Source organism: Muscardinus avellanarius (assembly GCF_963383645.1).
Source record: "Muscardinus avellanarius genome assembly, chromosome: 4".
NCBI lineage: Eukaryota > Metazoa > Chordata > Mammalia > Rodentia > Gliridae > Muscardinus > Muscardinus avellanarius.
Window position 1 is genome coordinate 152812543 of NC_137789.1, and position 280945 is coordinate 153093487.

The 280945-nt window shown below is 43.6% G+C and overlaps 3 protein-coding genes across 7 annotated transcripts; 1 reads left to right on the top strand and 2 right to left on the bottom strand.

The window, feature by feature from the left end:
• Positions 1-62854: 62854 nt before the first annotated feature.
• On the bottom strand, positions 62855-211268 carry ATE1 (arginyltransferase 1; the record flags this gene model as incomplete). 5 transcript variants are annotated; one of them, XM_080694017.1, is made up of 13 exons in its annotated part: positions 62855-63033; positions 86600-86720; positions 139626-139725; positions 150828-151009; positions 170468-170500; positions 192717-192845; positions 193653-193781; positions 195113-195327; positions 198442-198690; positions 203048-203151; positions 205758-205820; positions 207637-207700; positions 210743-210863. In XM_080694017.1, the coding sequence occupies 13 exons, from the start codon at positions 210846-210848 to the stop codon at positions 62855-62857; spliced, it is 1674 nt and encodes a 557-aa protein (XP_080550143.1). The 5 variants fall into 5 exon arrangements, with proteins under 5 accessions (XP_080550143.1, XP_080550141.1, XP_080550142.1 ...); XM_080694015.1 differs by lacking the exons at positions 193653-193781; positions 210743-210863 and adding an exon at positions 211184-211268; XM_080694016.1 differs by lacking the exons at positions 192717-192845; positions 210743-210863 and adding an exon at positions 211184-211268.
• Positions 145326-145817, top strand: LOC308262130 (S-phase kinase-associated protein 1-like; the record flags this gene model as incomplete). The annotated part of the gene is made up of 1 exon (XM_080694542.1): positions 145326-145817. The coding sequence occupies one exon, from the start codon at positions 145326-145328 to the stop codon at positions 145815-145817; it is 492 nt and encodes a 163-aa protein (XP_080550668.1).
• Positions 211269-228804: 17536 nt separating the features above from the next.
• Positions 228805-243148, bottom strand: NSMCE4A (NSE4 homolog A, SMC5-SMC6 complex component; the record flags this gene model as incomplete). The annotated part of the gene is made up of 10 exons (XM_080694543.1): positions 228805-228879; positions 228963-229057; positions 230187-230235; positions 232494-232588; positions 234238-234328; positions 235357-235456; positions 237300-237451; positions 239745-239875; positions 242144-242221; positions 242872-243148. 10 exons carry the CDS (start codon positions 243146-243148, stop codon positions 228805-228807), a joined length of 1143 nt encoding a protein of 380 aa, XP_080550669.1.
• Between the last annotated feature and the right edge of the window lie 37797 nt (positions 243149-280945).

Below are 280945 nucleotides of genomic sequence, written 5' to 3' on the forward strand. Positions count from 1 at the left end.
GCCCGCATGCCATGTTTTATTTCCTTCACTAGACGGGCTGCGCCACCTCCTTTCCTCCCCCTGCGCGCCTGGGCACAGTCGCTGTGCAATCAACGGCTGGGTGAGCTGCAGAACCAGTCGAGTTGCAGCTCTCGGGAAAGCCGTGAAGTCGGGCCACCTACAGCCTGTCCCTCCAAGTCTCCCAGTGAGACCTCTTACTACGCACCTAAGAATTACAGCACGTAGAAAATCCTCATTAGCCATCCCTGCCGCCCCAGCTTTTGGCAGAAGCTTAGCGCATGAAGACCAGTCTTCCCCAGGCTCCAAACAATTCCCAGATTCAAAAGCAACCAAAGAGCAAACTGTTGACATGCGATTTTGAAAAAAGATGGAGAAGATCAATCGCCTAAAGAAATGAAAGATCACCAAGAGCACTGGATTGTGTGCGCCAGTGGGAGCATTTTCAGAAATGCTGTACTGGTGTCCAGGAGAGCTAGCTGAGGCCCCCAGGGGCATCAAAGGACTGAGTCATCGCCAAACACCAGGAGGGTGGAGGAAGGTCTAATAATAGGCCTGTTCTTGCTGTCTTTGCACATTTTGGCATCAAAATGTCCCCACCAGGGGTTGCCCCCGGGGAGGCTGGCAAATGGGATTTTCAGCAGTAGAGCCGCTCAGTTTATGGGGATCTTTTAATGCCATGGGCCAGAGGGACAGGGGATGGCCAGGGGCTTAGCATGCTGACCAAGAGACAGCAAGGGTAAGCAGAAAAAGGAAGAGCAAACATACTCCAGGCTCTGCACTGGCCCTTCCTCTCCAGATCTCTGGGCCAGGACCCCACGCCCACTCTGCCCTCCTGCTGGGACTGGCAGCCCCTCTCCAAAGAGTAGCCTGGACAGGAAGCGGCAGCAGGTCTGCAGCTGGGTGCGGGGAAGCAGGGCCACGGGAGGCCACGATGGAGGAAATTTGTTTGGGATGTGGGACCCAGATGGAATGGGAGTGGGTGTGGGTCAAGATAAGAAGATGCCCAGATTTAGCGGCAAAGGGGGGGGGGGTGTCCGGCTGGGAGCATGAGGCGTCTCTTGTTGCAGCCTCCAAAGCGGGACTGCTGGCCTGCCGATGCAGTTGGCTTCCAGGCCCGCAGCGCAGCAGCGCCATGACAGTGGGCCTAGGATGCCGCACCGCCTGTCCCTCAGGTGCCACCAGGCAAGTGCAGCCATTGAGTTTTAGAAATATGTATTGTTCATCTGGAGGTGGGCTGTAAGTATAAAACACACACTGGATCTCAAAGAGCTAGAATGGAAAAATGCATGCTATCTTAGGAATAATTTTTGCATGGATTACATATTAAGAAAATATTTGCATGTATGGATTAATATGGAGTAAATCAAAGATATAAAAATTCCTTTTGCTGTTTCTTTTCCCCTTTCCTCTATGTGGGAACTAGAATCTGAAAACATTATATGTGGCTAGTATTTGGCTCACGTTATATTCCCCCCGGTAGTGCTGACCTCTGACCTTCTTTACCACCCCCCACTCCAACCAAGTCCCCAAGATTCCATTCGGCTCACTAAGTGCCTGAGGTGCAGGACATCACTGGGGTGCAAAGATGGTCTCAAAACTTGGCTCTAAGCCAGACATAGTGAAATGCGCCTGTAATCCCAGTACTTGGGAGACTGAGACAGGAGGATCTCAGGTTTAAGGCCTGCCTCGAACAATTGCCTCAAAAGACCTTCAGCAATTTAGCAAGACAGACCCTGTTTCAAAATAATATGGGCTGGGGATGTAGCTTGGAGGTAGAATATCCCTGGATTCAATCTCCAGTATGAAGAAGGAGGGGGAGGGGGTGGGGGAACTTGGCTAAGCATTAGAATCTCCTTGTCAGCTGGGGGTGGTGGCACCTGCTTGTTATGCCAGTACTTGAGAGGCTGAGACCGGAGGATCACAGGTTTGCAGCCAGCCTCAACTACTTAGTGAGGTCCTCAGCAATTTACTGAGACTTTATTTCAAAATAAAAAATAAAATAGGGTCAGGGGTAGAATGCCCCTGGATTCAACTCCCAACATCTGAAAAAAGGGGGCCCTCCTTGTCCCACTCTACACTCCAGTCTGGTTGTGCCCCCAGCCCAATTCCCTCAGAATCCCAAGCAGGCCACCAGACAGCTGCAGTGTTCAGAGGCTGTGGGATGGAGAAGCAGGCGCTTAATTGACAGCCACGCCCCTTGGGGATGCCACGTTCAGAGGCACAGAGAGATCTGAAACACTAGAGCAAAGCAGTTGATGCAGCCAGGAGGAAGACCTGGCTCCATTTGGGACTTCAATATGGCCTGGACATGGGAGCCGAGCAAATGAGGGTGCAGGCCGGGGCTTCCAGGTGGAAAGGATTCAGTGGATGAAGCCCGAAGCAAGAAAGCGCCCAGGGTGGAAGGCCAGAGGGAGGGTAGCGTGTCTCTGTGTCCCTGGGGCCGAGAGGAGGCGAGGCTCCAGAAGAAATACCACTGGGAAGGCTTTGGGCCAGCTCCGGCTCCTTGAGGGCCAGGACTCAGAACCAGGGGCCTGGAGGGGCTCAGAGTGAGTCATGCGACCCAACCGTGCCTAGCAGGGGTCTGGGGGGCACTGGGACAGCAGGTGGAAGAGGCAGAGCCGCGGCCCTCGCCCCTCATGCTGGGCTCCATCTCCCTCCTGGCCACCAGAGTTTGCACGAGGCCTTAGCCTTTCCTCTCCTTGAAGCGGCCCCTGCAGGCGCTGGTACGTATGCGGTGGTACAATGGGGGTGCAATGGTCCCCCGGTCTCATTTCCTGGTTGTGCTGCTGTCCCTGCAGGTAACCGGCCTGCCCCCACCCAGCTGTGCATGCCCGCTGCTGACGTGTAGCAACACCACAGCCTGCGTGAAATCGATCGTTCCAGTCCTTTGTGGGTGACTTTTAGGCGGGCGTGGTGTGAAGCGCCCGAGAGAAGGTCTCTGCTTCAACTTGTCTGAGCACTTAACCAGGCACCTTCCGGGAAAGGCACCCCTGGGTCTCTGGATGCTGCTCTCCATCCGCCTCAGGCCGGTGGCCATTGTGAACACCCAGGGGGCTCCCCAGCCGCCTCAGTGCCCAATGGGCCGGTGGCCAGGTCCAAACGGAACAAGGAAATGCCAGACGTCAGGGTCATTATGATTCTGAGCGACAGCTCATTCCCGTAATCCATGGGCCGGGATCAAAGAAATATCTATTAATTGTGAATCTTTTACGGAAACCACCACTCCCCTTTGCAGAGGGCTTCCTGCCAGGGAGGTGTTTATCATTTCTTTAATGGCAGAATTCCTCGGGGAACACCTGGTTTTCTTTCAGAAGGAAGCAGAGCTCCTCCCCCTGGAGCTACCCCTCTCCATTTTTGACTCTAATCTGCTTACTCGTGGCTCAGGGAATTAAGTCCTGGAAATCATAGGATGTGGCCTGCAGGGTAAAGTCTGGCCCCTCTCTTGGTTTCACCTAGCCAGGAGCCTCGATTTCTGTTCCTCTTCTCTGTGTGTTTAATGCCAAGGTTGCTACAGCAGAGAACGGTCAGCGTTAGGGGTAGAGGAACCAACAGCAACCCGCTGTCTGCGATGAGCACTGTGGGAATCCAAGGGGGAGGCTGGTACCTCAACTAAAAGAGGACAGGATCATCTGCCGACTCCGTTTGTCCACACGCTGCCTATGCAGAAGCCTGGCTGTCCCAGGAGAGAACCCAGAAAGTGCACAGTCCAAAGTGCAGGCTCGTATCCCACCTCACTCAGGGAAATAGTTTAAACTCAGAATATAGTTAACTGAGCAAACACTCTTACTGTCCAAATAAACCTCTCCAGGCCAGATGAGACCCTACTCACCTGGCCCAGACTGTCCTTCTCCCTCTCCCCAGCCCACTTGTGGGGCCCCTCTGGCCTGGACCCTCAAAGGCCTGGACTTCAACTTCTTTCGCTCTGCTGATATCCTGTCAGAACACCTCCCAGCTTCTCTGTTGACCTCCTGCTCCTTCCCTGAGGCCCATTAGAACTGCTCTCTGAAGCTTTCTGGGATCATCCATCAGTGGTTCCCCACCCTGGTGGCACACTGGGTCACCTCAGGGGCTTTTTAGGCAGTTGTAAGCTGTTGATGCTCTGAGTTGGGGTCTAGGTCTCAGGGCTGCCTGAGTTTCCTGGAGCCACCCTGACACAGTGCCACAGAGTGGGCAGCCTGAACAGGGGTGGACGCTCTCACGTTCTGGAGGCTGAAGGCCCAAGACCTGGCCCTGGGCGCTCAGAGGAAGACCTGCTCCTGCCCTGCGTGGCTTATCGATGGCTGCCCGCACCTTGAGTGTCCTCACACCGTCGTCCCTCCAGCCCAACCCATCTCCAAGTTTCCCCTTCAGAAGAGAACACCTGCCACGGTAAACCGAGGCCCCGCCAAATGGCCCCGGTAGAGACCCTGTCTCCATATAACGCCGAAGGTCCTGGGAGTTAGAACTTCAACACAGGAATACCAAGAACACAGAATTCAACCTAAACAGGGGCTTACATGCTTTCCAGGTGCTGCCGACCTACAAGCAGGTCAAGGACCTTGTTCCGAGTGGATGCGGCAGTCATCACTCGATAAACGCTGCTGACAGCACTCGGGAGTGTCGGGAATTATGGTCACCTCTGAGAACAGGGGATCAAACAAATCAAGTTTCCTTGATCCTGTTTCCACGAAGGATAGAAGTAGAACCAGCGGCTGAGAACTGGCTAAAACTTCAGGGCCTCTACCAAGTTTTAGCCAATTTATTTTACATTTTGTATTCCTTTTCTCAAAGAAGTCCTACCAATTGTAAAAAGCCTCAGACCCCACAAGATCTGGATTTGTCTAAGACAAAAGGTTCAGGTAGTAGCGGAAGGTGGCAGAGCCCTCAAGGCCTGGAGCTCCTTCCAGTTCTTCTCTGGCTGTTCTTGTATGTGACTTTTATAATTATGGTTGCTGCCTCATGATTCTATTTCCACTTAACTAGCTTTCCTGAAATTCCTACCCAAACCCATGTTTAGATCTTATTAGTCAGGTCTTGTATATGTGTCTTTCACTAGCTGCAAGGGAGCCAGGCAATGTAGGTTTTTAGCTGACCTTGTTGTCACCCTGAACAAAATGGTAAACAATCAGAGGTTCTGCCATAGATTTCTGCATCTATGGTGTCTGTTTGGTCCCTGCCCTGTTTCCCATCAGATCTGCTCACTCCCTGGGCAATAAAGGAGCCATCCTAGAAGAGAGTGTGGCCTCTGGGGCCCAAAACAAGGATAACTTGGGAACAGACAGCAACGAGAGAAAGGGGCATTTCAAGTGGAGACAACCTAAATGTCCATTGAGAGCTGGTTAGGTGATTACCAGGGAGCTGGGTAAGTCCGTCATGGGTCGCAAGTCCATTAAAAGAAAGAAGAAAACCATATTGGAAGTGTTTTCTTTCTTTCTTTCTTTCTTTCTTTCTTTCTTTCTTTCTTTCTATCTTTTTGGTGGTACTGGGGTTCCTGGAAACCCTTCTACCTCTGGGCTACACTCCCAGACCTATTTTATATTTTTTATTTGGAAACAGCGTCTCTTAAGCCAGCGTGTTCAAACCAGTGCAATCCTCCTGTCTTCGCCTCCCGAGCGCGGGGATTACAAGTATGCGCCACCCCACCCCGTGGAAGTATTTTCTTTGGTGGTACTGGGGTTCCTGGAAGCCCTTCTGCCTCCGGGCTACACTCCCAGACCTATTTTTACTTTTTTATTTGGAAACAGGGTCTCCTAAGCCAGTGCGCGCGGCTGGCTTCGAACCTGCGTGATCCTCCTGTCTCTGCCTCCCAAGCGCGGGGATTACAAGCGTGCACCACCACGCCCAGCCTTGGAAGTATTTTCTTAATAAGTCAAGTGCAAGATGGTAGATAAAATGTGCTACCATTCAAGTTTTAAAAAAAAGAGAGAGAAGAAAAGTATAACTGGAGTTAAGCTCAATGGACAAGCACTGGCCTAGTATGCACGAGGCACTGGGTTGATTCCCAGCAACACACACACACACGATATTTGCGTGTGTGTGTGTGTGTGTGTGTGTGTGTGTGTGTGTGATTGAGCATACATGGAATTTCTCTGATTTATTTCCACCAAATCAGCCCGCCAGCACTGGTCCCTCCTCTGGGGCAGAGAGCTTAGACCAGATGGGGCTTCAAGTGCTCCTGGAGCCGGGCAGTGTCTCCTGTGCCCAGTGGGGTGTAAATGGGACCAATCTACATTGCTGCCCATTCTGTCAGGGACTCCAGCCCATCCCTGCTCTCCAGGAACTCCTGTCCCAAAGTGGAGTTTTGGGGAGGGAAAAAAAAGCACCAGCCTGTGTCTTCAACCCAGCCCGGCTGCTGAGAATCAGTCAGCCCTGATGGAGCCAAACCAGACACACAGCCTTTGCGAGATCGCCTTTGTGTGAGGGGAGCTTACACACAATGGAATTCTACTCCGCAAAAAAGAGGAACAAAATCATGTCACTTGCAAGCAGATGGAAGGGACCCGGAGAACATTATGCTAAGTGCAATTAGCCAGTCACAGAAAGTGAAGGGTCATATGTTTTCTCTAATATGTGCAGGATAGGAAGGAATTGGGATATGAGTGGACTCCAGATGATGGAGGAGAAGCCTCGGTGGAGCCAGGGAGGAGATCTAAGGGTAGGGGAGAGGAAAAATGAGGTTCATTAACAGAAGTACTGCCAGCGACTATGTGTCTGCTTGTGACTATACTGTCAATCTTGGTACTCTGTACTGGGAGCACACTGATATATCTTTAAAAATTAAAATTAAAATTAAAAAAGAAGATGGGGAGAGGGGAGCCGTGTTACTTGCTGATCACAGGATGGTGTGGAGAGGAAGAATGTGGACACTGTCAGAGTGCCAGAGAAGGGGAGGAGCTGTCAGGGCTGCGCTCCCTTGGGGTTGCCCTGCAGACCCCGCAGCAACCTGGAGGACGTCAGGGGCATGCAGGCGGCCAGGTTTGCCTTCTAAAGCAAGAGCAAAGCATCTGCGCTGAGGCAGCATCCAAGTGTGGTGGGAGATGGCGTGTCCTGTGCTGGGATGTCCCTAGTCCCCAGCTGCCAGCTTTGGAATTCCTGGGCGCCTCTCGGCTTCTCAGGGGCATTGGGACAAATCAGGCCTTCTCACCAAATGGAATCCACACGGACCGTCCGCTCCACTCCACAGCCGAACCGCAGATCACGAGATTCAGGGACTGAGCTGTTGGTACTGTCCTATGGCGTTCACTGCCTCTTTGGAGAGGACAATCCCGAGCGCTGGGACTTGGGGGGAGGAAACCACATTAGGACCCAGAGCGCTAGGGAGGCAGACCCCACAGACAGGAAATGGGGAAGGCATTTCTCAGACTTCTGTGGGCTTGCTGGAGAGGACAGCTGCCCGCCATCGATGGCAGTGCAAAGGACCAGGTGCTGTCTCCCTGAGGCCTAAGTGTGGTTTCCTTATCTACACCAGGCAAGTACTCTGGGTCTCTAAGTGCTGCTGTGGTCCGTCCCACCTGGCTCTGTGCTGTCCTCCCTGGGCCACCCCACCCGGCTGCTGCCCTTGGCCCCAGAAGCTCTGTCTGCTTGCAAACCCCCCCCCCCCGTGCGCGCGCGCGCGCACACACACACACACACACACACACTGCCACTTCCCCTGTCAAAACCTTCCCAGATGTTGAGAGGATCTGATGAGACGGCTGTGTGTACCCGCCACTAGAGGACTGGAGAGGCAGAGAGTACCTGAGATTCTAGGCAGGTATCACACACTCCTAAGGAGGGAGCTTCGACAGCCCCAGCTCCTGACCACAAAAGAGAAGCCCAGTGTAGAGAAAGGGGGAACTGGGCACCCAGGGGCAGAGGCGGACTCTGAAAGGGCTGGGCATGGCAGAGACCACCCAGGGCTCCCCTCCCCCAAAATCGACCTGGCCAGAAACTCCTCAGCACAGGCGGCTCAGCCCCGCTGGAGAGGCTGCCACAGTCCCGGCTGCCTGAACAATGGCATCAAAAACCTTCTTATTCTGAAATAATTAACAGATTCAGAGGAAGTTAAAAAATAGTGCAGGGAAACCCTGCACACTTGGCTCAGTTTCCCCTAACTGTTCCATTTTATTAAATGTTCACTGAAGTGCAACATCAAAACCAGGTTCTGGGCGCTGGCACCGTCCACACATCACACCCAGACTCACACAGAGGCATCTTATTTGTTCTCTCAAATGGCTCTGTGTGTGTGTGTGTGTGTGTGTGTGTGTGTGTGTGTGTGTGTGTTGCTGGGGATAGAACCCAGGGACACTTTTTCTACCCTCAAACTATACCCCAGTCCTAATTTGTTTTAAATTTGGAAACAGGGTCTTGCTAAGTTGCTGACAGCCTCGCTAAATTGCAGAAGCTGACTTTGAACCAGTGATGATCCTCCTGTCTCAGCCTCCTAAGTACTGGGATTACAGGAGAGCATGACTACATCTGGCTAGGTAGGAATGCACCACCACCTCCAGCTAGCACCATTCTGGGTGTGTGTGTGTGCACGTGTGTGCACGCGCGTGTGTGTGGTACTGTGGATTGAACCCAGGGGCATTTTACTTCCCAGCTACACCCTCCAGCCCTATTTTATTATTTCATTTTGAAACAGAATTGCACTAAGTTGCTCAGTAAGGTCAGCAATCTTCCTGTCTCAGCCTCCCAAGCTCCCAAGTACTGAGATTACAAGTGTGCACCGCCACGCCCAGGTAGCACCGTTCTGTGTATTTGTGTGGTATGTTACTGGGGATTGAACCCAGGGGCATTCTACCTCCAAACTACATCTCCAAGCCCTATTTTATTATTTTATTTTGAAACAGGTTCTCACTAAGTTGCAGAGGGCCTCACTAAGTTGCTGGGTAAGTCCAGACACCCTCCTGTCTCAGCCACCCAGGTTCTGGGATTACAAGCGTGCACCACCACACCGGGCTAGCACCATTCTTGGGAATGATTTGACACCGTCGGGTTCATGAACATGGTTATGCAGAACTTTCCCTCTGCCCTGGGTTCCTGACGACATCCCGCGCAGAGGAGGTGGAAAAAGACACGGCCCACTTCTGTTTCCCTGGATTTCACAGGGAAGCCAAGGAGATCACGATGAGAGCAGAGGAGAAATCCCATAACGGGGAAACTGGGGTGCTGAGCCTTCATGAAAGAGGGTGGCTTAGTCACCTTTCTGCAACCTTAGGAAACCTAGGAGTCTATGCCATCACCTTTAAAGCAAACTGTACCCCAGTTTTCTCATCTGTAAAATTATAATAACAGAACCCACCTCTTAGGGTTACTAAGAGGGTTCTATGAGGTGTTATTTGTAAAAGATTTTTTACAAATTTTTTGGTGGTGCACACTTGTAATCCCAGTACTTGGGAGGCTGAGACAGGAGGGTCACAGGTTTGTGGCCAGCCTCAGTTATATGAGGCCCTCCGCAACTTAGTGAGACCCTGTCTCAAAAAAAAAAAAAAAAAAAATAGGACCAGGCGTGGTGGCACACTCTTGTAATCCCAGCATTTGGGAGGCTAAGACGGGAGGATCATGGTTAGCGGACAGCCTCAGCTACTTAGTGAGGCCCTCTGCAACTCAGTGAGACCCTGTTTCAAAATAAAGAATAAAAATTAGGGCAGGGTAGATGTAGCTCGGAGGTCATATGCCCTGGGTTCCATCCCTAGACCCATAAAAAAATAATTAAAAATAGGGCTAGGGGTGTAGCTCCAAGGTAAAATGGCCCTGGATTCCATCTCCAAAACCACACACACACACACACACACACACACACACACACACAGACATACTATGTCTGTTGCATAATAAATCTCCATTTGATAAATTAAATAAATAAAATATATCAATATATTAATAATTAGTGAAGATAAAATAAATATTTACAAATGATTTTTATAGATGAGCAGTCTTGTGCTAAAGTTCTTCAAATAGCCTGGTGCGCACGGGGCTTTGGGAAAGCCCAGAGGTCGTTGCCAGAGCATTTCTTTTACACCAGGGGTGCCTTTTGCATGCAAAATTGATTTAATACACAAATAAGCTGGAGCTGATTGAAGACTATTAACCACATGTTTTGAATAGTGATTAAACTTGAGAACCACCACCAGCCCTCCCACAGCCATGCCGGGGAGCCGGGTTTTCTCCTGGACCAGCCCTCGTCCGCCTCGTCCCGGTGGTTGTGCAGCACCTCGCCGTGCCAGGCCCGTCAAGTCTGCACAGGCCTGTCTGCAAGCTGGGGCTGGATTCAGACATTGGCCCATTGCAGAAGGCAAGCAACTTAGGATGCTTCCTCTTGCGATGTTTTGACTTTGCAAGAGCATACCTGTATGATCGCTCTGGTTTTCATTTTCAGTATAGTCGTTGCTACAGCACGTGAGATGGTCCACATTCTAAAGTCAGCTTGGTGTTAGATGATTCTGCCCAACTTTAGGCAAATGCAGGCTTTCTTTGCGCATGAAGGTACGCTGGGCCGAGCTGCGATGTTGCTTAGGTTAGATCTAAATATTTTAAATGAGCTACACGCCCAGACTGTTTTTTTTCTTTCTTATTTGAAAACAAGGTCTTGCTAGGTTGCTGAGAGCCTCACTAGATTGCTCAGGCTGGCTTCGGAACTTCCATTCTCCCGTCTCAGCCTCCCAAGTACCGGGATTACAGGTGTGCGCCCCCATGCCCGGCTTTCAATGTAGTTTTGAAATACGCATCAATATCTCTGCCTTTCGAAGGGCTTTCAGGGATGCAGCCCCATCGTAAGCCAAGGAGCATCCATAGTTGTTTTGAGATTCTGCAGAGTCTGAAAAGGCACCGGCTGAACCTTAGCGAAGAATTTTGAGCAAAGAACTGCAAAGCCCTTTCCAGGGGGATCTGGGGGGGATCTGGGAGGATCTGAGGGGTCTGGGGGATCTGGGGGGATCTGAGGGGTCTGGGGGGATCTGGGGGGGATCTGGGGGGATCTGGGGGGGACTGGGGGGGTCAGCCAGAACTCTGATCCCAGGACATATCTGCCGGACCAGCCTTGCTGCGAAGGCCGGGGGTGCCTTCCCAGCTGGGCTGGGGCCATTCAGAGAAAGCCAGAAATCTTTTTGTCCCCAGGTGGCAACAGCTGGGGCGGAGAGATGGGCGGTTAAACAGATTATGGGATCGACAGCAGGGAGCTCCTAATAGACCCTGTTCCAGGGGACAAACCGCCCAAGGATTTCGTACTTCATTATAGCGATTAGAAAGGAAACCTGGGATTTTTTTTTTTTTTTACTGCAGCAAAATATATATAGCATAAAACATACCATTTTGACCATTTTGGAGAGCCACTGGCACTAAATACACTCATTGGCATTAAATACACTCACCATGTTGGGCAACCAACCACCACTACCTAGTTCCAAAATTTTTTCCTCCATCCCTCTTAAGCAATATGCCTTCGTTCCTTCCTGTCCTTGGCCCCTGGTAAACTCTAATATACTTTCTGTCTCTATGAGCTTGTCTACTCCAGGTTTTTTATATAAGTGGAATCTTACAGTATTTGTCTTTTTGTGCCTGGCTTTTTACTTAGCACAATATTTTCAAGGTTCATCCTTGTTGTGACATGTATCTGATTTTGCTTCCTTTCTGAGGCTGAATAATGTTGCATTGTACGCACATGCTGCCTTTTGAATAGCCATTCATCTGCTGAGCATGTGGCTTATTTCTGCCTTTGTGAGTGGTGCTGGTATGAATACTGGTACAGAGGTATGTGCGAAAGCCCTCGCTTTCAATTCTCCTGGGCACACAGTACACAGGAATTCTGGGTCCTACAGGGTAAGGAAGACTGTGATCTTGCTTCAGAGCTTGGATTTCTCCGCTAAGGCCAGCCCCAGCCCACTTTACAGGAGACACACGGGCCATCGGTCACACCAAGCTGGTGGTGACCAATCCCACGAACTAGCTTATGTCTTGGTCATAGTAAATGGCACACGCCTGCTGCTTTGACAGTGAAGGAGGTGAGCGGGAACTGAGGGTGTCCGTCTTCCGTGTGGGAAGCCTCAGATGTAGACGGGCTCTCCAGGCCCTTGTGAGGACCACAGAGGTGGGGTCCTCTGCCCATGAGCACTGTCCAACTTAGGGTAGACATGCTCCTTAGAAGTCACTGATATTTGTTCTGGAATAATCACTATCCTAGCAGCGCTGTCTGGTTTTTCTTCCCTTGAGCTTTAGGACAGTGTGTGAGACTTGGCCCCGGTGTGGGCCACTTTGGGATTTAGGCTGAGGAGTCCATCGCCGCGGGTCACACTGAGCAGAGACACTCAGTGCTTCCTGGACAGGATGCTTCTTCCAGGTGTTTGGGGATCCTAACACTGCCTTCACTTGCCCTGTGAAGGTCAAAGCAGTTGACTGATTAGCCCGCGTGGACGTGTTCGGTGTGTATTCTCACTCTGGGGTTGAGCATTATTTAAGGGGTACAGAGAGGAGGCCGGGACCTGCTTTCATGGTGCTCACAGTCTGTGGGAGATGGTTCCAGAGTTGAAGCTTATTTCAAGACTCATGGGCATCTGTGCCGGATCCAGAAGACAGGTGTAATTGGAGCAGGTGAAGGCCAAGCACGGGAGCTGATGAAGCTGTCGGGCTGGGCTCAATGCATACCTCGCAGTGGCCGAGGAGCCTAGGAATACAGATCTCTGTCTCCATCCCAGAGGGTCCTGTTCAGGTGTGAAGTATGGTCAGGAAGACCATGTTGACCAGCTCTTTGGGGCCCCGGGTGTGGGTGGTTCTTGGGCATGGTTTGGTAAGTTGCTGGCCACGTTGGATGGGAATCAAGTTGAGATGAGAGGGGACCATGGACAGCCTTGAATGAGAGCAGCGGTGAGGATGGGAGCAGAAATGTAAGAGAAAATAACCCCAACCCCGAACCTTAGGGTGATCATTTAGCCCAGAGAAGCACCAAAGCATTGGCATATGCTACAGCAGAGGAAAACATTTAGAACATTCCGAACCATGCCAAACACAAAGGCCACGTATCACATAATTCTATCTATGCGAAATATCCAGAACAGGAAATTCCATGGAAGCAGGATGCTCTATAGTGGCTGCCAGGGACTGGGGTAAGGGGGAGTCGGTGGAATTTGTTAATGGGTCGGGTCCAGGACTTCTTTCAGGGTGATGGAAATGTTCTGAGAGTAGATAGTGGTGATAGTTACACATCATTGGGAATCTACTAAATGCTGCTGAATTATTCAGTTTAAATAGCTAACATGGTAAACTTTATAGTATATGTATGTTCCGATAATTAAAATGGTGACAAGCACATACCTGTACTGCCACATTTTGTAGTGTGTGTGTATGTGTGTGTATCTGTATGTGTGTGTTTGTTGTTGCTTTATTTTTTTTTGTACTACAGATTAGACCCAAGGACATTCTACCTCTGAGCTACGTACTCCCCAGCCATTTTTATTTTAAAAAAGAATCTCAATAAGTTGTTGAGGGTCTGGCTAAGTTGCTGAGGCTGGCCTCGAACCTGCAATCCTCCTATCTCAACCTCCCAAGTATTGGAAATTACAGGTCTGCTTCATTGTGCCCAGACTACACTTAATAAAAAGTAAGAACAAACTTTTGTCCCATTCCACCATGAAAAAAATGCAGTTGGTGGTCTCAACCAAACAGTGCAGCGATGGAGTTTAACTATATTATTTTGAAGGCAGTTGCTCAGGAGCTCTCTCCTGCAAAAATCCAAGAGCAATAATGCCTAAGGGTTAAAGATACGCCCGGTGTGCCGCAGTGTACACTGGAGAGGTAAGCAGTCTCTCTTCTCCAGCACTCAGAGCTGCCTTGAGGGAGGTCCCTTGTCAAAGCCATTTCCCCCTCTTGTTGTTACTGGCATGAGAAAGCAGGAGGTGGGAAGGAATAGCGAGGGCTGCAGGAGCCTTCCTGGGCACGGCCAGCGCTCTGGTTTGCAGAAAAGAGGAGAAGAAAGTCCTGGGTGATGGAGCCAGGCCGGAAGCCTCCAGGATGTGGCTCACAGACGGAATCAGGCTTGCTTCCCCCATCGGCATCAGGGACTTATGTTCCCTCTTCTTTGAAGGAAGCAGAGCAGCAAAAACCATCCCAAACCAAGGCCAAGGAAATCATGCCATTGGCCGGGCCTCTCCCTCCGCCCCGCTCTGCTGGCAGACGCTCAGGTGCCCGTGGCACAGACCAACACAGGCGGCTCTCGGACCCCGTGCACATGGCACCAGGTTCCTGGGTCCACCTGAAGGCCTTTCTGTCCACCACCGGGATGAATGCTGGCTGCTCCCCACCAGTTTTCAGAGGAGACTTCTTCAGGAAGGAAGACTGTCAGAATGTTTAGCTGTAGCCCCATGGGGCAAGAATTCAAGAGAGCTTGTTGGTGGAAAGAAAGGATTGGTGCGTTTTCTTTTTTTCTCCCCACGGTGGGTTCCAGGTGTGGATGACGGGTGGGCTTTGATCCTCCCTCACCTAGCTGTCCTGCATGGAGTAAAAGCCGGAGCTGCGCTGATGGTGCCATCAGCAGAAAGCAGACTCCCTGGGAATTGGAAGATTTGCCGGTTAGGACTCACTGAGCCCCTCCAGAGGCTCACATTTTCATAACCGCCACGCCTGCGTGCTCTGCTCTGGTTCCAGAAACACTGGCTATGTATTCTTCATTTCAAAGCTACTCAAACACTATTGAATGGCTTGGTTTGATCCAAACTCATTCATTCATTCAGTGTTCACTGCGTGTGTCCTGTGTACAACTAGCCCAGGAGGATTGGGGCTCCAGACCCAACTTCAGGAGGCCCAGTACCCCATGAACAAGTTATTCCCTTTATCTACTGGCCAAATGAATGAATGGATGGAATTTTGTCTTCAAGAAATTCACAATCCGGTTTGGGCAGCAGGACCTCCAGTTTGGAAGAGGAGGACATGGCCCACGTCCAGTTATGTCACAGTGAATTCACAAGGCGCTTCAGGAGAAAAACTCCTTCCCTGGGATATGCACCAAATAGGTTCCCACTACTGGGTTCGTGCAGGCCCAGCTGCTTTCTTACTTTCTTACACAAATTGTTCAGCCAGTGAAGCATTGTATCGAAGAGGGGTCAGGAGGCCTTTGAAGTTGGTCAGCTTTCTTTGGTGACTGAGATTTTCCTGGATGACTGATTTTCACATATCTATCTTCTGGGTCTAACTTGGCCTCCACCAAGCAGGGGCCTTAGGCTCTACCTCACTGCTCATTAACTAGGAGGATTGCACACGGGGCTTTCAAGAACTTTGCCATTGTAACACCGTTGATTTATGGTCCTGATTTTACAGCTCCAACTTGGTTCAATTTGCCCAAAAATGTAGAGGTCCCACGGATGCACAATGGGCTGATTAATCATGGATCCCGAGTAAGTAACAAAGGAATAGGAGCCCAGCTACCCTGAGCCTTTATTCTTGCCCCTGAAGCTCCAGTCCTGGATGAAGCATGGGTATTAAGTCTGAGTTCCAAAGCGGCAGCCATGCCCTAGAGAGAGCTGTTCCTCCCTGAGTTAGGGCCCTGGCTACCCCTGGGGTGACCACCCTGTGGATGGTCTGTGTCCATGGACTTCTTCTACATAGGTGTATCACTAAAGGATTTTAGGGAGAAGCCGTGGATGATCATAGAGGAATGTACACTCAAAGGCAGTTGAGGGATATGATCAGGCGGCAGAGAGCATTTAGCTGTTATTAGAATCACTGACATTCAATCCATTCTTCCTGGAAAAAACAAAGCCCACTGCTCACCAGCAGGAAGTCACTTGGCAATCTCTCCTCGGTCCTTTCTTCTCCTATCACCTGATCCTAACACCTTGTCTGTTAAACTTCTTAACTAGTATTTACTGAGGAAGAAATTATCATGACTTCTTGAGAGAGGCAAGTCTTTTCATGAGCTGGACACGTTTCTTCTGGGGGGAAAAAAAAAATCCAAGCCCAGAAATGGAGGGCGGATTCAGTGTGCCAGGCAGCCTGGCTACGTGGGGGTGCTGGGCTTGGGCGTGACGGCCGGCTCCGCTGATCCTGCTTCTCACCGCGGCTAACGCTGTGCCAGCCATACATAGAAGGGCGCTGGGACCTTCCAAAGGCTTTGGGGAGCCTTGCTCGTTTCTTTCCTCTGATCAAGGGAGCTGAGAAGATAAAAGCTTTCTGCTTCTACTTGTTATTAAACACTGAGATTTTTGTCTCCATCTGTTTTGTGCTTCACAACAGGATCCTTGAGACTGGGTAGTTTATAACGAGTAGAATTGGATTGGCCCACGGCTCTGGGGGCTGGAGAGACAGATCGAGGGGCTGGCGCCTGGCAAGGGCGTCCTTGCGGCCTCAGCCCGTCGTGGAAGGCGGAAGGGACTGAGGCGTGTGGAGCTGAAGGTGGCCTTGTATGAGAACCTGCTTCTGCAGTCAGGGGTCACTGTGGTCCACCTGCCTGTGGTCTAAGCACCTCTGACTCTGCTGTATCAGGAGTACGTTTCCAACACATTAGGTTGGGGAGGGACACATGCAAACCACAGTGACTTTAACCTTGCATTTATCAGACTATGTACCATTTTCCAGTTTTGCTTACTGGCATGATTGGAAATGGCCTCCTTCTCTTGACCTGTTCATATTTAATTTTTTTTTTTTAATTTTCAACTTAAGAAAAAGGTTTAAGCACAGCAACAATCGCAACCTTGGATCGTAAAGAAAACACAACCCCACTGGCAAGACTAATTCTTCCATGACCACTGCCTCCCCACCCACCTGCCGTGCTGGCTCCAGGGACAGCACGGCTTGTGACAGCCTTTGCCCCCCGGTGCAGGAGTCCTGAACGACTCCCCTGGCAGGTGAGCCCAGAAGCTGCCCGCAACCCCACTTGCTGAAGGGAAGCCAGCACCCTGCCAGGCTCCTCCTGGCGGGCATTAAATGGCAGAGATGAGGACAAAGGGCGCTTTTCTCAAAGCACAGCTCTGCTTCTCCTACATTGTGGCATATGATGTGGACCCCTTACTAATTTAGATTTTTTAAATAAACAGTCCTGAGGGGAAAGCTGGCTCGACACCAATACCCAGAAATTCAATTTTGACTTTTCTGAATACAGCTATTAACAAGCAGTCCTTTTCAGGCAGGCACAAGAGGCCTTGGCTATGGCCTTAGTTCATGCGTTTCTAGAGCAGTCTACCATGTGTGTCTGAGTATATGTGTGTTAAAAAGCAAAAACCACACCTCACAGCATAAAGCCTTTTTCGCTCTCATTTAAAAAATTCTTTCCAGCTCACTTAAGATACTAGGAAATCCCATCACTTCAAATAACTCCTGAACCAGAAACTTACAGTGCTTCCAAAATAGAAAGGCAAATGGCTACCCACTATGTGTGTGTGTGTGTGTGTGTGTGTGTGTGTGTGTGTGTGCGTGTGTATAGGAGGAGACATTCCTAGACTCCTGCATTGCACTTGGAGTCCCGATCACAAAGTGGCAGGACCTAAGGACACAAGCCCAGCACGAGGTGCGGATCCCAGGGAAACAAGTGATTGGTGGAAGACCCAGGATGAAGGTCTGAAAAAAACTGTGTGTGTGTGTGTGTGTGTGCGCACGTGCGTGTGAGAGACAGACAGACAGACAGACAGACAGACGGGGGACTGAACCCAGGGCCATTCTGTTATGTCGCTAGCTAGGCATTAGCAGATGGCTGGAACTGACCCGAAGTTCACCTGCAGAGACTCATCTTGACCCCCACCCAACCCCTGTGGGAAGACGGTGGAGAGAAATCACAGGGCTGCTCTGTAAACCTATAAATAAGTGTCCAGGGAACTATGAGACCCACTCTCCACGCCACTTACCTTTCCTGGAAAAGGACTGTTCTGGACCCATCTCTGGAGCATAACCCCATCACCCCAGGCCTTCTGGGCCTATATATGTTTCTCTGTATGTCTTTGATTCATTTAAACTGTGTCAAATAAAAATGTTGTTTTTCTACCAAAAGCTCATCTCATACTGTGTCCCGCCACCTGGCAGCCTACCTCAATTTTAAGAACTCAGTTGAGACACACTTGGCTGGGAGAGCCATAGCTACTCCACTCTCAAACCTGTAGAAGAATGTACCTTGGTACCTCCCTCGCATGCTACTGAGATTGGTACCGATAATTTCGTAGATGGACCTAGACTTATTTAAACTGTTTGTTGGGTATGTGTATGTTCCTGTCACTCTATCTCATTAAGATATAGAATTACAATGTGCCAATAAAAGTAGTTTTTTAAAGAAAGAATGTACCCCGAATGGGTTTGAAACTTGGCTCAAAGTATTTGCTAGAATACGTGGACGTGATCAGCACATTGTGTAAGACACAAGGTAGGACTGATGCATCGTAGGACAGAGGAGACTCCCAGGCTTCCAATTCCTCTTGCCACTGTTTCTCCCCTAAGGGCAGCCAGGACAGGCACAAAAACTCAGTTGGTCAAGCCGGAGACCAGGAATATCAGGACTTTCCTTCTAATCCGTGGTCTGTCTTTATGCGCTTGGACAAGTTAATTGACATCTTGGAGTCCTGATTAACTTCTCTGTGAAACGTAGACTTTTCGAGTTTTCCTCACAAGTTGAGAATGAAATAATTATGAGGCAAATAAAATACTTTCTTGAAAATCAAGGCTAAGCCTAGGAATTTGTGAGAATCATTTTTTTGTCCCTAAGATTGCCCTCCTTCAGACTGCTTCCCCTTTTCTCCTGCCTCCCCCTTACAGAATGCCCCAATTCTGCCCCTCAGGATTAGAATGGGCTTCCCAAGTCCATTTCCTCCTTGGTCCTCATCCTTTAAACCTGGGGACACTTATGAGTCTTGCTAAGACATCGACTGGTATCTAACTTATGACCACACTGGCCCTGTCCCTGGCATGGTCACCCATGACTGCAAGGAACTGTCATCTTCACTGAGAACAGAGACAAAGAAATAGTGATCTAAGCTAGAATGCTCATCACAAAGATCTCCTGCCTCAGTTTCCCCCGGGAAGGATGTGTACAATAGCACCGTGTGTGTGTGTGTGTGTGTGTGTGTGTGTGTGTGTGTGTACACAGATGCAGTCATTTTTACTGCATTCCTTGGAAGATGCTTGACTCTAATATAGTTTAGAAATTTCTTATTGCTTGTGCTGTTTCAGAAGAGGGCTGGGAAAAATAAGAACAATAGAAGAGGGGGGTTGTGAAATTAGAAAGAAAATGATACCAATCACCACATACCCAGGTTGGAGCCTGAAAAAGTAGTAGCCCACAACAGGAATTTAAAAAAAAAAAAAAAAAAAGAGTCTTAAGACTCCTAAGTACAACTCATTGAGACCCACTATCTTTCAAAAGCATCATAATGATCTTACAACCACGACTTCAAACAGTCTTAATGAAACCCGCCGAGAAAGGCATGCCCGGCTTCTCGGGGGCCAGGGAAGAGACTCATTTAGAAAATTAATAGAAAGTAGACGAGTCCTTACATGCGGCTGCTCTGTTGCTACAATAACTTATTTCGTTGTTGAAGGCTTTTATAAAATTAGATACCTCGGTAGCGAGCAGAATGCAGCCCTGTCTCGTTTATCGGAAGGATCAGTGGTAACTGAAATAACTCTATCCTGGGAGAGGATTAAATTCTAACCTTTCCAAAAAGATGTCATTTGAATGAAAAAGCCCATCCAAGCTGGCGCTGCGTGCCGCAGCCTGAGCCTGCCTCGGAGACGCGCGTCGATGATAGGCACTCTGCTTGCCTGTTCCTGCAGATCCCGAGGAGATGAGGTCTTCCTTATCCACCTGCTTGTCTCACATCCAGGCTGGATGACAGCTCATAGCCAGCAGCTCAGAGCAGGGAGCAGCCTAGCTGGTTGGAACTAGTTTAAAATGACACAAGTAGCTTCCTTATCACACATTTTGATGGGTTCACGGCTCCCCTAACAGACACCTGGGGGGAAATACCTTTGGTAAAATTGTAAACGCTCAGCTCCTGCATATCAACCATCTCAATCTAATTAAATTCCAAGGGAGATTTCTGTCCTGATGCCCTCTCCCCCAGGGCCACTGAGCTCGGGGTACCACTGGCTCCCTGGAATGCGGTTTAGGTACTGGTCTTGCCTGGACTGGAAGATCCGTGCCTTCTGAGATTCCTTGATGACTGATAGTCTTTCTTCTTTCTCAGAAGAGTGTTTGCTTAATCTGCCCCTCGTGTCTATTCAAAAGCAGGTTGTACTTGACAAGAAGCCACACAACATAGCCTGGGGGCGGATCGACCTCGCCTTCGTTAATGGGTCTGTGCTTCTTCTCCGTACAATGTCCAGAAAGCCCTTGTGCATCATCACAGCACTTGAGGGGCGAAATGACAGCAGAGAAGGCCCCAAATCCAGAAACAACTGTGTATACCAAGGGCCGGGGCTCTCCAGCCCTCAGCGGCAACTCCAGCAGACTTCTTCTGTGGATGAAACACACCGGGCAGATGTCCCGCTAGGTGGCATCTCTCCCCTGCTTGGAACCCGGTCGAGCTTTCCCATCCCCCTTGTCACCTGCCTGGGACACTCCATCGTCAGCGTTGACCTACTCCATGAGAGGCCTGACCTACCCATGTGAAGGCCGCAGAGAGAACCAAGGCCTCACCAACAGCCCCAGCGGAGCCCCGGCCAACACGGCTCGCCAGACCAGTGAGCAAGCCCGTTGCAAGTTGAGCTCCACCCCAAGCTGATGCCACGAGCTGCCCAAGCCGGCGCCCCGTGAAACAGAGACAGGCTGAACCAAGTTTGCCCAGACTGCACAATCAGGAGCAAAACCGAAGGGAACAAAATGGCGGTTGTTATTTGAGTTTCTTTGCTTTGGGGGTGCTTTGCTACACAGCAATAGGTAATCAATGAGCTATCAGAAGTGATCCTGCTCGTCCATTTGTCGAGTGTCTATCCACAGACTCCTCTGTGCTCTTCCCTCCTCCCCGCCCCGAGCCTTCAGTGAGGACAGAAGCTCTGTGCACATGTGTGTTTGGGTCCCCACAGGATCCCCAGTACTCTGCAGAGCCTGGCCACTCGACACATGCTCCGTAAGTATTTGTTGAATGAATGCATGAGAAAACTCACAGGAGTTGGGAGCAGTCAACTCTAAAACCCAGTGTCCTGCTCCCAGTCCTCAGCCTACTCCGCCACCCAGGCCCAGAGCTGCGCTGTTTTCTCTCTCTTTCTTTATCATCTTTGGTCTTAAATAAGGATTCAAGTTCTAGAATCTGGCTGGTTTTCTGGAGAAAGTGTCCTTAATTTTTAAGGAAGCGTGCCCGAAGCTAAACACATCTCCCGCTAATCAATCAAAGGTCTGATTTCCTGTGAATGCTGAGTCGCCATCATGGGCGTTTACTGAGTGTGTCTATGGGCCGAGTACCACACATCCCACTGTATGTACTGACTCATTTAATCCTCTCTGTAATCCCATGAGATGGATACTATTATTTTTAATAGGGGGACATTGAGGCTGGGGGAGATTTAGAAGCTTTCCCAAGGACACGGGGCTAGAGAGGAGCTGTGCCAGGCTGTGACGCAGAGCAGGTAGTGGGAAAGGTCCCTCCCTTCTGCCTCTGCCTTGCACGCAGAACTCTGAGCACTGTCTCTGCTCTGTGATTATCAGGAAATCGAGTCTAAGAAAAGGGAGACCAGATTTATCCCAAGTTCACTGTGTTTTCTATGTTTTCCCCAGCTTCCACCTATGAGAAAAAACATCTCACCCTTGACTTTCTGAGACAGGCGGTTCTCCCTTAGCATAAATACTCTCTAGTTCCCCAGACGTGGTGGCGCACGCTTGTAATCCCCGCACTTGGGAGGCTGAGACAGGAGGATCTGTCGAAGCCAGCTTCAGCTGGTTTAAGAGACCCTATCTCCAAATAAAATATAAAATAAGTCTGGGATTATAGCCCGGAGGTAGAAGGCCCCTGGGTTCCATTCCCAGTACCACTAATAAATATATATATATACTCTCTAGTTCCATCCCGTTTCCTACAAATGACATACTTGTGTTCTTTATGGCTGAATAGAATGCCACTGTGTGTACCAAATGGTTCTTTATCCTCATCGGTTGATAGACACCTGGGCTGGTTCCATAATTTGGCTTTTGTGAAGTGGGCTGCTATAAATGTGAGTACACGTATATCAACTGGGGAACAGAGGCAGGAGAGGGAAAACAATGATTGAGGAACGAACAGTTCGGATAACGCTTTGGCAACACGTATTACTAATGGTTTCGGAGCATGTGCCGGGAGGGAGGAGCGGGCGGGTGTAGAGGAAGGTACACCAAGAGCTGCGGGCATGTGTGTTTATATCACAGTGGACCTCGCTATGACATATAATTACAATGTGCTAATACAAATAGGGGGAAAGAATGGGGGACATCATAGACGTATGGGTTAGTCCTTAAATTAAAACATAAACTAAAACTGAGCTAAAGAAAGAAGGAAAGAAAGAAAAGAAAGAGAGAAAAACAATAGTTAGTGACCAGAGGGTCACTATTAAAGTTCTCTAGGGCTTGTATGACTTTATTTCCAACAGATCTGCGAAAGCTCTTGGAGCCCAGGAAGGCAAAGAACAATTCTCTTCTGTGTGCTATTTTCCCATACTCGGGCAGCACACCCGGCGAAGAGCTCCCTTCTCCCTTCTTGGGAGCCCTGTGGCCTTTGGGGCTGGCTGACAGAAGTGGAATAAACAGCCATCTGGCCTGGCGGGAGCAGACAGAGGCTGCGCCTCTCCGGCTTGTTCTGCCAGCCTGGGCGCCTTTCATCTCTCCCCGGCGATGGCCCGAGGGCCCACATTCCCTCTCTGCAGCCAGCTTGCTCAGATGGGCAGATCCACATGCCCGGGAGAGAGCTGTGTGCTGCCTCCGGGGATTCAGGTCATAGCAAGATACTGATGTTCAAAGCGAAGCCAACACATCGCACAGGTCAAGAACAAACCTGCCCCCGGGGCCTGCCTCCCAACGGAGGACCAGGGAAGCAGGCTGCGCAGGCTGGCACTGCACCCCCCCCCCAGAACGTTCCACTCAGTGGGCTCCTGGGGGTCTTATTAACTGAGCAGAAAGACAGTGATATGGAGAAGCACAGCTGTACCAGACATGATTCTCATGAAAAAATGCCTCCGTACCTTTAATTAGTATTTCAAAGCACAAATAAAAGTGATAATTATCCTCGTCTTTTCCCCAACATCAAATTTATGAACACACCTTCTCCGTGCCATTAGCAAGCACAGCCATATGGTCTAGAAGACAATAAGACCCTCTTCTTTATTGCTTCCAAGTTGAGCTGAGAAAATTGTAAAAGTTTTTATTTTATTTTTTATTTTTATTTTTTATAGGCTAGAAAGAGAGACTTTTAACCTAAGCCTGTTATTTTTAGCCCAGCCAAGAGCTTCAATTTCCAGGCTCCAAAACTCATCAGAACCGGGCTGCAGGCCTGACTGCTGCTGTCCAGCTGGGCAGCACGGGACTCTTCTTAACCTCTCTCGGCCACAGGTTCCTTTTCTATCACATGTAGACAATCTTGGGTATCCTATGGCACCCTCCCGCGTAGAGATTCCAATGATGGACAAGTTGTTTTTAATTCTTCATCCATCAGGGCAAGGGTAATCCGGTGCCTCAGGACAGACAACCGTCACATTCACTGAATTCCCTCGAGCCCACTTGAAAGGACACCTTTGAGGTTGGCACCCCTGTGCGCTTTCTACCCAAGAGAAAACAGAGGTTAAACCACACAGAGGCTTTGCCCGAGGCCATGCTGCAGGGAGTTACGGAGAATAGATGTGCTCCCATGGCTGGTCCATGGGACGGCAGATCTGTTGGACAGATCCAGCAAGGAGAGAAGGGTGGGTACAGTCACGTTAAGAGACTTTTCCAATTCTCAAAGTCATTTTCCCTTTGAGTGAGTAAAAGCAAGTAAATTACTAATTTTTTTCATCCTCCTCCTCCTCCTCCTCCTCCTCCTCCTCTTCCTCCTCCTCCTTATTCTTCTTCTTTGCTGGGAATTGAACTCAGGACCTCATCTTTGCTAGGCAAGAGTTCTACCACCATACTCCAACCCCAGTTCCAATAGAAATTTTTAAATGGGGTCTTGTTAAGTGGCCTCAAAATCTATAATCCTCTTGTCTCTCTTAAGTAGCTGGGATTATAAGCACACTCCACAGAGAACAACTTAATATTGTTGTTGTTGTTGTCGGTGGTGGTACTGGGGTTCCTGGAAGCCCTTCTACCTCCAGGCCACACTCCCAGACCTATTTTATATTTTTGAAACAGGGTCTCTTACACCAGCGCGGCTGGCTTCGAACCTGCGCGATCCTCCTGTCTCCACCTCCCAAGCGGGGGGATTACAAGCGTGCACCACCACGCCCATCTTAATATTGTTATTAACGTCAACTTTTAATTAAATAAACTCTAGAATGGATATACTTTACATATACATTTCAAAAAATATTTCTCTGTCTCCTTGAAAGTGGATGTTCAGCCTACCTCTTACTTCTCGTTTTTTTTTAAAAAATAGAACTTCCAGTTTACTCACATTAAAAATAACATATTCCTGATTCCTTTGCAACCAGGTATAGATAGCAACTAACTCTTGGCTAGTGAATAGTGGAATCTTCTCTTTGTTCTTCTTCTGATTAAGAAGTGGATGGCTAGACAGAGCCTGGATAGTCCTGTTGGACCTTGAAGTACAAGTTAAGATCGGCAGATAGGAGCTGGGGTGATCCTGAAGTTCTCATCTCAGTGTAGACTGCCTCTCCTTAAACATCTATATAGAAGAAGGAAATAAACTCTTCTTTTATGTAATTCCATATTGCTTGGCTTTTCTGTCATTCACGGCCAAATCTATTCCAGCCCCATCGATACACATCCTCCTGACAGAGCCGCCTCCAGCCACACCATGGCTTTTCCCCTAAGTGACTGGTGACCTCTCCTTCTGGCTTTTTTTTTTTTTTTTTTTTTTTTTTTTGCGGTACTGGGGATTGAACCCAGGGCATTCTACCTCCGAGCTACACTTTCACTCCCAGCACTATTTTATTTTTTATTTGAAACAGAGTCTCACTAAGTTGCAGAGGGCCTCACAAGTCGCTGAGGCTGTCCATGAACCACGATTCTCCTGTCTCAGCCTTTCAAGTCCTGGGATTACAACTGTGCGCCACCACACCCTGCTTTTCTTCTGGCATTTTTTACTTTTTGACTCTCTCTCTCTCTCTCTCTCTCTCTCTCTCTCTCTCCTCGAAATACATGCCTTTATTTCAAGGCGTCAAACTTGGGAAACAGGGTAGAAATGGTAAATCCACATGCAGGAATAAAATCTCTCATCCTGAGTACACCATGGTTAAACCCCTTCAGAAATGCTTGTGGCCTTAAGTAGATTTGAAGATGCTTGCAGATGCAGGCAAACAGCGTGCATTGGCTGTGACCAGTCCTGGGCACTCTAGTGTACACCCTCTTAGCTCGGGCTTCAAGGTTAGAAACAAAATCTGTCAAGAACAATCACTGTGGGGACTTCTGGGAAGATGGCGACGGAGAAAAGCGGGGCTTCCTAGCCCCGCAAACAACCAATCTCTATTACCACAAAATCAGCGCCTTTCATAGCCAGAAAACACCATTATCAGAGAAACAAAGAATGTAAATACAAGGGACAGAAAAAGAGGGCTGGAAAAACAAGATACCAGAAAGAAACCAATCGCAGTGATGTGGCCGGAGCCAAGGCGCGGAGCGGTGCAGAGTGGCGCAGGCGCCATCTTCCCTTGCAGCACCAGGCCCCAGAGAGGAGAGGGACTCAGAACAGAGCTCAGAGTCACAGAGGAGATACGCCGGCCTCACGATCGAGGACGCAGCAGCAGCGCCTTACTGCCGAGAGCAGCAGTGAGCTCATCGGACAGCACCAGACCAACACACTCAACAGCCAACCAGGCTCCAGAGAGGAGTGGCGGACAGCAAGCCGAGGTGAGCAGCTGCAGATCAGCCAGGCGGAATTCGGCAGATTTCTTGGTACGGGGAGCATCTAAAGCTCCCAGGGGCTGGGCTCAGCACACCCTGCAGAGACTCAGAGCGGAGCTCAAAAACAGAGAAGAAATACGCCAGCCTCATGGCCGAGGGCATGGCAGCAGTGCCATATTGTCACCAGCGGCAGCAGCAGCGAATTCACAGAGTCCACTATAGCTCCATCAGCGCACTCAACAACAGTGAGTCAAATTGCGGGCCCCAGAGGAGAAATCCTAGTACAGCACTCCCAGGGACTTAACCCAGTGGGGGAGTGGCGGTGGCAGAGATTTCACACCAGAGGAGAACGCCCACCTGGCATCCCCCGTGGTCTAAAGCAGGCTCAATTGACTCCCTGTATCTGAGACTTTGCGATACAACCCAGTAAAGGAGTAGTGGGGACTGAGATACCACAGACTCGAGATCCAGAGCACCTTACGTGAAGTCATAGTGACCCAGGGAAGAACCCAGAGAAGGCACAAACTTCCGAAATCATGGGAAAGAAGAATAACAATGGAGCAATGAATGCCCACAACCCCACAACATCAGAACCTGATAAAACAGAAATTCAGAGATTTCTAGAAGATCAAATCAGGAAAATAACTGTAGAAATAATAGAGGTGTTTCGAAAAGAATTCAGAGAGAGCCAAAAAGACATAAAGGATGTAATCAATGAAGTAAAGGCCTCAATTCAAAGTATAAACAACCAATTAGACCACATGGAGGATAGAATCTCGCTCTTAGAAGATGATCAATCCAAAAATGAACACCTAGTTTCTAATTTAGAAAAAAAAATTCCGACAGCAGGAATCTGACATTGAAGAAATATGGGCCCATTTTAAGAGAGCTAACCTAAGAATAATTGGAATAGAGGAGGGAAAAGAAGGTGAAACCAAAGGGATCAACAATCTCTTCAAGGAATTAATAGCAGAAAAATTTCCAGACATAGAGCAAGAGGTTGATACACAGGTCCAGGAAACTTATAGAACTCCCTTTAGACAGGATTGGAGAAGAGGATCCCCATGCCACATAATTGTCAAAATGACCAATGTGGAAGCCAAGCAGAGAATCTTAAAGGCAACAAAAGCAAAAGGCCAAGTGACATTCAGAGGCAAACCAATTAGAATCACTCCAGACTTCCCAAACCAAGTCATGAGAGCCAGAAGGGCTTGGAGTAACATATTCCAAACTCTGAAAGAAAACAACTTCCAGCCAAAAATTTCCTTCCCAGCAAAACTTTCTATCAAATTAGATGGAGAAATAAGAAGCTTCCATGGCAAACAGAAACTGAAGGAATTTATGTCTTCAAAACCAGCGCTAGAGAAAATACTCAAAGAGATTAACTACAAAGAAGAAATAGGTAACACACACCAGAACCAGAGAAACAAGATTTTCCATCCAACAGACAACTAAGATTGGTTATCTGTGGAGATTCATTATTTATGTTAGTCTTTTACTTATTTCTAAATTGTATTGTTTGCTTTTATTGTTGCTAATTTTTAGGATCTCTATTTGGAATATTAACATACCTTCAGATATAGCATTTGGAAATATTTTATCCCATTCTATCAGTAACTTTTAACTCTGTTTACATTGTCTTTGGATATACAATATTTTTTTATTTTTTAGGGAGTTTGTTTACCCTTCTGTTGCCTGTGCCATTGAAATCATATCCAAGAAATCACTGCCAATTTCAATGTTGTGAGGTTTTATGACCCAGATTTTCTTCTAAGAGTTTATAGTCTTAGATTTATATTTAGGTCTTTTATCTATTTTGAGTTAATATTTGTATATGGTGCTAGGTAAGGATCCAGTTTTATTCTTTTTCATGTAATTATTATTTTTCAACAATATTTAGTTAAAAGATTATTATTTCCTCCACCAAATGTTCTTGGAAACCTTGTTAAAAATAACTTGACAATATATAGAAGAATTTATCTCTAGGCTTTTATTTAACTCCAATGGTTTATATATCTGCCTTTATAACAGTACTATACTGTTTCAATTATTGTAGCTTTATAAGGTTTGAAATCAGAAAATATACATCTTCTACCTTTGTTCTTTTTCGAGATTGTTTTGGGTATCTAGAGTCCATATTCCATATTAGGATAGATTTTTTTTCTGAAAAATAAACAAATAAATGTATGATAGTTTCACCTAAAAAAAAAGAAAAAAAATATTCTCTGGTAAGAAAGAAAGCAAAAAGAAATATTGAACTGTTATCTTTAAGTCATCAAAAGCTTGGTATCAGACAAATGAAACTGTTATGTGAGATTATCATTGTTAATTTTGGATAAATTGCTATAATACTAGATGTCAACCACTAAGCCAAGCATTGGAAGGAGGAATGGGGAGGGAACGGGGTGGGGATCGGGTAGGGGCTAACTGGGCGATGTGTACATGTATGTCTACAAAAGTTTTTTTTATATACCATTATGATGTATGTGCATCAATAAAAAAATTTTTTTAAATGAATAATAATAAAATAAAGAACAATCACTGCGTCTCCAGCCAGAACCAGAGGCCTCAGCCAGGGATTCATACGTGTGGTGAGTGTAATATTTGTGCTTGAAAGATCCTTAATGAGCTCAATGAGAGAGCCTGAGCATCATCTAATTCTTTGGAAAAAAATTTTAAATGTCATCTAGTGCTTACAGACACCATGCAGACAGGTACCTGTGGCTGTGCTCCCATCAGACAATGAAGGAACACGGATAGGTCAGGTGATTTTCCTGCTGGGACCAAAATCCCCACCTGTCCCCCAGTCTCAGCCTTCCTACAAGTGCTTACAAAACAATCACGTAAGCCAGGCGTGGTGGCGCAAGCTTGTAATCCCAGCATTTAGAGACTGAGTCAGGAGGATCGCGGTTCGCGGACAGCCTCATCTACTTAGTGAGGCCCTTGGCAACTCAGTGAGACCCTGTTTCAAAATAAAGAATAAAAAAAAATCAAGCTGGGGGTGTAGTTTGAAGGTAGAATGTCCCTGGGTTCCATCCCCAGCACTGAAAAAAAAAAAAAGAAAAAAAAATAGGGTTGAGGGTATAGCTTGGAGGTAGAATGCCCCTGGGATCCATCCCCAGTACCAAAAACAAACAAATAAACAAACAAACAAACAGCAACAAAAAACAACCACATATTTGGATGTACTAGCAAAAAGCACAAAAACAACCTAGGGTTTCCCCAAGGTTTTGGAATAATAAAAAAAAGTCTGTTCTTCCTGAAATTCATACAAATACCAAGGGCATTTTGTCTAATGATGGATTTGGGTCCTCGGCTCATCCCAGAATAAAGACCATGCAGGCCCGGCTCGCCCACTGCCGGCACGGGCTGCCTGCCCAACGCTGGCCCAGTGTTCACCCAGAGTTTTCCTGTTAAGTCTTGCCAAGGAGGGGCTTGCTGGTTCCAAAACCCTGACAGGAATCACCAACTGCCACCCACCAAAGGACACTAAATAAGAAATAAAATGTAGGCATCTAGAACACTCAAGAGCTGTGGCCACTTAGCATGCACGGGCCCTCCTGGGGGCCCTGTTCCCACCTGCTCCTATCTTTCTTTCCCTCTCTCTCTCTCCCTCTCTCTTTCTTTTTTTTTCTTTCTCTTCTCTCTCTTTCTTTTCTTACTTCCTTCCTTTCTTTCTTCTTTTCTTTATTTACTTTGTTGCTGGGAATTGAGCCCAGAGTAATTCCACTTCTTTTTTCTGAGTTGAGGACTTGGGGAAGTCTTATTTTATTTATTTTTTTATGTTGAAACAGGGTCTCCCTAAGTTGCTGAGAGCCTAAGTTGTTGAGGTTGACCTTGATCCTAGGATCCTCCTGTCTCAGCCTCCCAAGTACTAGAATTTCAGGTGTGTGTCACCCTTCCCCCAGCTTCCCACCACCTTTAAGCAAGTGTGTGTGTGTGTGTGTGTGTGTGTGTGTGTGTGTGTGTGTGTGTGCGTGCGCGCGCGCGCATGTGCATGCCCAAAATTGCTTCTGGTCTGTCGATACCAATTTGGACGAGTGCTTTCACAGAACGCGTCTACACTTCGCAGGAGCTATGGCAAGCTCTAGCTTTGGCTCAGAATGATCTCAGTGTCCAATCCTGAGGCTCAGACACACTCGCCTGGCCACCATGTGCTTACATCCCCGAGAACGGAGTCATTGGAGCCTCCTGAGAAATGGTAGCAGTGACCCAAGGGGAGGCTCACAGGCCTAGAAAGAGAGGTCCAGGGGAGACTGGAGTGGCCCCGGCTGGAGAAGACAGTGGGAGCCCTTAACAACATCTTCAGGTCTGAGGAGCCTCCGTAAGAGAAGTCCTTGTCCTTTCCCGCCTGGGGAGGAACACCCCCAATAAAAGATTTGAAATGAGAAAGAAGCGAAGGTGTGAAGGAAGGCCTAATTTTGTTCGAATTCCCAAATCCCTGAAAGCCCTGGGGCCTGGCTGCAGATCTCCTAAGACATCTCTGCTTGAGCCACGACTGGAGACCAGCCCCTCACAGCCCAAGATGGCGGGCCTGCATCACTTGAGGGTGTGTATGGGCGTCTTGAGGTGACATACGGGGTCCCTGAAAGCACAAATGAGCAGCAAGCCTTCCTGCGGCTCTGTGAAGTCCCATTTTCACTAACAGCCACAGCTTCCTCCCCGAGCTACCTGGCACCAAGAGCTGCTGTCACCCCGGGGCAACCCTGGCCTGAAAACACCTATTTTAATGGAAGATAAATACTGTTTGATAAACTCAAACGAAATAATACTTTAAGGAGAAATATCCCATGGATTCCAATATCCTTCTGAAAGGGTCACTTGGGAACCTTGGGTTAAAGGCTTGTAGACTCCAAGAGCCTAGGGGCGGCTTTGAGTCCTTGAGAATGGTGGCTTCTGTCTCCTTGCTTCCTGTTGGAACTACACTGTGTGTTCTGAGCGCAAGCGGCCCCTAGTGCAGGATGATGCCCCGGGTATCACAAAGGCCTGAAAGAGAGGGAACCGCAAGTTACCATTCCCACCGCAGCAGTAGCTCCACTGGGCCACGTGGTCTGTTACGCGCACCACCAACCTCCACGTTCACTTTTACGGTCTCCATTACACACACGAGATGTGAAAAGGTTATGGTGGCAAAGGGAGCCGTAACTGTGAATTTTCTGATAGTGATGGCTTTAAAGTGATTTTATAATAGCTGCTCTTTTTTCATTTGGTTTTTCTTTTTTCTGCTTGAGTCTGTTTCTCATTGAAAAACAGGAACTGTTCCAGAACGCTCGGAACTCTTCGGGCGGATTCTTCATATCTGCAGAGAGATTGACCGTTTACTTGGGCTTAACAAATACTCATGAAGGCCTATGACGGGAAGGGGCGGAGCTACCCGAGATACAGAGGTGAGTAAATAATACAGATGATCACAGGACACAGCAGGGCAGGGGCCAAGATAAACACGGAAGGTAAGAAGAGAGTCGTTCTCGACAGGGCTTTCAGCTACCTGGAGGGCGAGAAAGGGGAGGGCATTAGTGTATGAACCCTCTACTACGCAGCAGTGCGCCAAGCAGTATGTGGGTCTTATATTTCACCCTCAGCTTCTCGTGTCATCCCATCTTACAGGTGTGCGTCACAGGCCTGCACAGCCACAGGGGGGTACAGGCAGGGCCAGAACTTCATGTTCAAATTTTAACGTTCTTACACCTTTCTACCATCTCAAGCAGACTTTTTTTTTCTTTTTGTACTAGGATTAAACCCAGGGGATTCTACCTCTGAGTTATACCCCCCAGTCCTTTTTATATTTTATTTTGAAACAGGGCCTTGCTAAGTTGTTGTACCTGGCCTTGAGCCTGAGGTCCTCCTGTCTCAGCCTCCTAAATACTGGGATTACAGGCCTCCACCATCATGCCTGACTTCAAGTAAAATTTGAGTTAGGTTTTTAAGACTAGGAAAGCTTTGTTTTTATTTTTAGCACTGGAGACTGAACCCAGGGGCATTCTACCTTTGAGTGATACTCCCAAACCTATTTTATTTTTATTTGGAAGCAGGGTCTTGCTAGATGGATGAAAGTCATACTATTTGCTGAGGCTGTCCATGAACCTGTAGTCCTTCCTGTTTCAGCCTCCCAAGTACTGGGATGACAAGCATACACCACCATGCCCAGCTTTTAATTTAATTTAATTTTATTTTATTTTGGTACTGAGAATTGAACCCAGAGACAGTCTATCTCTGAGCTACACCCTAGCCCTTTTCTTACTTTTTATTTCGAAACAGGGTCTCATTAAGTTTCTGAGGGTCTTGCTAAGTTTCTGAGTCTGGCCTCAAACCTGCAATCACCCCTGTCAGCCTCCCAAGTGCTGGGATTATGGGCCTAAGCCACCACACCTGGCTTCAAGCAGAATTTGAATTAGTCTGAAGAATATGAAGTCTTTGTTTGCAAATACTTTTTTGTTTTTTCTTTCTCAGTAAAGCAAAAATATTTTTGGTACTACAAATTTTGAAAACATAGAAGCAAAAAGAAGAAAAAGAATACATGTAGCCAACCCTACTACCTAAAAACTACCATGCCAAATATTTCAGTGTCATTTCATCAATTTTTTTTTACTGACAAGAGTTGCTTATCTTCTTTAACTTGGTTATTGTTTATTGCATGGTTCCTGTTTTTTAATATAAATGTGTTCATGCCTTTCCGTCTTCATTATTATATATTGTTCTGGGTTGGGGAGATGAGGGCAGAGGTGTGGGGAGGTGGGCACAGCAAGGACAGTGCCCCATGGCCTGGCCAGCCTCAGAGCTCAGCTGAGTGTCTGCAAGCTGGGGGGTGCAAGTGGGAGGGTGCTAAATGTCTTCAACTGGGGGCTAGGGCACATGTGTGTGTATGCGTGTGTGTGCATGTGTATGTGCGCACACGTGTTATAACTGCACGTTCGAGCATGGTGCAAGATGGGTGAGGGGGCCATTAGGGATTCCAGAGGGAAGGCAAGAGGCTTTGAACAAGGGCAAGCAAGGGAGCGTGGGGGGAGAAAGGACATGGGTGACACTGCCGTTCCCCACGAAGCCCTACTGCGACCCCAAACCAACAGACCAGGAAGTTTCTGCTGTAAAGGATGAGCGGAAAATTGAACTGTTTTCTATCTGGTTTGGGGAGTCTCTCTGAGATCAGTTTTAGGTAAGACAAACCGACATTACTATCCTAAGACAGATTTGCAGTGTATCTGTTAAATTCACACTTTTAGTGTGCAGGGGAAGTCTCCATAGGGCTGCATCTCCTTTTCTCCCTTCCTGGAGCCTAGGACAGCGTGGCCGGTGGCCCTAGCACGCCGAGGCTGGACTTCACAGGCCGCAGGTGTGAGAGTCCGCGAGCTATAGCCCTGGAACATGTGACCAGGAAATGCCTCCCATGTGGCCGCAGGAGCTTCCCTATTACCTAAAACCACCATGCCGAATCATTCTGATCATCTGTGCTACAGCTGTTGTTTCTCCACCTCTCTCCTTCAGAAGACTGAGAATTCCTTGAGAGCAGAGCAGAAACCACGCGGCGTCTGTGCATCCTAAACACAATAGCGTACGGAGCAAGCTCTCCTTAACTGATTCCCAAATGCAGGTTTAAACGATATGAAATAGTGCGTATAAGCCAGGCGTGGGGGCGCACGCTCGCAATCCCAGCATTTGGGAGACTGAGACAGGAGGATCACGGTTCGCAGACAGCCTCAGCTACTTAGTGAGGTTCTCTGCAACTCAGTGAGAGCCTGTTTTAAAATAAAAAATAAAAAATTGGATTGGGGTATAGTTCAGAGATAGAATGCCCCTAGTTCCATCCCCAGTACCACACACACACACACACAAAAAAGAAATAGTGTATATATGTGCATGAGCACGCATGTATGTATAATACAGACACACTTACATAAGTATATATGCAGGAATATGTGTATATTCGTCCATATATAAGCAGAGAGGTGTGTACAGACGTTCATGTGTGTGCATATAGTCAACTGCTAGTTCTGCTTACTCTCTGGCTGGACCACTCCTATGTAAGAAGGAGACCTTGATTATTTATCAGTGCCTAATCCTCTAAGCAGGTGGACCTGGCTTTGTGAAAGTGTTTCTGAAAGAAATTCCCTACAGGACTTCCGGGAAGATGGCGACCGAGAAAAGCGGGGCTTAAGAGTCCCGCTAACAACCAATCTCCATTACCACAAAAAGAGCGCCTTTCATAGCCAGAAAACACCATCACCAGAAAAACAAAAAAACCACCAGGCTCCAGAGAGAAAGCGGACTGAGAACAGAGCTCAGGGCCACAGAGGAGACACACGCGCCCGAGGACGCGGCAGCAGCGCCATACTGCCGGCGGCAGCGGCGAACTCAGCGGACGGCTACAGCAAGCCGAGGTGAGCTGATGCGGAACAGCCAGGCGGGATCTTTCGGCGCAGACAGCATTTAAAGCTCCCAGTGGCTGAGCTCAGCACACGCTGCAGGGATTCAGAGTGGAAATCAAAACCAGAGAAGAAAAAATACGCCAGCCTCATGGCCGAGGGCGTGGCAGAGGCGCCATATTGCCACCGGCGGTGGCAGCAGCAGTGAATTCACCGAGTCCAGTACAGCTACATCTACGTACTCAACAGTGAGTCAAATTGCGGGCCACAGAGGAGAAATCCCAATATTGTGCCTCCTGGGACTTGACCCAGTGAGGGAGTGGTGGTGGCAGAGATATCACACCATAGGAGAGCGTGCAACCTGGCACCCCCCATAGTTTAAAGCAGCCGCTATCGACTCCCTGGGTCGGAGACTCTGTGATACAACCCAGTAAAGGAGTAGTAGGGTCTGAGATAATACAGACTCGAGATCCAGAGCACCTTAAGTGAAGCCATAGTGACCCAAGGGAAGAACCCAGAGAAGGCACAAACCTCCGAAATCATGGGAAAGAGGAATAACACTGGAGTAATGAATGTGCACAACCCCACAACATCAGAACCTGATAAAACAGAAAATCAGAGATTTCTAGAAGATCAAATCAGGAAAATAACTGTAGAAATAATAGAGGTGCTTCGAAAAGAACTCAGAGAGAGCCAAAAAGAGATAAAGGATGCAATTAATGAAGTAAAGGCCTCAATTCAAAGCACAAACAACCGATTAGACCACATGGAGAACAGAATCTCGCTCTTAGAAGATGAACAATCCAAAAATGAATGCATAGTTTCTAATCTAGAAAAAGATATCCAACAGCAGGAATCTGACATTGAAGAAATATGGGCCCATCTTAAGAGAGCTAACCTAAGAATAATTGGAATAGAGGAGGGAAAAGAAAGTGATACCAAAGGGATCAACAATCTCTTCAAGGAAGTAATAGCAGAAAATTTTCCAAATATAGAGCAAGAGTTTGATACACAGATCCAGGAAACTTATAGAATTCCCTTTAGACAGGATCCGAGAAGAGGATCCCCACGCCATATAATTGTCAAAATGACCAATGTGGAAGCCAAGCAGAGAATCTTAAAGGCAACAAAAACAAAGGGCCAAGTGACATTCAGAGGCAAACCAATTAGAATCACTCCAGACTTCCCAAACCAAGTCATGAGAGCCAGAAGGGCTTGGAGTAACATATTCCAAACTCTGAAAGAAAACAACTTCCAGCCAAAAATTTCCTACCCAGCAAAACTTTCTATCAAATTAGATGGAGAAATAAGAAGCTTCCATGACAAACAGAAACTGAAGGAATTTATGTCTTCAAAACCAGCGCTAGAGAAAATACTCAAAGAGATTAACTACAAAGAAGAAATAGGTAACACTCACCAGAACCAGAGAAACAAGAGTTTCCATCCAACAGACAACTAAGATTGGTTATCTGTGGAGATTCATTATTTATGTTAGTCTTTTACCTATCTCTAAATTGTATTGTTTGCCTTTATTGTTGTTAATTTTTAGGATTTCTAGTTGGAATATTAATATACCTTCAAATATAGCATTTGGAAATATTTTATCCAATTCTATTAGTAGCTTTTAACTCTGTTTACATTGTCTTTGGATATACAATATTTTCTTTTATTTTTTAGGGAGTTTGTATATTCTTCTGTTGCCTGTGCCATTGAAATCATATCCAAGAAATCACTGCCAATTTCAATGTTGTGAGGTTTTATGACCCAGATTTTCTCCTAAAAGTTTATAGTCTTAAGATTTATATTTAGGTCTTTTATCTAGTTTGAGTTAATACTTGTATGTGGGATTAGGTAAGGGTCCAATTTTATTCTTTTCCATGTAATTATTATTTTTCAACAATATTTAGTTAAAAGATTATTATTTCCACCACCAAATCTTCGTGGAAACCTTGTCAAAAATAACTTGACAATATAGGGAAGAAGTTAGCTCTAGGCTTGTATTTCACTCCAATGGTCTATATATCTGCCTTTAGAACAGTACTACACTGTTTCAATTATTGTAGCTTTATATGGTTTGAAATCAGAAAATATACATCTTCTAGCTTTATTTTTGCTTCGAGATTGTTTTGGGTATCTAGAGTCCATATTCCATATCAGGATAGATTTTTTTCTGAAAAATAAATATATGATAGTTTCACCTAAAAAAAAGAAAAAAATATTCTCTGGTAAGAAAGAAAGCAAAAAGAAATATTGAAATGTTATCTTTAAGTCATCAAAAGCTTGGTATCAGACAAATGAAACTGTTATGTGAGATTATCATTTTTAATTTTGGATAAATTGCTATAATACTAGATGTCAACCACTAAGCCAAGCATGGGAGGGAGGGATGGGGAGAGAATGGGGTGAGGATTGGGTGGGGGCTGACTGGGCGATGTGTGCATGTATGTCTACAAAAGTTTGTATCCCACTATGATGTATGAATACAGTGCACCAATAAAATAAAATTAAAAAAAAAAAAAAGAAATTCCCTACAAATCAGGATTTCTCTACATTGAGTTCTATTGAACGTGTGCCTAAGAAGTCTATCACTGAATGCACCCTTCACATACACTTTTGCAAAGTAAGTTTCTCTAAAGTGAGTCAGCAACCTTACGAAGTTCCCTGTTCTCAGGTTCCTTTGCTGTCCCAGCTCTGCTCAAGGCCAGGCCGTGCTTCCCGGCTGCACCTCACTCTGCCCCAGCTCCGTGGTCTGGAGGAGGACCCCTCCATCCCTGTGCAGGCTGCTGGGGGTCCACGCAGGGAGGTGCCTGGGCCCTCAGCTACTGGGGTTCATAGGAGCAGAGTAAGAATCCCTGTGTTCTCTTTATCAAATTCAACAAAGAAGCTTTTAAAAATAATGCAAACAATGTAACATCTCCTCTATCAAATGTGTGAAGAAGGCTCTTAATCCAGAGGGGCAGGGAAGGGGCCACTTGGAAAGGGGCTGGGAGACGAGCGCGCTAGCTTTGTTTAATGGCAGCGTCTTTGGTCTTTGTTTAGGACTGTAGCTTTTGTTTTTCCTCTAAAGAGAAGATTCGAGCCGAGGCTGGTTGTCTTTTCGGGCCCTTCATTACTGCCTCTGCCCCGCGGTTGTGGATACCACTCATTCCCATGCAAGAGCCTGGGGCGTGTGTCCATCGCCACCACAGCAAAGCGCCCCGGCCCCAACCGCGGAAATGTCTCTCTTCACGGTTGTGAAGGCTGGAAGACTCAGGTCCAGGTGCAGGGAGGGCTGGTTTCTCCATTTTTCTTTTCCTTTTCTTTCTTTCTTTCTTTCTTTCTTTCTTTCTTTCTTTCTTTCTCTCTCTCTTTCCCTTTCCTTTCTTTCTTTCCTTCCTTCCTTCTTTCTTTTTTGTTTTTTTTTAAACTGGGGATAGAACCCAGGGATATTCTTCCTCTGAGCTATACCCCAGCCTGATTTTATTTTTTATTTAGAACAGGATCTCACTAAGTTGCAGAAAATCGAAGTTGCTGAAGCTGGCTGTGAACCTGCTACCCTCCTGTCTCAGCCTCCCAAGTACTAGGATTACACGCGTCTGCAACTGTGCCCAACTATGGGTGGGTTTCTTCTGAGGCCACTTTTCTTGCCTTGTACCAGCCCTGCTCAAAGTATCCTCACATGGTGTTTTCCTTACACACACACACACACACACACACACACACACACACACACACTCACACCCCATTCTAGCATGCCCAAAATATCATCTTCTTATAGAGACACCAGCCAGGTTGGGTTAAGACTCACCTTAATGGTATCATTTTATTTATTTTATTTTATTTTATTTGTGTGTGGTACTAGGGATAGAACCCAGAGGCATTCTGCCTCCAAGCTACACCCCAGCCCTATTTTTTATTCTTTATTTTGAAACCGGGTCTCACTGAGTTGCTAAGGGCCTCATTAAGTAGCTGAGGCTGTCCGTGAACCGCGATCCTATCTCAGCTTCCCAAATGCTGGGATTACAAGCATGCACCACCACGCCCGGCTAATGGTTTCATTTTAGTTACCTCTTGTAAAACGTGCCTGTGGAGACGCGTTCTGAGGTTCTGGGGCAGGTGAATTGTGCACATGGAAACAGGGCAGAACTCACTCCATACGAGGAAAATGCTTTGCAAGCATCCTACTCCAGCCACGTGGAGCAGGAAGACCCGGAGACAGTAGCATGGGCCTCCCGCTCCTTTCTTTCCCTTGTAATGTGGGACCGGCCAGGGAAAAGACTTCTCTTTGCACTGCACAGACTGGAGCAGCAGGGCTGTGAGCCCCAAACCTGTCTCTAAGATACCGGCTGTCTGTCCCCTCGACCCGTGTAATTAATTCTCTACGCCGAAGCTGTCCCCTGGAGTCGATTCCCACTGCCCTCTTCATCCACCCATCCTCCGGACCACCGAGGGCCCAGTCAGAAGCAGGTCCACGGTGACAGGCGATTATGCAGATCCATGAATCCATAATTCAAAATAAACCCATCAAAACATTCCCCCTTACTTTTAACCCCATTGTGGCCCGCGTGGAAATGTTAAGACGCTCAGCAGAGGTGAGGAACATGGCAGATGAAGCTTTTCCCATAGCCTTTAGCCCCTTCCACATTCTAATCCCACTGAGGGTATTCCTGCCTGGCCAGGGCTGCGCTGGGGCCGGGCTCCTGCGGGTCACCCCCTCCAAGCGGCACCGGCTTTGTAGGGAACAGCTGCCCGTTGCTATGGTGATTTGGTTATGGAAGGGCAAAGCTGGGCACCTAACCTGAGTGCTTTTTTAACCAAACCACATGCTTATTAAAAGAAAGGAGAAAGTTTCCATTAAACTATCGGGGCTGATTACATTTGGAAACTTAATAACGTGTTGACTCAAATAAGTCCCACTGAACAGAACCCCGGCGGGGCTCCGAGTTCACCAGGGGAACAAATACCTCTGATGAAGCTTGGCATCTTAACCCTGTTTAACATTTTAATTAAGAAGGGAAAATTCGGTGTCATTTGCTTTTCTGCGGTCTCCAGGAGCGGCAGGGGACACGCTGGAGAATTCCCCCAAGAGCACAGCGGAAAGAAATACATTAGCTAAGTAGGGGTGGTGCAAAGCGTCCATGTACAGGACACATACGCTGCGTGGTCGCTGTGTTGGCCAACTTCTCTATTGCCCTGATCTTTCCAGAAGGATTTCTTCGAAGGGGGTGCCTGCCCATACCTTCTTTTTCTTCTTTTTAGACTGTGTTCAGTGAGAGTTACGTTATTGCCTGAGCCTTTTATGCCACACAGCCACAGAAAGGCCGGAGGCGGGAAGCCACCACTCCGCTCTTGGGAGATGACCAGAATTTAGTAACTTTAGAAAACTTCTTCAAATTCTCACTTCGTAACCATCAAGACTCGCTTTATTAGAGTTGCTTTGTGCTAGCCAGGCAGGCTGGGACGCTGGGTGGTGCTTTTTCAGATGAGTCAGTTAAGGAGAGAATACCGTCTTCCCTGTTTGCAAATGAAGGGAGTTCAGAGCCACAGTCCAGGAGAGGGTCGGGCGCGGAGCCCAGCGCCCCAAGGTCAGCAGCATCTCCACTCTGCCGGCTGCTGGGTTAGTGGAAGAATCGTTTTCACTAGGGCATGTGTAGAGATTCTTAGTGCATTTCTGCATTCAAAAAGCAGCCGGTGGAGGCTTCCCTTTGCTGCACAGCGCCTTGCTTTAAACCCTCAGCCCCCAGCCTGAGTCTTCTGTTTATTTTGGGCCTCTTTCTCCCTTTGACTTCACTCCAACCTCAGCCTGGTCCCAGGCTGCGAGCGTTTACTTCCTGGGAACCCTCCTGCCCTGTTTGGCCTGCTGTCTCCTTTGGGGCCCCCAGGGAAAGCAACACCCCATAACCCCCTCTGTCTCCGGACCCCAAAGGAATGGAGAACAACTGAACTATGTGTTAATTGCGTTAAGGCTCTTTCTCTAATGAAATAGTGGCTTTCTCCATAGCAACGGCGATTAAACGATCCAGAATGGCGGGTCCTTCAGGGCCTGTCTGTCTGGGAAGTGATTGCCACTTTACAGAACAATTCAGTGCAGATAGAAGTTTATTGTGCACATTTCTCCCAAGCTGACTGCTCAGGCCACACTCCCCAAAGCCCCTTTCTCTCCCTCAGAGCACTGATTTGGGGGAGGGAGCCACAGGATATGTGCTGCCTGGCTGGGGGGTGGTCCATGGGAGCCCTTTGGAGCTGGGGGTGGAGAGCAGGGAGGAGAGAGAGCCTCTCACTCCTGTTCAGGGGGTGGGAAAAGAACCCCCCCCCCAAAGCTTGCGGCTTGAATGTAAGTTAGCTCTAAAGAAGCCCCATGCTTCATTAAGCAGCTTTTAAAAGGCTCACTGGGATGCCCAGGGGGGTAAGGTAAATTCCCCCTCCATTTCTGTGCATCTTTCAAAAGCACACGGCGTTCCTAGTTTATACATTGTAGGATAAGTGATTTCCAACGTCGGAGGGAGGGGTGATAAACATGATCTGGACTAAAGCCTTCAGAACGGGGCGGGCAAGCTCGCCCGGCAGATCACCACGCAGGACCTCCGAGGGGCGGGAGGCATCTCCAGCTCCTGCTTCTCTTCCTCCTCTCTGGTGCCCAAGCTCCTCTTTACCTCTCTGACCACAGGGGAAACCAGAAGTAGGGAGGCTTACCATCCCCAAGTGCGAGGCCGAGACGCGCAGGGTGCGCTGCCCCGAGCTGCCTACACTTCCGACGGACGCACAGGTAAGGGCACAGATTCAGTCCGCTCCTCGCACGGGGCCTGAGAGCGGCCGGGAGCCACTGCTCCCTGTTAAAGACGTGCTTTGGAATCTCCACAGAAAGGAACTATGAGGTTTTAAAGTCCACACTCAAACTTAAGCACAGCCAAAGTATGTTTTTATCCTGTAACAAAATCACCTGTAAATGTGCGTACTTGCTGGGCATCGAGGTGCATACCTATCTTCCCCAGCCACTCGGAGGCTGAGGCAGGAGGATCATAAGTGTGAGGCCAGCCTCAGCAACTTAGAGAGCCCTGTCTCAAAATAAGATAAAATCAAATCAAATCAAAAGGGGGCTAGGGATGTAGCTCAGTGGTAGAATGCTTAAGTAATATACAGGAGGCCCTGAGTTCGATTCCTAGTCTGTCTGTCTGTCTTCTCTCTCTCTCTCTCTCTCTCTCTCTCTCTCTCTCTCTCTCTCTCTCTCACACACACACACACACACACACACACACACACACACACACACACATTCCCATTTAAGCCCCTAGGCTCTGGACTCCCGGCTCCATGCCTTCTGTGTGTGCCCTCGAGCAGGTTACCAAGTTACCTGATCTCTTGGGGCCTCAGTTTCCCTATTTGTAAAATGGAGATGCAAATAGCCCCTGCCTAATTGTTGAGAGAAGAAAGCCCTGGTTGTGCCTCGTTGTACCAAGGGCAAAGTGTCTTTACCAGGCGCTGCCAGCTCTGGCAGAAAAGGCCAGAGACTGGCTACAAAACAAACAGAGAAATCCAAACTACGAAACCCAGCCCTGGGGAGCAGGAATGTTCTCCAAGACGAAGACAGGAGCAAGGGGAAAGGAGCCGAGCCGAGGCAGCCCCGCACCACCCGGCAGGCCGGTCAGGGCAGCACTGGGCGGGGCTACGGCCGAGTCTGAGCAGGGAGGGGCTGCCGAGGCCCCAGGGGGCCAGGCAAGCTTCCCGGATGTGCTTCTATTTTTATTAACAAAATTGAAAAGATAACATACTTAAAGGAACTTGAAGAGCTTAGATTTCGCTAGGAAATAAGAATGCTATTTACACTGGCATAAAGGATAATTTTTTTTTACACTTTCAAGAGTGTTTGAAGAAAACTGGATGAAGGCCACAAATCAAAATATTTATCATGCTGGGAAATTTTGTGTGCTACTGTGATTTGTTTTCTACTTTAGAAAATAATTCATCTTTATTATTACTATTATGCTAGTAATACTATTACTCAGACGCTCTGATCCCAAGGGCGAAACTGCAAGTTCTTAATAATATACAAATGACTCTAAGCCCAGAGCCTTTCAATTACGCTTTATACACTGCCCTACGGTCTGGGTATTTAATACGAATGTGCAGCCTCCTCCAAAGACATTTGTTCAAATGCTGCAGGAACAGAAAGATTGGTAAAGACCCCGGTGGCCCACGGGGCCACCCCAAGCCGACGGACCCGCCCTCGTGGCCATCTGCACCCATGAAGTGTGGTACTCTAGCGTGATCCAAGAACCAAGGGTGCCGGCTAAACCTGGGGGCTTATTAAAATGGCGAGATTTCAACAGTTCCTGCCCCAGGCCCACAGAAGGCGAGTAAAAATGTAGGTGCATGGCCACCCCAGAAAGACTGCAATTCCCACCCTCCCTTGCTGGGAGGTGGGGCCAAGGAACTAACTCCCAACCATAGGAAGGGGAGCAAAATTGAGGTATGTAACTTCCAGGTTTTGTCCTTAAAGGAAAGGGGGCTGCTTCCCTTTCCTCACTCCCCGCTTTGCTGGTTGGATTTGAGCATTATGGTAGGAGGTGGAGCCGCCATCTTGCACCACATGGAAACTCCTGCCAAGGAGGACAGAGCAGAGAAGAGGCCCACACCTGGGGGCTCTGTAGTCTCCATACCAGCTCTGCTTCTAAGTCACCACAACACTTTCTTATCTCTGCATATTCCATGATACCACCCTCTAGTTGCAATCTGAATATAAATTTTTATTTTTTGGTGGTACTGGGGTTCCTGGAAGCCCTTCTACCTCCGGGCTACACTCCCAGACCTATTTTTACATTTTTATCTGGAAACAAGGTCTCCTAAGCACAGCGCGCACGGCTGGCTTCGAACCTGCGCGATCCTCCTGTCTCTGCCTCCCAAGCGCGGGGATTACAAGCGTGCGCCACCACACCCGGCTGAATATAAATTTAAACAAAGTTATAAGACAATTAAGCAAGCACGAACACCAAGTGGATATTCAATGATATTCAAGAATTATTGATGTTATGAAAAGTGGGGATGGGATGAGACGTTCTGGTTGTTTTAACAGCTAATTTCCCCCCAAACCTGTATCTTTTCAGGATACATACTCTAATTTCTATTGGTGAAATGACTGATACCAGGATAAAGGAAGGAATCTGGATAAAGGGGAACAGATAAAACAGCCCTGAGATGATCATAGAGATGTCTTTTGTTAGTCTGATTTGTTTGTTAGAAATTTTTCATAATAAAAAGTTTCTCTTTTTTTAAAAAAAAAATGGGACAGGCCTGCAATCCTAGTGTTTGGGAAGCTGAGACAGGACAGCTGTAGATTTGAGACCAGCCTCAGCAACTTGATGAGACTCTCCCAGCAACCTAGTGAGACCCTGTTTCAAATCAAAATATAAAACATTAAAAAAAAAAAAAAGGCTGCAGGGTGTAGCTTGGAGATAGAATGTCTCTGGGTTCGATCCCTAAGTACAACAACAACAACAACAAAGTAAGAATAAATAAACAGAAATGACCCGCGGTTCCGAAGGATCTACTTTCTGGCCCGACAGTGAGCAAGTTGAATGATCCCTGGGACACCACTGGAGAAACCCGTGAGCTGGTCGTTGAAACCGCTCTCAGGGGCTGATATCCCCAGAGTGATGGACGACTGCCGTCCCTTCTTAAACACGCCTGCCACGCAGGCCTCCCTCCCCGGCCGGTGGACCTCGCCTGACCATGCCTTCTTGCCTCTCAAGGCATGTCGCTTGGGGTAGCCATGTTAGTGTCCAGATAAGAGACTGTCCTGCTGCCCAATGGCTTGTGACCTGGCTCCCCTGTTTCTGCTGTGTGACATTTTCTTGGTGGCTGCTACCTGTGCTGCTGTACTATTTACATAAAGGGCAATATAGAATCACAATGAATATTCTCACTTATCTGTGGCTGTTTTCAATAATTATAGGATATTGATTGATAATATAAAATCATATATAAATTCATCGTGTGTGTGTGTGTGTGTGTGTGTGTGTGTGTGTTACTGGGGATTGAAGCATTCTACCTTCAAGCCACATCCATAGTCCTCCCACCTTTTTTGCGGTACTGGGGATTGAACCCTGGGGCATTCTACCTCCAAGCTACACCACCAGCCCTATTTTATATTCTTTATTTTGAAACAGGATCTCACTAAGTTGTAGAGGGCCTCACTAAGTATTAGCTGAGGCTGTCTGCGAACCATGATCCTCCGGTCTCAGCCTCCCGAATGCAGGGGTTACAAGTATGCGCCACCACGCCCGGCTTCCCCCTTTTTTTTGAAATAGGGTTTTGCTAAGTTGCTGAGGCTATCATCAAACAAGTGATCCTCCTGTCTCAGCCTTCCAAGTGCTGAGATTGCAGGCACGTGCCACCATGACTGGCTTCATCTTACTTTAAAGGGTTAGTAAGAACTGATTCCTAATAGCCATCAACATCTACTGAAAAATGGGACCTAGTGGGCCGGGCTGCCTTGCTTCCCCGGTGGTCAAAGCTGGATCGGCACATGCTGCCCAAGTGTGCCCTGTGCACCGTGAGGGCCTGGCCTCAACTCAGATCCATTCAAGACAACATTGGGAGAAACTGGGAAAATCTGATGTCCTTTAGAAAATACTATTGTGTCAGTGTGTCATTTCCTAAAAGGGCACACAGTAGTCCTTTGTACTCTTCTTACAACTTCTCCAAAAGCTTGAAATCATTTTAAAGTGCACAATTTTGAAAAAGGGATAAGGAATCCGAGAGCCAGGCACCACTGGCCCTAGAAGCCAGAGCTTCCGTGCAGTAGCCCAGAGCTCCACTCCCTGTGGTGGGTCAGCCGAGGACAGCGCATGCCCAGCTCCCCGGGAGCCCCGCAGAGCCCGTGACATGACCGTCACCAGGAAGAAGAAAGTATTATGCAGCCCTGGAAGGAGAGATGCCTGGAGGCCGAGGAGGGCACTGAGCGTTGGAGCCGTCAGCACTCTCTTAGGCTAGGTGCCTGGGAACTTCCATTACCCAAACAAAATAACGGCAATCAGAAAAGCACAAATACCCTGTACAGTTTAACCTTTATTTTTACAGGACTTGGCAGGAGCCATGAGGTCTGGAACAGTAGGCCTTGTGGGGAACTCTGTATTTATTAAAATGGTCTGGATACTGGTTATTATTTTTTCTCTCCCTTCTAAATGGGAATGGAAAGTCTCCTGATAAATGGGCAGAGACAGCGTCCAGACAGTGACAACCAATTGCCCTCAAATTCTTTTGAGCTCCACTACCACTCTGCACTCCTGAAACTCTAGGTTCTGGGCTCCCTAAACCTGCTGACCGTGCTAGTCTGTGGAGAACACGTGTACTCTTGGTTACGCTAATAACGGAATAAAGTTTCAGTTGGAAAGCTCTATCTAAACAAATCTTTAAAATATTATAAACTGACTACACTGAATTTGATTCATCCTTCTTGAAAGAGAGATGGAGTTTCTGCCTTTAGAATTTATTAGTTGTTATTTTTATAAATTCTGCATTTTCAAAGTTAGCGTCTGCCAAATACAGGGTGAACATCCCCGATCCAAAAATCCAGACTTCAAAATGCTCCAAAATCTGAAATATTTTGAGCGCTGGCAGGTGCCACCGGTGGAAAATTCCAAACCCTACCTCACGGAATGGGTCAGATAAAACACAGGTCCTCTAAGTATGTGCACTAAGCGTGCGTAATATTACCTTCCAGCTACGTGCGTCAGGCAAATGCAGAGCAAATGACTTTTGTGTTGAGGCTTGGGTCCGATCCCCAAGGTATCTCATTATGCATTTGCAAATATTCAAAATTCCCCCAATCACCAGGCATGGTGGTGCACGCTTGTAATCCGAATATTTGGGAGGCTGAGACAGGAAGATCTCAGGTTCTCGGCCAGCCTCAGCTACATAGTGAGGCCCTCTGCAACTCAGTGAGGTCTGTGTCAAGATAAAGAATTTAAAAATGGAGCTGGAGGTGTAGATTTGTGGTAGAATGCCCCTGGGTTCAATTCCCAGTGCCGCAAAATTCCCCCCAATTCTGAAATGGTTCCGGTTCCAAGCATTTCAGATGAGGGACACTCAACCTGTGTTGAAATTCATCTCCACAGAACAACACAACAGACAACCCCGCTGCCATGTCATGATATAAGCATAATTTTAAATGTTTATTATTTCTTTGGGGGTACTCGGGATTGGACTCAGGGTAATTCTATCTTTGAGCCATATCCCCAGCCCTAATTTATCTTTTATTTTGAAACAGAATCTTGCTAAGTTGCTGCGGCTAACCTCAAATCTGTGATCCTTCTGTCTCAGTCTCCCAAGTACTGTGATTACAGGTGTGAACCACCGCACCCAGCCAAACTTTTGTTGAAATCCTTTTAAATTATGGTAAAATACACATAATATAAAGTTTACCACTGTAACCATTTTAAGTGTGCCGTTCTATGGTGTTAAGTGTATTCAAATTGTTATGCAATTTGATGTCCAGACCTTTGTTATTTTTTCCTGTCTGTATCTCTCTCTTACATATACCCCTATTTCTTTCTCTCTCTCTCTCTCCCTCTCTCTCTCTCTCTCTCTCTCTCTCTCTCTCTCTCTCTCCCTCCCTCCCTCCATGGGGGTATCTGGCTTCTTGTGACTGGCTGGTTTTGCACAGCATAATGGTCTCAAGGTACAGCCATGTTGTAGCATGAGACAGGTTTCCTTCCTTTTTAAGGCTGAGTAATATCCCATTGTGTGTATATACCATAGATGTGCACAGATGCCCAGGCTGTGTGGATAACGCGGCCATGAACACGGTGCATGCATCTCTCTGCACGACCCTGCTTTCTGAGCGCCTGCCTCCCACAGCGCCCGTGTTTAGTTTTCAGAGGGGCAGCCAGACTGTCTTCCGCAGCAGCTGCACCCCATTACACTCCACCAACAGCGCACAAGTTTCCAATTTCTCCACAGCTTCACAAACTCTCATTATTTTCTGTTTTTTTTTTTTTTAATAATAGCTGCCCAAATGGGTGTGAAGTTAAAAATACAAGTTCAGCATTTAATTGTACAGTGAAAAGTTAGCTCGGTGAAAGAAATACCCAGAACAACGAGAAGGCCAGGAGGGTGTGCTTCTATCTCAGGAAGGACTGTCTTTTTCTATTATTTAGCTGGACATCCGCTGGGCTGAAGAGAGGGAGAGGAGCCAGAGAGACCAGCCAGGAGCCCACTCCCCTGCAGAGCAGGCCAGGTCAGGGGCGCCGAGGGAGGACAGGGCGCTGGAGCCACCGCAGGAGAACCTGACAGGGCTTTCCGAGTGACTCCGAGTCGGACACAAAACACAGTGGAGTCATTGACGACACTGAGGCCGGTGACAGGAACAGGTGTCACGGAACCCGGAGGAGGCCTGGGAGCTGGCTGCCTGGTGGAGGGTGTCGCAGGGTTTCTGTCGCAGGGGAGGAGGGCGGCAGGGAGGCGGAGCTGAGATCGGGGTGAAGTGGCCCCAGCATGACTGAAGGGGGCCCTCCCTGGAATAAAGGAGTATTTGCCGAGCTATCCTGCACAGGTGTGCTGGCAACAATTTCACCCCGAGCAGAACCAAAACCCTCCTGACTTAGGCTGAGAATTGAGAGTTAAGGCAGGTAAAAAAAACAAGTCCCGGGCCACCCCAGGCCAACGAGCGGCAGCCCGTGTCCCCCACTCCTGGACGTGGCTGGCAGGGGCTCTCGCTCCTCTTTGCAAAATGAACTTTTCACTATACGCGTGTGTCTTTAGATAAAAACACTTTCTTTAAAAACAATGCAGGTTTTCCACTATTGCTGGCAGATCAGCTGTACCACATTTCTGCATTTAAAAAAAGTGTGCACAGCCGGGCGTGGTGGCGCACGCTTGTAATCCCCGCGCTTGGGAGGTGGAGACAGGAAGATCACGCTGGTTTGGAGCCAGTCTCTCTGGCTTAAGAGACCCTGTTTCCAAATTAAAAAAATATAAAAAATAGGTCTGGGAGTGTAGCCCGAAGGTAGAAGGGCTTCCAGGAACCCCAATACCAACAAAAAAATAAATAAATAAAAAAGTGTGCACAAAGCAACGATTATAAGCCCTGGAAGCGACATATAAGAAATTTTGAGCCAGGCGTGGTGGTGCACACCTGTAATCCCAGTATCTGGGAGGCGGAGACTGGAGGATCACAGGTTTGTAGCCGGCCTCAGCAACTTAGGTCCTGTTTCAAAAAAAAAAGGGGGGGGAGGCAGAGATGGGGTGGGGGAAGGTACTGCTCAGCGATAGAATGCCCCTGGGGTTCAATAATCAGTATAACACACACACACACACACACACACACAAATAATTTTTTAAAGTATCTTTTCAAAGACAAGAACATGTACCATCAAATATTTTGTCATTCAAAAATGGAACCAGCTGCCCTCTTGCAGAATATAATTTGTTGTAAAGACAACGTGTTTCAGTCACAGCAGAGGGGAAAAGGATGCACTATACAAAAATAACGTAAGTCCTAAGTGTTCCGTATAGCGGGCCCACAAGTTTACATTTCCATTACATTAACTACGCGATCTAAGACACATGATTCATATTGGCCAGGGTGTGTTCTTGGGTATGCCCACACACACGGCGTGCAACGCAGACGGCACATTTGGCTTTGATTCTCCCTGACTTACTCAGCGAGTAGAAGACCTGCCCTCCCTCAGATACGGTGTGGGTCTCCCCATAGCACCGGGCGTCAGTCACGCGCTTCTCATTGAAGTCAAGGGGACCCGCGTGGCTCTGCCCTGGAGTTTAGGGATACACGGGCCCAGGCCCCACAGAAATGGGGCACCGGTACCCGATTTTATCCCGAGCAACACATTGCAAGGTCCACAGAGGCCTAGCATTGTTGATTCGCTGGATTATCTATCCCCCAAAGAGAAGACCTTCTCTAACGAGGATGGATTAGAAATGGCAGCACAGCTCAGTGTTTCTACAGCAGAGTCCCTGCGTGTGGGCATTTGTAAAGAACAGAAATACACTGCCCATGGCGTTAGAAGCTGGAAGTCCAAGACAAGAGGCCTTGAACACTGTACCCTCACTCGGCAGAAGGCAGAGGGTAAAGCCACGGGCTTTACCTTGTAATCCCCGCACTTGGGAGGTGGAGACAGGAGGACCCCTTGACAATGGCCATTAAATACTCAGGACAAAAAACACCTCCCCGCAGCCCCACCTCCCAGCACGGCTGCATCGGGATTCTGTTCCCAACACGTGAACCTTGCGGGGTTGGACCATGGCTCACATTAAAAGACGTGGGTGAAGAATACGGGAGCAGCGGAAGGGCCAGCGCTCTGGTCTCAGCAGACAGCCCAGAGGGAGAGGACACGGAGCAGAGGCCTCTCCACCGCCAGCGTCGGCCTCCCCGGCACAGGCTGCGGAGGAGATAGGACATCTCACGGGTAACATCCGGTCTCACTCCACCCCCGCTCGCCCCTCACCAGCCTTGCCAGGGAATCCACGGGCCGAGACACCCAGGCTGAAGTGTGGTCAGCGCCTGTGCAACCGCCTTTGTGTCCACTGCTAGACTGTCTTGCCATTCATGAAGTGAATTTAAGAGGGAATTAAACAGGAGTATAACTAAGAATTCTTAATTCACATCTTTAAACTTTTGTTTGTTTGGGTTTTTTTTTTTTTTTTTTTTTGGTATGTGAGCCTCAAACCTAAAACAGGCCTGCTTACAAGTCCTGAGAGCTACATACCCATTAGGTCAGCAATTCATTATATAAAGTGGCCATTCCGCCAGCAGCCCAGGGTCCGACAGGCCCTCCTCCGACGGCCCTTCCCTGCTCAGGCTCCTGTCCCTGGATCCTTTATTTGCTCTCTCTGCCATCTGGCCACAGGTGACCATAAAGAGGCCTAGACACAAACGTCCACACGCTCTGCACACCCATTCACCCCCACCGCCCACTGCTTCCAAGCCGCTGTGAGGGGGCCGAGCAAAGGAAATGTTCTTAGAGATGGCCCTTCCTAACTGCATACTCCAAAGCAAACAGGCTGGTCCTTTCCTAGGGTTATAAAGCAAAAGGTCTTTTCTATGCCTCAAATTTACAACTCTCCTTTAGGGGCGCTTCCATTGTCCTTCACGTCTTAAGGGTCTGAGAGATCCGACTTGGTCCAGTTTGGAATCGCGTCTCAGGAAGGCTCTGTAGACATTTCCACCCAGACGCGGCCTGGGGTCTGGAGGCTGGGTTCCGGCATCCCTGTGGTCCAGAGTGCTGTCTCTCTAGGGAGGTTTCTCCAGGAGTCCAGCCTCCGAGGCTCTTGACTGAGACCCACATGCCTCATTCTAAGGCCCAGTGAGCTATTGTTTTTCTGGACCCAAGAAAGAAATGGGAGCTTGAAAAGAGTGGGCCAAGAGTGGGAAGAAACAGACCCAGTAAAGATCAAGAAACAGGAGAGGGAGCTGGGACTGGAGTTCATGGAGGGGTGGTTTTTTTTTTTTTTTTTTTGGTGGTACTGGGGTTCCTGGAAGCCCTTCTACCTCTGGGCTACACTCCCAGACCTATTTTATATATATTTTTATTTGGAAACAGGGTATCTTAAGCCAGTGCAGCTGGCTTCGAACCTGCGCAATCCTCCTGTCTCTGCCTCCCAAGTGCGGGGATTACAAGTGTGCGCCCTCACGCCCAGTGGAGGGGTGATTTTTTTAAAAAAGTACTTGGGAGCTGGGTGTGGTGGCGCACACTTGTAATCCCAGTACTTGGGAGGCTGAAACAGGAGGATTGCCGGTTCACGGCCAGCCTCAGCAACTTGTGAGGCCCTATGCGACTTAGTGAGACCCTGTTTCAAAATAAAGAATAAAATAGGGCTGGGGTTGTACTCGGAGGTAGAATGCTTCTAGGTTCAATTCCCAGTACCAAACAAAAACAAAAACATATTTTGGGGCTTGCTTGCTGGGTGGGTGATTTAGACATCAAGGGTGGGAGCTGGGACCTGATGCTGGAACCAGGAAGATGCAAGCCAGCTGGGAAATGCATCGGGCAGGGAACATGACCGTGTTTGTGTATTGAGGCTGGAGCGGTATCAGCCAGACTTCCCTCTCTGTGACAAAATAACTAAGAAAACCGATTTAAAAGGAGGAAAGGTCTCTGCGCACGCCTATACTTGGGAGGCTGAGACAGGAGGATTGAGGGTTTAAGGACAGCCTCAGCAGCTTAGCAAGACTCAGCAACCTAATAAGATCCTGTGTCCAAACAAAACATATAAAGGGCTAGAGGTAAGGCCGGGCGTGGTGGCGCATGCTTGTAATCCCAGCACTCGGGAGGCTGAGACTGGAAGATCGTAGTTCATGGACAGCCTCAGTTACTTAGTGAGGCCCTTCGCCACTCAGTGAGACCCTGTTTCAAATAATAAAAACACTAAAAAAAATAAATAGGGCTTGGAGTGTAGCTCGGAGGTACAATACCCCTGGGCTCCATCCCCAGTACCACACACACACACACACACACACACACACACACACACACAGTAGTTAAAAAAGTGCGAGAGGTATAACTCAGAGGTAGAATGCCCCTGAGTCTGTGAGTTCAATCTCCAGCACCAAGAAAACAATTTAAAAAGAGGAGGAAAGTCTGATTTTTGCATATAGGTTCAGTCTGAGATTACTTGCCCCATTGGGGCCTGTGGCAGAGCACATCTTGATAGAAGTGTAGGACTGATCACCTCCTGGCAGCCAGAAAGCCAAGAGAGAGGGAGAAGGGGCCAGGGCCCCAGCATCCCCTTCCAGGGCACACCCACCACCACCCAGGCTCCCAAGGTCCCACCACCTCCAGTAGCACCCCAGCCTGGCGACCTTTCACACCTGTTCTTTGGGGGACGTTACAGATTCACACGCGGTGCCAGGAAGCACCGTAGCGACTGGCAGAATGGCTCCTGCAGTTGTCCAAATCGCAGGCACCGAGAGCTGCAGAGCCCCCCGAGGAAGGGACCCCACACAGGGGCCCGGGGTGTCACGGCCCACGGGCATCTCTCAGCTTGTTTGGGATGACACAGAAATTGTGCTTATATAAAGAATTCCTCCTCACAACTGCCTTAGCTGCAGACAGAAGAATAAATTCAGAGACTAACTTAAGTCTGACCAAAAAAAATCAAAGATATGGGAATACACTTTATTTTTTTTTTAAAAAGTGTTGGCCCAAGGAACCCATATTTAGTCATAAATCAAAACACACAAAAAGCAAGGTGGCCTCTTCTGCCCCCTGGTGGCTTTGGGGAAAAACTTAAGATTAATGTCAACTGAGCAGACACTACTCTGTACAATAGTGAAGACAGCCCAGAAGCCCCTTCCCCTCCACAGCGTCCTGTGCTGAGGTCCGTCAGCCGGTGGCTTCCCCACCAGGCCAGGCCTGCTCCACCCCTCCGGCTGGACAGTGGCAGCCTCGAGGTCCTCACAGCCTCCCGGGGCTCCGAGCAGCAGCTAGACGTGCTCTGGGAGCAGAGTGCCCCTCACAATGCTCAGCACACAGTTCTCCTGGCCAGTCACGCTGGCCCTGAGGCCGGACGCGCAGCAGCGCACGCAGAATTCACTTCTAACGAGGCTGCCGCAAACTGCTATTAAATACGTATGCGCTTTATAAAAAAATTTCATTGAAAGCTACAAATTGACTTCCAAGTATCACCGCCCACCTCACTTCCCGGCCTGCTTAGCTGCATCCTCGGCATTACACAATGCCCTTCTCTTTCCTTTCCCCAAAAATATGCATTTGATTTCCTGGCCCATTTTCTCCTGCTCTTCAGCTAACCTGCATGGCTCCGTGAAAAGCCAATTTTGCCATGCGGTGCCTCCTCCAGCATTTGCCTGCGAGCACAAGAATAAAGCAGGAGGAGGAGGAAGAAAAGAGAGCGCGGCGGGGGGCAAGATGGAACCGGTCTCCTCATTATCAGTTAAAGTGTAACCGGATCGGGCAGCCTGCCGAGCGAGGCAATCCTGCAGCCCCTGAAATGCTGCCGGCTTTCCAGATATCCCGTTGTTTAGTTTTGTCTCCAACAAAACCAACAAAAATGCACATAATTGTACCAAGGCCCCAAACCCATTTTATTCCTCCATTACACCAAGGAGATCCAGAGCGGGCGCCTCTGGAGGGAGGCTCTCCCCTGGGCTCCAATGAATAACTGTTTACCCACATCCTATTAGGGAAAGGCAGCCATTAGAAAGTTCCTGCCCTTCTGGCAAGAGGGTGTCCTTTGTGAGTGGCCGTTTCAAACGGGTCCTAATCCCACCGTCCTGCGGACCTATTTCACTGTTGTGGGTTATGCAGGTAGCTGCCATTCAGCCAGTAACGGGATCCTTTCACTGCTCCAACAATTTCGACCGGAAACAAGCTGCACTGTACAATTCTTATAATAGATTATACTGGACACACTGTAGCCGGTCAGCATCACCCAACGTCCCCCACCCAACAGGCTGGAAACGACTGTGCTCGGGGCTTGTCGAGACGTTTAGGCCTCCAAGCCCTGGATTGGGAGGGAGGGTTTACTCTCCTCTCTCTTTTTCAGAAACATTTTGATAAAATTTGATTCTGATTCTCTCTGGGGTTGATACCTGCCTTGGGCACGGTGCAGCCCACCAAGGACTGCAGCTATGAGGCCACCTGCTGAACCGTCTACACCAGCAAATCTTCTGGGCTCCAACCAGCTGACACCACCTGCCCCACTCACTACGCACCACGAGGAAGCTGAGGCTGCTGGCCGGATGGATGGCAGATGGATGGCGTGCATCCAAGGTCATGCACAGTCAGTGGCCCTGGGGCTCGAACCCTGGCTGGGCTGCTCCCTAGCTTGGGTTTCCCCACCCACGTTCTTTCCTTCTTTAAGCTTGCTGAGCTAGCCCAGCCAAAGGATGTGGTTGCTAGTGGCAACCATGCTCTGGCTCATCTTAAGTCAGCACCTGTCCCCTGCAGGTGCTCCTGGGGGCCCCTCGCTTTATCCTTTTACTGGGCCACTGAAAATGTCCTGCGAGATGCATCTCCACAGGCCCAGGCCCTCTTCCCTCCAGGGCACAGGCTCAGGGGGCATGAGCTTTAGCATGTGGATTCCAGCTGCTAAGAGGCAATTTTGTTTCCTTCCCGTTCAAGCCCATCTGTGTGGTAGATGGTGAAGTGGCTAGATAAGCCACCTGCAGATAAGTGAGGGCCGCAATTCAGCCCTCACTGATAGTGTTGACAAGTAACAGTCCCCGTTTATAAAGTTTTTTTTTTCTATTGGTTAAAATATACATGTACACAGAACTACTAGAAACCTGGAAGGAAGTTTCAGATACAATGTAAAAAAATTAAATACAATGGCAGGAATATAAACATTTATATTTATAGAAATATAGAAGTATATAAACATTTCTGAACTAATCATTCAGTAATCCACGCTATTCCTTAAGGAAGCTGCATCTCTCTACACCACTTAGTTGTGAATCATAACAACACCGCACTTACTCCAGGGAACTGTCTCTAGAACTGATAAATTTTATATTGCCTTAACAATTTTGAATGGAATTATTTGCACAGTGATGAAATTTATAATGAAAACTGGAACTAGGTTGTACAGTGGAGATTACAGACAGGTAGAAAACAAAGTGCCTAAATAAGTTGTCCAAAAGGTTCTGCTGGAACAATTCCACAGTGTTTTTTACCATGCAGAGACCTAAAAGTTGGAAGCATGACACATTTCAGCTTTTTGAGTGAACTTTCTCCAGTGCTGCCCAATAGAATCTAATGTGGTGATGGAAATGTTCTGTCTGCTGTCCAAGGTGTAGTTTTTGCAGATTGAAGTGTGTTCCCCGCCATGAGAGATGTGGACATTCTAACCCTAGAATCCTATGACTGTAGCCTCATTTGGAATTTGGATCTGCAAAGATGAATTAAGGGTAATTCACACTGGAGTAAGGGTGAATTCGAAATCCAGTGTGGCTGGTGTCCTCGCAAGACAAGAGGTTGACACAGAAATACAGACAGGAGGAAGCAGACCACGTGACTGCAGAGGCAGACATCGGGCTGAGCGGCAGCGGCAGGGACGGTGGGTGCCCAGCGGCAGCCAGAGGGGCAGTGGGGTCTGCCCTGGAGCCTGAGAGCTTGGCCCTGCTGACAGTGCTGCCCATGCCACCCAGGCTCCTGGCCTCCCAGCTCCCTCTCCTACACCAACCAGGCTGCAGTCTAGTTATGGCAGCCCTACAGAAATAGGAGCAGCTGTGGGCCATACATGGGTGCTGAGCTCTTGAAACACAGCCAGTGAGTCTGTCAAAGTGAGTGTTAATTTTGGATATTGATTAAATTTAAAAGACACATGGCCAATGGCGTCCTTATTGGACGGGGAAGTTTTATCCGTTTATATGACTCCTACCAGTCTTATAAATCCAAACCCTCTACTGAGTTGATTCTTTGAATCAAAACTAAGAATGAATCCTACTTTACTGGGACAACTGAGGCCCACATTTTCTCCCACAGTATACACATAAGTGTATCTTTGCTTTAAAGGTTAATAAAATAACTCTCACCAGCGACACCTAACTTTCAAGTAGCCACCTTTCGATATTTAAAAATGTGCTGGACAAGCACAGACCGTCTATATAACTGAGCTAAGAGCCTTAAGCTGAATGGACAAACCTAAAATGTTGTTTTTCTTGTTTCATGATCAAAAAGCTCCATTAGTTGAGAGATGCTATTCAGTCTTACTGAATACTGACTTAACAAAGTGAGATGAATTGGACTTCATGAAGTATTCATGAGTTCTCATTTAACGCTGATTAAGTTTTAAAAGGCTCCTGTTAAATGATTCTAAGACCCTGTCTCAGATTGACACGCATGAAAAATGAAAGTTCACGGAAAATTCAATCCAAAATCACATTGTTGAATTATGCACGTGAGGAGTGTGACTGGTACTAGCCTGCAACACTATAATAAGTTTCAAAAATTACTTTTTATACTGCACTTAATCAAACTTTAATGATCCTTTGATCACTAAACAAACAAAAAATTGTGTTAGTCAGTCACTAATTGTGTGCTTTGTGCATGCTGGACCAGCAAGGATGCCGGTCTCCATAGTGGCAGGACGCTTACTTCTGAGTGTCATTACAGATGGCACGTAGCAGGAAGACTTGCTGGATTAGTGTTTTTTTAAACAGTACTTTTATATAGAATTGCTTCTCCATATTGCAGATGAAGAGATATGGAAACCAAGACACACACACACACACACACACACACACACACACACAGCCTTCATAAATGGGCTTAGTCCCCTTATAAAAGAGATGTTGGAGAGCTCCCCTATCCACAATCTGTGAGGACCCCACACATCTATAAGGTAATTTGAAGCTCTAAAAGACTAAGAATCTGGGAAACAATATATTTAGCAGCTTTAATTCTTGGTCTAATTGAAATAGTTAATGGGACAGTATTTTCTGATGACAGTAGATATCAACTCTGACAACCAATGGTGTCTGAATTAGATTAAATCTCAAATGAATAGCCAATATATTTTGAAAAATGAAAAAAATCACCAAAATTGATAACTGTGATAAGGTTTCCCACTTTTCCAGTAAAGCCAATTTTAAGACATCTGTTTTCTAGAAAATCAATAATTCAGAATCTTAGTTTGTTTTAAATAAATCTGTGTGTGTCGGGGGGGGGGTAATTGGGGATTGAACCCAGGAGTTTTTGATTTTTTGTTTGTTTTGCCTCTGAGCTACATTCCCAACTCTATTTTCTTATTTGTATTTTGAAACAGGGTCTAAGTCACAGAGGACCTTACTAAACTGCTGAGACTGGCCATAAGCCTGCAATCCTCCTGTTTCAGCCTCCCATGTACTGAGATCACAGCCATGTACAACCATGCTTAGCTAATCTTTTTTTTTTTTTTTTGGTGGTACTGGGGTTCCTGGAAGCCCTTCTACCTCCGGGCTACACTCCCAGACCTATTTTATAGTTTTGAAACAGGGTCTCTTACGCCAGCGCGGCTGGCTTTGAACCTGCGCGATCATCCTGTCTCCGCCTCCCAAGCGCGGGGATTATAAGCGTGCGCCACCACGCCCGGCATTAGCTAATCTTTTATTTTTTATTTTGGCAGTACTGGGGATGGAACCTAGGGTTATTCTACATCCAAGCTACACCCCCAGCCTGATTTTTTATTCTTCATTTTGAAACAGAGTGTCACTGAGTTGCAAAGGGCCTAAGTAGCCAAGGCTGTCCTCGAACTGCGATCCTCTTGTCTCAGCCTCCCAAATGCTGGGATTACAAGCACGGGCTACCATGCCCGGCTAACTTAATTTTTTAAACATGACATTTCATTAGAAAGCTTAGAGGTGTCAGCTGGGCATGGTGGCACACACTTGTAATCCCAGTACTTGGGAGGCTGAGGCAGGATTGTACAGGTTCAAAGCCAGCCTCAGCAGCTTAGTGAGACCCTGAAACTCTGATTCCAAATAAAATATAAAATAGGTCTGGGAATGTAGCCCCAAAGTAGAAAGCCCCTGGGTTCCATCCCCAGTACAAAAAAAAAAAAAAAAAAAAAAAAAAAAAAAAGAGAAAAAAAGGGAAAGTTTAGAGGTGTCAAAACTTAAAGTAATACAGGTCTCTCACCAAGTATCTAGTGGAGGGGCAATGACAGGAGGGTTAAAAGACACACATTTTCAGAACCTTCTTGTCCAGTGGAAGGCAAAGGGGCCTGGGGAATTAGGGGCGAGAAGAGTGTCGCCAAGTACCTTAGTCTGTTCAGGCTGCAGGCCTGGGATGCACAGACCACAGAAAGACTTCTCAGAGCTCCAGAGGCTGGAGTCCAAGACCAAGGCCCTGGGAGAGCTGGTGTCTAGGGAGGGCTGCTCCTGGGCCACAGATACGTGCTGTGTCCTCACACGAGGGCAGACAGGGAGCTCTCCCACATGTCTTTTATAAGGGGACGAACCCCACTGAAGGCTCTGCCCTTGTCTAATACCGCCCACAGGCCCCACCTAAAACTGTCACAGCAGGGGTAGGATTTCAACACGGTATACATTCTAGAGAAAGGCATTTGGTCCTCGGCATCACGGGCTGTAAAAACTGGTTCTGCGGGCGATGTGAGGACCATGCTCCTCCCTTGACTTCCATGTTCACAACACGTTACAGTGCCCATAGCAGATTAAGTAGATAAAAAATATGAAATGATATGCCTGGCCTGATCCTATGTTTCCTTAAAAAATACATATACATACATATTAGGTGGGAAATATTTTGAAAGAATATACACCAAAATGTGAATGGTATTTGGTAGTCGTTGGCAATAACAAAAAAGTGATTTTTTTTTATTAGTATTCTTTCCAATAGCATCTAAAATGTTTTCTGATACTGTCCATTTCAAGCCAGAAAATCTATGGAGCTACTTTCATTCTTAAAAAAAAAAAAAAAAAAAAAAAAAAAAAGTCAGCCGGGTGTTGGTGGCGCATGCTTGTAATCCCAGCATTCGGGAGGCTGAGACAGGAGGATCAGATCGCAGTTCGCAGACAGCCTTAGGTACTTATTGAGGCCCCTCTGCAACTTGGTGAGATGCTGTTTCAAAATAAAGAATAAAAAAATAGGGTTGGAGGTGTAGCTTGGAGGTAGAATGCCCCTGGGTTCCATCCACAGTAACACACACACACACACACACACACACACACACACACACACACACACACAGAGTCAGTGGGAATTAAAACTAATATTTAAGTCAATTAAAAATAGGGCCCATTTTATCAGCCACCTACAGGGGTCTTTATTATAAAAAGACAAAATTCAAATTAAAATATTCCATCAACACACAGTGGATTGTTAAGAACAATTTACATATATTTTTGCTTTGAGACAATTTTGAAAATTTCTCTGTAAATCAAACTTTAGAACATTACATTTGATTTGGGCAAATCCTTCTAGGGCAACATAAATCTAGTCTCTAATAATTTATCTTGTGAAAATCCAGGCATTTGCTTAAAGTGACATTTATTTTATTACTAAGAAAGAAATGCAATATATCTTGATTTAGGAAGCCAAGTGGTCTGGAACACCAATTACTGAAGATTAGGTTCTACAGTTCATACAGTTACCTCTGTTGGCTGCTTATCCACTATAGGTGAAATGTATTCAAGAGTTTAAAAAATGAAAACATGTTTTTTAAAGTAAAGTCCAGCAGGAGCCACTGCAGAAAGAAACAGCTTTATTTTTTCCATTCACGCTTTATCAAATGGATTGTTCGCAAAGCACATACAAGAGCAAAAAATCTCACATGCGATCAAATTGTTTTGCTTCATATGCACTGGTTTGCTGTGGGAAAGGACAGACATCTGGATAACTTGTAGTTCAAACATTTCCCAACTATTTCCACTTCATTTCTTTCTTTTCTTTTAGCAACAATAGATACATTTCAGTAACTCTTCATAATCTCTCTCTTTATCCATACTGAAATAACACAAAGTCTACAAAATCAAATCACTTATTATTTGGATACCTGCAAAGATTCTTTTACATAATAGGTTCTGATATGTTAACAAACCAAACAAAAATAATATTTGCAAAATAGATGAAAAAGATAAGCCATTTAAAAGAAAACATAAACAGCAATAATTTCTTATCTAAATCATTTCAATGAATAATATATTCACTTCATAAAAGCCTCTATCTTTTAGTATACAAAAGTGCTCAGATTATATTTAATAAAAATAAGATAACAAAAATCTCACAGAATTATAATAACTTAAAGATGGTAGCAAGGGGAATCAAAATTACATCTTTGCTCTCAAGATAGGGAGGAGGGTGCAGATTTATTTGAAATCAGGAAGGGACTAAAACACAAAGACTGCAAAAAAGCTTCCTGCCTTGAAAAGACAGAAACTGTCTTTGGAAGGTCCTAATGTGTCTTTCTTTAGATGAAAGCCCTAACCCAGATCAGGTTCCCTGCTAGACTGCTCCTCAAATGACAGTGCTGGTCACTTCCCTGGACTGTCCTTTCTTAGTCCACTACCAACTTCAGATGCTGAAGGTTCCAAACAACGCGGCCACTTCCACACCTGACTACCAGGACCCACACTCTCCACTCTCCACACGCACAGGCAGGTCCAGCGACCTAGGAGGGGCATCCTCATGCCTAAGTCACTCCGGAGCACCCCTGGGGCCATCCTAGGACGCTCCCTCTAGGGACACCACACCACCAGATGGGGTGCTCACTGTTTTCCTCTCAAGGAACCCCAAACTGGATTCCACAAGAAGAAACCGGAGTTGTGGCCAGATACTAGATTTACATTTTCTCTTCACGTGACCTCATGAATATGTTCTACATGCGGGTCATGCAGATGCAGCTGGTGATGTCAACCTGACGCCCACGGGGGCGCTGTGCCACCCCACCTGACATCTTCTGAAATTCCTCTTGAACTTCACATATGTCCCTAACATTACTATAGAAACAAAACAGCATGTACATCATAATTTTAATTTGTGGACATTCTACCTCTGAGCTACACCACAGCTCTATTTTATTTTTTATTTTGAAACAGATTCCTATTATCATACCCTGCCTTGAACCTATGATTCTCCTGTCTCACGCTCCCAAGTACTGGGATTATAGGTGCATGCCATCACGCCTGCTAGGCATAATTTTATTCATATTAAAATTGTGTGTATAAGTCTCTCGAGGTACAGTAAGACTTCAGATTATTTTTACTTTCCTTAACATTTTAATTGCCTATTGTATCATTTTCATATAAAAATAAAGTTATCTTCATTTTAAAGGGGAAATACATTCTACAAATTCTGAAAGGCAGTCTCTTCAATGTTCTTGGGAACTATTTTATAAATCAACATTTTGGAAGAATACAGAATCTTTATGATCAGAGAAAATGGCTTTCTTCAATTCTGTACCATCAGCAAAGTAACTTAGAATACAGCAGGTCTCTTGGTTCCCCTGTCTCTTTCTCTTTGCCTCTCTGTCTCTTACACACACACACACACACACACACACACACACACACACACACACACACACACACCAGGTAGAGTTTACATGGATGTTGAACTTGTAGACATGCAGACATTTGGGATGTGTGTGTGTGTGTGTGTGTGTGTGTTTGTGTGTGTGTGTGTCTAGGTATTGAACCCAGGGGCATCCTACTGCCAAGCTATACCTCCAGACCTACTTTGGTTTTTATTTGGAAACAGAATAGCTGAGAGCCTCACTGTTTAGGCTGTCCTCAAACCTGCAATCTTCCTGTCTCAGCCTCCCAAGTACTGGAAGTACAGGCATGCACCACTGTAACTGGCTTAGACATTTGATTTTTAGAATTACTTTATGACCCTTCCTTTTATTTTAACTAGCTGAAGGTTATTGTTTCATGTTGTATCAAAATTCAGTGCATTTTAGAGAAAAAAAGAAAACCAGTAGTGAGATTTCAATGACTAAGTTTATATTATGGTTTCTAAAAAGAATGGTCAATAAAAACCAGAAGGACAACTGGGAGCCAGAAAGTGCTGGATGGCTGAGCCAGTGGGCAGGAGAGGGGACCAGCTTGGAAACACACAGAAACACAGCTCTCTCTGCCCTCAGCCCCCCAACACCTTCCACGTGGCCGGCACAGGCCAGCACCGCCACCTGACAGCACACGCTGCCAGCAGGAGGAACAAGGAGGGCGCTGCTCTGCTTCCAGCCAGGGGCAGTGTCTCGGCCCCAGGCGCACGCCAAAGCGAAAGGACACAGGTCAGAATGGCTTCTCCTGGCTTACAGCGATTCAGGGCACAGACACAGAAGTAGCCATACAGTAAACAGCTTCCATCGATAACCAAAGACCAGCTCCTGAGCTCTAAGGAATGGACAGTCACTGCTAGCTTCCTCTGGATGAAGCTTAGATCAAGGCAGGCGTTGATATAGTTCCTAAACTCTTTCTTGGGGCTTTAGAAATAGAGCAAATAATTTATCGCTAGAGTAGTTATATCTTTTATTGACCAAACTGGCATACTTTAGAGAGTAAACGGGAGCACTGGTAACAATTTTTCTAGGGGAAACAGTTATGTCAAGATGACAGACACAGACAGGATTGTCCTGGACAAACGGACACCCAATGCAAACAGGTCTCTTTTTAATGTTTGTATTTGCAAGTTCTCTATTAAATTACAAAATGCAACACGTAGCAGTGACTGACTTCCAGCAGGAGTGACACACAGTTTTGCTCTCTAGAGGACACATTTCTGAGCAACGAAAGCTAGCTCCCTCCTCCTCCCATACTTCAGGCTTCCCAGCACAAACCATTATCTTCAACGGAGCTGCGGACACTGTCTGCTTGAATTTCTCTAACAGAACAAAAATGGCACAACTGTGATTACATTACTTCCCCAAATGTTAACTAGGGAAGTTGAGCCTATCTTGCTCCAGAAACTTCCAAAAGGACAAACTCCAATTATGAAGCTAGCTCATTACTTTCTTCAAAATCTTTATATTAACTATGAGTTTGATTTTCACAAATACATTGCCACAAAATATTTTAGAAAAGCTAAAAGATAGACAAAATGGGAGAGTCTACTGCATAGACGGCCGCCCCCGCTTCCCGAGGCGCCACCTGGGTACCAAGTGTGGTGGGTGCGGCTTGGCAGTGTCGCGGGGCCGGGCAGAGGGCACTCAGCTCACTTCAGTTTCTGAACAGCAGCATCCGCTCGGAGCACGCCTGACCCACCAGGCTCGCGTACTGCAGCACCACGGCCTCCTCGCTGGGGTCTTTCTGGTGCTTCTTGTAAACACCGTAAGGCATGATGGCTTTCTTGTGAAACACCTGTAGCCGGTCAGGTTCCTTACTGCGACCTTCGTCCACTGCAATGACAAGAAGCGCTGATCAAAGACAGCCACATACCAAAATATGTTCCACTCCCATATTTTAAAATATTTAATTTGAAATATGAAAACTATGTACCAACAAGTTCTCTTTAAACTTGTTGTTTAAATAAGGGAGTGCAGTATTAATACTCAGACTAAGTAGGTTAATAAAAATAAATAGCAAATGCCTTTCTCAAAGATAATAAAATACCCTCCAGGATGATACCTGGGACATGAAGCAGACACAGAACTGCATGTAATTGAAGCTGGCCTTCTATGCCTTTATGGTTTTCTGAGACAGGGTGAAGTTTACAACTCTCCAGCATCGTTCTAGAGCTCGGGTTGGGTCTACCGTGCCTCTCCAGTGAAGCTGCTTGGGTTGGGTCTACTATAGGTTTCATCTCCAGTGAGGCTGCTGGCTGATGAGTGGCTGTCCCCAGGGCTGGCAAGGGGGCCAGTGCTCCCTGTGGGAGGCAGGTTCCCTCAGCCGCCGCTCAAGATGCTGCGGAGGCTGCTGGTGGATGTGAATGGTCCTCCTCTTCTCCCACATCAAAGAGCCCCTGGTTTGCATTGGGGCACGCAGGTCACCCAGAGGAAACCTGTTTCCCAGTCTTCTTTGCAGCTGAATGTAGCCTCACGACCAAATTTCAGCAAATGGGACACAGCATAGAATTTTGTGGGAGTTTCCAGAATATTATAAAAAGAATAGCTGACTTAGGCCTTTTCTGCCTCTCCGTTTTTTTACTTTTATCATTCTTTCCTTCAGCCTACAGCCCAGAACATAGAGGTAATGGCAGGAGCCAGGCAGTAGGTGGCCCAGTCAGAATCCCTGTAAACAGACCCAGAGTCTGTTTTTGTGAAGCTGTGAGAATGAAGCCAAGATTGCAAGGAAAACTCAGGAGTTAAGAAATTCTAGAAACACAGAATGACCAAATGACCGCAGGGAAAGGTTGCAAGCTATGAGCCCTGGAGCCAGACCTCCCAAATGCTGGGATTCCAAGCATGCACCACTATGCCCGGCTGAGACCCAGATTTTTAAAAATCAATTTGCTATCTAAGCATGTTGGTGCACGCTTGTAATCCCAGCATTTGGGAGGCTGAGACAGGAGGACTGTGGTTCGCGGCCAGCCTCAGGTACTTAGTGAGGCCCTTTGCAACTCAGTGAGACCCTGCTTCAAAATAAAGAATAAAAGATAGGGCTGCGGGGTGTAACTCAGAGATAGAATGCCCCTGGGTTCAATCCCTAGTACATGCACAAAAAAGGTTAATTTGCTGAAATACAAATTAACCTCTTAATTGTCCACAGTTTTGACTTTGCCATAATCACACTTTGACTCTAAGTTGGGCACCATGTGCTGCCCGCATCTGTCAGGCTTCTTCTGATACCCTCTGCACCCTCACCACTGCCCTGGGCGGCCTTGTGCCCACACCGGCTTCTCATGTCCACACCTTCTAGGCCCCAGGGACTAGGCTGGATGGCAGCATGACTCTGCAGTCACAGGAACTGAAACTTAATCTGCATGCTCTTTTACGAGTAAATTTAATTTATTCAACCAAGAAGGCATATTAACACATAAACAAATGACATAGTTTAGTTTCCTTTTAAAAAAGTAGTTTATCTTTTCTCTAAAAAACTAATTACAACTCAAATTTGGAATGTAAGCTTAAAGTCTGCCTTCCCAAAGAACTAAAGATGTCAATCTCGAACTGCCAGTGTCTTCAAAAAACGGCATGCATGTCAACAAGACACACAGAGAAACAAAGGAAAGATAAACTACACATTAAAGAAAACTTGTATTTCAATACAATGAATTCACTAAACAGGTCTGTGAATTAGTTATCAATAAATTAACAAATATTCAATAATAATCATATTCATTATTTTATATAAAAGTAATGCTTATTGTAAAACTCAAATATCATGGAAATATGCACAGGAGAATGAATATCGGCCCCCATATGTAATCCTTGTTCCTACATTTTCCTTCATTTTTTAGGTACTGGGATTGAACTCAGGGGCATTCTACCTCCAAGCTACACCTTCAGCCCTATTTTTTATTTTGAAACAAGGGCAAAGTTGCAGAGGGCCTTGCTAAGTAGCTGAGGCTGACCTCGAACCTGCATTCCTCCTGTCTCAGCCTTCCAAGTATTGGCATGACAAGCCTGCACCTGGCTTACATTTTCCTCCATGCCTTGCCAAAGTCCCACCCAAGCTACCAGTGCTTTAGAAATGACACAGATACATTTCAATATTCAGACAAGAGTTTAAAATCACATTCTTGCTGTATTTTAAATTAACACCAGGGGTTGAGGGCATCCTGTCATTTGCCTGCAATTCCCATACTTAGGAGGCTGAGACAGGAGAATGGGCAAGTTTGAGGCCAACATTTGTTAACCGTTTCAAAAGTAAAAAAATAAGATGGGTGTAACTCAGTGGTAGATCCTCCCTGGGTTCAATCCTCAGTAAAACACACACACACACACACACACACACACACACACACACACACACACACCATACATACATAAATGATGAAAGACAGAAAGCCAAATCAAATCACTCCATTAGTGGACATAATGCATTAACTTCAGAAACCATCAATTACATTATCGACTTAAACACGTTCCTGTTTCCTGGGCTCGAGTCTGTGGTTTATTATGATTTAGTTATATTGTCTATGAAGGCAGATTTCGATTCTTAGCAAATACTATGTAATTAATGTTAAAAACAATTCAAAACTTAGACAAAAATAAACCCTATCAGATACTTAAGACATTGAAATTACTTATTGACTAAAGAAAAATAGCATATCTCAAATCCTTACAAAACCCTTTTATAATTATCTTGTATTGCTTGCAAGTATACGCTTATAGGCAAAAGTCTATAGACCTAAATCAACAAGACAAACAGGCCTTTTTGTGGGTAAAGGGAAAAAAAAACTTTGAAAGATACTTGCCAGCTCCAAGGAAAACTACTGGCTTACCTGATGTCTTAGAAATGTGTGACAACCAGAATCTTACTTCTCCTTTTCCTAATGTGTCATCATTTAGTTTCATAAAATAAAAACCAAGGGCAACCCTGCAGTCTCTCCTGATCTAGTGCTACAAAGATGCTGCCGACCCTGATTTACTCTTCGAGGACAACTCTGGGAGGCAAGTGCTTGACACCTGCCCCCAGCTTCTTACGGAGGTGACTGCAGGCCTCACAGGCGCTTTCCAAGTAAAACCATCTGGGGATCAAAGCTTTACTTCTCCTTGTGGGACTTAACTCACTCGTTATTCTTAAAGAGACTTAAGAATTGTCGAGGCTTCTCCAGAAAGGATGCAACGGTCTATCTTCTTAACTTCATTATTTGCTTTTACAGCATTCATTCATACACATGAAAACAAGTTATGTCCTTTATAGTTTCTACCAAAGACAGCCTGGTATAAATGACAGAGACAGCTAAATACAACTGGGCCAAACGAACAGAAGAGAAAAACTGAAGTTTTGATTAAATGTATGAGAGAGAAATACTCAACCAAAACTCGACTCTGGATATTCTGAGTTAAATATAACTTAGACTCTTTTGTGTGTTTGTATGATACTGGGGATGGAGCCCAGGGGCATTCTATCTCTGAGCTACACCCCCAGCCCTATTTTTTATTCTTTATTTTGAAACAGGGTCTGAGTTGCAAAGGGCCTAAGTAGCTGAGGCTGGTCCTGAACCTGGATCCTTCTGTCTCAGTCTCCCAAATGCTGGGATTACAAGTGAGCGCCCCGCGCCCAACTGACTCACCTCTACGCGGCAGGAGCTTGGTCCACGGTGCTGGGCACTGTGGGGGAGTGAGGAGGAAGTGTGAAGGAGCCTTTTAGGACAGGGCAGCAAGCCACGCACAGACTCACATCAGCAATGAGACTCCGCCCGCTCCTCCTACAAGCCCAGTGTGGGAGGAGGCTCAAAAATGGCTTGATATTTGACCCTACCTATCAGTAGCAGCATACTGAGGAGCCCCCAAGGTCTTCCTAAACGCTGCTCTTTACATTCCTACCGGCAGTGTGCAAAGCTCCATTTCTGCCACATCACTATTAAGACGTGCTATTATTTGCCTTTTTATTATAGCTATCCCAGGAGGTATGAAGTCATATCTTACTGTGTGTGCGCTCTACAAGGGACTGCACCCAGGGGCACTCCACCTCAGAGCTACACACCCAGTCCTATTTTGTTTTATTTTGAAACAGGGGCTCATGAGGTTAATGAGAGTCTCACTACTTTCTAAGACTGTCCCTTAAACTCTGATCTTCCTGTTTCAGCCTCCCGAGTACTGGGATTACAGACGTGTGCCACCACACCCAGCTCTTCACTGTCGTTTTGAGTGGCATTTCTCTGATGGCTAGTGATACTTATTAGCACATTTTAAAATCTTTATTTATCTTCTTCAAAGAAATGTTCATTCAGCCAAGAGTGGTGGTGCATGCTTATAATCCCAGTACTTGGGAGGCTGAGACAGGAGGATTGCAGGTTCACAGCCAGCCTCAGCAGCTTGCTGGAGGTGTAGCTCAGAGATAGAATGTGCCTGGATTCCATCCCCAGCACGTGTACAAGCACACATGTGTACACACACCCACGTTTATTCCCATCTTCCACCCACTTTACCTTGGCTCTCCTTACTAACTCACGAGTGTCTACACACTCCAGGCACAAGGGCCCCGACAGGTGTGCTCCGGGGTGTGTTACTGCCTGTGGGTTGGCTGCCCTTTTGCTTTCTCAGTGGTGCTTTTTGAAGTACGAAAGTTTGGAACATTGGTGAAGTCCAAATTACTTATTTTTGTTGCCGCTGCCTGTGGCTTCATACGTAAGAAATAGCCACCGAAGCCGGGCGTGGTGGCGCACACTTGTAATCCCCGCACTTGGGAGGCAGAGACAGGAGGATCACGCAGGTTCGAAGCCAGCCATGCACACTGGCTTAGGAGACCCTGTTTCCAAATAAAAATGTAAAAATAGGTCTGGGAGTGTAGCCCGGAAGGTAGAAGGGTTTCCAGGAACCCCAGTACCACCAAAAAAAAAAAAAAAAAAAAAAGCAGAAGGAAAGTGCATGAGGTATATTCATTTATACTTTGGTCAATGCCAATTGAAAAAATGTAGTTAAGATCTCAGCAATTTTTTTCTCTCTTATTTTCTTCAGTACTAGAGACTGAACCAGGTTAGGCAAGAACTGAACTATATCCCCTAGCCAATTTTTAAAATGCTGTTTTGAGAAAGAATCTTACTAAGTTTGTGATCCTTCTGCCCTAGCCTCCTGAATGGCTGAGATTACGGCCATGTGCCACCACATCCAGCAGCAATTCTCATTTCTTCAAGCTACCACTGTTAACTTGGTTTCTTCTTCTGTATTATAGCCACTTAAAAATGGTGCTTTCCAACATGGAAAATCCCTGACATTCACAAGGACAATATTCTGGCTGCTCATGAACTGCCCTTCTGAGCTTTCACGCTCTCTACCAGCAGGGACATGACTGCATGCGTGACGCACTCCCTGCATGACTACACGCATGACAGAGCCGAGCAGGCCCAGGAAGCGTCTGGCTCATGCTAACACTCTTCAGTTCATGTTCTTCAGAGACAAGCAAAAGAAGCCTGATCTTCAGAGCAAAGCACTGTTTTGATCAGTTTTCTTATTAATTAGTACCACATGTTTACTGTCTGAATTCTCAAATCATTCTTGGATTATTCTCTCTCATTTCTGAGTGTTTTATAAGTGTTGAAATTAATCAGGTCACAATAGATTGAAACTGTGCTGTGTAGACCTAACACTGGTATTATTTAAAAACTCCATAAGACTCCCATTAATTAACCATAATAAATGTAATAAAAATTATGCTCATGCAAATAATCCCATCAAAGGAGCCCAAGGCTTACTTGGAATGAAAGCCCTGCCTCATGCGTCTCCTGAGGCAAGAATTCCAGAACACAGGCCACTCTGGGCTCCACAAGAGACTGCAGATATTTCAGTAACTGGCAAAGCTCAAGTGACAATCTATACGGCCAATGGCAAAGCAGAGCTAAAGTCAACCGCTTGAGCAGACTTAAGGAGTCTTTTGAGATAGCTAGAGACCAAACTACTTTGCTGCTGAGTCCCAAATACAATCATCGGTTGCAAATTCAATGTACATTATCAACTAAGAGTCTTGATCCAGTGCATTTCCATAAAGCAAAATCCTCTCTGAGGTGACAGATAGAAAGCTGCAGAAGCTAAGCTCTGGTAATGCAGCAGAAGAAACGTTTTCTTAAACCCTTGTTGCTGCAAAGGTTCGGTCTGTACCGGATGCCCCCATCCACCCTGAGTGTGTGCTGTGTCCCGCGGCGCTCCGGCCCTGCACCTCAGAGCTCCTGCGGGCTTCAGTTCACTCCTTCAGCGGAATCTGTACCTGTGGATCAGGATCTCCCCAATGACCGACGCTCCTGGTCCTCCTTTTCACAGTACACTGCACTCTGCATGCCTACTCTGAAGCAACGGGTCTTAATAATGAAAAGGTGCAGGGGCACTATCGTAACACTAACACCCTTTTCTTGTCATTAAATAAGCCAGCTAATCAACCACCAAGTCAGTCAAGGAAAAATTTTATCACTAATACAGAGAACTTTTGAAAAATAACAGCAGTAAAATAAAATTTTGGCCAGGAGTGGTGGTGCAGGCCGGTAATCCCTCTTTGGGGGCTGAGACAGAAGGATCACAGGTTTGAGGCTAGTCTCAGCAATTTAGTAAAACTTGTAGCAACCTAGTGAGACCCTGCTTCAGAGCAAAAATTAAAAAAGGCTGGGGTATAGCTCAGAGGTAGACTATCCCTGTGCTCAATCCTCACTACATCTCCCCCAACACACACACATAAAAGAAAAGATTCTCTCTTCACAATGCTCAGCTACACGAGTCACTCAAAGTTCCTTAAAAATTAAGGCTTTCTGAGGCAAATTACAGTTTTTCAGAGCTTAAAATAAATCTTTAGAACACCTCCTGTATCCCAGGCGCTTCTCCTAAGATCTGAACCGGGAGCTGAGCACCAACAACTGGTAGCTGAGCACCGACACAAATCCTCTTATACAGCAGTGCTACTCAGGCCTTCTCAGCCAAACACGTTTCTGTTAAGCTTGTTTTTCTAAATCTCAACTATTTCTCCAGTGGAGTCTGAAAACCAAATTAAGTACTATGGCTACAAACAAAGAAGTGGTAGAAAGCGCTGGTTTTTCACCTGTGCACACTCTTACTCCCGGAAAGCCACATCTTAAAAAGCACTACTGAGCTGGGCGTGGTGGCGCACGCTTGTAATCCCCCGCACTTGGGAGGCAGAGATAGGAGGATCATGTAGGTTCGAAGCCAGCCGCGCTGGTTTAAGAGACCTGTTTCCAAATAAAAAAGTGTAAAATAGGTCTGGGAGTGGGAGTGTAGCCCGGAGGTAGAAGGGCTTCCAGGAACCCTAGGACCACCCAAAAAAAAAAAAAAAAGCCCTACTGAGCCGGGTGTGGTACTATGGTGGCGCAGGCTTGTAATCCCAGCATTTGGGAGGCTGAGACAGGAGGATTGCGGCCAGCCTCAGCTACTTAGTGAGGCCCTTTGCAACTCAGTGAGACCCTGTTTCAAAATAAAGAATAAAAAAAAGGCCTGAGGTGTAGCTTGGAGGTAGAACGCCCCTGGGTTCTGTCTCCAGTACTGCAAAAAAAAAAAAAAAAAAAAAAAAAAGAAAAGAAAAAAAGAAAACAAAAAGAAAAAAAAAAGGCACTACTTGTTTTTAAAAATACTTTCAACACATATAGTTATAAAATAAATGGCTGCTTAAAGCCAGGATTATTCTCCAAAAGCAAACTCTAGTACCACTGGCACATTCAAAAAGTACAAATGAATAATGGTTACCTTCTACTTTTTCTTGCATTCTTGAATGCAGTTTGTTGACTTTAAGAAAATATGTTCAGCCGGGCATGGTGGCACATGCTCATAATCCCAGTTTACTTGGGAGCCTGAGACAAAGGATCGCAGGTTCGCGGCCAGCCTCAACTACTTAGTGAGGCCCTGTTTCAAAATAAAAAATAATAATAGTGCTGAGGGTGTAGCTCAGAGGTAGAACGCCCTTGGGTTCAATTCCCTGTACTGCAAAGAAAGAAAGAAAGAAAAGAAAAGAAAGAAAGAAAGGAAGGAAGGAAGGAAGGAAGGAAGGAAGGAAGGGGAAAGAAAGAAGGAAAGAGAAGGAAGGAAAGAGAGGGAAAGAAAGAAAGAAAATATGTTCCAAACTCCTAATTTTAAAAATGAAGTCACAGTACAAAATAACCTGTTTGATCAAAGGATTCACAATTAATACATTTAACAAGAAGATATTAAAAATACAGTCCGGTTTATAGTCATGGGACTGCATACAGCTCCTAGTCCATACATCGCCGGCTAATCCTCCCGCCCTCCTAATTCTCTAACTTCAAAGTTTACATAGGTCAAGGTTAAGCAGTATCATTAACCTGAAAAGCACTTTTTCAGTTTAATTCAGAGGCTTGGGGAATTACCTGGAGTTCATTTAAAATGAAGATCAAAGCTCTCATAGGAGCGATAACCTGCTTTGAATTCAGGAGGCAGTGCAGACAAGAGAAGCGGCGAGAAGGAAGCCGCTGTGCTCCTCCTGCAGGCTGAAGCCATCACCACAGCCATTGCCAAAGCCATCGCCGCCTCACGGCTCGCGCCTCGGGAGAGACGGCACCATCTTTACCACCATCTTTACGAGGAGAACCTGGCCCTCCAGGAAGGTCAGAGCACAGGGCTCTGGGTGCCAGGGCTGATTACTCTGCTAAGCTCTGCTGCTGTCACATCCAAGGGTTATTAATGCATTGAGCCAAAAAGAAAAAAAAAATGTACTTATCTAAACTTTCCCAAGCCACTCAAATGCCGTTCATTTAGAGTACAATATTTCTGAAATGCAGCTGTGACTACGTTATAACCTAAGCGGGCACGGCACTTCAGTCCAGGTTCATCCAAGTAGAGGCCTATGAGGTCACACCTTCCCCAGAAGGCACACATGGAGAAAACAGGCACTTGGCAGACTCCAAATAGTTATTTTGCAAGGAAAGCAGAGTTATTTTAAAAATATTGTGCAGTTTGGTTAAAAAAAAAAAAAAAGATGACAAACAATGATACTGTGTAGTGCCACTGGATGAATTCTGTTTAGATTTGGACAGTGTTCAGTTAAGTATCTAGTCGGGGCATAATGTTTGGATGTATTTGATCAATACAACTAAAAAACTAGACCCTAGTAAAATATACAAAGTCTTAATACCTAAGACTGACAGAAGACCCTTTATAAGAACATGAAAATCTATGCTACAGTCCTAAGTTTGTAGAAAAGAGGAAAAGAATCAATTTGTCACCTCTATCTACCCAATGTGCAAGTGACATTTTTTGCCTAAAGCATATATGTGTATACATAAAAACAAGTCACACAAAATACAAATCATGTGCAAACTTGATATATCAGTTATTAATATCACTAGAATTAAGAAACAGAGGCCAAGGCTGGACACATTTGTGCGTGACTACTGTCCTAGTTACTGCGAGGCTGAGGTGGGAGGAGGACTTGAGGTCAGGAGTTCAAGACCAGCCTGGAAACAGCAAGAACAGAGGAATGGAGCGAGGGACGGCGGAAGGAAAAAAGTTAGCCTGCTAGCAATGAAGACAAGAGAAAAGGAAAGCCCAGACAAGCACAATTTTACTCTTAAATATAGAGAGGTTTTTAACTTGAACTATTTTTTTTTCTTGCCTATAGGCACAACTTAGATTTTTGATGGTGGATCCTAATTATTTATCTGACAAAGTATTCTTATAAACCTTACAAATTTATAAACACAATAAACTTAGACTTTTATTTAGTTTGAAATCACAGTTTAAATCAATTATTTAATTATATATTTCCCATTGGAGTCGCTTGGATTTTACCCTTCAAACGCACAAAAGCGGCCCTGGAACTGTTCACTAGCTAGCTGGGGTAGTGAGTGGCCGCTCAAACCTGGCCCTCAGGATGGTAACTTTACTGAGCCAGCCCCTTCCTGTCTGACCTCAGCTCTTCAGGTCCAGGGCTGGACAGAAGCACTGTGTCCATCAGCTGGCGGAGGACTCACCAAGCTACAGTGAGAGACGCCTCGTCAGTAACTCACCTAGGTCCTTTCAGTGACAGGAATACTCTGACCCCCCCCCCCAACCTCCTTATCTTTCTGATCAGTTGTTTGCCTCATTTTAGGGACATTCCAAAATTCCTAAATTTTGAGTGATTCTAAGAACATGACAGAATGCAGCATTCCATCAAGTCGTGTTCTGTGGAGTTCCACAGGAATGAAGAGACATCTTAGGATATCAGGAAATGCAAATGCCAGTCAAGATACAATCTCTTAGGCTTAGGAGATGCAAACGTTCCTGGACAGACCAGATAATCAGCCCAGGAAACACTTGGTTGTGGGACAGCTACGTGACCTCCTCTGGGATGTGGACTTACTGGCCAGGCCCTGTAGGCGTCAGTGTGTCTCTTGGAAAAGCTCGTAATTGAGAAAGAAAATGTTCAAGAGAATAAGTACATGGTATTAACCATGATGCCTGAGCAGATTTTTATGTTTATGTATTGTAATGTTTGACAGAACCGAGCCTATCAGAGTAACAACGAACCACAGATGATTCCACTTGTCATCTTCACAATATGAGTCTCCAGACCGCGAACATGGCAGATCTCCCCGTTGTTCGGTTCTCTGAGCCACGCTTTGCAGCTTCCAATAGAGTGTTCTTGTATGACTCTTGAATATATTTTAAGTATCTATTATTAGTGTATGGATTTTTAAAAATGCACTTTCTAATTGTTTGCTGGTAATGGAAGTACCATTGTTTGTTGTATACTACTCTATGTCCTGAAATCGTGTTAAAATTCACTTATTCCAGTAGTTAAGTTCAGTAGTCTCCTCGGATTTTCTATGTGGGCAATAATTTGTGACTCCAACAGGAAATATATAATTAAATAATTGATTCAGACTGTGATTCCAAACTAAATAAAAATTTAAGTTTATTGTGTTCATAAATTTGTTAGGTTTATAAGAATACTTTGTCAGATAACTGAATTAAGAGGAAAATTGAATACATTAAATTCATGAAAGAATTCTAAGATGTTTATAAAAATTTAATTAGCATTTAAAAATGCAATCATCATAATTCAAAAGTCCCTTAAAAACAACTGCTAAACTCTGTGAGACCGATACACTGGAAACAGTATTTGTAGTCTTCATTCAAACCTTTGTAAAGAAGAGATGTTACTTTAATAGACTGCTACTTTAAAAACTGAATACTAGCCGGGCGTGATGGCGCACGCTTATAATCCCCGTGCTTGGGAGGCAGAGACAGGAGGATTGTGCAGGTTCGAATACAGCCTCGCTGGCTTAATAGACCCTGTTTCCAAATAAAAATAGCTCTGGGAGTGTAGCCCGGAGGTAGAAGGGCTTCCAGGAACCCCAGTACCATAAAAAAGAAAAAAACTGAATACTAATTTCTAAATTAAAGGAAACCTTGGAATCATCTTTCCTGTAAATGAAAAATATTCTCATGGCACCAAAACTTAATACTTTTATATCCACAAACTTGAAAACCTAAAATATGTCTTTAGAAGTTGAGTATCGTCAGTATCTTCCAGATTGTAAGGTTGTAATTTTTAGGTGGATTGTGAAATCAATTTAATAGGTCAAGAATAACAAAGAAAATGGAGTGAATCATATTTAATGGGGTTAAATACTATTTTATAAAATTATTTTTATTTTCTACCTATGCACATATATACAATACTTATACACATGCACATGTGTGGGTATTGTGTACTAGGTAGAGATATAAAATGTATTTCTTTTTGCAGTTTGTGCTTAAACATCACTACCAATCTAAAATTCTTTTTCTAAAAAATTGCATTCTGGGGCAGGGGATGTGTCTCAGTAATATGTGTGAGGCCCTGGGATTTAATCTTCATTACTATGCCCCCCCAAATATGTATGTATATGTGTGTACATATATGCATATATGAATAGTTTATTCTCTGTAGTACATTGATACAAAGGAGGCACTTTTTATTTACATCCACTAGGGACAGGGAGCATTAGAGCTACTTGGCAACAAGGAGTTTCTCTTACTTTTACATCGCAATGGCGTCCTCTCCAGCTTTCACTGAACAATGTCACCTTGGCTGCTTCTGAGCCTTCTTAATGACTTCCAACTTAATTCTGCCTTAGTTTCCCGACCCCAAGGCCGTAGCTTGATCTGTCTTCGAAGCAGAGAATCAGACCTCTCTGAACAGCATTCCACAGTTCTGGCTCAGCTACCCCAGTACCCTCGTTCTCAGAGACCTCTAACCCTATGACCCCTCCGTTCTACAAAATGTTATTCCATTCACTCTATCTTCAGTTCCTTCCTGATTTCAGATACCATTCCCATATTCTTACCATTTTTTTGTCAAAAGCCTGAAATTCTAGCCCCTTCACTGCCAACGCCCTGACAAGTTCCCAACACTGAAACTACCCAACTGTAGCACGAGGCGGTGGAGGAAGCACCGTATCTTCGGGACTCCAGTCCTCACAGTCAGCTCTGTCTTACTCTTTTCCGCAGCCAGTTCGACTACCTGCTCAAGCCTTAACCTGCTCCATCTCCCCTTTCCAGCCACACCAATATCCTCGCCCCCTGGCACTTGGCGCTCCCTGTCCTCTCCTGGCAGACGGAGGGCCATTCTTCTCGCCCGTGCCCTGGATCCCTTCTCAGAGACCTTCATGTTCCGACTCCCCTCCCTTCTCTACTTTTCATCTTCTCTCCTCGGCTTCTGAAAATGCCCACACCTCCCCTGCTTCCTCCACCAGGCTCAGATCTGCAGACAGTGTTTCCAAAATCAAATGCCACTGGAAGCCACTATTCCATTTCCACAAACACCAAAACAGATCTCTGCACAGACTGGCAACAGGTGCCCCTCAGCAGAATCTCACCCTCTACCACCCTCTGCTCTCACGATGCCTTCCTGACCCACACCCTCCCGCCTGCCTTTTCGCTCTCCAGCCTCTTACTGGGCTCTTCCTCATCTTCTCAATCACTGAGAGCTGGCATTTGTCGGAGTCTTCTCTCTGCTCTTGTCTCATTCGCTCTGAAGACTCCCAAATTAGGTACCAATGCCTTCCAAATCTGTGTCTCCTTCCAGATCTTCATTAGAGTTCCAGACCGGCACGCCCAGTTGCCTGTCAACCTTCCCCCGGATGACACAGAGCACTGTTGTGTCCAGAAGAGAATTGTCGTGCTCCCCCTTTTCTACAGAACCTGCTCCTCCTCCCATGTTTCTCACTTCATAAACTTGGTTGGGGTCAGAATCTATTCCATTCCCTTGACAAGTCTCTCCCTGTCCTTACACAGTTAACCACCAGCTCTTAGGTAAAGATACCTAAGTATCTTTAGCATCTATCCATTCCCTTGTGTGGAATGTTCCCTGAAGAGCTTGTGTGTTAATGTTCAGAGTTGATATATAATGTTCAAAATCAAGTCATGAGAGTTGCAATGAAATGGTGGTAACGTAGGTAGGTGGCTTGGCTGGAGGAGGTGGGTCCCTGGGGGTGGCCTTAGGGACTATGTTTGGGTCTGAATTTTCTTGCTTGCTTTTGGCCTCCATGTGAGAGCACAGCCTTGCTCTCTCCTCTCTCCGCTTTCAAACATCACCATGCCCTGAGCTCAACAGACCTGGCCTGACATGAACTGGACCTCTGAAATCTCCAAGAACTGTGAGCAAACAAATCTTCCTTCTTCTAAGTTGTAGTCAGTTGTTTTGGATTATAACAGTGAGTCTATTGATTGAAACACTTCACCATTTCCCTTCATTACCACCCTACTTCAGACTACCTTCATTTTCCACTTAGATTACTGCATGCAAACCCTCCTAAATACTTTCCTTACCTCTGGTCTTAACTCCCAGTCATCCTCCACAATGTGAAGTAAGAATAATAAACCTGATGTCCCTCAGTGCTTAGAACCTTTTCATGGCCTTCCGTTACTTTCAGGAGAAATTCCTAAACTCCCTATCTTGATATGCAAAAAACATTTACTAACCAGCTGCAGCTCTCCTCACTCTAAATTTCAGCAGGGCTCCCTGCCACCAGGACTTTTTTTAAATATGCTCTCCTCTCTGCCGGAACACTTGTAATACCTTCTCTGTTTAAATCTTAGACCAATTCATCCAAGAAATGTCCCCTGACTTATACCTCATTCAGATATGGGTTAGAGCACCTCTTATGTTGACTGACAGCTTCTTCTGTTTTCCCTGATATGATCCTTATCACACATCACTATACTTTCTTGGTAATTTTCTTTCCACTTTCAAGCTCCATCCTCCAGTCATTTTCTATTTTTTATTGTTATTCTGAAACAGAGTCTCACTGAGTTGTTGAAGATTTCACTAAGTTGCTGAGGCTGGCCTTGAACCTGTAATCATCCTGTCTCAAGTACTGGAAGTATAGGCATGCACCACCACATCTGGCATATTTATAAATTCTTCAAATTTATGTTCCTAGTTCTTGGCTGGTTCCTCTATATCAACTTAAGCTACCTTTATTTTTAACTTGTTTTTAAAGAGCCAAATATTTTCCTCCTGTTTCCTCCTTCCTCTATCTATCTCCAAACAACAGACAAGTGAACTGACATCAGGCAATGTGCTGAGTCAGTCTCCACCTTGTCTGTGGGAGACGCCTCTTGGGTGCTGCCTCTTGCCCCTGGGTCTCACCTCTGGCTTGTGCTACAACTGTGCTGTATGGTTTTGTGCAGGTCGGGCAGGGGAAGCCTCTCTTGCCTTCTGACTTCCTGGCAGTGGCTGATAGGCATGTAGAGCCTGCCCTGCACTTGTGCTCATCCAAAGTGCAGAGGCGTGAACACCCAAAGGGACAGCCACCGCTAGAGGAGAAGGGAGACCAGCAGACAAGGGCGCTTCCTTTGCTCTCCCTCACCACGCAGCCTGTTCTGAGGTGTGCCCAGAAACGTCTCTGAAGGGCTGAAGCTCTGGTCCGTGGGTGGGTAACCACACAGTGACACATCTTCCCGATGATGCCCTTTTCTCCCTCCCTGCTTCACTCTCCCCAGTTCCTACTCCTGTCCCTTGACAAGAGTTCCAAATAAATTGCCTGAATGCAAGCCTACATACATCTGTGGGTCTGCTTTGGGAAACCAGGCTAAGATCGTCTCTTTAGCACTGAAAGCACTCATAGTAATCCTCTGGTTTTCTTTTTTTGATAAGGATTAGTAAAGTAGATAACATTAATTCTTTCTCGACTGTTAACAAAGATACAATATCTTTGTTGTCAATATCTTTCCTATTTTCAAACAGATTTCACTTTATTATCAGTGAACAGTCTACAGACGCATGAACAAGTCAAGCTGGGGGAAAAATTTCTTACAAAAAGAGCAATTTATCCCAGTTTCCAAATTTATATTAAAAACATTTTCTAGCATCACATAAAAGAATACTCTTATAAGAAAATAAATAGAACTTCTCACACCTTCATATTAAACCTTGCTTATTTTTCTGCAAAGACACCGAATACTAACACCCACAAAAGAAAATCAAAACAATATAAAAGTACCTTGCAGAAAAATGCAGAGATTACATTCTTACAGAAGCTGCATGAATGACTAAAAATACCCTTGGATTATTACGTCTGCCCCTGGGGTCAGTTCTTCCATACCTAGCAGACACTGTATTGGCTATCAAATGATGAGGTTCCAAAATATAGTAGTAAATATCTTTTTAGAATTTTTTTTTAAGCAGATTCATGTTACTATGAAGCCATAGTTTTCAAATTGTTTAACAAATAGGATGCATGAAGATTATTAATGTTTACAAAATTTTAATGTTTTCTGGGTAGTACAAAACTTTTTACTTCCATTACAATATAATATCCTTGTGAAGTAGTTACATGCCTTCTCAAAAAAGTTGAAAGTACCTTGATGAAACTATTATTAGAATTCTATTATCTTATTATCATCAAGTAATAGTGGCGATCTTATTTTTATATCAATGCTGTCAAACTGATACATAAAAAGCACACTCCATCTATAAGATGCTTAATGCTTAGAATTAAGACGTCATAGGTTTCCTAACATACAAAAGCAAGTCTTCTAACCATTCCACAGCCCTGCTAGGTAGCAGAATACACACACTGGACATCTCTGAAATTCACATGCATCTTGGAGCTGGCGTCTAATTGGCAACACTTTCTTAGTGGTACATAAAGTAAGAGACTGAAAATTGATGATGTCTTAAATTTGAAAGACTACCATTGTTCAGCCAGCATTTAAAGAGTATGGGCTCTATTTTTATTCCTTAACTAGCACTTTTTGACAATTTCTATGTTATATAAAAAATGTCAGGTTTTTTGTACAAATAAGTAAAGCAGTACAGTGGGATGCCATATACAGCAGAACCAGGCAGAGATGCTAGAGACAGGTTCTGAAATAGCACATTTTTGAGTTGCTGAAGTGATACTTAAGTGACTTTTTATTTTTATTATAGGATTAAATACAATTTAAAACTGGGTGACTCTAAGAGGAATTGCTATTTTCAAACTTTAAAAGTCTATTCCACAAGGAAAGAGAAATACTTCATTAGTAGCTACATGGAAATCTTAAGTCTGAAGCCTGGCTAGGGCTCTAACAACTTTCAGTTGCTGGCTTAGTGTTCATGGCTTACTGAGACTAATTGATAAAAATTTATAAAACAGTATGTTTAAAAGCCCATGCAAACTAGGGAAATTCAGTTTCTAATTTTCAGACCAGGAGGCACATTGGCACTGATCATCCCTTAGCATGTGGGGAGAAGACAAGGGGGGGTCGTCTGTGGATACCGAAACCTAGGGAAGCTCAAGTCCTTTGTGTACGACAGCACAGTATTCTTCACATGTAACCTACGGACATCTTCCTGTAGACCTTAGGTCATCTCTAGATTTGGAATACTGAATGCAATGTAAATGCCATATAAATAGTTGATAAACCATACTGTTTAAAAAGAAGTAACGACAAGAAAAGACAGGTTCTATCTGTGCATGTTCAGTATATATGCAATTTTTTCCCTCTGAACATTTTTTACTCATGGTTAATTGAATCAACAGATATAGAACTATGGATATGGAAGGTTGACTATTAACTAAATTTTGAACAAGAAATTATATGTTTGGAAAGATAGAATTCAAATATCTTCATCTGAATTAAAAATAGATAATAATAATATAATACAAGTACATAAGGAGTAAGCTGAAAAATTAGGAGACTGAAACATCCTACAATCAACACATATCATATCCTGATTCAACAACTATAGAGCTGATTTTTCAAGATATTTTCTTGTTTTGATGCCTGTTTCCTTTATGATACATAGAGTAACTGATTCTAACTCCAGTTGGCTACACCACAGCATCACCATCTTTGCTGACAAGAACATGCATACATTAAGTATCCAGCAAGCAACGTTGTTCATTTTGCAACTCTAAGTAGTTCAAAGTCAAATGTAGATTTGAAAACAATTTGCCCCCCAAAATATTAAAGGATCTATTAAAGGAAAATATTAAAGTTAAATTCTGCGTCTAAAGCCGGGCATGGTGGCGCACACTTGTAATCCCAGCATTCAGGAGGCTGAGACGGGATGACCGCAGTTCGCAGATAGCCTCAGCTATTTAGTGAGGCCCTCCACAACTTAGTGAGACTCTGTTTCAAAATAAAGAATACAAAATAAGGCAGGGGGTGTAGCTTGAAGGTCCAATGCGCCTGGGTTCCATCCCAGACCCGAAAAAAAAAAAATATATATATATATATAATATATATTCTGCATCTAAATTATGAGCGAAAATATTGTCCACTTACTCAAAAATTACCACAGTAGAACATTTTTAGGAAATGTGCCTTAGGAAGTTTTGGTAAGCTTGCTTTCTCATTAGACATTGTTTCTCAGTGATTAACACAACACTAGTGTTAGTGTACCTTTTTTTTTTTTTTTGGTGGTGGTACTGGGGATGGAACCCTTCTACCTCTGGGCTACACTCCCAGACCTATTTTATATTTTTATTTGGAAACAGGGTCTCTTAAGCCAGCGAGCTGGCTTCGAACCTGTGCGATCCTCCTGTCTCCGCCTCCAAAGCGCGGGGATGACAAGCGTGCACCACGACGCCCAGCTAGTGTACCCTTTTAATGGACCATATACACAACATTCTAAAAGTGAGCCCAGCTTGGAGAAATGAACAAGTGAGCCAGGATGAAGCTCGTTCAGAGCCTGGATCTTCTGCAGACAGCTGAGGGAGAGTGGGACTGATCTTTTCTGTGGATATACACTAAGAAATTACACAAGTAAGTGTGTGTGTGTGTGTGTGTGTGTGTGTGTGTGTGTGTGTGTGTGTAGGAGGAGCCAGGGAATCATGCCAGCAAGAAAGAATGAAGAGAAAAAAAGAGAGGCCCCTTTGAAACAACATGAAATAATGCAGATTGTAGCTTCGGGGATTCAAACTAGGGACAAGTTTTATTTTTTATATCAGATTTTTGGCATCTGATAGGAAAAGTTAAGGTAGCCTAGAAGTAATCTATCTATCCTGGAAAAATGCATAAAGCACTCAGTCCCAATTTGGTGGTTATTTATGGAAAATTTAAATTCAGTAGCTTTACTAATAACATATGACTTAGTAACATGAAAGACAAATTAGAAAATATCTTGCAAACATTGCAAAGAATATATACTAAAGAACTAAATCTAAACTAATCAATCTGTGGTGGAATGTATATGCTACTATAATTATAAGTGAAAGCAGAAATAAAAATTATTCTAATTAATCCTTTTGAAATGAACACAAATCATAGGTCAATACTAGAATACATATCAGTTTGTATCCTCTGGGGGGAAACAGCAAATTTTAGTGAAATTTTGCAACAAAATTGGAGAGCTCAATGATAAACTGTTCATTTATCTTCTAATGATAAAATGAGTAACACAGAGGAAAACACAGGATGGTGCTGGGGAAAAGGCTCAATACAGTTTCTTTTTCTTTTTCTTTCTCAGTACTAAGGATTGAGCCCTGGGGCTTTCTACCTCTGAGCTACACTCCAGCCCTTTTTCTATTTTGTTCTGAAATAGGGTCTCACTAGGTCATTGAATGTCCCACTAAATTGCTGAGGCGGTCTCTAATCTGCTAGCCTCCATTCTTAGCCTCTCAAGTTCTGGAATTACAGGCACCTGCCACCACATCCAGTTAAGTTTCATTTTTTACATACATTTGTAACCAAGGATTTCAATACCAATGAGAAATAAAAAACTGCCCAGCATTATGAGCCAAATCAAATAATAGTTTATAAGCCTCTAAAGCCAACTCCAAAGTACAGACTACCTTTTCAATGATGCCTTTCTGTAAAATATCTGTATTAGACACTGCCAGTCACTTAGTAGGGGCATTTATTTGTTGGATGATCAAGGGCTAAGTAGCTCTTACCTTATCAAAAATGTTTTTAACTTATCAAAAGTGAGGTAACTCAAAGTAGTAAGTAAAAGTGACAAAGCATGTGGCAAAACTCTTATTTTCTAAATATACATATACATATAAACATACATACATACATACATACACAGGAAAAAAAAGACCAGAGGAGAGCCGGGCGTGGTGGTGCAAGCTTGTAATCCTGCTCTTGGGAGGCGGAGACAGGAGGATCGCACAGGTTCCAAGCCAGCCGTGCTGGCTTAAGGGACCCTGTTTCCAAATAAAAATATAAAAAATAGGTGTCTGGGAGTGTAGCCCGGAGGTATAAGGGTTTCCAGGAACCCCAGTACCACCAAATACACACACACACACACACACACACACACACACACACACACACACACAAACAAACAAACCAACCAGAGGAGAGCACAGAAATATTAACAATGGTTACTGCTACATCAGGAGACTAGCGATCATTCTACTTTTCCTCTCAGTAATGGTTTTATGCATTTCTGAAAATTTCTATTAAATTACTTTAAAAAATAAACTGAGGCACAATAAGTAGAAAGTAGCTGATATAGAATTTTTAAATATCTATAAATATTAGCTATCAATTTTAAAAAATCGAACAGACTTTAACCTAACATCATTGAGAAGCTCTGGCACTCCTCAAGAGGTCAAAGTGCAGACCTGAAAAACAAGACTTGCTATGAGCAAAGGGGTTTCTTCAGAATTTCTAAGTTACTTCAGTGTGTCAAGCCCTATGCACAGTATCACAAAGTAGTAAACACAAACAGGATTTCATTATTACTCTGATTTCTTAGTTGAGCAAATAAACATACAACCCAAATCTCTCAATGAAATGGGGATGGGCACAGAAGGTCAGGGACACGGGGAGGAGGGGTGCAGAGATTTCCAGAAGCTTACAGAAGTTCTGGAGAGGGAGAGAGTGTGATTTTTCTTACATGGCCACTGATGCTCCTTGGAGCCACACTTTGTCTTAGAGGCCTATGGCAATCAGCAGCACCTCTGGCAGAGAAACTGAATTATAGGACAGTGGGGGAAGGCACAGGACTTGGTATAAAAAGCACCATGCTGACAACACAGCTGCCCACATCACGCTCTGTATTTTCTCTGAGTCACAGCTGAATCAAGTAAAACTGGCCCCACAGAGGAGAGGAGTTTCACAGTGTGCCATGTCAACTCCAGTGACCGTGTTTCACAGCAGGCTCAATACATTCCAGCATGCAACTGCATTTTAATTTCCTAAAACCACAGGACCTAAGTCTAATTTCAAATAGTGTCTGCACTGTGATAGTCAGTACTGATAAAACCGTACAGTATTTTCTGAAAGTTCCAAAGGCTCGGCATATGGAAAGGAATCTTCTTCTTCTTCTTTTTTTTTTTTTTCTTGGAAGCACTATTTTCATAGAAATTTACTGAGTTTTATAAATGATGAAAAATGAATACTAAGAGCTAGAGCTACTGCCATGAAAATGTAACTTACTATACTATAGCAAAAGGACATTCTATATATTTATCACTCACCAGGATATAGTGTGTTCTTAACAAAAACAGTCAATATGAGACTGTAATTCTTCTTTGCCATGAAATGTTTATTAGTACTTATTTTAGAAAATAACTTAAAAATCCATTAACATGAATATTTATTTGCATGTATATTCAGTGCACGGGAATATTCAGTCACTTCAACTTTATAAAACAAGGAATGTTATATAATAAAAATGGCCTTTAAACCCATGTGTGGTGGCACATGCTTGTAATCCCAGCATTTGGGAGGCTGAGAGAGGAGGTTCTGGGTTTGGGATAGCCTCAGCTACTTAGTGAGGCCCTTTGCCACTCAGTGAGACCCTGTTTCAAAATAAAGAATAAAAAAGTAGAGCTGTGGGTGTAGCTTGGAAGTAGAATGGCCCTGGGTTCCATTCCCAGTACTGCAAAAAATTAAATTATTAAAAAATGGCTTCTAAAACAGATTATGAAGGAAAAAGAGGTGAAATTGTGTCTTAAGTTCGGAAGTTAGAAACAAACTTAAGAAACTATTCAATTGGAAGGAACTTAGAAACTTTTATGTGACTGGGAAATAATCCACTGAGTTGCATGGCAGCTTTGCTGAGGAGCCTGACCTGGAGGACTTGCTGCTGTCTCCGAGGAGCGAGGAGGGTGGGTGAGCACTACTGCCTCCAGCTCTGGGTCTGCCCTCAGAACCCACCAGCACTTTTAATGCTTGCTTTGAACAACTGTGAGCAGTGAGGTGCACCTTTGCTTAGAATGAAGCAAGCCTATCCTGACTAATAACTGAAGGCATGGCAATGCTAAAGCTCTGGTGAACTATAAACCTGAACACCTGGCAGGCTGGGCCAACCCAGGGCCCTGGCATGTGCCAGCTGGCTCTTGGCCGCTCTTCACCAGATCCTAATGCCACACCATGCCTAGGAAGTGCCACTCTCGACTTGAAAGCAAGCTCTTCAAGGAGGTAACTACATTACATCAACCATATTTTTGTGTAGAAAAAAAAAAAAAAACCTGACTTGTGAGAAAAAAATAATGCACATCTTGGAACTGGAAAAAATTACTGCATCTGTCCCCTTGCTCCCTGTGCCACGTGACCCTCCCACTTACTCCTTCCACCACCACCGGCCTTTGCTGTCCTTCCTACTTTTTTGGCTCATAAATGGCTAGGAGAAAAACGCCTGTGTTCTTAAGAAGAACGTAGCAGGCTTCTCTGTGGAAGGTTCTGCCAGGGTCTGAAGCTCAGCACCGTCAGTCTGGGACACATGCATCTCAACACAGTGGGAGCCATCCTGCAGGCAGCAAGCTCAGCTTCCCTGACGAGCTGCAGCAGAGCGCCCGAGCAGCTGGACGGCTTCTTGAAACTGTGAGTGGTGCTCGGGCTCCGGGGAGGGGCAGAACTACACATTTTTTTCCAGAAAGAAGGTGCAGAGTCAACAGTAACTGCAGACAAAAACCTGTGGCATAAGCCATGTGGCATTCTAAACTGTTTCACAACCACCAACTCCAAAATAACGGGCAATTCTTAGCGCGCGCGCGCGCGCGTGTGTGTGTGTTTTTACCGGGGATGGAACCCAGTAGCATTCTACCTCTGAGCTATACCCACATCCCTATTATTTTATTCCTTATTTTGAAACAGGGTCTCATTGAGTTGCAAAGGGCCTCACTAAGTAGCTGAAGCTCTCCACAATCCATGATCCTCCTGTCTCAACCTCCTAAATGCTGGGATTACAAGCGTTAGCCACCATCCCCAGTTCTGCTTGACTTATTTTAATCCTCATTACAGCTCAATAAGGTAGGTCTATTTATTAATATTAAAGGTCAGGAATCTGAGAGCAGAAAATTTTCTTTTACAGTACAGGGCATCATGTCTGCTGGGCAAGGGCTCTGTCGCTGAGCCCAAGCTGGAGGGAGACTTTTTTTTAATTGCCTAGAGCCTACAGTGTGCCAGGTGACCATGAAGCCAGGCTCTGAGTCCAGGAAGTTGAATCCAAGGCTATACTTTCAGTGTGCATACATAATATAGACTAGCATCCAAAGGAGAATAAGAAACAAAATATGGCTGGGGTTATGCCAGGCAGGAGGGAGAAGAGGCCAAAGAAAAGGTGACACACAGAGATATTGAGAAAGTACTGTCACAAAACCCATTAATGGACTGTTCGCCTACACGAACACCGCTCCGTGTTTCGTTCAGTTTTTTATATTGGCCAAGTGATCAATCTAATGGATGATCTTACTGGAATGTAACAGATGATTTTACTGTGACTGCTGTAAAGAATAGATAACGGTGTCAGCCCTAGAGCTCACAGACTAACCAGGCTGGGGAGTCCGAGCAGCAGGTGGGATAGCAGCAAAGTTTCTTGCTTTTTGCCAAGCTGTGAGGTGTCATTCCCTGTCTTGCACACATGTGGACATACGCATGTGCACTCTACACCATACGAAAAAGCCACATGATCCCTGGAAAGAGCCACGGCCACCACATGGACTGTGAGAAACAAAGCCACGGTTTCCAGCTTTGCTTGGTCCAAACATACCTGCTGCAGGGTCCTGGTTGAACCGACTGTACTTGGAGTTCTCAAGTGAAGGCAGGCACTGCTCAATGGGGACCCAAACATATGTCTCCGGGCACAGCAGATCAGAAGGTCTATACTGAGCCTGCGCAGAAGTGAAGGAAAAAGCACACACAGGCATTACTAGCGCAGCAGGTCCCCAGCTACGAGGCTCCCGAACTGCAGCGGAGTTCTGGATCACAAACTTTAGCAAAGTCACAGAAACAGCATCCTCACAGCCACTGCAGCCCAGTTAGGGACGCTTTCCCACGAGAATGCACCTTGGACTTGAAACTCTAATAGTGACGCACCACCATCTAGGGCTGGGGTGTAGCTCAGAAGCAGAACACCCCTGGGTTCAACCCCCCAGCCCTTTTTTATTTTGAAACAGGGTCTAAGTTGCTAAGGGCCTCACAACATTGCTGATGCTATCCTCAAACCTATATTTCTCCTGTCTTGGCATCTCAAGTATTGGGATTACAGACATATGCCACCAAGCATAGCTACATTTCTTAAATTTGTAGGCTTAGTTAACAATAACATTTATTTCAAGTATTAAAATTCACTCTTATCAACTTACTTTTATAAGCAATATAAACTAAGTATACAATAAATAGAAGTTTAAAACAGAATAGACAGTTCAGGGAAATATCTGTGATAACTTCCTAAGCTTTCTTAAAAATTTATTTTAGAAAAATTATTTATACATTTATAATTCAATTATATTCTCCACATCTAAAGCAAAAACTGTATAACACATGCTGAAGAAAAGAAATCATTCACTTTATGGGCAATGTGACATAATTAACTAAGAATGATGCAAATTATGTATAAGAAAGCATTTAGTGAAAATTTTCAGAAATACCAACATTTTTTTTTTTTTTTTTGGTGGTACTGGGGTTCCTGGAAGCCCTTCTATCTCTGGACTACACTCCCAGACCTATTTTTACATTTTTTTATTTGGAAACAGGGTCTCCTAAGCCAGCGCGCGCGCGGCTGGCTTCAAACCTGCGCGATCCTCCTGTCTCTGCCTCCCAAGCGCGGGGATTACAAGCGTGCGACACCACGCCCGGCCAGAAATACCAACATTTTATGTCGTGTTCTTTGAGTTTAAATAAAATCCCAAATGTTTTCTCTCTAAATATTAAAATTCAAAATTCATATAGAAGTTAAAATCTAATAGTTTTTCAAACTTTTTATGTGATCCTATAAACATATATGCAAATATACAGCCAGATTCAAACCCTTTACTATGCAGTGCTTATTGCCCATGTTTATGGTTTACTCTACTTTATCTCACTTGTTTAAAACAATGATGCTCCTGAACTACCAAAACTGCTTCCACAAACAGCACACGAGTCACCGTGTGTCATCAAATAGGTCACAGCGCAGAGTCTGGAAAACACTATCTAGGGCAAGACCCACCACAGAGAATATTGCTGCACCAGGTGTGGTGGCGCACACTTGTAATTCCAGTACTTGGGAGGCTGAAACAGGAGGATTCGGGTTCACGGCCAGCCTCAGCTACTTAGTGAGACCCTGTTTCAAAATAAAGAATAAAACATGGGGCTAGGGGTACAGCTCAGAGGTGGAATATTGCCACTGGCTCTGCAATGTTCCACACCAGCACAATGTTCCACACCACTGTTCCACACCAGCAAGGCACCTACAGCCAGGGATGAGGCACCACACAGAAGAACTGGAGCACTGGCCAAGGCACCCAGCCTATCAGCTGTGGGAGGCTGCAGGTGGGCGAGAGCGAGGGCGCACACATCCCTATGGGAAGGGCGGGCAGGCTCAAGGAGGTGTGCACTTTCACTGGGGACCTAAAAGAGTGACTGTCCAGGGCAGGATGAAAAGGAATGAGAATTGTCTAGATAAAGGGAACAGCACGAAGAGAGTTGAGCCAAGTTGCAGATAATTCTGAGGGACAGGAAAGAGCAGGACACTATAGCAAGGGAGGTAGTTTGGTAGCAGATTCTGGCAGCCTTAAATGTCATTCTATATGAAACAGAAATGCTTGCTGGCTAAAATTGAGTTTTGTCCTATATTCCAACAAAAGTAGGTGGCAGGAGAAAGCCCAGAACTCACACCTCCAGCCCTGAATTTTCCTGGAGTGTTCAGAGCACTGCCGGTGTCTTAATGCCCTGCAGCAGGTAATGTCACCTGCAAGGTCAGTTCCAGAAGGGTCTGCATACCTGGTCTAACCTGGAAAGTCACAAGAAGATGACTTTATTTACTTACTGGATTAAACCCAGAGGCATTCTACCTCTGAGCTAAAGTTTGGCAAGAATTTGTACTATCCTGAATTTAGACACTGCTGGCTTAAAATGGCAGAAGCATTTGACAAAAGACAAATATTCTTGTAAATATTACCTTTGTCCACAACAAATTCCCTGAACGGTAATCACTGGATAAAAAAACTTTAACTTACTTGTGTGCCAAATGGTTCTCCATAGAAGCTGCGTCATTTTACACTGCAATATTAGATGCGTACGTGATCATTTTTCCCGTATCGCTATCAAAACTTCTAATCTCTGCCATTCTGAAAAATGGCATTTCACTTGTTTTAATTTGTATCGCGTTATCTTTCCATACATATACACGTATAGAAATACATTTACACACATGTACATCTGCAATTCCTTTTCCATGAAGTTAGCCCATTTTGTTGTTCGATTGCTGACCTTTTTCTTATTAATTGAAAAAACTATATATTAATAAAATTTATCCTTGGTTTGTAATATATATATTATACATTCTGTAGTTTACTGGTTTTTTTGTATGTCATACTCTTGGCATGGAGAAATTTGATGTTATCTATGATCATTTTTTTAAATGACATCTAGGCCTTGCACAATAATAATTAAAAAGGCCACCCTTGTTTGAAGATTTTTAAAACATACTTTCATTTCTTTTCTAGTATTTTTATGGTTTTATAATTTTATATTTACATTTATGTTCCATCTGGAATTTATTCTGGTATAAGATATAAGAAAAAGACCCAACCTAATATATTTCAGATGTTTTATAGTGGCTTTAAACACCACTTTCTGAGCATTTTTCACTTCCCCACTGATTTTAGAATGCTGCTTTAATAACTTGCTAAATTCCTATACGCACCCAGTTCTCCTCTTGGATTCACACTGATATGTCAGTCTACTCATGTGCCAGCGCCACACTGTTTCATCTAGTAAAGCTTTGTGTTATAATCTCTTCCAGATATAATTTCCTAGTATTACTCGTCATTTGCAGAATTTCCTGGCTTTTTTTTTCTTTTTTTCTTTTTTTTGGGGTACTGGGGATTGAACCCAGGGGCATTCTACCTCCAAGTTACATCCCTAGACCAATTTTCTTATTTCTTATTTGGAAACAGGGTCTTAGTTCCCAAGGCTGGCTTCAAACCTGCGATCCTCCTGTCTCAGCCTCCTAAGTACTGGGATTACAAGTGTGTAACACCACACTCAGCTTCCTTTTTTCTTAATTATGATAAGAATTCACATTTGGTGAAAAAATATTACCAAAACAAATAAAGAAACCAATTAAAATGAAACAGCCTGATAATATTATGGTAGAACATAAGAAAATCCCATGAGTGTTGACCGAAAAAATAAATGTGTATCATCTTAAAAGAACAAGATAAAACCCACGATATACAAATGACACCATTTTCTTTTTTTTTAAATTTTTTATTGGTGCACTGTATTCATACATCATAGTGGGATACAAAAAAACTTTTGTAGACATACATGCACACATCGCCCAGTCAGCCCCCACCCGATCCCCACCCCATTCCCTCCCCATCCCTCCTTCCCATGCTTGGCTTAGTGGTTGACATCTAGTATTATAGCAATTTATCCAAAATTAACAATGATAATCTCACATAACAGTTTCATTTGTCTGATACCAAGCTTTTGATGACTTAAAGATAACATTTCAATATTTCTTTTTGCTTTCTTTCTTACCAGAGAATATTTTTTTCTTTTTTTTTTAGGTGAAACTATCATATGTTTATTTATTTATTTTTCAGAAAAAATCTATCCTAATATGGAATATGGACTCTAGAGCTAGAAGATATATATTTTCTGATTTCAAACCATATAAAGCTACAATAATTGAAACAGTGTAGTACTATTCTAAAGGCAGATATATAAAACATTGGAGTTAAATAAAAGCCTAGAGATAAATTCTTCCATATATTGTCAAGTTATTTTTGACAAGGCTTCCAAGAACATTTGGTGAAAGAAATAATAATCTTTTAACTAAATATTGTTGAAAAATAATACTTACATGGAAAAGAATAAAATTGGACCCTTACCTAACACCATACACAAATATTAACTCAAAATAGATAAAAGACCTAAATATAAATCTTAAGACTATAAACTTTTAGAAGAAAATCTGGGTCATAAAACCTCACAACATTGAAATTGGCAGTGATTTCTTGGATATGATTTCAATGGCACAGGCAACAGAAGAGTATACAAACTCCCTAAAAAATAAAAAAAATTGTATATCCAAAGACAACGTAAACAGAGTTAAAAGTTACTGATAGAATGGGATAAAATATTTCCAAATGCTATATCTGAAGGTATATTAATGTTCCAACTAGAAATCCTAAAAATTAGCAACAATAAAAGCAAACAATACAATTTAGAGATAGGTAAAAGACTAACACAAATAATGAATCTCCACAGATAATCAATCTTAGTTGTCTGTTGGATGGAAAATCTTGTTTCTCTGGTTCTGGTGTGTGTTACCTATTTCTTCTTTGTAATTAATCTCTGAGTATTTTCTCTAGCGCTAGTTTTGAAGACATAAATTCCTTCAGTTTCTGTTTGTCGTGGAAGCTTCTTATTTCCCCATCTAATTTGATAGAAAGTTTTGCTGGGTAGGAAATTTTTGGCTGGAAGTTGTTTTCTTTCAGAGTTTGGAATATGTTACTCCAAGCCCTTCTGGCTCTCATGACTTGGTTTGGGAAGTCTGGAGATTCTAATTGGTTTGCCTCTGAATGTCACTTGGCCCCTTGTTTTTGTTGCCTTTAAGATTCTCTGCTTGGCTTCCACATTGGTCATCTTGACAATTATGTGGCGTGGGGATCCTCTTCTCCGATCCTGTCTAAAGGGAGTTCTATAAGTTTCCTGGACCTGTGTATCGACCTCTTGTTCTATGTTTGGAAAATTTTCTGCTATTACTTCCTTGAAGAGATTGTTGATCCCTTTGGTTTCACCTTCTTTTCTCTCCTCTATTCCAATTATTCTTAGGTTAGCTCTCTTAAAATGGGCCCATATTTCTTCAATGTCAGATTCCTGCTGTCAGATTATTTTTTCCTAGATTAGAAACTATGCGTTCAGTTTTGGATTGATCATCTTCTAAGAGTGAGATTCTATTCTCCATGTGGTCTAATCGGTTGTTTGTATTTTGAATTGAGGCCTTTACTTCATTGATTACATCCTTCATCCTTTATGTCTTTTTGGCTCTCTCTGAATTCTTTTCGAAACACCTCTATTATTTCTACAGTTATTTTCCTGATTTGATCTTCTAGAAATCTCTGATTTTCTGTTTTATCAGATTCTGATGTTGTGGGGTTGTGGGCATTCATTGCTCCATTGTTATTCTTCTTTTCCATGATTTTGGAAGTTTGTGCCTTCTCTGGGTTCTTCCCTTGGGTCACTATGACTTCACTTAAGATGCTCTGGATCTCGAGTCTGTGGTATCTCAGACCCCACTACTCCTTTACTGGGTTGTATTGCAGAGTCTCAGACCCAGGGAGTCGATAGAGGCTGCTTTAGACCATGGGGGATGCTAGGTTGGGCGTTCTCCTATGGTGTGATATGTCTGCCACCGCCACTCCCCTACTGGGTCAAGTCCCTGGGAGTGCAGTACTGGGATTTCTCCTCTGGGGCCCGCAATTTGACTCACTATTGTTGAGTACGCAGATGGAGCTGTAGTGGGCTCGATGAATTCGCTGCTGCTGCCACCGGTGACAATATGGTGCTGCTGCCACGCCCTCGGCCATGAGGCTGGTATATTTCTTCTCTGGTTTTGAGCTCCGTTCTGAGTCCCTCGGCTCGCTGTCCACCGCTTCTCTCTGGAACCTGATGGGCTGTTGAGTGCGTTGGTCTGTAGCCATAGCTGTCTGGTGAACTCGCCGCTGCCGCCTGCAGTAAGGCGCTGCTGCCACGTCCTCGGGTGTGAGGCCGGCGTATCTCCTCTGTGGCTCTGAGCTCTGTTCTGAGTCCCCCTCCTCTCTGGAGCCTGGTGACTTTTTTGTTTCTCTGGTGATGGTGTTTTCTGGCTATGAAAGGCGCTGATTTTGTGGTAATGGAGATTGGTTGTTAGCAGGGCTCTTAAGCTCCGCTTTTCTCGGTCGCCATCTTCCCAGAAGTCTGACACCATTTTCTAATGAAAGTGAAAGCTGACTGGCTGACATAGTGGGGAGGGCAATGGGTACAGTCTCCACTTTGAGCCTGTTGACACAGACCCAATTTTCTCCATAGAGCAGCTCCATCTACAGCCACCTGAACCCAGTGACTGTATTTAACGATGACAGTGGCAGTAACAGGCAGTCAATAGACCTAACTGGTCCTCGCTACGTGATGGCAATGAGAGCTGGGAATGGAGAAGAACAAGTGCAGGCCTCCAGGAGACTCACAGCTACGGGGACAGCAGAGTGTACACAGATGGCGTACAAACAGGATATGAAGCGGACTGTGTACAACTGCTCCAAGGTTAGGCATTTTAATTTTTTAAATACTTAGCTTAACTCACTACAAGATCATAAACATATACATTTGACTTCTGCTCATCAACTAAAATAAAAATTTTAAGTTAGGTTTAAAACATGATTTCCCCCAATACAGGCTTATTTTAGTATTTCAAATATTCTCTCAAGCTATCAAAGAATGCAGTTTTATGAAATACGCCACTTTGAGATTTTTTTCCTTTTAAACTAGGCTGCTTGAGTTAAATGACCAGACTGCTTAAGACTTAATTTAGAGTCACCATTATACAGATGAAAAATGCAGGGATTTGAAAGTTATCCTGCCTTTTTGCTATTGTAAGAAATGAAAGATGTTTGTATTAAGAATGTAATTACTTAAGGATTTGAACAGACTTTCTCTTAGTAAGAAGAAAAAATTCAATCAACCTCTAAATGCATTCATTCAGATTGGGACAATGAGGTAAAAGCAGATTAATTCTTTCCTAGGGTGCTGACTTTTTGTAAATAAGAAGGCTGAGTTACCATGGATTTCTGAAGTACTCAAAAAATTGAAAACATAATTGGTCTGACATTGGTTTCACCATATTGGGGGAGTTCTTTCAAATGTGATATACAATTAGTTGATGAGTTCTGGACTCTCTACATTCTCATGACCCCCCCCCCAAAAAAAAAGAACAAAACAGACATTACACCAAGAAGGGTACCTATGCCAAGGGGCACAGAAAAAGTGGCTACTATAGAGGGTAGCCTAATTCAAGATAAGATGCCTTCCAAGTTAAAAGCTAACTTTAAGCCCGGGGGTAGAAGGGCTTCCAGGAACCCCAGTACCACCAAAAAAAAAAAAAAAAAGAATTTCTCCAAACGGTTAAACTGTTTTGCAACAAAAAGAAATAAAAAATTAAAGCAAATTAACTTGTGCTGGATATGGTGGTACCAAGAGGGAGGTGCACACCATAATCCCAGTACTTGGGAGGCCGAGACAGGAGAATCCCAGGTTCAGAGATCACTGTGTGATGACTTTAGAGAGACCCTGTTTGAAAGTAAGAAATAAAATAGGGGCGGGAGTGTAGCTTATTGATAGAACACCCTTGCGTTCAATCCCCAGTCAGCCTCCCTCCTTCCTCCCCCCCCGCGCTCGCTCTCTCGCTCTCTCTCTCTCTCTCTCTCTCTCTCTCTCACACACACACACACACACACACACACGATAACAAACTAGGTATATATCTATGTTCTGAGTTGACAAAGAGTTAATGATGTGCTCAAAGTATGGTTATAATATTCAATGGTTTCCTCTGTAATGAAAACCACTTAGACTATTTGTAAAACCTAAATTATACTACATCTCTTGCCACCAAGAAAAAATAAAAAGTTAAAATATAGCCATATAATATTTCAATCAATTTTACTAAGTTGTCCTAGAATAAAAGTCTAGGAAATGCCAAAGTTAAATCTAAAACACTGAAAGAAAAAAGCCCCAAACCCTAGCTAAACACATTTCCTGCTCTACTTCTATTAGAAAAGACTGTGTCTTCCGGAAGAGGAGACCATACAATTTTGGTTTTGGTTAATGGAAAGAACAAAGACATTCTTCTCACTTGCATGCTTTAGACCACAACTTGAAGAGCATTATCATATTGATCTAATTTTCTACCCTATAAAAGAACCACAAATAAATTATGTGGAAAATATCTTAGTTTGGCAAAATATTCCAAATTCAGCCTAAAAATTGCAGTCCCTTTGACATGTTAAAAACATCTCATTACATGTGTTGCTGAATAAATAGTGAATCTAAGTATCTAAAGAGTATATAAAGGATGTATGTACATAGAAAGATTTGATTTCATAATCAGTGATAATTTTAATCAAACTCTAAAACAGATCAACATCTTGACTTCTAATGAAAACACAGCAAACAACACTAAGAGATTGTCCCTCAGGATGAATTTTCAAAGCAAAATTATATTAATGATAGGGAGAAAGAGTACAAAATGGTTCTAGCCAAGTCTGGCAACTTTCTGCGGTGTTTTTACTGATGTATTTCATATACTCTATAGACCACTCTTTTAACGGGTACCATTCAGTGGTTTTCATCATACTTCCAGGCTGGGCAGCCCTGAGCAGCATGGAGAGCCGCAACGTTCTCATCGTCCCCAGAAGCAGCCGCACGCTCGCCACCTTCCCCTCCTCTCCAGCATCCCATCCCCACACTGCCTGCTTCCCAGCTGAGCCAGGTAACAGAGAGGCAGCACGCGGCCTAGGCAGCCCGGGTAGAGTGCCCACTCGGCCTCCCACCTCTTCTTCTTCCATCATGCTGTGTGGCCACGCTCCCTTCCCTGCTCCTGCTCCCCTCAGGGCTTCTCCTAACCACTTTCTCTTCTAGGCTTACAGACATCCCCACAGCTAGCTCTCTCATGGGCTTTAAGTTTTGCTGATGTCACACTCTCAATAAAGCTCACCTCCCCACTCTACTATTTTTCTTCAATAGAGCCTACTGACTCTAACATTCATGTTAATTCCCTTCTTTATTTATATCTGTATGGTGCTCCTTGTTGGAATGTAGAGTTGTTCACAAATGTGTTCTAAACTCTGCTCAGAACTGGGCATGGTGGTGCAGGCTTGTAATCCCAGTACTTGGGAGGCTGAGACAGGAGGATCACAGGTTTGTGGCCAGCCCCCATTGCTTAGTGAGGACCTCTGAAACTTAGTGATACCATGTTTCAAAATAAAGGATTAAAAAAAATATAGGGTTAGAGGTATAGCTCAGAGGTAGAATACCCTTCTTGGGCAATACCCAGTACAGCAAAAAAGAAGAAAAAAAAAAACCCTGCTCAGTAAATAGCTGGATGAATAAGCCACGTGTGGTGTTAAGTATTGCATGTTAGAGACAAGCCTCAGCAACTTAGTGATATTCTCTGTAACTTACTAAGAACCTGTTTCAAGTAAAAAATAAAATAGGGCTAAGGTGTAGCTCAAGAGTAGAATGCCCCTAGATTCAATCCCTAATACCACATATACACACACATAAAAAAATAAAGATGATGAACAGTAGATATTTCTATAATACCTTCTACCCATACATTAACATGACATGCATGAATCACTCAATATTTGCTGACTTTGTATTTATAATGCAGCTCTACCATATTTTAACTGGACAAGACTAGTTCATAACCCTTGAGAATTCAGTGAATTATCACCAAATGCTAAAACTACATTATTATGAAAAGATGTATAAATGTTAATGAAATTGAAAGGGGGATTCATACTCAAGAAGGTTAGAAACTACTTGCTCAAAGCTGGGCATGGTGGTGTACGCTTGTAATCCCCGTGCTTGGGAGGCTGAGACAGGAGGATCGCACGGGTTCGAAGCCAGCCTCAGTTACTTAGTGAGGCTCTCAGCAACTTATTGAGACTCTGTTTCCAAATAAAAATATAAAAAAAGGTCTGGGAGTATAGCCCGGAGGTAGAAAGCCTCTGAGTTCCACCCCCAGTACCACCAAAAAAAAAAAAAAAAAAAGAAACTACTTGCTCAAGTCAATTTATTTTTTTTTCCTCAAAGCTAAAAAGATTATTTAACTAGCATACATTTTCCTTTCAAAGAGGAAGCATAGCTATTTCCATTAAGTTTCACTAAAACAAAAGATGGGGGTACCATTTGAGAAAGGCCCTTTTCTGCTAGCAGAGCTGAGCAGTGCCATTTTGGTTGGCAATGACAGTGACAGTAATGACTTCTATGTGTTTGTTAAGAACACAGTCCTCGGGGCCTCGGAGCCCAAGATCAGAGCTTGCCATGCAGAGAGGCCGGTACTGGGGTCAGCAAGGCCAGGATTGGTGCCTGCCATTTGGTGAGGCTGTAGCTGGAGCCAGTGAGGCCGAGACAGGAGCTAGCCTAAAGACAAGGCCAGTGCTGGGACCCCCTAGGCTGGGATCGGAGCCTACTACGTGATAAGGCCGGTACTGGAGCCAGGGAGCAGAGGCTACCGGGTAGCCAGGCTGGTGCCGGGGCCTTCAAGAGTAGGATTGGAACTTGCAAAGTGGCATACACAAAGAAATATCACAGAAAATTGAAAAAAATCGGATGCTCTCCCTAATATGCAAAACTAGAAAGAAATGGGTAATAGGAGGGAATCTAATGGAAGAAGGGGGCCCTATGGAGAAGCAATTAAGGTGATAAATCAGAGGGGATGGGATGGGGGAAGATTGGAATCTCTTTAAAGCACATGATGTACGTAAATAAATATATCAATACTAAACACTAAATCAAGCACTGGATTGAGGGCGGGGGAGGGAGTGGGATGGGGATTGGATAAAGGTTGACTGGATGATGTGTATTTGGATATCCTAACAAGTCTTGTATTCCACTGTGATGTTTGACTACAATGCACCAATGAAAATATATTTTAAAATTTGAATTAAAAAAAGAGAACACAGTCCTCATAACAATTCTGTATATCTTCAGAGATCAAATAAAAAAGCTTCAGCCGGGCGTGGTGGTGCACGCTTGTAATCCCCGCGCTTGGGAGGCAGAGACAGGAGGATCGTGGAGGTTCGAAGCCAGCAGCGCATGCTGGTTTAGGAGACCCTGTTTCCAAATAAAAATGTAAAAATAGATCTGGGAGTGTAGCCCGGAGGTAGAAGGGCTTCCAGAAACCCCAGTACCACCAAAAACAAACAAACAAAAAAAAACAAATAAAAAAGCTTCTTCACATCACAGGTAAACAATCAAGAGTCTGAAAAGAGAGCCTACAGAATGGGAGAACATCTTTGTTGACTACTTCTCTGATAGAAGACTAATATCTAGAATACATAAAGAACTCAAAAAAACTAACACTAACAAAACAACCCAACCAAAAGTGGGCAATTGAACATAATAGATAATTCTCAAATGAAGAAAAACAAAGGGCCAACAAATATATGAAAAAATACTCAACTTCATTAGCAATCAAGGAAATGCAAATCAAAACTACACTGAGATTCCACCTAGTTCCAGTTAGCATGACAATCATCAAGAATACAAACAATAATAAATGCTGGGGAGGATTTGAGGAAACAGAAACCCTTATATACTGTTGGTGGAATGCACTCAGTAGAGCCACTATGGAGTGTGTATGAAGGTTCCTCTAAAGACTAGGAATGTTACCACCATATGACCCAGTTGGTATCTTTTCAGAACAATTAAAGCTAGAATATTTTAATGATACATGCACACCCATTTATAGCAGCACGATTTACAATAGCCAACTTATGGAACCAACCTAGGTATCTGTCAACAGATGAACGGATAAAGAAAATATGGTCTATAAACACAAGGGAGGTTTTTTTTGTGGGTCTGGGGATGGAACTCTGAGCTATATCCCCCTGTCCTATTTTTTATTCTTTTTTGTTTTTGGTGGTACTGGGGTTCCTAGAAGCCCTTCTGCCTCCAGGCTACACTCCCAGACCTATTTTATCCTTTTTTTTTTTTTTTTAATTTGGAAACGGGGTCTCTTAAGCCAGCACGGCTGGCTTCGAACCTGCGCGATCCTCCCGTCTCCGCCTCCCAAGCATGGGGATTACAAGCGTGTGCCACCACACCCAGCTCTATTTTTTATTCTTTATTTTGAAAGAGAGTCTCACTAAGTTGCAGAGGGCCTCACTAAGTATCTGAGGCTGGCCGTGAACCACAATCCTCCGGTCTCAGCCTCCCGAATGCTGGGATTACAAGTGTGCACCACCATGCCCAGTTTACAATGGTACCCAACAACAAAGAACAAAATCATGTCATTCGCAGGAAAATAGATAAAACTAGAGAGTATTCTGCTGAGTGAAATCAGCCAGTCTTATTATAAAGTTATGGGTTTTATGTTTTCTCTCATAGGTAGAAGTTAAAGAGAAAATAGGAAACATAAGGAACTCTAGATAAATTAGGAGATCAATAGAGTAGTGGAGGGGAATTGCAGGAGATATGTAAAGAAAGAGAAAAGGAGGAAATAGCTCAAATGATGCTATATCCATCTATGAAGGTATCAGCTACCAATCCAACTAACATGTACTGGGAGGGAGGAGGGGGACGTGGGAGGAAGTGCACCGAGTGCTGTGTGCATGTCTTATCACCTTGAGCATCACTGCAATGCATATTTCCAATGCACAAGAGAAGTATAAAAATCCCCTAAGAACAAAGCATTGAAAACAGACAGTATTTCTGCTGTAAAGATAAAATGATAACAGTATACCAGCAGTGATGAACTCTGAACTAGGCTCTTGATTTATTTTTACACCAAACCTAAATCTCGAAATAGTCATAATCCTTTAAAATATTTACAAATTAACTTTCAAACATCTTTTAAGTCACAGCCCAGTTCAACATGCACTAAGACTGGTGTGACGTCCAGGACAGGAGGTGAATGGTCCGTGGTTGGTGCTCGCTACTGCAACAGGAGAGGAGGCAGTTACTTGTGCCCCAGTCACAGGTGAATGTGGAGCACACACCGGCCACAGGAAGGCCCAGAGGGGCCGCCCCACACTACAATGCTGGGAAGAGTGAGGATGGCACACAAGCCGCTGGTGGGGCTGACAGGAGAAGGAGCTAGTCTGCACTGGAGCAGCAGAAAAGGTCGGGTCTACATTGTGTCTGCAAGCTGACACCATCATGTTTGGGTGGGAAAGGCATTTGCCAACAGCAAATACTGCTCCAAGACCCACATAGCTGTCCCCCTCCTGAGCTCCCAACTACATGTCCATCAAAACGTCACCAAGTAAGAGATGAAAAGAGAAAAAAACGTTTCATCTTTACAGCTAGTAGGTGGTCCTGTGTCTTTGTGGTTTGGGGAAGCTTCAAAATAAGTTTATCTTTAGCTTTACATTCAAAATGTTAATGTTAGGTTTGTTATAAAGAGTAACTCCTTCTTCTCTCTGAACAAATGCCAATTTCCATAAATTCAAATTTATTATCAGTATTTCTCCTCTTAATATAGAATGATATATTTGAAACAAGTTTCAAGTTCATGAATGGATCCATCTATAATGTGGTATTATCTGGAGAAATATTATAAAATCCATGGTTTTAAAAATATTTTATGGTTTCTTTTATCTTATTACAACTCCTGTCTTCCTAGGTTCCCATCAAAGTACTTACAACTGCACACACAACTGACTGGAAATAAAAGAAAAACTTACTATTTACATTATAATAAAAAATGCCCTAGAAAAATTCTTTAAAAAAATCATGAAATGACTTTAACCATCCCTTTTTAAACAGATTGGTAGTATTTAAAAAGTCCACTCTTTGATTATAGCAAATCAAGAAAGTGATTTTAATTTCTAAAGGGCTATAAAAATTTTTAAATATCTTTCTTTTTTGGCTTTTATAAGAAGAAATCTGTGAACCCCTATGTATTCAAGACTACACATGTTTGCAAAGCCGGCAATATAAACATTCCTTTTGAATATTACATTTTTCTTTGTATAAGTTTAAACCACACAAATGAGAAGTTATTTCTTTAAGTTAAAAGAGTTGAAACTTTGTTTTTTTTTTTCTTGGAAAAAAAAATCAGAGAAAAGAAATGCGTTCATATGACATTCACCAAGTTAGCATTCTTAGCTTTTAATTGAAAACATCTGGGGATGGGCTTGGCAGACTGCAATAAAACTGAAGTTACCAATTCACACCCTGCCATTTTGAGGGTATTTTGTTTTTACAGTTTTCAAATCAAAACCAAACAGACTTTCCTTTGAACTCTGGTCCTGAATCAAAGATCTTTATGAGATTTCACTCTCAAGCATACTTTTTAAATATTTTTTAAAATAAGAAGGATTTTATGAGTATTTTTGAGAAAAGGATAAACAAGTAGGGTTTTTTTTGAAAGTTCAAGTCAAATTAAAACATAAGTATATTAAAAAGACAAAATTACTTAAAAACATGTACACCCTCCTCCAAAGGGTGAGCACAACGTAGCACTGAGCAAAAATAAAGTTAACCAAACATTTAAGTCCTTTATCAGGTAAAGGTGATTTTAGTGTCCCATTTTCCATAATAAACATACTGATTTTACTAAAACCAAATGCTTAAAAGAGAAGTTTGAACCCTCCCTATATAAAAGTAGTTCAAAATAACCCATTAGAGCAGGCAGCACCCCCAGAGAAAGAGTCTGAATAAGGGCTTATTAAATCCAGTCCTTTCCCTGAAAGACAACACCAATGGAATCCCATCCGTAAAGTACTACAGCAGACCCCTCGCTCCTGACTTCATTATATAAACAGAGATTGACTTTATCCGTCCCCAAGAGAGTGCTTCAGAAGTAACTCTAGCTGCCCTGTTTTCAAAACCCGTGTTTGGGTTGTGCCACGCTCAGCTGGCGAGGTGAGCCGAGACCAGAGAAGACAAAGGGCCTAAACATCTGAATCCATTTGTGACCCCCAAATTCTAACGCCCACAGATGTGCTCCATGTGCGCCATGCTAAGCTTTGAAAACTTAAAAATACATATTTTCTCCTCTGACAAACAGAAAGTGATGGTATTCTGTGTTTCTTTAATTAAAGTCCAAGGGTTCTCAAAGGCTCCGGGACTTACTTTAAAGCTTCTTTAAGACAGAGATATTTATTTTACTATTGGCAAATAGTAGAGAATAAAGATTCTAATTCAGTTTTAATCACAATCTTTGCTTTTATTTTGGGAACCCTGAGTTAATCTTTTCTCTTCTAGAAAATACAAAGAAAGCTTGTGAAGAAAAGATTCAGGGAGTCAACTTACAGCCCAAATTTAATTTCAAACTCAAGGGTCACAAGTTGAAAAAGATGGGGGAAAAAGGGAAGGAAAGACAAAGAAAATAATATGCAGAGAAAAAATAAAACCCACAGCTCAATTTCTGTTCAAGATTACACATGCACATGAATATTCCTATCTGTGTGTATATAAATTTGACATCCACCACACTGGCAAGATTTGATCTTGGTGTTTGTTTGCTGTTAAGCCCACTGCTTGGAAAGCGGCACTTGGAGGCCCTGCTTGGGCCCCTGCCCAAGGGGAGGCTCAGTGAGGGGCTGTTTCCACGTTCTCCTCTCGAGTCCACCCTCCTCCTGTCTCCAGAAAGAACTGACTGTGTAAAGTTCCTATGTAAAGCTCCTTTCCAACTTGCTCCAGCAGCTCCAGTACATTAGAAGGCTCTCTTTTGTAAAAGTATTTTATAGGTCTCTATGTAATGGTGGTGTCATTTACTTACAGTTGATGAGAAACCACACAAGAAAAGAGCCGTCCAAACTCAACAGTATTTCTAAAGCACATGGACCTTGCTATCACAATAGCGCTCCATGTCTGTAAAGCAACAGTAACACGCTCCCACGTGGATGTCTGTGATTTCCTCAGTCTGCGCCCGTGGTGCGCGCAGACATGAACGCACACCTTCCAAGCCCTCTGGGTTCAGAGGTCCCACGGTGCTGAGGTCCCGCGTGCATCACAAAACACTGACTCCCAGTCTCCCTTCTCCCCAGCACCCTTAGCGCAGGGCGCTCACAGCTGGACACTGGCTATCCTGCCTCAGGGGTGACTCAACTGCCTACTCTACTCAGTTTCACCTCACCATTAAATGGCCCCCATCCACTGAACCGGGCCTGTACTGTCCCTCCTTCACACTCCACAGCTATTAAAGGGCTGCCACTGCAGGCTCTGTGCTAAGATCTTACACATGCCGTGGAGAACAGTTCCCCATCAGATTCAGTTCTCAGAGATCTTCTGGTCTCCAAAGGAAGGCCTGATTGTTACAGCATATGGCAAAGGCTGTAAAGACAGGGCCAAGAGTACAACAGGGAAACCTGACTGACGCTTGGAGACAGTATCAGGATTCCCACTGAAGTTTATTTTGAGCAGGGCCTGGTGGCGCACACTTGTAATCCCAGTACCTGGGAGGCTGAGACAGGAGGAGCGCAGGTTCACAGCCAGCCTCAGCTACTTAGTGAGACCCTCCACGACTTAGTAAGACCTTGTTTCAAAATAAAGAATAAAAAAATAGGGCTGGGGATGTAGCTCAGAAGTAGATGCACCTGGGTTCAATCCCCAGTAGTGCAAAATAAATAAATAAGTTTATTTTGGATTCACACAATCTTTTGGTGTTGTCTGTTCACATGTTTTGTTTCTCCTACTTTTGCAACATTGCCCCCTAACCCCAAAGGAGTTTCCAAAAAGCACTCCTCATGCCTAGGATTCCATGTATGACTGAGTTATCAACAAACATTTTTTGAATAATTACAGAATCAAAATGAATTAAGTCAAATCACCTTTCTTAAAAAGAGAATGAATGAGAAAATTTAAAAAATAGGTGAGCTTCATGTCTCCCTACATAGTATTCAGTTTAATTTTCTTTTAAAGGAGGTAAGGCAAGACAGAAAAATTAAGTGGTTTTCTCAAGGCTAATTACTGGCAAAGGCATGGTTAGAACTTCAATGTTAACACTGTCTTCCTATGCAACACCAAGATAGGAGCACGCACACCTAATTGTACCAGCCCTGACCTGTGTGCCTGTTCACAAAGACCTGCCTCAGAATCCCTCAGGATCTGACGTTCCTTTTAAAATTAAAGACTAATTTACTCTGAATCAAGCAAATGCTAAAAAGTAGTTCCCAACAAACACAGCTTTAATAAAGTCAATGAGTGGTCTCTAACTGATGACATCTCTAACTGGAGCTTTTACTTTTTTCCAGAATATGAAAACAATAAACATTTTTCAATGCCTCAAAACCTTAATCGTAAAGGCCTGTTTAATTACACCCGTGAGGAACATATGAAGCTAGCTATAAGCACATATTTATCCCAGGGGTGTGATCATTGGTAATCAGTCCTTTTCTTCTGCCTGATGGAAAATTCATCACAAATGACTTTACTTCAAATTTAAGGATAACCTTTCCTCCCTGGAATGTTCAGCAGTAGGGGTCCTGTAGAACCCACATCTTTATCCCCTTGGATGTCATCAGCATTCTTTATGTTTCTGCAAGGAAGGACGCAGTGGAAAGTTAACAGAACGGCTGTTGTGGAGTAGCTACACTTCACTAAGCTCAGACACCTACTAGATATTTCCTTCCTTCTACATGGTTGCTTAGCTATGAAGGACACGACTTAACTTAAAACATAGTTATTCACGGAGTGAGCAAGTCAAGTCTACTGCACAGAATTTTAGTTAAATTACTGTGAAAAAACGTATATTATTACAAACGACAAAGGATCTTGGATGACAGCTTTGGGACACATCGGTTCTTCATTCCTTCCAAGACACCCAGCCTAAACCATCAGCATTTGTCCAAACCTAATTAACCATACTGTAAGCATAGATTCAAGCTATAAATATCCTTAAGATCATAGCAGTCATTGATGTCTCTGTATGTATAATAATTATGACCATTTGTTAGCCCATTATAAAACCTCATATGCCTCACACAAAAAATCCTTAAGATTAAAGAATTTTTAATATTTTCATACATGGCTTGAAGTAATACAAAGGATTTTTAAATGGATATATATGTAAAGAAAAAGGTTTCAATGGCTACATCATTAAAATAAGATTCTATAATGGCATCTTAGACTTCACACACAAAAATGCATTCCCTACAATTTTAAGGAGCTAATCATCACCTTCCTATCTAATAACATTTTAGAGAATAATATAATTATCAGATTACTACATCAAAACTCTCTGGAAACAGCAAAAATAAAGCTGAAGCTGAAATCTACACCCCTCAGGTGTGGAGAAGTATGCTCGTGACAAGGGAGTAGTATGGAGAGCCTGAGTCAGGGCCAGTCACAGTGATGGTTAGGGCTCTGGGCTCCAAAGTGTGGAGAGCGCAGTCTGTTTGGAAGCTGCTGGTCCACAAGCCCAGACCCAGGGAATGCAGCATCCAGACGACTCCACACATTCTACACAGTGCACATTCTAGCAGCATTTGGGGGACCATTATGATACGACGGTCTGTGATGTCATAACCCCCGGCAGTTACTGTCCTTTTTGATGCTCAACTTGTCCAAATTCTGGCCAGTGATGAGCCAATTTAAGTTGTTTCCTGAGTGATCTCAACATGCGCCTAGTAGTTTATGATAGCTTCTGTGCTTGTTAACTTTATCTCCATGGAGACTATTCATTAAAGGCGGTTTAACTGTCCTCAGAATTCACTGCATGCTTATGAGTGATAGCGTTGACGATCTATCACTCACTAAGCTAAGTTTGAATCGAGTTATTTAACTTTAGTCTTGGTGTACAGCAGAATCTATGAGCATCTGAGTCTCATCTTGCTGCCCTAAGAGCACGAAGCACTTCCATCACTACTACAAAGAATTGCACGAGACAAGATCAAACCTAAGCTTCCCAAAGCTCTTTTATAAAGCAAAATATCTAGCCTTAAAACAGGGAATAAAAATTTAAAAACTAGAATGAGTCAAATGTATTGGGAGCATAAAATCAGAATAAAAGAAATAAATGTTTCTTTTTTTCTATAACTTTGAAGTTACAAATTTTTAGTAAACATGACATATAATTAAATAATTTTAGTATTAGTAAAACAATAAGCTAATATTTATCAGGATGACATCCTTTACATGAGCTAGCTCATCGATCTTCACAATGATTCCAGAAGGAATGATTACTGTCTGCTTTACAGATAAAGACATGGAGACTCATATGGGCTGTATAGATAACAAGGCCTGCAATCGAGATTTGAACCCAGTTCCTTCTTCATCTTTGGGAACTACAACTCTACTATGTGTCCTTCTAATAAAATGGTAAAAAAACCTTTAAACTCTCTAAAGAAAAGTATTTATAGTACAACTTTAACAGCATTTCATTAAAAAAGAATACATATTTACATTTTAAATATTTACATACAATTGAAATTGTTTTAAAAAGTCTAATGTTCAGAAGAAACTGAAAACAATAAACATTCCATCTGGGCAATAGGCTGTGGGGAACAACACATTCAGTCTCAAGGTATAAACCCACAGGTGAATGGTAACTGCAGAGGAAAAAAAAAAAAAGCAGCATTGCTGTGGAGAATCTGATAAAGTGAACACACTTCACATCTGACACTGGGGCAGGCTGACAAAAAGCACTCCTGAGGTGATGCCCTGAGACTGATACCTGGGTAGTATTCCTGCCAAAGATGATTAACCTAAATAAAATTATTAGGAAATAATCAGATAAATTCAATGAGAGGACACTGAACTCTTCCAAAACATCAATGTTGTGAAAAAATGAAAGCAATTTCTCAGTTCTAGATTCAGTGATACTAAGACAGTATGAGGACAACTGGGAAAGCTGGGCATGAACGGTGTATCTGGCTGCACTATTACAAGAGTAGTGAATTTTTTTTAGAGCAATAATGCTGTTATCCTTGTTCTTAGCAATCCACACTGAAGTACTTGGGGGTGAAATGTCATGAAGTCTCAAATCTCTTTTAAATGGTTTATCAGAGCCGGGCGTGGTGGTCTTTCTTGTAATCCCAGTACTCGGAAGGCCGAGACAGGACTGCGCAGGTTCGAAGCCAGCCTTAGCAGCTTGGTGAGGCTCTCAGCAACTTAACGAGACCCTGTTTTCAAATAAAATATAAAATAGGTCTGGAGGTATAGCCCGGAGGACGAAGGCCCCTGGGTTCCGTCCCCAGAAAACACACACACACACACACACACACACACACACACACACACACACACTTTTATGTTATGTATACAATAACTCTGGGTACAGGTCCTCACTGTACTATATTCTTCCAACTTCAAATTCAATAAACACATACTTTCCTCCACCCTAACCCAGTACTTATCTGTGCTCCCATTCTGTAGCTTTATCTAGAACTTACCCCATTTGATCTGGCAAGGCATTTTTCAAACACTTATCCTCTGCAAGAGCTCTTTAAAGCCAGTGCTCCATCAGCCAACAGCACCAGGCTCCTCAAAGCACCTCACACAGAGCATGCCTCAGTGAGCGCTGGGGACTAAATACCTGATTCTGCAGCTACCATCACGAAGGTATTTTAACAACACCGTAACACACTCATGACAGAGTTCTTTTCTGAATGACACACTATACTACACATTATCCTTAAAATACACAGTAATTCTAAGCCGATTAAGTATCTGGGAAGTTTTACTTAAAAAAAAAAGAAGAAGAAGGCAGGTATGGTGGCTCACGCTTGTAATCCCAGCATTCGGGAGACGGAGACCAGAGGATTGTGGTTCACAAACAGCCTCAGCTACATAGCGAGGCTCTTCGCAATTCAGTGAGACCCTATTTCAAAAAAAAAAAAAAAAAAAAGACTAAAAAATAGGGCTGGGGTGTAGCTTGGAGGTAGAATGGTCTTGGGTTCCATCCCTGGTACCACAAAAAAAAAAAAAAAAAAGGAAGGAAGGAAGGAAGGAAGGAAAACTAAAGGTCATCAATCACCATACGTAGTGGGTAAGCCACCATGAAACAGGTTATGGATTACTACTTCCAAGAGTACAAATTAATTAATTAATTAATTTATTTATTTATTTATTTTGGTGTCAGGATGGAACCCAGGGGCATTGTACCTCTAAGCTACACCCCCTGCCCTGATTTTTAGTCTTTAATTTTTAAAATTTTTATGTAGATCATATTGAAAATGGCATACATTCAGACTGGGCTTGGTGCCCCCCCATACACACTTCCCCTTCCCACTACCCAGTAAGTGTCCAGTTGACCATGCTACATTTGTACTTAGACACATATTCAGATGTAGCTCCTCCTACAATCTCAGTCTTCTTCCTCTCCTATCCTTCCATTCTAGCTTTGCTGAGGTTTCCCCTGCATTATCTGGGGTCCCTCTGGTGTCCCTAATACTCCCTAGTTTGGGCATATTAGAGAAAACATATGTCCCTTCTCTTTGTGTGCTTGGCTGATCCAACTTAATATTCTCCAGGTCTTTCCATCTTCTTGCAAATGACATGATTTTGTTCTTCTTTACAGCTGAGTAGAATTCCTTTGTGTGTATTTCCCATAATTCTGCAATTCATTCATCTGTTGATAGAGACCTAGGTTGGTTCTCTTATGAACTGTGCTGCTATGAACACGGGTATGCATGTTACTGTAGTTCTCTGATTTCTACCAGGAGTGGTGGTCTTTTTATTTTTGAAACAAAGTCTCCCCGAGTTGGAGGCCTCAGTCAGTAGCTGAGGCTGGCCGCAAATCGTGATCCTCTGGCCTCTGCCTCCCAAATGCTGGGATCACAAGTGTGCAACACAATACCCAGCTTCCAATAGTATAAATTTAAATTTATGTAGGTGAGAGTCCATTTTATAATTTGTATCCCAAATTGTTAATACATACGTAGATACCAGGACAATTTTATTATTAAAATTCACATCAAATAGCTCATGTAGTTGGAGTCTGTGATTATACCAGAGAAAGACAGACAGACAGACAGACAGACAGACACAGACAGACAGAGACAGAGAGAATGAGAATGAATGGCTGGGTGGACTAGATGGTGTGGATGACAAACACTCACTGATCATGGGTGATGGACTAGCAGACAGCTGGGTTAGCCTAAAGTAGATCTGTGCACACTGTGAAGCAGGGATCAAGAAACTAGGCTCCTGAGCCAAATGATCTGCTGCTTGTTTACATAAGGCCCACATTCTAAGAATAATTATATTTAAAGCCGGGTGTGGTGGCGCACGCTTGTAATCCCAGCATTCTGGAGGCTGAGACCTGGGGGATCGCGGTTCTTGGACAGCCTCAGCTACTTGGCGAGGCCCTCTGCAACTCAGTGAGACCTGGTTTCAAAATAAAGAATAAAAAATAGGGCAGGGGGTGTAACTTGGAGGTCAGATGCCCCTGGGTTCCATCCCCAGACCCGCAAAAAAAAAAAAAAATTATATTTAAATAGCTTAAAATAAAATGAATATTTTGTGACATGAAAGTCATATGACATCAACATTTCAAAATCTACCAGTAATGTTTTATGGAGCACACCTATGTCTATTTGTCTAAATTTTATCTATGGCTGCTTTTGCGATAGTGGTAGACCATAAGGCCTGCAAAACTTAAAATATTTACTATTTGATCATTTATACAAAGTTTTCTGGTCCCTACTATAATGGAATATGATCTCCAGGGAGAGAAATTTCAATCTCCCCAAGACAACAAGAACCCATGGGTCACTTTATCCTGTGATACTTATGAAAATCTATACTTTTTTTTTTTTTTTTTTGGTGGTACTGGGGTTCCTGGAAACCTTCTACCTCCGGGCTACACTCCCAGACCTATTTTATATTTTTATTTGGAAACAGGGTCTCTTAAACCAGGGAGGCTGGCTTCAAACCTGCGCGATCCTCCTGTCTCCACCTCCCAAGCACAAGGATTACAAGCGTGCGCCACCACGCCCGGCTGAAGATCTATACTTTTGAAAATGCATAGTACACGTCTCAATAAAAATATTATTATTGTTAACTTAATGATGTACAAAAGAGATAACATTTCCCATGCTTCAAAAATTAAGTAAGTAAAATGGTGATGTTTTTAAAGATAGGATCAGAATCGGGGTTTGACTTGTGACAGAGTCCAGATTTTGGGTGATAGGAGGTGGAAGCTAACCTGGGCAAATTGTTTAGAGAAGGCTCTAGAAAACACATAAGAGTAGTCCAGGCAAGTAGACACTAAAACAGTAGGTTCCTACTCAAGCAACAAGAGAACAGCACAAATTCCCAGGCAAGACTCCAGGATGTAGGAGGACTGAAGAGTGAGGCAAATCAACACAGCTGTGACCTGGTGCTGCTGTGGCCGCCAAGGAGGTGTGCGAGCTTGAAGCCATCATTAGCTACTCTCAGAGCCTCCTCAGATGCACAGGTGAAGGTCGACACGCCGCTGGCGGTACTGGCTTGTGAGACCGACTTCACCGCAACGTGCTTCTGTATCTTTATTATATAATTTCAAGCAAAAGCCAGCTTTATCCAAAGTGAACAGAAATATCAGTGATTAACTGAAAAGAGCCAACACGGTCTGTGTGTGGAAAACTCACACTGACTTATACACCTTGCACACTCTAGGTCAAAACACATACTGACTTATACACCTTGCACTCTAGGTCAAAACACACTGACTTATACACCTTGCACACTGAAGGAAAACTCACACTGACTTACACACCTTGCACACTCTAGGAAAACTCACACTGACTTATACACCTTGCACACCCCAGGGCAAAACACAACTGCACTTTCATTAGCTAATCACAGATTCAGAACCAAACCTTTCCTCCAAGGATGCATCGCTGTGGCCCTGCTTTAAAATAATGAATAAAAAATAAGACGGGGGAAATAGCTCAGAAGTAGAATGCCCTGGGTTCCATCCCCAGTACCTCAACACACACACACACACACACACACACACACACACACACACACACACACACAACTGAGATGCTTAGAAGCACAAAATCTTAAGGGCTGGGGGTGGCTCAGTAATGGCGCACTCGTCTGCCTACCATGTGTTAAGGCCCTGACTTCCATCCCACCACAGAAAAACAAACAAAATGATAAAATATTCCCAGATTTTTGTAATTTTTATTTTTATTCCAAATTCTTCTTATTCAACTAACTCAGAAATCCACAGCTCATCCACGACTAACCTGACTTTGAGTCTTTCCAAAACATTCAAATTAATCTTAACGCCAGCAATTTGAAATGTTTTGCATCAGTTCACTCAATTTTTTTCATCCGTTTAATTAGATTGTGTCATTAGAGTAAGCCAAACTGGCATAAAAAATAATGGAAAGCCAGGTGTGGTGGTGCACGCCTAGAACTCCAGCACTTGGAAGGCAGAAATAGGAGGACTGCAGATTTGAGGACAGCCTCAGCAAGCAGTGAGACTCTCATCAACCTAGCTAGACTCTTTTTCCAAATAAGAAACACAACTGGGCTGGGGTGTAGCTCAAAAGTAGAATGCCTCTAGTTTCAATCCCCCAGAAACACACACACACACACACACACACACACACACACACACACACACACACACGAAAACAGATGCTGCAGGTAATACACTAAAGCGCAATCTACCAGCCATAAATACTGGGCATTCAGCATTCAGATGGCACGGCGACCACTGGGCGAGCTTTGCAAAGGGAACGGAGGTCTGGACGGACACCACAGAACACTGGGCACGTCCAGGGCGCAGGGCAAGGGAAGCCGGGAGAGCCGGCTGCAGAGCCAGGACGCAGCCGACCTGACACACCACGCTGCGAGGTTCTGCGGTTGAGAGCAAGGAGGCCCAGGCTGACAAGGAGCGTCTGCAGGAGGCTCAGGTGCCCGCATTAGGGCTGAAAGAAAAAGTGGCTGCCTAACAGAGAGGAAAGCCGAGGGAGGAAAAGGGAACAGGCCTGCAGAGACCGCCACCGCCTCGGGACTGCTAAGGCGTTCCTCTTTCACCTGCCCACAAGGAGGACCTTTAGTCCCTCATTACAAAGGGTACCATCACTGCGTCAGTCAGTTTCCTTAGAATCCTCTTGAGAACTTGCAAAATAAGTTTGGGAAGTACTGAAAGAACAAAAGTAATCTTTTAGTACTTGAATTCAAAATTTAAAAAGCCACCAGAGATCAGCACTACTGACTCTTAAATAGTATAAAATGCATCATTACCTAAATCAACCCCAAAATTTATAGAAACAGAGAGATAGACTTACATTTTATTAGTTTATATAAAAAAACCGAAAGGCAGTCAAGTTCAGTAAATTTTAGTGTAAAAAATTTAAGAGAAAAATAAAAATAAAAATTGAAAACCAACTGATTTATTTTTTCCAAATCAGAAGTATCCTTATATTCCAGAGTGTGCTTTTTAGTTTATTTTTATATTTACTTATTTATTAATTTTTTCAGCACCAGGGATTGAACCCAGGAGCATTCTACCTCTGAGCTACACCCCTAGCCCTATTTTTTATTCTTTATTTTGAAACGGGGTCTCACTAAGTTGCAGAGGGCCTCACTAAGTAGCTGAGGCTGGCCTCGAACCTGGATCCTCCTGTCTCCGCCTCCCAAGCACTGATATTACAAGTGTAATCCCACCACCTGGCTTCAGTTTAATTTTAAATGGCTTGTTATAAGATTTTCCTCTACTCTCCTTGGAAGAGAATTTCTAAAATGAATAAAGATTTAATAAGAATGAATTCCTCACATCTTATTTGAATGTGTTACTAAGAAAAGAATTAATTCTGTGTTAATGTCTCCAGAAGAAATATGTAAAATGATTGGCATATTATTTACAACAAAAAAGAGAAAGAAAATTATAACCCTTAATATTAGAATATTTAATCATTTGAAGTCACATGTATGTAAAAGATTTAAGGAAAATACGATACAAAAAGAAAGGTAAAAAGGAAAGTCTTACATATCATCTAATTACAACCATAAGGAAAAGTAAGGTGTATGTATATTTATGAGGCCTAAGGAAATATAAAAAATGTCAACAGTGATTAGTCCAGAGAATTACAGGCAGTGCTTATTCTTAACATCATTTATTCCCTTTCCCAGAGAATTATTCTTGCAATAAACTTCTAAAAAAGAAAAGACTTCCCTGGGAAGCCAGGTGCCATGGCACATACCTGTAACCTCAGTACCTGGGAGGCTGAGATAGGAGCATCACAGGCTGGAGGCCAGCCTCAGCAACTTATCAAAACTGTTTCAAAACAAAAAATAAAATAGGGCTGAAAGTGTAGCCCAGAGATAGAACACCCCAAGGATCAGTCCTCAGTGCCACCTCAGTGCCAACAAAACAAAACAATACAAAACAACAGACTGGGGAAGGGCACAGAGAAGAAAGAAAGGAATCATAATTCCAAGGAAAGTAATTCTGCACTTACACAAATTTTCTACTTACAACTATACTGATTCTTACAACCTCCAAAAGGATGTCATTTCAGCTAGTACAAGAATATTTAGATGTTCTTTCAGAAATATTTATATATTTTACTTGTGAAAATGTAGTATGTATAGTGTTTATCAAGTATACAATATTAAGTAAAATACAATAGTTCCTCCACTCCTTGGCACTGCTAACTCAGAATACCATTTTTTTCTTTCAAGTTAAAAATGGAATACACACACACACACACACACACACACACAGCGGCCACCACCAATGACGCCAGGAAGTTTCATTTGTCCAAGCACATCATTAGATAGAACCAATTTTGCACACATGTGTATATTATGACAACTCTATCAGAATGAGTTGTCAGATGCACCCCAGATTTTAAAATTTGAAAATGAGAATAAATACGCAGCTCAGAAGAGATAAAATAAGGATGTATGTGCCCATAAGAACTGGATATACTTCGAAAGCCTACAAGATGGGCTGGGAGTATGGCGCAGCAGTGGAGCATGCACGCGCAGGGCCCCGGGGTCAGTCCCCGGCGCCTGGACCAATGCGCCTGTGTCAGCACTGGAAGCTTCCTGCAGGGCAGCAGAACAGGGCATAAGCGTTAGCTTTAGCCCTGGAGCAGGGCTAAAACCTAAAACAATGACAAAGTGAGTCCAATGCTAACTAGTTGTCAGCCCTTAGACAAGTTACTTAACTCTTCTGTGCCTTGGGTTTCTCTTCTACAAAACAGTGAAAATGGCAGCAACTAGTCTAGGATTATGTGACAATTATAAAATGCATGTGGCACCTGGTAAGAACTCAGCAAATGTCAGCTGCTATCAGTACTATTCCTACATTACGAATGGCCAAATTGAGAAACTAGGTGCAAAGATAATTCCATGGAGAAACCATCTTAAATGATGCCAAAATAACTGGATATTAAATACAAAAATAAAAACATGGAAGGAATCTTGAATCATAACTCACAATACTTGCAAAACATATTATTGATAAGGAACTCATCTCTAGGACATGTAAGTAACTCTTTAAAACTCAGCAATAAATAAATAAATGCAGACTCTATAAATGGACCAAATATATGAAGAGTCCAACCAAAATATGTGCATCACAAGCACACATACGCACACAAATTAAGAGTACGACGGGATACTGCTATATGCCCACTTTAACAGGCAAAATCTAAAATAGGATCGTAACAAATGTTGCTATGGAGGTGGAGCAAAAGGAACACTCCTTCATTGCTGATGGGGATGAAAACGGCTTAGCTACTCTGGAAGATGGTCTGGTGGTTTTTATAAGTTAAACACACTTCTATAAAAGCAAGTAATTGTATTCCTAGAAATTTAATGAAGTGATTCGAAAATGCATATCCACACAAAGGCCTGTAACAGGATGTTTAGAGCAGTCTATTCATAATCATCCCAAACAGGAAACAATCGAGATGTCCTTCAATAGGAGAACGTATAAACAAACTATGGCACATCCATACAATGGAATACTATCCAGCAATAAAAAGGTACAAGGTATTGAATCGTATTACATGAACAAATCTTTAAACAAATGTATTTTACTAGGTGAAAAACCCCAACCCAAAAGCCTACATATGGTTCCATTCATATAACATTTTGGAGAAGGTGAAGCCATAAGGACAGAAAACAGATTGGGGGTTGCTGGGAGTTTAGAAAGAGTTTTCCACCACAAAGAAGCACGGGAGAATGTTCCGGGTGAAGATCAGTTCTGTATGACACCCCTGGTAGATATGAAAGTCCAACAGACTGAACATCAAGAAGAGTGAACTTTATTTTTTTGTTTTTATTTTAAAGTGGATCACATTGAAAATGGCACACATTCACACAGTACTTGGTGTTCCCTCCCCTCCCCTCCACCAACAGTGAGTGTCCAGGCTGACTATGCTACATTTACAATCATGCACATATTCGAATGTAGCTCCTCCATTAATCCACCTCAGCCTTCTGCCTCTCCTACCCTTCCATTCTAGCTTTGCTGAGGTTTCCCCTCCATTATCTGGAGTCCCTCTGGTATCCCTAATACTCCCTAGTTTGGGCATATTAGAGAAAACATATGTCCCTTCTCTCTGTGTGCTTGGCTGACCTAAGTTAACATCAGGTCTTTCCATCTTCTTGCGAATAACATGATTTTGTTCTTCTTTAGAATTCCTTTGTGTGTATTTCCCCATAATCTTGCAACCCATTCATCCGTTGATGGAGACCTAGGTTAGCTTTATATTTTGGCTATTATGAATTGTGCTGCTATGAGCACGGTATGCATATGTTACTGTAGTTCTCTGATTTCAAACCCACAAAGAGTGGACTTTAATGTGCACAAACTGGAAATAAGAACATCAATTAGGACATCGGGGATCCTGGTATGAAATGTGATTATTAAAACTGAATGTGTATGACATAACTACAATGAAGGAAACTAGAGAATAAAGGAGCTGGTCTAACAATCTGGAAAATAATGTTCTGGCATGAACTGCAAAAATAAATAAAAGACTTGTACAGAAATACTGTGTTCAGGTTGGTAAATTTGCTTTCCACCAAGATTCAAGAGTTCTAAAGTGTTCTGTAGAATGCTGGGGCTGAATACATAAGTAAATGGTGAGAGTGGGTGTGAGCCAGGTATGCAAGGTATAAGCAGTTAAGGAAGGACAGAATAAATTTTCCGGTAGTGGGTTTGAGTTGAAGACATCATTATGAATTCACATCTGGCCTAACATAGACAAACAGATCCAGAAACAGTTACTGAGAGAGATCTATCAATCAATCATCTAGGTTACTATACATAATACAGTTGTGCCCTCTGCCCTACTGAGAGGGCCTAGAAATAATGACATCCCAGAAGCAATGGATATGCTCAGCACTCAGACACTGCTTTCTAAAGCCATTGTCCAGCCGGGTGTGCTGGCGCACGCTTGTAACACCAGCACTTGGGAGGCTGAGACAGGAAGATCGCACAGGTTTGAAGCCAGCCTCAGCTACTTAGTGAGAACCTGTTTCCAAATAAAATATAAAACAGGTATGGGGAAATGGAAAAAGACCAAGGCAAGAAAATACAAGATAAGCCTAAGAGCAAGGTGTGGTGGTGCACACTTGTAATCCTTCCAGTACTTGGGAGGCTGAGACAGAAAGATTACAGGTTCGCGGCCAACCTCAGTTACTTAGTGAGGCCCTTTATGACTTAGTGAGATCCTGTTTCAAAATAAGGAATAAAAAATAGGATAGGAGGTGTATAGCTCGGAGGTAGAATGCCCCTGGGTTCCATCCCCAGCAGTGGAAAAGAAGAAAAAAAGATGAGCCTAGGATACCCTATAGTACAGTAAGTGAAGAGAGTTCAGAAACAAGCATATCAAAAAGACAGAGAAGCCAACATAAAGAACCCCAATGAGCAAAGGAAACTAAATAATACAGCATTAGTTTAGAATACAAAGTATAAGAAAAACATTCATGAGTTCATACCGAGATAAAGCAAATGATTGAAGAAGAGACTAATCTTATTTATATAAGAATAAATGCCAGACAGTCTTTCCTCTAAAAAATAGAGCGTGGTTCCCCCACCTTGAAGGTAAGTGAGACTAACTGACTTTCTTTCAAAGAACAGAGTATGGACTATGAAAGGTGACAATGGTAACTTTAGAGTGGAAAAAACTGGTAAACGCACCCTAAATCATGCAGTCTGCCAGCACTAGAAACGTCATGTGGATATCAAGTACCGAGCTGTTGCATAAGAAGAGTGTTTCATCTCTAAAACAGTTTCCAAAGGCCCATCAGCCGTCTAACCTTGAGAAGACAACCCCAGGTTGGAGGACAATCTACAGGACACCCTGCCAGTAAACTACTCAGACTATCAATGCCCCCCCAAAAAAGCAAAAACTGAACAACTGTGACAGACCAAAGACGACTAGGGACACAGGAGACTAAAAATAATGTGGCACCCTGGTCGGATACTGGATAGAGAATGGACATTACTGGGAAAGTTAAGGAAATCTGAAATGATGTCTGGAGTAGTTAAGAGACATGCCCCAATGTGGACATCTCTGATTTTGACACATGTACCATATACACTGTAAGATAACATTAGGGGAAACTAACACTTGCTAAGGATGATATGTGAACTTCTAGTACTATCTTTGCAACTTCTCTGTCAAACCAAAATTATTCAAAATAAAACATTATGAATGTTGGGCGTGGTGGCGCACACTTGTAATCCCTCGCTTGGGAGGCGGAGACAGGAGGATCGCGCAGGTTTGAAGCCAGCCGTGCTGGCTTAAGAGACCCTGTTTCCAAATAAAAATATAAAACAGGTCTGGGAATGTAGCCCAGAGGTAGAAGGGCTCCATCCTCAGTACCACCACACACAAAAAAAAGAAAGAAAAAAAGGGGCTAGCGATGTAGCTTGGTAAGATGCCCTGGGTTCCATCCCCGTACCGCCAAAAAACTCAACTTTAGTTCCTATCAAAGTATCAAACTAAAACAATTTTATATCTTATAATTTAATAAAGACTTTTGGATTCTCATATCTGCTATGCCATGTAATCAGAATGTCATGTGAATATCACAGTCTTGATATGCTGCTGTAAGAAGGACACTCAGCTTTATTGTTTCCAAAACCCCATGATGAGAAAAAACGTCAGACAACCAGACTAGGAGACGTTCTAAAGGATGCCTGGCCAGTATGACTCAAGTTATTAAAATTTTATTTTGTCTGAAAAATAGGAAGAAAATAGGACTTCACACCAATAGCTGGAAAAGGAAGGAGTACTTTAATAGCCTTTTCATAGAACTGTGAATATTCTTCCTTGATAGTACACCAAAATTCTAGTAGTGGTTCCCACAAAAAATTTCTTAAAGGCTACTGAAAACGTGGACTTTGAAGTCACAGCTATGAACGTTCTCTACTCTCTTGTAATAAATTCATCTTTCCTTAAAGTCACAAGCTTACTTCATTCATTTTGTAAAAAATGTCTGCCAAACAGCTGCATCTAAACAACCAAGTGTCAGTTGTTCTTCCAAGTAAAACAAAGTGCCCAGTGAGCAGAGTGCTAGCTGTGCGTGCCCCGCCCCACTGGCACCAGAGCTTTCCCGAGCAGCTGGCGTGCTTTGGGATACAGCACAGGCACCTTAGGGTTATGAACAACTTCCGGACAGAATGTGAGGAAAACACACACACTTAGATTTGATCATTCATTCATTCATTCATTCATTTAGTTAGTTTTGCAGTACTAGGGATTGCGGTAGCAGAGGCATTCTTCCTCCAAGCTACACTCACAGCTCTATTTTTTATTCTTTATTTTGAAACAGGATCAGCCTAAGTAGCTGAAGCTGGCCATGAACCAAGATCTTTCTCTCTCAGCCTCCCAAGTGCTGGGATTACAAGCCTGTGCCACCATGTCAGGCTTCACACTTAAGAATTTAATATGACAATTTTCACTGCTTCATCAAGGACAGTGTTTCGGTCAGTATTCTCACTTCTATGACCCCAAATACTTGATGACAACTTAGAAGAAGTATTTGCATTCTGGAGGTTTCAGTCCCATGTCACGTCTGCAGCGCTCAGGGCCCAACACTGGGAAGACGAGAGAGAGGGGCCGGGGACATACAGGATCCCCAGCCATGCCCCAAGCAACCTACTCCTCCAGAGTACCTTACCTGACTAGTTCCCACCCTGTCAATCCACTAATCCATCATGGGCGTATCCTCTGGTGAGATGAGAACTCTCCCGAGTCAATTATTTTACCTCTGAACATTTCTGCACTGCCAATACATAAGCTCCTCCATGGGACACTATGCCACCCCTAACAGACACTGTTAAGAAGATGGGCCTCATTTTTATCGAGAGCAAAATGACTCCAGGTGTATTTCTGTGCCTCACTTCTGCCAAGGTGCCGGCAGTTTCCCACAGGCTGCTCTGTTTCCTAGAGTCAGTGTAAAGGCAAATAAGGCCTTACTATTAATATGAATGCTTTGCCCTCCTGGATATCCAAAGGTACCCCAAGACTCACTGATCAATAGAAAAAAACAAGGAATTAGGTGGGAAAGAGCCAGGACACCATTCAAGAGGCAACAGAGAAGGGCTGGTGACCAGGATGAAGAGTGGGCACTGGCCAGAGGGATCAGGGGTATGGCGGGGAGGGAAGTGAAGCAAAAGGACGCCCCAGAGGTCAGGGGCTGCCGGTGAGATGGCAAGAGAGACGCACTGGAAGTCCTCCCCACGGCCACCTGAGGAAGGAACCAGGAGCCGCTCACAAAAGGAACTCCAGGCACTCCAAAAGGAGCAGCTCTGTAATGTATACCCAGTACTGCTGATAAAGGGCTTACTGTGTAAATAAGAACTGTGATTCTTTCCGTAAACACTGCTCCTTTGCTTAATAAACTATGCAAATGATTTCATCGTCTATAATTTCAAAACCACATTCAATGTTCTTGAGCTTTCTATGGTCACTACTAAATGTTACATAAAATTTTTCTGGGATATTAAGCAAGACTGGTACAATGCCTTCTTCCCAGCTAAGCCAAAATCCTCTAGTGTGTTACTGTAACTTTTAAAGAAAGCCTGCCATTTGAAGTTCTGAAGTACATTACAGGTCAAATAACAAAACTGGAGTAGAGACAGATTAAACTACTGTATTAATATAAAATTCACTGAACTTGACAGTGGTAATATGATCAGTAAAGGAATTTCTCCATTCTTGGCAAATACAAAAATACAAATTAAAGTATTTTGGAATAAAGGGCCAAAACAAATATATATATATATATATATATATATATATATATATATATATATATATATTTTTTTTTTTTTTTTTTTTTGCAGTACTAGGGATGGAACCCAGGGGCATTCTACCTATGAGCTATACCCCAGCCCTATTTTTTAGTCTTTTTAGTTTTTGAAACAGGGTGTCACTGAGTTGCAAGGGGCCTCACTAAGTAGTAGCTGAGGCTGGCCACAAGCTGTGATCCTCCTGTCTCAGTTTCCCAAATGCTGGGATTACAAATGTGCGCCACCACGCCCAGCTCAACTTATTTTTAAATGGTTTGAGAAATAATAAGCACGTGTATGTGTGTGTTTAAGAGTGTAAGCACAGTGGCACACTCTTGTAATCCCAGTACTTGGGAGGCTGAGGCAGAAGAAGAATCGCAGGTTTGTAGCCAGCCTCAGCTACTTGGTGAGGCCCTCAGCAACTCAGACCCTATTTCAAAATAAAGAATACAAATTAGGGCTGGTAGTGTAGCTTGGGGGCAGAATGCTCCTAGGTTCAATCCCTAGTATTGCCAAAAAAAAGTATAAGCACACACATTCACCTATTTACATATATAAAAATACACATATGTACAAATACATATACATCTATATACATATAAACTGACAAACTGGGGTAAAATGTAACCAACAATGAACATGTGTAGAAGTTCTAGAGATATTCTTTATATAATTTTTATTGTTTTAACTTTTCTGGAAGTTTGAAAGCATGTTTATTATAATAAAATAATAGGAAACTAAGCCTCTGGTGTAAGATGTCCCTTGGAGCACTAACTAAGGGCCTTGGGCCCTGTCTGGGAAGGAAAGGCAAAGACTCTAACAGCAGGATGAGCAAAAGTGCAGTTAGTCCTTGCTCAAGAAACCAGGAGCACTGTCCACCAGCCCCACAGTGAACCACCACGCTGACCACAACAAAGAATTCAGCAAGCCCCTGGGAGTGAGTTTATTAGACTTAGTGCACACTGACACTCTGACAAGATTCTTCTTCCTAGGATCCTATAACCAGAAAAATATAAAAAAGCTTCATCATTCTCATGTTCTCCTTGTGAGCTAGCAGTGCAAATATGTAGTACTGTGCTGGAATATGGAACCCTGAACTCGGAGGGCAGAGATTTCCCTTTATAAACCTGTTTTGAGTACACTGTTATGTTTGGACATGGTGTACCCCAAAGGTCAAGGGTTTGCGTGGTGGCCCACACGGCAACGTCCATGGTGGGCTCTCGGGGAGGACTGGATGCTGAGGGCTCTCTCCTGTTGCTGGGTCAATGCACTGATGGCACTCCTGGAAGGCAACGGAAGCCTCAGGCGGCAGGGCCTGCTGGAGGAACTGGGTCCAGCAGGGCCCTGAAAGGTGCTTTGTCTGCGCAGTCCCCGCCCCTCTCTGCTTCCTGGCCGCCAGGAGCTGAGCAGCTCCAAGACCACCACACCTTCCACCATGACGTTCTGCTCCATCCCAGGCCCAGGGCCTGCCTCTGAAGACAGCTCACCATGGACAAAACCACGGCCAAATTAATCTTTCCTCTTTAACTTGACTTTATCAGGTATTCTGCCAGAGACAAAAAGCTAATGCTTACTCTGTGATTCCATAGCAACAGCACAGTCTCAAGTACCCAGAGGTGTCATCTATAATCTTTCCCCAGTTTACCCCAAATAGGAAGAAAATTTAAAAACGAAGGGAAAATAACATGATAAACGAAGACAAGTACATGTGTGTGTGTGGGGGGGGGGGTTCCTAACTTTTCTAAGACTCCTTCTTCCTACTTATGATTCTTGGGCCTATCAAGAATTTAAGATAGCACTTATATTCTTCTCACTTCAAAATTCAGAGAAGTACAGCAGTTACTTTAAATAAATATTTCTAATCTTTGTGTTTTCTCTTATTATTTTGGCCCCTAAGAAAAGAACTAAACAAAATAATAAAAACTTTTGTTGAAGAATTAGTGAAAAAAGCACATTTTTCTAGTGTTTGACATTTCTATGACAATGGCCTTTCCCTTCTGTCATTCACACTAATTAAAACAAACAAAAAATTCCAAAATACTTGCTAGCCAAACATGTAATAAGCAACAGTAAGCCTCTAGAAAATCCACTATTCAAATTAGTTAAGACTTGGGTAGTTATCCATCCTATAATAACAACTTTAAACTCCTTATCATCACTTTGGTCTCAGTTTTCAAAGTTTGAGGCCAAATAAGCTGAGATAGTCTCTTTCTGCCTCTTAAGGCCTGAGATTCCTACACCACTTTCATGACAACTGAAAGTCTGCTGTTGAATTTTCTTTCCAAAATGATCAGAAAAGAAAACCCTTGACCTTGGTACTGTATCTCAACACTTTACGTCAGCTAATATTCTGTACCATCTGCTCATGTAATTTCAAGTCAGCGTTTTTCATTTGCTTTTGTGGTGCTGGGGACTGAGGCCACAAGATCACTGACTGTGTGTTTGCTGACCCCAACACTGGGCATCGAGAAGGCAAGCACAGCCACATGCCAGCTGCGGCCCTCTCTGGCACATCAGCCTGCTGGTAGATGAGGCTGTTAGGCAGCTCTTTTAGTTAAAGAAACAAACAAATTCACCGAGGTAATCCCAATACATAGTCCCTTGTACTAATGGGGAAAAGAAGTATATCATACTCAGGCCCGTAAGGAGACGAGAGCAGAAATAGTAACTGCGTAAGAGTCTCAGGCTATCCAGCAGGAAAGCCAGGCTAGATGCAAGCCTCATGGCTAAGAAGTCACACCTCAAGAATGGTCAAGCACTTGTGCTCAGAGGCTGTTTAAGTCCCCTGGCAGCAGGAGACCCAATCTGTGTGTCCACCTGCTCTGCTAGCATCCGTGGTCCTCACACTGCTCACTCATCTCAATGGCTTCTGGTTAACATACCCTTTGAAACCCAGATGAAAGAAACCTGTGGACGCCATCCTCAAGATAAACCTGCTTTTGTACAAAAGTTTGCTCACCAAATCCAACTCACAGATCCGCCCCACATTTATGAAGCCCTAGGTAACTGAGCTTCTGCTTGCTGTTCTCTGTATAAAGACCTCCATCAATTACTGATCTCCGTAGTCTTGATCTAAACTTTTTCTTTCTTTTTGCGGGTCTTGGGATGGAACCCAGGGGCATTCGACCTCCGAGCTACGCCCCCTGCCCTATTTTTTATTCTTTATTTTGAAATCAAGTCTCACTGAGTTGCAGAGGGCCTCACTAAGTAGTAGCTGAGGCTGTCCACGAACCGCGATCCTCTAGTCTCAGCCTCCCAAATGCTGGGATTACAAGCATGCGCCACCACGCCCGGCTCATTGATCTAAACTTTTTACAAGAGAAGTTCTCACTGATTTGCTCACCCACTGTCCATCCAGTGGGCAAAAATTTCGTGTTAAGCCTTGTAAGATCCAGTCTATCTTAGGCTGGCTATCTTTGGGTTAGACAGCCATCCCTGGAGTCACATGGTTCTAAGATGTCTATGGGAATAGCAATTTCCCTCAGAAAAGGAGAGTGGGCACGGCAGAAACACGAGTGAATAAGCCTTCCCTAGAGAGGACAGACACAACAGGAAACAAAATAAAACCCTGAAAATAACTACGTGGGTCACAGATGAACCGTAAGCACATAGACATACACACAACTAAATAACAGATGAAGAGATACCTGAAAAGGGATGATAAAAGTAGGGAGAAACAGAACATTAGAATGTAATTTTACTCTGAGAAGAGAAATGAACTGATGGAATGGAAGAAAGCACAGCCGGGTGGGCAACAGTATGTCTCTGTGAACCCAAGGGGATTAGGAACAGAGAACCTTTGCAGATCAAGCAAAGGAACCTGGATTTAAAAGAATCACACGAAGGTGAGTGTGGTGGCACATGCCTGTGATCCCAGGACTTGGGAGACTAAGACAGAAGGGTCGCAGATGACAAGACCAGCCTCAGCAACCCAGCAAGACCCTACTTCAAAACAGAAGACAAAAAGGGCTGGGGTGCAGCTCAGAGGTAGAATGTCCTGAGTTCAATGGTGGTCATGACTGGGAATGTCCTTCAGCTGTGGGCACTCCTCTGTTTCTCAGCATTTTCTTTTCCAGTCTTTGTTGTACATGAAGATAATTATACTACCTGAAGTTACCTCCCACTTTAATGCCACAAAATCAGACAACAGGCATCTGAAAGCATTAAATGTGGAAAACCTCGTGGGTGGCCTATTTGTATAGAGTGATGATGAAGACTTAGAATCAACACACACATGCATGCAGACACACATGAAGACCTAACCTGTGACAGATACCTGACGGGGTGCAGGAATTGGCTTTCATTCTAATACAGAACACTGGACAGCAGCCTCCCTCCCCCACTGACTCTGCATTTCATAGTTTAAGTTACCCACTGTCACCCACAGCCCAAAAACATTAAACAAAAAATGCCAGAAACAATTTATTCATAAATTTTAGCTTGTGTACTATTCTGAGCAGCATGATGAAATTTCATACCATCCTACTCTGTGCTGCTCAGGACAAGAACTTTCCCTTTCCCCAGCACATCCACGCTTCCCACCCAACAGTCACAGGGGCAGACTCTGTTATCAGACTGGCTGCCAGGGGCAGGGCACTGTGGCCAAGTGACCCTCACTGCACTTACTGGACCTGAGAGAGAAGGGTGGTGATGCTGGCAATTCAAACACACCAAAGGAAGCCAGAAAGGGCTTCCTGTAGTGAAAGGCCAAAAGGACAATAGTTACTGAGAGAGAAATCACAGGTGCATATCTTTTATTATGACATGTTGTTGGAATTGTTCTACATTAGTAGCTACAGTGTTAATCTCTTACTGTGACTAATGTACACATTAAACTTTATCATAGGTGAGTACATATAGGGAAAATATCCTATAGGGTTCAGGACTCTAGCTTCAGGCGTCCACTCAGGGTCCTGGAATGTACGCCCCATGAATGGGGTAGGTCCTGGATTATGCAAGAACAACAAACCAAAATAGAAATGCACATACACATCAGTGCCTCTAAAACAGCTTAGTGTTGACCATGGTAGACTTAAGCTCATAAACATAAGATGTGCCAAACCTAAGCAGGACCAACTAATATTCAGACCAACCTGGTGCTCTCTAAAAAAATGATTGAACTGAATTTAGTTCTTTGGGTGAAAGTAATCCAATTCACTTGTGTGATGCTGTCAAATTTCTTTTTTCTTTTTCTTTTTCTTTTTTTTTTTTAACAAAGGCAAAGAAAACAATGACTTACAAAGATCAGATCCTTCCCTGCACATCAGAGCTAGGAAAGAAAGCATCTTGGGAATTGTATATTTGTTGCTGCTGCTGCTGCTGCTTTTAAAAGACCTTAAGATCTGCTAGCCAGCTCTCATTGCACAGAAACATTAATTACCTATAAGCTGACACAAAGGTCACACATAAGCATCTCCAAAGAAAATTTAAGGTAGCTTTAAGGTGATCAGTGACTTTATGGCTGCACAGGGTCATGAATGAGGCACCAGAAACTTCTCTCTAGTGTGTCATACAGGACAATTTATTTCCAGTTTGTTATGGTGAACGCAAAATTAATCTTTCCGTAAGTTCCTTTTCGACAGCAAGAATCAAATTACCCCCAGTAATTCTGCAACTGTAAAGCCTGGGACAAGTCAGTAATCCTTTAAACTGGGCCTCTCAACCTCAGGTCAAATAATTGACATTTGAGGCCAGAAAATTCCTTGTTCCTTCTACTTTTACTTCCCAGAAGCCACGTCCCTCCCTCCCCACCATCCTGACTGTGACAACAGTCTCCAGATATGGGGAGGAAGGGTACAGAGCTGCTGGCGAGAGAGAAGCACTGTCTTGGGGTAGGTAGAAAGGAGGTCCCTGACCTTTTACCTCACTGCTCTACCATAGCTAGTAGGCTAATTCATAAAAAAATGTTCTCTTGTTAAATGGTATTAGATTGCAAGTTTATACTGCACAACTATCAAAAATTTATTATCAGATTCCCTAGAAAAAATAGTTTATGTTGCATCTAGTAGTTATTTCAAGGGTTATCCTTAAAATGGACCTTACTTCATTAGGTACTACCCAGTTCTGAACATGTGCCTTCCAAAATCCACACTGACACCTAAGTCCCAGGTATTAGTATCAAGAGGTAGGACCTTCTGAGAAAGGGCTGAGTCTGGAGGGTTCCACCCTCAGGAATGGTTTGGGCTGAGCTTGCTCTCCCATCTCGTGATAACACAACACTGCTCACGTCCGTCCTGCTGTCCCTTCTGCAAGTGAGAACAGCAGACAGCCAGGCATCGCCAGATACAGAAACTACACGCACACTGATCTTGGACTTCCTGGCCTCCAAAGCCATGAGAAATAAATTTCTGTTGTTTTTAGAGTATCCAGTCTCTAGCTGGGGGTGGTGGCACATGCGTTTAATTCCATTGGGAGGCTACGAGAGGAGGATTGCACGTTCAAGGCCAACCTCAGAAACTTAGTAAGGCCCTTTTTAAAAAAAAAAAGAGGGGGGGTAAGCCTGGAGATATAGCTCAAAGGTAGATGGCCCCCGGGTTCAATCCCCAGTACCAAAAATAAACTTAAATAAATAAATAAGTAAGTAAGTAAGTAAGTAAATTATCCAGGCTCAAGTGTTTTGTTACAGCAACACAAACGGATCAAGAAAAACTTCTAGGCTGGCCCATTTAAAAAGAAATCTTTAATTCAAATTATGCCCTCTGTTCAAAACTCAAGTTCAATTTATGCCACAAGTAATATTATAAAGGACCGTGACTTCAGAATTATAAATGTTCTATATTAATTACTTGTGCCTGAGAAAATGCTGAAGAAAAATGCAAAGGCAAGGGTATCTCCACTGCTTTCACCCGAAAATCCAAACACAACAGCTTTCTCATTAAGAAAAACCCTCCTTGAGTCAACTTTATCTTTGATTAATACTGCCAAAATTATAAAAAGATATTCTGTAGAAATGCTAAGCAATGCAACTTTATTTGACACCAAATGATTCATTATCCTCATATCCGTATCCACCCATGAAAAGATTTATTGAACACTTACTATAAAAGCAAGAATTGAAACTAGGGAAAAAAAAGCTCTATCTCCAATTCTCCAGAAGCTCAGAGTCTAATAGTACAGACTCATGGGAAACAAGTGCTTATAATACAGTGCGATGAATACTGGTATCAGCACATGGGCTGCTATGGAAACAAGACCCTTGTGTTAAGAAGAGCCAGGCGGCCAGGCGTGGTGGCACACGCTTGTAATCCCTGCATTCTTCTGAGACTGGAGGACTGTGGTTTTTGGATGGCCTCAGCTACTTAGTGAGGCCCTCCGCAACTTAGTGAGACCCTGTCTCAAAATAAGGAATAAAAATAGGGCAGAAGGTGTAGCTTGGAGGTTGAATGCCCCTGGGTTCCATCACCAAACCTAAAAAAAAAAAAAAAAAAAAAGAAGAGCCAGGTCAGGCTTCATGGAGGAAGCAACCTGAGATGAATTTTGGAACAGGTGAAGAAATAAATGGAGGATAAGGAGACCAAACTATACTTCACAAAGGCAAAAGAGAAGAGGGAGAGGCTATAGTCAAAGTCCACAGGTAGGGTCTCCTAACAGTAACAAGAATGATTTTGACCCTGGAGCACTAACACAGGGTAAAGGAGAAATTAAAAATAGAATGTCTTATATAAAATCCTACATGCTTAAAATTAACAACTAAATTTTTAATTTCCCTTTCAAAACTAATTTGATTCTTGGGGAAAATTAACATCAAGGCTAGTCAAGGCTAAATTTCAGTACTGAGTTATTGCCTATTCAATTATTATATGATTAGAAAACAAAGTCAGTCCAACATGTAAGGTTCTGGCAAAAGCACTAGCATCTGTAAATAAGTTATGCATCTATGACTTTAGTGTTTTTTATAGTAAATGTAAAAATACTCCCAAAGCAATTTAGAGTAATACATTCGCAGTGTAGAGGTAAGCATTCAAGCAAAAATGTGGCAGCTCGAGCAGAAAGCTAAGTTTTATCGCTGTCTGAGCAAGTCAACGGTCATTTGTGGAAGGAAATGAAAAATTCTTTTATTATTAAATGAACACAAAGATTTTACCCTATGGCCTATCTTTTCTGAAACACAATCCACCATATTATCATGGGAAGAAGATCCCACAGTCAAAAACCTTGAGACACAGTCAAAAAGAATTTACTTAAAAACAAGATTAACAAGATTCATAGACAAATAAGGGTTTTGCTATGGCTCCAATACAGAACCCCCTGGAAAAGCTCATGCAGTAAAAATGCAAAAATGTTCTCAGGTGGAGTCACTGAACCAGGGCTCTCATCTCATCAATGCAAACGTATCCTGAAGGACCAATGATGTACACGGATTGCTGGACTTCAGGCCGGGCATGCTGAAGGCGGCAGGTCACTGGGGCTGTGGCCCTAGGACGCCTCTGTCTCTGGCTGCTTCCTGTTGCTCTCTGCCTCTGGTCACCATGTCCTTCTACCCAGCCCTGCTGCCATGTCAGCCAGCCGTGGACCGAAGCCTCTGAAACCATGGGCACCAATGCACCTCCCCTTCTCTAAGCTGTGCTCGTCAGGTATGTTCTTCACAGCAATGGAAGGGCTAACTAAAATAAATTTATTTCCTTCACTTGAACCACATAAAGTATAATACACATAGATAACAGATACAGGCAACCACAAAATTTTCAAATCACAAGTTAGAAAATGACTTAGAATAACCGTTAACAACAGGTATATGAAGTAACTGGAATTACTGTTACAGTGATACTGATATCACTCACACACACACACACACACACACACACACACACACACACACACACACTTTTTTTTTAAATTGAACTCCAACTGGTAGTTCCAATGACACTAACCCCAGGGATACTGTAAGCACTCTAACATTAAGTTAATGGTTCTATGATGGAGGCTAAATTTCAATATCCAGTCTAAATAGTAATGCAAGTGTATAATAAAGGGAATAAGTCTTTATTAATTATTAATCCATTTTCATTGACCTGAAAATTATGTTATTACTTAAAAGGTGAATGAAGCATTTAAGGGTAGATGTAATGATAAAATTAACAAACACCATTCTCTTGGCATGGACTGCGCTCCTCTCCCATTTTACCCCACATGAAGACAGCTTTAAAAAATAATTATAGAGATGATAGTACTCATTTGAAAGCAGCACTGTTAACAGTGCACACATACACATTTTATATACATGAGGTCAATGTGTAAACAAACACCAAACAGGTTTTTTGGGTCACCTACAATATAAAGAAAATTTCAAAATCAATAAATTTACACATCACCATCCTTTTCATCTGAGGGGTAGAAAAGATCCTTTTGTGGTTGAGATGGGATCTCTCTACACTGCCCAGGTGGCCCACACTCCTGAGCTCCAGTGATCCTCCACGGAGACTGCAGGTGTGCACCACGGCACCTGACCAAGGTCTTTTTGAAGCACGATTTGGAAGCCAGAGACCGTTAAGGAAAAGGATAAACTGTATTACATACAACACTTCTGTATAATTAAACAAACATCTACCACAAAGAATGGTAGAAGGCAAAAGACAACAAACGGTATGCAGCTGGCAGATACATCCGACACCACGACCGCTCTAAAGGAAGAGCTTTCACTGTGCGTCAATCAGTCTCAGCAGAACGTCCACAAACACCATCCTTAAGGTTCTTGAAGTGTTGTTTTAAGTTATTTGGAAGAATTTACTAGAGCAAAAGTGACTTCTCTGCATACCACCTCAGTGCTTAAATCGAGCATGTGCTACAGAACAGACTGGCCAGTTATCGTCCCATAGGGAAACATCTAAAGTCAAATTAATAATTTACTGATTTAATGGATCAGTACTAAGTATGACAATGGACACAGGGATATTTTACCACAACACAAATAGAATGGCACAGAAATAGTTTGTCAAAAATAAACTGGTGTGCCGGGCGTGATGGTGCATGCTTGTAATCCCCGCGCTTGGGAGGCTGAGACAGGAGGATCGTGCAGGTTCAAAGCCAGCCTCAGCTGGCTTAAAAGACCCTGTCTCCAAATAAAATACAAAATAGGTCTGGGAGTGTAGCCCAGAGGTAGAGGGCCCCTGGATTCCATCCCCAGTAGCACCAAAAAAAAAACAAAAAACAAAAAAAAACTGGTGTGTGTATAGCTAACACCATATATAAACATCATTCTCAAATAGACTATTGAAGTGTAAAAGGTAAAACTAAAAAAAATATATAAAAAACCATTTCCATGGCTAAAGGGTGGGGAAAAATAAAAACGACAAAACATGAAAGTACCAACCATAAAGAAATAAACTGACAAAATAGACCACATTAAAATCGGGAACTTCAGCTCATCAAAAAATACATTTACCGCTGGGCGTGGTGGCGCACGCTTGTAATCCCCGTGCTTGGGAGGCAGAGAAAAGGAGGATCGCGCAGATTCGAAGCCAGCCACGTGTGCTGGCTTAGGAGACGCTGTTTCCAAATAAAAATGTAAAAATAGGTCTGGAAGTGTAGCCCGGAGGTAGAAGGGCTTCCAGGAACCCCAGTACCACCAAAAAAAAAAAAAAAAAAAAAAATAATAATAATAATAATAATAACAACAACTTAGGAAAATGAAAAAAACAGACAATGAGTTGAGAAAGGTCTCTGTAAAGCACTTATCCAGCAAAAGATTCTGAAACAGAACGTATGAAGAACTTCTACAAATAAAACAGATTACCCAATAGGTAAATGGGCAAGACTTCAGCAAACACTTGATTCAAGACCAGTGAAGATATAATAAGGGTTATAATAATTGTCAATCAGCAATAAGATATAGGCTGGGCGTGGTGGAGCACCCTTGTAATCCCTGCGCTTGGGAGGCTGAGACAGGAGGATCACACAGGTTCAAATCCAGCCTCAGCAACTTAGTGAGACCCTGTTTCTAAATAAAATATAAAAATAGGTCTGGGAGGACAGACCGAAGGTAGAAAGCCGCTGGGTTCCACCCCCAGCACCACCAAAAAAAAAACCCCAAAACCAAAAAACAACAAAACAATCAAAAAACCAAGATGCAAATTAAAGCCACAATGCACCAGCACTCCGTACACACACCCTTCAGAATGTAAAGTAATGCTGCTGGGAGAGTGTAAATCAGTACAAACACATTTTTTTAAAAATATGGGCAGAATGAAATAAACTTGAAAACATTCATACTCTGTGACCAGGCAACTTGCACCCAGATCTATGCAATCAGAAGCACACATGTATATTCACCAAATAACTGTCAATGAATGCACGTAGCTGTTCATGCATTGACCAAGATCTAGAAACAGCCCATACACGGAAGAGTGGGCATATGAAATGCAGGATAGTCATTACACAGAATACCATACTCAACAATAACCATCTTTTGCTATATACAACCACATAGACAAATTTCACAAATATAATGCTCAGTGACAAGCCAGTCATAAATATCAAGTGCTTGTCCTTACGTAAAGTATGATATAGGCAAAAGTACTGCACAGAGTCAGAACCTGAACCTAGAACCTTGGCATCAGGCAGGTCTGAGGGGTCACAGGGAGGCTGGTCAGGCTGCTATTTGTTCTAGGTGCCAGGTGCACAGCTGTATTCACTTGGTGAAAATGTATCCAGTGCCACATTTAACACTTGTGTACTTTTCCTGTGTGTGTGTGTGTGTGTGTGTGTGTGTGTGTGTGCGCGTGCAACTCCAATAACCAGTTTATTTCTTAAAAGTATAGGTAGATAGGAAAGAATTCACAGAAAATAGAAACTATACTACTGAGATGAGACTTCTAAATTTCTCCTAAGCCCAAGTTTCAGCTGAAATCACCCAGTGCTCCGTGTGGTGCTCACCGCTCCCCTTCACTTCCCGGTTTGATCCGTGCAGACAGATGCCTGCTCTGCATATGCGATGCGTGTAAAAGCCCCAGAGTGCCTTCTGTTTGCCAATTGATTATCTGGGCACTGGGAACAATGATGGGTAAGGCAGACAAGGAGGGACCATGTCTCATCATCTTTCTTCTTTCTTGGCATTCAGTTATGACATGACGGTGTTCTGCACAGAGCAGACCATCCATAAACACGCTAATCATGAATACCTACAGGCTGGGCCTAGGAGGAGCCACTGAGAGCACCCGTAAGATGAGAAAAAAGACTACCTCCAGCTTCAGGCAGGACGGAAGGGAGGACGTGGCAGGGACAGAGAGCGACTTGCTGGAGAAGTGGTGCGTGCACGTGATCTGGCAGCTCTGGCCTGCACATGCAGAGATACTCCAAACATCTCAGACATGAGGAGCAGCACAGCTGGGAGGGGCAGGTGAGTCCCGGGGCACCTGAAACTGCCAGCTGCCAGCAGGTGGCCATATAAAGGAGGGAAGCAAATTTTCTTCAGTAGGTCAGGGCAGAGTTCGGGCATCAGTACTTTTCAAAAGCTTCAGATGAGAGGTATTTTTCAAAGGCTGAGAATCATACTATGCCAAGAGTTCTATTTCATTGTGGAGAAATGAGTAAAAGGATGGAGAAATACAACGCATACTGGAGTATACTTTTATTCCCCAAGTAAATGTACCTTTAACTAATATGCTAAGCATTTTAGGATGCTCCAAATCAAAAGTAATATATACTTTAGCCGGGCGTGGTGGCGCACGCTTGTAATCCCCGCGCTTGGGAGGCTGAGACAGGAGGATCGCGCAGGTTCGAAGCCAGCCGCGCGTGCTGGCTTAGGAGACCCTGTTTCCAAAATAAAAATGTAAAAAAATAGGTCTGGGAGTGTAGCCCAGAGGTAGAAGGGCTTCCAGGAATCCCAGTACCACCCCCCCCAAAAAAAAGTAATATATACTTTAACATGAATCTGACAGGCAACACCATTTATGTGAATTTCAATTCTTAAGTTCAAATTCTCAATGCTGCCAAAATCAGCCCATAAGCTAAGGCAAATCCTGGGTAAGTCAGCGACACTGAGCTTCCATTTCCTCATCTGTAAATGAAATGAGAAGCTCGAACAGATGACCCTTAAGAAGTGCTGTTGACTCTGAGGTGGCTTAATGTCACATGAGACAATCTTAGAAAAGAAAACTGTGATGAGTACTACAATTCTCTACCTCCCACTGCCTCTAGGAGGCATTAAAATCCCTTACTACAATTATTCTGTGGTGACTTTTTTTTACTGACTATGCCTAATCTACTGGACATGTGACATAAAAAAAAACAAAACAGATGCTGAATCAAAAGAAAGAACCCAGCATTTTGCTCTGTGCTATGGGTAACTGATGAGATCATCATATTCCTTTGAGCCCAGCAGTGTCAAAGTCACCACCACATGTGCCTTGCACACCGCCTGGGCTGCCAGACTCTAGTTAAAATAACATTTACTGGTTTGTTTGGTCAGGAAACGTTGAAAAGCTTCAGGGGTTCAGCACTGCACAGTTTTGCAAATGCAGCTCTGTTAACTCCAATATTTTTCTTTCTCTTTCTTTTTTTTAAACAGCTCTCTCTATAACGCTAATGCCAGTACTTTTTTTCGGGCAGAGTCCTGCAGAATTCCAAGGGTGTTGTCTGACCACACTCCAGCTGAGGAACTCAATATAAGAATGATTACTCACAGATGAATTAGTCTTCTGTTTCTTTTCTGCCATTTCAGAACCCTTTCTGATGTTTCCACTATCTGATGTCTGGCCATCCTGATACCAAAGCGGACTGCCTGAAATCACTCTATTTGCTTTGGCCTGTATACAAGTCTGGATACAAAACTCTGTGGAAACACCTCTCTCAGTTCATGGAACGTGCTCTCAGCAGCACTTTAAAACAGGGAAGAACTTTACAACATCATACCCAGCACCACTCCTTTATACTCCAATATCCATTTTCTAAAGTAATTCATACAGGTTGTAACTGTATGAAAAGAGGTCAAAAGAGAACATACACTAAGCTTTACATGCAAATAGTAAACATCTGGAAAGCACCGAAAAACTCATATTTTAGAAAAAAGCAAACTAAGCCGGGAATGGTGGCACACACTTGTAATCCCAGCATTCGGGAGGCTGAGACCATTCGCGGACAGCCTTGGCTACTTAGTGAGGCCCTCTGCAACTGAGTGAGCCCTGTTTCAAAATAAAGAATAAAAAAATAGGGCAATGGGTGTAGGTTGGAGGTCGAATGCCCCTGGATTCCATCCCCAGACCCGCAAAGTAAAAAATAAAAAAAATAAAAACAAGCTAAAAGGTTCAAAGTAAAAAAAAAAAAAAAAAAAAAAAAAAAATTGCTACCATTGCTACCATAAACAGAAAAGAAAAATAACAAGAAAAAGAGGCCTATACAATTTTGAGATGGGAAGTTAACTGAGTATTTAAGACAAAACAAATGCACCAAAGATGAAATAATGGAGAAAAATTTTAAATAAAATCAGTAACATGAGAATCAATATGCATAAAATTAAAACCTGAACAAAGGCTGAAAAGACTCATTTTTACTAAGGGCTTATTTCTGCTGCGACAATAGGGGTTAAAAATAATATGTAAAAGTGGAAATACATTTAAACTAATTTATCACTAAAAATATATTTATAAATATATATAAACCAACCTCTCCATTAAAAGAAACACTGGCTGATGGGCAGAACGGAAAACAAATCTTTCCGATGCTCAGCCTTTGCAGGGTCATGAGCTCACAGGAGCGGCACCTCTCTTTCCAATCACACTCCCCTCAGTTCATTCCATCCCTTCCAGTGCTTGGCTCACACGGGAGACACACACAATCCAACACGTGAAAAGCATGAAGTTGGCTGGAAGGCTTCACGGGAAGGGTCCCTAGATCTTAAGAAGAGACAAAGACCACCAACACCCATTAAGAGAGCTACTATCTATAACATCAATGAGACAGGAGACATCCATAACCCCAGTACTTGGGGGCTGAGACAGGAGGATCAAAGGTTCAAGGCCAGCCTCAGCAACTCAGCAAGACCCTGAGCAACTCAGTGGGACCCTGTTACAAAATAGAAAGGGCTGGGGTGTAGAGCCTGGGGGTAGAATGCCCTTGGGCCCACTCCCCAGTACCAAAACCAAAACAAAAGTAGAAAACAAATGTCAGTATGTTAGTGAGAATGTGGAAAAACTAGAACCTTGAAGGTTCTCTTTTGAACTACTGGCCAAAATGTGAAATGGTTCTCTACTAGAAGAGTTCAGCAGTTCCATAAAAAGTTTAAAAACAGAATTAACATGATCCAACAATGCCATTTCTGGGTATTTATCCAAAAGAGCCAAAAGCCAAGTCTTGAAGACATATTTGCATACTCATGTTTATAACACAATTACAATAGCCAGAGGGCAAGGGGAAGTTGAGGTATACAACAACAGATGAATGGATGGGACAAAATAGGATATATACATACAGTGGACTATTAGTCATCCTTAAACAAAGAAAAAAAATCTGACACATGCTATAACATGGGTGAACCTTGAGAAAACTGTGCTAAAAAGCCAGTCACAAAAAGACAAATACTATATTATTCCAATTATATGATGCACTTTAATCAAATTCTTAGAGGCTCTGGGAGGGAGGAAGGGAGATTTACAGTTTACTGGGTACGGTTTCAGTCTGCAAGATGAACTGAGTTCTGGAGGTAGGAGGCGGTGGTGGCAGCACAGAAACATGAATGTACTTAGTACCACCGAACCATGCACCTAAGAGCAGTTAGATAAATGTCACAGGTGTTTTACCACATTAAGGAATTTTTCTTAAGTAGAGAGAGAATAAGAGAAGAAAGTATTCTCTGCTCATTCTAATGGCTGCTGACGACCTATGATGCCTGAATGAGCATCGACCACCTCGAAATGTGCAAGGAGGAGCAGACCAAGAGGAGAGCCCCCGAGAGCAGCATCCGGGACAGCATCATCCCCTCCAGGCTCAGTGAGGGAGCCAAGGAAAACCTCTGACACTGGAAATGTCATCTCCACTCAGCCAGGCCCTGAGTCTCCAAACTGACAGCTAGTTATGCCAAGACAACAGCACGTACATCCCAGTCAAGGGCCGTGAGGAGCATGATAGCCGATGTGAGTGATAACGACGGGGCACTTAAGGCACTCTTCCTTTCGCTGACAGTCACTCGCTGGCTCTCCTCAAACTCTTTTGTGACTACCCTGAGCCTCACACCTAAGACTATGGTCACAGACACAGCACATCTACGAAATGCTTATATAAATCAACTTTTATTTAAGATGCACACACATATGTACTGAACAGTATAACCAAAGGAATTCAATAAAAGCATTTTAGGGAATACGATGCACAAAAATATAACTGCTAAACACGAGCAAATCAAAAGCTGAGAGGAGACTTCTGCAACTCATGCTGTTATGTAACTGTGGAGATGACCACCCGGTGATTTTCATTTCACAGGGCTCATCATTAGCAAGGCAAGCAAAATCAAAGGTGCCAGCACTGCCTTGTAGGCTCAAGTCGCGGTATTAAATAAAATGCTCTGGAAAGATGAATTCTCATATATCAAAAGAATAAACCTCTAAGAATTTCTGCATATGGAAATTAAGTGATTTTGCCAAACCCCCGCTCAGGTCAGTTCAGCTCCGTTCAGAATGAACCTGTGCAGCTCAACATAGGACAAAGGTAAGTGAGTTTGAGTTCACTGTTTCAGTCGCCCACCGCTGCGTAACAAACCATCCCAGAACTAGTGGCTTAACGCAATAATGCACCCTTCCTCCTCCTGTTTCTCTGAGTTGGCTAGAGCTCAGTGGGTGGTTTTTTCTTCAGATATCTTGGGCTCAGTTAAGAACTTTGGGCTGAAACACTGGAAATGGCTTCTGGCTGCGCAGTAACCTCTCTCTCCAATAGGGTAACTGAACCTTTTACCTGATGGCTGGCTTGAGACAGATGAAGCAAAAGATGCTGGTCCTCCTACGCCCTGAGTCCAGAAATCCCAGGCAGTTACTTTCATGACACCCTCTGGTCAGTCAGTAGGCCAGTCCCCCAGGGTGAGGGAAAGCGACCCGGCCATGAAGAGTGGAGTAGAACGCAGGCAGCACGAGGGAAGGGCAGGGATTACACTCTTGGAACCCTGGGCCAGCGCGTGGTCCTCCATACATAAAGATGGACCACCATTCAGCATGCCTTCATGATAGCTCACTACTCAAGAACAGAGAGTGGCTAAAGTGAGCGCTTTTGTAAATTTCAGACTCACTGTTAAACACTGCCATCTGTTTTACATCCTATGGCAAATATATAGTGAACACTGTAACTTTCTATGTCCAAACCTAGACATCCAAATAAAACACTAACCTAGTTTCAGGTGCAGCTGAGTGCCACACGGCAGTACTTTAGGCACTGCATTATAAATAGCCACACCCCTCCATAAGTTGTAGGCGCTATTAGGACAAAGCCCATCTAGACACTTATAACTGCTAAGTCCCCCCCGCCTTAGTTATTAAAAATTTCTTAACTATTTAAAAGTATATTACTTTTTCCTTTAATATCAAATAAAAACACCTTTCTATGTTTTCAATGTGCCAGAAGTGTCCTATTACTAATGCTTTATAATTATATTCTAAGAAAAGTAACTTCAACTATTACTGTACTTACATACTAAATTTACCTTGAAATGACAAGTGTTCAACTGATTTCCTGTAAGTTATTTTTTTGTTGGTCTCTAGCTCTAGACCTTCAAATTGCAGTGAAAAATAGTTGTGCTTAAGCCAACACTGACATTACAGTTTTGGACAACAGATCTGACTAAAAAGAGCTATTTTAATAAGCACATGTGTTATTCCAGGGAGTACTGATATCAACTAGCAAAGGCTCTCCTGTTCCCCAGCATTTAAATTAAGAAATCTAGCTAATGGCACAGACCATCTGAAAGACTCAGTGCATTTGCCAATGACCCTGAAAACAGACAGGTAATGATTTCCTAAGAGCCCCTACAGATCCAAATGCAGGCATTAACATAATATACCTCATTTCTACACCACTCCCATTTTATAGCTGCAAAAATGGAGACTGGCTACAGTTAAGCAACTTCTCCAAATTGTATCACACTTTGTGACACCACCTCTACCACCGTATTTATCCATAATATTTGCCACACTTTTAGAACCGTGTCTGTTCCTAAGTACCTATTTGTAAAGTAGAACCTGCCCTATTCACACTGAAATATTTGTTAACACTAGTGAGCTTTTCATTACTGGGAAATCATCATCTTTTCTCTTTCTTCCTGGGCTCTCCCATGTGAAAAAATAATTTGGTATATCAGTGATTCTTTTTTTTTTTTTTTTTTTTTTTTTTTTTGCAGTACTGGGGATGGAACCCAGGGGCATTCTACATTGAAGCTACACCTCCAGTCCTAATTTTTATTCTTTACTTTGAAACAGGGTCTCACTGAGTTCCAAAGGGCCTTATACTAAGTAGCTGAGGCTGTTCGCAAACCGCAATCCTCCTGTCTCTGCCTCCCAAATGCTGGAATTACAAAGGTACACCACTATATCTGGCTACACCAAATATTTTCAAATGAAAAGATCTCTTAAATTTGCTTCAAATCAATTCAAAAGGTGATGAAGGAAGGAATGGGGTGAAGAAATATACAAAATAAGTTTTATGAATAAATGCTAAGCTGGCAATGAGTACACAGGGATACAAGTACATTTTTCCTTTGTTTTGAGTATGTTTTAAAATTTTTTGTGATTTAAAAATTGTATTTATGCATATGAATAGATTAATACTTTTTATTTACACTATTTCTCTGAAACCCATCAATGACTCCAAATTGCCCCAGTTTCTTAGACCAAATTTCAAGTCCTTCATCGACCTTTGGCTACACTTCTTCTTAGGAGCCTCTCACACACACTGTCACCTCTGGCCCCTTACAGTTCTTCTCCTGGACACTGCTTCTCCACCATGCTTCTCTTCTTGAGCCCCTCCCTCCTTCCTCTGCATCCTCCTAGCACTAATCGACCACTATATGCCTAGTCTTAGGTAGATGCCCCAGCTGCATCTAGGCCACAAGTGTTGGGTGGAAAATTCATGCCCATATCTTTGTGCACCTTCAGAGCTGAAATCAGGACACTCAGTAAAGCAGAAAGCTGGTGACCATGGAGGGCAAGAAGGAGGCTCTGCTCCTCTGCCCTGCTCTATACTGCACTCACAGGTAACATCAGAAAAGTTTCATTGAAGATTAGAGTCAACCCCCACCCCTTCTTTGTAGTACTGGGGATGGAACCCAGGGACCTTCTACCTCTGGGCTACACTCCCAGACCTATTTTATACTTTATTTAGAAACAGGGTCTCACTAAATTGCTGAGAGCCTCACTAAACAGCCAAGGCTGGCTTTGAACCTGCACAATCCTCCTGTCTCAGCCTCCCAAGCATGGGGATTACAAGCGCGCACCACCACGCCCGGCAAACCCCCTTTTTAAAGGAAATTCTGAAATATACTTAAATCACACAATAACACGATAGATTACAAAGAGAAGTAAAAGCTGTGGTTCTCATCGTGCAAACTTACTTTCTGAAGCAACAAAGAGATTTCATCATTAACCCATCATCCCTCCTTCAAAGCTCCAAATCCTGTGCCCTGAGATAAAATTTTTATTAAAGATTCATCTTCTATAATGAAAACAGACACATGTATACAAGTCAACTTTACCTTATATTTCATCTTGGGACATGAATGAATGTAGAAACCCATGTAATAATAGCTGAGTTGAGATGTTCTCTCATGAAGTTGCCTCGTAAAAGCAATTTCTCTGCCAAAAGAGGAAGAAAGTGAGGGTACAGTTAACTTGTTTCAATTTTCAAAAAAATTATGTAATTTGATGATTTTAATAAAATCTGATATTAAGTATAAAAAATCTGATCTTGAAAGTAAGACAATTTTCTAAACACACTAAAATAATTTTACTAAAGAGATACCTAACACCCTTTTAAATTATTTTGAATAAATATATCTAAGTTCAGATTATATACTATATATATATAGGGGCAAGCACTTACTTTAAATATCAAATAGCATAAAATTCAACAAATTTACAGTGCCCTATTATTCATTAATCCCTAAAATACTTAAGGAATCTGGGATTAACAAGTTGACAAGCCATGAAAAACAGCAAATTTTAGAAACCACAAGAGCCAATAAATTTCAAGGAAAATTACTATAATTATGACCATTTACATGCACACACTCTTTTAATCTGTACATAACTCATCCCTATACTAACATGCAAATTTTTATGTGCGTACATATGTATATATGTATGTAGTCTTTATTTTTTTGCAGTACTGAAAATTGAACCCAGGGGCATTCTACCTTCAAGTTAAACCTCCAGCCCTATTTTTTTATTCTTTATTTTGAAACAGGGTCTGAGTTGCAAAGGGCCTCAATAAGTAGCTAAGGCTGGCCGCGAACCACAATCCGTCTCAGCCTGCAAAATGCTTGGATTACAAGCGTGCACTACCACACCTGCTTGGCATGTAAATTTAAAATATACTTTCCAAAAAATATATATTTTCCCCCCAAAAGAGAATACCATTTATTTTCACTTTCCTCTATTTGTTGGTAGAGGCAAGAACAACTTGAACAAAGAAGCTATCAATATCTGCACTGCAACGCCTATGTGTAAAGTGGTTGTAATTTATGTTGGATAAATCTTGATGGAATTTCACCCTGCTGTCCAGCTGAATGGCTTGCTGTATCTGGGAGTTTTAAGTAAAATATGAAGACATTGCTAAAGTATAAGAAAAATTTATCGTTACATTTTTTCCTTGAAGGGTTTCTTTTCTTTAGCAGTAATAGATATTAAAATTCAGAAAAATGTAATTTTTAATGGAATATTTTGTGCATTTTTGTGTGTATGGTACTGAGATTGATCTCAGGAGAGTTCTACCTCTGAGCTCCCCTCCCCAATTTTAATTAGTTTATTCTTTCTTTTGAAACAGGGTCTCACTAAGTTGCTGAGGCTAGCTGCAACTCTGCAATTCCCTTGTTTCAGCCTCCCAAGTTCAGGCGTGCAGCACCTTACCTGGCTATCCAGTGCATTTTTTTTTTTTTCTTTTTTTGGTGGTACTGGGGTTTCTGGAAGCCGTTTCTGCCTCCGGGCTACACTCCTAGACCTATTTTATATTTTTTTATTTGGAAACAGGGTCTCTTAAACCAGCACAGCTGGCTACTAACCTGCGCGATTCTCCTGTCTCCACCTCCCAAGTGCGGGGATTACAAGCGTGCGCCACCATGCCTGGCGCCTTCCTTCTTTCTAATTGAACCCAGGGGCTTTCAACCACTGAGCTATATCCGCAGCTTTGTTTACAGTTTAATGGTACTGGGATGGAACCTTGCCAGAGCCAGCCGGCAAAAGTACGGGTTCCTGCCACCGTCCTTTCTCGGCATATGCATGCGTGAGAAACGCTTGAATTAACGGCAAAAAGCTTCACGGAAGCAAGCCCCGAGGAGGAAGCGTCATCTCTGGCAAAAATACTCCTTGCTCTTAGATTTCTATACTAATAAGCTCCAATAATGTAAACGGGATCCCATGAATTAGGACTGTGGAAGAAGTTGAGTCCATGAAAGATAAATTTTCTAGTAAAATGTCTGAGCCCTCAGACTTTCTCTGTATTGTTCCAGCTGTAATAAAGGGCAGTGAGAATTCAGGGGCTGCAAAATTCCTCTCAGCCTTTCTGCAGCAAGTCCTTTGATCTAAAGATTAGCTCCCAGCACCTCTCTGCCAGCAGGGGAGGCTGCAAAAACAAATTTCTACCTTTTGCTCCATTTCCCAAAGAAATGTAAAATCTGGGCCATTTGCTTCCCTCTTAAGAGATGCTAATAAGCTCTTTTCTAGCCTTGACTTAACAAAAGCCTACCGTTTGTGACTCAGCAGCAGGACAGTAAAAAACCCAAAAGTCTGCTTCAAGATTATGCATAAAACAATTATAGAAATCCAATCACCTGTGTTATAATGTTTTTGCCCTGTCTACTAACTGTAATATAAGTATTGCCTTATAGGGGATGGTGGAGCAGACAGGACCAGACAAATCCTCACCACAGCCCTATGAATCTTGATAGGAAGAGGAGGGCATGGACTAAGCCCTAGGGACAAAAGACTCTGAAAGGATTAAAGGAGATCCTAGAAGACTGAATTTCTCCAAAACGAACTTTGGGTGTGACCCCCGCCTTTCCGGACTCCGGACCCTGTCCCCTAGGGTTCACCTGTGAGGCAAGAACCCTGATTTAAATCACAAAAAGCCAAGGGGTCTGACTGTAATTGTCAGGTCCCAGACGAATCTTAAACTGTGATGCCACGGATCTTCTTTTATCCTGTTTATCTTTTCTACACTTAATGCTTCACTATTGTCCTTTGGTGTTTACACTGGGGATAAGGGTATAAGTACCAGTTTTGAAAATTAAAACTTTGTCAATTGTACAAGAGGCATTTGTCCATGTCAGTCATTTCAGATTTTTCCCGAAGAGGAATCTCCACTTTTAGCGCCATGAACACGAACTTAAAGGAGTTTATTATATAAAAAGGGAAAAATCACTGCAGATAAGCAGCTGCATAACTACAACCGAAGCCTTTGCCCACCTTTCAGAGAATCTCGGTCCTGAGCGGACTCAGTGCCTGGATTTATTGTGCCCAGAACTGAGCAAGCCGTCGCAGGTTCCGAAGAAAGGAGTGAGGATTAAAGAATTCAATTCTAAGAATTCAATTCAAGCATGGGAGGATTGCCAGTCTACTCCTAGATCGATATCTCTACTGACCGATCCCAACCCCACAGAGGCCGCCAAGCCACAAGGGCACACCTTCAAATGGCCCCACCCACCTCACAAGGGCATGCCTTCACTTGGCCCCACCCACCTCACAAGGGCACGCCTTCACCTGGCCCCACCCACCTTAGGTCTTGGCACCATGACTCCCCACATATCCATCAGTCATCCCTGACTGTTCTTTTCCTCTCTCCCATATCCAATCCATCAACAAGTCATGAGGACTCTATCTCCAATATTCTCCCCAAACCTGGCCACCCCTTACCACCTCTACCTCAGCTATTCTGGTCCAACTCACCATTTTATGTCTCTACCCTGGATGGCAGCAGTAGCCTCCCAACTTGTTTTCCTGTAACATTCTTGCAGCTCCATATTCTCCACAGCACCGCATTTTACAATATTATTCAGATCAAGTAACCACCCCAGGCCCCCAATAGACTGATGTCACATACAGACCCAACCTCACTTGCATAACCTCCAAGCCCTGCTCCACCTGCTCCTCCCCAGCGCCCCCTGCCCTCTTTGCAGAATGCTGTATGTCTTTCCCTAGATCGTAGCACACAGGACTTTTCTGTTCCTTCTGACTACTAAGGGCTCTTGGATCTTCTACCCTCCAATTTTCACATGACTGGAAGATGTTTCTGTGGCTTGGCTCCTCCAGTGTCACCTGCTGATAGAGGCCTTTTCTTTAGCAACTGACCACCTGCACTGTATAATCCAGGTCTCACACCTCTCACCACTACCGATGTTGTTTTTGTCACAGTGCTCAAGAGTATCTTCAATTAAGTTATCTGTTTTCAAATTTACTATCTGCTTCAACCAACCTGAAGCCCTGTCTGTCTTAATCATGTCTATGTATGGTGCCAGGAAACACAGACTATGTTAAACATAGATTATGTCATAGGAAGTAAGCATGTTAAACAAATGACACTTCTAAAATTCATCTTCCTGAAATATGTAAGTGACATACCCATGATGTAAAATTCAAATACTTCAAATATACAAATTAGATTATTAAATATAAAAATACAAAACTACAGAACGCTATACTGATTATAAGATTACTTCAGCCGGGCGTGGTGGCACACACTTGTAATCCCAGCCTTCGGGAGGCTGAGACAGGAGGATCACAGTTCTCAGACAGCCTCAGCTACTTAGTGAAGCCCTTTGCAACTCAGAGAGACCCTGTTTCAAAGAATAAAAAGACTAAAAAATAGGGCTGGAGGTATAGCTCTGAGGAACAATGCCTCTGGGTTCCATCCCTAGTACTGCAAAAAAAAAAAAAAAAATTTACTTCAGAAAATGAAGAGACTGAGGAAAAACTACCTCAACAGGTTCCACCAATATATGTTATATCAGTAATAGAAATAACAATAATAATAATAAAACAGGCAGCTTGTAGCTTACTCTCCCCAAATTTGCTTCACAATGCCAATTCCCTGGCTGCCTCCCCTTCTACAGACTCAGCAACTCATTTTTCAAGACCACTAAAGGAAGTGAACCTCTGGACACAGTGGTGCTCTAGCCTGGGCTGAATCCAGGGCACTCTACCACTGAACTGCATCTCTACCCCTTTTTGTTATTTTTTATTTTCAGACAGGGTCACATTAAGTTGCCCAGACTGGCCTTAAATTTGTGATCCTCCTGCCTCAGTCTCCCTAGTTGCTGGGATTATAGGTATGTAACAACACCCTGAAAGTCAAAGGACCTTCACTGTCTAGGCTATCTGTGCAAAAGATCAGAAATCCCTGGGCTCTTTTATTTTTATTTCTTGTCTCGTTTTATCTTGTTAGTTGTATCCCCAAGAACCACCGTTTTCCACTTGGTAGACTGGGCTCAGACCAAAAATTAGTCCAGGTTCAGGAGAAGAAATGTGGCATGAACCCATTGGGAACTCTGGACTGTGACTGGGGGCAGTCAGGCCCTTTGGAATTGGCAACCTTGGCCACAAATAGTAGTATGTCCTGTGTCCCAGCAGCTGAGGAGGCTAAGGCCAGGAGGATCGAAAGTTCAAGGCTAGCCTTGTCAATTTGGTGACACCCTGTTTCAAAATATTTTTAAAAGGGGGTGGAGATGAAACTCAATGGTACAGCCCTGAGAAAGAAAGAGAGGTGGAGCAGGAAGAGAAAGAAGCTGGCAGTCTAGAACATTGCTGGCCCCCGGCTCACCAAATGCTGCCTTGCAGTTTACTCTGCCCAGACCTCAAGCACCAGGGTCTACTGTGCAACTCTCAGAGCAGCAAGGACAAGCGAGAGCAGGGTGGGGCAAGGTGTATACTGTGCGCTCTGAGGACATGACGCTTCCCATAGGACACACAAAGCCATTCTCCTTGCCAGGGAGAGAGCCCACAGCAGGGCTGCAGACACTCGGGGATGTTCCTCAGATTCTCCTAAGAACCCTTCAGAAACACCAGGCCACACAGGGTCGCATGAGGCAGCAGGTCCAGGCTGGAGAGGAAGTGCAAAGCCCTGAGTTCTGGGCTTCGTTTGAAAGGCAAAACTAGGAGTGGCTCGTCCTCCGCTCTCTCCCGCCTCCCCGCAGGCCGCCCTGCTCCCGACCCTCGGGCCCACCGATTCCCGGAGGCCGCGCACCATGCCTTCAATTAAGTTGCAGAGTTCTGATGGAGAGATATTTGAAGTTGATGTAGAAATTGCCAAACAATCTGTGACGATCAAGACCATGTTAGAAGATTTGGGGATGGATGATGAAGGAGATGATGACCCAGTTCCTCTACCAAATGTTAATGCAGCAATATTAAAAAAGGTTATCCAGTGGTGCACCCACCACAAGGACAAACCCCCTCCCCCTGAGGACGACGAGAACAAAGAGAAGCGCACGGACGACATCCCCGTCTGGGACCAGGAGTTCCTCAAAGTGGACCAGGGGACGCTCTTTGAACTGATTCTGGCTGCAAACTACTTGGACATCAAAGGTCTGCTTGATGTTACGTGCAAGACTGTGACCAACATGATCAAGGGGAAGACTCCCGAGGAGTTCCGCAAGACCTTCAACATCAAGAACGACTTCACCGAGGAAGAGGAGGCCCAGGTCCGCAAAGAGAACCAGTGGTGTGAAGAGAAGTGACGCGTGCCTGACACTAACACCCCGAGGGTCGCTCCGAATACTAGTTGCACTGCTGTTTATAATGTCGGTGGCAGCAAACGCAGCGGCCCCAGCCGCCCCGCATCCTTGCGTCCTCACTGCATGTGTAGTTTGAGTACAGAGTCCAAACCTATGGCTGAATGTCTTCTAGTGAGCGAAAGTTCCTTTTTTCTTTACTCCAAATAAACACTGAACTGTGGGTTCTCTGTAGAAAGTGGCATTTTGGGCTTTCCCTCCTTTGTGAAGCGACTTCTACCTAGCTTATTGTCCAGTTAACTTTAGTGAGCCTTTAAAAGTTGACATTGTAAATAAAACAACTTGCAACTTGCAAAAAAAAAAAAAAAGAAAGGCAAAACTAAACTAGACAGGCGAAAACTAAATACATAGCTCCCCAACCAGCGAAGAGCAGGTGAAGGACAACGGCTCTATGCCGAGACACACACTGTCACACTCAATGTGGGGTGTGGAATTTTTATTTTTTTATTTTTATTTTTATTTATTTATTTATTTATTTTGCAGATCTGGGGATGGAACCCAGGGGCATTTGACCTCCGAGTTACACCCTCTGCCCTACTTTTTATTCTTTATTTTGAAACAGGGTCTCACTAAGTTGAAGAGGGTCTCACTAAGCTGTCTGCCAACCGTGATCCTCTAGTCTCAGCTCCTGAATGCTGGGATTACAAGCGTGCGCCACCATGCCCGGCGTACCTGGAATTTTAGCCTGAGCAAGTAGGTAAGAGAAAAGTAAAAAGGATACAAATAGGAAACGAAGGGGGGAAAAAAAGAAAGTATGAAGGAGAAAAACGTATCCCTATCTGCAGAGGATATAATCCTATACTTAGAGAATCCTAAAGACTACCAGAAGACTTCTATACTGAGTAAACAAACTGGGCAAAGTAGCAGTTTGCCCAGGGCAAAATAAGCATACAAAAATCAGTTGCTTTTCTATATAAAAAAATGAGCCCACTGAGAAAGAAATGAGGAAAACAATTCTATTCACAACAGCCTCAACAACAACAAGCAGCAACCTAGCAATAAATTTAAACAAAAGGGTAAATGACCTCTACAAGGAAAATTACAGAACAATGAAAAAAGAAATTAAAAAAAGATAGAAAATGGAAAGACCCCACATGCTCATGGACAGGCAGAATTAATATTGTTAAAATGGCCATATTATGCTGGGCGTGGTGGCACATGCTTGTAATCCCCCCACTTGGGAGGCAGAGATAGGAGGATGGTGCAGGTTCAAAGCCAGCCATGCTGGCTTAAGAGACCCTGTTTCGAAATAAAAATATAAAATAGGTCTGGGAGTGTAGCCCGGAGGTAGAAGGGCTTCCAGGAACCCCAGTACCACCAAAAAAAAAAAAAAAAAAAAAAAGAAAAGAAAAGAAAAAGAAGAAAAAGGCCATATTATCAAAGAGAGATGCAATCCCCATCAAAATACCAATGACAATCATCTTCAGAGAACTAGAAAGTCATAAAATTTATACGAAAGAACAAAAGATCCAGAAGAGCCGAAGCAATTGTAACAAAAAAGAGCAATGCTACAGGCACCACAATATCCTATTTCAAATTATCTTAGAGCTAAAGCAATAAAAATATAATGGTACTTTTGTGTGTTTGTGTAGAGGAGAGGGGTTTACTAGGATTGAACCCAGGGCTTCCTACCTCTGAACTGTCAGTTTAATTTTTTTTTTTTTTTGCAACCCTAAGTTGCTGAGGCCCTCAATAAGCTGCTAAGACTGTCCTCAAACCTTGATCCTCTTATCTCAGCCTCCCCTGTACTGAAATTGCATGTGTGCACCACCACACCCAGCCCATCATGGTACTTTTAAAACATAAATATAAAAAGAGACACATAAACCAATGATATATAAGACACAGAGACAAATTCATCCAGCTACAATCATCTAACTTTTTACAAAAGTGTCAAAATCATACATTGGAAAAAAGAAAACTTATCTAATAAATGTTGTCAGGAAAACTGGCTATCCATATGATGATGGAAAATATAGACTCGCCCCAGCCCACCTCCTATAAGAAAAAGTCAACTCAAAATTGACCAAAATCCTGGAAATAAGACCAGAAACTTTGCAACTGCTAAAAGAAAAAGAGAAAAAACACTCCAATATACAGGTGCAGGCAACAATTTCTGTATAGGATTCCTTACGATGCAGGAAATAACACCAAGAGTCGATGGGTGGAATGATACTCTGCACAGCTAAGAAAACAGGTGAAGAGAGACCCTGCAGAATGGGGACAATCTCTGCCTGCTACTCTTCCAACACAGGACTAATATCCAGAATATATAAACTGCACGTGTACACACACACACACTATTCAAAATTGGGGTTTTTAACACTTCTCAGAAGAAATAACACAAATGGTGAATAATTATATAAAAAAATGTTTAACATCTTTAGCTATCTGCTATCAGGGAAACACAAATCAAAACTACACTGAGATTCCCTCTCACTCCAGGTAGAATGGTAACCATCAAGAATACAAATAATAATAAATGCTGGTGAGGACTCAGAAAAAAAGAACTTTTATACACTTTTGTTGGGAATGTCAATTAGTATGGCCACTATGGAAATCAGTATGGAGGTTCCTCAAAAAAATAGAAATGGAGCTATCATATGATCCAGATATACCACTCCTTGATATTTATCCAAGAGCATTAAAAACAGTATACTTTTTTTTTTTTTTTTTTGGCGGGTTTTGGGGATGGAATCCAGAGGCATTTGACCTCCGAGCTACACCCCTGCCCTATTTTTTATTCTTTATTTTGAAACAGGGTCTCACTGAGTTGTGGAGGCCTCACTAAGTAGCTGAGGCTGGCCGTGAACTGCGATCCTCTGGTCTCAGCCTACCGAATGCTGAGATTACAAGCGTGCACCACCACGCCCGGCTAAAAACAATATACTTTAAAGATACATGCATTTCCATGTTTATAGCAGCACAATTCACAAAAGCCAAATTATGGAACCAGGTAAGTGTGTATTTCAGTCAGCATTCTCACTGTTATGACTCCCAAACCCTCACAACACATCTTAGAAAAGATTTATTTGCTCATGGTTTTGGAGATTTCAAAGGTTCGGTCCATATCAGACCAGCTGAAGTCTACAGAACTCAAGAGTATAGCACAGTAAGTAGAGAGCATGCATGTGTGGCAAGAACTATGCTCTCACATCACAGAGGACAGAGGTAAATGAGGAAGGAGAAGAGACTATATATAATCCCTAAAACCCAGAAGCCCCTCAGCAACCAAGTCCACCTTCAACATGGCTGTGTTATCCACAGCCTGCATTCAAGGGGACATTCTAAATCTAAACCATAACAGTTGATGTCAACAGATAAAGAAAATCTGATAACTATATACCGGAGTTTATTTAACCATAAAGAACTAAACTATGTTACTTGCAAAAACTGAAACTGGAGAGCATGAATTAAGGGAAATAAGCCAGACTTAGAAAGTCAAGAATGATATGTAGATGTTACAGAGAAAAATGTAAGAAGGGTGATCTCATGAAAAAAGAAGACCATGAGAAGAAAGGAAGAGAGTCAGGGAGAGGGAGGAAAAAGGAGACAGTCAGGGGAAGAGAGGAGGGAGACCATGAGGGGACAGGTAGAATCAGGTGGAGAAAGGAGGAGACCATGAGGAGACAGAAGAGTCAGGGGCGGGGTGGGGGGGGACCATGAGGAGACAGAAAGAATCAGAGGAAGAGAGGAGGGATACCATGAGGAGACAGGAGGAGTCAGGGAGAGGGAAAGGAAGGTACTCAATAGTGAATCTGTTCTAAAATTTGTTATGTCATGTATGAATATGCCACAATGAAACCCACCATTCTGTGTAACTAATATGTACCAATAAAATTTTTTAAACAAATTACTGTTTTAAATAAACATATTCTTTGACTTTTATCATTTAATAAATAGACTCAAAAATAATCTGGCAGTTTTGATCACTATGACGTGAAAATGTGACCATCAAACATAAAGAATGGAAATTAAAAACAGAAAAATATTGAAGAAAAAGAGACCTGAGTTCACAAACAAAAGAAAATCGATTTCTAACCCTTTTTCCCTCCTCTACTACATGAACTATGGCCAAACCAGAATAAAAACAGGAAGAGGTATTTTCATGAAGACCCCCAGTCTTCTTACCATTAAAAATAGTTGCAACATGATTTGCAACATGGACTAGAAGGGAAATCATCTTCTATTGATAAGAGACAGATACACGCTGACAGCAGAAATTCCCCATTTCCATTCTGTCTACTCAGTCACATACCCTACGGTGATGCTTCAGTCAACAACGGGCTGTACAGACAGCAGTAGTCCCAGAAGATTACACCGCCTGGTGATGTTGAAGTCATCTTAAGTGGTGTTAAGTGCTCTCTATGATATTAATACAACCACGCAACTGCCTAATGACACATTTCTCAGAACATGGCTTTGTCTTTAAGCAACATGTGACTATGTAACTATATTTCTCCCAGTAGACTCTTTAATGAATACTCTTCCAGTATTGCTTTAATGCATTTATACCACAATAATATAACTTAACAGTAAAAAAATATTATACATATATATATGTATATATATATATGTGTGTGTGTGTGTATATATATATATATATATATATATAAATAAAATAGTGATGACAATAACATGAGTAATAGAACATTTTAGAAATGTGAGTAGTTTTGACAGGGGAGCTTAAATAAATGTATAAACAAAACAACATAAGTACCACAAAATACAATGGTTTCTTATACACTAGAATACACTTATGGCCATCAGACAATGGCAGCAGTTCTAAAAGTGGTACTTGTAAACTCCAATATACAACAAAGGGCTCCTATAGCAAAAAATTCTTATACTGTCAAGTAGGATTTCTACTGTTATATATTGAAATCTAATAAAGTGAGTAATTACTTGAAATTCCATGTAACACATTATAATAACTGCAAGAGGCAGCAACCTTACCGTAATGCAGAGTAGACACCCAGAGACAAAAATGAGTAATCAGGATCGTAGAACAAGTACACAGATGAAACACAGTTCGGAAGGATGTCAATCACACCCACGGCAATGATCTTCCCGTCGAGCCAATACTGCTGGTGAAAGGAACCATAGCCACACTCCGGCCCGCTCGGGGGAGTCTCTGCCTATAAAAAGGAGACAAACAAAAACAAATGGTTTGTCAGTTTTTTCCTTATGTTTAACAATCTTATACTTAATCTAGTATACCTTTATTTCAATCATGTTAATAAGTCCTAAAATTTCCTCTGTTACCATCATCTTCCCCATTCACATTCTATGTTAAGCTGCAACACCTTTTACTTGAAGAAACACTGACTGAACAAAAAGATGAAAAGGGAATTTGGGAGGGAGAGATGAAGAAGAAGGTTAGTAAGTTCAGTGGTGCAGCTGGATAAGAAAAATAACTCGTAAGGTTTACAGTGCAGCAGGATAACTATTTTTAACAAAAACTAAGTGAATATTTCACAAGAACTAGTAGCCCTCTCAACACAAAGAAATGTAATGACCTCAAAAATTATTTCAAATATCTAAAATACTTCAAAGCACCTTAATTATGTCATCTTCTAATCTTTTATTGGTATATTGTAGTCATACATCTTAATGGAGTACAAGATGGTAGAGGCATACGTGGACACATCACTCATTTAGCCCTTCCTCGATCCCCACCCCTTCCCCTCGCCCCTCCTCATGTTTGGCCGAGTGACTGACTTGGATTCGTTTGGGAACGTGCATCATGTACATTAGGGATTTCGCTTTCTCCCTTCCTGTCCCCTCTTCAGTCAGGTCGCCGTATTTGCTCATCTGTGGATTTTCTTCCTTTGTCTAGAGTTCCTCCTATGGCCCTCTTTCTACCTAGCTTCCAAATATTAGGGAGAACATCCGAAATAGAAGTACTAACCAAAAGTAAAGTGGAAAGATTATTATCCTATATAACAGAACACCTGAACTGACAGCAATACTCTGAAGGGCTAATGGACTTGAAGCCTAATTACCTGCCTCAGAAATCAGAATACCCCAACTATGTAATGAGAAATAAACAAGTTCATATATATTACTGAACATTACCAAAATGATCTTTTAAATGTAAGCTCCGAGGCTTGTAGGAAGTTCCCTTTCTTTAAAAATAATCGTGAAAGAAACCACTGCAGTGACATGGAGGGAGAGTAGCTTTCAGCTTGTGCTATGTAAGGTAGGGAGTCTGGCGGGGGGCAAAAACCTCCAAGTCAAAAGCTAATCAGGTGACTCTGAAATAAATCTGAAGTCTTCCACGACCTCAGTTTAGCATCTGAGTCCAGATTCATCAAATCTAATGTGTGTGCTCATCCATCCACTCATTAATTTCAAAAATATATTTATCAAGAATAAGTATAAGCTCAATAAGCATATTCCCAATAAACAATATTCTGTTAAACTTAAATGAAAATCTACCCTACATGATGAACAGGTTGAAATGGCTTTTCTAATCGCAATCGCCTTCTCAGTTTCCAGTCTTCATTGTCCTTACTCTTGATTCATTTACTTCACAGATGCATTCTCCTGTGAGTCCAGTCATAACCAAGGTGACCTACCAAAAACATTATTCCTGTCCCTCAGTTCAGGTGAAAAATTGAGGTTTAACCCAAATGTGAAGTGCTTTCCACAGTGAAGGGCTATCTCATAGAAAGAACAAGCCACTAAGCTGTGGAGGGCCTCACTAACTACTCAGCACCCCTCCACTGCAAGGGCATATCAAACTATTTTCCCTGTTTTAATGTACAAATTAAGTGAGTGTTCCAAAATAATTCCAAATAGTATTTCCCAAAGGAGTTGAAAATTTATAGCCACACGAAAACCTGCATATAGATATCTATGGCAGCTTTACTCAAAATTGACAAAACCTGGAAGCAACAAACATGTCTTTTAAGAGGTAAGTGGATAAACAAACTGGCACATTCATACAACAGAATACTATTCAGCAGTAAGAAATGAGCTTTCAGATCACAAAGACAAATAGGAACCTAAAAAGCATAATGCTAAGAGAAAGAAGTAAATGGGCTGCATATTGTACGATTCCAACTACATTACATTCCAGAAATGCAAAACTTGAAGACAGTAAAAAAGATCAGAACTTGCCGGAGGATGGTGGGAGGGAGAGAGGGGAAACAGGAACAGTACCAGAGGGCTTTAGGGCAGTGAAAGAATCTACGGATTCAGCAATGGTGGACACAGAATTCACAGACTATTCAATACATAAAGAATGGATCCCAATGTAAACTATTTTAATAATTTAATAAGAATTTAATTAAAAACTAGGCAGGCATCAATATTGGTCTCTAAACTGTAACAAATGCACCACACTGCCATGGCCTGAAAACAGCTGTCCCCTCCTAAACTCATGTTGAAATTCAATTCCCATTATGAGGTATTCAGAATAGGATCAGGTAGGACCTCTAAGAGGTGACGAAAGTTCTGCCCTTATGAGTCAGTGACTCCGTTTTTGCAACTCATTAATTAACGGGTTGAATAGAAAAAGCCAATCTAGCCAGGCCTCTCTCACATTCTCTATCTAGACATGGGATGTCCTGCATTGTCTCAGGACTACCAGCAAGAAGGCCATCACCAGATACAGCCCTTGGATAAGAACTAGTAGTTTAAAAAAAAATTCTTTTCTTGTAACTTACCCAGTCATTGGTATTGTGTTATTAACAACAGAAAACAGTCAGATATAGATTAATAAAAGATATAAATAAGGAAACTATAAAACTGCTGTAAAAAATTATTTTAATTTAAAAAAAACTTTCATGAAAAAATGACGAACAAAATCCTGATAATTGTTGCTAAGATATAGTTCATAGGGGTCCATTATACTATTCTATGTATGTTTAAGAACATTCAGGGGAAAGGAAGCTAGGGTTGTAGCTCAGTGGTAGGAGCACTTGCCCTTCACACACAAGACCCAGGATTCAATCCCTACAACAGCAAAGAAAAAAAAAACCCTTTATTTTTTTCAGTACTGGGGATTGAACCAGGGACATTCTCTCTCTGAGCTACACCCTAGCCCTATTTTTTTATTCTTTATTTTGGAACAGGGTCTCACTAAGTTGCTGAGGCTGGTTGCTAACCCATGATCCTTCTGTCTCAGCCTCCCAGGTACTGGAATTACAAACATGTGCTAACATGCCTGGCTTCATTTTTCAAAATTTGAAGTTTCATCTTTATGTATATCCCATTGTTGTAATGTTTATTATTATAATCTCATCTGGTAAATCTATTCAAACACACTAATTTTACTGGGTGTTTGTGAGTGTGTTACTGGGGATGGAACTCAGGGGCATTCTATCTCTGAGCTACACCCCCAGCCCAATTTTTAATTCTTTATTTTGAAACAAGGTCTCACTAAGTTACAGAGGGCCTCCCTCACTAAGTAGCAGAGGCTGGCCGCGAACCTAGGTCCTCCTATCTATCCCTCCCAAGTACTGGGATTACAAACTTGTGCCACCACGCCCAGCTCCTCTAACTGAACTGTTAAGAGCATTCTTCAATAACTATTTATTAACACCATAGGAGGAAAACTGTTAGCACTCCTAAAACCACCTAAGGCATTAACAGCCTAAGCTTATAAAGACCGAGTTTCCTGTGCAATATGCACACAATATCAACTTTTAAACCTGATAGAGTCCACTTAAGAAAGACTCTATCAAGCCTTAAAATCACTTATCCCAAACTGGAAATGGAGCTTAGTCAGCTACTGACTGGGAACAGTACTGGGGAGAAATACAGGTAGAGGTCAAGGAACACAGGTTTGAATTTTGATAATAAGCTTCACCAATCGACCCTGAAGCTAAAGTTAGATCTAGCAATGGGAATTTCCTCAAGTAGATTCTGAATCCCAAGTTGAGTGGAAACCAAATCTGAATAACGGTCAGGACAATAAACGTGAGCAAGTATAGGAGGCAACAGGCAGGCTGACCCCATGCAGACCAGGCTGCACTTCTCCCTCCTTTCAAGACACTCACCAATCGCCATGCTTCAGGTATTTAGCCCCATTTAGTAGCATCTATATCACCTGGAAACTTGATAGAAACCTAGCATCTCAGATCTAAGGCCCCAGATCGACAGAGTCAGGCCCTGGATTTTAACAAGATACACAGGCACTTTATGTGCACATCTGGGTGAACATAAATGGAAAACATCACTGAAATGGAAAACCTGAGGTCAGGAAGTGGCTGAATGTATTCTGTGCTGACAAGCAAAGGCTGAGGACATGAGGGGTTGCTGTGTGTGTGTGTGTGTGTGTGTGTGTGTGTGTGTGTGTGTGTGTGTGTGTGTATCACTGGGGGTTGAAGCCAGTGGCATTCTATCACTGAGCTATACCCCCAGAACTTTTATTTTTTATTTTGAAGTGCTAACCTCAAACCTAACATCCTCTTGTCTCAGCCTCCCAGGTACTGGGGTCATGGGCATGAGCCATGACGCCTGGACAGGGGGCAGGAAGGCTGCTTGTCTCCCTCTTCTGTGTCTTGTCTCACTGACATTGTGGCCTTACAGACAACAAAAAGCTCTCAGAGGGGAGAGGTCTAGATGCACATAAGCCTCACTGTAACTCAGATCCTGTGCCACAGGCCCTCATGCTGCTCGAAGTAAAGGGCAACACAGACTCTGCACCAAACCCAACACCAGAAAATACATGTTTGGATATTCCTGTATCCTAAATGTTTAAGAATTTAAAAAATTCTTTAATTTCTGCCGGGCGTGGTGGCACACGCTTATAATCCACACGCTTGGGAGGCGGAGACAGGAGGATCACACAAGTTCGAAGCCAGCCTCGCTGGCTTAAGAGACCCTGTTTCCAAATAAAATATGAAATAGGTCTGAGAGTGTAGCCCAGAGGTAGAAGGGTACCACCAAAAAAAAAATTTAATTTTTAATCCAGGTGTGATGTTGCACACCTATAATCCTAGTACTTAGGAGGCTGAGACAGGAGGATAAAAGGTTCAATCAAGGACAACCTCAGCAAGTAGTATAACTCTCATAAGCCTAGCAAGACCCTGTTTCAAAATAAAAATAAAATTGTGCTAGGGGTATAGCTCAGAGATAGAATGGCCCTGGGTTAAATCCTCAGTTTTATACATACACACACACAAAAAAAAATTAGTATTTCAAACAAAATTTGGCTTCTTCCAGGGAGGTGGATTAGGAGAGGCAATAGGAAGACTTTAACACTGCTTCTAAAGTGGTTGTATGAATTCAATAGGCACATAGTACTTTTGAAAGTACTAAACAATACATACACATATGCAGCTCAACTAAAAAGAGGGGTACCCTCCAGCTCTCTGAATTTTCTTCTATCACCTTCAACCCCACTAGGTCAGAAAGCGTTGCATCTCACGACAGTCCCTTAAGTGACTTCTCAAAGGGACTCAGTCTCCATTTGTAAAGAAGCCTCCCTGCCGGAATTCTGCTTCATTATGCGAGGCTGTGGTGTTTCTTAAATCGCCTATTTAGCTTAGGTCTTGTAGTTGTCAACATTCAACTGTCACAAACACAGCAGGAGATATAATTACAGATTATGCAAGCAAACACATACTGTTTGGGAAAGGGAAAGTAAAAGAGATGCTTGCCTAAATACCGGAGGCATTATGTAAGTCAACAGGTCCCAAACTTCTTGGCCGCAAAACCCCTTTACACTTAGAAATTACTGAGGACTCACTCCAAAGAGTGTGTTTATTGGACTACATCTACAGATATTTACCTATTATATTTTTAAATTGAGATTTTTTAAAATATGTATCTATTAATTCACTTACAAGTAACAATCAACCCCAGGTATTTAATACAGTTTGTAAGGGGAAAACCCTGTATTTTCCAAAATTAAAAGACAATCCAGTGGGGAAAATGGCACTATTTTTTATCCTTTTATGAATCTTTTTCATGCCCATCTTAACAGCCCGATTCTCAAATTTGCCTTTTCATTTAACATGTTGACATTATAAAAGTCTCTGTACACAGATCTGTACACCATGAGAGAATGTGAGGCTAACAGTGTCTTGGATTATAAAAATATTTGTTACCTTTGAGGATCCTCTGTAAGGAGCTCACAGAGCCCCAGGAGTTGCTGGACCATGGTTTTAAGAACCACTGCTATCAATGATTTTTTGTTTGTTTGTTTGTTTTTAAAGAAAACACAGGTAGAAGAGAAGCCTGTGCAGTGTGAGCTGCCTGTCGGCAGGCGGCAAGGTGGAGACTAGAGCTCAGGGTTTACAGCCCCAACACCTGGCTGTGAGCCCTGCCTCTACTGTGTGCTCTCTGACTCTGGATCTAAGCAAAGTAACTCTGCTTTGAATAGTTTCAAGGTCTGCTTTTTAAAGGGTCTCGTGCTGCTGCTTACCTTCAATGGTAGTTCTGGGAAACAAAAGACAATGTACCAACCAAAGCGGACTTCAGCATACTTAGGCAAGCTTTTGCTTTTGGTTTTAAGGAGTCTGCATGGCACATTCTTAAAGATGGTTTAATTTACTAGTTTTCTTTTTTTGGTGGTACTGGGGTTCCTGGAAGCCCTTCTATCTCCGGGCTACACTCCCAGACCTATTTTATATTTGGAAACAGGGTCTCTTAAGCCAGCGAGGCTGGCTCCGAACCAGCGCGATCCTCCTGTCTCCGCCTCCCAAGCACAGGGATTACAAGTGTGCCCACCACGCCCAGCACCTAGTTTTCTTTCTTAAGTCTGCAGTTTGCATAGTGTTTGGAATATGTGAAAGAATTAATCAAGAAAGTTATTTTTTCAGAAGTTCCTCAATATCAATATCAGTTGTTAGCTGATAACAACAACAACCAAAAAAACATATTAAAGCTCACCTCTAGCTACACAAAGGGAAAGCTGTCTTAAATGTTAAGGACCATGGCACGGCTTCTGTGATTAATGAGCTATGCGATACAATACCAAAGCACTGTATAGAAACGACACCAATATTAATAGGCCAATTGTGGATCCAGCCAAATTGCTTCCAAAATAGGAGCATATTCACTCTGATAAAGTGCACCTGTCTCCTGACCCACCCTCCAAGGACCTCAGTTACACCCAAAACAAACAGGCCCAAAAGAACAAAGAGGAAGCCTTTTAAGAGGATTTAACAGGATAGATTGAGACCCTGTTTCAAAATAAAACTAAGGCTAGGAATGAAGCTCAGAGGTAGAACTTCCCAGGGTTCAGTCACCAGTACTACAAAAAAAAAAAAAAATCAAATGCAATTGATTCTTCATTTTCTGGCAGATAGTATATTAAAGGCAAGGAAATATATATATATTTATTAGCAGTAGAAAGATGAGTGGGTTTTTTATTTTCTGTTTTCCATAATTTTAATAATATGCACTATTATAATCAACGAAGTTTTTAAAAACAAGCCTGAAGAATTACTAATGACTATTAAACAGGAGAGGTGCCACTTGAGCTGCTATACAAAATACATTAGGACTGGATAGTTCGTAAACAAGAGACCTCTACCAGCCCCAGAACTGGAGGCTGAGGGGACAAGGTGGAGGACAAGCAGATTCCGTGCGTTGTGAGAGCCTGCTGCCCGTGAACGGTGCCTTCTGTGCCCACGCATGACTGAAACAGCAAGGCAGCTTCCCTCGGTCTTTTTATAGGAGCAGGACTCCCAGCCAGGTGTGTGCGCACCTGTAATCCCTCCTCGGGAGCCCAAGACAGCAGGGCTGCAGGGCTGCACCTCAGAGACCCTCAGCTATCTAATGAGACCCCATTTCAAAAACAACAAAACAACTAAAAGGACCGGGGATGTGGCTCGGAGGTAGAATGCCCCTGTGACCAATCTTCAGTACCCCCAAGCACACAAATAAAGGCAGTAATCCCACTGAGAGCACAAGAATCCTCAACACTTGGCTTTCCAAAAGGCCCCACCCCTTAATGCTATCACACCGCAGCTAATGCTGCAACATACGGAATTCTTTCAGTGCGGTTCTGGGCTTGGTTTTCTATTGACTGGGTTATTTTACAACCCTGTAGTAACCGAGATTAACCTGTAGATTTCTATGCTGGGGAACAAAAACCCCAAGAGTTACAGTTTACCACCCAGTAAGACAATAAATAGTTGTTTTCTTAAATCAACTTTAGCAATCTCATCTCAATGTTTACTAAATCTGTATATCCTCAAAAGCTCTCTCACCAGTTAACGCCTTACTGGTTTTCCACTGAGTCAGACATTCGCCATGTATTTGCACTGTCTGGATGGAAGTCACAGTCTGAACCACTTTGCAGGTCCTCCATCACGACGTCCCGGAGCTCGGGAATGGAGGGGCGCGCCCTTTCCTGAGGCGGAGGAGGCCCCGTGAGCTCTGCGGAGGCTCCTGCGTCTTTCCCTCCCCCCTCAGCTTGCGCCTCTGGTTTGATTCCTGCTCAGTCATCACAGTGAGTAATAAGAGGGGACTTGTCGGTGGTCTCTGCTGAGCAGAGCGGTTTCTGTTGGATACAGAAGACCGGAACCTTAGCTTCTTGGCCTTGTTTGTCAATGTGTACACTTGTGAGTCCAGACAACTGAGGAGCAGAGCCCTCTGAGACCTGGGAGGAGTCTGTGTGCTCACGTCTGACTGAAGCGGAGCTCTCCCTCATCCGTGGGGATTCTCTTCCCACCTCCAGATGGTATTGTTAAATTACACTCCTAAAAGGAACTCTGTAAAACTGGTTTATGGAGATAAACAAACATGTATAGAAATTAAATATTCTCCAAATTCATAGAAAATAAGCTCCTTACAGAAACTGCTAGCTCAGAAATAATTTTAAGAATCCAAGTACACATGACTAAGGTGAATCTCTGGATAAACCAAACTGGCTTAAAAGTTCTGGCTTCAGAAAGTTATTTTTCTTAGGTTTATTAATAATACATTAGTGGATTTGAAAAATCATTCACAGGTTTCCAGTGAAAAGAATAGTTCAACCAAACTTCAAAAACGACTCACTGACATCAAACAATAGCATCATTCCTGCAAAATGCCTCAGGAGTTTGTCAGTTTGTGTCCTATTAAACCAAAATGTAATTCTGACAAATATGTTTAAACATTTTAAAATTATAGTTAAAATGTACATAAAATTTGCCATTTTATCCTTTTTTTTCTGCGGTATTAGGGATTGAATTCAGGGCATTCTATCTCAGAGCTACACCCCAGCCCTATTTTTTCATTTTGAAACAGGGTCTAAGCTGCAGAGGGCCTCACTACGTAGCTGAGGCTGGCCACAAACCGGCAATCCTCCTGTCTCAGCCTCCCGCTCCAGCCATTTTTAAGTAGGCAATTGAGTGACATTAAATATAAATACATGTGTGTTCTGTTAAACAATCAACTCCCCATCTGTGCCTGTCCCTAGACCTTGGAAACCATCGTGTTTTCAGTCTCTATGAATTTGACTAGTCTCTGTACCATGTAAGTACATTATCTGTCCTTTTATGACTTTTTTTCAATATCTTCAAGATTCATCCAGCATGTGTCAAAGCTTCTATCCTTTTAAAGACTGAATAATACTCCATCCTATGTATATGTGCCATTTTGCTTATCTTATTCATGTATTAGTAGACACTTGGATTGCTTCTACCTCTGGCTTTTGTGAACAATGCTTCTATGAATACTGCTGTACTATTCATGTTCCTACTTTTGTTTGTGTACATATTCACAAATGGAATTCCATCTTTAGGTTTTTGAGGAATTCAGCTCCACTGTACATTTCCACTAACAATGCACAAAGAAGTTCTAACTACTCTACATCCATGTTAACACTTGTTATTTTGTAAATAACAGTTAATGAGTACAAAGTAATCTCATAGTCTTGATTTGTAATTCCTTAATGCTTAGTGATATTGAACAACAAACACTTTTTTATTATATGCTTTGTATCAACAAACAATTTCTAAGATCCTCAGATAATTTTAAAGTATAAAGAAATTAGTAAATAATCTTGGGATACCTGTACAATTTCTAAGAATAAATACTTACATAATAAATTTGTTGTTGTTGTTGTTGCAGTACTGGGGATGGAACTTGGGGGTATTCTATCTTTGAGCTACACCCCCAGCACTATTTCTTTTTTATTCTTTATTTTGAAACAGGGCCTCACTACGCAGCTAAGGCTGTCTGCCTACCACGATCCTCCCATCTCAGCCTCCCAATGCTGGGATTAACAAGTGTGCCCCACATGCCTGGCTAATGAACATAACTTAAACTTGCATATCTTCCTTCTCTATAAGCCCCATAGTTTTGGGCTGTCACTAACCTGTTCATCTTTGCCACTTTAACAAGGCCGAGAAAGAAAGAGCGTGCCTGCACTTTCTCGGTTTGCTACAATGCTTATGTATAAACAAGTTCTCAATTATCTACCTCCCAGTTCTCTCTGGAAAAGAGAAGTTATTATTTTATAAAGGTATAATAGGAATGATTGAAACCATACTAAAAGCAAATAAGAGATATCTACATTTGTATTTGCAAGGTAATGGGATAACATTTATTAAGGTAAAGGGGAGTAGACTAATGCTCAAGGGGCCGCTTACCCCACAACCTAAAGGCAAAGGCAAACTGAAGGAGTAGAGAAGCTGTAGACAAAGGCAGTGGACTTCACTTGCCTTGGCTTATGCCACAGTCTAAAAGAAGCCATAAAGTGTGTCCGAATGTCAGGCGATTCAATTAGTTTTAAGACACCTCTTCATCTGGGATTTTTTTTTTTTTTTTTTTTTTTTTTGCAGTTCTGAGGATGAAAGCCAGGGCCACCATTCGACCTCCGTGCTACACCCCAGTCCTATTTTTTATTCTTTATTTTGAAACAGGGCCTCACTGAGTTGCGGAGGGCCTCACAAGTAGCTGAGGCTGGCCGCCAAGGGCGATCCTCTGGGCTCAGCCTCCGGAATGCTGGGATGACAAGCGTGCCCACCGCGCCCAGCCTTGGGATATTCTTACTCTGTTGAGAAAGCTAGGGCCAGTGTGAGCAAGGGCCATGCCCTTCCCGCTTCGCCGTCCACTGCTTCCCTCAGTGGAGGCCGCTGCAGTGGCACACCGTGCTGAAAACAACCGCAGCGTGTCGCCATGTGCTGGTCAACACAGTGAGGTGAGAGGCCCAACAACTTACGAAATCAGAGGACGAACAAAGAGACGCATTTTCAATTCTCTAATTCTTAGGAACTAAGCATTTCAAAGAGCAAAAAGCGTTCGCTCTATCAGTTACGACTTAAAACGAGAAGCACTGTAATGACAAAAACTTCAACTAAACTTTACAATGTTTATGTGACCGAGAAAAAATTTACAGCAGATGCATTTATTTAATAAGTGTGCTGAAATAAAAAAGAATTTATTTCTGCATTTTTACTGCAGAATAGATAAAAACCAAGCTGTTAATCTGTGATGCGATTTTAATCTGAACTTCTCTATTTTAAAACCTAATTCTCCAATAAAAAGACCTTGAGTAAGGTACTAAGCAAATGGCTCACCAAGACAACAGAACCCAAACTTCTCAGTTTTACTAGTCAGTACTTATTGAGTACTACGACACACACCTTGGAACCTAGAGTTACTATTCTATGGGAGCCCTTATTTAATGTCAGTTCAATTCGAGGCTTCTGCTTTTTCCAATCTTTCTTATGGGGAAAACACATCCCACAGTGACATCCCAGGCTGAGAACTCAATGCACGCCAAGATCAAACAAGACTGATGTCCCCATGGAAACTAATCCACCCCAGGATTTACTATTCAAACATTTCTGAAGCATTCATGCACATCTAATGGGCAATGAAAACTGTCAAGGAAGATGACCCTAATTTTGAACACAGTTAAAAGGTCCCTGGAGTAATGATGAATGCTACTCCTTGCTAAAGGAAGACTGACCCAGCAACATTTCTTAAATGGACTTGGATTTTAAGATGCTTAAACTAACCCAAACTCATGCAGAAAAGCTCTGACAGAGTGGCTTTGTGGCCACTTTTTGGTGTGTGCTTTCTTTTTGTCTCAATTTTGGTATTTTTAACGCACAGGATCAGTTTTCGGGGGGGAAAAAAAACTTTTAGTTACTATCATTTTACTACAAGATAAATACTTTCAACTTACACTGTCTTAAAGCTCTCCAAATACTAATTAGAAATTCATTCGCCTACTAACAGCACACTGGCTAGCACATACAAGATGTGCTCACACCCCTGACATGAGTCGTGGGAGGAACAACGTCTCTGGCTCAACGATTTCTTTGCCACTGGCTTGGCTAGCAGCCCTACCCCAGTCAGAACTACCCTCAGACCCAAGTGCAGGGGAGAGCAAATGGCAATCCCACTGATTTCATTCCAGAATTCTAACTCTGGCCAACAGCGTGCTCAACTTCTGGCTCAAGCGCATAGGGCTCAGCCTGAAACCCGCACAACTGTTCCCAACCTGTGTGACTAGAAACCCGTACTTCTACTTCTATTTTTGTCCAGTGGAAGGAGCCTCAGGCTAGCTTTCCACTTCTCATGATTCAGTACCAAGCAGCCCAATAACCATCTCTAAGGATGAACAGCCCCCCCCACCCCCTGGTTACTTCTTTCTGCCCTAACCCTGTCTCTTTTAACACAGCTGGCCTACCAGGCAGTAGACCAGAGACTAGACAAATGCTCCCCAACTCAACCCTCTTCCCAGCCTGCGCGCCACAGCTCGAGTCCATGCCCAGCTCTCTGGACATCTGGCTCTCGGTGTCCAGAACCTGTCTGTACCCTTCTCCAGCTTAACCTCTGCCCACCTCATCTCCTCACCACTATCTATGCAAGCTCCAATCATTTCTATAACATCCAATCTTGGGTAACAGTCATTCCTTCCAAATGCTGGCCAGTGAAGATACCTTGACAGCCACATTACATAAGCTGACAGAAGAGCCAGTGAGGTTCTTATGGTCCTTCACTCACACGCATACACATATACACACACACTGACTCTGATATCCCCACCCCTGCCACCAGCAGCTGGCAACTAATGCAAAACACACACAAGTGTGCACGCACATACACAAATACAGACATGCCATTGCCTAGTCTTTTGCCGAGCTCCAGGTGAGAAGAAGCCAAAAGTTCCTCACTTCAGGGGGGAAAAATGGTTTTAGAAGCTATCAAGAGTATTAATGGTCTGCATTTCTTAATATTTCAAGTACTAATGAAATAGGTACTAAAATATTAATTAAAACACATCTATTTCAAGTTATATTACTTTTTAAATATTAAAACTGTGCATAACACACCAGAATTAGGAATGTAGTCATGTTGGATGCCACACTGAGCCAGACCATTTTTACAATAGTTTGAGATGTTAAAAGACAAGGTATACTTTACATACAGTAACATCAATGATTTTAAGTGTAAACTTCTATAACTATCACCACGATCCAATTTCAGAGCATTTCCACCATTCCCCAAAATTCCCTCCCATCCACTTGTAGTGTTCCACTCCTACCCCGCATTCTGGGCAACCTCTGATCTGCTCTCTGATACCCTTTTCTGGATAATTAATATAAATGGAAACAGACAATATACAGTCTCCTGTTTCTGGCTTATTTGGCCTAGTATACTATCTTTAAGGTTCATCCATGTTACAGCATGTATTGGCTTATTTCTTTTTATTGCTGAATAATATTCCACTGTATGGACAAACCACATTTTGTTTATTCATTCACCAGTGGATAGATATTTGAACTCTTTCCATCCTTTGGCTAGTATGAATAAAGCTGCTATGTGCATTCACATACAAGCCTATGTAGACACATAGTTTTATTTTATTTGGGTATATTCCTAGAAATGGAATTTCTGAATCATATAACTAAGATTTTGCCAGGCATGATGGCGCACGCTTGTAATCCCAGCATTTGGGAGGCTGAGACAGAAAGATCTCAGGTTCTCAGACAGCCTCAGCTACTTAGTGAGGCCCTTTGCAACTCAGTGAGACTCTGTTTGACCCTGTTTCAAAATAAAGAATAAAAAAAATAGTTGTAGGGTGTAGCTTGGAGGTAGAATGCCCTTGGGTTCCATCCCCAGTACCACCAAAAAAAATATAGATAGATAGATAGATTTTAAGTAACAAGCAAGCTGTGGTTGTAGCATTTTACATTCCCATCAACAAAGTATGAAGTTTTATTGCATTAATCATTAAAGGTCTAAATCAAAACTCTGCTGTATAGAAAGATTCTGTATTTGTGCACTTCAAAACAGTGGCCAGTGGCTTTACATAGCTACTCAACACTTTAGGAACGGTTAGACTAAAAATGTACTATAGTTACATTTTATCTTGGCTTATTATGTCTACCTCTTCACGGTTTTTCGTTTGTTTTTCTTTTTATAAGGCTGCTCTAAGGCAGTGACTTTTAACAGGGAACAATTTTGTCCTCTACAGACACCTGACAATTTATGGCAACTTGGGTGAGCGGGGTCTGCTGGCACCTAGTGGGCAGAGGCCAGAGGTGCAGCTGAGCTTCCTCCGTGGTGGCTCCTCACAAGCAAGACTGGAGAGCCAGTGGCCCAGGCCTGCGAGGCCTGCCCTGAGGCTCACTGAGCTCTTCTCTGCTCATCGCTCCTTCAAGTAACGGGCTCTCCCCTCATGTCAGACTCTGGCAGCGCACACCCTTCCCTGTGCGACCTCATCACTGCTGCCATTATTGTGTGCTGAGGACCTGGCTGACCTAACCTACCTCTCTGGGCTTGACTTCCTTCATAAAAGGTAGACATTCTATGATAACTAATGGACAAAAAGTGCTAATCACAGTCCCCATACATGGCAGGTACTCACTTCCCACCCAATAAGTAACTATTTCAACTATGAATGTAGAAGATTTTAACTGATATGCAGTGAAGGCAAAGAAGGATACACCTGAGGAGAAGCCTGCACAACCTCACTCACACATGGCTTAAATTTTACTATAAAAGCCTCGCCTCTAGCTCTCTGCCTCTAAAAATGACAGTGAGACCCTACTGGACTGGCTGGCTGACAAAGTCCGACTCTGAAGGGAATTTCAAGAATCCTTTGGCCTCTGACATATAATCCCTTTTATTTACCTACATTTAATTGAAGACATCTGTAAGTGGTGCCACACTAAATGTAATTCAGACTCAGAAATGTCAATAAAAACGTCTGTAAGGCAGAGGTCCGATGTAAACCTTGCAGGGGAGGGCACATCGGCAGCTATGGAGCCACATGAAATTAGGAATAGAATGGAAATACGCTGCCTGACTTGATGAGGTGACAAAAGCTCTTTCCCCATAAAGCTTAATGAGTGCTATTAGTCTTCAGCTCACAGGAATGTAAAAGGGTCAGCCCCACAGAGGGAGTAACTGACTCCCCACACATGCCCCACTCAAATGACAACGGATCAAATTACTGATGTAATTACTATAAGCTGACAATTTCATTAGATTCATGTGGCAGTTAACTGTTTAGAACTTACAACAAAGGAACGAGGTTCAGTCGCAAGAGTTCTTGTGGACAGTGAAGTTTGAAGTCAGCTCGAATTTCCACTGCAAGTCTCACATATTTTATTGTTGCTACTAGAATCTTTTTTTCTCTCAAAGCTAGGGTAATGCTGGATATTTACCATTTTTATCATTTTCCTTGTCCAGCTAAAACATAAACTTAACAGCACTATTAAACACTGAGATACCCAACCTCCTGTCTTTGCTCGGGCTCTGGGCCCATGTGGTGGCACAGGAAAGGACTCCCGGGCTCAGTGCTGCTGAGGAGGCTGGGGGAGCCGCCCTCACTCAGCCATCAGGGAGCCCTGGTGGAGTTCCCAGTCGGAGAAACAGCAGCAACACCCTTAAAGTACTTCCCACCCAGAAAAGGAGAAACACTTTAACTCATCTTGTACCTCAATATCCATAAGCCCAGTGCTACTCATCAATCTATTTAGGATTGATTCAGCCAACAACTTCAAATCACTGAGTAGAGAAAACTGACAGAAATGATCACTAAACATGTCGAGCCCTTTCTACAACTGAGAGAATCCAAGGATGAAATGGAAATGGCAAAGCTGTGTGTGTGGAGGGGTGGAGTAAAGGAGAGAGGGAGAGGGGGAGGGAAGGAGGGGAAGGAGGAGGAAAAGGAGGGGTGGAGTAAAGGAGAGAGGGAGAGAGGGGAGGGAAGGAGGGGAAGGAGGAGGAAAAGGAGGGGTGGAGTAAAGGAGAGAGGGAGAGGGGGAGGGAAGGAGGGGAAGGAGGAGGAAAAGGAGGGGTGGAGTAAAGGAGAGAGGGAGAGGGGGAGGGAAGGGGGGAAGGAGGAGGAAAAGGAGGGGTGGAGTAAAGGAGAGGGAGAGGGGGAGGGAGGGAGGGGGAGGAGGAAAGGAAGAGAAGGGGGGGAGTGAGGGAATGAAGGGGAGGGGGAAAGAGGGGAGGGAGAGAGGGAGCGGAATGGAGAGAGATTGAGAGTGAGTCTGAGACTGAACCCATGGTCATTTCATCTTCAAATTAAACCCCCAGCCCTTTGTTTTGAAACCGGGTCTTGCTAGATTATTGAGTCTTAAGCTGCTAAGACTGGTCTCAAACCTGGAATCCTCCTGTCTCAAGCTCCCAATTTCTGAGATTACAAGGCATGTAACTTAATAATTTCTGTGCACTTAAGCTGCCTTTAAATTAAGGTCTACACATATAATTTTGTATACTGCTTTTCTCTTAATAGAGCAAAAGCATTTTATAGGTATTCACCAATATGTACCCAAAAACATATGCTCATGATCCCCTGGGAATTTAACCCAGGGGCATTCGACATCCAAGCTATATCCCCAACCCTTTTTATTTTGAAACAGGGTGTCACTAAGTAGTTGGGGCTAACCTCAAACCTGCAATCCTCCTGTCCCAGCCTCTCAAGCACTGGGATTACAGATGTGCACCACTGTGCCCTTTCCTGATCTCCATTTTAATAGTTGTGGGATGCTCTATCATATGGCTGTGTCATAGTTACTGCTCCTTTAGTACTATTAGCCATTTAGGTTGTTTGCATTTTTTATCATGAATAATGCTGTAATAAACACTTTTGTAGTGTCCGTATCTTTGATTATCTCTCTGGCAGTGATTCTTGTAATACAATTATTTAGCCACAATGTGTGACTGTCTATAATGGCTTTAATGTCTTTGGCCGGATATCTTTCTACAAAGAATGAAGCTTAGCCAGGCGTGGTGGCTCACACCTGCAATACCAGTACTTGGGCTGATATAGGAGGATCACAGGCTCAATGCCAGCCTCAGATAGTTAGCGAGGCCCTCCACCACTTAGACCTATTTCAAAACAAAAAATAAATAGGGATGGGGGGGTAACTCAGAGATAGAATGCCCCTGAGTTCAATCCCTACTATCACAATAAAAAAAGATAAAATCTAGAGACATATCACAGTGTCTCAAGCATTCAAATTAAAAATAATAATAATAAACTTAATAGGTTAAAAAAATTGCATATCATTGCTTTAAATTGTACTTCTTGCTGGGTGTGGTGGCACACACTTGTAATCCCAGTACTTAGGAGGCTGAGACAGGAGGACCGCACAGGTTTGAAGCCAGCCTCAACTACTGAGTGAGGCTCTCAGCAACTTAGTGAGATCCTGTTTCCAAATAAAGTATAAAAAAAGTCTGGGAGTATACCACAGAAGTAGAAAAGCCCCTGGGTTCCACCCCCAGGAGCACACACACACACACACACACACACACAAAAAAAAAAAAATTCTAAGTAAACTGTACTTCTTTAATTACTATTAGGGTGAGACTTTCAAAACACATTGATTACAACTTTTATTTTCTCATCAATTACTTGATAAAACCAAATTTAATGCAAAAGAAGTTTTTATTGATTTTAGAATATTACATTCACTATAATCTCTTTATCATTTTCCCAAATTGTCCTTTCATTATATTTGTCTTTATATGCAAAATTATCTTTACATACATAATCAAATTAAATTTTCATCTTTTGTGATACTTCCCACTGCTTGTAGGGCTACAAAGTGCTCCACTAAAAAGCAGAATGAAGCAGGGTGGTGGTGCATGTTCGTAATCCCAGCATTTGGGAGACCGAGACAAGAGGATCACGGTTCACGGACAGCCTCAGCTACTTAGTGAGGCCCTTTGAGACTCTCTTTCAAAATTAAGAATAAAAAATAGGCCTGGGAGTGTAGCTCGGAGGTAGAATGTCCCTGGGTTCCATTTCCAGTATTGGGGGGAAAAAGGAACAGATAATAAAATTTTTATTGTGCTCAAGTTTCTTTTGGTTTGGTTTTTACTTTACACCTAAGTGTTATTTAAAACTATTTTTCAGGCATTGCGATCAGTATTTGCCACAAACTGCCTCATTTAATTTTAATGACCTTACACTATCTCCATTTTTCAGATTAGAAAGTCAAAAGGATTAAAGGACTTGCCATGGCCACATAAGTCACATTTCAAACCAGAATCTTCCCACTGTCTCACTCTGTTGTCTCACTCAATCTTCCCACTGTCTCACCCTTTGACACTAGATACTTAGAAGATGAGACCAAACCTCTCAGAGAGAGATGGCCCCAGCCTCTCTGGTCTGGTTGGTTTCCCCTGGTGACCAGTCACACTGACCACCAGGAGCGCTGCATGTGCTGGGCTGGGCCAAAATTCATTATCAGCAACAACAGTTTCAATGATCAAATCAACACAATGTTACAGAAACAGAAAAAGGAACACCTGCCAAAATGCACAGCAGCTGAGAGTGGGTTTACAGCGGACATCACATTGAGGTGCAACCCAAAAGGAGACAGAATAGTGGAAGGGGCTGGGAAAGGGAGCCTAAAGTGAGATCACAACATGGGGCTGGGAAAGGGAGCCTAAAGTGAGATCACAACATATGCAGAGGGAAGTGAAGGCAGGGACAGACGAGGGCTGCAGCCTGCCCAGGAGCAGAGCATGGACAGCGTGGGGTTTGAGCAGCACACTTTTGTCAGATAGGAAGTATCGTCTGCATTTTAAAGATAAAAAACCAAGGCTCCAGGAGTTGCGATTTGCCCAAGGTCATGTGGTTAAAAACTACTGGCATGCTCTCAACCCAAGTCTGGCAATCATCTACAGGTTTTTCTGTAACTGCAGCTCAGGCTAGCTGGTTCTCTAAATTTCTTAATGGTTTTTCTTTATCTCACAATTTAATCACTGGATTCTCAGTTCTATACCGCGACACAGGACAAGTATTAAACGAAAAGTGGAAGAAGCCTAGTGCGATGGCGAGGCCCCTGACAGTCCTCCACTCTCACACCAAGTGAGACTCCTTGGTGACAGCTTCTCCAGGTCTCTTTAATATGAGGATAATGTATAAAGAGTTAAATAAACAGTTATGGAACTAACAAGAGATACAAGTTTCTTTAAAGTGAAGGATCGCTCCCTTATTGAAGTAGGAAATGTACTTTAAAAGGAGCCGTGACCAGCTACGAAGGTCAATAGCTGTACCTTCTAGGAAATTTTACCCAAAAAAGCTGTATTCATCCCATTACTGTTACTGAAAAATATATGTACCATTTCAAAATCACCACTTCTCAACCATCAAATAAATGCCTAATGAAAGGTACAACAGCAATGCTCACTTAGCAATTCTAGTATTAAAGTAGGCAACTTACCTCCAAAGGTGAACTACAGAGGAATCTTGTGAACTGCAGAGGCAAATTTGAATGGAACCAGTTTCACCCCGTAAATGGGCAAGACAAGAGAACACAGAGAAAAACAGATTATTACACAATTTTCCAGTAAAAGTATCTACAGTAAATCCAAAAGTCTATATAAAATTTATGTTTTCACACACTGTATAATTATCCACAAAGTATAGGAAGTTCAACTTAGCCTAAAGTAGGTACCCAATTATTTCAATTAGTGCAAAAAAATATTCCTAAGTCTGTACAAAAGTAAATAAAGCACAAAAATAGTAAGTTTTTTAAAGTTCTATCTCATAACTTCTATCTCATTAAAGCATTCTGTAAAGGAGGAATAAGCAAACCTTGAACGCCACAGGTTAAAGTCAAAAAGAAAGAAGAGAGGAACCACAGGAAAACCCGGAAAAGGAGAGACGTCAAAGTCAGGAGAGGGCAGCAGGGGCGGAGGGCCTCTCACAGCGTGGCACCCCGCCAGCCTGGCACCCCGCCGCCGTGCCCGCCACGCTTTCCGGTTTCTCAGCTCCCTACTGCCCCCTTCCTCTCACCTTTCTCCCTCTCCTTCCCTCGGCCCTTTGCTTTCCTTTCTTTCTATGACACATGCCAGGCTTATAGAATGCCACCTGAAATGTTATGTGCTACCTGTCTCTCTGCATTTAAACAAGAAAACTAAGCCAGTTGTTTGGTGGGGGGAAGGCAGGAACAAATGATAAGGCTCTGAAGGCAGGCTGTCATATAACTTCACACCTACACATGACGGTAATTCATAAATGTTTTCACGGATATATTTACAGAACCAACCTCCCAAATCCCCGAGTAGTATATAAACTTCTCATCTTTCTAAACACAAATTGATTGCAAAACTGCAATGGCAGGCCTCTTTCCAAGCCTCCTGAGCTTCCTCTCCACAACAAAGCTGGCTAATATTCTGAGAGAATACAAATAATTTGTATTCATTTTGGAGATACACGTTGAAATATTTATCAATGAAATTATCTGATATCTGGAAGGGCGGAAGGAAGGAATGAGGGTTTTATAGATGAAATAAGATTATCTGTGATATTAAACTAGTGAAGACAAGCGATGAATATATAAGGCCTCATTACATAATTACCTCTTTCATGAATGTTTAGTTTTCTATGGTAAAATTTTAAAAATATTTCAGACACACCCTCCCCAAATAAGTAAATATACTCTTAAAATATCACTAGTACATGTCAAATATCATCTAAGCCCTAGACATGATCAAAAGACAGACTATAAGAATTTTTTCTTAAATATCAATATGAAATCCTATTTTACTGTTAAAAGAACTTTCTGAAAGTGCAAGATATACCATAATACTAAGTTTTTGTGGTGCTGATATATAACAAGTAATTATATTAAAATTGAAAATGCAAGCTTAATGGTCTTCAATTCTTTTACTGTAACTCAACCTAAGACAATCCCTATATTTTCCTCCCAAGAATAAAAAGTGCTAGGTGAAACACTAACCAATTTCAACAGTGGAAAAAAGTGAGACATGGTGAATTTTTATTTTATTTCTACTCTTTAACTCCAGTAAGAGTATGGTAAGTCATGCATCAATTAGGGTAGACATTACTTAAAATAACAAAACAGAAGCATGTAAATACTGTCTAAGAAAGCTAATGTCTCCTTGCAGCTCTAATAATTTATATGTATCTTTTTGTTTATGTGTGTAGTATTTGTGTCAGTTTCTTCAAAACAAATAAAAAATTCTTGTCTTGTTTGAACTGCCAAAATATGAAATAACATAAAAGTTCTCAATCCTGAAGCAGTAAAAACGGATTAACAAATCATAAGATACGCATTCTCACTAGGCCCAGGACAGCCCACTACAGCTCTGTATTTCACTTCAGTTGACTTAGCACGTCTCCCACAATGAAGTTACACATATTACATCAGCACAAATGCTAACACATTGAAAAGAACAGTTATGAGAAAGCAAATATGATTGTAAAATATATTTTCTACGTATATTGAAATTGACAGCAGAAAAAGATTCCTCTGAACAAATACTACCAAGCTGTCTGGTTAGGGTGAGAAAAAAAGACTATCGCTCAATTTTGCTGTGAAGCTAAAACTACTAAGAAATAGAATCTGTTAAAAAGAGAGCACACACACACACACACACACACACACACACACACACACACACACACACACACACACACTGGCCACAGCCAGTAACTCATATTATATACCTCAACCATTTTTCTAATATAGCTATAATAACATGGCTATCAAGAAAGAAGTAATGGCTAGAGTTAATAGTTTAAAAGATCCTACTCATAGCCAGGTGAGGTGGCACACATTTGTAATCCCAGCACTTGGGAGGCTGAGACAGGAGGATCAAGGTTCACAGACAGCCTCAGCTACTTAGTGAGGCCTCTACAACTTAGTGAGACCCTTTTTCAAAATAAAGAAAAAAAAATAGGGCAGGGGGTGTAGCTTGGAGGTAGAATGCCTCTGGGTTCCATCCCCAGTACCACACACACACAAAATGTTCTTGCATTAACAACTGTACTGGTCTTATTTCTTGAACTTTCACATCACCTGGTACTCAGAAGCCTACAAATGATCAAGAGACAAGTCTATTTTATGTGTAATCTAATAAAATGCTCATTTAGAATTTTGTAATTATCAATCTAAGTCACACTTCATATAAAATTCTAAGTTCTTATATCAGGAATTTGGAAGTTTTAATTCAGTTAAGACTCTAACTTAACATGTTAAGTAACATTTTGGAGTCCCTTTCCCTATAATTTCTAGTACATTTTTATACTACTTTTACCTGGCTGTTTTTAGACCGTACAAAACTAAGTTTTAAGTTAAGAATATGTCTCATCTATTTACAACTGCATGAGAAGGAGGGAGGAGAAATTGGGTGGGAAGTGGGGAAGGGCTAAATGAGTGATGTGTACATGTGTGCCTCCACCATCTGCTACCCCATTAACATGTATGATTGCAATGCACCAATAAAAATAAATTTACAACTCTTAGAAAGTAATGATTCCAGAAAACAAACAAAGCTTCATATTTCACTACAGAAAAATGAACTTTCAAAAGAAACCTCAAAAGTTGCTTTTTGGGAAAAAAAAAAAAAAAAGTTGTGTCAAAAGACACAACCTGTACCCATTTAGAAAAGTCTCCCATCAAGAAAATACCAAGCTGTCCGTCAACAGAAGAATGGATAAAAAAAATTATGGGATATATACACAATGGAATTCTACTCAGCCAAAAAAAGATTAAGATTATGCCATTTGCAGAGAAATGGATGGAACTGGAGGCTACTATGCTAAGCGAGATTAGTCACTTACAAAAAATAAAAGGTCAGATGTTCTCCCTCAATTGTGAGAGCTAGAGAGAAATTTGGACACAGGAGGGACTCCAGACAAAGGAGGAGAAAGCTTAGTGGAGTGAAGGAGGGGCCCTAACTGAGGAAGACAAGAGGGGAGAGAGACTTGAAGAGGGAAACACCTCAAGGGACATGATGCACAAACACACAGCTCATCACAGCCAACCCCTGTGCTGAGCACTGAGGTGGGGAGGGAGAGGGGACGGGCTGAGAATGGGGAGGGCTCAACAAGGACTGTGTGTATGTGTGCCTCCATCACCCTGACCTACATCAAGATGTAGGATTACAATGCATCAATTTAAAAAAAGAAATAAAATAGCCGGGTGTGGTGGCGCACACTCATAATCCCAGTACTTGGGCGTAATCCCAGTACTTGGGCAGCTGAGACAGGAGATCTCACAGGTTCAAAGCCAGCCTCAGCTACTTAGTGAGGCTCTCAGCAAATTAGTGAGACCCTGTTTCCAAATAAAATATACAATAGATCTGGGAGTGTAGCTCGGAGGTAGAAAGGCCCTAGGTTCCATCCCCAGTACCACACACACACAAAAAAATAGATGAGCGATTCCCTAAATTCATTGTTTGCAGCTATTCTCTATCCCATGTCTTAATGTAGCGTCAAGGCCTGATCACATTTACTCCTCTTCTCATTAGATCTAGAGTCATGACCTACACTCAGCTTTGTCAAATGTGGCTACACAAGTCTGTAATCCCAGCGTGAGAGGCCAAGACAGGAGGACACAGGTTCCAAGCCAGCCTCAACAACTCGGTGAGATTCCCAGCAGCAAAGTAAGACCCTGTTTCAAAATAAAAAATAAAAAGAGGTGGGGGTACAGAAAGTGTAGAATAAGGTCCCTGGGTTCAATTTGCAATAACACACATACACACACACACACACACACACACACACGAGCGCGCACGCAAGCACATACCCACTAAGCTTCAACAAAATTTAAAGGTGACAATATCAGTGGGATACCATGGCACACACATAAAATCTTGTACTCGGGAAGCTAAGAAAGGAATATCACAGGTTCAAGACCAGTCTCAACAACTTAGTGAAACCCTGTTTCAAAGTAAAAAATAAAATAGGGCTGAGGGTGTAGCTCAGAGGTAGAATGCCTAAGTTAAAATCCGTACTACCACCAAAAAAAGAAAAAAAGTGACAACAAAAATCTTTACATTTTAATGTTTTGTTGTTTTTGTGGTAATGGGAATTGGACCCAGCTATCTCTGAACTACACCCCAAGCCGTTTTTTTGTTTGCAAACAGGGTCTTGCTCGATTGCTGAGAGTCCTGTCTCAGTCTCCCAAGGACTGAGATTACAGGCAGACATCACCACGTCCAGCTCATTTTTATGTATTTAGCCCATGTTTTCTCCTTTTTTGTCAGTGGAAAGAACAGTGAACAAAGAGAATCTGGACTCTCATGGGTTCTAATCTACTTGAATGAGCCACTTAAATTAACCGGGCCTTGGTCTTCTGTCTCTCCAAGGGAAATTCAGCCAAGCTCACTTTCCTAGCTGGTGTATTACAGCATGCCAGGCTCCAGCACACCCTCTAAAAAAACAGTTCCATGAAAGTAAGTGTGTTTACAAAATGCCGCATACGACAGCAGCCCGCTTCCCCTTCTCCTCACCTTAGGAAAGTCACAAGGTTTAAGGGACCCAGTAAAGGCTACATAAATGTCTGTGCTTACAAACAAGAAACTCTTCTTTTAAACAAGTTCTTTGCAAAGTTATATGACTAGAGGTTTTTGTTTTTAATTACATGTAATAATTATTAACATTCGACAGAACCAATTTTCCACAAAACTCAATCCAAGTAACAGTGGTCCCTGCCAGCTGATTTATTTTCCCCAATCTGTAATTACCGAAATGCTCAGAGAAGTCTACTACACATTCCTTTTTTTTTTTTTTTCTTCTTTTAAGAGATTTTGTTCCTAACCAATGGTATCCCTCAAATGGGCTAATAATGCTCAAGCCAACACTACGGAAGGAACTATAATAAAATGCTCTGGAGAGAGCCTGTTGTCCACCCTGAATCAGGAAGAAGAACCTGCAGTGGCAGCAGCTAGAATGCAGTGAGCCCCCGGAGGGCAGAGGCTGCCTGGGAAGGCACGAGGGAGGCTTCTGGGACACTGACAAGGTTCTCGCTCTGGATCTGAGTGCTCATTTAGAGAGTATATATATACGTCAAAATTCAACAAGGTGTACATTTAAGATTTATGTACCTTACTAAGAGAAACTTTTAGATTAATTTTTTTAAAGAAAAATATTGCTGGGCGTGGTGGCACACACTTGTAATCCCAGTATTTGGGAGGCTGAGATAGGAGGATTGTAGTTTCTAAGCCAGCCTCAGCTACTTAGTGAGGCTCTCAGCAACTTAGTGAGACCCTGTCTCCAAATAAAGTATAAAATAGGTCTGGGAGAGTAGCCATACTCAGCACTGCAGGGACAAAAAAGAAAGAAAAGAAACAAAAAATATTACTCATTTTCTCCTGGGGACTTTTCCTAAAATAATTAGAACCATAGAATTCCATAGCTAGTTGAAAGGAATCTTGGTGGTTATCTACTCCAACTCTTTTACTTTACATACATTCCAACTAAGGTCCAGAAATATACATTATTTTACAGTAAGCAACAAAAGTAGTATTAGAATCTAGGAACTTTTCTAATCCATGTTTCACTTCATTATATCAAGAACTTTCTTAATGAGAAAGTACCAAAAATCCAAAAATGCCAATTCCAATAGTCTCAGCTTAACTAAAGTGACACATCTTAAAATAAGGTGACAAGTAGGTAACAAAAAGTAAAGTAATAAAATGAAGTAAAAACCTGCTCCTTTCCCATCAGATCTTCTTAGAGACATCTATGTCCCCCAAGCACCTTTCAACTTCTTCAAGAAAAATCTCCAAGTACCTTATCTGAGGGCAACTACTCAAAAGATTGAGGATGAAATTAGGTATGACTTCAATGAAACTAGGTTGGGCAAAAGAATCCAAATTGAGGGTCATGGGTTGGAGCCCCAGAACCATTGTAGGGTGGGGAGAAATAAGAGAGAAGAAAAAAAACGGTAAATGAATTCACCTAGCCTTGAAAAATTAGTGTCTTAGAAAATCTGAATAACATCGATGAAGGACTTAGTAGAAAATACTATAATACCTAGAAACCAAAATTGTCAGAAAATTAGTTAAGACAAAATCTATTTTAGAGCTATTTACACAATGTAATAACAAATGAAATATATTATCAGCAACTTGAGTATTAAAAGTACTTGATTAGCCGGGCGTGGTGGCACACTTGTAATCCTAGCGCTTGGGAGGCTGAGACAGGAGGATCGCACAGGTTCGAAGCCAGCCTCAGCTACTTAGTGAGGCTCTCAGCAACCTAATGAGACCCTGTTTTTAAATAAAGTATAAAATAGGTCTGGGAGTACAGCGCAGAGGTAGAAAGCCCCTGGGTTCCACCCCCAGGACCACACACAAAAAAAGTACTTGATGATATTAACATGAACATAATAATGGTGATCAATTCTGCTCACAGGCTTATCAGACCAACTGATCCCAAGCAAGACCAGTTATTCCCATAGCATGCTAGGAGGTTCCTGTATCTCCAACTATTTTAAACATTAGCATTTTACTAATTTTAAACCTGTAAAAACCTATGATAAGAAGCTTTAAAAGTATTTTAAATTTCCTTTCTTTGTTAGGTAAAACACACAAGGGCCATGTCTTATTCATCATATACCCCTCTACCATAGTAACTGGAATATCCCAGGAATTAAATGTTTTATATGATTACTTAAATGGAAGAATCATTCCCTCACAGCCTAGGGGAAAGAAATATGGGAGTGATTTTAAGTATAAAATTTTGAGCTACTTCGAAAATGAATGTCACATAAGAGCCAACGCACATATATATTTTATTAAATTATTAAATATGTATTTATATATTTAAAATCTTACACAAATATATTCCCTATTTTTACTCAGCTTTAAGGCAGGATTATGCTTTGTATATTTTTTAACTTTTATAACTAATTACTGACAAGAGGGGGAAAAACTGCTTTTTAATCATGCAGTTAGTTATCTAAATTATTTGGCATATAAAATGAATTATCACAGCAAAAAACCAACTTCCCTTGTTTAGACTGGTCATCAATAGGTAGTATTGTTCACTTGTGAGGTCATTACCAGGAGGTCATAAAACTTGATGTTCCTCAGATTTAATGGAAAAGCCAGACCTCAAATACAAAAGCTGAGATGAATGGTGCTTGCAGCAAGGCCGCTCCTATCAAATGAGCTTTGCACTCACTAAAACGAGCTTAACTCCGAGCAGGTACATTTCTCAACACGCTCACTCAGGAAATTAGAAGCAGCTTTTTCTTATTATTAGAGGACAACTGTCAAGCGCTTTTGACATCATCTGAATTTTCCTTCTTGTTTCACGTCACAAGTTGCAAGAACACAATTTTCTTCCTGGGCAGTTTACGATCTGGCAACAACTGGCTTCTCTCTCCAGCTGTTTCTGCTCATCCAAGTAATACTCACTGGCCGTCTACTGTCAGACTCTGCTGGCACAGCGTGTTTCTTCAGGTTCGGGCAAAGTGTTTTATGAGTTGGTGTGACAAACACAAAAATGCCAGAAATACCTATTCCTCCTCTGTCTCCAATTCTAAGTAGAGAAGTTAAGAAATACATATATAAGGCTTCGCCAAATAATGCCTTTTACATGTTTTACGTGGTAAAATAGAATGAAACAAAATAGTATTAAGAATCCTTAAGACTAAAATTATATGTTGATAAACCAAACTGAGTGTTTTGAGTACTATTACTTTTTTCCTTTGAAAGGGCTGATTCTAATCTAACACTAAAATGTAAAACACATGGGACCTTTCAATTCAAGTAAACATATGAAGTAAGACGAAGAGCTAGGACACCTGTAGATGCACTCACAAACGCTGACTGCTGGGCAGAGCACCACTCATTGGCGCTCACCTCAGCATCTCTGACGACTGCTAATGGAGCATCACTGTCCACATCCTCGTGACTAAAGCTCAGTCAATAATTATTTGGCCAATCACCTTTATAAGTAGGATCCTAATTCACCCTCATGCCAAAAATAAGGAACCTCAAGTTTAAAAAAAAAAGCTGAGGACTTGGAACTTGCACCAAGCACACAGATAGTGAGTAAGAAAGCTGCGAGGGGAGGCACAGGAGACTGAAGAGTGGGCTCTCGTCCTTGGCGCCCGGCGTTCCTGTCACTAGCGTTGACAGAATGTGCGAGGTCATCAAGACTGCTCTCACCCGCACACCGTTCGGCCCGAATGGCTTACCACGGGGGCCAATCACTGATGTCCGTTATTCTACATTAAATCTTTGGGGAACTTTTAACTTTTTCATGTGACAATCACTGTTAAAAAAAAAAAAAAATCTAGTGTAAATAATACCAAAATTCTTAATTGCTCTGCCACAAACTCATGTTTCCTTGAATAAATTCTTTAATTCTCTAAATAAGAAAAGTTAATCTTTATAGTCACTAAGATACTTTTATCTCTAAGACTGTTTGATGCTGATTTTGTGATGTGAGGAAGTTTAGGAAATTATTAACCAAAAGAAACTTTAAGAAAATTGTTCCCTGTGCTAGCTTTAACGCTACTGCTTTGGATTGCCCCCAAAATTAACATTATGCTGGGAATTCAACAATACTTTTGATCCAATTAATTTAAGTGAATGATTCAACGGCTTTGGTAATTAATTTAACTGCTATTAGTAGCAAATATCTTGTCACAGACCGTGAAACAGACTACAGTACACCCGAGAGCCAACTTAGAGGTTCCTCGTAAAAAGTAGCTTGATTGAAAGAACTGTATAAGCTCTACAATCGAGTTAGCCCTAGCCATAAAAATATATTTAGGAGTTGAAGGTATAGCTCAGTGGTAAAGTGAATGTCTAGCATGTGTGAGGACCTGGGTTCAATCCCCAGTACCCTCCAAAAATATATTATATAGCCAGACATGGTGGCACACGCTTGTAATCCCCGTGCTTGGGAGGCTGAGACAGGAGGGTCGCACAGGTTCGAAGCCAGACTCGGCAACTTATTAAGGCTCTTAGCAACTTAGTGAGACCCCTGTTTCCAAATATATAAAAAAAAAAAAAAATAGGTCTGGGAGTATAGCCCGGAGGTAGAAAGCCCCTCGATTCCATCCCCAGTACCACCAAAAAAAAAAAAAAAATTATACACACACACACACACACAACCACACACACATATATATGTGTATATATATATATATATATATATATGTAACTTTTTTTAATTTCAAAATGCTGATCCAGCTGGGCGTGGTGGCACACACTTGTAATCTCAGCATTCCGGAGGCTGAGACAGGAGGACTGCGGTTCAAGGCCAACCTCAGCTACCTACTGAGGCCCTTTGCAACTCAGTGAGACCCTGTTTCAAAATAAAGAATAAAAAATTGGACTGGGATGTAGCTTGGAGGTAGAATGCCCCTGGATTTCATCTCCAGTACCGTAAAGTGAAAAAAGAAGAAAAAACCCTGATCCTGCCACAATACCAATCCTAACTTTGTGGCACATTATGAAATAGTGCACGCCTACAAGTCATTATCACTTTGCATAATTGAGAGAGGACCTATCCTTGATGCAATGAATAATTTTCTAAACATAAGTTTTTATTATTTTCAAATACATAAGACCATGAAGAGGAGAAAACAGAAGCTGAAAGCTTCTCTAGGTTAAGTTCAAGAAAATATTTAAATCTTTGAGTCTTTTAGCAATTATCACTTTAAGGCCTCAATGAAAATTACTTCTAGCAAATGACAACAAGTAGCATTTCTTCTTCTCTGGCTGTGAATGCACAAGCCGTGTGTCCCGCACACACAGCCAGGGTGAAAGAGACTGTACTCCAGACTTTACCACCACCTGGTGGCCCGAGCAAGCCAACACCCAGCACTCCACCATCGCCTTTCTGGACACACAGAACAGAATAGCACAGGGACCTCCTCCCGTTTTCATTTCCACACTAGCTGTGGAATCATTACGTGTGCATATAAGATAACTTTTCCCAAAGTAAGTATCCCCCAGAAGTGGAGGGCTCCTTTATTTTAGTCTCTCATAGCAAGTTCTCTGAATTTTTTGAGGGGAGGAGGTAGCATTAGAGATTGAACCCAGGGGCAATCTACTGCTGAGCTATATTCCCAGCCCTATTTTATTTTTTATTTTGAAACAAGCTCTCATTAAGTTTTTGCATGTTGGCCTCAAAACTGTGATCTTCCAGTCTCAACTTCCCATGTATTGGGATTACAGGCATGCACCACACCTGGCTCTCTGAAATAATTTTATTAAGAGCACTCTGAGAAAGCACAGTAGCTGGAAGTGAATTCAACCATTACCAATTTTAAGTTCACACAAGATCACCTGATGGACTAAAACAAATGCATTTACAGGTAAAGAAGGGTCATGACGTCAAGGACATGTTTTCAGGTGTTCTAACAAAGGAATGAAAAGGTGGCAAGGCAAGAAGTCTGGCTGCAGAGGGCCTCCACCCCCAAAGGCTTCAGATACTCAATTTTAAAGTATTTCTGCCAGGCGTGGTGGTGCACGCTTGTAACCCCAGCGCTTGGGAAGCTGAGACAGGAGGATCACACAGGTTCAAAGCCAGCCTCAGCTACTGAGTGAGGCTCTCAGCAACCTAGTGAGACCCTGTTTCCAAATAAAGTATAAAACAGGTCTGGGAATATAACCCGGAGGTAGAAAAGCCCCTGGGTTCCATCCCAGAAGCCCCCCCCCACACACACACACAAAGTATTTCTTAACTGAAAAAGCCAAAACGACTATCATATTCAGATGCTCTCTCTATATATATATATATATGGCCTGCATTCTTCCTCAATCCCCTCACTTTCCTAAATAAAACCTGTCTTGTTTCTCTAAAAAAAATAAAAAGTACTTCTTACATAAAAAATGTAATTCAGGTTTCCTTAATTCTAGAGATATGACTTCAAAATAGCACCTGAATTTGTCTCAAAAAGGCTTTACCCTAAAATGGCTCTAGAAAATAGTTAATTTTTAAAAGCCTTTTAAAAGTCTAGAAGGAGCCGGGTGTGGTGGTGCACGCTTGTAATCCCCGTGCTTGGGAGGCAGAGACAGGAGGATCGCGCAGGTTTGAAGCCAGCCGCGCTGGCTTAAGAGACCCTGTTTCCAAATAAAACGTATAAAATAGGTCTGGGAATATAACCCGGAGGTGGAAGGGCTTCTAGGAACACCAGTACCACCAAAAAAAAAGCAAAGATTCTTAAATGTTAGCTTTATATTGTATACACAAGGCAGGTAATAAATTATGTGTTTTACTTACATATTTACTAAATTATTTGTTTTATTACATATTTACTGACATCTGCCTCCACAGTTAAAAATAGTATTAAAAGCCAGGCGTGGTGGCGCACGCTTGTAATCCCCACGCTTGGGAGGCGGAGACAGGAGGATTGCACAGGTTCGAAGCCAGCCACGCTGGCTTAAGAGGCCCTGTTTCCAAATAAAAAGTATAAAATAGGTCTAGGAGTGTAGCCTGGAGGTAGAAGGGCTTCCAGGAACCCCAGTACCACCAAACAAAAAAAAAAAATTTGCAGTAATTTATAAATCCTAGATAGTCTGGCTATTTGTGATTATGTGCTAATTTTCTAAAGATTTGCTGAACAAAACTGGCTTGAATATTTGGGGGAAATCTAAACAATGTATATTTATTTATATTTTCATCTAATTTCTCAAAAGATAACCTTCTCAGGATGTTTAAATAATCACTTTGTGGTTACCAACAGAGTCAAAATAGATTTTATGCAAAATGATATAGCTGGCTACTCCAAGTCTCCAAGTTGGTTATGAACTGCTATTTACCTTAAATGTTTTACAACCAAAAGAAAGCAAAATAAAAGTATTTTCTTGATTGTAATTATTCTAGTTTCCCATTATATTAACAAAACCACACTATAGTGTGTTGCTACAGAGTCCCTTAAGACAATTCAAGAAAAAAAATGGTTCCAAAAATAACTTTGCTAACTTCTCTTTTTATTCCTGAGCACAGACCACTATTTTTGCTCATGTAGAAAACCATGATCATATGCAAAGAAAAGTACTTCTGTGCTCCATGTCACAATTCGCTTCATTCAATATAAAATATTTTACAACTGGGATGCAAAGCAGTATGGCCAAACTGTTTCTGTCAGCAGTCCTAGCACCAGATGGTGTGCCAACTCTGCAAGCCAGGGTTTGCCAAGTACAGTCAGAACTCCTAAGGTGAAACACAGTAGGCGAAGGACCATATCCGCAGCAATGGCCACCTCCTCATACAGAACTATCACCAGAGCAGCTTGCAGGTCTGAGGTTTAGAAGTCCCAAATTCACATGGGGACGATGCTGCACACCTGTAATCCCAGTACTTGGGAGGCTGAGACCGGAAGATCACAGCCTCAGCAACTTAGCAAGACTATCAGCAACCAGTGAGACCCTGCTTCAGAACCAAAAATAAGGGCTGGAGGCGTAGCTAGGAGGTAGAATGCTCCTGGGTTAGATCCCCAAGACCACAAGAAAAGGTCCCAAACTTAATTATATTCCTGGAGAAGAGCAAAGACACTGGCCCTGAACAACACCCTGCTCATAAAACAGGGATGTCACTCAGAAAAGAACCTTGGAAGAAAGATACTGTGAGGAAGATGATGAGTAAGGAAAAGTTCAGCTGCCCAAGGGAACTGGCTTTATTTATTCTCTTCACTGACTTAAAAAGCAACTGTAAAAATTAAGTGTATATACTTGCACTGCTGAGACAGTAACATAAAAGATTAACATATTGGACAATAATATCCAAATGAAGGTGAACAGGAGCAAAGCTGTACTAGAATAAGGAAATTATATTAGAAGGCAACTTGAATCCACAGAAACAAATGTAGAGAACCAGAAATAGTAAATGAGAAAGTTAGTATAACAAATTATAATTATTTGTTCTTTATTCCTTTTCTCAGCTTATAAAACATAAAATTATATAAACTATAACAATGTATCATTGAATTTGTAACATATATACATACAATATTTATAATAGCACAAAAAATAACAATACAGACATAACTTTTTTTATATTTCTTTGAAATGATGTTTGTATAAATCTGAATTAGATCCTATAAATTAAGATCTATACAGTAAACCCTGAGGCAGCCACAAAGAAAATATTTTTAAAATACATAAAGATGGATGTGGTGGCACAGGCATATAACCCTAGTACTATGGAGGCTGAGACAGGAGGATCGCAGATTCACAGCCAGCCTCAGCAACTTAGCAAGACCCTGTTTCTAAATAAAAAACAATATAGGGCTCAGAGATGGACTGCACCTGTATACATAAATACACACACACAACATATATATTAACATATGCATACATGTTAAGAGAGAATTACAGTTCCATAAGAGTGCACTTGCCTAGCATGTATGGGGCCTATGCTCAGCACTACAAAATCAAGAAAAATCATTAAAGGAATTAAAGTGTTGCACTAGAAAATAGTAATTTATTGCAAAAGAAAGTAATCAAAAAGAGCCGGGCATGGTGGTACATGCCTGTAATCCACATACTTGAGGTGGTTGAACCAGGAGGACACTAGTTTAAGATCAGCCTCAGTAACTTAGCAAGAGCCTGAGCAACTCAAAAAAAACACTGTTTCAAAATAAAAAGGGCTCATGAAGTAGAATTCCCTTGAGTTCAATCTCCAGAACCAAAAGAAAAGTAGTAGTCCAAAGCTCAGAAGAATAAAAAGAGAGGGAAGTACAGAGGAAATAGAAGAACAAAGTAAAATCCAGGGGATCAAACCTCCTGAACTCGGGTTCAAGTCTGACTCGAATAAAAGCCATCCACAGGACCCTGCCACCAAGGTCACCACGGTGTCAGCAGAATTCTGGAATGCCAACATGGTACGGACCACTCCTTCGCTCTTTTCAAGACAGTGGTTCACATAAAAATACTCCTCCCCTAGGCTTTACTTGGGGGGCAGGGAGCATATGAACCAGATAAAGCCAGAGTTCCTCATCACCTCAGCACCACTGGGCTGGCGTAGGAATAAAGATGCTTCTCAAGCTGGGCCAATCACTAGCTTCCTTGAGAGGGTTTACTGAACCCATCATGAAAGAAGTATGAACTCTTTTGTTGCTGAGGTCACAGCTATGAGAACATGGACCCCAAAGTGACAACACGCACCCCTACCCCCACCATGTGCCTGCCAGAGATCAAACCGTACAGAAAAAATGAGAGCTGAGACAAAAAGCAGGAGACAGAGACAGATAACATTTCCAGAATCTAATGAAGCCAGAAGTTCTCAATTACACAAGCAAATAATATTCTCTCTCCAAAGAAATACGGCTTAGTGATAGAAGTGCTTATCTAGCATATATAAAACCCTGAGTTCACTCACCTGACTACTGCACATCTTAACAGAATCCTACATCTCTGCTACTTAAAATCCTTAAATAATTCTCCATCATGTAAGGCTAAGTCCAAAAACCTTAACATAAAGCCCACAGATCTTGGTCCCTGATTATCTGTTTTGTTGTGTGATGTTTATGTGGTATTCGGGACTCAACCCAAGGGTGTTCTACCTCTGAACTTATTTTTTATTTCAAAACAGGGTCTCACTAAGTTGCTGAGGCTAGCTTCAAACCTATGACCTTCCTGTCTCACCTCCTAAATACTGGGATTACAGGTATGCATGCAGCACCACATCCAACACTAGACAGCATAAAAAAATCAAATTTTGTATGACAAAGCACCATAAGCAAAGTTAAGAGAAAAATGACAAACCAAAAAAAACCTTTTTATTATTTATTTTTTTTATTGGTGCACTGTATTCATACATCATAATGGGATAAAAACAAAAAAAACTTTTGTAGACATACATGCACACATCGCCCAATTAGCCCTTACCCGATCCCCACCCTGTTCCCTCCCCATCCTTCCTTGGCTTACTGGTTGACATCTAGTATTATAGCAATTTATCCAAAATTAACAATGATAATCTCACATAACAGTTTCATTTGTCTGATACCAAGCTTTTGATGACTTAAATATAACATTTCAATATTTCTTTTTGCTTTCTTTCTTACCAGAGAATATTTTTCTTTTTTTTTTTTTTTTTTGGTAAAACTATCATACATGTATTTATTTTTCAGAAAAAATCTAGATACCCAAAACCATCTTGAAAAAGAACAAAGGTAAAAGATGTATATTTTCTGATTTCAAACAATATAAAGCTACAATAATTGAAACAGTGTAGCACTGTTTTAAGGGCAGATATATAAACCATTGGAGTTAAATAAAAGCCCAGAGATAAATTCTTCCATATATTGTCAAGTTATTTTTGACAAGGTTTCCACAAACATTTGGTGGAGGAAATAATAATCTTTTAATTAAATATTGTTGAAAAATAATAATTACATGAAAAAGAATAAAACTGGACCCTTACCTAACACCATATACAAATATTAACTCAAAATAGATAAAAGACCTAAATATAAATCTAAGACTATAAACTTTTAGAAGAAAATCTGGATCATAAAACCTCACAACATTGAAATTGGCAGTGATTTCTTGGATATGATTTCAATGACACAGGCAACAGAAGGGTAAGCAAACTCCCTAAAAATTAAAAAAATATTGTATATCCAAAGACAATGTAAACAGAGTTAAAAGTTACTGACAGAATGGGATAAAATATTTCCAATTGCTATATCTGAAGGTATATTAATATTCCAACTAGAAATCCTAAAAATTAACAACAATAAAGGCAAACAATACCCTTTAGAGATAGGTAAAAGACTAACATAAATAATGAATCTCCACAGATAACCAATCTTAGTTGTCTGTTGGATGGAAAATCTTGTTTCTCTGGTACTGGTATGTGTTACCTATTTCTTCTTTGTAGTTAATCTCTTTTGAGTATTTTCTCTAGCGCTGGTTTTGAAGACATAAATTCCTTCAGCTTCTGTTTGTCGTGGAAGCTTCTTATTTCTCCATCTAATTTGATAGAAAGTTTGGCTGGGAAGGAAATTTTTGGCTGGAAGTTGTTTTCTTTCAGTGTTTGGAATATGTTACTCCAGGCCCTTCTGGCTTTCATGATTTGGTTTGGGAAGTCTGGAGTGATTCTAATTGGTTTGCCTCTGAATGTCACTTGGCCTTTTGTTTTTGTTGCCTTTAAGATTCTCTGCTTGGCTTCCACACTGGTCATTTTGACAATTATGTGGCGTGGGGATCCTCTTCTCTGATCCTCTCTAAAGGGAGTTCTCTAAGTTTCCTGGACCTGTGTGTTGACCTCTTGCTCTATGTTTGGAAAATTTTCTGCTATTACTTCCTTGAAGAGATTGTTGATCCCTTTGGTTTCACCTTCTTTTCCCTCCTCTATTCCAATTATTCTTAGGTTAGCTCTCTTAAAATGGGCCCATATTTCTTCAATGTCAGATTCCTGCTTTCGGATATTTTTTTCTAATTTAGAAACTATGGCCGGGCGTGGTGGCGCACGCTTGTAATCCCCGCGCTTGGGAGGCAGAGACAGGAGGATCGCGCAGGTTCGAAGCCAGCCGCGCGCGCGCGCTGGCATAGGAGACCCTGTTTCCAAATAAAAATGTAAAAATAGGTCTGGGAGTGTAGTCCAGAGATAGAAGGGGCTTCCAGGAACCCCAGTACCACCAAAAAAAAAAAAAAGAAACTATGCGTTCATTTTTGGAGTGATCATCTTCTAAGAGTGAGATTCTATTCTCCATGTGGTCTAATCAGTTGTTTGTACTTTGAATTGAGGCTTTTACTTCATTAATTGCATCCTTTATCTCTTTTTGGCTCTCTCTGAATTCTTTTTGAAACACCTCTATTATTTCTACAGTTATTTTCTGATTTGATCTTCTAGAAATCTCTGAATTTCTGTTTTATCTGGTTCTGATGTTGTGGGGTTGTGGGCATTCATTGCTCCATTGTTATTCCTCTTTCCCATTTTTTCGGAAGTTTGTGCCTTCTCTGGGTTCTTTCCTTGGGTCACTAAGACTTCACTTAAGGTGCTCTGGATCTCGAGTCTGTGGTATCTCAGTCCCCACTACTCCTTTACTAAGTTGTATGGCAGAGTCTCAGACCCAGGGAGTCAATCGAGGCTGCTTTAGACCACGGGGGGGTGCCAGGTTGGGCGTTCTCCTATGGTGCGATATCTCTGCCACCGCCACTCCCCCACTGGGTCAAGTCCCTGGAAGTGCTGTACTGGGATTTCTTCTCTAGGGGCTGCAATTTGACTCACTTTTGTTGAGTGCGCCGATGGAGCTGTAGTGGACTCGGTGAATTCACCACGCCCTCGGCCATGAGGCTGGTGTATTTCTTCTCTGGTTTTGCGCTCTTCTCTGAGTTCCTGCAGGGTGTGCTGAGCCCAGCCACTGGGAGCTTTAGATGCTCCCTGCACCAAAAAATCTGCCAAATCCCGCCCAGCTGTTCCGCAGCAGCTCACCTCAGCTTGCTGTCTGCCACTCCTCTCTGGAGCCTGGTGGGCTGTTGAGTGTGTTCGTCTGGAGCCGTCCAGTGAACTTGCCGCTGCTGCCGGCAGTAAGGTGCTGCTGCCGCATCCTCGGGCGTGAGGCCGGAGTATCTCCTCTGCGGCTCTGAGCTCTGTTCTGAGTCCCCCTCCTTTTTGGGACCTGGTGCTGCAAGGAAAGATGGCGCCCGCCGCTCCGCACCGAGGCTCCAGCCGCAGCACTGCGATCTGGTTTCTTTCTGTGTCTCGATTTTCCAGCCCTCTTTTTCTCTGTCCCTTGTAATTACATTTTTTGTTTCTCTGCTGATGGTGTTTTCTGACTATGAAAGGCGCTGATTTTGTAGTAATAGAGACTGGCTGTTAGCCCCGCTTTTCTCCGTTGCCATCTTCCCAGAAGTCCTCCCAAAAAAGAACTTTTTAATCAACTTTTGTCACAAAGGTCTAGTATCCACAATCTATAAAGAATTCCTGAGAAAAACAACCCAATACCCCTCAGAGAAATGACCAAAGATAGGATCAAATAGTTTACAGGAGAAAAATACAAATGTTTTCAAGCATGAAAATATGTTCAACCTGATTTTTTAAAAAAGGAATGTAAACTTAAGCACAAAAATTTTCATTTCCATCTATATGGTAAAAATCCAAAAGTTTTACAAAATACTCTAAGAACAAAGGTACAGAGGAACAGGCACTCTCACAGACTGCTGGGAAAGTGTCCAACCCAGTGGGACAGAACCTTTGAGAGCAGAACCTACCTTTGAGCCAGTAATCTGGGTCAAACCAAAAGGTTCTGTGCATAACTGCAACACTGTACAGAGCAAAAGACTGTAGAGAGCCAATTGGCCTTCAATTCTTTTCTGTCTAAAAAAAACTATGGTACTTTAATGAAAAGAGAGATAGCTATAAAATGAAAAAATCTCTACACATCCTGCTCTGGAGTCATCTCCAGAGTATAAATAATAAGTATGAAATGCTGTGTCTGGTACACAACCTCTACATAAGAAAGGAGGGGAGTGCATGCGTGTGTGTGTGTGTGTGTGTGTGTGTGTGTGTGTAATACAGTAGCTAGTATGAATGTGCATACTCAGAGATATACATATCTGTATATACCTACACCCCCATATAATGAGGAGAAAAATCATTCACACATAAAAGATCCATCCATACCACATTTACGGTACTTTTTGTTTGTATTTAAGAAGAGTCAATGAAAGATGCAAAATTAACTCTAAGATAAATTACGTAGTCTCAAAAAATGATTTTAAGAAAGAGGGAAATGTATTCTAAATTGATAGATATTAGCCAGGCGTGGTGGCGCACACTTGTAATCCCAGCATTTGGGAGGCTGAGGCAGGAGGACTGCACAGGTTCAAAGCCACCCTCAGCTACTTAGTGAGGCCCTTTGCAACTCCGTGAGACCCTGTTTCCCAATAAAGACTAAAAAATAGGGCTGGGGGTGTCACTCAGAGGTAGAATGCCCATGAGCTCCATCCCCAGTACGCAAAAAATAAAAATAAATTGGTAAATTGGTAGATATTGACAAGAATATCAACAAATGTGATACAGGAGTCTTTTATAGATCCTGATTCACACAAACCAAATATTGCCGGAGCCAGCTGGCAAAAGTACGGGTTCTGAAGAGAGGCGTGAGGATGAAGAATTCAACCCTTAGAATTTGATTCAAAGAATATTTAATTCTAACGTGGAGAGACCGCCAGCCTACTATCTCTACTAGCCAACCCCTGCTCCTGGGTCAATATTTCTACTGGCCGACCTCCTGGCCGACGCCTACTTCTGGGTCAATATCATCTCTCTTGGGCTGACAATGGGTTTATTTTTCTAAAGGTATTTATACAGTTCCAGGTCAATCAATATTCTCCTGCTATCATCACCAGAATACAATACAGACCAATCCAAAGCACATACATTACAGGTAGGTTAATCAGTACCCCCGTGCCATCACCATCTGATCTTCTCTCAGACCTTTTACTTTGAACTTTCCATAACCTCAAACCTTGTTGACTCTGGGCAAAGGACAGTCAGTTGAGTCAGAAATATTCTTTTAGGAAAAAACCTTAATGGCTCCCCACAAAATATGAAGTCTTTTTTGTGTGTGTATGGTACTGAGGATGGAACCCAGGGGCATTCTACCTCTGAGCAATACCCCTAGCCCTAGTTTTTATTCTTTATCTATTTTTAACCCTTTATTTTGAAACAAGGTCTCAATGAGTTGCAAAGGGCTTCACTAAATAGCTGAGGCTGTCCTTGAACCAAGATCCTCCTGTCTCAGCCTCCCAAATGCTGAGATTATAAGAGTGTGCCACCACACCCAGCTATATGAAGTCATTTTTAAGGCAATTAGAGAAGACTGAACATGTGCTGGGCATTAGATAATAAATGATTGTGCATTTTGCTGAGTGTGATAGTAGCGTTACAGTTATAGTTATTATTTCTTAAGATTCCAATTTTTAATCAAGAGCCCTCCTTTCTTTGAAACTGTTTATTTACAGAAAGTAGGCCTTTCTCATTTGGCATTCCCTGTTACTCTAACATATCCCTTTATCTTGCATATTTCTTGTGAACAGGTCATCAGATCCCGAAGCCTGTATAGATTCAGATTCAATTTCTTTGGCAAGAACATCCCGTTGATGGTGCTTTATATTTCTTAACAGATAACAATAGGAGGGACATATCTAATTACTCTACTTTTGTAGTGAGTACAACACATACACACACACACACATACACACACACACACACACACACACACACAAACATAAAATAAAATGGCAGCATATCAAGAACTGTTGAAGATGGGTGAGGGCTATTTCTAAAATAATTTTCTTTAAGGTGGCTCCTACCTAAATCTACAAAAGGCCTCACCTCTCTCTTTATCATCCCCTAACACACACCCAGTTCTCTGGGTCATATACACTAAGTCATTCCTCAAATATGGCATGTAACTTCAACCTCTGAACCTTCAGTTTAATCCTGTTTCTCCCTTTGGGGCCTGACAAGTATCTACCCTCTGCCCAGGTTTGGCTCAGCTGCCACCTCTCTACAAAACACAAACAAATGAGTACCAACAACAAAAAAGCACTTGGCTTTCCTAATTAACCAAGTGGCTAATTCTAGCAAAACTGGAACCGCTCACCTGTCTCCCCTATTAGGCTCTGAATGCCTTCACCAGTGCACTAAGTCTGCAGGAGATGCCTGCATGGTGGTCTCAAAGTACTGGGGAAGCTTTAGGCAAAGTCCAGATGCAAGCACACTGTCAAGGTGGTTTTGCCCAACTATTCACACCTGCTAAGCATACAGGTATAAAGCCTGAGTTTTCTGGGCTGTAGAAAGGAGGAAAGTTCAGAAAATAAGTAGGAGCCCTGGGAATGCAAAAGGAGGCTCCAGACCTCGCAGAATCCTTATCACCTACAAACGATATCAACCACATCTCATGTCTCAAAGTGTTCCTCTTGGACAGCACTTCTCAAAACAGAATGAGCACAGAAATCATCTGGACACCTAGTTTGAGATGCAGATTCTGGTTAAGTGCACCTATGGGGAGGCCTCTAAGTCTGCATTTCAGGGACCCTTGGTGCTGCTGGTCTGCAGATTAACTAGAAGACTCTAGGAGCCTGGGAAGTCAGCTTTCTCTCAGGAGAACATTAACTCTCACCTTATTAATCCTCTTTAGTTTACATATTCTGTGTCATTAAAAACACAAATGCAAATAAACAAAAAATCAAAACTTTGATTCCTCTATCCCACTGTGACAACTAAAACAATCTCTCATTGAATCAATATCCCCAGCCTGGAAACTGTAGGCCCTCAGTAAACGCTTCCTCCATGAAGCCCTGCATACTCTCAACACATTCAATTCTCTCGCTCGCTTCTTGTTAAGACATATTTGCTTACCACTCTGTCTTCCAGTTGGCCCTCAGTGCTGTGAACACAGGCTCTGCCCTTTATTCTGCAGCAGACCGCCTGGGACACAGTGGACACCTGGTAATGTCTGCTAATGTAGGCTGAACAACTGAACCTATAAACCCACTCCATTCAGGATCCTCAAGAAACACAAAAAAGATCTCTTTAATTTATAATTTTTTTTCTGAAGGGCTTAAGACGTTCACATGTATGACTCGTTTCACAAAAGCTCAGCAATACAGGCTAAAAGGAACATCAGCTCTACTTAACACATAAAGACAATGGCATGAGAAAGTCATCACATTACGCTTCTTCACAGACCACCTTGTCAACACAGAAAAAAGAGTCTGTAACAACAGTACCTCAGTCTTCCCACACTCATCAGGCGGATCCTGGTGTATGGTCATTTGATACTTGACATATAAAGAAAAGGACTGGCTGAAGGATGACTTGAACTCTGGGTCCTCAAAGGAGACAGGTACTAACCTCACCTTCAGAGCAAGGAAAATACAAGCAAATGCTATTGAACTGTCTCTATCTGATGATATGCTTCTGAAGGTGAGGCTAGAGTAAGGTCTCCGCAAATCCACTTCCAAAGCTCACCACTGAAATTTGTCATAAAAAGAAAAAGCCCTGGAATGGGCCATCTGGCCCTTATCTGAGCATTAGTTCTATACTAATGCTTAAAAAAATCTCAAAATCACAAGGGCCAGGAATATTGTTTCTGTTTTATTCTGGTTTATTTCTCTATCCACCTACCATGGTTCTCTGTGCACACTATTCTATACCATTGCCAATTCTTTTTTCTCTTCTAGAGTTTTCCTGAGTCATATATCTATAAAATTATAGGTGTATAAGGAATTCCATTAAAACACTCTTATCTCGCTTTTCTAGCAATATGCATGGATACTACAATGAAAAAAAATTTAGCAGCCACAAACTATGTATGACTCTTAAATATAGACAAAGTGCATTAACCATATATGTCTACTATATAAATATAAAGATTTTCTCATAGGTATTTTACCTTAGAGCGCTATTAATCACTTTCAGGTAAGTGCATCCAATAAAGGTAACTTTCCATGTCACTCTCCACTTTAAAATCATACATAACTGGCACTTAACATGGCACTAGGTGAAATTTGCACTTTCAGAATGCTCATTAACGCACAGTGCAGATATGCTGCAAACTGAATAGAAATAAAATGTACCACAAATAAATCAAGATTTCATACAGTGATATCAAATGGAGGGGAAAGTTCTGTTTGCACAGAAAAAATAATAACTGGCCTGCTGACCTGGCTCACAGTTGGTCTATCAGGTGGGTCCTTGTGAATAATCATCTGGTAGCGTTTATAGACCTGGTAAGACTCCTGAAATGTGGCTTTGAACTGAGAACTTGGTGGAGATGATCTCACCACCCTCACCTTCAGAAGGAGTTAAAAAACAGTGTTCATTAATTCATTTATTCATTCTGAGACATATGCATTAATAATAACTCTCACTCTTGAAACCAAGTTCCAAAAAATAATAAAGCATATACATAGAATAACACTTGAACATTAAAAAGCCAACTACTTAATAAAAATTATTTCTGCAACATACAGACTCCTTAAGAAGGCAAAGGAGGTTCCCTCTCAATTCTAAGTCTCACCTCTGATGAATGAATGGTGTAAGCCTGCTTCTACTGTCAAGTGGCAAGCTGTATACACCCCTTCAACGGGAAGTCAATCAGGAACACTGGAAATGTGAATATTGTTTCCTGGACATTTTGATTCATCATCACTAACTCTAAACTTTCTAAGTATAAAAGGCAACTCTCAAAGTGTTCCTTCACAGAACACAGCAGGGTTAAAAATGAAGACTCTGAACTTAGATTTTCTTTGCTCAGAACTTATGATGTCACCATCTTGGTCAAGTAAAACCTCTCCACCTTTGTTTTCTCATGTATGAAATGAAGCTGAATTAAAAGTATAATTGCAGGTAGCAAGAGGAATTTAGCTATAAAAATATTCATATTATGCCTAAATTGGTTGGGAGTACTTATGAAGATTTCAATAGTATAATTCAATACTGTTTACTTAATACCTAACTGCTGACTCACATATGACACTAGTTTTATCTTGATCAATACTACTACAATGGATAAAATAGTGATTTGCCTACTGAGATCTATGTTCTTTACTACTGAGATCTATGTTCTTTACTATCTGAACTTCTAAAATAAAGGGGTGGGTGGTGGGTGGGTGGGTGTGGGTGCGTGTGTGGGTGGTACTGAGGAGGGAACCCAGGGGCATTCTACCTCCAAGATATACCCCCAGCCCAACTTTTTTATTCTTTATTTTGAAATAGGGGCTCACTGAGTTGCGAAGGGCATAAGTAGCTTAGGCTAACTACAAATCTGCAATCCTCCTGTCACAGACTCCCAAATACTAGGATTACAAGCGTGCACCACCACGACCAACAGGCTTAAAATAAAGTTTTTAAAAGTATTTTCTTGTCTTAACTAAGTTTCAATCAAGGGATACAAGAATCCTGCTTAATAACATACTAAAACTTAAATTGTTTTCACAATTTTAGTAGCCAGTTGCCTCAAGTATTTTTAAAAAAGACCTTTCTTAATAGCAACTTTGTAAGATACCAAGGCTATTCCATCCCAACCTCTCTCATTATTTAATAGCAAAATATAAACTGATAACATAATTTCTAAAAAAATAAACAAGGTAACCACAAAAATAAAAGAATCCCTCCAAAGTACCTCTAACTTGTGTGATGCATTCCCCGGTAAAGATTCAAAAATTAAATCTTCAAGCGATCTGGGCTGGTTGGATTTGGCCTTTGGTGGGAGCAGAGATGGTGGTTGACCTTGAGCTTCTCCAGCTGGGTTTTGCTGCATGAGTTTTAACCTTTTTCTTTCTTTCCGGATTTCCTTTGCTTTTCGACATGGAGGCTTACTCAAATCAGCCCCTTTGCCTAAGAAGAATTTCAAAATGTTAGATCACATTTGGCTCCAGAATTTTTTTCTGAATCTCAAAGATTCTACAAACACCAATAGGTTAGGTCTTGGGTAAGTTTCACCAGACCCTCGTAAGAGGCTCTAAGTTCATCTTCTAACCTACCTTAGAAATAGGAGTTGCCAAGGGAAGGAAACAGTCAAGGAAATTTTCTAAGGCAGCCCTGGTTGTTGAAAATCTTTTCTCTGTTTAAAATATTATCTGCTTCTCTGCCTTTGTAAGGAGAAGAAACATAATCTAATCTGTTCTGCTTTTCTGGCCCTTATTTCTTAGGGACAATTCCTTGACTGCACTGATGACACAGAAATACTTAGGGATCAACATGAGTACTGACCCTAGAACAGACTTTGGCATGTTTTTTCAATTAAAAAAAAAAAAAGCCCTTGTACAGTTGAGCATATGTGTGTGCCTCTAAATACTGTTAGTGCAGTTCTAGTCAGGCAGTTTTGTTCTAATGAAAAGACCAAATGTCAAGCTGATAATCCTTTAAAATACAAAATATATAACTAGTTAAAACTACAAATTTTAATTAAGTCTTTAATCTACTAAGGCTTCCTCAAAATACATATCCTGAGTAAAAGGCAAGTATAATGAAAAACACAAGTGAAGAACTAAAATAGTGTTAACTGTCCACTTACAGAATAATTACACACATGTTAGAAGTAGTGGAATATCATTCAGCCATTTTTAAGACTTTGGACATTTTAGGGGATTTCTCAATATATAATGTTTTTAAATTTTTAAGTTATATGCAAACAAACATTAAAAATACTTTAAAAAGAGCATGAAAATAACACAATGTAAACATTCATTTTAACTGACTTTAGAAATAACATTTTCATTTTCTTTTTTGAAATTTTCTACAATAAACATTACTTTCATAACTTTTTTTAAAAGCTACTAACAAAATAAGCTATTTTTAAGATCCTAAAACCCAACACTCACAAATCATATAAAAGTCATCAATGAAAATTTATAAGACTACCAAATTCTGCTTTTTTAGAGAAAAATACACCTAGATTGGCTAGGGGACTTGCCAGAGACCAAGAGTCAAAAGAATTGAATGAGAAAATAGTGCGTTTAAAAACAGTGAGACCGCCAGGCGTAGTGGCACATGCTTGTAATCCCCACGCTTGGGAGGCGGAGACAGGATTACATAGGTTCGAGGCCAGCCTCACTGGCTTAAGAGACCCTGTTTCCAAATAAAAAATATATATAAAATAGGTCTGGGAGTGTAGCCCGGAGGTAGAAGGGCTTCCAGGAACCCTAGTACCACCAAATATATTTCTTACCAATGTTTTAAAATTATGAACAAATTATAAAACTATTTAGAGTAAAGAAATACACATTTTTAGCATTTTTATGAAAGATCACATAATGTCATTTTCACACTAATTTACTCACTAATTACCCTTATCATGACTTATGTTTTTCTATATTTATATTTTATCACATTATTTACTACAATGAACAGCAAATTGGGATTTCAGTTTATTTAGGAAAGACCAATCCTTCAGATCAATAAACTCCTTTGAAAACATAAAAACCATTAAATACCATTAAAGACTTCTAAAAAGCTATTCAAAAAGTGCAAGAGGAAAGTTTTCGCACTTCGTGTAATATAACTTTAAGAAGAAAAAAGAGACTAAAGTCTTCTCTTGGATCAGTATAAATATAAGAATTCAAAAACTTAAGCATAATTATCCAACTTTATAATCTTTTTTTTTCTTGTGGTACTAAGACTGAACACACAAGTGCTCTATTACCAAGATACATCCCCAGCCCTTTTTATTTATTTTGAGAGAGAGTCTCTGAGTTACCCAGAATGGCCTCAAACTTCCAATAGGTCACAAAGTAATTTCAAAACAGTCATATGTAAATGTAAAATAAACCTATTTAATGTTCTATAAAGTTTTAAAACCAAATTCTTTTATAAATGAAAACATAGGAAAAATTACTTTCTTAAAGATGAAGTTAAATATTAAAATCTGAGCATTTTAAAAGTAGTATTTAACTGGGAATGGTGGCACATGCCTATAATCCCAATACTTGTGAGGCTGAGACAAGAGGACTATAGGTTCAAGGCCAGCCTCAACAACTTAGCAAGACACTATTTCAAAATAAAAACTGATAAGTATGTAGCTCAGAGGTAGAACATCCCTGGGTTCAATCCCCAGTACTAATTTAAAAAAGAAAGAAAAATTTATTCTAATTGCAAAAATTTGAAAGGTAAAGTGAAGAATCTCACAGTATTTGCATTTTGAACATATTACCTATAATTTATATTATATTACAATGCTAAACATAACAATCCTTATTATGTTTAACACCATACTTTTTTTACTGACAAAATTTGATCTTTAAACTTCTAAGGCTCTAAATCATTAAATGAAATGCAACTCTTAAAAGGTCTGCATTTTGGGAAATAAGGCTACTATTTCAGGCTTTTCAGCACAGTAGTTCAAGAAGACATGATCTATCTAAATCCAGGTAGCAAGTACTTCTATAAAACAGGGCTCTGCTGGGCGTGGTGGCGCACGCTTGTAATCCAGCATTTGGGAGGCTGAGACCAGAGGATCAAGGTTCGTGGACAGTCTCAGCTACTTCGTGAGATCCTCCACAACTTAGTAAGACCCTGCTTCAAATTAAAGAATAAAAAATAGGGAGCCGGGCATGGTGGCACATGCTTGTAATACCCACACTTGGGAGGTGGAGACAGGAGTATCGTGCAGGTTTGAAGCCAGCCTTGCTGGCTTAAGAGACCCTGTTTCCAAATAAAAATATAAAAAATAGGTCTGGGAGTGTAGCCCGAAGATAGAAGAGTTTCCAGGAACCCCAGCACCACCAAATTAATTAATTAATTAATTAATAATAAAAAATAGGGCAGGGGGTCTAGCTCGGAGGTCAAATTCCCGTGTTCCATCCCCAGACCCACCAAAAAAAAAAAAAAAAAAACCAGGGCTCTGTGTTGCCGGCGTCATGAACAGGTCCTCTTCCTACTAACTGTAGGGCCCTGGCACTGCAGTGACTCAAAAGAGAGCACTAGTATGACTTGAGATGGAATGTTCCCTACCTGGCTTAGGAACTGTAGGAACTTTAACTGAATGCGATGGTTCACCAGAGCCTAACTTCTCTTCTATAGCTTGTGAATGAATCAACTCATTAGATTCTTCTTTCTTTAAGTTTTTCTTCTTCTCTTCCTTCTCTAAGGTCTCTTTGAGGTCATCACCAAGTGTTTTAAGGTCACACTTTATATCCAACTTATTTATTAATGCAAAGTCACCAGCAACAGCATCCTCCACTGTGGAATCCATGGGCTCATCTACAAAGGAGAAGGAATGAAAGCCCATCAGTCCAGTCATCTGACACATCTTCATATGGGAGCTGGTGAGGCTCTTGTCCTCATGGGAACATCAGTCCTATGAATTAAGTTCCAGACACAAGTAATTCAGAAGTCCGTAACAAGTCAAGTAATGAAGAAAATGTGAAAGCCACATAAGAATATAGGCAACTATCAATTTGCAATGGACGGGCTCCTCAAAGATTATGAGTATTAATTTTTAAAACTTAGAACATGATTCCTGTACACCAAAAATACTGTTTATAGACTAGCAAACAAAATATATTTAACCTTTAAAGTTATGTGCCTAGCCAGGCGGACGTGGTGGTGCACGCTTGTAATCCCAGCATTCACGAGCTGAGACCAGAGGATCACGGTTCACAGACAGCCTCAGCTACTTAGGTGAGGCCCTCTGCAACTTAGTGAGACCCTGTTTCAAAATAAAAAATAAAAAATAGGGCAGGGGGTGAGGTTCGGAGGTCAAATGCCCCTGGGTTCCATCCCCAAACCTGCAAAATAAATCAATAAATAAATAAAATAAAAATAAAGTTATGTGCCAATACTACTAATCAGAAGTGCACTGAAATTGTTTCCAATGCTCCGATCAGCACTGAGTCTCTAAAATTAAGCCTCCAGCCTCTTGGTTACCTATAGATCTGCCAAATCTCCAAAACGATCCTGAATCTTGGTCGACTCAGGGGCATGCAGGGCAAAAAAATTCACTTCCTTGCTGGCCACTGTATCTCCAGTGCACACAAGAACTCTGTGGCATCAAAATCACACTGGTGGGATGAACTAATGAGCTAGGACAGGAGAGGGTCCCAGGATTAGGCGCTTCCTATGGCAATTATGAAAAAAAGCTCCGAGAACAGGCAGCATTCTCAGTTCTTAGGCTTACATGCTAGGTACTGCCTACAGGAAAACCTAGGAGAAAAAAGGTAAAAGTAAAAATGGATCTGAAAAAGCAAAATATCTACAACCAAAGTAAATCAAATGCTACTAATTATCTTTTTAAAAAGTTGCTTATAATTCAAAATTTATCAAATAAAAACAATTTCGTGCGATACAACTTATTGAAGGAAAGCCTTATTAAAACATTAAAAAAAATCTTTACTTGACAAAATGATTGTGTAATCATGTATAAGTTGAACTAAGTATATTTCTTCAGAATACCCATTTTCTATTTACTCCATAAGCATATCACTAAAACTGAATGAGTGGCCAAAACATTTGAAAAAGGAAATTTTCAATAAACTACAGGAAATGACAACATCTTAAAACGGTCCTTGGAGACTTCCGGGAGGATGGCGACCGAGAGGGGCGGGGCTTAAGAGCCCCGCTAACAACAAATATCCATTACCACAAAATCAGCGCCTTTCAGAGCCAGAAAACAACATCACCAGAGAAACAAAAAAAAAAAAAAAAAAAAAAAAATCACCAGGCTCCAGAGAGAAAGCGGACTGAGAACAGAGCCACAGATGAGATCCTCAAGCCCGAGGACGCGGCAGACGCGGCAGCAGCGCCATACTGCCGGCGAATTCACAGGACGGCCACAGCAAGCCAAGGGGAGCCGCTGCGGAACAGCCAGGCGGGATTTCTCGGCGCAGAGGACATCTAAAGCTCCCAGTGTCTGAGCTCAACACACGCTGCAGGGATTCAGAGTTGAAATCAAAACCAAGAAAAAAAAAAAACGCCAGCCCAACAGCCAAGGGCGTAGCAGCGGCGCCATATTGCCACCAGCGGCAGCAGCACCGAATTCACTACAGCTACATCTGCGTACTCAAGAACAGTGAGTCAAATTGCGGGCCACAGCGGAGAAATCCCAGTACTATACTCACTGGGACTTGACCCAGTGGGGGAGGGGCGGTGGCAGTGATATCACACCATAGGAGAACGTGCAACCTGGCACCCCCCACAGTCTAAAGCAGCCTCTATCGACTCTCTGGGTCGGAGACTCTGTGATACAACCCAGTAAAGGAGTAGTGGGGTCTGAGATACTACTGACTCGAGATCCAGAGCACCTTAAGTGAAGTCATAGTGACCCAAGGGAAGAACCCAGAGAAGGCACAAACTTCCGAAATCATGGGAAAGAGGAATAATACTGGAGCAATGAATGCCCACAACCCCACAACATCAGAACCCGATAAAACAGAAAATCAGAGATTTCTAGAAGATCAAATCAGGAAAATAACTGTAGAAATAATAGAGGTGCTTCGAAAAGAACTCAGAGAGAGCCAAAAAGAGATAAAGGATGCAATTAATGAAGTAAAGGCCTCAATTCAAAGCACAAACAACCGATTAGAACACATGGAGAACAGAATCTCGCTCTTAGAAGATGATCATTCCAAAAATGAACGCATAGTTTCTAATCTAAGAAAAAATATCCGACAGCAGGAATCTGATATTGAAGAAATATGGGCCCATTTTAAGAGAGCTAACCTAAGAATAATTGGAATAGAGGAGGGAAAAGAAAGTGAAACTAAAGGGATCAACAATCTCTTCAAGGAAGTAATAGCAGAAAATTTTCCAGACATAGAGCAAGAGGTCGATACGCAGGTCCAGGAAACTTATAGAACTCCCTTTAGACAGGATCGGAGAAGAGGATCCCCATGCCACATAATTGTCAAAATGACCAATGTGGAAGCCAAGCAGAGAATCTTAAAGGCAACAAAAACAAAGGGCCAAGTGACATTCAGAGGCAAACCAATTAGAATCACTCCAGACTTCCCAAACCAAGTTATGAGAGCCAGAAGGGCTTGGAGTAACATATTCCCAATTTTGAAAGAAAACAACTTCCAGCCAAAAATTTCCTACCCAGCAAAACTTTCTATCAAATTAGATGGAGAAATAAGAAGCTTCCATGACAAACAGAAACTGAAGGAATTTATGTCTTCAAAACCAGCACTAGAGAAAATACTCAAAGAGATTAACTACAAAGAAGAAATAGGTAACACACACCAGAACCAGAGAAACAAGAGTTTCCATCCAACAGACAACTAAGATTGGTTATCTGTGGAGATTCATTATTTATGTTAGTCTGTTACCTATCTCTAAAGGGTATTGTTTGCCTTTATTGTTGTTAATTTTTAGGATTTCTAGTTGGAATATTAATATACCTTCAGATATAGCATTTGGAAATATTTTATCCCATTCTATTAGTAACTGTTAACTCTGTTTTCATTGTCTTTGGATATACAATATGTTTTTTATTTTTTAGGGAGTTTGTATACTCTTCTGTTGCCTGTGCCATTGAAATCATAACCAAGAAATCACTGCCAAGTTCAATGTTGTGAGGTTTTATGACCCAGATTTTCTCCTAAAAGTTTATAGTCTTAAGATTTATATTTAGGTCTTTTATCTATTTTGAGTTAATATTTGTATATGGGATTAGGTAAGGGTCCAATTTTATTTTTTTCCATGTAATTATTATTTTTCAACAATATTTAGTTAAAAGATTATTATTTCTACCACCAAATGTTTGTGGAAACCTTGTCAAAAATAACGACAATATAGGGAAGAATTTAGGTCTAGGCTTTTATTTAACTCCAATGGTTTATATATCTGCCTTTAGAATAGTACTACACTGTTTCAACTATTGTAGCTTTATATGGTTTGAAATCAGAAAATATATATCTTCTAGCTTTGTTCTTTTTCAAGATCGATGTGGGTACCTAGAGTCCATATTCCATATTAGGATAGATTTTTTTCCTGAAAAATAAATATATAAATATATGATAGTTTCACCTAAAAAATAGAAAAAAAGAGATTCTCTGGTAAGAAAGAAAGCAAAAAGAAATATTGAAATGTTATCTTTAAGTCATCAAAAGCTTGGTATCAGACAAATGAAACTGTTATGTGAGATTATCATTTTTAATTTTGGATAAATTGCTATAATACTAGATGTCAACTACTAAGCCAAGCATAGGAGGGGGGGATAGGGAGAGAACGGGGTGGGGATCGGGTGGGGGCTGACTGGGCGATGTGTGCATGTATGTCTACAAAAGTTTGTATCCCACTATGATGTATGAATACAGTGCACCAATTAAAAATAAATATGAAAAAAAAAAATAAAATAAAATTGTCATCTAAAAAAAAAAAAAAAAAAAAAAAAAAAAAAAAAAAAAAACGGTCCTTGATTTTCTCCGGAGTGAGACTCTACTGCACATGCTCCCTGTGCCCTGGGCGCCGGCCCGGCCAGCAGGGCCAGCCGTGGAGCACTGCAGGCGGCCGGTCATCGCAGCAGCAGGGCAGTGCCCGCACTCTCCTACCTAGAGGCCCAAAGCGGGGACCTGAAAAGGTACACCAACTTAAAGGAAACAGTGAGACAGTCTCATCTTACCCTCAAAATTTCCTCTGGAAATCTCCCCCTTAGCCAGAAATTTCAACATTTTCTTCAAAACTTTCTTGTGGGATTTTGTTGGCTGAAACTGTAAAGGCCGGCACCTAGGAAAGCAAAATAAATTTTAAAGTGAACTCAATCTTTGAATAAATAAAATCAGTCCTTGTTAGTATCTAATACACTGAAGCAAATGTCATGATTGGGAATTCTGACTAAAAATGGAGCTTAATGTAGCCTTTAATTCCATGCCAAGTCTCAATAAAACTATAGTTAAGGGATTCATAAAAAAAGAAAAACATATGAGCCAAAGAAAAAAGTATGGGGGGAAAATGTTGACAGCTGGAAAACAGAAGTACTAGCGGAAGCTGACTTGGCTGACCACAGCAAGTTGAATCCTATACAAATGGAGGGAACGCCGGTAAGACATCCAATGTTCTCTGTCATCCCTAAAAGTCTTAGCGATTGGTGATACCTGATACTTCCAGAAATATAAGTGAAGGTGGGTCTAAGACTAAGGATCCCTTCAAAGTCTGTTTTCAAAGCAGTCAAATGTCAGAATCCCTCCCCTGAACTGCACAGCTGACCTACACACCTAGCTTTCAAGAAAAAAACAAAAGCAAGGGTCTCTTTATGACAGACATCCCATACTGTGCATGAAAAGCTCAAATGACATTTATACACTGAAATGAATACATTGATCGTTAAGATCCCCAATCCAGCCCCAGAACACCAGATTATTCTTTCTTTGCAAAATATGACCAGATCTGAAAATACTGCCATTGCAGATTCCCCCACAAAATAACCCAGTCAGATCATCCTACCCAAAGCCCACGGAAAGTAAGAGCCACTTGGATACACAGAATTCCCAGTGGGTCACTGCGAAGTTGGAATAGCCAGACACTTGAAGAGTTCCTCTCCCACAAAGACAGGCACCGAATGAACTGGAGAAAGTAACTTGGAGGATACAGACTAGCAGAAAGAAGAGAACTTTAAAAATATTCCTGATATGACTTACTTCTCTTAAGCCGTTACAGCCAAAGTAACAGGCTCTCTTCCCATACATACAAAAAAAAGGCCAGCAAGAAAAAATATCTCACAAGACTGATAAAAAGAAATTTTAAAATAAGTACATTTAGAAAATAAAGTTAAGAAAATCTTCCAGAAGATTAAAAAAAAAAATAGAGCTGGAAAACTGAAAAGAAAAAAATTAGAAAACCAGTCTAAAAGGTCCAATACCTAAATAAAGGCATTACAGAAGAATGGAGGGGAAGGAAGGAGGGGAGAAGATCAACTAAATAATTCAAGAAAATTTCCCCAAGCTGTATTAGGTATTATGGGTATTATAGGTATCAAGGGTATTATAGAAGAAATTCCCAAACAAAACCAGTTCAAGGCCACATGGAAGCTGTTCTCCATGGATGAAAACAGACATACACCCAAACATAGTTTGAAATATCAGAACACTGAAGACAAAAGAAATCTTTCAAAGAGAAAGTACACATTCCAGAAAAAGGAACAAGAGTCAGAATGCCAACTGATTACTGTCTCAACAAGAGTAAGGAAAGCCTTCAAGATTCTAGAAGAAAATTACTTCCACTTCCACTTCCATACCCAACACAACTATAATTTCAGTTTGAGCAGTTAATACATTTTCAAACATGCAAAGTCTCAAAAAAAATGTAGCCCTCTGGTACTTACTCTCAGGAATTGTTGATTTGTTTCCTTAAAACAAGGGAATAATCCAAGAGAGAAGGCAGAGGATACAGGAGACGGGGATGAGCTCAGGAGCCAAAGAGCAATCCCAAGATGATAATAAAGAGAGATGGCGGGGATACATCAGGTGTGGAGGGCAACCTGTCCAGACCAGAGCAGGTAAGACTCCAAGAGAGCTCCAGAAAAAAGGTAAAAGTGATGGAGTGCCGGACACATCTGAACCTACTAGAAGAAAACTGACACCAATGGGAGAATAAACTGGAGATAGGTGCACAGAAGACTATGCAGACAATACCACCAAGAACAATTATTAACTTCAAGAAAGCAAAATCTTTTGCAAGAAAAGTAATCATAAAATATTTCCTGAGACCAGAGGATTGTGGTTCGCAGACAGCCTCAGCTACTTAGTGAGGCCCTCTGCAACTCAGTGAGACCTGGTTTCAAAATAAAGAATAAAAACTAGGGCAGGAGGTGTAGCTCAGTGCCCCTGGGTTCCATCCCCAGATCTGCAAAAAAAAAAAAAAAAAAAAAGAAATCTCTCCTCTAAGTTATGTGGACAATCTCATAGATTATAGCTATAAGAATCCTGACCAGAATAAGCACCAATTAAACAGTATTATTAAAAGCTATTCATCAGCATGTAGACAAAACATTTGCTTTTCTTTATAATGGCTACCTAAAGTAAAAATTAACATTAAAAGGCCGAGTGTGGTGGTAACACATTTGTAATCCCAGTACTTGGGAGGCTGAGACAGGAGGATCACAAGTTTGAGGCCAGCCTCAGCTACTCAGTCAGACCCTCCACATCTTAGTGAGACTCTATCTCAAAATAAATAAAAATAGGGCTGGAATGTAACTCAGAGGTAGACTGCCCCTAAGTTAAATTCCCACTTCCGCAAAAAAAAAAAAAAAGAAATTAACATTAAAAACACCTAAGATTTTGCTTTAAAATTATACACAATCTTCACAGGACAGATTCTCTGTTTTAAAGTCTTACCTTATTGTGTACTGAGGACAGCATGTCTGATTCATGACAGGTTTATACACGTATTTCCCGCTTCTAAAATAATAAAAAGTTTATTAAGGTCTTAAATACTTTTCACAAGTACTAAAATAGATTAGCACAGGAGTCTAACGGTATAAAAATACACTAAGGTTTGTTTGTCATAACCTAAATAGCCCTGTAAGTAGGCATACCAAGGGCCAGAACCCCCTTTCGGTTCCTAAACATTTACATGTGTCCTGCATGCGTCTAGGCTACCTTCTCACCGGCACCTGCAGTCCCCTCGGGCCTTCACCACCCACACCACACCAGCCCCAGAGTGTGGGCCTGATGCCACAGTGCCGCCCTGACACCACGCTTGGGTATCCACACGCACCAGCTCACAGCCCCACAAACTGACCTGACTCTCTCCAGGCGTCCAGATCTCAGTTATGGCAGAACTAGTCACTCAGTTCTCACACCAGAAACTCAAGAGTCACTTGGGGCTGTTCCCTCTAGTCCATCTCTGCGGTCTCCCAATAAGGTCCCTACAGCGAACGCGCGTCTTAATGCGCCCTCCTCTCCATCACTGCTGCCACTCAGCTAACAGTGCTCATGGTTTCCTATCAAGACAGTGCAGTCACTTCTAGACCGCATCCGCCTGGCGCCATGAGCACACCCTCAAATGCCCTGGCCATTTAAGTAATCTTCCAAAGCAAATCCTCTCATTCTTCTCTCACTTAAAATCCTTCAATGGCTCCCTCTACCTTAAAAAAAGTTCCTTACCACAATATACAAAATCCTTCCACATCTGGCCTATATCTTTGAGCGTCGTTATTACGTTTAAAGAACGTTATCACATTTTAATTGGTGTATACAATCCTCTTGTGGAAATTGGCATAAAGTACTTACTGTTTACATTTACATAAGAAACTTTACCTCCTGGTGTAACCACCATCTACATAAAAATCAACTACCAAGAAAGGCAATGTGTAGCTCTTAATGAAATAAGACATTTTTTAGATGACATAGAAATCTAATCAAAACTGGGTGACCCTGTAAGGTATGATAAAGGTGGACAGGTTGAAAAGGAAAAAAAATCCCTTTTCTCCTAGACATATATACTTGTACTAATTTGCTGACTACAATAATTTACACTGTGAAATATTTGGGGAGTGGAGAGGAAAGGGAATACTGAGAAATGGTGGGATAAGACTGGCACAACTTTCATCACTATTAAAGTTTAGTGACAGGTACAAAAGGTTCATTATAATAAATTCTCTTGTGTGTATATTTGAAATTTTCCTAATAAAGATTTTTAAGGGAGAAAGAAAATCACTCCACAAAATAGTAAACTTTTTTTTTTCTTTTTGGTGGTACCGGGGTTCCTGGAAGCCCTTCTACCTCCAGGCTACACTCCCACACCTATTTTTATATTTTTATTTGGAAACAGGGTCTCTTAACCAGCACGGCTGGCTTCGAACCTGCGCGATCCTCCTGTCTCTGCCTCCCAAGTGCGGGGATGACAAGCGTGCCCACCACACCCGGCTAGACTTTTTTTTTTTTAAATCTCTTTCCAACACAATCTTTTCCAATATTTTGGGGGGGGGGAACGGGTCTGGGGATGGAACCCAGGGACATTCAACATTCAAGCTACACTCCCTGCCCTGTTTTTTATTCTTTATTTTGAAACTGGGTCTCAATGAGTTGCAGATGGCCTCACTAAGTAGCTGATGCTGTCCGCAAACCGCGATCCTCAGGTCTCAGCCTCCCGAATGCTGGGATGAGTAGAGTGCAGCACCACGCCCAGCTTTTTCCAACATTTGAAAGGCGAGCTCATTTAAGAAGCATCTGAAGAGAGCAGAAGGACTCTTTACAGCAGAAGGAGCTTTACCTTCGCCATCCTCGGTCTATGAGATCTTGATAGTCTTGTACTGTCATGGAATGTGCCCACATGCCTGAAAAAAAGGGGGACATGTTAGTCACAGCATGTTAAGCTTCCATCAATTCTAAAATTCAAGCCAAGCATGCCGGGCGTGGTGGCGCACGCTTGTAATCCCAGTTCTTGGGAGGCTGAGACAGGGGATCACGCAGGTTCGAAGCCAGCCTCAGCTACTTAGTGAAGCTCTCAGCAACCTAGTGAGACCCTGTTTCCAAATAAAGTTTAAATAGGTCTGGGAGTATAGCCCGGAGGTAGAAAGCCCCTGGGCTCCATCCCCAGTACCACAAAAAAAAAAAGAAAAAAAAAAATCAAACCAAGCAAAAAAAAAAAAATAAAATTTCAAGCCAAGCACTGAGGCACATGCCAGTAATCCCAGCACTTGGAAGGCTGAGACTGGAGGACAGTAGGTTTGAGGTCAGCCTCGGCAACTTAGTAAGATCCTTTTTCAAAATAAAATGGGCGGGAATGGAGCTCAGAGGTAGAATGTTCGGGGTTCAATCCTCAGTACCAATAAAATAAAATTCAAAGTGTTATTTTTTAAAATGAATATTTAGGCTAAAATTCTATACCACATTGGAGAAAATGTTTGCATATTTCACACTTGTGAGTTTGAGGTAATATAATGAAATAAAAATAAGACATATTTATTTCTTTTGGTACTGGGCATTAAACCTAGGGGCATTCTACCTTCCAGCTATACCCCTATCCCTTTCTATTTTTAATTTTGAAACAGGGTCTCATTAAGTCGCTGAGCGATTTGCTAAGTTGCTGAGGCTGGCCTTGAACCTATGATTTTGTCTCAAGTTCCTAAGTACTGGGACTACAGGTGTGCACCCCTTTGCCCATCTAAGACATATTTATATTCATTAGAAAATAAATATATCAATGTGATTACATTTAATTGAGGATGAGACAACAGTGTCTAAGACATCATAAATCTAGGTCTTCACTGCGATGAGATAGCATCACACCTTCACACTCTATATTCCCAGTGACTTAATACTAGTCCTTAAAAGAATTAGAAAGCAAAAATTGTGCATATTAGTTCTATTTTATATACATATATTTACGACACAGTCTTGAACACTAAAAGTGAACTAAAAGTGATCTGAATGTTCAGGAGAATGATTAAATAGACTATGATGTCATCAATATGATAAAATAATTACTAAACTATGGGAAACCTGGGCATGGCGGTACCTGCCTGTAATCCCAGTACTTGGAAGGCCAAGATAGGAGAAACACAGGTTCAAGGACTGCCTCAGGAATATAGTGAGACTCTCATCAACCTAGTGAGACCCTGTTTCAATTTAAGAATAACACGGGGTTAGCCGGGCATGGTGGTGCACGCTTGTAATCCTAGGACTTGGGACGCTGAGCCAGGAGGATCAAGCAGGTTCAAAGCCAGCCTCAGCTATTTAGTGAGGCTCTCAGCAGCTTAATGAGAACCTGTTTCCAAGTAAAATATAAAATAGGTATGACAGTATAGCCCGGAGGTAGAAAGTCCCTGGGTTCCATTCCCAGTACCACAAAAAACAAAACCAAAAAAATAGGGCTTGGGAGTACAGCTCAGAGATCAATGCCTTTCAGTTTAATACACACACACACACACACACACACACACACACACAAATCTATATTTAAAAAATGAAGACTATGGGAATTAACACTTAAAGGTATATCTGAACTAATGTTTAAAAAAAAAAAAAAGCCAAGCATGTGGTAGCATACTCCTATGATCCCTGTACTTGGGAGGCTGAGGAAGGTGGTATCACAAGTTCAGTGCCAGGGTACTTATTGAGATTCTGTTTCAAAATAAAAAATAAAATAGGGCTGGGGTGTAGCTCAATCTCCAGTACCCTACACACACACACACACACACACACACACACACGCACACGGGGAGCAGAGTGTGGTGGTGTGCACCTAAGTCCGACACTGCAAGATCCTGTCACCAAAAAGAGAAGATTCTCATCATTTGTAAATAGTAAACTCTAGCGAGATCTCTAAAGACAGTATAAATATAGAGATGAGCTTTACAAAGCAGAATGTAGTAGGAAAAAGCATGGTACCAGCGCCCAGCAGAAACGTCCAGGGCCCTGGCAGGCACTCAGGGACATGAACAGTCACTGCATAAGCCTGAGTTCATCCTCTGCACACCAGGAACACTACTACTCACCTACACAGTAGATGGGGCCTACAGTAGCGAGTGCTAAAACTAGAACTGAAAAGACAGAAATGTATACTCGTGTCTCTAGATGCAAAGGTTGAGGGCAGCTTCCTTCCACTAAACCTGAAGCAGAGACAACTAAGAGCCAGTCTCCTGTCTCTGAAATTACTGAAAAATAACTAGGCCCCTCGTGTTAATTTTAGGCGCGTTTCTATAATTGATTGATTACAAAGGTATTATAGTCCCAATGTGAAATTCTGAAAATCGAGAAGGACGGAACCTCTACCACTCGGAAACATGCCCTGCCCGAGTCCAGCGCGCTCCCCCGGGCCTGTCTCTCCAAGCTGCAATCCAGTCGCACAGGCCGTCTGCGTCCGGCTGGCCTTTCCCATTTCGCCTTCCATGTGAATGCTGTCTGCATTCTTTCCACTCGGCTGGTCCTCGTAATCGCCACTCCTAGTGATGGCCTGTCTGCTTAAGAGCGCTGTCCACTGCAGCACCTCCGATGCCCGTCCAACGAGTACGTGAACGGGCAGCCAGGAGGGAAGTCCTTCGAGGTGGAAAAACACCTGCCTTCTATTCCCCGGTTACTCCGTTTCCCACAACGCTGGATTATTCTATTAAAATAAGAGTCTGCTTTCCACGGATGCCGCGGCCAGAGCGGCAGAAAAGAAGCACGGTGCTTTATTTACAAACAAGTCTTCCCCCAAGAAAGCCTTGCGTCATGGTGAAAACAGGCAGCGGGCCGGCCGCGCGGCCGCCGTCGCGGTGGGCCGGGGGAGGGCAGGAAAAGAGAAGTGTCCGGCGAGCGGGGCGGCGAGCCCGGGCTGCAGCACCGCCGCCCGCCCGCCCCCCGAGGCGCCCGCCCGCCGCCGCCGCCGCGCTCACCGTGGGAGCGGCTGCCCGCCTCGTTCTTGCAGTAGCCGCAGCGGTAGAAGTCCTCGCCCTCGAAATACTCCACGACGCTGGGCGAGAGCGCGTTCCAGGACGCCATGGCCGCCGCCCCGGCCCGCCGCCGCCGCCGCCGCCGCCGCCGCCGCCGCCACCCCACAATGCAGCGCGCCCGAGGCTCTCGCGGAGCCGCTCGGCGCCCGCAGGCCCCGCCGGGCCGCGCCGCCCGCCGCTGACGCCGCCCGCGCCATCTTGAGTGCGGGCAGCCCCGGCGCCGGTCGTCCCGCGCCGCCCGCCGCTGACGCCGCCCGCGCCATCTTGAGTGCGGGCAGGGCCCCCCTTCCCCCCGGCGCCCGCCGGCCTGCGGCGAGGCGGAGACGCGGCGGCGGGGCCGGGAGCGGGCGGGGCAGCAGGGGCCCGCGCCGCGCGGACACTCACCGCAGGACGCCTTGCCCTCGGCGGAGTCGCAGTAGCCGCAGTGGTAGCCGGCCTTGAGGCCCTTGTACTCGACCACCGAGGCCATGGCCGCCCAGGAGCCCGGCGGGCCGCCCGCCTCTCGGCGCCGGGCCGGCGGGGCTGGGCCGGGCCGGGCGGCGCGGGCCGGGCCGCCGCGCGGGGACGGCCGGCCGCAGTGGGCGCCGCTCCGAGCCCGCTCAGCCCGGCCGACGCGGGGCGGGCTGCGCTCCGGGACGCGGAACAGCCGCAGCCGGGCCGCGCCCCGCGCCGCCCCAAGCCCGCAGCCTGCTAACCTGTAAGGAGAGGCGGGAGGTCCAGGTTTATTAGCAGGACTTAAATAGGAAAAATGTGTAACTCTAGGGCTGAATTCAGCCCACGCACCTCCGATTGGCAACCACTGTTTTCAAGAGAATGTCTTAGGGAGTAATTCTGGGGCAGAGTACAAAAAGTCAGTACCACCTCCAACAAGGTAATATTTCTTAAATCTTTCCACCTGTGTGCAGGTAATTCAGGCCTGTCTGGGCCCGCGGCTCTCCCTGTTAGCAGTAAAGCTGATTCTTTTTTGTAACGCTTTAGAAAGCGAAATCATGAAACAAGTGAACTTTTGAGGTCAGACTAAATGTTGACGCCAGGGCCGGCTGCAGGAGACAGGTGCCCGGTTCGTTAATGGCCTGGTGGCTTCTCCTGCAAAGCAGCATTTGTCCCTCGCACAGCTGGACGCAGCGGGCATGTAGGGGCTTCTTCAGGCCCCTCACTCATCATGAGGACCCGTTACAACTCACTGTCCATGTTCTCGTGGAAGGGTCCATCCATTTGTTCTTTGGCAGCTTTGTGTATCCCAGGCCTTTCCTGGACAGGCTCTCATTTTGAATGAAAGCCTGTGGATGAAACAAAAAGGGCAGAATGCTATGCTTCTCGTAGAGGCTAGGCGTCCAGGAGGCCGTTTGGCCTTTTCTTATACAGTAGTTCCCCCAGTGCAAGTCCGTTATCTGTATTCAACCACAGTCCCAAAATAATGAATGTAAAATTCCCGGATAATCCCCGAGTTCTCAGTTGCCCGCTGTTCTCAGTAGCCTGCTAAAATTTCCTGCGGCCCCACTCAGCCCTGCCTGGCACAGGACTGGGGCAGACCCATGCTGCGTGTGCTACTTACCTGTTACTTACTGGCCATCTCGGTTACCACAGCAACTGTCGGGGTCTGCAGAAAGCTCGGGTTCACACAACCTCATTTTATTCAACAGCCCCCAAAGCAAAAGAGTAGGGATACTAGCAATTCTGTATATGCCAAAGATAAACCAAAAAGTGCTTAGGTGGAAAGGTGAGAGCTCTTGACTTAGTAAGGAAAGGAAAATTTTACACTATCATTATTAGAGACTGCATTCACCTTTTATTACAGTATATTTTATAACACTCCCATTTCATTATTGTTGTAACTTTCTCTTACTGTGCCTTTAAAATTAAACTAGATCATAGGTTACGTATGTATAGGATAAAACAGTATCTATAGGGCTTAGCATTATCTGCAGTTTTGAGTAGGGAGTACCACTGTATTCCCATCTCGCCTCTGTCCAACACCAATCCCAACCAGGGCATCCTAGAATACGCCGGCCTTGAGCAACAATAATGAAAATGTCCAAAGTCTTAGATATGGGTGTTAATTCACTTAATCCTTACAGTAGCTTTACAAGACAGGAAACAGAATAACTTGTCCGAGGTCACACAGCTAGTAAGGGACATATGGGAGGGGGGAAGAAATAAACTAGCAAGAAGAGATCAACAAATACATGATTTTGACTTCTGTGGAGCTGTAGTTCCTAGGTTTATGTTGCTAAAGGTCAAGAACAAAGTTTTCATCTTCCAGGCCCAAATGGAAAAAGGTGTCAAAACGTAAGTTTCTTCCTTTTTTTTGGGGGGGGGGGAAGAACATTATTAGACTATCCTTTCTTTTGGGGGATCTTAGCAACAGATAATTGTCTTTGCTTTTAATTTTCTTGACAAAAGGCTAGCAACACTATATTCAGTCTCAGTCTCAGTATTGGGGGGGGGTGCTAGGTATTGAACCTAACAGCTTTCTACCTGTGAGCTACACCCCCAGCCCTTTTCCATTTTTCTATTTTGAAACAGGGTCTCAATAAATTGCTGAGGGCCTTGCTAATTTGCTGAGTCTGTCCTCAAACCTGCGAGCCTCCGGTCTCCGCCTCGTAAGTACTGCGTACAAGCATGTACCACCATGCCTGGCTTCAAAAACATTTTTGCCGGGCATGGTAACACACACTTGTAATCCCAGCACTTGGGAGGCTGAGACAGGAGAATTGCACAGGTTCAAAACCAGCCTCAGCTACTTAGTGAGGCTCTCAGCAACTTAGTGAGACCCTGTTTCCAAATAAAATATAAAAAAATAGGTCTAAAGTATAGCTCGGGGGTAGAAAGCCCCTGGGTTCCACCCCCAGTACCACCAAAAAACAAAACAAAAGAAAAAAAAAACCTTTTTTTCATATTATGAGGTGTGGTATCTAGTAACTCAAACAGGTAAGTCCGCACGAGGTCATGGTGATGTGAAGGGTCCTTGCATGTTGATGGCAGGGCCAGTTCAAGCCGCTTGAACTAGAAGGGAGAAATGTAATGCATTACTCTTTCCCCCAGAGAAGGCGCTCTAAGTAGATAGGACCTAAGTTAAGCCAGAGTCAAGGGTAAGAGACAGAGCGGTACCCTGCGAGAGGGAAGTGAAGCCTCTAGGAAGGGGAGTAGTGTGAACTGAGGCAGGAAAGTAGATCTGAGCACCGGGGCTTCAGGTGGCTCCTGCAAGAGGCTTTCCTCTGGGGGCCACTCACTGCAGGAGCCAGCGTGGGCCCCATCCTCTACTGGAGAGGCTTTCCAGTTTCGTAGAAACCAGCCACGTGTGGCTACTAAGCACCTAAAATGGAGCTAGTGGCAAATTAAATGGAATTAAATTATTCTATTTGTATTTTACAAATACAGAGGCCCAGAATACCAAGCAAGATTTTTTGATGCCCCCCAAAAATCGACACATAAACATATATTCAAATTGCAGGAAATTAAAGAAACTATCTTGGAAGAAGCCAAAGGGGAAAGCAAAGCCTTGGTCTAGAGGAGGAAGGAGCCACCTGACTTGGCTTCAGAAGCAGGAGCATGAGGACTAGGATGAACCACTCCAAGTGCTGAAGCAAAAGAAAACAATCCTGCAATTCCGTATCCGGAGAAATCATTCAAAGGTGAAGAAATGGACATTCCCAAAGAAAAATGGAAGAAATTGTTGCTGCTTTGCAAGAAACATTTTTTTTTAAATCCTTAGAAGGAAAATAATAAGCGTTAGGTGTCTGGATCTGCATAAACTAGAACTTAGAGAATAAATAGAAGTAAAACAATTTGGTTTTAAATCTTAATTGATCTAATTAATGACTGATTTAAAATAATAATGGCAACTTGTATTCAGTAATTCAGCTTATGGATAAGTAATATAATTATACCTTATGGAAATGAGTAACAGCTTTGTTGTAAGGGATAGGAGGTAGAAACAGAAAACTTTGTTATACTTGGGCTACTCATGAGTTGACAAGTATTATCTAAAAGAGAACTTGAATTAATAGTAAATGTATACTACAAACTCAAGGAAAACCTTTTTTTTGGTAGTACTTGGGTTCTGTATCCCCAGTTTGTGCTTGCTTGCTTGTTTCTTTTGAGATAGGGTCTTAATAAGTTACTCAGACTGACTTAAACCTATAATCCTCCTATCTACCTCCCAAATCCTAGGATTATAGGCATGGGCCACCATACCCAGTCAGGGCAAACTTGTGTGTGTAGGGGGGGGGGGGTCTGAGGATGAAAACCTCCAAGCTACACCTCCTGCCCTATTTTTTATTTTTTTAATTTTGAAATAGGATCTCACTGAGTGGCAGAAGGCCTCACTAAGTAGCTGAGGCTGTCCGGGAACTGCTATCCTCCAGTCGCAGCCTCCCAAATGCTGAGATTAAAAGCGTGCACCACCACACCAGCTCAGGGCAAACCGTTTTTAAAAAGAAAAGCATAGTTGATATGCTGAAGAAGGAGGAAAAAATGGAATCACGTTAAATGTTTAACTAAAACAAAAGGTGGCCAGGAGTGGTGGTGCATGATTGTAATCCCAGCATTTGGGAGGATTGGACAGGAGAATCATGGTTCCCTACGACAGCCTCAGCTACTTAGTGAGGCCCTTTGCAACTCAGTGAGACCCTGTTTTCAAGTAAAGAATAAAAAATGGGTCTGGGTTATAGCTCAGAGGTAGAATGCACCTGGGTTCCATCCCCCGTACCTCTAGTAGTTACTAGAGGTAGAATGCTCCTGAGTTCAATCCCCAATACCATAGAATAAATAAATAAAATCACAGATGAAAAATAAAAGGATAATTACCATGCTGGTACTAATCAGGAGAAACTTGGAATAACTATATTACATAAAAAGATAGGTATTACATCAAGACAAATTAGAAATAAAAGGGAAACTACATATTGATAAAGAGTTTAATTCTCCAGAGAGAGAACAATCTTTTTTTTTTTTTTTTTTTTTTTTTTTGGTGGTACTGGGGTTCCTGGAAGCCCTTCTACCTCTGGGCTACACTACCAGACCTATTTTTTTACATTTTTTAAAATTTGGAAACAGGGTCTCTTAAACCAGCACAGCTGGCTTCTAACCTGCGCGATCCTCCTGTCTCTGCCTCCCAAGCGCGGGGATTACAAACGTGCGCCATCACGCCCGGCTGAGAACAATCTTTAATGTGTATGTACTTATCAACAGAATGGCAAAATATATTAGGCATATACTAAAAGAACTACAAGAATTTTGTTTTTGGTAATGTAGATTAAGCCCAGAGGCATTCTTTATTTGGTAAATTGAGCCCAGGGACATTCTACCTCTGACATATTTATTTTATTTATTTACCCTTGGCCCTTTTTTAAATTTTAAAAGTGTCTGGCTAAATTGCTGAGGGCCTCACTAAATTGCCGAGGCTGGTCACGAACCTGTGATGATCCTGTCTAAGCCTCCCAAGTACTGAGATCACAGGTGTGCAACACCTGGCCCAATTGAGAAATAGATAAATGCACTCTTACAGTTGAAGATTTTAAGGCTCCTCTATCAGTAATTGGCAGGTCCAGCAGGACAAAATTAATAAAGGTACAGCTGAATCGAACAGCACCCTCAATCAACTGGATCTAATCAACATCTGTAAAACTTTTCATCCAATAACAGCAGCAGAATATACATACATTCATCCCAAACTCACAGAACACTCACCAAAACAGACTACATTCTGGACCATAAGAAACACTTCAAATTTAAAATAATAGAAATCAAATAATGCCTGCTCCTAGAACAAAAAGGAATTGCAATAACAAAAAGATAGCTGGAAATTCCAGACGATGTAGAGATTAAAAACACACTTCTAAATAACACTTGAATCAAAGAAATCTCAAGTTCTAAATTTTTTTAACTAAATGGAAATAAAACTACAGCTTAAAATTTGTGTGATGTAGCAAAAGCTGTGCTTTTAAAAGTTGCACAAAATGAATATATTACAAAAGAAGATCTAAAGTCAGTGAGCTTTTACCTTAGGAAAGTAGAAAAAATTAAATCCAAAATAAGCAGGAAAAATAATAGAGCAGAAATTAATGAAATTAAGTATAGAAAATTGAGTTAGAAAATCAGTGAAACCAAAAGCTGGTTCTTTGAAAAGATCAATAAGGTTGATAACTGTCTAGATTAAGAAAACTGTCTAGATTAAGAAAAAAAAGAAGAAAACCACCAATATCACAAAAAAGAAGAGGGGAATATGCAAGGCCCTGGGCTTGAGCCTCAGCACCACACACACAAAGTTCCTTGTTTTTTTCCGGGGCTTATGTACTTTTCCTCCTCTAATTTCAGTCATCAGAAAGAGAACAACTTATTTACAACATAGTATTTAAGTGAAAATTACTTTTAGGTTCATGTATTTTTCTTTATGTAGGTTTTCACTTAAACTAATAATTTGCTTGAAAGGAGGCTCACACGCAGAATTGCATGTTTTTCTTTCTCAAAAAAGAACCTGTGAGCTGAGCACTATGGCACATACCTGTAATGCCCACACTTAGGAGGCTGAGAGAGGAGGATCGCAAGTTCAAGGCCAGTGAGAGAGAACTTAGCACGACCCTGTTTCAAAATAAAAAATAAAAGGACTGCGGGCATAGCTCTGTTAGAATGGCCCTGAGTTCAACCCCAATTCCAACAACAACAAAGCTGCTTTAACTGTTGTCATATGAAGTTAAATAACATGCTGAGTTTTCGCACTTGACATAGTGCCTGGCTCATAATCAGTGAGTAGAGAAAAAAGGCTGAATCATCAATATCAGAACTGAAGAGGAGCTATCAGGACAATCCCACTGACATTAAAGGGATAATAAAGGGATATTATGAACACCTCTCTGCTTACAAATAAGACAACTTAGAGGAAATGGACCAATTCCTTAATAGATATTCTGTCATTTGTATTTCAACACTGGAATATTTGTCTTGTCCTTAATGACTAGTTATGAACATAAAAGTGGCTAAAAATATATTAAAATACCAGCTCAGTCATGATGAGACCACATGGCCAGGCCCCTCATCCAGCCTCTGCCAGCTTCTATCCCAAGGGTTCTCACTGGTTCTGTTTCCATGAAGAGAATACAGTATGCCAAAACAGAAATGAGAGATGCTTGTGCTGCCTTTAAAGACGCCTTCTGCACCCGCAGTGGGTACCTGGGGCTGAGAAGCAGATCCTGTTGGCTGTCTTTGGCCCCTCAGCCCAGCTCACAGAGTGAAGTCCATGCCCGCACTGTCTCTTCACACACCGCCTCACAGGAGTTTCCATTGGGCATAGTGATGACACAGAAAAGCTTGTGACCACTCTGGTTGCCTAGAAATCAAGGCATCCTCAAGGGTCCACAGCATGTAGCTCAAAGTCTGAAAGAGGATCCGAACCTTTAATGACCAGAAACCAGTCCTTGGCAAAACAGCAAAGAAGAGATTAGAGTCCGGGGAGCCACTCAGGGGAGCAGAGGCTGAGAGGAGTGCAGAGCAAAGATGCTGTACGTGAAGCTGGCAATTGACAGGATGATGGCTGAAAACAAAGACAGGAGAGAGAGACAGCCGGCGGTGGCGAGAGGAATGCAGGCAGCGAGCCAGGGGGGCGTGAAGAGAGGCTGCGGCGCGGGGCTGTCCAAGGAGCGAGGGGCAGCACAGGCCTCGCCCTCACAGCCTCCCGTGCTGACAGACTCAGAGTGGCTGGCTCTGAGTGCAGAAGAACAGTAGGTATAGCTTTCCTCCCACCCTGTGCCGGCGAGAAAGTGTTCATAGCTGGGAACAAGTGTAGCTCAGGAATGAAGGATGGGCGCCTGAGTCAAGCAGAACCTACCCTGCTTATGAAGCTAGCCCTGGGGCCATTACCTAGTTTCCAGCCCTCTCATGAAATGGGGGTGACAAGTATGTGCCCATAAGGTTGTCTGAAGAGTAAGTAAAACAATCCCCATAGCTGGCAGTACAGTGCCCGAAGAGTAACTGGGAAATGTTACTAAAGAAACAAAGTCCCAGAAAAGAGAAACAGGAAAGCAAAAATACAAGTCAATCCTTTTAAGAAATTAGCTTTTTTAGCAAATGTGCCGCTGGGTTTTTTTGTTTGTTTTCCCTAGCTCTTCTCTTCTGTTGCTAGGAGAACCCAGGGAAAACAGTATTTATAACCCAGGTTGCTTACGAAAGAATTTATTTGCTTATTAATCAGATCAAGAAATAGATCTTTGGGATACCTAAATGTGCTTTCGCCTGATCTCAAAGAATCAATTTCTCTGCTACATTTCTGCAGTTAAAAAATATGATAAACCTTTGACAAAAATCATAAAATGTTCTCTGTTGCTAGAAATTAACTGCACTTAAAAACTTTTCTCATCAAGGTAAGTTCTTTATTTCGTTCACAGTATACAAAAACAGTGGTTTGTCGTACTTGAAATAGCAACGCAGTCTTTCCACTCCAGTGTTAAAATAAAGGTGCTTCTGAAAGTAGCAGCCTTAAACATAATATGGCTGTTTTGCATTCCTTACTATTTCAAGGAAAGTTAGACATTAAACACATAGCGTGAGTGGTACATGGCTATAATCCCAGCTACTGAGAGGTTGAAGCAGGAGGATCACAAATTGGAGGCCGGCCTCAACAACTTAGCAAGAATATCTCAAAATTAAAAATGAAAAGGGCTGATGAAGTAGCTCAGTGATAAAGTGCTCCTTGGTTCAGTCCCCCAGTATTGGGAAAACAAAAAACAAAAAGAAACAGTCCTGTCTGCTGGCACAGAGAAATGCCTTCAGCTACATATGGAAAGCAGTCCCAATCAGCTCCTTAATACGGTCCACTCTAGAGTGGTCTTCCCAACACCTTTCTCCAAATCCTGGCATAATTTTTTCTTTTGACCTTCTAGATTGGCCTGGGCTAAAAATAGTCAAGACCCTCGGATTGCAGTAGGTTTCTATTCCCCACTGGAAAAGAAGATTAAGGTGAGGAAATTCATTTTCCATGAACCCTGAATCCAATAATAGGATCCTAGAAAGGTCAGCAAAGGAAAGGGCCCGAGTAGTTAAACTACATTCCTTCCTGTTGCAGGGAGGGGATAGCATGCCACCTGTAATGGTTGTCTGACATGGTTATTTACACTTCAGTGATGCTGGCTGGGGTGCTGAACCCGGCCAGCACCGCTCATCCCCACATAGCGCTCACTCTAGAGAGGAACACTGCTATTGGGCAGCTAGCACAGACCGTGACTGTCATGAAGAACTGGGTTTTCTCTGAATAGTCTGCGTAAGGTCTGAGGAAGTGACACGTAAGCCAAGATCTAAAACCCTTAAGCCTAAGTTTTGTAGTCACAGCTGCTGAGGGTTTGGAGGTAAAGGAAAGTGTGGAAACAGCTTTAAAAGAGAATCCAAGACTGGGGCAGAGTGAGCAAGGCTGAGCAGAGGTTACCTGGAGAGGACATCAGGGCTGGTGATGGAATTTGAGGTTCTCTCCTAAAAGCCTTAGCGTCTCATCCCAGGATCTTATGCAGGAGAGACACATGCTTAGGTTTATGTGATAAATATCATTCTGCCTGAAGTGACAGATCTGGGAGCCGGGGACAAAGGGAGACGTGGGTTCAGAGGACATTCATCAAGTGTCTCCTAGGGGGGACAGTGTTGAAGTGAACGTGGAACCAGGGCTGTTCTGAAGTTAGAAGAGACTGAGAAGGTGGAAACTGGAGGATGAGGTGGGTGGCGGTGGCGATGCAAATATATAACGCCTGGGCCTGACGTTGCGGGAAGCAAGGCAGTTATTCCTGTTCCCGCTCCAGAGCAGGGCCTGGCACACAGTAGGTCACCCTGTTGATGGAAACATCCTTATCTAGGAAGCCTAAATGTAACTGCTCTGTCTTAAGTGGCTATTTTCTCTGCTGTATTTGCCTGAATTACAATTAACCAAAAAGGCAAAGAAGGAGTAGATAAAGAGGTAGAAGAGAACTGGGATATCAGTTACTTGGAATATTCAGAAAATGGCAAGGGCAGTCCAAGGAGTTCAGGATAACCATAGTTGTGTGCCCTTTTGGCAGTAGCCTCGAGGTCAGAAGAAAGTCTAAAGTCTTAGGATAGCGACCATCTCTGTTAAACACTACTGAGAAGTATGGCGAGAATAGAAATAGTCTCAGAGTGGTGTAAAGTCTTAAAGAGGAGAGTGGCCATCTCTTAAACACTGCTGAGAAATACTGTAGGAGTAGAAATGATGTCTGGATTCTGTAGAGACTAAAGCAAGAGCAGTCTCAGAGAAGAGTGGGGGTGGAAACCCAATGGAGGTGTTTGGAGGAGAAATGGAGGCGAGCGATTGGGGAGGGATGCTAGGTGACCACTTGAGGCACTGTGAAGGTGAGCAAGAAGGGGACAAAGACCAGAGAGGAATATGCAGTAAAGCTGTCCAGTTTGTTCGAAGATGATGGACACTGAAGCGCATTTTTATGCTGATGGGAGGAACCCACTCAAGGATTTTGATGATGTAGGAAAGGAATCTGATAGCTACAAAATTAAAATTCTGGGAGCTCATGAAGCACAAGCGGGGTAACTGGCTTTTGTCAGTGAAGGGCAGGACTTCAACTACACAGCCCGGAGGGCAGAGTGACCACACAGGCTGGTGAGATGGGCAGTAGGGAGGGAGCGTGCTCCTGAGCAACTACTTCCATTTAAAGCTGAGGGAGGAGAGTGTAGGAGGCTTGAAGAGACCCTCCCTGGGGCCTGCTGACAAGTGCCAGGCAGGGCCAATAGCCCACTTGAGGTCTGTACTATAGAACTGCAATAAAAGACCTCCAACCTAAAAGTTCTAATTAAGCAGCTACAGCGAGTTTGCCACGCCCCGCCACGGCTCCAGTTCTGCACACACAATAACTGTGAGTGTAATTACGGCCCCTAAAGGAAAAATCCCTATACTGCACTCCCAGGGACTTGTGTAGTTTTGATAATCTCATTGGGTCGGATATTTTGCAGTCTAACCCAGTGAAGGAGTAGCAGTGGCAGAGATACCACACCCTAGCCGCAGCTCCCTGTGGGAAAACGCCCAGCCCGGCACCCCCACAGTCTTGCGCAGCATCAGTTAACTTCCTGGGTATGAGACTTTGAGATACAACCCAGTAAAGGAGTAGTGGCGACTAGATTACAACAGACTCGAGATACAAAGCACCCTAAGTAAAGTTGTAGTGACCCAGGGAAGGCACAAAATTCTGAAATCATGGGAAAGAGGAACAACAATAAAGCATTGAATGCCCACAACCCCACAACATCAGAACCTGATAACACAGAAATTCAGAGATCTCTAGAAGATCAAATCAGGAAAATAACTGTAGAAATAATAGAGGATTTTCAAAAAGAATTCAGAGATAGTCAAAAAGAGATAAAGGATGCAATCATTGAAGTAAAGGCCTCAATTCAAAGTATAAACAATCGATTAGACCACATGGATAATAGAATCCTAGAAGATGATCACTCCAAAAAAGAACGCATAATTTATAATTTAGAAAAAAAATCAGACAGCAGGAATCTGACATTGAAGAAATATGGGCCCATTTTAAGAGAGCTAACCTAAGAATAATCAGAATAGAGGATGGAAAAGAAAGTGAAATAATCTCTCAAAGGTGAAAAGAAGGGATCAATAATCTCTTCAAAGAAATAATGACAGAAAATTTTCCAAACATAGAGCAAGAGGTCGATACACAGGTCCAGGAAACTTATAGAACTCCCTTTAGACAGCATCAGAGAAGAGGATCCCCACGCCAATGTGGAAGCCAAGCAGAGAATCTTAAAGGCAACAAAAACAAAAGGCCAAGTGACATTCAGAGGCAAACCAATTAGAATCACTCCAGACTTCCCAAACCAAGTCATGAGACCCAGAAGGGCTTGGAGTAACATATTCCAAACTCTGAAAGAAAACAACTTCCAGCCAAAAATTTCCTTCCCAGCAAAACTTTCTATCAAATTAGATGGGGAAATAAGAAGCTTCCATGACAAACAGAAACTCAAGGAATTTATGTCTTCAAAACCAGCACTAGAGAAAATACTCAAGAGATTAACTACAAAGAAGAAATAGGTAATATACACCAGAACCAGAGAAACAAGATTTTCCATCCAGCAGACAACTAAGCAAAGAAGAATATATTCCTGTGTTTATAGGTTAAAATCTTTGGAGATTCATTATTTATTTCAGTCTTTTACCTATTTCTAAATTGTATTTCTAAATTGTATTGTTTGCTTTTATTGTTGCTAATTTTTAGGGTTTCTATTTGGAATATTTACCTTCAGATATAGCATTTGGAAATATTTTATCCCATTCTATCAGTAACTTCTAACTCTATTTACATTGTACAATATTTTTTTATTTTTTAGGAAGTTTGTTTATTCTTTTGTTGCCTGTGCCTTTGAAATCATATCCAAGAAATCACTGCCAATTTCAATGTTGTGAAGTGTTATGACCCAGGTTTTCTTCTAAAAGTTTATAGTTTTAAGATTTACATTTAGGTCTTTTATCTAGTTTGAGTTAATATTTATATATGGTGTTAGGTAAGGGTCCAATCTTATTTTTCATGTAATTATTATCTTTTAACTATTTAGTTCAGATTACTATTTCCTTCACCAAATGTTCTTGGAAACTTTGTCAAAAATAACTTGACCATATATGGAAGAATTTATTTCTAGGCTTTTTATTTTACTCCACTGGTTTATATATCTGCCTTTATAGTAGTACTACACTATTTGAATTATTGTAGCTCTATAAGGTTTGAAATCAGAAAATGTACATCTACTAGCTTTATTCTTTTACGAGAGTGTTTTGGGTATTTAGAGTTCATATTTCTTGTTAGGATAGACTTTTTCTGGAAAAAAAATAAATGGACGATAGTTTTACCTTAAAAAAAAAAAAAGAAAAAATATCCTCTGGTAAGAAAGAAAGCTAAAAGAAATACTGAAATGTTATCTCTAAGTGATCAAAAGTTTGATATCAGACAGATGAATCTGTTATGTGAGATTATCATTGTTAATTTTGGATAAATTGCTATAATATTAGATGTCAACCACGAAGCCAAGCATGGGGGGGAGGGAATGGGGTGAGGACTGGGTAGGGGCTAACTGGGCGAAGTGTGCATGTATGTCTATACAAGTTTTTATCCCGTTATGATGTATGAATACAGTGGACCAATAATAAAAAAATGGATTAGGTTTAAAAATAAATAAATAAAAATAAAAGTTCTAATTACTCCCTTTGACAAGAGTTTAGGTGGCATCCGTTCTTCAGAAGTGAGAAAACTGTTAGCCCAAAAATTTCAACAGGAGAATGAAGCACTTGATAAACTTAAGGCCACATCTTTTGACTTCCGATTTGCTAAAGCAGAGGAATACTACTACCAACAACATCAAGAATTAAAGATGGAAGAAGCGTGGCACCATAGAACAGTTCCAAGAGGGCAAACGGAGGAAGAAGAAAAGAGATCACAAAGTGAAAAGTCAGAAAGTGCTAAAACATGGGACTACCTAGTGTCCAAGAGGGAACTGAGTCACATAGAGAAGCACATACACCGAGCCGAACGAGCCAGGGGCCTCAGAGACCACAAGTACAGACTGCTCCCTCAGCAAATCCCAAGCAAAGTGCTTTCCCCAAAAGCACTAATACTGGAGCATGAAAAGAATGTCCAGAGAAGACACAAGACGAAAACCAAAAAGCACAAGGTGACATGGGCAAAGGAACAGATGAAGGGACATCAAAATCGGATGATTCGCGGGCGAGAACTCACCATGCAAAGAAACGACCAAAGAGATGCTCAGAAACTCTCCAACCAGGTCCCTCCTCCCATGAAACCGAACGTCAGGAAGGAGGAGGTGGGAGAGTTTGAGAGTGTCACCGCTTACCCTATCTTTCAGCCTTACGATAAAGCACTGATCGAAGTGACCGTCTTGCTGAAAAAATCCAAAGAGGGTAAAATTCAACCACCACTTCCAAGAGGGCTCTTGAGTATGCCACCATTTTTGAAAAGTCAACTAGAAAAATATAAAGTTTAAATTATATTCTTGACTACTGCCATTTATTTAGACTGGCATTTTTAAGGTAATTAGTGCATTAAACTTATAGAAAGCAAAAAAATTAAAAAGAAAGGCAATTCTAGACATATATACTTGAAAAATTATAGTTAAGACCATAGTTTATCTGATTCCACTTATGCAAAATGTCCAGAAGAGACAAATTTATAGGCAGAAAGTGGGTTAGTAATGGACCTGGGTTAAGCAAAACGAGGAAGGAGAGAGATGATGGATCCAGGGATGGGGGACAAAAATGCTCCAAAGGAGATCACAGTGATGGCTGCATACACCATCATTTTTTTTTCAGTACTGGAGATGGAACCAGGAGCATTCTACCTCTGAGCTACACAGCCCTATTGTTAATTCTTTATTCTTAAACAGGGTCTCACTGAGTTGCAAAGGGCTTAAGTCGTAGCTGAGGCTGACCACGAACCTGCAATCCTCCTGTCTCAGCCTCCCAAATGCTGGGATTACAAGCGTGCGCCACCACACCTGGCTCCCATGTATTTATTTTGAAACACTGACTTATACTCTAAATGTATGAATTGTATGCCAAATGAATGATATCAACAAAGCTGCTTTAAAAAAGAAAGAAATGCTGGAGTTTAGAGAAGTGAGCCTGGAAATGTAGGCAAAGGGCCTGATCCTCCAACGCTTTGAACATCCCAGAAAAGTTCTGACTTTTAGTATCTTGACATCTGTGAGCAATCACTAAGAAACTGATGAGTGGCTTAGAAGAGATCTTGGTTTTAAGGATAAGTAGTAGTAGATACTGGATAGGTTTCTGTGGCAGTAACCTGAGAAAGATGGAGAAAATCAAGAGACCAAGTGGGAGTTTGTAGCTGGTAAGGTATGGGGCATAGAAAAGGAAAACAAATCCTAGGTTTTTGTCTAAGGAAATGTGATAAAAGTGCCAGGGATTAACAAGAGATTTGTGACGGGGGCAGCAGTTTCACACGTTTAGAACAACCCATATGCTGTGCAGTTGGCAGTATATTATATACATTTAGCTTTGTCAAGAAGTTTAGGCATCGAGCTGGGCATGGTGAGACCTGTTTCAAAATAAAGAATAAAAAATAAGACTCAGGGTGTAGCTCGGAGGTAGAATGCCCCTGGTTCCATCACCAGTACCACAAAAAAAAAAAAAAAAAGACATCAAAGTTTTGAGACTATTTAGGACATAAATGTAGTATCAAAACAATGGAAGGTAGCAGGGCGTGGTGCTGCACGCTTGTAATCCCCATGCTTGAGAGGCTGAGATAGGATCGCGCAGGTTCAAAGCCAGCCTCGGCTACTTAGGTTCTCAGCAACTTAGTAAGACCCTGTTTCCAAATAAAATATAAAAATAGGTCTGGGAGTGTAGTCCAGAGGTAGAAATACTCTGGGTTCGACCCCCAGTACCACAAAAATAAAAAAAATAAAATAAAACAATGGAAGGAAAATTAGGGAAAGAAAAGACATCAAGGATGTGTTGTTTCAAGGTGTAAATTTTCACATGTCGAAGGCACAGCATTTAGCCATTGGAATGTTACTTAGAGAGAAACGGGAAGAGTTCCTCAGCAAACTGGTGGGAAGGAAGCACACTCGGCCCTGGCTGGAGGATGGCAGGATGCAGAAGGGGAGACCTAAAGTGATTCTTACTTCAAAGAGTTAGGTGGTAGTTTGATGAGGTTCCCAGGAGCTTTTCTTTTAAGAGATGAGCATGGTTAAAGGGAAAATACCAGATACAAACAGAAGGGTGACAGTCAGGGCAGAGTCGCCTAGGAACGGGAAGAGCTAGAATCCAACCCTTCCACAGAAGAAACACCTCTGCCCTGACACTAAAGGGCAGGTGAGAAAGGAGAGCAGAGAGGTGGGGAAAGGGAGGAAGAACCTCAGAGAGCAGCAAGAGCAGACCTGAAGCCACAGGGAACAGAAGCACGGAGCTGCAGGTGGCAGGACGGGTGCAGGCTGGTGTCCCCGGGGAAAGCAGGAAGAGTCCAGCTCGGCTTGCCACAGGACTTCAGAGTTCCTTGTGCACAAGCCAAATCTAAGCCATATGAAACTGCTGGTATGTGATCATTATTAACTTACAAAAACTATTTCATATGTCTCCAGCTACTTGTTGACTAGCTAAGGAGATATAAAGGAACTATAATTATCTATAGGGCATTAACAACCTAAAATGTTCAGTTAATCAAAATTGAAAAAAGGTGCCGGGCGTGGTGGCGCACGCTTGTAATCCCCGCACTTGGGAGGCAGAGACAGGAGGATCGCGCAGGTTCGAAGCCAGCCGCGCGCTGGCTTAGGAGACCCTGTTTCCAAATAAAAATGTAAACATAGGTCTGGGAGTGTAGCCCGGAGGTAGAAGGGCTTCCAGGAACCCCAGTACCACCAAAAAAAAAAAAAAATTGAAAAAAGGAGAAATCCTCTCATGAAAAGAAAATGAATAAAATAAAGAGTACAACTATTTGTGAATATGGCAGTGAATTTCCTTTAATCAAAGATAATCATGACAAATTAATTATCAAAAGTTACATTTTACTAAAAACAATCTGTCTTTAAAAATGTTTAATCATACAATATATACAATACATGCTGCTTTCCTTTTTGGATTTCATTATCCATTTGAGTCCTAAAAAGGGGAGAAAATAGCTGGTTAACAGTTCATAATAAATGATAAAACAAAAATTCATATACATGACATCCAGTAACTAAGCCCCTCCTCAGTGAATATGGCCTACATTAACCACGTCATGTATTTTAGGTCTGTTCTTCCCCCCCCCCCAAAAAAAAATTTTTTTTGGTACTGGGGGTGGAACCCAGGGGCTTTTCTATCTCTGGGCTATACTCAGACCTATTTATACTTTATTAGGAAAGAGGGTCTCACTAAGTTGCTGAGAGCCTCACTAAGTAGCTCAGGGTGGCTTTGAACCTGTGTGATCCTGTCTCAGCCTCCCAAGCGCAGGGATTACAAGCATGTGCCACCATGCCCAGCTCCCTCAAAATATTTTGACAGAAATAAATTATCTTGGGACAAGAGAATTTCAATTAATTGAAGCACATATTAAGAACTTACATTAAGTACTAAAAAGGCTCACTTTAACTCTCAAGATAATAGAAAACTGTTGCTAGACAAAAAACCCTTAGTAATTATCTAGTTCATTAACATCCCCCGATGCCTGAGAATCGCAGGTGAGGAAAACGAAGCTGAGATGAAGTGACCTGCCCACAGGTGGTTTCGTTTTGTTTTTGTGGTACTGAAGATTAAACCCAGGGGCATTCTCTCCCTGAGCTACACCCCAGCCCTATTTTTTATTCTTTATTTGAAGCGGGGTAACGCTAAGGGGCTGAGGCTGTCTGTGAACCTGCGCTCCTCCAGTCTTAGCTCCCCAGTCCTGGGATTATGAGTGCGCCACCACGCCCGGCATGCCGCGGTTCTAAAGCGGGGGCAGAGCCAACGGAACCCAGACCCGACTCCCACCCACAGCTGCGTGCAGCACGGAGTCCCACCCAGTCAGTACGAAGGCCTCGCTCTAGAAATGTTCCCCTTCGTAAAACGCATTACTTCAGAGGCTCAAGTTTCAGAAATGCTCATTTACTAACATCTAAGGCAATTCTGTCCTAACCATCCTTTCCTGCTTTGTACCTAAAGGCAAGCGACTCTCATAGGACAATGACCAACACTGAGGGGCGGGATTCACTGTTTCCCTTATCTGGCTTATCAATCTGTTAGGAAAAAAAAGGCCAACCCAAGATCACTGTCCCACAGGCACTGCCTCTTAGAGCTGAACATCCTAACACCGAAGTCACCTGCACAGGAACTTCCAACCACCATTCCTGCCTCTGCCTTTCTGGCCAGTTACAATTCCAGGAATGGGGCACTAGAGGGAGGCAAAACCCAAACTTCACTGCAATGGGGGCAAAGACTGTTTGGATTGCTAAATAAACCAGTAACTGCAGCTGTCCCTAGAATGTGTTACCTCCGGCTGGCATCACGTGCTGAGCCTCTGCCGGCTCTGACCCGAAGCAATCACAGGCTCAGAAATCTCAAAGGTCCTGACGATCTCCTGCAGGGAGCAGAGTAGGGCTGGGCAATGGGCTCACGTCACACAGCAGAGTCAGAATGCACGGGCAACACGCGGAGCTTTACCTCCCAGTCACGGTAACTCAGAGCTATAATTCCTTGATTCCTGATTTGGGTGTTTTGGTCAATCCCCTCACTTTCTTCATTAATAGTAACAGGTTCTGTTTGGAAGACAAAGTTTTTTTTAAAGATTATCAAATCAGAATACATATCTGAACAGCAACTGATGAGTAATAGGAACTACACCTGCACTGAGCAGACACTTATAGGACACATTTATTAGAATTTCAATAATTAAGTTGCTGCAGTAGTGTTACAAAAGCAAGTAATCCCATTTGTTTCTATTTAAGAAAATAAATCAAAACTCTTTGTGTGTGTGGTACTGGGAATTGAACCCAGAGGCATTCTACCTCCGAGCTACACTCCCAAAACCAATTTTATTTCTTATTTGGAAACAGGGGCTCACTAGGTTGCTGAGAGTCTCAAAAAGTTGCTGAAGCTGTCCTCAAACCTGCGATTGTCCTGTCTCAGCCTTGCAAGTACTAGGATAATAAGCGTGTACCACCACACCCGGCATAAAAACAAACATTTCAAACATTAGAAAATCTCTGCATATCTAGCCATGTACTATCCAAAGAGCTAAGCCCTACTGAGTATAATATGTAATTGAGAACATGAGTAATGAAGATGTAAATTATTCAAGTAAAGAAGAAAGAGTCCTAGGGCCTCAGAGAGAGAAGAAAAGTGGTATCCACAGAAAAGTAGAAAGAAGGAAACTATAAAGATGAGTGCAAGTCGGGCATGGTGACACACATTGGTAATCCCAGCATTCGGGAGGCTGAGACTGGAGGATCCGGGTTCATAGCCAGCCTCAGCTACTTAATGAGGCCCTTTGCTACTCAGTGAGACCCTGTTTCAAAATAAAGAATAAAAAATAGGGCTGGGGGTATAGCTCAGAGGTAGGATGTCCCTGGGATCTATACCCAGTATCACCAAAAAAAAAAAAAAAAGATAAAATAAAAAAGATCAGTGCAGGTACGAGCTTTCTAAATTAAAATTTCAGGAAATTATATTATTTTACGATGTTAAATCAATGACATAGATAAATCTATCAAAGTTTCAAGCCAATGGTCATGTTTTCAGTATTTTCAATTAGCTGGGCAATGTGCATTATAAAAACATGTTATGTGCAATTAAAATTAATTTATGTTTAGTAAAATACATTTCATAAACTCTGATAGCAAGTATATTTTCTCTAAAATTAATTTTTCCAAACATTTAATCATTTACCTATTATTGGCAGTCGGTCTTGATCAAGTCTTATTCTTGCAAAACCATCCTAAAACAAAAACATGATTTTAAGACCAAAATTAGACTCAAATTTATAAACACTGGATGAAAAAATAATTTAATTAAAAAATATATCTCAAACAGCCAGGTGTAGTGAGGCACTCTTGTAATCCTAGCATTTGGGAGGCTGAGACAGGAGGATCGCGGTTTGCAGGTAGCCTCAACTACTTAGGCCCTTTGCAATATAATTACTAAAAAATAGGGCTGGGGGTATAGCTTGGAAGTAGAATGCCCTGGGTTCCATCCCCAATACTGTAAAAGAAAAGAAAATATATCTCAATCAAAAAGTACCTTGACTTGGGAGGCTGAGACAGGAGGATCACACAGGCTCGAAGCCAGCCTCAGCTACTTAGTGAGGCTCTCAGCAACTTAATGAAACCCTGTTCCCTATTTCCAAATAAAATATAAAATAGGTCTGGGAGTATAGTAGTATATATATATAAATACTTTATAAATATTTATATATATAAATACTTTATAGTATATATATATAAAATAGTCCGGAGGTAGAAAAGCCCCTGGGTTCTACCACCAGCAACCCCCCCCCCAAAAAAGTACCTTGACAATAATGACAAAGACTTCCCAAACATCTTCTTTCACAATAGAATACACATACAATACAATACCACTCATTCCCCCCCAGTTCTGGAGACTGGAGGAGCACCTGCTTCTAAGATACATTCTTTGGTTTTGTAACGGGGTCTGACTGAGTTGCGAAGGCTAGCATCTGAGCTCCTCCTGTGTCAGCCTCCCAAGTACCGAGATTACAGGAACACACCACCACACCCAGCTTCCCACTCAGGTTTTTAATCAGCCTTTATCCTTAGATCGCTTAAGAAAATTCTGTCTTATCTCTTTAACTGAATTATGCATATTTTATTGTGCATATTCCACTTTTCATTATGCATAATTTTATCATTGGAACAATTGGTAAAATATGCTTTTGCTATTTCTGAGAAAATACTCTGGTCAAAACAAGCTTTAGTCTGAGGTTGAAGTGTATCTTACACATGTAGGATGCAACCTAATTGGAAGACTAAAGAAAGTCTAAAGCAAGCATCTACAACACACTCAGTTTTGTTTGTTTGTTTGTTTGTTTGTTTTCAGTACTGGGGATGGAACCCAGGGGCACTCTACCTCCGAGCTACACCCCAGCCCTATTTTTTATTCTTTATTTTGAAACAGGGTCTCACTGAGTCGCAAAGGGCCTCAGTAAGTAGTAGCTGAGGCTGTCCTCGAACCGCAGTCCTCCATCTCAGCCTCCCAAATGCGGAGATTACAAGCGTGCGCCACCATGCCCAGCTTTCAGTTTCTTTTTAGACCTATTTTGAAAATTTTCCAACTTAAACTACAAATTACTGTAAAGGCCTCTCGTATATCCTTTATCCATATCTACATTAAAGGCTTGCCATATTTGCTTTCACATTATGTCTCTATATAGTTTTATTATGTATGAATGTGAGAATGGTAGACAGCTTGTTCTTTTTTTTTTTTTTTTTTTTTGGTGGTACTGGGAATGGAACCTTCTACCTCCGGGCTACACTCCCAGACCTATTTTATATTTTATTTGGAAATGGTCTCTTCTGGCTTCAAACCTGCACGCCGGGATTACATGCGTGCACCACCATGCCCAGCCTGACAGCTTGTTCTCCCTAATTCTTCAGTGTGTATTTCTTGAGTACAAGTTTATTCTCGTATATAATGTAACTCAGGAAATTCACCTCCTATATCTAATGTATAGTTCCATATCCAACTTTGCATAGATTTTTCTTTAAACTCAAGTTGAGTATCCCTTGTCCAAAATGCTATGTTTCAGAATTAAGCCCATTTCAGAGTCAGAGTATCTACATATGTACAATTAAGACATCTTGGGGCGGCCCCAAGCCTAAACATGAAATTCACTCATGTTTCACATACGCAGTACACACGTGGCCTGGAGGTAACTTTATACAACCTTTTTTGTGTGCCTGCTTTTTAACTGCAGCCCTTCACAGGAGGTCAGTTGTAGAATTTTCCACTTATGTCAGCACTCAAAAAGTTTCAATTTTGAATTTCCAGATTAAGGATGTTCAACTTGTAACTTCTAAAATGTAAAAGGAAGGACACTGGTTTTTAGTTAGCTACTTCTGCCTGATAATGCCAGTTCATATTTTGCTACAGTTAATATCTGTCTGCTGCCATCTATAGCCTTTATTATGCATCCTTTGAAAAGCATATAAAAACAACTGGAGAACTCTTCAATCTTACCCGTATAATGAAAGAAACATGAAAGATGTTTTCCACTGTCCGGGGGAAGGAATGTGGATCCACCACAAAATCAAAAAAGGACATTGGAGTATCAGCTGTAGAAGAAACAAAAAATTATTCAAAATAGCAAACATTATTTTTGATTATCATTAAGACCTGCACTGTCTATTGTTAGAGACAAAGACTGGAGAACACTCCCCGTCGTGGATGTGTCGAAGCGCGCGTTTACTAACGTGTCCATGGGCCTGGCAACCCCACTCTAAAAGCCATCCTCAGAAATACGAGCACAAATGCCACAGAGGCCTTCTCACTTCCTCAGGCTACACAGCAGCTAATGCAAGGGCTTTCCCGCCAAGAGACCCAGCAAGTGTACTGATGGTAGAGCCACACAATGAGATCGCTGAAAAGAGCAAGCGATCTGTATGCACGGTACGGAAGAAAGCCCCATGCACGAGTCGCACTGCAGGCAATGTGCTTACCACGACTAGTTTTGTAAAAATGCAAAACAGAACAACGACAAGCATGCTGATACGACTGACTGACTATGCTTTACAAGTGGCTACCCCTAAGGAGAAAAAGTAGCGTAGGGACTTATTTCTTCTCTCACTTTGGTGGCACATTTTGTTTCGTAACAGGGGGAAAAAAAAACATCTTTTAAAGAAAAAAAATAAAAAACTACCTCACCAATATCCTTCACATAGGTTTTCTAAAGGGGAGGAGATACCAAAATGATTCAAATATTATGTAAAAGTGAAAATTCCCCCATGTGTGCGTGCATGTGTGCATGTACATAACTGGGTACTGAACCTGGAGCAGCCTACCTCTGAACTACACCTCCAGCTGGACTTTATTTTGTATTTTGAAAAGTCTAAGTAACCACACACTCGCTTCAAACCTGCAATCTTTTAATCTTGGCCTCCCAAATACCGGGATTACAGGCATGCACCATTATGTCTAGCTAAAAGTACCATTTATTTATTTATTTATTTATTTATTTATTTATTTATTTTTATTTTGGTGGTACTGGGGTTCCTGGAAACCCTTCTACCTCCGGGCTACACTCCCAGACCTATTTTATATTTTTATTTGGAAACAGGGTCTCAAGCCAGCAAGGCTGGCTTCAAACCTGCGCGATCCTCCTATCTCTGCCTCCCAAGCGCAGGGATTATAAGCATGCACCACCACACCCAGCTAAAAGTACCTTTTAAATAAAAATAACCTAGCTGGGTGTGACAGCACACACTTCTAATTCCAGTACCTAGAAAGCTGAAACAGGAGGATCACAGGTTCATGGCCAGCCTCAGCTACTTGGTGAGGTACTCCGCAACTTAGACAGTTGCAAACTCTATTTCAGAATAAAGAATAAAAAATAAGGCTGAGAGTGTAGCTCAGAGGAAGAATGCCCCTGGGTTCAATCCCCAGTACCACAAAATAAATAAATGAATGAAAATAACCTCTTTGAAAGTACCACATCTGAGCCGGGTGTGGTATGTAATCCCAGCATTTGGGAGGCTGACACAGGAGGATCCAGGTTCACAGCCAGCCTCAGCTACTTGGTAAGGCCCTCCGCAACTTAGTGAGACCCTGTTTCCCAATAAAGAATAAAAAATAGGGCTGGGGGTGTAGCTCAAAGGTAGAATGCCCCTGGGTTCTACCCCCAGTACCGTGCAAAAAAAAAAAAAAAAAAAAGTGACACATCTGATAAATACAAATTGTTCCATTTGTAATTTGGTGTCATACTTACGATCTTCTCGAAAATATGTTTGCAACAATCCCAAGATTCTTTCTACTTCTTTTTCTGTTGCTTCTTGATGAGACTCTTCCATTCTTTTCAACTGGGAAAAAAAAAATTCATTATCAAGCTGACTGACCTCTTCACTTGCCAGTTAACAATCTTTTCTTCTCTCTTCCATACCCAAACTCTTCAAAATGTCTTTTTTGAGCAGGGCATGGTGGCGCACACTTGTAATCCCCACACTTGGGAGGCTGAGACAGGAGGATCATGTAAGTTCAAAGCCAGCGGAGACCTTGTCTCCAAATATAGAAATAGGTCTGGGTGTGTAGCCCGGAAGTAGAAGGGTTTCCAGGAACCCCAGTACCACCACCCCCCAAAAAAAAGTCTCTTCTGGGGGTACTGCTGGCAGTTTTTATTCCTATCTTAAAAATTATAGTTAACTTTTTTTTTCTAATTTCAGTAACTTTTTTTGTGTATATGGTACTGGAGATGGCCCCTGGGGTGTTCTACCTCTGAAATACACTCCCAGCCCTATTTTACTTTTTAGTTTGAAACAAGGTCTAAGTTACCACATGCTGCTTTCAATCTACAATCCTCCTGTCTCAACTTCCAAGAATTAGGATTGCAGGTATGTGCCACCACAACCGGATTTATTAACATTTTTATGTTGATTTCTTAGTAGAAGAGTAACATTACCAAATCAACTATTTTCAGGTTGAATAAAAATAGTAAAATACAAAAAGGGCAGTCGAGAACAGTAGTTCTCAAGTGGAAGTAGTTTTGCTGGGAGGTGCTACTGACTGTCTCGTAGGTAGAAGCTAGGAATGCTCCTAGCATCCTGTAATACCCAGGCCAGTCCCCTCAACAAGGAATTATCCAGCCCTAAATGTTGATTACTCTGAGGTTGAAAAAACCCCTAATTTAGAAGATGACTGATTAAAACACAGAAATGAGTTAAGAAGACAAGTGGTCAATCCTATAAAATTAAAGCCTGAAATAAAATGATTATTTAAGTGACAGACCATGACGCCTGACCCTAAATCTTAGAAAAGATGGCTAACCGCAGGTGCATTGTATTACTGGCTACTTTAACGTTAGGTGGTTTAAAAAGCATTCGAAAAAACAAACCTGAGCGGGCATTGCCCTCTGCTCTTCGATCAGTCGTTGTTTTCTTGGACGATCGACTCTTGGCTTTGGCACAGGGACCTCTCCTTGTAATGAACCCAACCTAATGAAAAATATGCTTTCATGTCTTTTTCTGTTTTTTTAAACAAATGCCACTAACTAAACAGTTGGCATGGTATAGTCAAACTGAGACCAGGCATCAGTGATGTATAAGAGCTGACATCAAACCAAGACTCTTGCTAAAGTCTGTGGCATCCTTCCTGCTCTCTCTGTATTCCTAAAAGAGCTCGTGGGAGCTTTGCTCAACCACCTACCTCCTCAAACACCTTCATGTGCTCTGAACAGCAGGCAAGAAAATACCTGTGAGGTCTTCCCAGCTAGCCTGTTTCTACTCTACAAGCATCTGAGACCAGGGATGGACGCACACATGGGAACGAGGACCAGAACCACTCCAGAGGGCTCAGAAACCTTTGCTCTGGCATCAGGGCAGAGGTCCACAACCCAGAACTACAAAAGATGCCTGTCAGGATAACAGTGGAGCAAAGACCATGAGACTCTTCCTTTTGGGGCTCTTTCAACCCCACAGAAAAGCCCTAATGCAGATTGGCTACAGTAATAGATGCATCATGTGGAGGTCAAGGCCCCAATACAGATCCAAATGGCCTCTCTACAGAGATGAAAGTGCAAGGTGTAGATGGACGGGCATTTACACACTCACATAGGTCCAATTCACACTAACGGTACATTCCACAGTGCTGCAGCAGAATGTTCCTCAATGCTAGAAGAGCAGATGGGCAGAGATTTCTACTCAAACACCAAAGTGACCTAGCTGGAAAAACTCATCATACACCGATCACTCTCTCCGGGAGAAGTTATTGGAAGCCCCAAGTGAGGACCTGTGAAACAAATAACCCTCGCTTCATGGAAAAGATGGAGGAAAGGACTTCGGAGGCCAAGGGAGGAGCAAGTGTGAAGGAAGGCAAAGGGTTGGAAGCACTTCACTGGGTTGGAAACTGGTGTGGATGATGGGATAAAGCTTAAGACTTTAGATGCTAAGAATTCTGACAGAGCTGGGCACTCAATGGCAAAAACCGAAGATTTGGAATTTACTTTACAATAAAGAAGCTTGGTCTCTACTCTGCAATAGACACAATGGTTATGGTTTCCCAGAGTTAGCTGACTGCTTCTTACAAACTATGCCTGGGCCTGGACCATGGACCAACTACAATCCAAAACTGCAAAGCTTTCGAGACACTACCAATCTTAGATTTTAAAAGGCAGATTAGAAAAGATAAACACCCAGAGGCTCTTAAGAAAACCACACTTAAGAAAGGACTGAAACAACTTAGAAGGCTCCTCTAGAGAAAGCGCCTCCTGGGGAACATAACCAACATGCTTGAGGGCTCCCTTACAAGTGAACCAGCATGAGCTATTCTTTGTTTCCTCATAGGTCTTAGCTAGGAAGACAGAAGCTAATTTTATTTTATATAAAGAATTTTCTTACAATTAAAGCCAAATCCAAAAAATAAACTTGCAATTCATGTATGTTACTGACTCAAGTCATCTTCAAATAGAGGCCAGTGGTCATCTAATAGGAGAGTGTAATAAATGCCCCTTGACATGAGTAGACTCTCCAGATACCCTCAGTAGGAGCAATATCCTCCTCCATGACAAGGACTGAAGCCAGAAATATGCTACAGACCCAAAGTCATGAGCTGGGAAGCACACAAGCCAGGGGAGAGCCTTGGAAGGAGAGGGTAGCCTTCCTAGTAAAGTAGGATGGGGGCTCCTGTAAGGTTCCATCTCTGTCAACAGTTTATGAACTCAGAAAGCCTTCAAACAATTCCATGTAATTGTGACCTCCACAATGTCAAATAATCTTTGTCCCTACCATAAAAACAACTTCAGGTTTAAAAATGGGTCGACTGTCAGATTATTAATCTTACAGAAAGTGGAATGTGTGGGTTTTATTAAAGGTGTTTTCTGCTGTTTTGCCTAATATTTTCCAGGAGTCATAGACTATGAATTCACAATCAGAACTGTCTTCGTCACGGATGAGTTCTTCAGCGTCTAGCGGATTTACACCCATATGTGTTAGCTACAGAAATGAAGGAAAACAAAAACCCCAGTTAAGCCACAAGAAATGATTCACCACATCTAAAAGTCTGTATCGCTGAACCTTTAAGAGGACAAGGCAAAGCCTGTCTTCACCGTCTTAACATGTTGGCTCAATTTCTTATTGTAAAGATAACTGGGTATATAAATTCCTATTCAGAGGTGTCTTTGTTTTGGCAAAAAAATATTCCTCAATACACCTAGAACCTTCGAGCAAGAAAGTGAGATGACTTAGACCACTGGTACTCAGTCAGGACAATCTGTCCCGGAGTCTTCTGGCAATTTCAAAACCTCTTTGGTTGCTGCAACTACATCTGCTGGGTAGGGGTCATCGAGGTTGCTCAGTATCCTACAGTGCACAGTTCAAGCCCCCGAACAAAGGTTTAGCCAACCCAAAATGTCAATAGTGCTGAGGCTGAGAAAGCCTGCCATAGCCCACTGGCAGGCTGAGGGGTTCAAGAATGCCAGAACCCCAAGGGATTTTTACACAACTGTAGTTATTAGTAAAGGCATATTACATAAAAATATAAAATCACATCCCAAATCAAAAGCTCCAAGAGAGGGAGGTGTGGCTGGCTTCCAGGTCTTAATTTCTAGCCACCTTCCTGGAGACGGCCATTCAGCCGTGTCTCAGGATAGCCAGAGAGCAGCAGTGAGAACGGCTGGCAGAAGCAGCCAAGTCCCTCGTCTCATCTATCTTACAGAAATCGCATTATATTGAATCTACTTTTATGAAGGAAAAAAAAACACTGATTACATTATACCATAAATTGCCTAGAAGTTATTAAATTAAGATGGTAATATCACATATAAACAATAATCACAAAACCCTCCAGGAGCATAACCTTATTAAAGGCAACCAAATTGAAGAAAAGGAAAGCTACCAGGCCTGACCAGAGGGTAAGGTCAGCTCTCCTCCACTCTCTTGCTGCCCAGTCCTGCCACCAGACCCTCGTAGGCAGATGTTTCAGCTTTTGTCTGGTCAATCTACCAATCTTCCTTATAGCGTTTATGTTTGATGTTGTACTTGGGAAAGCCTTTCCCCAACCATAGTCTAGACAAAACCATAGTCTAGACAACAATTAATTTAACATTTTACATTTATTGTTTTTAAGATTTCTGGAATTTATTCTGACAAGTTATTTAAAGCAGAGCTTAAATGGATATATATTAAAATGCTTAAAATGGATAGATATATGTTTTGGGGTTTTTTGTTTTGTTTCTGAGGCACTGGGGACTGAACCCAGGGGCATTCTACCTCTGAGCTACACCCCCAACCCTATTTTTTATTCTTTAGTTTGAAACAGGGTCTCACTGAGTTGCAAAGGGCCTCACTAAGTGACGCTGGCTGCAAACCTGCAATTCTCCTGACTCAGCCTCCCAAGTCCTCGGATTACAAGTATGTGCCACCACGGCTGGCTCTATATATGTTTTAAATATATAGTATATGGGCATTTTATCCAACTGTATACTGGTGTGCATTTTCCTAAATACATTATACTTCACAAAAAACTATTAAAAAAGAAAAACTTAAGGTTTTGAAACAATAAACTGGGAATAATTGTCTGCCTCATGCCTTTATCTTCTCAGTTCTCAAAATACAACACTTTAATAACATTTAATGTAAAACCAGTCATAAATTCAATATTCATACCAGCATGCATCTCTCTGTACTAGGACAGAGGCTGGCTCAAAGTAGAACAAAACAAGACAAAAGAATAAGATACAGGATCAATCTCACTGCACTTTATTGTTAAGTCTGTCGAGAAAAGTTTAAATTTCCGGTAATCATTCAAACTTGTTACAAAGCAAAAAAGATAACTAAAACAAAATAAAACCAAAAAAGCAAAATTGCAATCATATTTGTATGATTTTAAAAGACAGATCAAAATATGCCTCTTTGCCGGGTCTAACTCATCTCTAGCTCTGCCCTGCAGTGTGGGCTTTAGTCCAGCCCAGATGGACTAAAGGTTCCAGATGACGGAGAATGATCTAGAACATTTATGAACTGACTGAGAAACAGTCAGTTATAAACAATCAAAGCAACCAGCCTTAAAACACTAAGAGATTGTCAGACTGCTCTAAGCTCCCCCCCTAAATTCCACTACACAGCTCTACTTCCAGTGTTTAACTTGATCAGATCTCTTTAGATCTGAGACCAGAAAAAGAAGAAGAAAAAATAAAGTGAAAACTATTTGTATAATAATATAAGCAAATTATATAATTATACAATATGGCAGAAACGATCCTTTTTGTTAAAATTCTGTTAAACTTACTAGAGTTTCAACATATCTTAACATATCAAATGAGTTCAGATCAGAGCGCAGCTGCTTTGCTTTCTCTTTGCCCAAATCTGAAGCAAGGACAAGAAACTGGGCATCCAGGACTGCTTCTCTTGCTCGGGACACTATTGGGGGAAAAAAGAAAAAAAAAATATACACATTATAAAATGCACATCATCCACAGATATTTCCCCTAAGTGTCCAAATACTTAACTAGAATTTCCCACTCAGAAAAAAGAAAAAAGCAAAACTCAACAGGCTGAAAATAGGGCCATCTCTTCTAAAACTGGCTCCCCTGCCACCTCAACCAAAATGGCAAGCATTCCTATAAGTCAGCTTTCTGTCTAGTTTCCATACTCCACGCAACTAAACCACAATTTATTAAGCCCAGCTTAACAAAAGCCTCTATCATGTCCGACACTCTTCCCTTTGACTTAAATAACCCTTCTAACCACTAGTCTCACCTGTGCGGTGTGCGTCAAGCTCAAAGTCCACTATGTGTAGGGGAGAGATGGAAGACTTTGGGGAATGAAGGGTTCAACTGGAGGAAACAGCAGGGCAGAGAGGGGCTGGACTAAAAACAGTCCCTGTGGGTAACAGGGAGCACGGAAAAGCGACTGGGGAACATCTGCAAAGGAGAGAGAACTCTAAAGGGAGCCCCGCGATGAGCGGGGCCAGGTTCAAATACAGCAGCGCCTGCGCCCAGCTTCTCAAGGCCGCCCCATCTGAAGCACTGGCTCCCTGAACATCCTTACAAAACAGCAAAGACTCGGCTGGAGAACATGTTGACTCTGGGTTTCTTATCCATCACTTCTGTTCTCAGAGGGAGAGTTGTGTTTTTGTTTGTTTGTTTGTTTGTTTGTTTGTTTCTGCTGGTGCAGGGGTGGAAACCCTTCTACCTCCGGGCTACACTCCCAGACTTATTTTATATTTTATTTGGAAACAGGGTGTCTTAAGCCAGTGAGGCTGGCATCGAACCTGCGCAATCCTCCTGTCTCCGCCTCCCAAGCGCAGGGATTACAAGCGTGTGCCACCACGCCTGGCAGAGCAAGAGTCACTGGGGAAGTTACGGGGAGTAAGGGAGCAGAGGGGTTGCAGGTTCCTGAGCAGGCTTGCTCCTCGGGGGACTAGTCTACGTCTCCTTCGCCCGTCAGCCCCACACACACTGCAGGAAAAGTGCAAATATCATGTCCAGGGCGACTGCCAGGTCTCTAAGGTTGAAAACAGGGATATTATATCCATGTATACATGAGAGCCCCTGGGTTCCACCCCCAGTACCACACACACACACAAAAAATAGGGCTGGGGATGCAACTACCTGAGTTCAATCCTCAATACTGCAAAAAACAAAAACAAACACTAAAAACAGCTGAGGGAGAAAATGATACATGGGTGAAGAGTTAAAATAATGCACTGTAAATAGAGAATATATGAGTTAGGAATGACCGTTTGGAGACTAGGGGTCCAGGCTGGGAGAAGAAAAAGCCGGAGAGTAGAGGAAGGACTTATCCAGATGCAAGAGGAATACCTAAAGGTCCCCACAAGATTTAGCAAATGTGTGAACCAAGAAAGGGAGCAGTGAGGAGACATGGTAGGGGCAAGAAGACACAAACTGGAGCCTGTGTAGACAGGAAGTCTTAAAAGGTGACAGTACAGAAACCACCCACCATACCAGTCCTTCAAAAAGATGAGGAACCGTGGTGCCAGTCACGGCCAATTCTGCTGACTTTTTTTTTTAACCACTATTTGCATTCTCCGTCTCTGCTCCCACAGAACTGAAAGGGACCTGTGGGTTATAGTCTGGGCGGTGTCTTAGAGCTCTGAGCCTGCGCATATGTCAGGGTGCCCCCTCACCTGCCCTCTGCCCTTGAATGTACACCACTGCTACCATGACCGTTTTTGTTGCTTTTAATTCAGACTAAGCCTATGTTTTAAAATTCCCAAGGTCCACAGTTCAGTGTTCTGAGCACACCCCACGCTGGAGACCAACAGGTGTGCCCACAGGCATGGCCACCTCCACTGGGTTACAGGAGGACCAACAGCTGAGGCAGGGCAGACTGCCGGGAGGGAAACAACATTCAAGGCTAGCTCAGTTCTTTACCTCCCCCACTCAACAAACAGGACACATCCGTGTAGAGCTCTCAAGTGTGAACAGGCCCCCGCATCCTGTGGGGAAGGGGTCTGGTTGACACTGATGTTGGGAGCCACCCCAGAACTTCACTGGGGCTCTCAAGTGTAATTGCACCCGAACGTGGTGCTGCTGCTATACTGAAAAGGCATCCACACCTAGCAAAGCGCTGCTCTGACTGTGGAACTGCTAACCACAATCACTTGGCTCTTATATAAAACATGCACTGACCATAAAACGTGACGTAGATAAAATAATGAGTTACCTCCATTAAACAGAGTGTTGGCCTCTTCGAGGACCTCTGTTAATTTGTCGCTAGCATTGAGTATATCTTCTCGGTTTTCTATTAAAAAACACACACAAACTTAGGGAAATAATGCTCATCATTCACCAACACGTGGTTGACAGAGTTCCATCACCTGCGGCAGTGAAGCCCAGGGAACTACTAGGAGCTTTTCAAAGAAACCCGGGCTCCCTCTAACCCAAAGGGCTCCCTGCTCTGCAGCCAGCGAGGGGGCCCCCGTCAGAGGGCAGTCCTCAAACTTTGCCAGCACTGGGTGGGCTGGGTGCACGAGGAGCGGGCAGAGCTCGCGGCTCCTGGTGGGGGGCGCGGAGGGGGCGAGGGCGGCGGCAGGCCGGGCTCCTGCAGCACCGGGGACCTGCCCGAGCCCCGAGCCAGGGACTCCGCGCCCGGCCCTCCCCAACCCTCCCGCCATCCCTCCCTCCTCCCCTCCTCCAACCCTCCCTCCCTGCCCATCCTCCCCATCCCACTCTCCATCCCTCCTCCCTCCCCTCCTCATCCCACTCTCCATCCCTCCTCCCTCCCCTCCCCATCCCACTCCCCATCCCTCCTCTCTCCCCTCCTCATCCCACTCCCCATCCCTCCTCCCTCCCCTCCCCATCCCACTCTCCATCCCTCCTCCCTCCCCTCCCCATCCCACTCTCCATCCCTCCTCCCTCCCCTCCCGCCCGCCGGCCGCGCGGCCGCCTTACGCTGGACCGAGTTGATGAGCGCGCGGTACTGGTGGCGGATCTGGCGGCACAGGCCGTGGTCGGTCTCGGCCTCCAGCGCGGCCGGGTCCAGCTCGTCCCCCGAGTCCGACGGCTCGGCGTCCTCGGGGCTCGGGCGCTCCGGGGCGGCCCTGCGCTCGGCGGCGGCGCGGCGGGCCAGCGGCGAGCGCGAGCGCGAGCGGGAGCGCGGGCGGTCGCGGTGCGGGTCGCGGCCCCGGCCCCGGCCCTCGGGCCGCCGGCCGCCGCTGTCCCCCGACATCGCGCCAATTCGCCCGCAACTTCGGGACGGCGGAAGTTCGCGCCAGAAACTGAAAGCCCGGCTCGGCGCGAGGCCGGCTGCCGAGGACGCGGCGCGGCGGCGGGCGGCAGCGCCCCCTGTGGCCGGAGGCCGGCACCGCGGCCGGAGGGGGTCAGACGGCCAGGGCTTGGGCGCCCGCTCCCCCATGGCGCAGCCGCTGCTGCTAGAAGCTGCTCGCAGCTCGGTGCCCCGTAAAAGGAACAGATACGTAGCCTTTGGAGGTAGAATGCCCCTGGGTCCCATCCCCAGGAACAAAAGAAAAAAGGGGGAAAAAAGGTTGGAGTGGAGCTAAATATAAGAGCGAGTACAGTCGTGTCCCCTTACCCAAGACTCAGCGGATGCCTGAAACCTAGGCGGTCGGCACTTTTCTGAAAGGATATTGGAACGGGTGTCTCTCCGTACAGGGTTTTTGTCCAGTGGATTTGATGCAGTCCCAAGACTAGTATAGGGTTTAGAAATATGAAAATATAAAGCCGGGCGTGATGGCACAAGCTTGCAATCCCAGCATTCGGGAGGCGGAGACAGGAGGATCGCAGTTCGGGGACAGCACCAGCTGAGGTCCTTTGCAACTCAGTGAGACGCTGTTTCACAATAAAGAATAAAAAATAGGGCTGGGGGTGTAGCTCGGAGGTAGAATGCCCTTGGGTTCCATCCCCAGTACTGCAAAAAAGAGCTCGCTCGCCCTCTCTCCCTCTCTCTCTCTCTCTCTCTCTCTCTCTCTCTCTCTCTCTCTCTCTCTCTCTCTCTCACACACACACACACACACACACACACACACACACACACACACACACACAAGGGGGGTTCTAAAAGAGTAACCACTGAAGCCCTTGGGAGGTGGACTTTCAAATCTGAAGTTTCCTATCTGTTTTTTACAAGTGGTCAGAATTGGGTTTGGAGGAACCAATGTCTTTTGCAGGATCTCAGTCCTTGATTTGACCTGTTACCTTGTGGGTTGGTGGCCCCGCTCTCCCGCCCTGCTCCCTGCCCCTCGCTGAGGCGATGAGGGTGGCTTCTTCACCCTTCGGTCCCCAGGCCCAGTCCTGCCTTAGTATGTATAACGGTGCTCTCCTTGCCTGGCCTGGGAAGCAGCCATCTCTCCACCAGCAGAGTGGACGCAGAAGCCAGGACTGCCGCTCCTCGTGCTCACTGCTTCTGGGGTGCCTGCTTCTAGATCCTCCCAGGAAACGTGTGTGTGTGTGTGTGTGTGTGTGTGTGTGTGTGTGTATTAGATGTAGACATACTTACTCACCTATAAATACACATGCATGTTTAGTTTATATTTTTATATTGATGGGTGGCTTTAAAACACAATCATATATACCAATACCTTCGATTTCAACCCAGCACCTCTGGGCTTTGTGTTTGTTTTTCCCCCCTCTATGATGGTTTTATAGTCAGTAAATTTAATGATGGCTGGTTTTATTTAAGTGTTAACTTGACAGGGTCAAGGGAAACCCAGAAAGTAGGCAAAGACATGGCTTCCGTGTGTGTCGAGAGGGTGTTTCTAGATTAGCAGTTGAGTTAGTGGACTGAATAAAGCCTTGCCCTCCCATCACGGGCAGGCATCATGCAAGCCAAAGGAAAGGAGAATTTTCTCTTCCCTTTTTCTTTTTTCTTTTTCTTTTCCTTTTTATACTCTTCATTGGACACAGTGGCATTCTACCTCCGAGCTACACCCCAGTCCTTTTTACTAAGTTGCCGAGGATCTCACTAAGTTGCTAAGGCTGGCCTGAAACATGCAATCCTCCCGTCTCAGCCTCCCAGGTACTGGATTGCAGGTGTGCACCACCACACCTGGCTTTCTCTCCTCCTTCTTGAACCTGGACATCTATCTTTGGCCCTCAGGTGTTGGACTCTTGGCTCCAGGCCTTCCACCAGCACTGCCCTGGTTCTTGGGCCTTTGACCTTGGACTGGGAGTGACCGCATCAGCTTCCTGGCCTACAGGCCTTCAAACTCAGATTGAATTCGCTCTATAGAGCACATGCCATAGGACTCCTCGGCCTCCATAACTGCGTGAGCCAAGGTGTGTAATAAATTCCATACACGTATCTCTTGGGTCTATTTCTCTGAAAACCCCTGGCTCTCCTCTCTCCATATTTACAAATTCCTTCTCAATAGTGAAAGGTCTGGTTTCCATTATCGATAAGATGTCCTTATTTGCCTAATCCTCCTCCACACAGCGAGCTGGGCCCCCCTCTCACACACAGCTGCAATTGCTATGAACCACTCTTAGCTATGTGTTATCTTTTTTCAGAGTGTTAACCAAGCTTGGCCATAGCCCCATAGTTACCGTTTCCTTTATAACTCCAACACCAGATACACTGTGCTGACACATTTCCTTCACTGGGGTAACAACATCTGAGCTCACCATCAGTGAAAGATTTCTTTCTCTCTTCCTCCCTCCTTCCTTTCTTTCTCTCTCTCTCTCTCTCTCTCTCTCTTTCTTTCTTTCTTTCTTAGCATGCCAGGGATCAAAGCAAGGCCTTGAGCAGGCTCAGTATTATGTTTGGGATCTGGACCACTCTCAAAGGTCCTGCGCTGTTCAAAGGTGGGGCTGTGGAGAAATGATTGGATCAGGAGGGCTCTGGGCTCATAACTGCATTGATCTCTCCCTGCCTTCACAATTTGATAGCATCCTTTGGGAGGGGGTGACACTATAGGAGGTGGGACCTAATTGGAAGAAGTGGGTCACTGGGGTGTTCCCTGGAGGAGTCCCCCGTGCCCTGCCTCCTGGCTGCTGTGCAAAAGCATATTCTTAACTCTGTGACATTTCACCTCACCGTGGGACCCAGAATCAACAGAGCCAAGTGACCATGGAGCGACGCCTCCAAAACCATGAGCCAAAAGAATTCTTCCCTCCTCTCAGCTGATTGTCTCGGGCATCTTGTCATAGTGACAGAAAGCTGACCACCACAACGGATGAGTGTTCTACCACAGCGCCACACCCCCAGCCCCGGGGAGGGTCTTTAAAGGAACTGACACCCAGGACCAGGGACAATCTGTGTGCACCTGTCACTGGTGATGGTGTCCTCGTGGCCCACCAGGTGGCAGGTGATCAGCTCCTGCATCCCATCCTCCTGTCTGTGTTTTGGAGTCCACATCTAGTAACCAGGAAACGCAGGTGGATGCTCCAGGAAGCCCACTGTGAAACAGGCTGGCATGCAGGTTTAGGGCATGCTACTGCAGAAAGGAAAGAGGCAGGACTGGGTGAAGGAAGAAGCCAAGCCTCACACCAGGCCTCCTTCTTCTGCGGGAAGGAGGCAGCTCCCAAAGGGGCCACCTACTGGTGGCCCTTCTGGCCACTACAGGAAATGTTCTTTTACAGCTGGACAGCGCACTGCGGGTACTGCAGGCTTGACCACGTTGTCAAGGCTGTTCTATAACCAGGAGTAAGTGATCGGCGCTTTATCTGAAGGCTGATTCTCAAATATAAAAACTGATGAGGAATGTTATTCTTATTGGGCTAATGACATAATGACCGATTTGACCACTGAGCGTGGTTTCTTAGACTTTTGCTTCCACTTACAGTTTCCAATTGGTTTTATTGCATTATTTAAAGAAATATATTGTCAACTTTTCCCAACATCTCCATCAGGTCACTCTTCTACTGAAACCTTTGTGTTTGGAGATCCGCGTCCCGGGGCCCACTCCCTGCCCAGCCCCCTCTCCCTGCTTCCCCACCTGCTGCACAGTTCACACAAAAGGCTTCTCTTTACTGCCTTCCTTGGTTAAATTCGCAGCCTTCTGGATTCAACATCTAAAACCTTGCTTAAGCTGGGTACAGTGGTGCATGCCTATAACCCCAGTACTTGGGAGGCAGGAGGACAGTAGACTCAAGGCCAGACTCAGCAACTTATCAAGTTTTTCAGCCATTTAGTGAGACCCTGTTTTAAAATACAAAATAAAAAGCGCTGGGCGTGTAGCTTGGAGGTAAACTATCTCTGGGTTCAACCCCCAGTAACACACACACACCCCAAAAAAAGAGAGAAATCGCTTAGTTTATGCCCTGGCTTTACTGAGGTTCTTTCTTTCCTTCTTTTTTCTTTCTTTCTTTCTTCTTCTTTTTTTTTTTTTTTTTGCGGGTTTGGGGATGGAACCCAGGGGCATTTGACCTCTGAGCTATACCCCCTGCCCTATTTTTTATTCTTTATTTTGAAACCGGGTCTCACTGAGTTGCAGAGGGCCTCACTAAGTAGCTGAGGCTGTCCGCGAACCGCGATCCTCCAGGTCTCAGCCTCCCGAATGCTGGGATGACAAGCGTGCGCCACCACGCCCGGCTTTCTTTCTTCTTCTTTTTATTATTTTTTTCTTTTCTTTTCTTTTCTTCTTCTTGTGGTACTGAGAATGGGACCCAGGGGCATTCTACCTCTGAGCTACACCCCCAACCCTATTATTTTTATTATTATGCTTTATTTGGAAACAAGGCCTCAGTAATTTGCAGAGGGCCTCACAAAGTAGCTGAGGCTGACTGTGAACCTGCGATCCTCCCGTCTCAGCCTCCCAAGTACTGGGATTACAAGCATGTGCCACCACGCCCTGCCTGAGGTACTTTTTTAAGAGAAATATAAAGGAGGCCATATTTTAAGAATCAAAAAAAGTCTTTATTTTCCCCTTGCACTTGGTTGATGATTGGACAGGATATAGAATTTTGAGTTGAAAAGAAATTTCATCAGGAATTTAAAAGCATTTTTTTTTTTTTTTGCCTGCTTGAAATGGCTTCTGATTCAACAGTCACTTGACAGATACTCTAGGTATTCTTTGGCACTGGAGATACAATGGTGAAGAGAAAACAGATAATAAACAAGAGGAGGAAAAATAAAAAGAAAATACAGGGAGATACCATCGTGGGATGGAATGGTTACCACGCAGAGCAGGAGGCCAGCGTTTCTCTGCTCCTCGGGGAGCTCCGCAAGTCACAGCCCACTTGGCAGGAAAATGGGTTATATTCCAAGCCAGCTTTGAAGAAGAGAGAGGAAAGTTTTGGGGTTTGAATCACTATATTTGGAGACTCAGAGGCACAGACAGCTTTCATAAGAGAAGAAGCAGCAAAGTGGGCAAAAGGCAGGAAAATCCCCACGCAGATTAGACACCGGAGAGCCTGTCAGCCGGGCTTCCCCGGCATCCCTGGGTAGGGGCGGCCCTGCTCCACTCTCAGTACCAGGCGGTACCAAAAAAAGAGTTATTAGGAAGTTCAGACGTCAAAGCAGTTTGGAGCTTAAATTTTCAGTATGTGGAAGTTGTCCTTAATTTCAGAGGGAGTCTGTTTATTAGTGGGTGAAGAATTGAGCTAAGGCTCTGCAGGCAGATGCTGGCTGGGAGTCGCTACTGCCCACGTGATGGACAGCAGCGCCTTTTCTAGGGAGGTGACCTTTGAGATGAGACTTGACTTGTGAGAAGTCATGAGTCATACCAAGGTACAGGGTGCTGGGAAATGTGGGGACAAAGAGATCACAGCTCGCCAGCAAGGAACAGATTTTATTCTAGAATAAAACCTGGGAGGAGACAACTGACCGGGAAAACAAGCCCACGAGTGTCCAGAGCCCCCGTCCTTACAGACGAGGGACTTTGGGTGTGTTATTAGAAGGGAGGGAGGGCAAAGCAGTCATGGATTTCTCCAACTGGTGGGCTTCACACTGGGCCAGAACAGGTCAGTTTATAGGCCTGGGGCAGGGGGCTGGTTAGGGGTGTTTCTCTTTATTCTCCCACCATTTCCTGGAGTCCTTTGTTGTCTGTCTCCTCTGACCAGGCCTCACAGTCAAACCCCACAGTGCCCACACAGGGAAATCAGAGTCTAGTCAAAAGCAGCAGCAAAGAAAAGTCTTTGAGGTTAAAACGAGTCTGGCACATTCAGGAAGGCACATGAGGCTGGAGTGTGGTATGTAACAGGGAGAGTGGTAGAAATAAACTCACTTCAGTTATGGGGGGACTTTCCATCTGCCTACTTAGGTTCAGAGGGTGGGGGCCCTGTGAATGAAACTAACAACAGACAGATTCACAAGAGAGAAGACATTCAAAACTTACTAATTTTTACATGTACAGGGGCATTATAAAAAAAATGAAAAAATGAAAGGCAGATGTGGTGGCACGAACCTTCTGTTAATCCCAGTACTTGGAAGGCTGAGGCGGGAGGGTCACAGGTTTGAAGTCAGCCTCAGCAACTTAGAGAGACCTTGTTTTCAAATAAGAAATTGATAGGAGCCGGGCGTGGTGGCGCACACTTGTAATCCCAGCATTTGGGAGGCTGAGACCGGAGGATCACAGTTCGCTGACAGCCTCAGCTACTTAGTGAGGCCCTTTGCAATTATGTGAGATCTTGTTTCAAAATAAAGAATAAAAAAAATAGGGCTGAGGGTGTAGCTCAGAGGTCAAAACCCAAAGGTCCCTGGGTTCCATCCCCAGACACACAAAAATAAATTTAAAAAAAATAAATAAATTGATAGTGCTAGGTTCAGTCCCTAGCACCAGGAAGGAAGGAAAGTAGGTAGGAAGGTCCCAGAGACTGATGGGATGTTAGAGCTTACATATCATCCTACTAGAGGAAAGAGAGGGAGAGAACGGCCACTTAGGGAAACACCAATGGATTTTAGAAAAGGTGAACGTCCCCTTAGGAGAGTTCTGGGAGATGCTGGGTTTGCGCTGATGTCCAATGGTTGTGGTGCTGACTTTTCATTTCCTCTCCTAGGATAAGAGTTGATCTTCCCTGTTGATAAAGTTCCAGGAGGGGATTTATGGCAGGCGAAATTTTTTTTTTTAAGAGGCCCTGCTCTTAGGCAGATAAGGGGGATTCAAGAGAAAACCATTTCCTACATTCATTGATTCTCAATGTCTTAAGTTCAGACCTAGGTTTCTGCCACCCTGACTGGATCCCTTCATAAAAGTGACCTGTTTCGTTTCATGATTTAGAAATGCTTAGGGGAAGCGATGGATTGAAGGTCGCTGTGAATTCTTTGACAGTCTGTGCTTCCTACCTTCTCATCGAGGCTCAGGACTCCCCGCCCAGTTACCTGCAGTGGAATCGAGGCTGTGCCAGTATCTAGACCGTAGAGGTTGGCAGCCTGTGCTGTGTGTTGGAACACTTACTCTGGGAATCCATCTGCCACGCTATAAGAAGCTCCCGTGGAGCCTGCCGAGGGGTTAGGCCGGTGCTGGGGCCAGCAAGGCCGGCATCGGAGCCTGCCATGAGGCAAGGCCTGTAATGGGGCCTCCAAGGCCTGGATAAGAGCCTGCCGAGGGGTTAGGCCAGTGCTGGGGCCAGCGAGGCCGGCATCAGAGCCTGCTGTGAGGCATGACCAGTGCTGGGGCCTCCGAGGCCGGGATCGGAGCCTGCCGCGGGGTTAGGCCGGTGCTGGGGCCAGTGAGGCCAGCATCGGAGCCTGCCGTGAGGCAAGGCCGGTTCTGGGGCCTCCGAGGCCAGGATAAGAGCCTGCCGAGGGGTTAGGCCGGTGCTGGGGCCAGCGAGGCCGGCATCGGAGCCTGCCGTGAAGTAAGGCCGATACTGGGGCCTCCTAGGCCAGGATAAGAGCCTGCTGAGGGGTTAGGCCGGTGCTGGAGCCAGTGAGGCCAGCATCACAGCCTGCTGTGAGGCATGGCCGGTGCTGGGACCTCCGAGGCCAGTATCGGAGCCGGCCGAGGGGTTAGGCCGGTGCTGGGGCCAGCGAGGCCGGCACCGGAGCCTGCCATGAGGCAAGGCCAGTACTGGGGCCTCCGAGCCCGGGATTGGAGCCTGCCGAGGGGTGAGGCCGATGCTGGGGCCAGCAAGGCCGGCATTGGAGCCTGCCGTGAGGCAAGGCCGGTGTTGAGGCCTCCGAGGCCGGGATTGGAGCCTGCCTTGAGGCAAGGCCGGTACTGGGGCCTCCGAGGTCAGGATAAGAGCCTGCCGAGGGGTTAGGCCGGTGCTGGGGCCAGTGAGGCCGGCATTGGAGCCTGCCGTGAGGCAAGGCCGGTACTGGGACATCCGAGGCCGGGATAAGAGCCTGTCGAGGGGTTAGGCCGGTGCTGGGGCCAGCGAGGCCGGCATCGGAGCCTGCCGTGAGGCAAGGCCAGTACTGGGGCTTCCGAGGCCAGGATAACAATCTGCCGAAGGGCTAGACCGGTGCTGGGGCCAGCAAGGCCGGCATCAGAGCCTGCCGTGAGGCGAGGCCAGCATCGGAGCCTGCCGTGAGACACGGCCAGTGCTGGGGCCTCCTAACCCGGGAACGGAACCTGCCGAGGGGTTAGGCCGGTGCTGGGGCCAACAAGGCCGGCATTGGAGCCTGCCGTGAGGCTAGGCCGGTGCTGGGGCCTCCAAGCCCGGGATTGGAGCCTGCCGAGGGGTGAGGCCAATGCTGGGGCCAGCAAGGTGGCATTGGAGCCTGCCGTGAGGCAAGGCCGGTGTTGAGGCCTCCGAGGCCGGGATTGGAGCCTGCCTTGAGGCAAGGCCGGTACTGGGGCCTCCGAGGTCAGGATAAGAGCCTGCCGAGGGGTTAGGCCGGTGCTGGGGCCAGTGAGGCCGGCATTGGAGCCTGCCGTGAGGCAAGGCCGGTACTGGGGCTTCTGAGGCCAGGATAACAACCTGCCGAAGGGCTAGACCGGTGCTGGGGCCAGCAAGGTCGGCATTGGAGCCTGCCGTGAGGTGAGGCCAGCATCGGAGCCTGCCGTGAGACATGGCCAGTGCTGGGGCCTCCTAACCCGGGAACGGAACCTGCCGAGGGGTTAGGCCGGTGCTGGGGCCAACAAGGCCGGCATTGGAGCCTGCCGTGAGGCTAGGCCGGTGCTGGGGCCTCCGAGGCCGGGATTGGAATCCTGCCAAGGGGTTAGACTGGTGCAGGGGCCAATGGCCAGTATCGGAGCCTGGCGTGAGGCAAGTTCACTCCTGCGGCCTCCAAGGCCGGGACCAAAGCCAGCTTAGGGGTTAGACTGGTGCAGGGGCCAGCGAGACCAGAACTGGGGCCTCCCATGAGGCAAGGCCGCTGCTTGAGCCAGCGAGGTCTGGATCAGTCCACTGAGTAGCCAGGCCACTACTGGGACCATCAAGAGTGGGATCGGTACTTGCAACGCAGCATGCACAGAGAAATATCGCAGAAAATATAAATCAGACGCTTCTCTTAATCAGCAATAACTAGGAGGAAAAGGGCAACAGGAAGAGGTTGAGCTATAGAAAGGGCCCTATAGTGAAGCAACTAATGTGACCAATCAGAGGGTATGTAATACTGGAGGACGGAGCCTCTTTAAAACGCAGGAGGTACATAAACAAATATATCAAAGTAAATCACCAAAGAAGCGTGGGATGGAGGGAGGGGGAGGGAATGGGATGGGGGCTGGAGGAGGGCTAATTGGATGATGTGTGCTTGTATATCCTCTCAAGTCTTGTACTCCAATGTGATTGATATATGACTACAATGCACCAATTTAAAAAATAAATTAATAAAAAATAAATAAATAAATAAATAAATAAATAAATAAATAAAAAAGCTCCCGTGGACAGGCCACGTGTGGGCCATGGATCCTCTCCCAGCCAGAGCGAGCCATCGTGGTCATCCAACCCAACTGGGACTTCGGGGACAACAGCTCCCACTAGCGTCCAGCTATAGCCACATGTGAGTTCTGCTCCCAGGAAAGAACCGCCACCTGAGCCCCGCCGACCCATGGCCTGTGGGAGAGATTGGCTTTACTGTGCTACACACCTGCTGGGCACTTTCGATTGGGAGGAAGAGTCGCCTCTTTTAATTTGAGAAGTATTCTTATAGTACTTTTTTTGGGGGTACTGGGGGTGGAACCCAGAGGCCTTCTACCTCCGGGCTATACTCCCAGACCTATTTTATATTCTATTTGGAAACAGGGTCTCACTAAGTAGCCGAGGCTGGCTTCGAACCTGCGCAATCCTCCTATCTCAGCCTCCCAAGCGCGGGGATTACAAGTGTGCGCCACCACACCTGGCAAATTACTTCTCTTATGCCTCCATCTCCTGTGTTAAAGTATAATGGAGGCCATTGGTTTGGACTGAGCTCCTGCACTAGGCCCAACAGACCAGACCAAAATGGAATCACTCATGTTAAAGTTCTACGTCACCAATAAGCCAAATTCCCCAACAGGCCAGTTTTACCCGCACCAGGATAAAGTTCACTCTGGGTTTTTGTTTGATTTGTGGATGTTTTGTTTGTTTGTTTGTTTTGTTTTGGGTACTAGAGATTGAACCCAGGGGCATTCTTCCTCTGAGCTACACCCCAGCCCATATTTATTTTTGAAATAGAGTCTCAATAAATTACTGAGAATCTCACTGAGTTGCTGAGGCTGGCTCAGACCTGTGACCCTCCCATCTCAGCCTCCCAAGTTACTGGGATTATAGGTGTGGTGGCACCCAGCAGAAAATAACTTTAAAAAGACCAATCTGGCCAGGCATGTTGGTGCATGCTTGTAATCCCAGTACTTGGGAGGCTTAAACAGAAGGATCAAGTTTTATAGCCAGCTTCAGCTCTTTAGTGAGGCCCTCTGCAACTTAGTGAGACCCTGAGCAGTTTAGTGAGACCCTGTTTCAAAATAAAAAATAAAATGGATCTAGGAGTGTAGCTTATAAGTAGAATGCCCCTGGGATCAACCTCCAGCACCAAAACAAAACTTCTCAATATGTTAAAAAAAAAAAAAAGAATCTTGGTAAATTGAATTCAGCCCTCTTAACAGTAGAATAATTTTGAAATTTAAATATTTCTGCCAAAGCCGAGCGTAGCGGCGTACACTTATAATTCCAGGACTTCGGAAGCTGGGACAGGAGGATCACGCAGGTTCAAAACCAGCCTCAGCTACTTAATGAGGCTCTCAAAAACACACTGAGACGCTGTTTCCAAATAAAAAATATAAAATGGGTCTGGGAGTGTAGCCCAGAGGTAGAAGCCCCCTGGGTTCCATCCGCAGCACAACCAAAAAATAAATTAATTAATTAAATAAATAAATATTTCTACTGAAAATGAGATTATCTTTTAAATTTTCTTTGAGAAAATCACTGTATCTACATGCAATAAAATTCTTAGACTAGAAACAAAAATATGGGAAGACAGCCTTCTTTCCCAAGCCCAGTGTGGCTGACGTCACTAGTTTCTTGTATGAACTTGAAGAGCTGCTTGCATATTATCCCACAGTAAGTACGTTGTATGGCTAAGTTTAGGTCAGAGGCTTTACATACTAAATGTAATGTTGCATACGCACATCAGTTTATACCCTCCCTTCTCTGTCCCTGACCTACTGAACACAGTTCTGTTCCTGGCTTGCTTTCATTGTATCTTGGAGAGTTTTCAGTGTTGGTACATGAAGACCACATCCTCATAGTTACTGGATTTGCCATCGTAATGTTGCACCTCTCCTACCGATGGAATTTAGAGTTGTTCTAGCATTATCTACTGATTTTGCAAAGGAATGTACTGACATCTTCAAAAAGGACAACCGGATCTGGTGAGTTGAAGCTGACAACCACCTGTTCATTTACTCGGCTTCTAATTTTATTGCCTTTTTTTGTTGAAGGACGCTTTGTTTTGCAAAGCGCCTGTGCCAGCCAAAATCAAGAAGTGTTCCAAGTGCATTGAATCGCAGCCCAAGGTGGCTGAGAGCTTAGAAGAGCAGGGCGCTGCTGGCCAGCGCTACCTGCAGACTCCCAGCTCCCTGTTGTCCTCCCTGGGCGGCACAACCTTCTGGAAAGCCGCCGCCTGGCCCGGGTCACGCTGTTCATAAGCCACTGCCTCGCAGGCTAGCGTTCCCAACCTTACGCCAATGCACATTTATAGAACAATTCCATGTGATCCCGGGGAAGACGGACGGCAGGCAGAGGGTAGTGCTGAAAAGCTGTAACCTCAGGAGAGAGGCCTCTTCCCACCCCGCTGCTCTCCACACGAGAGGACACTGGGTAAGTCAGTCTCGGGCTGATGGTGTCATTCTTTTGAGCAATGCCTGACTTTAAACTGGTTTGGGTACTGAGATTAGAGAGATAAATGTCTTTCTTTTTTCCTTTCTTATAAAATGAAATTAAAGGCAACTCCCTCTCTCATTTTCTCCTAAGCCAAATGAACTGTACTTTTTCTTTCTAATCATTCCTGTTTACTTTGGGCAGAACATGGCCCCACCAACCTAGACCTGAGGCTCTTTAGCAAATTGAGGAGTTGAGCTAGATAATTTCTGAAATTTTATCTGGATTCTATAATAACGCTGTCCCTTCACAAATTGTATTTTCAAATGTTTGTGGCTTTATGGAATGATAATTTAAGAGAGCCCCTAACCCCTAATGTGCCAGGACTTTGCGGGCATATCTAAACCTCGAAATTGTGTTGGCCTCAACATGTTTGCACATGGATTTCTCTGGATTCTCCTAAGTATCTTTTCAGAACAGTTTGCAGTGTCCTGGCTGCCATGTGATCCTAACAAGACAGGGTTTCTGAATTTGACTTAGTGTCTGTTATAACTGAATCATCACATGGAAGCCGAAGTTAGGCAGAATTCTAAGCCTCTTGAGAGAGAAATCCTGGAGTTCAGTGAAACACAGGTGTGTGTGTGTGTGTGTATGTGTGTGTGTGCGCACACATTTGTGTGTTTACATGCACATGCACACACTATTTCTCACCAAGTCCCATGAAACAAAGGTGCACAAACTGAAATTGACTACCCCACTCACACCACCTCTAACCTCTTGTGTATCAGCAGATGTGTGCAATGGAGCAAAACTCCTCCCAGGATTCCCAAAACTGCTTCTTGGGAATCCCCGGTGTCCTCTCCAGGGACTACCTGCTGGCTATCTCGGGCTCTCCTGTCCTCAGGTTTAACTGACAGTGCACTTGCCAAGCTCTGTGCCGCCTGTAGAGAGGACCTCTTGCTTCTGCAGTGGCTCTGAGGGGTAGTTGGGTGTCTGGCCCAAACAGAGGGAATGTCAAGGAAGGGACAAGGAAAGAAACTTCGGGAAGGAAGAATCCAGGGGCGTGGTAAGTGGCTGTATATGGATAGACAAGAGAAATGAGACAGAGGGAAAATATTCCAGGTGGCCACTCGTTCCTTTATTTAGTTCAGGAAACATTGGGCAACCCCGCGCACCTAATGTCACAGTGCAGATGAGAGAGGCCTGCGGGAACGCATGGGCTCCCAAAGAGACCACACTGGAAAACCAAACCCTGGCCAGGTGAGGTGGTGCATGCTTATAATCCTAGTACTTGGGAGGCTGAGACAGGAGGATCTCAGGTTTGAGGACAGCCTTAGCAATTTAGTGAGACTCTCATCAACCTAGCTAGCAAGACCCTGTTTCAAAATAAAAATAAGAAATAGGAGCCGGGCATGGTGGCGCACACTTGAAATCCCTGCATTTGGGAGGCTGAGACAGGAGGGTTACAGTTCAAGGACAGCCTCAGCTATTTAGTGAGGCTTTTGCAACTCAGTGAGACCCTGTTTCAAAATAAAATAATAAGAACCCCAATACCACAAAAAATAAAATAAAATAATAAAATAAAAAATTAGGGCTGGGGGTATAGCTTAGAGGTAGAATGCCCCTGGGTTCCATCCCCAGTACTGCAAAACAAAACAAAACAAAAAAGAAAAGAAAAAGAAATAGGGCTGGGGGTATAGCTCAGAGATGGAATACTCCTGAGTTCAATCTCCAGTAACACAAAAACAAAAATGGAGCCGGGCATGGTGGCGCACGCTTGTAATCCCAGCATTCGGGAGGCTGAGACCTGGAGGATCGCGGTTCAAGGACAGCCTCAGCTACTTAGTGAGGCTCTGCAACTCAGTGAGACCCGGTTTCAAAATAAAGAATAAAAATAGGGGCAGGGGGTGTAGCTCGGAGGTAGAATGCCCCTGGGTTCCATCCCCAGTACCACAAAACAAAACAAAAAAATAAATAAAAGAAAAAGAAATAGGGCTGGGGGGTATAGCTCAGAGATAGAATACTCCTGAGTTCAATCTCCAGTAACACAAAAACAAAAATGGAAACCAAACCCTGAATCCTGGGAAATAGCTTTTGTTTTCTTTTGTTTTTGAGGTGTTGGGGGTTGAACACAGGGGCATTCTACCTTTTAGCTACACCCCCAGCTCTATTTTATTTTTTATTTGGAAACAGGGTCTCACTAAGCTATTGAGGGCCTCACTAAGTTACTGAGGCTGGCCTCAAACATGAAACCTTCCTGTCTTAGCCTCTGGCTCCCAACTACTGGGATTGCATGTGTGTGCCGCTACCAAGCCCCGCTAGGACATGGCTTTTGGAGAGAGTGGGGGAGGCAGCTGAAGCAGGAGAGAGCAGGACCCGGCAGCACCTTGTTCAGACCTCCTAAATGGAAGAGGTTTGACGAGAGAGGCGGGCATGACAGGTGCTGCAGAGGTGAGAGAGGAGGACAACCAGTGTGAGGCCAGCGTTGGGCACCTTCTAGGTTTGATTTCAGTCAGCAACATTTGGTTGTAAGAAGCAGAAACCCATGAAAAGGGAAGTGGGCACGTGTTGAGCAGGTGCAGCTCTAACTACACTTCTGCTTCCAGGAACCAGCAGCTTCGTGCTGACCTAAAAGTGGGCCAGACTCCTCTGCTGCCCCCCTTGTCCTGCCGATCCCGAGGTTTCCTATGGGCAAGTGTCTCTGCCACTGGCCTCTACCCCATTCCTCACCACCTGTGAAAAGGGGCTCCCTCAATCCACATTCAGAGTCCCTACCAAATACCAAGAGAGAAATGTCTCATCAGTCCAGTTTAATCCAGTATCTAGCCCAAGGCCCATTGGCAGTGTCCAGAGGTGGATTTGTGTGAGGGGCAAAGAGTGAAAAAGACGTGTCTTAAGCAGCTGCTGCTCGGGTGTGTGGTTTCTTGGGAGCTGAGAACCAAAGCCGGGCGTAGCAGTGGGCGCACCTGACCAGCTGTTTGGAGTAGGGGACCCGGTGGCACCTGGAGGCCAATGGGAAGGGAGAGAGCCAGGGCAGCAGAATCACCTAGACTTGGGGGTACTGGCCACCAGGAGACCATACTCATTCTGAGGCTGACCCTGGTCCAATGCTCTGGAGGCCAACAAGACCAAGAAATCCAAAGGGGCTACAAGCAAGAGGGACTTGTTCATTTCTGCACAGGAGGTCCACCTTATCTCTAAGGGCAGGGCTCGGGGGGCCGAGACTGAAGGCAGCGGGGGAGAAGACACCAGCACCACGAGGCGGCTCTTGCTGGGCTTGCCGGCATCCTCTGGGGGTCACTGGACAATTCACCGTGACCTTGACCTGGGGTCTTAATTCAGCTATGTTTAGAGGAGGTGGAGAGCAGTGAGATTTTATAATCCTAGTCTGCAGAGGTAAATATGTTCCTGTTTTAATCTAGCAACTCGCCCGTGTACAGCTGGAAGAACACCAGCTAGTTGCCTATGTTTCGCAAGTGTTATTAATAAGGTGTTTAAAATTGACACGGTGGAGAGAGAGGCTGTGATGAGTGAAGGCTTCGAGTTTGTGACCTAAAAAGGGGAAATTCTCTCTGCACTCAAGTCAGGGAACAGTCTCAGCCACACGCCGTGCCAGAACCGGCGCCAAAGAATCGTCAAGGCTTAAACCCAGCAACAGGACTGATGTTGTCCAAGCAAAGAGAGCTCGCTTTCCGTAGTCAAGCTGCCGAAATCTGAGCCACGTTCAGGCGTGAATGACATTGCTGTGTCTGAGTGTTCGGGAACCCCAGGGAAGTACCCAGGCTCTAGGAAGACCCTTCTCAGAGTGGCCATCTTTGCTACCTATTAACCCTCGTGTTGCAAGACTTTAGCTGTGAAAGATGTATTTCTTGCTGGGTGTGCTTGTCTGTGTGGCAAAGAACTTTGAAAAGAATGGATGTTTGTGAAGTTGGAGTGGTCATTTCTAAGTGGGAGCCAGGATTTTGTTTTTAGGGGACATAATTTTGCAGGGGACTCTGTGAGCTTAAAAATATGGCTCTCTATTCATTTTTGGTCATTCAGAAAACCATTCCTGGGCATACGCTTCTGCAGAAACTGGTAATGAGGTTGGAGGGGGGATCGGATGTCTCGTATTTCATAGCAAACAAATGAGACAACCAACACCCAGATCCTGTCACAAGACGTGGCCTCTCTGGTCCAGTTCTTTGAAGAGCATTTGGTGACATTGTCTGCTTCTCCTAGGGAGGCTCACTACCTGATATTTGGAGATTCAAGAGTGCCTCCCTCTTCCCAAAGCCAGCTAGCTTTACTGCCCCCAAAGAAGTCAACATTTCTGCAAATGCTTTCTCCTTTTTTAGTATAAACAAAGAGATTTAGGTTGGTTTTTTTTGTTTTGTTTTGTTTTTGGTGGTTTGGGGATGGAACCCAGGGGCTTTCTACTTGAAAATCCCCAGCACTTTTTATTTTAAAACAGGATCCTGTAAGTTCCTGACACTGGCCTCAAACTTGTGGTCCTCCTGGCTCTGCCTCCCAAGTACAGAGATGACAGGCGTGTGCACCACCACGCCCTCCTTACACATCTTATTATGGATTTTTCAAGCACATGCAGAGGTAGAGAGAATATTATCAGCATCTTCATGTGCCCATTACTGGTTTCAACAATTACCTACATATGAGCTATGTCTTTTGTTATCCGAGTTTCCACTGACATCCGCATCCCTCCCCTGACTGCTGGGTTGTTTTAAAGCAAATAACTCTCATCAGTCAATCAATAATGTTTAAGGACATGTCTAAAAGATGAGGATTCTTTGTGGGTGTGTATAACCTTAACATACTTACCATACATAATTCCTTAATATTCAAAATTCTGTTTGTGCTCAAATATCCCTGATTGTCTCACTTTTTAAAAAATAGTTGTCTTCTTTAAAATCAAGATCCCAGAATATCCATGAGTCGGTTTTGGTTGCTACATCCCTGAAGGCACTTTTCAACTCGTTTCCCGGAGCTTCCATATTTTCTTATATCCTCCCCCATATATACCCTCCAGAAACTTTATCTCCCACCGTTATTTCTGTCTTTTCCTTAAATTATTTTTGTCATGATCAAAAGAGTTACTTAAAAATCTTTGTGTGTTCATTCCAACCTCTGGGTGACCTGTACATCTTCTATTGATAACTTTTCCTCTCGATGGCTCGGCACTGTTGTGGTCAACTTGGGCCGCGGGGACAGCATATGACACGCTGGTATTCCGAAGCTGAATACACATATTTATTTCTCACTCTTCTGGAGCCTTGGAATACTGCCATCCAGGGAGTGGCTGAGGACCTAGAGAAGGGGGCCCTCTTCCAGGTGCATGCCATGCCTACCCGCTAGGTCCTCAGTGACAGAGAGAGGGAAATCTCTCGCTTCTTTTTGTATAAGGACACTAATCCCAACAACGAGGATAGCGCCCTCATGACCTGAGAGCCCCAAAGGCCCCACTTCAAATATCCTTAAACTGAGGTTGAGGTTTCAACATATGTGTGTGGTGGGGGGACCATAAACATTCAGTCTACAACACTTGGGTATATTATTATTTTTTTCTTTCTTTCTTCTTTTTTTGCGGGTCTGGGGATGGAATCCAGGGGCATTCAACCTTTGAGCTACACCCCCTGCCCTATTTTTTATTCTTTATTTTGAAACAGGGTCTAAGTTACAGAGGTCCTCACTAAGTAGCTGAGGCTGTCCACAAACCACCATCCTCCAGTCTCAGCTTCCCGAATGCTGGGATTACAAGCGTGGGCCACCACGTATGGCCTTATTCTTAATTTTTAAACAGAGTCTCACTAAGGTTGCAGAGGAACTCACCAAGTAGGCGAGGCTGGTCATGAACCTTTGATCCTCCTGTGTCAGCCTCTCAAGCGCTGGGATTACAAGCGCGCACCACCAGGCCCAGCTGGGTGTATTGTTTTCTGAATGTGCTGTTGGAGTTTGGTTTGCTACTTTTTTCAGTGTTTTTCCATTGATATTTGAGAGTCATATTTTTATTATTCTGTAGGTGTATGTGTGTGTGTGTATGAGTTGAACTGTGATCCTTCTGTCTCAGCCTCCCAAATGCTGGGATTATAAGCATGTGCCACCATGCCTGGCTACAAAGTGTATGTGTATATATATATATATATATATATATATATATATATATATATACACACACACACACACATATATATATACACACACACTATATATATATATATATATATATATAGTGTGTGTGTGTGTGTGTGTGTGTGTGTGTGTGTGTGTGTGTGTGTGTATGTGTGTGTACTGGGGATGGAACCCAGGGACATTCTACCCCCAGCCCTGTTTTTTATTCTTTATTTTGAAATAGGGTCTCACTGGGTTGCAAAAGGGCCTCACCAAGTAGCTGAGGCTGTCCACAAACTGCGATTCTCCTGTCTCAGTCTCCCAAATGCTGGGATTACAAGCATGTGCCACCACCCCTGGCTTCTTATAATCTTAAAATTTTCTTCTGATACAGTGATAATGTCCTTATTGTTTTGGGTTTTCATGTTTTGTCTCTTTTTGTAATGAAGTTAGCTAGTGATTTTTCTAGCTTACTTTTTAAGTACTAGGGGTTTGAAGTGTTCACTAGATCACTCAAATTTCTATGTTCTATTTTATTAATTTTCTCCTTTTAACTTTACATTTTATTCTTTGTATTTTTCTTGGTTTTTACTTAAATTTTTTCATTTTTTGTTGTTATATTGAGAATTCATTCTTTTTTTTATTCTCACTGATCAGTATCTTTAGTGCAATATATTTTCCTCTGATCAGTGCTTAGATACATCCCATGGACTCTGGTACGTGGTGCTTTCATTGCCTGCCGGGGTCCAGCCCTAGTAAGAGTCGAGGTTCGTGTGTTGGTGAGAGGAGAGCCGCGGTCGAATGAGAGATCTGTCACACGAGACCAGGTTCAAACTTCTCCGCCTTATTCAGGATTTGTTACAATTTTTATATTTTCTTTTTTTGGCAGAAAGCAAAGGCATAGCCATGGGAGCAGGAACTCCAAGGACAGGAAAGTTTTTTTTTTTACAGACTTCAGGGCAGGTGCCAGACATTTAAATAATCATAGAAAGTGTGCTTTGTCTCACTTTGCAAGGCCGACTTGAACTTAATTTTATACATTGGCCCAAACTAAGGTCAGTTTGAACTTAATCTTTGGCCCAAACTATCCTTGGGAAAAAAATCTTTGCTGCCTGAGTCTCTCACGAGCTGCTGCCCATCAATTTCAGTTATAATGCTTATACATAAAATTCCAATTATACATATTGATCCAAATAATCCTAAAATGATTTTTTGAAGAAGGAAATGCTAGTCATACTTCATGGGGGATCTGTGCCGTTGCGGGTCCCCTGATCGAGCTTTCTCAAGGTCTGCACGAGATGCCGGAGCAATTGCCATTATAACTTTTGAATTCTAAGCTGGTTTTGGAGGCCTAGGCCTATAATCCTAGCACTCGGGAGGCATTGCAAGACTTAAGCTGTGAAAGATGCGTTTCCTGCTGGGTGTGTCCATCTGTGAAGCTGGAGCGGTCTTGCTAAGTTGCTGGGGCTGGTCTGGAACCTGTGATCCTCCTGTCTCAGCCTCCCAAATACTAGGATTACTGGCATGAGCCACCATGCCTGGTCTTAAATCTCTTTTGATGTGCTTAGTTTCCCACTACCCCCAGTTTATAACTCCATCTTTCACTGCCTGCTTTATTAGAGGTTTTTTCTCTAGAGAAACAAAGAAGGATATCTTTGTTTATGTCTTTACAGTGCTGGGAGTCAAACCCAAGGCCTCATGCATGCTGGGCACGTGCTTCCACTGAGCTGCACCCCCAGCATGCCCACATCCTTTAATACCCACCCATTGCCTAGGTCGCAATTAGTTTCTGTTTTCTCCTTTCCCTCTCTCTTCTTCTCTAGTTTTTAGCCATTATTTCAACTTTGTTAAACCAAGTAATGTTTGGGCGTTGGTCTTCCATCTTTGCCTCCTCCTGTTATTTATTTTTCAGTACTGGGGATTGAATTCAGGAACAGTCTACCTCCAAGCTATACCCACAGCGCCATTTCTTATTCCTCCCTGTTCTAGTCTAGATGTACATTTACATACTTTTAAATCCTCTCCTCAGTACTTTTGCTAGTTTCCTCAGTCATCCCTTGATTGGACTAAATACGTCTTCTAGTAGCTCCCTCCAGGTAGGTACAGAATTGAGCCAGTTACTGTATGTTGAAGTTATTTTTCGGTACTGTTAGTATATGAAGAACAGCTTGACCAACATTAAATCCTTGGTTCACACTTTAGTTCACTGGGTTTTGTTTTTGTTTTTGTTTTTGGTGGTACTGGGATTCCTGGAAGCCCTTCTACCTCAGGGCTACACTCCCAGACCTATTTTATATTTTTATTTGGAAACAGGGTCTCTTAAGCCAGAGAGGCTGGCTTGGAACCAGCACAATCCTCCCGTCTCCTTCTCCCAAGCGCGGGGATTACAAGCGTGCGCCACCACACCCGGTGTTGTTTTAGTTTTTTTGAGACAGGGTTTGACTGTGTAGCCCAGGCTGACCTCCAGCATGTGATCCCACTGCCTTAGTCTCCCACGTAGCTGGGATCACAGGTCCATGCCACAGCACTCTCCTAAAGAGATGTTTTGCTTCTGTGATGCTGGGGATAGAACCTGGACCTCTCACATGTTGGGCGCATGCTCTACCTGCAGCTGCTGGAATTTTAAAAGCAGTTCCACCATTGTCTGGCGCCATATGTAAAATATGATGCCACTCTTGATGGTCCCAGTAGTGGCCTGGCTACTCAGTGGACTGATCCAGACCTCGCTGGCTCAAGCAGTGGCCTTGCCTCATGGGAGGCCCCAGGTCTAGTCTCGCTGACCGCTGCACCAGTCTAACCCCTAAGCTGGCTTCGGTCCTGGCCTTGGAGGCCGCAGGAGTGGCCTTGCCTCACGGCAGGCTCCAATGCCGGCCTTGCTGGCCCCAGCATCGACCTCACCCCTCAGCAGGCTCCAATCCCAGGCTCGGAGGCCTCAGTACCAGCCTTGCCTCATGGCAGGCTCCGGTGCCGGCCTCGCTGGCCCCAGCACCGGCCTAACCCCTCGGCGGGTTCCGTTCCTGGGTTAGGAGGCCCCAGCACTGGCCATGTCTCACGGCAGGCTCCGATGCTGGCCTCGCCTCACGGCAGGCTCCGATGCCGGCCTTGCTGGCCCCAGCACTGGTCTAGCCCTTCGGCAGGTTGTTATACTGGCCTCGGAAGCCCCAGTACCGGCCTTGCCTCACGGCAGGCTCCGATGCCAGCCTCGCTGGCCCCAGCATCGGCCTCACCCCTCGGCAGGTTCCAATCCCGGGCTCGGAGGCCCCAGTACCAGCCTTGCCTCATGGCAGGCTCCGGTGCCGGCCTCGCTGGCCCCAGCACCAGCCTAACCCCTCGGCCGGCTCCAATACTGGCCTCGGAGGTCCCAGCACCGGCCATGGCTCACAGCAGGCTGCGATGCCGGCCTCACTGGCTCCAGCACCGGCCTAACCCCTCAGCAGGCTCTTATCCTGGCCTAGGAGGCCCCAGTATCGGCCTTACTTCACGGCAGGCTCCGATGCCGGCCTCGCTGGCCCCAGCACCTTCCTAACCCCTTGGCAGGCTCTTATCCTGGCCTCAGAGGCCCCAGTACTTGCAATGCAGCATGCACAGAGAAATATCACAGAAAATATAAATCAGACACTTCTCTTAATCAGCAATAACTAGGAGGAAAAGGGCAACAGGAAGAGGTTGAGCTATAGAAAGGGCCCTATAGTGAAGCAACTAATGTGACCAATCAGAGGGTATGTAATACTGGAGGACGGAGCCTCTTTAAAATGCAGGAGGTACATAAACAAATGTATCAAAGTAAATCACCAAAGAAGTGTGCGATGGAGGGAGGGGGAGGGAATGGGATGGGGGCTGGAGGAGGGCTTATTGGATGATGTGTGCTTGTATATCCTCTCAAGTCTTGTACTCCAATGTGATTGATATATGACTACAATGCACCAATTTAAAAAATAAATTAATAAAAAAATAAATTAAAAAAAATTTAAAAAAATTTAAAAAATTAAAAAAAAATGATGCCAATCTGATTCGTATGGCTTTCCATGTTATTAGATTTACTTATCTGGAGATGCTTTATCTTTTTTCTTTGAAGTCTAATAGTTTTGCTAGGATATGCTTAGAATTGCTTCTGGGTTTTCTCAGGTATCCAGTAAGTTTCAAAAGGTAGATTCAGGTATTGTATTTATCTATTTGTGGAAAGTTTTCTTTGATCAAAATTCTAAATATTAGCTCTGTTCTATTGCTTTTTTCATTTATGGCTCTATAATAATAGGAATACCTTATTCTTTGCCTGTTGCCTCTTTTCTTCCTCTCTAATCCTTTTTTTTAAATCTCCTATGATATTTCTCATTCTCTTCACTGTTTTCCTGATTTTCTTCAATGCCTTTTATTAAACTTTATTTGAATTATTTCCCCTTGTTTGCCTTGTGATTTATTTAGTTCTGAGATGACTGTCTTTTTTTAATTTCTTTTCTGAGTTCAATGAACAATCTTTTCATCCCTTCCTAGTTCTGGTCCACTTCTACTTGCATTTTTAATTTCCTATTTAAAGTGCCTTACACATGCTCAGATGTGTATTTGAGAATATCTGTTTCTGTTTGGACTGCTGTTTACAATGGCTTCTGCTTTACAGCTGGTTTTAGGGTGTGAGGAAGATTTCCCTCAGTTGATATGTGTAAAGCGTCTCCCAATTTTCTTTTCAAAAGCTCAGAGTGGATGTGTTCACTTTCCTCTCATCCACTGGGATCGCACTGGGATGTTTCACAGGATTGCTGGGTCAGTAGCACCCTGTTCTGTCCCTGCAGCAGAGGCCATGTCTGCTCCTGTGGTCCAGCACCAGGAGTCTTTCTTTCTTTCTTTCTTTCTTTCTTTCTTTCTTTCTTTCTTTCTTTCTTTCTTTCTTTCTTTCTTTCTTTTCTTCCTGTACTGGAGATGGAACCCAGGGGCATTCTACTTCTGAGCTACACCCTCATCCCATTTTTTTTTTTTTTTTTTTTTTTTTTTTTTTTTTTGGTGATACTAGGGTTCCTGGAAGCCCTTCTTCCGGGCTACACTCCCAGGCCTTTTTTTTTTTTTTTTAAACAGGGTCTCTTAAGCCAGCAAGGCTGGCTTTGAATCTGCACGATCCTCCTGTCTGTGCCTGCCAAGCGCGGGGGTTACAAGCGTGCGCCACCATGCCTGGCGCTCATTTTTTATTCTTTATTTTGAAACAGGGTCACACTAAGTTGCAGAGGGCCTCACTAAGTAGCTGAATCTGGCCGCGAACCTGCGATCCTCCTGTGTCAGCCTCCCAAGTACTGGGATTACAAGCATGCGCCACCATGTTTCACCATCAGGAGAATTTCTAAGTCCTCTGACTTCTGGTTTTCTTTTCTTTTTGTCAGACTGTAAAATTTTCTCTTTTTCCTTCCTTTCCCACTCTACACCTGCTGCCATTGGCAGCTTTTGTCATTTTCGCCTGTTTTCTCCTTCAGAATTCATGCAGTTTGGAGGCTGGCCCTCTAGACTGTGCCTGTCCCTCGTGTGTGTGTGTGTGTGTGTGTGTGTGTGTGTGTGTGTGTGTGTGTAGAGGTATTGGGGATTGAATACAGGAGCATTCTACCTCTAAGCGACACCTGCGGTCTCAGCCCATTTTATTTTTATTTTGAAATAGGGTCTTGCTTGGTTACTGAGAGTCTCACTACTGGCTGAGTCTGTCTTGGAACCTGCAATCCTCCTGTCTCAGCCTCCCAAATACTGGGGTTATAGGTGTGTGCCACCATGTCTGATGCCTGTTCCTTTAAACTTCTTGTGTTTGGAATTCCTTCTTCATAGTCAGGATTTTCTGACAGTGTGGACTTGTCCTGACACTGACTTGAGTTCAACCCAGACTCCGTTCACGTTCACGGCTTCTCTGCCTCCTCCGCAGCTTTTCTAGGGTGGTGGGTTGGCCCTTGTTTCCTACAAACATTTTTAGTGGGGCGGGATGGAGCCTGAAAAATCACACTGGAGACTTTCTGACTTTTCTCTTTTTACTTTTCCTCACGGTTTTGAATCATAGCGGGAGGAAGTACTGAGAGTCGGGTACTAGGATGCCTAGGTTCTGCTACCTCAAAGCTAATTTATTTATTTATTTATTTATTTATTCATTTATTTATGTGGTACTGGGGTTCCTGGAAGCCCTTCTACCTCTGGGCTACACTCCCAGACCTATTTTTACATTTTTATTTGGAAACAGGGTCTCCTAAACCAGCGCGCGTGGCTGGCTTCGAACCTGCGCGATCCTCCTGTCTCTGCCTCCCAAGCACGGGGATTACAAGCATGCGCCACCACGCCCAGCTAGCATAATTATTTTTATCCTTAACTTTTCAAAAATAAATTTACAGTAAATTTATCTGAGGAATAGAGGCTTTAAAGGCTCCTTCTCCTTAAATAATAAAACCGCTCGTTGTTAGCACAGTGCTCCCTCCGGTCTTATGACTGCAACCGCAGTGATGTCATACAGAAGGCAAAGGTCTCCAGTCTTTGCTTGGCTTATCAGTAGTGATGTCGCCGGCTCTGATGTCACTGGCTCTGATCCCCAAGATGCCCTTCTTGGGGTGTGGACTGAAACGGCCTCCCCCATTCCATCATACCTCTACCCTCCCCTAACCCACGGTGCCCAATTATGTCAATACCGTATTTGGTTTCTAAAAATGACAGCACGATTCAGCTTCGACATTCAAATCAGTGTCTGGATTTTTGTGGCCTACGACAGCTTGTTTTCATAAGAAATACGGGTTCTGCTAATCTCATCTGCAGAGAAGGACCGTATGGAAATCGTGAATAAGGAGAACCATACGTTTGAATGTATCAAGTATCTGTTTTGGCAGGAAAGAAAGAAAGGAGGCCCTGTGTTTCAAATCAAGAAGCAGTTTCATGTTTGGATTTCGGGCCAAGGACTCTGTCCCGCCTGGCTCCTGACATGTTTTCTGTCTGTTCCTGAATGGGAAGCTCAGAGCTTCACCCTCGGAGGCCCTAGTCCATCACAGATCAATATGAGACTCGGGGCTACGCTTGTCTGAGCAGTGGGGAGGGATGTGACAAATTCCCAGTCCCCCCTCACTTGGCATCCTTTGGGATCTTCCCAGCGGCCAGCCAGGGTTGGCTGTACTCAGTGTGAAGGGACATTAAGTGGCCCCTCTGGGGAGATCTGACCGGTTGGCTTTGGCCACAAAACAAACTGCCCCAAGCTTGGTGGTTTAGAAGCAGGCCCATCAATTTAGCTTTGATTCTGTGGGCCAGCACTTTGAGCCAGGCTCAGCCGCTCCTCCGGGTGGTTCTCTTGGTCTGTGCTTGGTCATCTGTGGGCTGGTTAGTGTCAACTACCACGAGGCAGCCATGAAGAGGAGGGAGCATGGTGACTCAGGGCAGTCCCAGAGCGAGGCAGGCTGAGGTTGGACCTGGGGCTTAGTCAAAGATGATGGTCCACAAATGCAACCCGGTGGGCCCTTGGTGACCTCTGAGCTTCACCACTGACCATTGCCCGGCTCATGCCTAGTGGTATTATCATTATTCACAGCCCTGAGAGAATATATCACAGAATCCTGGGTGGGATCTTGATTATGGAGCAATAGAAATAAGTTTGCAGTGAGCCGATAACACCGTCTCAGGATGGGATGCCTGCCTTACCAGCTGGTAGTGAGTTTCCCATCACCAGACCTAGAGCGTCCATGATCACCCCAGGTTTCGCTGTAGAGGTTCACAACATGGCAAGCCACAATGCTAATGGTATCTGTCTCCTGTGTCCAAATAACCAGATCCCAGCTGATGGTTGGGCCTTTGAGACCTGCCCCAGACACGACAGACAAGGTCTGCTGAGCTGTCCTGCCCAGAGGAGGCTGTGCCTCCCTAGCTAGCCTCTGTCCCATATGTCTAAAGCCTTCTTCTCACCACCGCAGGCACCTGCATCCTTGGTCACAGAGCCCCTATCTGCTTCCCACCCAGCTTCTAGTGCTGGCTTCTTTCTGTTCTTCCAGTCTGAGCTTGCCCCTAAGTCCATCTCCTATCCACTAGCCTCTGGTGTTGTTGTTGTTGGTGGTGGTGGTGGTGGTGGTTTATTTTTTGTGGACATTTTTATAGTACTGAGAATTGAACCCCAGGGCATTTGGCCTCTACCCCACCCAGCCCTATTTTTATTTTTGTGGTACTGGGAATGGAACCCAGGGGCTTTTCTACCTTCGGGCTATACTCCCAACTTAGACCCTGTTTATTTGGAAACAGGGTCTAAGTTGCTGAGAGCCTCACTAAGTAGCTGAGGCTGGCTTCGAACCTGTGCGATCCTCCTGTCTTGGCCTCCCAAGCGCTGGGATTACAAGTGTGCGCCACCACGCCCAGCTCCCCCAGCCCTGTTTTATTTTTTATTTTTGAAACAGGGTCTCACAAAGTTGCAATGGAGCTCACTAAATTGCTGAGTCTGGTCATGAACCTGCAATCCTCTTGTTTCAGCCTCTCAAGCTCTAGAACGACGGGTGAGCATCTCCATGGCTGGTGCCTGGTTTTAATATCTTCTTTCTTGATCTGACCAAGGGCAGGTCTAGGCTGATCCCCACCGCTCCACCCTCTGACGTCCTCAACCATCCTCCACAGAGACAAACTGCAGAAAATAAAGTGTGCATTTATGAACAGCTAAAACTGGGAAACAACTTGGTACCCAGTACAGTTATTCAATATGATAACTAGTCTTGGGAAATACTCTTGCTATGCTACCATTAGGGTTTTTTTTTAAGCAGTTTCAAAAAGAGTATGTATCATATTTATGATTCCAGCTTTGCTTTTGTGAGCCTTAAGTTTATAAGTACATATTTACCCAGATATCAACTAGGGTGTCCCTGCCTCTTAGACAGCTGAAACCCATACCTGGTGGATCTCTGACGTTCACCCCAAAGTTTATCACTATGTTGCTGAGCTCTCTCTAAGTTTCTAAGGCTGATCTCGAGCCTGCCATCCTCCTGTCTCAGTCTCCTAGGCACTGGGAATCCAGGCATGTGCAAGAGTAGACTTTTCTCCTTACAGTTTCTAGATGCCCTTGGAGCTGGAGGACAGAAAGTAATAAGGAAGCTCTGGGGAGGGCGAGGGACGAGTCATCATTTCACTCTGCAGAGCTGTCAGGTTCCCAGCGAAGGGTGATGCTTTTTTTTTTTTTTTTTTTTTTTTCTTTTGGTGGTACTGGGGACTGAACCCAGGGGCATTCTACTTCCGAGCTACACCCCCAGCCCTATTTTTTAATCTTTATTTTGAAACAGGTTCTCACTGAGTTGCAAAGGGCCTCCCTAAGTAACGGAGGCTGGCCACGAACCGAACCGCGATCTTCCAGTCTCAGCCTCCCGAATGCTGGGATTACAAGCATGCGCCACCACACCCAGCTGGGCACTGCTTACGAAGACCCTTAGCAGAGCAGAAAGCGGGCGACTTTCTACTTCCTGGAAGAGGGCTGTTTGTTTGTATTAAAACAGGAACATGATAACAGAGCTATAAATAAGTAGCTCCTTTCTCAGCCAGGCAAGATAGGGAGCTGGAACAGCCGGATTCATCCCCTGGAGGGAGAAGCCAAGGTCTCCTGCCTGCCTGGGAATTGTAGCTGGCTTGGGTCACGGGTTTGGTGAACCTGAGCTCACTCTCAATGAGCAATGAAGCCCACACCTAGTGGGGTCGCCCACGCCCTCCGGGGACGCAGACCCGGCAGCCAGAGCCTGTATGTCTGCAGGGCCATCGCATAGAGGGACGGACACTTCTGACTGGAGCTGTCTGCTCTGTTCTGGAGAAGCAGCTCCGAGCCTGCAGAGGCTGCCTCTTGGAGCAAGCTCTTGCCCCGCTGGTGCTGGCCCCAGCTGCCTTTGGCAGTGAGATGCTGGTACATCCTTGCCCTCCAGGCCTTAACTTCTCATCCGAAAGGAGGCATGGGAGAGGATGACCTACAGGCTTCTTCCAGCACTAGCAATCCTTATTATTCTATGCAAAAGAAAATTTGAAATTCATTAAACTGTGTGTGTGTGTGTGTGTGTGTGTGTGTGTGTGGTACTGGGGATAGAAGCCAGGGGCATTCTATTTTCGAGTTATACCCCAGCCCCTATTTTTTATTCTTTATTCTGAAACAAGGTCTCACTAAGTTACAGAGGGCCTCACTAAGTAGCTGAGGTTGGCTGCGAACCTGTGATCCTCCTGTCTCAGCCTCCCAAATACTGGGGTTACAAGCGTGTACCACCATACCCGGCATTCATTAAACTTTTGAAGCAGACACTTTTCTATCACATTACAGAAAAGAGGACTCTCTTTTTCTATAGAAAATAAAAATCTAATAGAAACCCAGGCAGCCAGGCGTGGTGGTGGACACTTGTAATCCCAGCATTTGGGAGGCTGAGACAGGAGGATCATGGTTCATGGACAGCCTCAGCTACTACTTAGGCCCTTTGCAACTCAGTGAGACCCTGTTAAAAATAAAGAATAAAAAATAAAGCTGTGGTGTATCTTGGAGAATGCCCCTGGGTTCCATTCCTAGTACCACAGAAAAAAAAAAAAAAAAAAGAAAGAAAAGAAAAGAAAAGAAAAAAAGAAACCCAGGCATGGCGGTGCACTCCTATAATCCTAGGACTTCGGAGGTTGAGACGGGAGGATCACAGCTTTGAGGATAATCTCAGCAATTTAGGGAGAACTGTTTCACAATTAAAAAAATAAAATAGGGCTGGGAGTGTAGCTCAGTGGTGTACCCCAGCAGTGCCAGGCTACCACAGCCCAAACCTGGACATTCACCCCTGCTCCCGATCAAAGAAGGGGATCCCATAAACTGAGACCTCCTAAGTTAGTTGTCAAAAACTACCCTATGCTCTGCTATAGAACTAAAGGAAGGAGAGATAGAAAATGGTGTGTGTGTGTGTGTGTGTGTGTGTGTGTGTGTGTGTGTTACTGGGGATGGAACTCAGGGGCATTCTATCTCTGAGCTACATCCCCAGCCCTTTTTATTTTGAAATAGGGTCTAAGTTGATTAGGCTCTCCTCAAATCTGTGATGCTCCTGCCTCAACCTCCCAAACACTGGGATGACAGGCATGCACCACCACATCCAGCCAGGACATTCTTTGTACAAAAATCTTCCCAGGGGTATCACGACGCTGTTCTTCAAGTGCAGGTCTCCATCCCTCTTGTTCTCTGATGGACTTTGGCGAACACACCTCACCTCACCTCTCTGGACTTTGGCTGTTCATTGATCAAACAAAACACAAAACCACACCCCCCGAGCTTTGCTGTCGGTAGTCAGGAGCACAGGAGCACCCGGCTGTGCTTGGCACACCCAGCTCGTTACTGGCGGAGTCTGTGAGTGAGTTAATGGCTGCCCGCGTTCACTTTCAGCCTCGTCTGTGGCTCTGATGATGTGAAACCAACACGCCAGTGCAAAATACATTTTCTCTCAAACAATTGTCTTTTAAAACAGGAGACAAAGCCAGGAGTGGTGGCGCACGCTTGTAATCCCAATACTTGGGAGACTGAGATGGGAGGATCGCAGGTCCATGGCCAGCCTCAGCTACTTAGTGAGGCCCTCTGCAACTTAATGAGACCCTGCCTCAAAGTAAAGAATAAAAAATAGGGCTGGGGGTGTCACTTGGAATTAGAATGCCCCTGGGTTCAATCTCCAGTACTACAAAAAATAAAATGAAATAAAGTAGAAGACAAGCCAGGTGTGGTGGTGCACACTTGTAATCCTAGTACTTGGGAGGCCGAGACAGGAGGATCGCAGGTTCAAAGCCAGCCTCAGCAACTTGTGAGGCCCTCTGCAACTTAGACCCTGTTTCAAAATAAAGAATAAAATAGAGGTGAGGGTATAGCTCAGAGGTAGAATGCCCCTCTACCACAAAAAATAAAGTAAAAACAGAAGACAAATGAACTTTATATTTTATCTTAAAATTGGAACAAACTCAAAATTTGGGGGGAATACTAGGGATTGGACCCAGGAACATTCTACCTCTGAGGTATGCCCCACCCCTATTATATTTTTTATTTTGAAAAAAGTCTCCCTAAGTTGCTGAAGTTGGCCTTGAATTGAGATCCTCCTGTCTCAGCCTCCCGAGCACTGGGATCACAGGAGGATATCACCATGCCTAGTGAATTCAGTATACATTTGAGGGAAGAGTTCCATTTTACCTAGCTTTTTAAGCACAAGCAGGTTCTCCAGGCTTCCTCTGGGAGCACAGGCTGTTTAATTTCCTTTCTATAATTTCCTCTTCTGTTAACCAGAATCGCTTCAGGTGTTTGCACTCAAGAGTTATGAGAAGAGTTGGTAGGACAGTAACCACAGGCCCCTTAGCTGAGAGCCAGCTTCACCAGCTGATACCCATGTCCGACCCCCACTTAGGGACTCCATGTGATCCCATTTGGAGTTAGTGTTCCCCAGCCCTCGTGCTGTAGACATGGCAGCTGTGCTGAAGCAGGGCTCAGTTGCTGAGGAGGGATCTTGGAGACTATATGTGTCCCTCACCCTGAGCACCATACCCTCTCTCCCTCTGCTTCTGGCCCCCAACATGGGAGAGCAGAGTCCCTCCACTTGAGACCTGCCCTGAGCTATGCAGACCTGGGACCTGGCCTAACATGGATTGGAGCCTCTGAAACCTCCAGAACTGTGAGCAAATAAATCTTCCTCTAAGTCGTGGTCGTCAGGTGTTTGGGGTCAGCGCAGTGAGAATGCCAAAGGAAATGGCGAGCATATCGCATATTTTAGGGGAACTGTTGCCACTCAAGTGTCCTGGTCTGCTTGACAACCTTGTTCCATGCCAATAAACAGGCACCCTGGTTTTATAGAGACAGCCTTGTGTGTGGTAGCCTATGAGTTTGGTTAATGTGAGTTTCCCCAGAGATACAGATATCCCTCAGCATGTCAGTACATTGGGTCTTGAGTTGAATCCACCAAGATGACTAGCTTGTGTGTATATCAAGACTTACCTGGGAAACACTTCCCTCTGCACTGGCAGGAAAGAGGCAGGGGTCAGGCTCTGAACACCTGGCTGGAATTCAAGTCCCACCCATTGGTGTGATGTGTACCCTTTGGCCCCATCCTGACCTCCCCGAGCCTCTGTTTTCTCACCTGCTAATGGGTGACGATACATCTGACTTCGTTGGTTTACTACAAGGATTGTGCATAAAACCAAACACATACCACGTACAGGTTGAGTCCTCTCAAAGGTAGAATGCCCCTGGTTGTAACTCAAAGGTTTAATCCTTAGCACGAGAGAGAGAGAAGAGGAGAGGGACTTTTTTACGACCTTATTTACAAAGGGCCAGCCTGGAACTGTTGGTTCTCAGTCCTGGGGGCTCAAATGAACAGCACTTGCCTGTGCCAAGGACCTGGGGCTCCAAATGTAGTGTGTGCATGTCCATGAGCTTTGGAGCCGGTGTTTCCTGAGGGCAACTGGCTGCGGGATGGTCCTGAGCGAGATGGGGAGGGGTGGGGTTCAAGTTAATCAAGCTAATTAACCAAACCCATCCTCCCGGCAAACCTCCCCCTTCCTTCATTGTGTCTCTGCTCCTGGCCAGGCCCTCTGTGTCCTCTTTATTTAGATGCCTGGCACTTTAACACAGCAGCAACCGCAAGTGGCCAGGCAGGCCCTGCACGCAACACCTTTCTCCCTTCTGCGCTCCTGAAGATCTGGCTCAGGTCAAACCACCTGTTCTGAGCGCTGTGCGTGCCACGGCCTCCCAAAGGCCTCTTTCTGGGCATTATATTCTTCCTCATTTCTTCTGACCCAATTCTTCCCCTTCTCTCTGTCAGGGCTTTTTCCAGGTTATGTCTGTCTTTTGAAGATTTGACTCTCCGTGTCCAACCTGGCTCACCCAAGCTCTTTTGCTTAGGAAAACTCCGCGATCTTTAGAATGGAGGCAAATGTTCTTCTTTTTCATCCCTCCAAACCCTCATTGTACAGAAACCTCATGTTGATAAACACAAAAGAAGTGGTTTCTAGAAAGTTTTCTCCTGGTGGTGGAATTTTTTTTTAACAATATCTTATGCAAAACCCCAAGATGTGACACATATTTTAAAAAGTTAAGAATAAACTTACATAATATAAAATTAGCCATTTTCAAGTGTACAGGTCGGTGGCATCTGGTATACTCGCAATGCTAGGCAAATACGACCTCTGTTTAGTTCAAAAACACTTTCATCGCCGCAAAATAAAATCATGTCCCGTTAAGCAGCTATGCTTTCTTTCCCCAGCCCCTGGCAACCGCCAGTCTGGTTTCTGTCTTTGTGATTTGCCCATTCTGAGTATTTCAAATAAATGGAATCATACAATGCGTGACCTTTTATGTCTGGCTTCTTTCACTTAACCTGATGTGTTTGAGGTTCATCAGAGTTGTGGCCTGTATCCATGCCTTTATATGTCTGAATAATACTCCACAGTGTAGTTAGACCATGATGAGTTCATTCACTTCACTGTTGAGACATACGCACTTGTGCTCTGTTTGAACCCAAAATGGTACCTGGGTGACCCCCCTGAATCTAGCTTTCCCCTGGAGGCGCCTCAAATATATCCAAGGATGTAATGCTAGTACTTGGGAGGCTGAGACAGGAGGATCCGGGTTTGCGGCCAGCACTCAGCTACTTAGTGAGGCCCTCCACAACTTAGTGAGACCTGATTTCAAATAAAGAATAAAAAAGAAATAGGACTGGAGGTGTAGCTTGAAGGTAGATACCTGGTCTCCAGGGGCCTTTAAGGAAATGCTAATTGGCTTCCCTGAAGGGCCCACAGTCCACCAGGCCCCAGGCCTCCTCCCCCAGTGGGCTGGCCTGTCCAAAATCTGAGCATGCCTGTTGCTTTACATGACTTCACTAGTAGAAACTCAAGCCGCGCCCAGCTAAGTGGATTCTGCACACACCATCGACAGGTGCCAGCTGCACGTCATGTGTTTCCACAAGTTTTCTTTGTCTTCCCATGGTATTTGTCCTGGAACCTGCCCAGGTCCATACAGAAGGGCCTGAAAACATTTCACTCCTTTCTAGAAAGAGATGCTGCTCCCGGCCCATGGCATGGAGGCGAGCCAATGACTCGGCTGCTCTCCTGGGTTGACAGTCCTGGCCCATTGGTGCGACCAATCACAGGGCAGGGCCGCTTGGGTGTGATAAGCCTTTTCTGAAAGGAGCCCCGCTGATGTAATGATGGGAAAATCCTCCATGTGAAAGGCCTGGGAGGGATGGGCTGGGAAGTGCAGATTCCACGTGGGCAGGAAGGCTTGGATAATCTCTGCGCCGCCGCTGCCGCAGCCCAGGTATGAAGCACAGCTGGTTTGTGTCCGGGCCAGGGTGGAGCCGGATTGTTTGCCCGACTGGTTGAGGTGCCCTGGGCCTCGGCTTATTCCTCCCCTGCTTCTGAATGGAGGAGGAGAGAGTCCAGTTGCTGAAAAGCAGACTTTCTGTAGGCCGGCCACAGCATCCGAATTCCTAGCCAGCCGCAAAGGTAAGGAGTCGTGCAGCCCCATTTGTAGTCTGGGGAAAGCCACGCGGGGGATTGCAGGGTCCCCAGGAGAGGGATCCAGACACAGCCAGGCCTCCCCTGTGCTGACCTGCAATTTCCACCTCACCAGAGGGGTTTGCCAAAAGCTACGTGGATACCCTGATTTGTAACAAAATGACTCAACTTATTTGGTGAACCATAATTTCATATGGTTCAAAGTAATATTAATTATAGTTGCATAACTTAGAATTATGAGTTCCATATGGGTCAATGTGGCAGATGCAGGGAGGTGAAGAACCGGTACGGGCATAATGATTGTAACACTCAACGTTGGTTTCTGGTGAGGAATCATCTCCCAAGGAACAGAAAAACACACACACGGAAGTGATCCATAAGTGAATGAAGATTTTGCATTCTCCCAGCGAAAAGTGAGGGGGAGACTGTGTGGGGTGGGAGTGTATCCAAATCACACAAGGGCAAGGCGGTATTGAGGAACAGGATCCTCTCAACTCAAGGGTCAGGAGTGACAGAATGGAGTCACGGGTGCCAACACCCGCAGCTGTCTCAGTTCGGGGACCTTTTAGATGGACCTGCTTACAGGACTTACATTGTATTCCAATGAGTGTTCAGTACACAGAGCCCAGATCGGCTGCTCCATCCATGGTGATTGAATGAATAAGCCAGGCCAATGGGTGCACTTTACGTTTTGGGAGCACCTACTACTATGAAAACCCCATTTCTGTGGAATAAATCTTCAATTAGAAGGCAGGCGGCTGAATCCTGTTCCCGGCTGGGCTTTCCACACTGGCTCTCTGGCAGGCTTCTAACCTCCAACCTCAGTTTCTCTACCAGATTAGATGAATAATCACTAAGGCACCAGTCCTAAAGTCTCTGATTTTTCAAGTTTTCTGTAACTTAGTTGCTTCAGAAAAACCGAAGATAGATGGGCAGGGTGGTGCCTGTCTATAATCTCAGTACTTGGGAGGCTGAGACAGGAGGATCAGAGGTTCAAGGACAGCCTCGGCAATGTAGCGAGACTCCCGGTAATTTAGAGACCCTGTCTTAAAAACAGTTAAATAGGGTTAGGAGTGTAGCTCAGAGGTAGGATGACCCTGGGCTCAATCCTCAGTACCATAAAAAAGAAAGGGAAGGAAAGGGAAGGAAGGAAGGGGAAAGGGCTGATAACAACTCAGTCCTGTATGTTGTAGGGTTTCCTGACTGAGGTGTGTCACAACACAGGCCCCAGGCTTCTCTGTGAACGGTGTGTGAAGCCACCTTCTTACGATGATCATTACTAGATGTGTCTCTAGTGAGCCCTATGACACCATTCTAGCTGTCTCGGCAGCTTCACAGGATGATTTATTCCACGTCTGGCCCCAGCTACCTATTTTCCTCAGCAAGAAAACCATTCTGCCTTCATAAAAATATACGCAGGAGTGAGACTGACTGGATGAAAGTGTTTGGAGTAAGAGCCACGAAGCCATCTGCTGTCGAAGAGCAGAGATTTCACTGCCACGGCTCTCCGCCGTCACCGCAGCGAGGCCCAACCGCGGCGCTGTGAAACAGAGCGCTCCGATGCGGCGCCCCCAGCAATTTGGCAAACGAGTCCCTTTTGTCATTCCATTTGTATATGGACGCGTATGTGTGTACACTGGCGTTAACTCAGACTCAGGAACAAACTTGCCTTCCAGAAACGTCTGCCAACCCCAGGGTGGGGAGTAAAAACACCAGCCCGTTCTGGGAAAGAAGTCTGGGTGGCACGTTGCAAATGAAAACCCTTCAAAAGTAATTTTCCATGATGTGTCTGCAGAGATAAATCTTGCGTGTCATCTCTCTCGCGAGCCTGGGGAGATGTGCGGATAGAGAGCGCCTCGGCTGTCCTTCCGTGGGACGGATGCTGACCCCCTTCCGCTTCTTCCAGTCGCCTCTGACAATATCCGGAGGGCCTCTGAGCACCCTGAGTCACCATGGGCAATGAGAACAGCACCTCGGACCACCAGGTGGGTACGGGCGCGTCCCCCGGCATGGCAGCTCTCCTGACTGACCTCTGCTCCTGGCATCCGGCTCCTGCCCGGGAAGGACAAGCAAGGCCCCAGCCTGTGTCCGGCCTGGGCAGGCAGCGCGACCTGTGCATCGACGGGGCATTGTTCACTGTACATTCTCAGTTCTCTTAAGACTAAAGACTGGCGCTCATTTATAGGTAGTGAATTCCTCTCTCTTTCTCTCCCTCCCCCCAACCCCCGTATGTCTGTGCTACTGGGGAGTGAGCCCAGGGGCATTCTACCTCTGAGATAAACCCCCAGCCCATCTGATTTATTTTATTTTGAAACAGGGTCTCGATAGGTTGCTGAGAACCTCACTAAGCTGACTCCCTTCACTTTTTAGCCTGTGCTTTTAAAACTGACAGAATGAGAAGCTGGCATATCTTCCCCAGACTCTGCCCGCTCCTCAATTTATGTGTATTCAGCAGAGGAAGTTAAACCCTTTCTCCCACACGCCTCCCCTGAATAGAGTTATGGCCGTGAAAAATGACATTTAAGCCAGGTGTGGTGGCGCACACCTGTGATCACAGTACCTGGGACACTGAGAGAGGAGGATGGCAGGTTGGGGACAGCCTCAACAAGTAGTGAGATTCTTATTGGCCTAGTGAGACCTTGTTTCAAAATAAAAATTAAAAATAGGACTGGGAGCTGGGCATGGTAGATTAGCAGTAGGCCCCCAGGTTCAATCACCAATACCACTAAAATGAATAAATAAAATAAAAAAGGACAAATGAGCCAGATATGCTTCAGTGAGTCAGTGATTCAAAGACTGTACAGCACCTCCATGCCATGGAATATTGTTCAGTAACAAAAAAAAAAAAAAAAAAAAAAAGAATGAACTATTAGCCGGGCGTGGTGGCGCACGCTTGTAATCCCAGCATTCGGGAGGCTGAGACTGGAGGATCGCAGTTCACGGACAGCCTCAGCTACTTAGTGAGGCCCTCTAGTACTCAGTGAGACCCAGTTTCAAAATAAAGAATAAAAAATAGGGCAGGGGGTGTAGCTCGGAGGTAGAATGCCCCTGGGTTCCATCCGCAGACCCGCAAAAAAAAAAAAAAAAAAAAAAAAAAAAGGATGAACTATTGATACAGCCACTCAGATGACTCTCAAGAGAATTATGCTAAGTTAAAAAAAAAGACAATGGCAAGCCAGGTGTGGTGGTGCAGGCTTGTAACCCCACTATTTGCGAGGCTGAGACAGAAGGATCGCGGGTTTAAGGCCAGCCTCTGCAACTTGTGAGGCCCTCTGCAACTTAGTGAGACCCTGTTTCAAAATAAAAAAATAAAAGCCAGGCGTGGTGGCACATGATTGTATCCCTGTGCTTGGGAGGCTGAGACAGGAGGATTGCACAGGTTCGAAGCCATCCTCAGCTACTTAGTGAGACCCTGTTTCCGAATAAAATATAGAATAGGTCTGGGAGTATAGCCCAGAGGTAGAAAGCCTCTGGGTTCCACCCCCAGAACCACCAAAATAAATAAATAAATAAAAATTAAATTAAATTTAAAAATAGGGCTTGGAGTGTAGCTCAGAAGTAGAATGCCCCTGGGTTCCATCCCCAGTACCCCCCCCACACACACACACATTTGTGGACTGGGGGTGTAATGAGTTCATTCCCCAGTACCACAAACGAGCAAAACTATTTTTAAATGTATCTGTGATGAGCTGTGGAAAGGCAAAGTGTTGTCCTTGTGTTAGGCGAGGTTTTCACAGTTGAAGAGTGGACTTCATCGTTTCATTGTGCATGAGGCTGGGAATAAAATCCATCCACACTTTGTCCTGACCCGTTTTGAGTTGGGGCATCCTAACTCATTGCGGGTGAGCACCATCGGGGGGCGCTCCCCTTTATCTCAGAGGTCGTGACTTTGGAGTGAGTGGCACTGAGTTCTCTGAATGGGGAAATTGAATCCAAAAGGCGGCTGCCTGCAATTCATTTTTCCCTCTGCCATTTTCTCCCCTACGTTTTTCTTTTAAGCAGAGAAACAGAAATTGTCCAGAGAAAGGTGGAAACTCCAGGGATTTGGGGAGCAGGCAAGAAGCAGTAGTTGTGGGTGTGAGACAACGGGGAGAGCTGGGTGCTCTGGCACACAGGCGGGGCCGTGTCCAGAGGGGGCAGCCACCGTCAGCTCCGGCTGAGGTGGGCTTTGGAGATATTTTCAGTGTTATTGGATGTTCCCATTTCTTTGAAGTCAGAGACCTCTATTTTTCTATGAGGTCTTCCATTTTTTTAAACATTAAAAAGTTTACTTTAAGATAATGGTAGCTTTACATGCAATTTTAAGAAATAACATACAGACATAAGCCAGGTA